Raw genomic sequence first — 243,455 nt, 5'->3', positions numbered from 1 at the left:
CGCTGAAAAGAGATTATGCGTGTTGATAGCATGCCAAAAATACGTGATACGTGTCATACATACGCAATTTCATGAGATCAGTCTGAGCATGGATGTTGTTGTGACTTAACGTTCCCTTCAAAATGATGCAAATACTGAGAAATGTAATATTTAAACCCCTTCTCTCTTGCTCTGGGGAGCTGGAAGAAAATCATTAGCCAGTCGATGAACATAATCGACTGTAATATTCGGCAAATGTTCAAGACATCTGGAGAAACATACATCCTCTACGTCGTCCATCAGGCTACCGGAAACTAGACACCCCATATCGGTTTCGCAGCCGGAACTAGCATATGCTAACGTGCACATAGTCCATTTGACGTCTGTGCGTGCTGGGCTTTTATTTTTAGATTCATATGAACATGTTCCTTATATCGTCAGCTTCCTAAAATAATTGCCTAAGTAATTTTTTGACAAAAAATATTATTATTATGATTATTTTGCATGATGCTGGCCACCTCTGGTAAAATCGCCCACTAATTAGGCTATTTTATTTTTCTTAAGTCAAAAGACAATAACACTTCGGTGATTTTTTACAAGCTTTTCAAGATGGCAGCTGCACCAAGAAGAACAAAATAAAATATCATATATTCAATTGGTTCAGTTTTTTGTGTTTAATGCGAAACCTGGGAAATTATTTTGACGGTATGTCATGTTCAGTTGCGTTAAATGTGACCAGATACATTTGCAAATGCAATCACAATAATTCAATCCCCTGACTTTACTTAACAAATGTAGCAGGCTAAGCTTTTCTAAAGAAAAGATTAAAAATACACATTAAAAATTAAATATTCTATCTTTAGGTAGGCCTACAAAGGTGAACTTTTTTTAAGGGTACCACCCCAGTGACAGCTTTTGTACCTTTCTTAGGAGTGTAATGTTTTAGGATTTATTTTGTAACACGCTATGTCAGTCGTAATGATTCAATGATTCATGGGAAATGAGTGAGTGCAAACAGAGAAAAATAACTGCAGAAGTGGAGAAAATTAGTGAAAAGTAAGATTTCTCCCCTGCCACAAAACACACACTCAAACCAATCAATGAATCTACACTTGGGTTTTCTGAGTTAACAAAGCATAGTGTGTAAATACATATTAATCGATTTTTACAATTAAGTTAAGACATTAAGTAAAGTTTACAAAAAGTGTTAGTTAGAATTACTGTTGGATTTATGAAGTCTAGTCAAGTAATGCTTTTTTTCTGAGTAACAAAGGCATAGCATGCAAACAGTACAGATTACTAAATTGTTTTAAGTAAGTTCAACAAATTAGTGGACATTAAAGGGTTAGTTCACCCAAAAATGAAAATTCTGTCAGTATTTACTCAACCTCATGTTGTTCCAACCCCGTAAGACCTTCGTTCATCTTCGGAACACAAATTAAGATATTTAAGATATTAAGATCGCTCCTGCATACTAGTCCGTAGGCTTCTTGAGGGAATGACTCTTGCTGGCATCGAAAAGTCATTAAAGACATCGTTAAAATTGTCCAAGTGACTACAGGGGCTCAATATTAAGTTTATCAAATGACGAGAATAGTTTTTGTGCGCAAAAACAAACAAAAATAACGACTTTATTTCAACTATTCACTTCCTTCTCCATGGGCCTGTAGTCAGTTAACGTAGTGTGATTGCGTAAAGCTACATCACACGTAGGCTCACTATTGGCCGACGCTGGTCATGTGTGTGATGCGTGTGACGTACAATAACAGAAGCTTACGCTATTAAACTAGTAACCTAACTCGCGCAGAGGGAGAAATAAACGAATAGTTGAAATAAAGTCGTTATTTTTGTTGGGTTTTTTTTTGCGCACAAAAGTGTTCTCGTCGTTTGATAAACTTAAGATTGAGCCCCTGTAGTCACTTGGACTATTTTAACGATGTCTTTAATGACTTTTCGAGGACAGCAAGTCATTCCCTCAAGAAGCCTATGGACTGTATGCAGGAGCGATCTTAATATCTTAAATATCTTAAAGGGTTAGTTCACCCAAAAATGAAAATTCTGTCAGTATTTACTCACCCTCATGTTGTTCCAACCCCGTAAGACCTTCGTTCATCTTCGGAACACAAATTAAGATATTTAAGATATTAAGATCGCTCCTGCATACAGTCCATAGGCTTCTTGAGGGACTGGCTCTTGCTGTCCTCGAAAAGTCATTAAAGACATCGTTAAAATAGTCCAAGTGACTACAGGGGCTCAATCTTAAGTTTATCAAACGACAAGAACACTTTTGTGCGCAAAAAAACAACAAAAATAACGACTTTATTTCAACTATTCACTTCCTTCTCCATGAGCCTGTAAGTCAGTTAACGTAGTGTGATTGCGTAGAGCTACGTCACACGTAGGCTCACTATTGGCCGATGCTGGTCATGTGTGTGTGATGCGTGTGACGTACAATAACAGAAGCTTACGCTATTAAACTAGTAACCTGACTCGCGCAGAGGGAGAAATAAACGAATAGTTGAAATAAAGTCGTTATTTTTGTTGTTTTTTTGCGCACAAAAGTGTTCTCGTCGTTTGATAAACTTAAGATTGAGCCACTGTAGTCACTTGGACTATTTTAACGATGTCTTTAATGACTTTTCGAGGACAGCAAGAGCCAGTCCCTCAAGAAGCCTATGGACTGTATGCAGGAGCGATCTTAATATCTTAAATATCTTAATTTGTGTTCCGAAGATGAACGAAGGTCTTACGGGGTTGGAACAACATGAGGGTGAGTAAATACTGACAGAATTTTCATTTTTGGGTGAACTAACCCTTTAATTTGTGTTCCGAAGATGAACGAAGGTCTTACGGGGTTGGAACAACATGAGGGTGAGTAAATACTGACAGAATTTTCATTTTTGGGTGAACTAACCCTTTAAGTAAAGTTAAGTAAGAACAACTGTTAGATTTTTCATAAGTTTAAAAAAATTTTGTGCCAGAAAAAGCACAATATCATTAAAATGTTTGAGCAGAGTAACTGAGAAAAACCAAAGATTGTCAGTGATCTGCAAGTTTTTTCAAGCAATGATCGGCCCAAGATTGCAGTAGAGAGGTGACAGAAGCTTCAAAGCATTTACATAGTTTATTGGAGATTATAAAGAATTAAAGATTCTCCATAAATTTAGAATTTTGGGGGTTGAATAATTTTAAACATGAAAGTTTAGAGCCAAATAGATTTTTTTTCATCAACTTTATACGTTGTCATCACTCAAATCTGTATTGATACTCTTTCTTTAGTTTACTGATGCCTCTTTTAAATTGTTTTCATAAAATGTTCTCAGCGGCATTTCAACGGCATGTTTTGCAGGTCAAGGGGGTTGAATCATTTTGATTGTTTATACTAAATGTGTCTGTAAGAAAAGTTAACACGCTTGCTGTTTCGTGAAGTCAAATAAATTCAGCACTCCAGGGTAGCCAGACTGCAAGTATCTCATTGTGGCCTCAGCGATACAATATATCTTTTGTTCACCTCCATCTCTCTTTCTCCTCCTGTAGTTAAAGCACTACCTCAGTCTATATGGATGCAACTGCACAATCAATCCTCCGCCTCTCAGACAAATCAATGTTTCGCTTATATAACAGCTCATATAAACCTCTGGTAATTGTTTGTGAATCCTGTGACCGCCGGTAGAGTGATTTGTTGCTTTAGATGAATTACTCTGACTGTTTTTGTGTGTTTTAGATGTGCAGTTTTAGGGAGCACCTGACTTAAATAGGTCATTGTCTGAAGACTGTTTGATTTGAGCACTTCCTCCATCATATTGTGGGAACTGCAATATTTTTTAATAGTCAATGACATTTTATGGGCCATATTAAAGTGAACCAAGTGAGAAAAAAAAAACAGTTTAAAAGTGTCAGACAAATCACATTTAGCATATTGCTCTTTATTTATCTGTTCATTCAATTGTTCATTCAGGTATAAAGGGGCCATCTGAATGACAACCTAAACCACCTTTCACACTTTGTCTGGTTTTATGTGGTGATTAGGTTTCAGGACAGATTGTGCCAAAAATGATAGTTTGGCAATGGGATATCTTATTTACTTGGACTTTTCTGCCTCAATCAAAATTCTAATTCCAAATCTGGCACACTTTACCTAATACTACACTCTCAGAAAAAAGGTTCAAAATCTGTCTCTGGGGCTGTACCTTTTCAAAAGGTAAACTTTTGTCCATTTTAGGTCTAATATGTACATTTTATGTGCTAATATATACATTTCAGATGCTAATATGTACATTTTATGTGCTAATATATACATTTCAGATGCTAATATGTACATTTTAGGTGTTAATACATTTTATGTGCTAATAAGTATATTTTAGGTGGTATGGACATTTTAGGTGCTAATATGTACATTTTAAGTGTTAATATGTACATTTTAGGTGCTAATATGTACAATTTAGGTGGTAATATGTCAATTTCTGGAGCTAATATGTACATTTTAAATGTACTAAAATGTACATTTCAGGTGCTAATATGTACATTTTAGGTGCTAATATGTACATTTCGTGCTAATTTTAGGTGCTAATAAGTACATTTTAGGTGTTAATGTACATTTTAGGTGCTAATAAGTGCATTTTAGGTGTCAATATGTACATTTTAGGAGTTAATATGTACATTTTATGTGCTAATAAGTACATTTTAGGTGCTAATATGTACATTTTAAGTGTTAATATGTACATTTTAGGTGCTAATATGTCCATTTCAGGAGCTAATATGTACATTTCAGGTGCTAATATGTACCACTAAGGTACCAATATGCAGCCTTTGGTACAAAAGTGTACTTTTTGAAAAGGTACAGCCCCAGTGACAGCTTTTGTACCTTTTTTTTTCTGAGAGTGTATTATAAAATCACTCATTGTGGAAGCCTGGATGCTTTCAGTTTTGTTTGAGTTAATTAAATATATATTTAAATTTAAAGCACCAGTCCGTATCCATTTTGGGTTAAACATGATCCAAAATACATTTTTGAGCAAGTATATAACGTAAGATTTATAGCCTTTTCTCGCAGTACTTTATATAATTAAACTTATCAATTTGATGGCGTATCCAGAAAGATACAAACGACAATGCAGTGACAACTGACCGTTGTAAAATGTTTGGAGATTCGCCCTAAGTAAATTGGTGTCTAACTTTAAATGAATGATGTCCCGGGTCACTATATAACACTTTTGAACATACTTGCAGCTACCACTTCACCATACATTTAGTTCTAGTCAAGAAATCCCACACATGTCCTTTAACAACACCACCCCTCATTTCTACAGGGAAATCAGCTGTAGTGTACCATGATCATGAAGCAGTGTTTAGAAATAGAGACCTAACAGATCTGTAATTTAGAGCCACCAATGCGCTTACAACAAGTTGTTCAAAATCAATCAACCGAAACTGTTCTTTAACAAAAGCCGCAGACACCAGAGACCCTCCGGCAAGCAAAATGTATGCCTAGTATGAGATGACTAATTTATTCAGAATGATTTTGGGCATGCATGCGAATTTCTACAAGCCATTCATTATGGGTCTAAAGGCAACAAATGTTCTGATTTCCTACCACCTCTCCAATCCCAAAAGGCTTTAGGCCATTTTTAAGTGCGGTTCATTCTGTGATAAGTCAGCATGCGTTCTTGTTTTAATGTCTCATGGTTGTTAAGTCTGCCACTCTGAGTGGAGCTGCAGAGTGCGAGCAATGGTCCTCGGTTGCTGAACTGCATGAAAAAGTCATTAACCGCGCTTCACATCCCGTAGAACTATCCAAATGACGGGGAGACATTTTAAAAAATGCACCAAATTGAAAATAGCCAGAAAAATAATGTTTTTACTTAACTCATTCCTAGCAATTGTCAGAATGCTTCCCCGCCATTTATATATTTTTTGTTTTTTGAAGGACCTGGCTGCAGCCTGCCGAACGGGGCGGGGTTACATGTGTTGCTCCGCCCCCTTACTTACTTACTTTGATTGGTCCGGTCACCTTTCATAGGCAAACATGATAGTAAATGTGTTCAGAGTTGTCTTCACTATTTTGCACATGTACAACATTAACCTAGAAATTAATTTAAATGTTAATTTGTGGTGGACGGTGTACACAAACCCTGCACTTAAAATAAATTAGAGACACACTAATTAAATATTACTCTGGAAAAAGTGTGGTTTCTTTTCTTGACTTTGGAGCTCAGTCTGACATTATTATGAATTATAAGGAGCACACTTGATCTGAGAATATACTGTATTATGCCCAGATCATGGCTCATTTAAGAGGGACCAAATCAAATGTTTATTGTTCACTTGACTCGTTTACTGCAAGTTTAATATTCTGGATCAGTCGAATTCATAAATGAACCATTTGATATTATTTGTGAACAAGTTGATTGTAAAGAGTCGGCTTAAAAGATTCGCTCACCAAACGGACATCTCTAGAATCAATAGAAGAAGTCTGATATTATGCTCTGCAATATATTGAAAAAAAAAAAAAAAAGAAAGTTAAACAAAAATGCTAATAACATGGCAGCCTATTACATTGTCATTTAGTTATCCTACAACTGCCAACATGGCTTATACAAACCAATATCACACGTAACTATAAGAGTGTCTTGCCATGTCATTAAAATGATTCTGATAAATCTTTTTCATTTCCTTTCTCATACTATGGTGATATGAAGTAATCACATTTCATGAATAATTAGGGCCCAAGCCCTGAAAGGGCGAAGGCCCTATTGTTTTCCTTCCGATTATTTTTTTTTTTTCTTTTATTTTTCTAACGACTATTCGGGCACTTTTGGGGCCCTTAACATGCTCGAAAACTCTTGAAACTTTGCACACGGGTCAGAACCCGCGGCCATCAGAGCCGGGCTGAAGCTGGTACCTGGGCGTGGCAGGGCGGCTCGTCAGCGCCCCCTGGAACGGGGTCCGAACACTTGGTCCATAACTCAAACACGCTTGTATGTAATAATATGAAACTCGGTACACATGTTGCTCTCATCGTTTCATCTATACCTCGCGCTCTTACTTTTTACCCCAGCCCAACAGGAAGTCGGCTATTGAGGTTTGTTTGTAAAACACTCGCAATGGAATGTTAAATACTCCTCCTAGAGCTTTGATCCAAGTTCGACGAAACTCAGTCAGCGTGAAGTCAAGACATTGAGGATGAAAGTTTGCGAGGGGATTTTTGATATCTCGAACGGTTTGTCCGTGGCGAGGAAACGAAACTATGGCGAGAAACGTGAAACAGGAAGTGTGTTATAACTTCAGCATACATTAACTGATCTTGATGAAACTTCAGCAGTGTGTTCGCTGTAAGAGGACGATCACATGGATGTGACTATTGTGAGTCAAAGTTATAGTGCCACCAACTGGCAGCAGGAAGTGTGTCACTTTCAAAATGCTTTGAAATCACCCTTTTATTTTTACCCGATTTGCTTCAAACTTCATCTGAATAATGTAAACATACGATAGATGTAGACCTGTGAATGGATTCTTGATATCTTTTAAACTGTTGCCGTGGCAACGCATCAAACTTTACCATTCTTATAGGATGCTTTTGAGACCCTTAGCATGCTTCAAATTGCATGAAACTCGACAGACACATCACATTTATTAGCCAGTAGACATGTGCAAAGTTTCAGAAACGGGCGTGGTGAGGGCTCAGTAGCGCCACCTTTTGACAAAAGTGGGGTTGTTAGTTTTATCTACAGTTACAAAAATCGGTATGTATATTGTACTCCTCGAGCCGGACAACTTTCTAATTGACACTCATTAGCTAGGACCCACAGAAAGTCAGATATGTTTGTTTGAATGTAGAGAAAATCTCAGAATTTTGCCAGTGTCTCAGTGTCCCTCTGTGTGAGTGAGAGGAGGGGCGCCTGTCAGGTTAATTTTAACCCTTTATTTGCTGTGTGCGACTTCTCTGGCATTTTCGGGGGCCTTAACATCCTCGAAAACTCTTGAAACTTTGCACACGGGTCAGAACCCATGGCCATCAGGGCCGGGCTGAAGCTGGTAACCGGGCGTGGCAGGGCGGCTCGACAGCGCCCCCTGGACTGGGATTCGAACATTTGTCCATAAATCAAACACACTTGCATGAATTAATATGAAACTCGGTACAATTATAGATCACATCAGGCCAAACAACTTTCGTGCTCTAAGTTTTATGACAGTTCAAATGGAAGTTATTTATGAATTATGAATTATGGGTTGTTTGAATAATTGTCCTAGGAGAAATACATCAAATCACAATGCATGTGTTTACCAATCACAACCAAACTCGGTGTGCATGAAGTCAAGACATTGTGGATGCTCAATTCCGGACGGATTTTTGATATCTCGAACGGTCTGGCCGTGGCGAGGAAATGAATTTTATGACTAAAAAAGGACACATAAAGTGTGTTATAACTTTGCTCAATTTACCTACAGTTACAAAACTTACCACGTATATTGTTCTCGTCAAGCCGATCAACTTTCTAATCAACAGTAATAAGCTCAGACCAAAAGAAAGTCAGATATTGCAGTTTGGATGTGTATCTTGTCTCTATCAGTGTCTGTGTGGGGAAGAGGGAGGGGGGGGGGGGGTTGCTGGTGTCTGCATTTATTTGTGTGTGTGTGTGTGTGTGTGTGTGTGTGTGTTTGGCTGACTGTAGATTTTTTCTGCAAGTCCTTATCTTTTTGCATAACAATTTTGTATTTTTTTAAATGACAAAATATGCATATAACCCTAATCTTTTAAATGTATAGCTTGGTTTAAATAAAAGTAAGATAAATTGGTAAACTACAAATTGGTAATTGAAGCTGAATGATTTTAAAATTAATGTGCTATATTTCAATACATTTGCTTTCCTTAATATTGTAAAACACTAACCTCATTTATATGTGTGTGTGTGTGTGTGTGTGTGTTTGTATGTATATATATTTTGCAAAGCCCTCACTGATGCAAGCTCTTCTGCACACTTCTCTTCGACAGTCAATGCGGGGGTTAAGTTTTTGCACGTCGTGCAGAATAACCCTCTTTATATATATATATATATATATATATATATATATATATATGAAGAGTTCAGATGCAAAAGCCTCTAAATGCCATTTGAAATTTTCTTCTTTAATGATGATTGTTTTTTAACAAACTAGTATATTTAAGTTCAGTAATTTCACTTAAATGGCAATGATAATTACCTATTAATTGTTATTTAAGTGAAATTACTGAACTTAAATATACAAATTTGATAAAAATCATCATTAAAGAAGAAAATTTCAAATGGCATTTAGAGGCTTTTGCATCTGAACTCTTCATATATATATATATATATATATATATACTTAAAAAGCGGGGGTTAAGTTTTTGCACGTCGTGAAGAATAACACTAAAGGCACCATATATATACTTAAAAGTGGGGTTGTTAGTTTTATCTACAGTTACAAAAATCGGTATATACATTGTACTCCTCAAGCCGTACAACTTTCTAATACATAGTCTTTAACTCGGACCAAGAGGAAGACAGATATTTTGGTTTGAATATGGTGAGCCTCTCTCTGAGCCTACGTCCCTCTATGGCAAGCCCTTTTAACATTTAAAAGCTAAGTTTGCCTTTCCGGAATTAACATTGTAGATATCAACAACGTCTTTCTGTCTAGTCGTAATTACACTTTGGATAGTTTGTATTATCATTTAAGATATCTGTAACATAATTGTGACTAGTCGAAATGACAGAGTATGGCAAGCCGTTTTAACATTTAATCATGAAAGGGCCAAAGCCTTCGGCACCGCCACCCGGGTGCCTTTAGGTAACTAAAGGAACCGGGGTTGCGGTGCCTCCGGCTTGGGCCCGCCATCGCTGCTCGCAGCTATATTTATTATTATTAGGGCCCAAGCCCTGAAAGGGCGAAGGCCCTATTGTTTTCCTTAGGATTATTCTTTTCTATTATTATTATTATTATTTTTCTTACGACTATTCGGGCACTTTTGGGGCCCTTAACATGCTCGAAAACTCTTGAAACTTTGCACACGGGTCAGAACCCGCGGCCATCAGAGCCGGGCTGAAGATGGTACCCGGGCGTGGCAGGGGGGCTCGTCAGCGCCCCCTGGAATGGGGTCCGAACACTTGGTCCATAACTCAAACACGCTTGCATGTAATAATATGAAACTCGGTACGCATGTTGATCTCATCGTTTCATCTATACCTCGCGCTTTTACTTTTTACCCCAGCCCAACAGGAAGTCGGCTATTGAGGTTTGTTTGTAAAACGCTCGCAATGTTATTTGAAATACTCCTCCTAGAGCTTTGATCCAAATTCGACGATACTCGGTCAGCGTGAAGTCAAGACATTGAGGATGAAAGCTTGTGTGGGGATTTTTGATATCTCGAACGGTTTGGCCATGGCGAGGAAACGAAATCATGGCGAGAAACGTGAAACAGGAAGTTTGTTATAACTTCAGCATACATTAACTGATCTTGATGAAACTTCAGCAGTGTGTTCGCTGTAAGAGGACGATCACATGGATGTGACTATTGTGAGTCAAAGTTATAGCGCCACCAACTGGCTGCAGGAAGTGTGTCACTTTCAAAATGCTTTGATATCACCCTTTTATTTTTACCCGATTTGCTTCAAACTTCATATGTATAATGTAAACATACGGCAGATGTAGACCTGTGAATGGATTCTTGATATCTTTGAAACTGTTGCCGTGGCGACGCATCAAACTTTACCCTTCTTTTAGGATGCTTTTAGGATGCTTTTGAGACCCTTAGCATGCTTCAAAATGCATGAAACTCGACAGACACATCACATTTATTAGCCAGTAGACACGTGCAAAGTTTCAGAAACGGGCGTGGTGAGGGCTCAGTAGCGCCACCTTTTGACAAAAGTGGGGTTGTTAGTTTTATCTACAGTTACAAAAATCGGTATGTATATTGTACTCCTCGAGCCGGACAACTTTCTAATTGACACTCATTAGCTAGGACCCACAGAAAGTCAGATATGTTTGTTTGAATGTGGTCTTGCTTAATCTGAGCCTACATCTCTGTCTTTGCCTGTCTGTGTATGTGTGTGTGTTTGTAGGGGGAGGGGTCTTAACCATTTCACTCCTGTGTGTATGGCCTGCATAAAAAATAAATGCCTTAAGCCTGTTATTTTTTTAAATAAGTTTTTTATTTTTTATAAGTAAAGGCATATAACCAGTTTAATTGTAGTGCATTAATAGTTTTATATAATTAGTTTATTAATTAAATTAACTTGGTCCATAAACTTGATCTGAAAATTTGGTCCATAAATCAAACACACTTGCATGTAATAATATGACTTGAGTGTTAATCACATCATGTTTTCAGTTTGAATATAAAATATATAAATTATGTAAAAAAAAATAAAGTTGATCCAGCTGGAGCGCAGGCTGAGAATAGCGCTGTCATGACTGGATCACGAGATCATCAGTCATGCCCTCTCATACCTTACGCGCACACCACGCCCACTTACATCAGGTCACATCAACATGTCAGCCGGAGGGATAACGAGGGTCGTCGTCGCTTTTGGATTCAAGAATTTCTTACAACAAGATGGCAAAAGAACAGCGCTTTGCAAGACATGCAACGTTAAGATCGCGGACAGTCAGATGACAACCTCCAATTTCGTCCGTCATTTGAAGAGCCATTCTGCCCACTGTGCCCAGTAAGTGCTTGTCAATTTGTTAATGTTATCTGGTTAGCTCGTTCGTAGTTAGCTAGCTAATGTAAGTTAAAGGAGAACTCCGGCGCAAAATTACACATTGTTACCTAGTCAACCGTTATCTGAGATTTGTTTTCATGACTGCCGAATGTAAATAGTTTTATCTATAAAAACAGTTTAGCCTATAAGTGACGTCCGACATTCTGCATATTGTGTTATTTTGTTAAGCCCCACTAAAGGCATAAAAAACTGTAAAGCACAATCAAGTTTTCACACTATATTCCAAGACTTCTAAAGTCATTCAATAGCTTAATGTGTGGTGAAATTAATATTTTAGTCTCTAAGTTAAAGTTAACGGAAAGTCATCTCGCCTCAGTCATTCTCCATGCATCAGCATTAGCGCGTCGCGTTCGGTTGCGACAGTAACACGACGACACTCTCTTCAAGATCAATGTTCCCAATATTATACTTTATTTGTAGATAAGGCATAAAGGTCTATGATTTGCATAAAATGACTATCTTGCTGGAGTGGAGTTTATTGCCCTTTAGAATACACTAAGCATTAGTGCTGCACGATTAATTATATCGCAGTCGTAATAGCGATCTCTAACCTATGCAATTATATAACGCAAAATGCCGCGATTTTATATGAAATAAACAAAGTAGGGCTATTAGCGCAGCATCTCTTCTTTTTTGTCATCCTTTGACTAGTGTTACAAGATCCCCCTCTTATTGGTTCAAATGCCTTTTCGCATTTTGCACGACAAGAAGTGAAAAGCTGCTTGTGATTAGAATAGATGAGACTCGCATAATGCGCATGCACTGACCGTGTGCCAGCCCAGAATAAACAGTTCTCTTTCGAGCTTGAACGAACAATAGCACACACAATTATGCCAAAATGTGGTTTTGTCTAGTATCTTCATAACATAAGAAAAGTCTATGGAGGGTTGTGCTATGAGGCGCGTGTGAGATCCGCGTCTCGGCAACGGGTGCTCTTAAAGGGCCAGCAGCGAATAAAGCGTTCTTTCAGTAAAGTTAAAAGAACAAAGGGAAATTAGAAAATTACTCACTGATCTTGAGTAAAGAACTTTTGTAGCTTTAATAAGGATTATTATATATATATAATTTATGATTCAGGCAGCGCAGACTGTTTGATAACTTTATTCAATTTCTGTACCTGTTAAGACAGGAAGGGCACAGGTTTTTTATTATGGGTTTATGTGGGGATTGTTTGAAGTTCACTTAATTTAAAAGCTGTTATATATTTTTTTTAAGCCTAATAATTTTTTAAAAAGTTGATGGCTTTCAATTGATGGAATCACTGTAATGTTGGTTTGGTTGATGGTTTATTGATCATTATAGGTGTTATCAATCATTTATTGTTGTTGTTGTTGTTTTTAGTTTGAGTTGAGAAATAAACATTAATCTGTGTGTGCATTTTACTTTAGAACCAAGCAAGTTGGACTCATGAAACCATTTTATTATATCGGAGTCGCAAATCGCAATTGCAATATTGGCTCAATAATGGCAATATGACATTTTCCCAAATCGTGCAGCCCTACTAAGCATAGATTATAGATACCATCCCTTCGCTATGTTCTTTTCAATGTGAAGCGTTGCGTGCTGTGACTTGGTGTTGCTTCAAGTGCATCATTCTGCACGGGATGCGCATGATTGCTTATAATACTTTGGGGAGACAAGGGGGCGTGGCCTAAGGGAATATCACTCGTGATGTTAAGTGATGTTACCCCGCCATCGCTGATACAACCTTTAGCAGTCATGTTTTTGCTTCTTGAGAGAGAGAGAAAGTGTGTGTGTGTGTGTGTGTGTGTGAGCAGTGGCGGTTCTAGGCGGGGGCCTGGGGGGGCCAGTGCCCCTGCGACAACAAGCTTGGACCCCCTTGTGGCCCCCCTAAATGTGGAGTCAGTGTGAAATATTTTTTTTATAGTGTGTCACGCATTGAGCATGACAGTCACTCGTTTCAGTCTTTTGTCTCACACTCCCGTCACACATTGTATTTCTCATGCGGAAAAACTATTAATAATATATTTAATATACGCAATTTCTCTGGCCGCGCCGCTCTCACGTGAGAATCAAGCGCGTCTCGCCTGGAGTTCAGCAGTCGACCCTGCTACGCATCAGCCAATCAAAAAAAGAGAAGTGCTACTTAATAGCCAATCAGAAAAGGGCACTATTGTATCTGGGTAAAATTTAACGCAACAACCAATGAAAAAAAGCATATCCTGGAATTGTTCATATGATTCTGTTACATCTTCCGAAAGTTTCTTCACCCGTCCCACAGATGAAACTAATCACTAGAGCTCCGAACATCACTTAGAGCACGGAGTAAGTCATGATCTCCTGTTTTAATGTTACAACAAATTCACAACTTGTTTGACAAAAACTATGACAACTTGACTGATGTAAGATGAATCTTTCCCGTAGCGTAAGCTAGCTTACGCAATGCTCGTTCCCTCATCTAGAGAGAATCGAGGTTACGTTAGGTAATCGATTCGTTTCCCATTTAATTAGTATCAGTCTGTAACTTAGACAACAGTTTTACAGCCTGTTCACTGACAACACCTGCTCAGAACAAGTAGTCTAGGCCTAGTCATCTTATTACACGAATCACGATGACTGACATATTGTCACATTATAAACATCTCTCTCTCCAAATAGGCTTAATAATTTTATTAGCACTAGATAAATTAAAGTGTAATGCATAGTCGATTTTAAAACATCTCTCTCTCCAAATAGGCTTAATAATTTTATTAGCACTAGATAAATTAAAGTGTATTGCATAGTCGATATTATAGGTCACTTTTAAAATCATGTCATATTTTATAATTATATCCTGGCCAAGGATGCATTAATTATTGCTTCTGTCTTTCAAAGATGTCAGGAAAAAAACAATTATAAAAAAGCTCATTCACCCTGAGAGGAAAGCCCCCTAAAAAGGCCAGTTTAGAGGATAATTTGCTGATCTTTTTGCAAAAAAAAAAAAAAAAAAAAAAACCCCACAAAAATCGTAGATTAATTTGTAAAAAATTATATATATATATATATATATATATATATATATATATATATATATATACATACTGTATATTCAATGTAAAAAAATAAAATGGAAATTCAAATACAGACTGATATATGTAATGCAAATGTAAAAATATAATGGAAATGCAAATTGTTGGATAATTATAAACATGGTATTTTGCTTATTTATGCATTCAGTGCAGTGCAGAAAATGATAAGGTCTAAATGTAACTGGCCCCTCTAACAGTACAACTGGCCCCAGCTTGGCCCCCCCAGTTGAAATGGTCTAGAACCGCCACTGTGTGTGTGTGTGTGTGTGAGAGAGAGAGAGAGAGAGAGAGAGAGAGAGAGAGAGAGAGAGAGAGAGAGAGAGGAGAAATGTAACAAAGTTTAATATTGTTTGTAAACTGTGTTTGAGAGAGAGGAAGGTGTTCAGAGAGTCTGTAGGATGTTAAGCTGTTATTTGTTTTATGGACTCAATGTTGAAAATTTAAAACATTTCAAACACACTGTTGGCAGAAGTGAAAAATAAATAATTTTATGAAGTTACAATTTTGTTTGATTCCATGGTGTATTTTACTGAACATGAGTATTTACAATGCAAATTAGTGTAATTTACTGGCAAATACTTATCTTGTCTTTTCATTTTATTAAGATCAGATTCTGCATGTAAAATTAAAATAATAAGGTGACTTGACTTGCACTTGACTTAACCTACTACAAGACTTGACTTGACTTGACATAGCCTGTGACTTGACTTGACTTGCCCCCCCCCCCCCCCCAAAAAAAATACTTGGGACTTTCTTGAGACTTGACGGTTAAGACTTGAGACTTACTTGAGACTTGCGTGACCTGCGCCCATCTCTGCTCTAAGTTTTAAGACAGTTCAAATGGAAGTTGGGAATTATGTGTTGTTTGAATAAATCTCCTGGGAGAAATACATCAAATTACAACACATGTGTTTACCAATCACCACCATACTCGGTGTGCATGAAGTCAAGACATTGAGGATGCTCAATTCCGGACGGATTTTTGATATCTCGAACGGTTTGGCCGTGGCGAGGAAAATAATTTTATGACTAAAAAAGGACACATAAAATGTGTTAACTTTGCTCGTTTTACCTACAGTTACAAAACATGCCACGTATATTGTTCTTGTCAAGCCGATCAACTTTCTAATTAACAGTAAGAAGCTCAGACCAAAAGAAAGTCAGATATTGCAGTTTGGATGTGTATCTTGTCTCTATCAGTGTCTGTATGGGGAAGAGGGAGGGGGGGGGGGTTGCTGGTGTCTGCGTTTATGTGTGTGTGTGTGTGGCTGACTGTAGATTTTTTCTGCAAGTCCTTATCTTTTTGCATAACAATTTTGTATTTTTTTAAAAGACAAAATATGCATATAACCCTAATCTTTTAAATGTATAGTTTGCTTTAAATAAAAGTAAGATAAATTGGTAAACTACAAATTGGTAATTGAAGCTGAATGAATTTAAAATTAATGTGCTATATTTCAATACATTTGCTTTCCTTAATATTGTAAAACACTAACCTCATTTATATGTGTGTGTGTGTGTTTGTATGTATATATATTTTGCAAAGCCCTCACTGATGCAAGCTCTTCTGCACACTTCTCTTCGACAGTCAATGCGGAGGTTAAGTTTTTGCACGTCGTGCAGAATAACCCTCTTTATATATATATATATATATATATATATACTTAAAAAAGCGGGGGTTAAGTTTTTGCACGTCGTGCAGAATAACACTAAAGGCACCATATATATACTTAAAAGTGGGGTTGTTAGTTTTATCTACAGTTACAAAAATCGGTATATACATTGTACTCCTCAAGCCGTACAACTTTCTAATACATAGTCATTAGCTTGGACCAAGAGGAAGTCAGATATTTTGGTCTGAATATGGTGAGCCTCTCTCTGAGCCTACGTCCCTGTATGGCAAGCCCTTTTAACATTTAAAAGCTAAGTTTGCCTGTCCGGAATTAACATTGTAGATATCAACAAAGTCTTTCTGTCTAGTCGTTACACTTTGGATAGTTTGTATTATCATTTAAGATATCTGTAACATAATTGTGACTAGTCGAAATGACAGAGTATGGCAAGCCGTTTTAACATTTAATCATGAAAGGGCCAAAGCCTTCGGCACCGCCACCCGGGTGCCTTTAGGTAACTAAAGGAACCGGGGTTGCGGTGCCTCCGGCTTGGGCCCGCCATCGCTGCTCGCAGCTATATTTTAATTTATAATTCATTCCTCTACCTGCTTTCCTGCTGTGGATTATCAGCCAATACAATTTTTGTTCAAATGTTGTGGGATTGTTTATGCATTAACATAAAGAATAGCTTAATTTAGCAAAACAATCATTTCAGGGACATTGCAAGACAAAGGCTAATTGTTGCGAGCAGGATGAGGCCTTAGGCAGAGAATGTCTAATTGAAGAGAATTGGCAATGGCTGGTTACTTCCGGTTTCTGGACTGGCTGCAGTAACACGTCTCTGTCCATGCGGGGGCGCTCGCGGTCGAGTGCAGAATGAATGGGAGTCAAGGGGGTTTCACCCCCAGAAATCCACTTTTCTCAGGATGTAATTTTTTGTCAAGTAATTTTAAAGTTGCATTCAAAAGGGAGGGCTAAGATAATACACTGAAAATTGCATTTTTAAGTTCACTTATCTGTTCTAAAAATCCATTCAAAATTGTGATGACGTCACACAATAGCAGAATGCTGGCGTGTTCCGGCCAACAACGGCCTAACCTGTAAGAAATCAAAAGGACATAAGTACTCGTTCATTCGACTTTTGGCCTATAATCTATATTGAACTTGTGGAATCAACAATAAAATCTATGTTGATTTAACGACAAACAGGTAAAAGAGACACATTTAGCCGTTTAGCCTCATAGACTCCCATTCATTCTGCTCTCGCCCGCGATCACCTCCAGTGGAATTCTAATGGAACTGCAACCAAGATGATACACAATGGGGCTAATAGGAAGTGTCAAGGCTCTCCGTTAGACGGGCTCTGGCCGAGGGACCTGGCGTGAGATATGATGAATGACACCTGTGAGACACACTGGTCTTGCATCTCTCACGGAGGAGCGGAGGCATAAAGGAGGAGAGACGACAGCAAAGATCGAGAGAGGAAAAGGTCTGATTTTATGTTGTGTTTTGTTTGTTTTATGTGGCCAGCAGTCGTCCGTGAGGGGGTGCTGGCTTATATTTTCATTTTTGTATTTGTTTATTTATTTATTATAGTGTTGAATGTCAGTTCCCTCCTCCTTCTTCCCATAACAACTGAACCCTGTTGCACTAATGCTTTTTTGCTTCCGTGCATTATAATGAAGGCTTTGTGAAACTGAACGGATTTTCCAGTTCATATAGATTTGAACGACATCCTACACCAACTATGAACACATTTTCTATCATACTTGCTTATAAAGAACGATCGAGCCAGTCAGAGTAGGTATGCGGCGGACCGACACGTGAAGCCCCGCCCCGTTCTGCAGTAGGGCTGTCAAATGATTAATCGCGATTAATCGAATACAAAATAAAAGTTCGTGTTAACATGATATATGTGGGTGCACTGTGTATCATTACTTTGTATATATATATATACAGTATATATACATAAAAACACACACATGCATGTATATTTAAGAAAGAAAATATGATTTATATATAAAATCTTTATATTTATATATAATATAAATTATATATAAATCTATATACAGTATATACATGAAAATATTTCTTAAATATATACAAGCATGTGTGTGTATTTATATATATATATATAAAATAATTACACACAGTGCACCCACATATATTATGTAAACACAAACTTTTATTTTGGATGCGATTAATCACGATTAATCGTTTGACAACCCTATTCTGCAGGCTGCAGCCAGGTTGTGTTTTTTTCCCGCTGTATATTTTCACTATTATAAATTACAAGCAAGTACAGCATCTCCAGATCCCAAAACAAGCGAAGAAGAGGATCTGGGTAAACCCATAGACAGTAAAAGAGACGGACACAGCGACCCCAACGGAGAAAAGTGAAGTCAATTAGATGCACTCACTTCCTGATTGTCAAGCGCACTGTGCAGGCTCAAACTGAGCTTGACTTTGGAGGTGTGACGTGAGACAGTTGTACAGCTTCTAGTAGCTGTGCCAAGCGGCATCTGAATCATATCGGATATCGTGAGTATTAGCTGTCCATGAGCTAGAAGCAGCAACTTTATGGGCTTCTCCCTTGACTTTATGCCTCCATGTCCCCCTTTTGCGCGCAAGATTTTTAAGGTAATTTCTACTATGCGACAGAGAATCACGTTATGATGCAATTTGTTAGCCTATTTTTACAAAAACGGCTTCTACTGGGCCATAACGTAAGACACAAGGTAAATGAGAGTTTTATACATAGTCGTGTTTCTTAAGAAATAAGTAATGGACAATTGGAGTCTTTGTACGCTTCAGATCTAAACTTATTTGCTGTAAAAGGGACGCCAACATTAATGAGAGTCAATGGAATGCTAACAGCAGGTGAAGGTCTGCTAGGGAAACTTCAGTTTCCGGCTGATGAATTACCCCTTTCGTAAACCTTACCAGGAGCGTAAACAAGTTGCTTAAGCCTGATTTATACTTCTGTGTTGTTGTCCGCGACATACAGAGGGAGCATGTGAAACCCGAGGGAGGGTTCCAGCTGACCAATCACAGCGCTTGCGGTTTGCGAAGAATTATCGCATTGTTACATTTTTGGAGAGGTGCACGTCAGGGTACGCCGTAGGCTACACGTGGCTACGGCATGAGTTCGATGCAGAAGTATAATTGGGCTTTATGCATAAGTAATGCTAGTGTGATCACCTACCTTTCAACAACTTATAAATCAAAACTGCCTAACGCTCCCCCACCCATACCCACGAAGAAGTACACAACTATACTCGATCTATGATTTGATCGTCTTTCTATATCCGATCCGGACAAAGTCTTTGACAAAAACGGGATTTTTTTTAGCTTTTGTTCGATATGCTGTTTTTTTCTCTCAGTGTAAGTCAGTGTAGAATGACATTCTTGTGTGTTTATGCATGTAATTAGACACTGCTGCTCAATCTAGACGTAAACATGGAGTAATTCACTGGGCATATGATTTATCTCTGTCGCTGCAATGGCTGTTCATCACAATCCTCTTAAATGAACACCTTAGAGAGAGACGTGATAAAAACTGATAAAAAATGCAATTTGCATGAGGTATTGCTGTATGCGAATAGCAGTGACTCAGACTTACCGCAGCGCTTCAAAAAAACATGAAGAGGAGGGTTAGAGAGAGGGAGGGTGAGCATTGGGTGGGAAAAGATAAACAGTTGCTCCTATTGAAGACAGTTAGAGATGATTTTTGCACTGCGCCGAAAATAAGGTTTCATTTTTCACGCTCGCGAAGCTGATGAGTACAAAGCGAGACGGTTCTGTAGGAATGAGCTATTGTTTTTCCACTGTGACACTTCACTTGAGAAATGTGATCATGGTTTAATGGAAAGAACTCTCTCCTAATGCGTTTCTGAAGAGGCTGTGATAGCTTTACTAAACTTCTTTATTCATTTGAACAGAATTGACTTCAAATCTATACCAGCAAATGACTACATCACCTATTGTTGCAAACACGGTTTAAACTGTGGCTTTTGACACCCTATTATACCTTCAATTCATGTGCGCAAGGGACAGTATTGTGCTGATGAGCCTCTGGTGATATTATCATTTGTATTGTTGCTATCAATGTGACAGTACTATTTGGGAGCTGAATGTAGCCCATAGGGCACTAAATTCTACTGTAGTGGACTATATAGGATAACTTTCTTCCATTTTTAACTTTCTAGTGGATAATGTTGCTGTTTAACCATTAAACAGATCAACTAATGCTGCGTTCCAGGCAGGTTTTTGAGCACGTAAATCACGACTTCAAACCACGACTTACGACTTTGAAGCATTCCAGGTCATTCATGCCAAACTACCTAGATGTAAACAAACCAGCATGGCGGACCTTACGGGGCTCACGCGCATTTGTAATAATTTCTAACGCCAAAGGTGCTTATGTATACCTTGTTTATTTGTGGGAAACTGAGGAGAAAAAATAGCGCATGAGGCAAGATAAGCTTATACCTTTTATTTTACTTTATTTGTATATTTGGAAATGTATTTGGTATTAATTTATCCTTGCACTCAATGGACTGAAAACTAGTTAACGTTATATTGTCCTAAAGTGTATTCTCACCGTGTACCGCCTGCAGAAACACTGCATCCGTAGGGGCTGTCATTGGTTCGCAGGGCTATGTGACGTCAGAACTCGTAACTGGGAGTACATCGATCTAGTACGAGTTCACGGGTGGGAAGTCACGGGTTTGACTGCCGTTCTAGTGCACTTTCACGGGTATAAGGTTGGAAAAACACGAGTTACAGGTTGCCTGGAACGCGGCATATGTTACAAAGCACAAAGTCCTCGATTAGTGTCGATTAGGTTTCTCATGCACACGTCACATTCCTGCCCAAGGCACACGCAAAATATAGGCCTGTTTGAGTTGCATAGTAGTGCGTTGAAACTTGCGGGCATGACTTTTCTGAAACATGCTCGAAGTTAATCACAATCAGAGCACATTGCTCTTTTTGGAAGGAAGGACTTCTCAGGGACCTAAACGGAGCATTTCTCACAAAATGTTTTCTTTGTCTTTCATTCATTATGTCTCAAAACTGTCAGATTTAATAAAAACTTTTAGTTAATTTCATGTCAAGATTTGAATGAAAATTGACAAATCTAGCATTTAAGTTTGATTAAAATGAATTAAGAGTACAAGATGGTTTCAAAGTGACTATCAGCTCTATATATTGCACATTTTAGGGTTAACAGGTGACGATGTTGCTAAAATAACATTCATGTTATTTTTCTGCATTTGGAAGACAATTTTATTCAAAGCAACTTACACTGCCAAACATTTTATCATGCATTCTAGAGGGATCAAACCCATAACTTTGAATAGCTCACAAAAAATGTTTCCTACTTGACAGATATTACTAAAATAAGTGTCCTGAGATATTACACCCTACACTTTTAGAAAAAAAGGGTTCATTGGGGTTCTATATATGAAGCACATGGTTCTTTACTCAACTCCAAACAACCTTATGCTAAAAAAGGTTCTATAATGACAAGAAAGAACCATTTTGGCACAAAGGTTCTTTGTAGGCTATTATTCATTCATATATTACATTATTCTGCAACATTTTGTAGTTGTAATTGAATTATTATTAAACTGTTAGTAACCTAATATCACATTTTAATCATGCTGATTTTTGGAGGAGAAAAACTGAAATGGCACTCTTTGTGTGATATTGATTATCTATATAAATATATACATTTTCTAACCCCCATATCTTAAATTTTGCATTTATAAATACATTTTAGGGTCTTGATTTTTGTCAATAATATGAAATATTTAATCCGGAAAGGACAAAACAAATGATAATGAATGAACCCAAAAGGTTATAGAACCTTTTTACGATTACAAAGAACCCTAAAGGGTTCTTATTATTCACTGTAAAAAAAAAAAATATTTTCAAGATTTGTTATCACAACATTTTTTTCTTTTGTCAAATCAACTTAAGTAATTTATTTAGTTGAGATAACTTATTATTTTGAGTTTCTGATAATTAAATTAATCTCCTTCATTGAATTAACTCACTTTTTCCAGTTCAATCAACTTAAAATTTTAAGGCAACTAGTTTACTTACTTTGGTTGGTTTTGGTTTGGTTGGTTTACTTTTAAGTTAAACCAACAATATTTGTTTACAGTGTTGAAACCATAAAAAGGGTTCTGTATAGAAACCTTTTAAGGGTTCCAAATACGTAGCGCTGATATAACCTTTTTATAGAACCTTTTCTTATAGGCTTTTTAAATGGTAAAACCGAATCTGATCCCATGGATGCTGTTGTTTAGCCAATCAGGTTGTTTTTCCAAGTTTTCAGGTTGATTTGGAGTGGTGCTGACATCTTCAGAGTTTTTGGAGAGCTAATTCATTCAAACTGGGAGAAATGAGTGAAATGGCTAACAGCGCTCACAGCACTTTTAAGTTGTTATGCTAAAGAAAATAAAAGTGTTCATTTCATTTTACAATAAAATAGCTATGTGGAATTATATTGTCACTTATTTAAAACAGCGAGACAAAAACAGCTATTTGGCTGCAATTCATAAGGTGGCATCTCGCTACTCAGATCTCTCTGTATTCAGTGGACAGATGCTTTTGTTTGTTCCTTTCAACTCAACTCTGAGGATCCAAGGCACGGGGGATGAATGTTTAATGCCTTGAATGTGAGGATGGCGAAGTCACAGTAATCTCTCAAAAACACAATATTAATTAATGATAATATTGACTCTTAACTCTTGGTTCTGATGAGATATGTAAAATGCCAGGGTTGACCTGTATAGAATAATACTATTGTGAAATATTATTACAATTTTAAATAAATATTTTGTTATTTTAATACATTTGTAAATGTTAATTTAGTGATGTGATCCAAATCATTCTAATATTCTGATCTGGTCCTCGTGAAACATTTTTTATTAGTATCAGTGTTTCTGATCATGTATTATATAATTCTAGATTTATGCTATATGATTTACAGCATTGGTCAACAGTTATGGTTTTAAATGGTGCTTTGTACAGTAAATAAAGTGCCATTGACCGGTGGAAACTAGGATACATTTTTCAGGATTCTTTGATGAATGTAAAGTATATTGGAAATAGTTATTTTTTGGAATAATGTAAACACCTTTACTGTTACCATTGGATGCATCATTGAGGAACAACAACAATGCAATAATTAAAATAATACATGTAATAATGATAATGTCTTAAATATAAAATATAAAAAAAATTACTGACCCCAAACATTTGAAGAGTGTTTTGTATATATATATAATGTCCTTGTCCATTTTTATTGATATGTTTTTATTTATTCAACTTAAACTTCTTAATTCAGTAATATTTTGCTGTGATTCCTTGTAAGCATGCACCTCGATATCCTGACCACTGATGTCCTTTAGTCTCACAGACAGTTTGTAAAAAAAGTGAATGGTTGATTAAAGAGAAAAATAGTAAGTGCTGAATCTGCTGATTATATTTCTCAAATATAACTAAACCATCACAAACCATAACCTTTGTTTCCCATAAGCATCGTAAGCCTAAGTAAAACCATTGCCACCAAAATGATCCACTTGATGACTTCGAGAAACGCAGCCCCAATACAGCCCTTTTTGATAGCTATATAACTTTAGCTGCTAAGTGCCTCTGATGCCACTAATGCAAATCCAGTGATTAATTCTTCCTCAAGGGGAACCTTTGTTCAACCCTGTTAACTACGAGCAGCTCCAGGCCGTAAAAAGCCATGCTGTGATCCAGCGCTTCATCTAGTCTCTTCTCAGCTGTGCTCACCTCAGTAGATGGAGAAATACAGTTTCTCCTCTGCCTCTGTGCCCTGGTCAAGTAGTCAGCCTGACATCTTACTTAAAGCCCAAACTGCTTCAACTACACGCATTAAGCATTGCTCAGCTCCTGGCACTGGCTTCAGAAACCACCTCGAGTCCCCAGCCATTTTTACTTTATGCCTTTCAGAATTCGGAGAAGGTAAAGTGCTCGTATAAGATAGCTATAAAGCCCGGCTGCCCACTTAGGGCTGGAATAAGATTAAATACTTTCTGGTTTTACACTTCAAAAAGCAGTAGGCTGCTTGAGCTCCCCGCGGTTGGTTTCTGAGTTCGGTCTGTGATTACACCGGCGTGCACTTACATTGACGGCAAACGTCTGAACGTTTCAAAGCATCAGCCTGATCACATCCTGTTTCAAAGTGCCTCGTTCCCCCGCTCAGCCACATGCTAATGCAATTTAACCTCTACACACATCCATGCTGGTTTCATCAAGCAGCAAAACACCCCGGCTGCAACTTAATAATGATGCAAAGGCATCTCGAGTCGATCTTTTAAAGGCGACACTTCTGAAAACATGAAATAGCGAGAGGGCTTCTATCATCTCGCTTCAAGAATGTCATTCATCTTTGTCTCCCCCCTCTCACTTTTGCCTTGTCTCTGTCTCTCCGTGATATCCTGAGCTAATTTGATGGTGGATGTTGCAGTCTAGTCACTGATTAAGGCGTCTCCATTCATTATGGTTCTGCCGAGGGTTCCTGAGGCTTTTTGTTTTGTCGTCTGTGAAAAGAAAGCGATGGCATTGCATCACTGTGTCCGTTTTTTTATTATAAACAGTTTACTTACCATCACTTATCCATCCGCATGATAAGCTCGTCAGTCAAGAGGCAGGGAGGCAGATCCCATCACATCATGAAATTAAGAGCTGCGCCATTTCCTTGCCAACTTCCCACCCCGTGGAAAAAAGAAAAAGAAAAGAAGACAATGCAACCCCGGCATCCAAACAAACACGTCAATTTATCTTTTTGATCGAGAAAGTCAAAGAGCTCTCAGCTTGGAGAGCTATTAAAGCGAGAGATGCTTTTTAACATTGTTGAAACAAGTGAGACATTTTCATTTAAGTTTGTGAGTTTTGTCATTAGCCAAAAATGAATGCATCAGTATCTTTCTTGCCTTTTCAATCAAATGAAATGATGCTTTCATTAGTGCTATGGAGGAAACGTTAACACTCAAAACATTTAATATTCAGTATCTTGAAAATGATGTGTTGTTTTCTTGGGTTTTGTTGTCTTTTTATCTGTGTTGTTTGAAATAATCCTTGTCACAATAGATTTGTTTTTGGACTTATTTTGCTGTGCAGACAGTGTTGCTTTTGAATGAAGTTTACTCCACAGGGGTTCAATCTTTGTGCATGTCTTATTTATGTATGTTTTTTTTTTTTTACCCTGGAGAGAAAGAGAACTGGGTGAAAGTGTCTCAAGAGTTTCTTTTAAACATTCTTTTTCTGACCATTGTGTGTGTGTGTGTGTGTTTTTCATTTCAAAACATCTATTTTATAACTAATTTTGCATTATTCCAAATAAATAGTTTGAGATCCACAAATAAATGCAAAGAGATTCACAAAGAAATTATCAAATTCACAAATAAATAAAATGAGATTTGCAAATATTTTTTTTTTCGTCTGCGATTTAATCGTCTGCGATTTCCTGTTAAATATGTTTAGATCTTCACAGTGAAAGGTACAACTTCCGAAATCTTTGTGTAAACAATGAGTGACATACACACGCAAGAGATCACTTCCGGCGCATGCGCAGACCGAAGCACCCATGCCTTCAGATCAGTTGGACATGGCTGTGGTCACATTAAGAGGTAAAAACGATAAACATACTGTTCGTTTTCTTACACAAACCACTGGTTTTGTATCTTAGGCCATCAATGTGTACTTACATTTACGAGTCATTAAATCATGTTTAATTTGGACTTCTCTGTGTATGCTCTATAAGGTGGGCCCTATAAATCTCCATTATATAATATCAATATAAAAAATATCAAATTGAAAATACTGTGGAAACAAAGACACCGACATCTTGGATGCCCTTGAGGTAAGCTAAAACATATCAAAAATTAATTTCAAAGTGAACTATCCCTTTAAGTGACATCTCAACCATATGGTAGAGGCTGATATTTTAACAATTATGGGATGTGTTGAAAAAAAAATCATTTAGTGTGGTTACCAGTGACAAAAGAAGATAAGAACTGAAAAAAAAAAAAAAAAAAAAAATGTCCAGCACTTTTTTCTTGATTCGGACTTCAAAGGGTTAAGTTTGGCGAATCAGTCACTCGTATGAGCCGATATGCTTAATGAATTGGTTCGTTCATCGAGCTTTATTAAAATAGTCTGGTTTAAATCGCGATTCAGATGGAATCTCAGAATTATTCGAGCAGATCACTCATAAGCAATGTTTGGAGCGGATTTTCACCAAAGAAAAGACTCAGAATAGTGGGCCTATAAAACACAGAAAAAGAAAAGGAAAAGAAAAAGATGAAGTGGACGCGAGTGGACGTTTGCCTACAACAAGCGATTTGCCGCCGATGAAGAAAATCTGTCACACCCTGCACGCGCTGTCGTGAACGACAGGTAAGTTAGGCTGTAAAGACACCAACAAAGCGCCTAAAGTAGGGTACCACGTCTTTATGATGTATGGTACCGTGTTGGTGATTTTATGAAACCTGAGATGATTTTAGAGATGCTCTACATTGAGTAGGCTACATTGCTGTTTTGAAGTAGATCAGTTGAAAACTTTGAAAACAGCTAACGTTAGGCTACACTGAAATGAACCAAACATGAACCAACCAAAATTTGTTTAAAAAAAGTTTAGTCTGTACTCAGCGCTGACATGCCTCTTCTTTTACTTGTGTGTAAGTTGTCAGCCAACCTTGATTCAGCCAGCAAAATGTTGAAAGAGAGAAGTTAAGAGAGGGGAAAGATACCTAGAGAGACACGAGGAGGTGAGACAGAGTGCATTTTGTCTAATAGAGAGAAATTGGTGCCTTTCATTTCAAAGAAACTGTCACAGTCATGAAACAATATCACACACAAAGTCGTCACACTGTTACTACAAGCAGGCACACAAAGATATAAGTACTCCGAATCCTCAAAAAAAGATAAAATAAACAATTAAATAAAAAATAAATAAATAATTGAAGAAAAATTGCATGTAATGGAGGCATGAAAGTGGCCTTTTGAAACTGAGCAGGTATTTTCAAAGTTTTCTAGAAGCTAACATGACATAATGTGTGAGAAAAATACCAACATTTAAGTTGCTATTCAGTGATAGTCCATTAAAATATGACATCTAAGCCTGAAAAGTTCCACATTTTTATATTGGTGGAGGGTGACGCATCAGAACAAAACACAACATGACAACATCAACACCAGTCGAGGGCAACTTCACTTTTTAAATGACAATATACTGGCCGGACTACTGTTGTCAGTTATATAAGTATTTAAAAAGGAAACGTGATTTCTTAATGTCTAGTGACATATCAGGGAACATTTATGATTAATTGAAATACATTTCTTGCATACAGCTCATTTAAATTACATGAAAGCATTACTGAGAAGTAAAAATATATATTCTAAAAAATGTTCTGTGGATGCAATGCTTTTAAAAACTTTTTCTTTTGGCATTTTAATGTTTTAACTACAGCGAGGATTGCCATGATAATAGAAGATTGTCTGAGAAAATATTTTCACGCAAATAATGCACAATAAGGCTTTTCTGTTTTCTTTAAAATATACTGGGCAGTATCTGGGCAGTGTAAAAGAATGAGAAATCTTTCTTTGAAATGTATTTTATACTGTTTGATTTATATTTACTCAAAAACAAGGCAAGGATAGGCTAAATTACTTTCAGCAATTTAATGTGATGGCACACCTGTATCTCATATTTCCCTAATGTCTTTTACCGTTCAACAAGAATATGCATATGCAAATGAAATGCAGATGACTATCTGCATAGTAAAACATGAGGCATTGTAAGTTTCAATAGTTATTTCGGGGTGGAAAGACGCATGTGCACACAATCTTCCACTGATTGGGATTTATAAAGGGAATTCTGTGCAGGTTCTGGTATTCACACAGGTTTATAAATCTATTTTTTTTTTTTGCCGTATGCCATTTTTGGCTGCGCACAAACACTTTTAGTAAGGATCCTACGCACCGTTTTATAAATGAGACCCTAGAAGAGCAACTAGACAGGTTTTGATATTTTCTCATGTGGTTTGTTACTGAAATTTGTCAGATGGCTTTTCGATGGTTCAAAAAATGTCAGATTGTTACTCCAATCCAGAGTCAGACAGACTAAAAACATCATCAAAATTTCGCTTGCATTCTGGTTTGGACAGTATTTTTTGATCAGAGAGATGGTAACGCTTCCATCCCGCGATCTTTTTGATCTTGTCTGTCTGTTGCTCCATGACGTCTGACGGAGATCTATGCTGATTTATGACAGTCTTGCCTGTCTTGACACTTTGCCTTTTTTGTGAAATTGAACCTTTATTTGACTGCTGGTGAAAAACTGCTTGTAAAACCAGACAAAATTTTGGGCTGCCAAGTTTAATTCTTGGCTCACTGATCTGACATCCTCAAATACAGTAGTATTTTTCGAGTAAAAGAGAGAAGTAAACATTAGCTATGCCGCTTTTTCGACCCGGAGCCTGAAATGACTAAATCGTTGTGAATATTCCGATAACCTTTGCAATCACAAAATTGATTAAGTTAGGATATAAATCCTTGTTTCTGCTTTGTAATTTAAATGCCAACTTTTTAAGAGGCATTTTTATTGTTTTTGAATTTAGCAAGTGACCACATTTCATACCATTTTCAAATATACACCTAGCCTGGATGCCAGCCCGAACCCCGCCCACTTTTTGGTTGGGAAGTTCGGTCTGGACACAATCCATTGAGGAGTAATTATGATCAGTTCAGAAATGGTCAGGCCAATCAAATTGCCAGGGTGGGCTTAATACGATGATGGACAGATGATCTTCAGTTACGTAATCATCGCGTTATCAAAGAGCACTTGGGTTGAACTGGTTTCCCTCAAAGATGACTGCAGCTGGAGAATTGAGATGTATAGATTCCGCTATCAAGTCTGTTGTAAAGAAATCGACAGCGGAAGAGAAAAAGGGTATCGGAACATCTATGTGCAAAATAACTTATACTTTCTGGAAAGAAACTTGAAAAACTGGTGAATCTAAGGTTTCCTTGTGTATGTGTTTATATGCTTAAATCCAAGTCATCAAATCTCTGTTACATTATCTAAATACATTGAATAATTAATGGAAATCTTGAATTATATATTTTGTTTACAGTCCAGTCATTTAAAGATTCTGTTTTAATGAGTAGGCTGCTGAGAAGTCTTGTGCTCACCTAATAATTTACTAAACGCATATTTAGCTGGTCTTGATGTCTTATTTGATCTCTTAGAGATGGGAAAAACTGCAGTCACATGACATGGAATCATTTGAAAAATGAATGAATTCTTCATTATGGGATGGTCATTATTTGAGCTTTAAAATTGTCCTTTTAATACTTTTGTAGACATAATCAGGTTATATATTTACAGACAAGGAAATAATTAAATTAAATTAGTCTCATGTTTAGATCTTGTGCCTAAACTTTTCAAACACCATATGTTTGTTTATTGCTTGGATCTGTGAACTTAAATTGTTACGGCATTCTTATTAAAGAAATTTTATTATATTCTTTAGTTATCAAAAATTGTCACAAATGCCTTTTATATAGAGCGCTGTACAGCTTAAGTTGTACTCAAATTGAAGTCCAGGCTATTTTTGAATGCACTGTCCAACTTGAATACTTTTTTACTTTATTATCACCAAATACTTTGTGAGCTTCAAACTTGCTGTAAGGCAGCCAGTTTTAAAGTTTTGTGAATTTTAAAGGTGAAGTTGAGGCCAGACATTGAAAGAAACTTGCATTTGCTTGTGTAAAGATAAATTAAAAGCAACATGAAAGTCAGATAAAGTGTGTGCGATATTGAGGCAGAAAAACTTTCTGCAAATTAAGATGAATTCTCTAAGCAAGAATTTAGTAACAATATTGAAGCAGACAGGATGTAATTTATCTCACCAAGGTTGTGCACTGAAAGTCCAGAAGTTTGCTTTGGGTTTGTAAATATTTAAAAAGATTGCCCTAGTGACAATTTAAGTTTCTAAACTCCCTGAAGTGTCTGCTGACATTTCCACACAAATAAAATCGGTCTATAAGTTTAAGGCCTGAATTTCAGGTCTGGCTAGATCAGAATATGCTTCCAAAAGCATATTCTGTAAGTAAATGCTCATTAACGTTCAAAAAGTTTGGCGGTTTTTTATATATTTTAATATAAATATTTTATATATTTTATATAATTTAATTTCAGCACCTTAGGACATCTGTACATGTAAGTTGATATACTTTGTCAAATAATCTGCATGGACATACAGATGCAGAAGAAAGTAAACATACTTTAAATTGAAAATACAAGAACAATTTAATGCCATCTTTAACTCATCAATTTTTAATAGTGCCTGGTTTGAAAATACACATTCATTCTGATCAAATATACTATTCATTTATAGGCTAAATAATCATGTAAATCTCTGCTGAGTGTTTCAAACAAGTTCATTTTTTTGCAGCTATTTAGAAAAATGAGTCGGCACCAGGGCATCTGTGCATCAAACAAAGAAATATTCCTTAAGTTGTCTTTGTTCACTATCCATAAATATTGAGATGCATTGTCAAAAAATTTGTAGGCATGGACCTGTTCAATAAACGTTGACTCGTAGTCTTTTAACAACAAGAAAACTTGTTCTCTGAGCAATAATATATTTAGGGTTTTACTGAAAACAGGCACTTCGTCAACAATATCAGAACACTACTCCGCTCTAGAGCATTTAACCCCCCTTTGTATGTCGAATTTCAGTGTGAGAATCAATGCAAAGATGTTCAGAAATCTCTTCAAAATGATCCAAACACAGAAGTTTATACCTTCACTGGTCCTGATTCCAGAGAATTGTAATTCATACATTCCCAAAGACAGTCAAATTCTTAAAGTTCTTTATGCAGTTCTTAAATACCTTATGTTTGGCCTCGAACTTCATTGGCCAAACATGCAACAATGGACCAACTCTCTGAATAAAGCGAGGATAATGCAAAATAAAATGTTTAGGAGTCAAGTTTTTGAATGGGTATAGCTCATTAAACAGCTAATTGGTATTATTTGAGGTGTTTAAAAAAAACAAAAACAAAAAAAAAAAAACAGTCATACCCAATGTGACTGAAGGTGAGAACACAGTGTTGATGACATGCAAAAGCAACAGTTACAAATACCAATGCAGTTTTCTCTGAGGAACAACAATCACCAAAAATCAACGGTATGTTTGTTATTAAACAAAGAGTCTGTGCAGCATTTAATCCAATGCCTTTACCTTCACAGTCCATGTTTATTTTAGTTGGCTGATTTGATCTTTCCATGTGGCCATAGTTAAAGGCATAGACTTTGTTGAGCAGGCTTTCTTTTGAAATTAATTTTTTCTAAACCATATAATCAAAGAGAAGTTTCATCTCATACTGACCCACACCCTCTAAAATATTGTGCATATCAAAAGCAAAGTTTTCAGATACATTGAAGTATGAGAGTGTATTGAGTAAGCTGTATGCGCTTAATTCCATGTGAAGATGTAAGAGTTGGTTCCTCTGAAAGAGCATAGTCTTCATCGTTAAGAATCTTTGTTCACAATATCAGCTGCGGATCATCCTTTGAAAAAAAAAAATTCTTGAGACAAAACTTTGTCAAACAAGCATAAGCGGCAGAAATAGTTTTCACTGAATGCCTCCATAAAACCGAGAATTGAGTGAATGCCCAAGTTATCACCGGTGATTTGTGCAACCGTACCTCTTACAGGCATCTCACAAAAAGGGACTTTTATTCCTTCCATATCTAAAATTGGTATGTCGTCCACAAAAGGCTTCAATATTGAATCTATTCCATACTTTTTGGCGTCTTGTGAATGGAACAACGATACCAGAAGAATGTTCATTAGAGTTGAATTTACTTTTGGTGGAATGTTTCAGAGAATGAAGTATAGAGAACCAAGTTTATGAATGCCTTTTTTTGATCCCAAGGGGTTCGCGGCTTGAAAATCATCATAATAAAGTTGAATTTGTAGAGCAAATCTGTGACTTGAAAACAAGGGGTGATTTTTAAAATAAGTTCCATCACAGAAATCTTCAAAAATGTCACTTTGAATGCAGTCCTGCTTGAAATCGCACATATCAGAGTTCTTAAAATAAATTCTAATGTTTTTAGCACTGGTATGTATTAACAAATGTATCATTAACCGGGAGTTGCTCATATGTTGAATGATGAATGCCTAAAAGCACCTCAACTGGCTCCACTATACCCCACTTGCTATAGAAATACCTTTTCAATTTGTGGTCTGTATTTAGAGCACTGAATGGATTATCAAAACTTTAAAAACTTTATTTATCAAAATAAAGGGACCTTTATTCCTTCCATCTCTAAAATTGGTATGTAGTCCACAAAAGGCTTCAATATTGAATCTATTCCATACTTTTTGGCGTCTTGTGAATGGAACAACGATACCAGAAGAATGTTCATTAGAGTTGAATTTACTTTTGGTGGAATGTTTCAGAGAATGTAGTATAGAGAACCAAGTTTATGAATGCCTTTTTTTGAAATGAAGTCTTTTAGGCTTTCTATTGTTGAAGAAACAGTATTTGGTACATTACTTGCCATCAATTTTGAAATAATTGATGCACACTTATCCAGGCTTTGAAAGGTTGTAGGTTGCTGTGGGCTATCAGCTGTCTCACATATATGGTCAACATTTGTCTCTTCAATAGAAGGTAATTCTGGAGCCTGTGTTTGATGGCTACGAGCAGCATTATCCTCATCTTCACAATGGATATAATGTTAATGCTTCCAAAAACCAGAATAGGTGGTAAACTGTAAATTTTATCCCTCTTGTGCACAAATCAGTCTCCGCTTGTTGCTTATAAACATATTAATGGCACAGGTGAAATTACACTCTATTTAGCACAAACAGGGCTACCATAATATGTGAGAAACATGTATGCATGTGTGTTCAAACTAATAAGAATTTGGTTTGTTACCAAATGCATATGACAACATTCAAGTGTGGGCACAGGCATTGGTTTATGCGTTTGCCAGTGGGTGCTTATCGTCATAGGAATAAGCAAACTAGCAGACTCAATACAATGAGGTCACTTTGTGTTTCACTACAAATTCTGTTTTATGCCCACACACATATTACAGCAAGAACTACCACTTGCCTATGCCAATTGTCAAAACAATTAAACTTTATATTCACACATAAGCACTAAATAGTTGATTTACAACTATAAAGCTAGGACTAAGTTGTACAGAAATAATCTCTCACTTTAGGACACTTGCTAATGCATGCTCAACTAAAACAAAATTAAACAAAAACAATGGGAGTAACACAACCTGATTACCCAGTCTTGAGTTGCTATCTGTCGGATGATGGAGTGCTTTACTCCCGTAACGTTAGTTATCGAGCACGTTTTTGCGTTTTTGGAGCATTGTAACGTTACATACGCATAGCTATGTTATCAAATTACCACGAGAACGATGCTAGAGCATTTCGCTCTCAAGATGTCATAGGCCTCACAGTATATGCGCTGTGCCGCCATTTCCATTGGTGCTCGAGCCGTGGGGTGCACATATTATATTAAGAGCAATCAATTTGATGGGATGACAGTGACGGTGTCTTATTTACTATTCGTTAAAACAATCCTTTAAAATGGACCTAAACTTTTTTACGTCTTAGTTTAGGCCTACCCGTGAAATGGTTAACTCAAAATGAACGGCAGATCAAAAGCGCGGAAAATTAAACTGAGGTAAAAAATACTGACAAGGTAAAGTCAACCACATATGTAATGTTTGGGTAAAATGAGGCAAATAATGACAAACACTATAAATTATAATTAATTCAGTTTGCTTCAGTGAGGCAAGTTCTTAAAAGTTGATAAGTTAATAATACTATACCTTGCTTGGAACCACTGTTTGCAGGCAAGAGACCGAAGAGCATGATGGGCGGGGAGATTAAAAATGCAGATGTTGATTAAGTGTGAACACCCAAAGGAAACACCCGGCATGATCACTAAACAAGTGATAAAGCATATAATATTTGTAAATTAACACCAGATTTAATCACTAGCTGCTGAACGCTAGGTTTTTTATCATTTTGAAATTTGCTGTGAGGAGATGTTATTTGTTTCTTGGCTCATACAGTAATGTCCATCCAGGTCATTCCTCTGCCCTAATCAGTCACTGCTTTTGTTGTCATTAGACGTTGATTAATTGGTTGGCTTGACTTTATTGTTTGGTGAGAAATAACACATTTATCCTCTCCCGTATTTTATGGTTTTCTTGATTTTAATGATGGTTCACTCTTGCCAAAAGATTGTTACGGTGTCTGCTCTAAAGATCCTGGCACAGCTTTAAGACAGAATTAAAAAGTGCCCTATAATCAGAGGGAGGTGGGGAAAGTGTAGTGAAGATTGGATGACTGAGGGACTACTAATCACCTGGATTGGGGAGAAACGAGTCAAGTTCTTTGGTGTTTTTACTCTTCATTTTCTTTCTGTCAGCTTAATGGTCATCGGTCTGTCTGGCTCCTCTCTTCTGACTGCGACACACGGCGTGATTTACATGCTGTATAATCGGCTCAGTAATGGTTCTGATGAGCCTCTGTCACACAATTTGTTCTCTTAATATTGGTTTGGCTCACCTTCAGGGTCTCACTGATAAAAATGTGCATCTAAGAACTAATTTCGTGCACAACACATCCTCTGTATAATGGTAGTTAAGGAACCAAACATGTTCAAGGTTGCCAAAATGTGTTCCAGGAACTCATGCTGTAGATAGGAAACAAGATATATTCAGCTTTCTTTTCATTAAAATTGACGTTTTACATAAAGAGCATGGCATGTCATTCCATTTAAAAGTTTAAGGGAATTAATTATGAAATATTCAGAACTGTTAGGCAGAACCTTTTGAACTTTGTAATTTTTTAATTAATTTGATTCTTTTGATTTATTTTATAAAAGGACCAGATATGCTCTGCTCATTTACACTTTATAAATGTGTACGTACATTTTAATAATGCCTTAAGGGATGAAAGTAAAGAGCTAAAGTTAGCCAGTGTTCTTAATGATAATTAATTAAAACACTTTTTCCAAGAAAAAATTTGCCTGAAACATTTTGATTCTAGATTTTTTTTTTTTTTTTTTTTTTTTTTTAATTGACAGTATTTCTTTGGAGATGAGAGAGGACATCTTTCTAGGGATATGGCAACATTAGAAACATCCACTTAAACTGTAGATGTAAAATGATTTAGTTTTTATTCATTTAAGCCATTTAATTGGAATAATGTTATTGGCAGTAAACTTTCTATGTTTTAAAATGTTGAATCAATCTATTGAGATATAGGGACTTAGCAATGTACTGCATTACAGAAGCTCCCCTCTGATTTTTCCTCAAGTTTAGATGACCCCTTGTAGTAAAGGGCCCCTATTATGCTATTTAAAGTTTCCTAATGTTGTTTTGCAGTCTCCTACAACAGGTTTACATGCATCAAAGGTAAAAAAAGGTCTAATTTTCTCATAATATATATTGGCACATCACCACATTTAATGATTCTCAAACGACTTCTCACATGAATCAATCTCTCTAAAGCCCTCCTTTCCGCGAGCTTCTCTGATCTGATTGGCCAGCGCCTGTCGTAAACTAAAACACCAATTGCCAAAACAACGTCAGCTCTGTGTGTCCTGAGGCTTCCTACACCGTAAACTAAAAACAGTAATGAACAATGATTGTATCAAACCGAGCGCAAATCCGATGATGAAACGTTGAAATATCTATTAGTTCAACCTGAACCTTTATCGCAAGGACGACTTGAGCAGGAGTTTCTCAGTGATGCACTTCTCAGTTTGAGGTACATTATGAGATGTGCAACTGTCATTCCTCACCATCAGCATTAACTAGTACATGTCCAACCAATTATTTTACTTGTGCTTATTTATTTACCGAGTATTTTTTTTAAATTTATTGCGTTGAATATGGAAACTCTATCAATAACAGTGTATAGCCAAGCTCTAGCGTTAATGACTGATGTAACATAAACGTTGATAAAATCTTGGTCCATGCTTAGTCTTTCTTCAAAGTAGTAAGAGCGACTGACAATCTGTGTTACTAGACACTGTTTTAGGTAATAGTGGCCCACAACCGATACTGAAATACTTATGCTCTTATGTAAGACAGTAATAATGTGAGTTAGCAGGAGACCTACACAGTATAAAACACAAAACTACGTTTTGAACACCATCTTTCAAGAGTGAGCATTTTGCGAGTCCTGCATTGAACTCAGATGAGAAGCAGTTGTCAGTAAAATGAAGGGAACACAGCAAAAGTTTAGGATTACACTGGTGTGGTGTCATAGTAAAGATGAATTTTAACCACTGATTCTTCACATGCTTCCACCAACCTCACTCCTTACCCTCCCAAAAAGTTTATAAACAAAATCCATCTTCTCACTTGACAGAATGGCTCATAATTAATGCATCTAAGACTGCAATTTTGTGGCTGTGGGCAAGATGGTATGCTGTTTCCCTCTGCAAGGTGCATATCCTGCTCGCCCTTTCCTTGAGCTGCTGCTTCAGTTCACTCGGAGAACTTTGTGTTTTTAAACTAGTAAAATTCTGTCGTTTACTCACCCTCACATTTTATTTGCAGAATGCAAAATAAGATATTTTGAAAAAAAAATGTTGTCCAAACAACTTGGGACCCCATTTACTTTCATATAATATAATATAATATAATATAATATAATATAATATAATATAATATAATATAATATAATATAATATAATATAATTAGGGCTGTCAAACGATTAATCGCGATTAATCACATCCAAAATAAAAGTTTGTGTTTACATATTATGTGGGAGCACTGTGTATAATTATTTTATATATAAATACACAAACATGCTTGTATATATTTAAGAAATATTTTCATGTATATACTGTATATAGATTTATATATAATTTATATTATATATAAATATTTTATATATAAATAATATTGTTTTAAATATACATGCATGTGTGTGTATTTGTATTTATATATATATATATATATATATATATACATACACACACAGAATAATTATACACAGTGCTCCCACATATATTATGTAAACACAAACTTTTATTTTGGATGCGATTAATCGTGATTAATTGTTTGACAGCCCTAAATATAAAATAATATAAAACATATATTTATTATTTATTAATTTCTTGCAAATGCAGGTTTAGATCAACATTCGGGATTAAATGAGGACATATTTTTTTTATTTATTTATTTTTTTGTGAACTGTCCCATTAAATAATTGAAGGTCAGGTTTAACGAGTAGAAACTACAGTTTGGTGTGTCTGTCACTGTGAATGGTGGAGTAGTTCACTCCAGTATTGTGTGTTGCTTCATAAAATCCTATATTAGAATAATTATTTACATTATATAATGATAAACATGTTAATAGTTCCTTTCCAACACTTTTTACGAGTTCATTGTGTTGGTTGCAACAAAATTGTACACTGTAAAATCTAATAAGTTGGCACAACCAAAGAAAATTGAGGTAATCGTCAATTTTTTGATGCCAGAATAAATCCTTAAAATAATCCTAACTCTGTGACCTGTGTTGGCAAAAGGAGAATGAGCAATTGCATTTCTCATGGACAAAGGAAATGTTCTCCTCTCAGAAAACGCACAGATAAAGATAATTTTAGATGTTTAATCGCTATTTGGTGCATTGGGATCGCCAGATGAGGGCTTAATGACTTAATGAACTAATTTTTGTGAACACCTCAAAATCGATTGACATTAAAAAGTGATAATTTTCACTTGTTTTGCCTCTAGCTCGAAATTAGTCTGTGTGCACTCATTTTTCCAGCTCGGGTCACTTTTAAGTGTACACTTGTGGGCATTGTATATAAAAGATAACCTTGACACATCCTTTCTTGCTGGAGGTTGATAGTGTTCAGTGGGGCAGGGAGATTAACTCCAGTTTTTATTTAGTCTCAAAATTGATCTGTGTGAATTTTGGGCTGACATTAATGATGGCGGCTATCTGGATCTCGCTCTGGTGCAGGGTACTATCCGAAATCGATACGGCCTTTTGTTCTTCTGTCTCGCATACACTTTCACCTCACTCAATCTTTTTTCTTCCAAGATCCTGAGCTGTTTTTTTTTTCTTCTTCATATATGGTGAAAGCTCACGCTGTGGCCCGTGTACTCGTGTAATCTTTGCGACACTTTTCACGTCCCCCCTGCCACGAGCCGGTGATCAACATGATGATCCTCTCTCGTTTCAGCCAGACTGTCCCCTGTGGTCATTTCATTCTCTCTCTCTCACTCTCACTCTCTCAATGTATCTTTCTTCATCTCTTTTTTTTCTCTCTTCTCATACATGTCATTCATGTAAAAAGGTTCATCGGGGTTCTGCATAGGTTTTTTTAAAGAACAATTTTATCCCAAAAGGGTATCATATAAGGAGAAAAGTCGTAAATGATTGCATAATACTTCTTATGTTTGAGTTTTTTTTTCTAGCGATGAAGTATGTTAAGTACAAGCTGCAAATTAAAATTTAAAGCCACAGCAGCAGTTTTTCCTCTTTGTCGCCATCTCTGTTTAAAATCTGCAATTGCATTCATTCACTGAATAATCAACTTTACGCGAGTTGTAGTTCGACACCACACAGCGTGGATGAACACGATGTTTGAGGAGAGTGTGCAGCTGTCAGTCAACCCTGGCGGTGTGGATACTGGCATTTCTAAATCACAGATTACATTTTTTGGAAGTATGACCAACATAAGTATTTTCACCAGGAAATGTCATCTCAACACGTAAGTAACATCCACGTTTGTTCTGGTTCTGATTAAATCTAAAAATCGCTTATCAAGGAAAACCGTGCAAATTATACTTTGTTCTCAAATTGTTAATGTTAACAGCGTCAGCATTGCATGACTACATGTAATGTCCTTCCGATATTTATCATTGTTTTCGCATGGGCCGGTTGCTTTTTCTGTAGCCTCTCCGAAATCCCAATGAAGTCTTTTGCATTTTATAGCGGGTGATATCAACTATTCATTTATTTGGACTTTTCATTTATCTGCAACATACTCATACATACACCCATTTCTTGAATAAGAAAACACTTAAGACAGATTAAATCAAGTGTTGTATTTCTCTCAGTTTGGATTAGAAGTGATTATATTTGTCCATATATTTGGGGACAGAATGTGATAAGATCCACACACGTATTATTTGTAAGAAAGCTGAAGTCTTCAGATGAATGTTAACGTGACATTTATAGCACATTATCCTAAAACATTAGCAGAGATATGATATTGTATTGAGCCATATGGTGCACACAATACCACTGAAGAACATTTGCTCACATATGCATACAGCCCACACAAATATACACAGCATTGTCTCCCAGGGGAAATTATATTTCCACAGGCAAATAAAATTGAATAACCTGACCAATTTATATTTGTTAGTGTGAATGAAATGAATGCAATGAGTAAAGGAGCATTTAATGGCTATTATTTCTCGTATTCTTAAAAGATAACTGTCATTATTTGCTCATGTTGTTACAATATTTAAATATGACACAACAGAACGTCACATGAGCTTTGACATCAGTGATTCCAGACGTCATTGGCTCTCATATGTCTTGTGGCAATCCGATCGCGATGTGGCGCTTTTGATGATGGACATAATAAATCATGCAAATTGGAGAGATATTGCGGAAATGAAGACTGTTTGTGAATAATGGCTTAAATTTTGAGTTGCTCCTCTCACAGAGCTTTCAAGTGGCTTCAAAAAATTTAGAAGGTGTTTACAATTTATTTATGCCGGGGTTTTTTTGGAGATTGAAAGCCCCTGATTACAATTCACTTTCATTGAATGGAAAAGAGTACTTTGGTGTACTTTGGTGGCCTGGTCTATAGAAGAAAGAAAATCACACCATATAAATGACATGACTCAAGTAGCTAATGACATAATGTTTCATTTTTGAGATTTTTCAAATCTTTAACAATTCATTTGATGCTATTTGTTGAAAATGAGTGTTTAGGTTGAGGGGGTTGGAGGTACCGCACTTTGAAGTGACAATTCTTTCCGCTAGAGAGGCTTTTGATGCTGAGCCATCTTCTTAAAAAAATAATGAAGGAAGGGAAGGTGTTTGTACAGAGAAAAGAAAGACAGGAGAACAGATGAGGGTTGGGAGTAGGAGAACTAACACCCACCAACTTCAGATCTCCATGTGGTACTGAGGAAATAAAAGCGTAGGGAAGACGAGCTGAGATCTCTCTCGCTCATTACTAGCCACTGACTGACAAAATAACTCGTTGTGGGGGAGAGAAACCAGACGCTACGGCTTTAGATTATAAAATACGCACAATGTTGCTACGTTTCTCCTGCAATCTGTGTGATGACAGTTATGTTACTGTGGCTTGTATGACTCAAAGAAAGTCCTGTGATTATTATTTGTTTTTCAGTACATATTGTGGCATGGAATCCAAGCTGGTTATGCTAACGATCATAAAGTTCAGATGTTAGTTGTAGCACTTGACGGCAGTGAGTAACAATCAGTGAAAATGTAGTAACCTCTTTCCTACAGACTACTGACACCAAGTATGTAAGTATGGTATGAATGTATGTACAATGTATTTATTTTTACACTATGTTTTTTTCTTTTTTTTTTTACTTATTCTCACCTAATTTTAATTTCACTTTCTCTTTATATATTTTTTCACTTTTTAAACATAAGACATACAGTTATTTGATTGCCATTTCACTAATTTAATAGGTAAAAGTCAGTATTATTTAACAAATCACAGAATTATTTATATAGCTTAGATTTGAACAGCTTGCGTCAACTGTAACTGTACATTGACTGTAGCATAGAGTTGAGGGAGCTTGGATAAAATTATACTTGGTTAAACACTTGTTTTTTTAATAATTAACTGTACTAAATTAATACTTATTTTCCCATTCTAATCTTTTCATCGACTTTTTATGCAGGTTCACTGACCCAGTAAATTAACCTAAAGAGACTTGGAATTCAAACCCCACAATATCACACAAGCTGGTATTATACCATACTGATCTCTGTTAGGACTAGATCGACTCATACTGACATTGACATTTGCCTTAGGAAAGAGTTGCACACCAATCACAACTTTGTTAACCTGAGTGTGGAAGCAGGCTTAGTGAGTACTGCAGAGAATTCATTTATGAGATATGCATATTCCATATTTAAAAGAGCAGAGGGAAATGTCCATTAGATCTCAGACTAAGAGGAAAGAACTCAAAAGCGGGAAAAATGGTAAAATTATGCAAAAGTTATCCTTTTGACTGTCCTTTGGTTTGATGGAGAGCTTTATAATTATTATTATTTTTTTTAATATTAAACCGCAGGTTGTATAATTCATAGAAGGGCCAAGGGTTAGTAACCAACTGAAGTGTCTCTGCAGATCCGATTTGCAAGTCTAAATGAACTGCTGAACGGGGTTGTTTTTATTCATACAGTACTAGGACTCAAAAAATTTGCTCCAACCCCATTAAATAATGGGGTTGTTTTATTCATACCGGACTAAGAGTAAAATAATTTTCTTTAAAATTATGAAAAAGAAATACATTTTAAAATCCAAAAAAATAAGTATCGGTTAGATGTTTTTTTTTCTTCTGATTTCTGATTCGTTTGAAAATTTTATGTAAATCAACTCTCCTTTCGAGGGAACTCGCAATGCGCCGATGACGCTTTGGGAACGCATCCAGCGTGAATGCGTCTGAAGCATCTATGTCAACCAATGAAATGGATGGAATGAACGTAAGGAGTGGGTGATGACATCATGACCAGGAAGAGATGAAAACACATCCGGTGCAACCGGAATTAGCTTCTGTTGCCTCAGTAAGTGAGCTGTGTCTCTGTCTGTTATACTTACTGTTGTCTGTATGATATATCTAAACACTATGGCGAAACAATTGCTCTGAAATCTGTGTGTTTCTCCCTGCTTGTGTTATTTAACATTGATGTGTTTGGGAATGGGGTATGTGGTATCAGCATTCTAGTGGGTTGATTGGCAACATTGTGAGAAGTTTTTCGAGGAAAGTGGTCAGGTCCGCAGTTCTCAGGGTGCAGGACCCACGTCTTTTGTGGCAGTGAGGAGAATTTATTCCTTGGGATCGCAAATGGATCCCTTTACTCGATTGGAGACTGATACGAGTATCTTGTCTTCTCCCTTTCCTGAGTGATCCATTGGTCTCTCTCTGGTATCAGAAGCCTGTGCCACAGGTTCTTACGCCCGGGGAGAGAAACCAATGCTTTGAAAGTGACACAGGCATTGAAAGTGACACAGACTTTTGAATCCATGATGGGGTTTATAATGGACTGTTGTACATAAACGGTGACAATGTTACATACTCTTGGCTTACTCTGGCTATTCTCTGCTGTCTCAGACGGCGATATGTTTGTCCTGTTTTAGCCACCGTAGCTTAGTGCAACTCGCAACCGAACCGCTAAAAATCACACACTGCACCTTTAAATTTGCAGTATTGATAGATACATACAACTGTTTTGGATTTGTTGTTGTGTTGACGCTTTCAGCTTGTTTCTCTGTCTCTGAAGTGTTGCAATCCCAGAGGCCACCATATACATTGGCCCACCTGAGGACTCGGGGAAAAATGAAGGTGGAAGGAAGCATAATTGAGAAAAGCAATTTATTTAGCTTATTTAAAGTTTCACGGAGCATTTAATTATCTTTCAGTGAATAATTCCCTGAAGTTTTCCACCTTTCCGTAGAGCCAGAGAAGTAATTCTCTAATTTAAACACAGGACTGTCGCACTTTTTCTCACCCCTTCCATCTCTTTCTTTTTTTCTCTCTCAAACGTACCTGCCGTTCTATGAACCTGCTTTATTCACTCGTTTCATGGCTCATTTTTCGTAAAGCAGCCAATTTAACACAGGCTTAATCCTGCAGAGAATACTAGGGTGCTTCCAGTTCATTCAGTGATTGACGTCTCGAAAGATCTAATCGAATGCAATGTATTAGTAGGATTGACACTCAGGTGCAGCACACTGAATCCGTGACTCGGAACAAGGGTTGTTATGTGGGAAATTCATTCATTTTTTGCAGGTGTTTTCAGAAGAAAAGAAAGGGTGCTGGCTACAAAACGTAAAGGGAATTGCTTCTGGCATAATCCGTCTGTAGATCACAAAATCTCCTTTTCTTATTAACTTTTCATTCACTCTGTTCTGTTTTTTCAAACTGTACATACAGTACCGGTCAAAAGTGTGGGAACATTACTGTTATAAATGTTTTTGAAAGAAGTGTTCTGTTTTTTAAGCCTGCATTTATTTGTAGTTTATTATCATCAAAAATACAGAACAAAAAAACAACCCGATCTCACGACAATTCGTACACATTTTATGAGGTGGCTAATTCGTACGAATTCATATGATCTCGCTTGCATGAATTCATACGATTTTTGCTAATTTGTACATATTTTACTAGTTACCAAATTTGTATGAATTCACATGACCTCGCTTGTATGAATTCGTACGATTTTTGCGAATTCGTACATATTTTATGAGATAACAAATTTATATGAATTCATACAAATGACCCACCCCTGACCCCACCCCTAAACCTACCCATCATGTAGGTTTAGACAAATCGTCTAAATTCAGATGGGTGAGGTCGTACGAATTAGCCACCTTTTATTCACTCATAAGAATTTGTACGAATTTAGTTGTGAGAGCGTTGAAACCCCCCAGTAATATTATTACAATTTAAACTAATATTTTATTTATTTATACTTTCAATACACACACCCACACACACACATTAAACCTGGTTGCATTCATACCTAACCATACCAAACTTGTCATGCACACTGAATTATTGTTTTGATTTGTGATATCTCTTCATAACACCCAGTTTCCTGGAGCATATTTTTGAAGAAGAAAGTCTGTTGGCACCATGCTGATGTCTTTTTTGTTGTTTGTTTAATATTGCAAGCAATGAAGATATGCTAGAAAATGACTACACACTGAGACTTGATCACTTGCAAATTGCAGAGTTTAAAGTCAGTCCAACATATTGGATTTGAAAAACAAATCGACTTGACCAGCCAAAGTTGCCTGGTAACCGTTCCCACTCATAGTGTTTCTCTTCACTCTTCTTTCTTAGTGTTCAAACTGTTCGAGGAATTTCTCCTCTGGTATGAATCTGTTTTTTTGAATGCGTTTAATGCTTATAAGGATTGTAGGTTATAGTGTAGAGTAGAAAATGTCATCAGAAATAGCTCTCATGAATACACTGGTCTACTTCCTGAATCTAAAATATGACAGCTACTATAAAAATATAAATTATTTAAGTGCCTATTTTATGCTACTTTAAAGTTTCCTAATTAAGCTCTGGAGGTCTACTATAATAGTTTTACATTCATCAAAGGTCAAAAAACACTTTAATTTTCTCAAAATATACTTTTCTCACAGTAAAAGTATAAGTTCTCACGGTTTGATCAAGGATCCGGTCTCACTAAATCCTTCCTTGCCGAGAGCCTCCTCTGCTCTGATTGGTCAGACTGCCCAGTTTGTTATGATTGGTCTACCACTTATAACACGTGTCGGAAACGAAGCATACATTACCATATCTGAATTTCAGCTTTGGAAGCTTCCGCAGCGTTTGTATACTTTGATGTGAACAGGAACAATGGTGTCGGTTTTCCCCAAGGGGGTAATCCATCGACCGGAAGTTGAAGCCTCGCGGTAGCTGCCATATTGTAGCAGAACTTCACTTGCGTTAGCATTTCCATTGACTCCCATTCATTTTGGCGTCACTTTGACAGCGAATAACTTTACATCTGAGGCATTTGAAGACCCCATTTGTCCATTATTTATTTCTTAAGAAACACGACAATGTATAAAATGCTCCATTACCTTGTAGCTTATGTTATGGCCCCGTAGAAGCAGTTTATTTTTTGTAAAATTAGGCAAACGATTGCGTCATAACCAAGCGACTCTCTGTCACACAGTAGAGAGATTACTGTATGGACAGGAGGAGAAGCTCGCTGGCAATCAGGGAAACATGGAGGCAAAATGACAAAGTAATTAATCAGAATACCTAGCAAAAAATTTTCTGCTCCTAGCTCACGGACAGCTCCTACTCACACTCTTCCGCAAGTTTCTGAAGGGAATGATTCAGATTTCTCATGCCACAGCCACTAGAAGACAGACGGGTTGCTCACGTCACATCTACGTCGTCAAGCTCTGTTTGAGTCGGTTTGAGTCTACGCGTCAGGAATGGAAGTGCTAAAAAAATCGCCAAAAACGGGCATCACTTGTCTCAATGGAGTTCCAATGAGGTGGCTCTGTCCACTTCTCATACTGTTTATGGTTTTACCGTGTCAATTCAAGCCCATGTCCTCATCATTTGAAAGTTGATTTGTTTTCGCAGTGTAGAAAACATGGCGACAACACAAACCAAGCTCTTCCGGTCCTTAGCTATAGTATTTTAGGGTGGGCCGAACCTACTTAGGTTCCATCAGGAAGTAAGACTGGAATTACTGACAGCTTGTTTCAGGCAGTTCAGAATCGGTTCTTTCTTTTGAGAGACAATATTAATTGTGCACATTGATCTTTCAAAATTTGAACACATTTTACACTCACAATCAGGCAGCTATACTGCAGTAATATCAGAAAAAGCAGAATTGGGGGACTTTAATTATATAAGATGATTATGTTGGTTTTCAGTTTAGGGTGGCAACATTCTGGGCAGAAAATTGTGACTTTGACTTAAGTTTTAATTGTGTAGCAAAATGTAGAGCACAAATAATATAGCCTTAAACACATGTAGGTTTAGTTTTGAAACGTTCGCAAAATACATTCATATCCAGCCCATTCTCACCCCCAAGGTGTCACCTAACTGACGCCTTGGGAAGCATTTGACCATGCTTCAATATCTGACGCTTTAGGCGCCTTTTAGCGTCAGTTAGATGACGCCCTAGGATCGCGTGTACCCTACCCCCACCCCATACCTAAACCTAACCGCATCCTCTAACTGACGCTTTCCTTTCCTTTACGCCGTAGGATCGCTTCAAAATATTGAAGCATGGTCAAAGGTGACGCCTTGGGGTGAGAATGCGTTGTCATATCCACAGAGGACAAATAAACCATGTAAGCTAAAACTTTATGCTTGCAGAATCTTCTTTGGGTTTGAAAGTTGGACGCCATTGTCTTACATCCCCTTCTGTCACTATCACCATAACGAGCACGTTAGTCACATAAATCTCACTAATTGAATTTGCATGTAGATGCCTGGCTTGATTTAGAGCCCCGTTTCGGGGGTGGGTGAATTGGAATAGATTCAGCTGTGGATGCAACATTAACTCCAAGTGCTTTAAATCAGCACACTGACAGACAGACAGTGGTTGCCATGTCAGTACAGAAGGGCATGCAAAATACATGGGGCCTTTTGGGTAACCTTGTGCAAAGTACTTAATGATTCAGCCGCTCTGGGAGTTGGAAATGTTCAACACTGTGCCCCGTCTACTTTCAGCTGCTTATGGATACCATAAGGTTTCACTCTGCGGAAGTTTCTCACAGTTTTGACTGCTTTAGCCTTTAATAGTTCAAAACACTGTCTGATTGGAGCTGATTTTTGTAAAACAGGCATTTAAAGTTACATTTCTTTTGAAATAAATGTCCCAAAAGGCTAAAAAACATGAATTAAATCTTGATTTTTATAGTCATTAAATTGAAACTTTTTAGGAAAGCTCCACAAATTAATTTCTAAGAACTTAGAAGTTCTAAGAACTGAGAACTTTGTGTGTTTCAAACTAGAAGTCCCCCCCCCCACCCCACCCACACACACACAATTATCATGCACTCTCATTATTATTGACCCTAATAGAATATTTCATATCTTTGTGCTTGTGGCATATGTCTTCTCAAAGGTTTTCTTCATTAAGAGGCTCCTGTACATGTGCACATCCTTGTAATTTGGACTTTTCTTTAATAACTACCAATGTATATTAACTAGGAAAGGCACCTCAGGTACCGAGAGCAGCATTCGAAATTTAAATTCAGTACATTTGCACTTTCCTCCGGCTACACACATTAACCCTGAGCACATTCCAGGGCTGCAGTCCCTGTGCGACACGCACAGAATAACACACTCCCTCCAACAGGTTTCACAAACAGATAGCTGTGCTATCGGGTTAAAAGTTTCTCCTTTAAATCTTGCCTGGAAGTCTTTAAATCCATTCAGCCCGTTTCATGTACCCGTAGCTTTTCTCATCCCCTCAACCTCCACTCGTTGTGCAGTCACGATAAAAGAAAGGCAAAAGAAAAAGTTTTGTTTTGAGAGAAGCGCAGGAGAAATAGAAGACGAGGGGAGCACCTGAAATACTCGCTGTTTTATTTATGAAGGCCCTGCCTGCCACGAAGGAGACAAATTACCTTTTAACAATGTGAAATAGAATTTTGTTTACAAGGCTGCACTTCCCCTTGCTTTTTAAATTAGATTTCTCTATGCTCCCATTTATTTCCTCCGGCATTATCATCTCAATCTCTCAAAGCTTATCGCTCTTAAAGGCATGCGCAAGAAAGAAAGGCATGAATCTCTTCTCATAAAACCAGCCATTAGGAATATTCGCAAAAGCTACACCTCTGTCTTCTGTAGTCCAGCCTGATGCTAATTCGTTGCCTTTGGGGGCTTTTGCGGCTACAGGTTATTTAAAGCTGGAGCTCCATCGCATGAGAGAGGGAGTCTGACCCTCAGTAAGAGGTCACTCTTCTGGATATCTCCGGCACTGAGTTGCCATCTGGAGAAGAACAGAAGGTTAAGAGTATGCGGGGCCTGTAGCGATGTAAAACGGAGATGAAAGGGAAAGAGAGGGGGAAAAGAGCAAGCAGGAGAGAGAAGTGCATTTTAAGAGCTTGTTGTATTATGGGGTTCTGCCTTATGGGGTTCTGCCTATATTGAACTGAGATCATCCCATAAATCAAAGTGCAACGCTCCAGCCAAAAGTGAAATGGAAAATAATTAATATATCTTGGGTCTCCATTTTTATTTTAGGCTTCTTGACAACGATTTTTTTTCCTGAAGTTTCTTTTGAGCACATAAACTTTTGAAGTGTCTTTACTGGGTTTAAAGGTTGTGTAGGAGCCATAAGGCTATTAATAATGTTACTTAATGTCATGGTTGTGTGTTACTACTATCTGCTCTCCCCCCTGTGGTAAGGGAAGGAATTGAACCCCTTTTGGAGGACTTCCTGAAGGTAGCCATCTTAAACAGGAAGTGATGTGGCAAGGGCAGAGGGGAAGGGAGACAGTTTTATGACCTACACTACACCACAGTTTGTTTTGTAGCACAGAGTTTTGTCTTCAAGTTTTCACCTTTCTGTTACAATAAAACTCAAGTCTTGTTAAAACAGATGTGGCGTCAAATATACTTTCCCTCACGGTAGTGGCTTAAGAAGGAAAGAAGCCACTGCATTAAGTCAAACTCCCAAGAAGGACATGCAGGCATGTGGTAGGCCCAATCAAGGCCTACATCTGGAATGATCAAGCCATGAGTGACACGAATCGACAGCTTTGAAAGGATTCTGAAATTCATCCAATGCGTGAGTAAACAAGGGTGAACTTATTTCTAAAAGCTGTGGTTGAGAATTTTGGCTTTGATCAAAGCATGGTACAAGAAGCTGATGCTTATCTGTACATTGTGGCCTGCTTATTCTATGGAAAGATGGATACTTGATTGTGCTTGTTTGTGTCAAACATGGCTGATGAAATGTCCAAAAATGAAAAGGATGGAGTTGAACAAAGCTTGTGTAGTGTCTCCTCTTAGATTTCAAGCATTTTTGTACAACATTGCAAATCTTCTGTGTTCTCTACCCAATCTGCTATATTTGAAATACAAATCATATAACTTAAGCAGGGCTGCAATTTCAGCACAGGATTGCGGGGATTGCACATAATTTTAATCATTCTCGCAGGTCTCCCTTTTATAATGCGGGAAATTCGCGCAAACATATATTCACTTTAGGAGGAAGGTTGTATGAGTAAATTGATCCACACAGATTATAAAATCAAATTCCATTTTGAAACTTTCTCCAAGATGCAATTTCTTCAAGATGCATCTTCTCTCTCTTTACCCCCAGTAATTATAAAAGGGAAAACTTTCAGTTAAATATCCAATATGGACCAATGGGCTGGTATTGCACGGAGGTATTTCCGGTGAAGGTCTAAAGATGCTGGATTACTTCCGCCGATCGTAGAGTCCAATGCCATACCGAAAATTTATATTGGTTTTTATACTCTATGGCTAAACTAAAGAAACGTTACAAAAACAGACACCCCCTCATTTTGTTTATGCTTCTTTGTTTACTATATTAAATAAACATAACCATGTATAAGATTACATCTAAACGTATTAAAGTTTCATTTCAAAGACGGGAGGACAGTAAATTTGCGAAAACTCTGCCAAAATCCTGTTTTTCTCTGTTTTCCTCCACTTTAAATCTCCCCAACCAGAAACTGAAGAGCAGCTTTGCGTCAAATGTGGAACAAATGCGTGCATATAGCCTATTAAATAATCTTTAAAATGGGCAGATAACCAATATAGCACCATTATAATCATGCACCCCTTGCTGACAGGACTCATTTTTACTAGAAGAGTAGTCAATCGACCAACTCGTCAGTGGGTCAGTGCTTATTCCTCTTGTAAAATATTGTTTTACAATTATTGCGTACACACACTGGAATACAGTAATAATGTGGACATAATATTTGCACAGCTAAGATGGTGTGAAGTGATAGTACCCATATCTCGATTCCTGGAATAACGAGGCTGTTTCCATCCAAAGTTGCGAACTTAGCTTATGTGCACAAAATTGGGATATTGCATAAATCATTTGCGAATAAAGCAGTGATTCCATCCCATGTGTTTAAGAGAACACAGTCATCAATTCCTGGAAAATTGGTGCAAATTATCTGTAATAAAAATCGGGGAAGCCACTGTGGCTCTTTTTTCTGTTACTCTTCATTTTCAGACTGATCTCATGAAATGGCGTATGTGTGACGCGCCAATTCGTATTTCCATTTTTGGTGTGCTTTCAACACTCATAATCGCTTTTCAGCGTGTTTATGAACGCTGTTGACTTAACGTTACATTACTGTATATATAAATATCTGACCTACCCCAACTCTGGCCCTAAACCTACCCGTCACTGTGGTTAATCGCATTTAAGAGTCTTCCCCTACCATCCTAGGAAAAGAAATATCGCTCCCCAGATGTAGATCTACGTTTTGCCTCTTTTCGCCCGGACTTTTAACAGCGTGTACATGCACGTGGAATCAGTCAGACATTTAACGGCGTAGACATACATGCGGATAGCTCAAAATGCGTATAGATAACACGCCACTTGACTTGAAAGTGGTGTGTATGTTTACTCAAAAGTCATGATGTCATGTTGTCATTTTAGACATCCTGTTGACTAAGTAACGTTGCATATACATGTCAGCTAACTCCCATTGTAGTATTTGAGTAGTAGTAGACTGTCTGCTTAATATCTCCTAACACTTCATTTTGACGGTTCCAAACAGATATTCCACTGACTAGAAGTAACTTTACAAGTACATCAACTTATTCTACTAACCCCAACCTTACCCCTACGCTCTGCGAGTGATTTTACATGTGGGTAAAAAGTTACTTCTAGTCGTTTTTTTTTTTTTTTTTTGGGCATTGAGGGATTCCATACGGAAGCCCTGAACCGCAACCTAAAAAAAAAAAAAAAGTCAGTAAAAAAAAAAAAAATCTTAAAAAAAAAAAATCTGTAAAAAAAAAAAATCTGTAAAAAAAAAAAAAAAAATCTAGCATTTCGAGATTAAAGTCGAAATGTTTCGAGATTAAAGTCGGAATGTTTCGAGATTAAAGTCGGAATGTTTCGAGATTAAAGTCGAAACATTGTGCATTCATAACAGTGCGCGTCCACTGGCTCAGAGCGCGCGCGCGTGTGTGTGTGTGTGAAGTTGAACTGCCATGGATAAACCCAAAATAGTAGCTTTTCGGTCTCCTTTGATGAAACAAAACACACACACACACACACAGTGTGTGAAACTCGCTATTGGCCATTATGAATGCCTGTGTGTGCGGCAATGTGAGACAATGGAAAGCACACACGCGCAGCTTCTACGCGATAGCGAGTTTCACACTGTATATATGTGTGTGTGTGTGTGTTTTGTTTCATCAAAGGAAATTCAACAGGTGCCAATCTACCAGCATTAGGCTACCATTATAGGACGTTATAAAATATACTGCGCCGGAATAGACTTTAGCCTATAGGAAAACCAACACGGAAAACACTTTTCAGACTGGATGGAGAAATCCAGCTTTATGAATGAATGAATGAATGAATGAATGAATGAATGAATAGGGCATTTATAGCGCTTTCATATATGCCTACACTCAAAGTGCTTTACAATCATATCACAGAATCTCTCCTCAACCATAAGTGGTTATTAAATCTTAGAAAATCACAGGATCCGGCCAAATGATTGGATACAGAATGATGCACTTAAAATGTATCCAGAGCGTATTTACGGGGAAGAGGAGACCGAACAGTTACTGTTGTGTTCTCGACCCAGATAGTGTTGACTAGACGAGCACGAAAACACCTCAGTAGCACGTGTGACGTGTGTAGAATTTTGTTGAAAGCCCAGATAAAAGTAAAAAGCTACTATTTTGTGTTTATCCATGGCAGTTCGACTTCACACACACACGCGCTCTGAGCCAGTGGACGCGCACTGCACAATGTTTCGACTTTAATCTCGAAACATTTCGACTTTAATCTCGAAACATTCCGACTTTAATCTCGAAACATTCCGACTTTAATCTCGAAACATTCCGACTTTAATCTCGAAACATTTCGACTTTAATCTCGAAACATTTCGACTTTAATCTCGAAACATTCCGACTTTAATCTCGAAACATTTCGACTTTAATCTCGAAACATTCCGACTTTAATCTCGAAACATTTCGACTTTAATCTCGAAACATTCCGACTTTAATCTCGAAACATTTCGACTTTAATCTCGAAACATTCCGACTTTAATCTCGAAACATTCCGACTTTAATCTCGAAACATTTCGACTTTAATCTCGAAACATTTCGACTTTAATCTCGAAATGCTAGATTTTTTTTTTTTTTTTTTTACAGATTTTTTTTTTTTACAGATTTTTTTTTTTTTTTTTTAAGATTTTTTTTTTTTACTGACTTTTTTTTTTTTTTAGGTTGCGGTTCAGGGCTTCCGTAATTCCATGTCTTCTTATCGGATAAAAAATGTATCCGTTTCAATCAAGTGCATATATTATTATGCATTTTTTTTTTAATATGTGCTCATCTTGCTTGTTTCCATTCATTCAGAATTTACACTGACCCAGCTGCAGAACTAATAGACTTTCACTTTCACTCCCTGAATTTAAACTTAGAAAGAACCTGCCATCTGTGTGTTCCATTTACAAAGTACATCATGTTCTGACTTCTGAGTATTCCAGTTACGAAGTACTTCATGTTTTGTATTTCTCCAAGCAACCAGAAATTGTTATTGTCTTTTGTACTTTTACAGCTTTCTTCATGAATGCATTATCATAGCATCTGTTTTCATAAACAAATACAAACTTTCTGATTAAATGTACATCACCTTATATTTCCCTTATGGCTATAGAATTATTTGTCAAACACTGCCCTGTCTAGGCTGTAGTATGTGCTCTTTGTTTAAAAATCAAAGTTGTTTAGTAAGAATAGCTTTATGTTGGCCAAGGATTTTTAAGATGGTTTTGCACTGAAATACAAATTTTAAGGTCAACATTTGCATTACGGACCCAATTAGGCCTAGGGTGCCAAATATGAACACTCTCTCCAGTGATAACATGCTAGACCAAACACTGCTTACAATTTGGTTAACAAATTGTATTTACAACACCAGAAGTAGAGTGTGAGTGGCCCAAAATCTATTTTAAATTTGTAAGAAAAAGTCTGCAATCAAATAGGAGAGGAAACATATTAATTTATGTACTTCCACAACTATTTGCAAAAGTTGATAGTTTTTTTTCTTCTTCACTTTTCTCAAAAACAAAGGCCTAACTCTTTTGTGAGGGAAAGACGTTTGATTCTCACTGCCAACTGATGTTGTGGATCTTTTTGATATACTGGATGTTTTTAATACTCAAGTGCACAACCGAATGTAGCATTAGCTGTGAAAATAAAGAGGGATGTAGTACAGGACGCCATTTGTTATGCAAAATAACTGATTTGTATTTTAATATATTTTAAAATGTAATTTATTCCTTTGGCAAAGCCTTTTTTCAGCAGCCATTACTTCAGTCTTCATGTCACTTGATCCTTCAAAATATGATATCATAAATATTATTAATGTTAAAAACCATTGTGCTGCGTAATATTTTTTTGGAAACTTACAGTATATTCAGATTGACTAACAGAATTTCCCGGCATTTATTAGTATTTTAAAGCTTTTATGTTCAAATTCATTCTCATAGCTAATATTATTGTCCTGCTGGCATCTTCAAAACTTGCATTAGTAAATAGGATATCATATTTTATCTCCACAGGAATGTGACCACATTTTAGCATAGCTTTTTTTTTCTTCTTAAAACGAAGACAAATGTAATACATTTTATTCGTACTTATACTTGAATTGTGATCAGTTACACATCATTATTCATATTTATACCTGAGAATCCTTGAAACAGTCTCTGTAAGACTCAGATGTGAGTCTTATTATTAGAGTATATGAGTATAATTATAGCTTTTTTCAGTCTCTACTCAACATTTATTTCTGAGCATTTTGTAAAGAACAAGCAGAACGTGCATTATCAATTTTAAAGTTAAGCAATCAACCATATTACTACAACTACATTGTCTACTTCTATAGAAAATACTGGATTACTACAACTTAAAGGTAAAGGATTTTTTAAGTTTACAGTGTGCAGCCGATGACCCTCTTAGAGTGCTTCTCCATTTGTATTTGGCCTCTAATGTAATGTTGTATCTGCGAGGCCATAGACCAAGGTAAAATAACACATCCATTATTTTCAGCTTGAAGATTGAACGCCCACCACAATCTTGGCCCAAACCACTGTTTTTTTTTCTTCCATTTCTTTCTTTCTTCTTTTAAAGAAGAAAAAAAAAAGGCCACAGAGTGACAAAGGTGTATTGGGGTCATTAAACACTGTAGTGAGAAATGTGGCACACTTGGTATGGCCCTCTCCACCATTGTGATTGATTGGTTTGTTGACCCTCTGCCACTTCCTGTTACAGCAGCCACACTGGCCAGTGTAGTTTAGTGATTACGCTGTTTGTATCTCGACGATGCTTCTAAATATAGACTATTCTGCTTCTCGCTGTTTAATTGATTTAGATCGCTGCATGCTCTCTAAATGACAGATGTGATTTCCTGACATGCTGCTTTAGTACATACTGCAACGTTCCTAATGCATGCACTCATTTGCAAATTGTTGAACTAGCTTGTAATTGATATTTCTAAGTACCATCTGGAAGGCACAAAAAACAACAACAATTGTTTTCAGCTCTAAACGACTAAAAACAGGGGAGCACAAATTATTCCCGGGGTGAGGGGCTTATTCCTTTTCACGTGTTTTGTAAATATGTAAAATGCAAATTAAGGCTGTTTAAATAGCACCCCCGCTTTCATTAAAAGTTATAAACTGGTGACTATTCCACACCTCATCACCCTTGGAAAAGATGAACACATCACTGAATTTAATTCAGATCTCATTTTGCCTGCAATTACTGCATTGGTCTGCAATATCTCCTTCCCTAACAGCAGCATTTATTTTCCCTCTGAATCATATCACACTTTTGCTATCAACTGCTTATTGCTATGGAGATCTGAAGTGCTTCCTGAATTCTGGCTCTATTTTAACATTTGAATAATGTTGTCAGTGAACAAAGGTAATCTTGATTATACGACTATTTGACATTTAAAACATTTGTGATGTTTAGAAGGTCATGTGAATGTAGATCACTCGCACATTTGATAGCATTTTGTGTCCCGAATGGAGTCTCATAAAAATGCCAGTGTATAGTACTATTTATCTATCCGTCCATCCGTCATAGCTATCATCTAGCTATCAATATACATTTAATTTTGCAAATACAATTATTGATTTAAAAAGTACTAAATACACAGATAACTATACATGTATTTTATTTAAATACATTTGCACAGATAGATTGAAAAGGTTCTCAAGATGACTAGCTGAAGACGTTACTGTTTCTATGCCTAGTAATTGACAAGGTACTTCCTTAAATACATTCCAGTTCAGCACTATTACATCCATAACGAAATATTTCAAATCCCTCAGTTCACTCCATCTTCCAAAAGCAAGCCAATGTTAATTCTCGTTTTATTATGAGTTCTGTCACATTCTCTTCTTGCCGGCAGCCTCTCCTCTGTTCGGCATTTTTTTTTTTTTTAAACAAGTGATTCTCCAGAGGTTAAAGATTTATTGTGCTCAATGTCAACCTTTCTCGCTAGTTGTGAGAACTAACATATAACACTACCACAACATATAAGCGGCAATGTCGTACAGGTCTAAAATATAAACACTTAAAGGCTTACCATAGAGAATCAAGGTAAGACAAACACAAATTTGGAAGAAGGATTGATGATGTATTGACATTTTGTTCATTTAGTGTTCAAATAGTGTACCTTTTAAATTAATTAAATAAATAAATACATACATACATTTCCTCAGACAAAAAATGCTATGTATTTGTATAAATAAATTTGCAGAGATGAGTTAATTTGATTGATTGATTTACTTATTTAAATTTGCACCGATGATAAATGTATTTACATAACTACATTTGCACAGATGACAAATGTAACTTGTTTATTTATTTATTTAAATACACAAATGACAGTACATTTGGTTTATTTAATGAATAAATTTGCACAGATGATAAACTTTATATGAATAAAGGAATTTGCATAGACAAATTTATTTATTTAAAACAAAGTAAAATATCATACACCGATAAAGTGCAGCTTGTATCCCATCAGCCTTGTGTCCATACCTCTGTGTGAGTGACAGCCACAGTGTGGACATAAGGACAAAATTGATATGGCTAAGATTAGCCTCTCCACATCCCTTTGCTTCCATCTTCCTCATTTCCCCCCCTTTCTACAGAGATTCTCCATAATCTTTTCATGTGAAAAGCTCAATTTAAAATATTTTGTCATTTTTTCAGTTGCCAGACTAACCAGGCCTTCATGAAGAAATAAACTAAGACAGGTCTGAGTGTTTGGTGCGGAATGGTCTTGAACTGTCGACCGCTTCTCTGTTTATTTGATTGTCTGTGTAGAGGGAGTTGAAGTTGCCGTCACGATGCTGCATACAAAGCAAAGTGAAGGTAGAAATTTGGGTCATGGACTCCATAAATGAAATTTCACCAGTTTAGCTTTATGTGCTGTGTATATATTGCAAACGACATCCAAAAATGTTTGGGTTTATTTTTTGAATGTCTCCAAGAAAAAGACCCTTGAGGTTATGTGTAATGCAAAACAGTTTGATTTAAAAATAAGCATAAAAACAACTTTAGAATGTGAGCTTCAAATGTTATGAAACGCAATTTGCATTTTATTTATATAATCTGATTCATTTATGTGTGGAAAAGGAGATTCAGTGAACATTTTGAGTGAAATATACTTTCTATCCAGTACATTTTGTTAGATTATAAATATATTTTTTAAATATATCATTAACAAATTAATCACTCAAAATAACACTGGCTAAAATAATTAAACAAAATCCACTTTTTTTCCCCCTGAACGTCTCTAGACTTCACAAGGAAGAAATTCAGTATATTTTCAGAAGTTACCAGAATCATTCATGAAAATGTTTGAAGTTATTATGCGAGAACGAGAGATGATATATTCTTGTTGCGTCTCATTAGAAACCTTCCTTCTCTTCTGCTTCTGTCCTGTAAATTTGTGTAATATAACTAACAAAAAATGCACATGATCAAGGAAGGATTTGTTTATTAATGGCCCCCACATGTTCATAGATTAAAAGCATGGGTTCAGATTGACCAGCACCCTCCACCATCTCTCCTTCTCTCTCTCAGCACAAAAACAAACAAAAAAACTTGCGTCTCACTCTCTAATACAACTCATTATCCATTTGCTGAGAGCGTTGTTGTGTAATTGAAGGGTCGATACTAAACTGTTCCTCCTTCGTTATGTAGGAGGACATTCATTAATTGGGTAGATGATTCATCAAGATGATCTATACGCCCTCCCTGCCTGACCAGCTCACAAAACCTCTAAAACTAGCAAATCAGACCAGGCTGTAACTTAAGGAGGGGTATCTACACTTGCACACTTCTTTTCTGCTTTGATCATGCAAACACCAAGTGTAAATCCCACCTGAGGCAATCTGACCACTCATTCAACCAGGTGCATTACACGAATCGTCCAAGTGTGAATGTAGTTATTCAAGCAGTGTGCTCTACTGTTTATATTTTTGGGGTCATTAAGAATTTTTTATAGAAAGTTAATACTTTCATTCACCAAGGATGTGTTAAATTGAACATGATTTAACTACAGTGTGGTCTCCCTAGTGGACCAGCACCACAACCGTCTTGATTGATCCGAGTAGGGGACATCTCTAGGGTCTTCAAGTGGGCACCTTCCATCCTCAGTGTTTCGTCGACTAGCCCACGACACCTCAAGAGGGCTCGACAGTGACTCTGGCGTCCCAGAGTCACCCCCCTCCGTCCCCCACTCAACTCAGCCCAGCTTACTGACCTCTACATCACTCATGCTGCTGAGACCTATCCAAAATCTCACAATCTGTCTGCAACCCAACCATACGCGCCAACCCGTTTGACTAACGCCGCCTTGACACTGGCAGTTGAAATCAGCTCCGATGCGGCGGCGAAACGACCGGAAGTCATTCATTTCCTATGGAGATTCGCAAACCGCATGCGAATGGGTCCGAAATGGGTTCGACCGAGTGCGGTGCGACGAAAAAAATCGTGTCCGTTGGTCATCCGGATGCGTTAAAAAATTTGAACTCTTGCGAAAAGTACGGACTGTTCCTATCCGACAATTCCAGCGGAAGTTAAGCGATGCTATAAACAAACCTGAATTATTAACTTTTAATAAAATAAATAATAATTTTATAACGATAAGTTGTCATGTCATTTTTTTCATGACTTTCTAACGTTTATAAGGGCAGTTAATACAATTAAATTGAAGGTAGACATTGAACTATTGACCACTATATCACTTTTTTTAGCAGATCTGACATGTCAACGTCCTCAGCAACTTTCCTCACGCAGCAGCCTTGATTAATATCTCTATAACCCTCGTCAGAGAGATCATACAGAACTGACAGAATCAACCTCTCCGCCATTTTTGTTCTACCCGCGTCCGACGCTTTTCGCTCTGTTGTACGACGTCCGATGGGGACGTATTGCGTCTTACGGAGCTTATTTCAACTGCCAGTGTGAAGGCGGCGTAAGGCTGTCAAGCCCCACTGGGGCGTTAATACATTTTCAGTGATAATGGTTCCGAATGGCATACCACCTACCGCAAAACACAATATCTGCCAAACCACCTGTCATTCACACAATATACACAGGAACACAATGACTGTAAATACTATGCAAACGATACAAATAAACCAACAGACTTAAAGTTTTCAAGAATTCTACGAAACCGTAGTGTGGCGGCCTGTACACAGCCAGCTAGAATCTTTCCGTCTCAACCACAGCCAGTTGCTGCTCCTTTCTGCTGTTTCAGATAAGTTCTTTACTGTGTGACGCAACTCTTGGCCACTGAATCCAACGTCTCTGAGGAGCCGGGTTGTAGAGACTCTCCATCCTTGCTGTTCTGATTCAGTGGCCAGGTGAGCATACCACAGTTTCTTCCACTCATATGCCTCATCTACCGCATCCTCCCATGGCCATGTTAACTCTGCGTTGAATCAGTTGAACAATGCGTGCTAATCCAGACCACAAAACAATATCTGGTCACAGATTAGTGGTGGCAATCTCAGGTCGAAAAATAATCCGTTGATCATGCCAAAATCTTCCGGCCCCTAGCAGCTTCCAGTTGTCCTGGGCGAGAATTGCTGTTAACACCTTTTCTTGGTGATTGCTCACCTGGGCAGAGGAATATTGTCTTCTGTGTGTTTTGCTAGAACAGGCAGCAACTTATTGGTCATACTACGCTTGCCTTCCAATACTAAAGCCAAACAGCGCAGTATTTGGTCATGGCACCAAGTAAACCGACCCTGGCTAAGAGCCATCTTACATCCTGAAAAATGTGCCTTAATGTGGCAGGTGATGAACACAAATGACAAGAGGGATCCTCTCCTACCCAGAGGTTTAGGTTCTGCGGTGATGGGAGAACATCATGTGTTGACCTAATAAGGGAACTGGTCCTATACCTTCTTCCATTGACCAAAGACCTTTCCAGCCCATCTTGCGTTGTTCCACACTCTCCCATCTCATCCACTCTCCTTGCTTGGCTTGGGAAATGGCCTTTTATAGACCTCATCCTCTCCTCCTGCTTTCTCACCTCGTTTACTACCAGCTTCCTCCTTTGAGCTGGGCCTGCCTTGTGCCATTTAGGAGGAGCTAAACTGAGCTCAAAACCCCCTCTTCCATGCTGTACCTGTCCCACGATATCACCAATTTGAAGGGCAGCCTTCGCCTCTACGACAGATTTCTTTCCCGACCACTTTCTACCAGTTTTTAACACCGGGACTGCCTCCCTTACAAATTTGTTGCATGACTCGCATGGTTAAAGGTGCCACATGGAATAATTGAGGTATAAATATCCAAAAAATTAGCTACACACATCAAAAGAATGAGAAGAAATAAGTGCAATGATGTCATTAAAAAACTGGCAAGTTATAGTGCTGCCGAGATATAACCTAAATTAGCATGCTAAATTATTAGCCCCGGCCCGGCAGGTGTCGTAATACCAGTTTCGGCCATGGGAGGCGGTATGCGGGCGGGCAACGTTACCACCAGCCAAACTGCAGTAAAACGAGTAAGTCGCGCCGGCTTGTGTGTACTTGAACCTGATGTCATGTCGTGTGGAAATACAGCCCACTACTAAATTTCAGTTCAGGGATGAGTTAAATAAATGATTGGTCGATATTATGCATGAGGAAATACATTTTGGTAAGTTGTAACATATCTTTCAACAGTGTTCGTGTTCTTTTACCATTAGCTAGTAGAGATGATCGGTTCACGTGCGCTAGGGATCTGTCGTCTAACATTTACAAGCGCCAAAACTGCATTTATTGTTTGAATTGCGTAATAAAATGAACAGAATCTGAGAGCTGAGATCGGTTTCTGTGTCCTTTTATGTGCATGACAAAATGGATGTGGCGTGAGAGTGTGTGAAAAGTTGTGTCTCACGGTGAATTTGTGAGAGTTGGCAGCTCTGAAAGGTGCTAGCTTGGTCCACATCAGGGAATGCTGTCTGTCAAATTAATTCAAACTAATGATAAATAATGTAACATGAACAAAACGAATACCATAAACTAAAAATGCCTGGGCTTTAATTTTCCCATATCGTCGAAATGCACCGGCTTGTCTTTGAGACGGCCTTTATAATTTAGTATTGAGATGTTGTTCATTTAGTCTCTAATCTCCGAAAATCTCCAAATGATCCACGTGAAACTGCGGTCTTCCAACCTTTTACTATTAGTTTTACTGATTAATTTGCGCGAGGGAGACCCGCTCACCCGTGTTGTTTGAAGACATGAGTGCGCGCGGCCGCGGAGGTATTTTTCTGGAGGTATACTGCCCCCATCTGTTATGGAATATTTATTCTAGATGGCACCTTTAAAGCAGAGACTTGCAGCTGCAATATTCATTTACTATAAGGTCCCACTCTGCTGAGGCAGCGTGGAACTCCCAACCATTTCCTTATGCATGAACTTATTAACGCTTCCAGCTTATCCACTGTTGTCAAAGAAACCTCGTACACAGTCAGTGGCCACAGCAACCTCGGCGGTAGACCAAACTAAAAGCACCAGAGCTTTAGTTTGCCTGGTAGAGCACAGCTATTTATGCTCTTCAACCCTTCCACTGCTTGCCATCTAACTTCTCCCACACGAACTGTGTCCTTTAGATCCCCACTGTACCAACTCCCAAGACTCTTCACTGGCTTCTCAGAAACTGTTTGTATTGCCTCACCATTAATGAAGAATGTTTTATTTACTACCTTTCCTTTAACTATCAAGATGCTCCTTGATTTAGAGAGCTTAAATTGCATTCGTGCCCATTCAAGATTATCTGTTAACTTCCCCAATAACTGATTAGTGCAGGCTACTGTTTTAGTCATGGTAGTCATGTCATCCATGTATGCTCTGATTGTTGGTAGTCGCATCCCAGAAGCCAAGCGCTCTCCTACTACCCATCTTGATGCCCTAATGATTACTTCAATTGCCATGGTAAAAGCCAGTGGAGAAATGGTGCATACTGCCATTAATCCAACCTATAAGCATTGCCATGCAGTGCTGAATTTAAATTGCAAATCTCCAAAATTGGAGATTTTCTAATATTCAAATACATTTCATATATGTGGAGCGGTTGGTTACGAGTCCTGTGGAAGACGAGTTAAAGACTTAAAATGTCATGGTTGCTTCAGCAAATGTTTCTAACACTATTGTTAGAACTCAGTTCTAGTGTTGGGTTTAGTGTGTCCGTAATTTTCAAATGCGATTAACCTTTTAAGGTAATTACATTTCCGAACTGCCGTACAACACACACAACGCGTAATAAAAGGTTGCCAGATTCATGTTCATCTGCTATGGATTAAACTGAATGTTCCTTTATCCTCCTTGCTGGACATTTCACTTTGAAAGTGTCCCGTAATGTGCAAGAAGCAATGCAAAATGAAGAAATGTGACCGCAGGCATTGCTTTTGAACATTTAACGCTGACGACGAAGATGATGAGACGCTTGACAGTTGCTGCCTTTTTACCGCAATAGACAAATCAACTTCTACGAGCCACATTCAGCAAAGTTCATTCTGTTATCTTTGCCCACATGGGAGTTACCAATACGGCAACTGAGACACATTTTTATGGGGCATGTGAGCATTATTTTTAATATGTTTTGCTTTGCATCCCTTAACAGCAAAACAAAAAGGATGGTACACTGAGATGTATGAAAATTGCATTTGCTGCCATTGTAATTCTAAATCATACACCTGGCCCGCTGTGTTAAATCGATATTCGCACACGCTCATGTGAGCAGTCATGCAGAGGTAGATCAAGCACATGACATTTCCTGTGTTCTCAAGGTCACCAGCCTTGATTCCTTCTCAATGAAGCCTACAGATAAAGACAGATGACCCTGATGTATACTAATAGAGGGACATTAAAGGAGAGAGCTCACCAAAATGCCTCGCCGCGCAGTTCACGGCAGAATAAATTACCCCTTCCATGTCTCTCCTTTGTTAAAATGATCACCCCATGCCTCTCGAGTAGAACTGGCATCTCATATTCACACATCACCTCACAATGTACTGCTCACACTAATAGGTCAGGACTTGAAGACATGAGAGGCGTCTATCATTGTGCTGGATGTCAGATGTGGAAATGTAAGTTTGATTATTAAGGCCCCCTTTGTAGAGGTCATTTTGACCGGTTCATTAGTTAGTGACAGTCTAAGAGTGTTCACACTTTAGATGCGATATCTCTGTTGGTGCGGTTCTTTTAAATAGATGTGGACGCTGCCATCCGAATCCTGGTGTGCACCAAACAATCGGACTGAGACTGCTGAAAAGATGGGTCTCTGTCTGCTTCCAAATGAACTCTGGTGTGGATTGAATAATACATGGATGCAACATGGGACATAATGTTACAAGATATGACCCTAAAAGGACGGAATGCTCACGTCATAGTCGTGATGTTGCCATCACAGTTCAGTACAGGCATCAGAACTGCATCTCCTCGCAGCAGATCTTTGTTGTGTGCGAGACGGAGGGATTCCTGCTACTGATTACTGCCACTGGCAGAAACGGAGGGCAACATGGATATGACGCCATCTCGCGCCCCGTTTCCTTGGTTAAAATTGCAATTTTCTCACGATTTACGAATAGTTTGAAACATTTGGGATATTGTAAGTAATCAACTAAACAAATATATAACATTGGCGTAGTGTTTTTGGGATATTTACTGCAAAAAATCCTACATATTGAACCTTTAAGAAACTACCATGTAATCGCTGATTTTTGATTACCTTAATCTGGCCAAAGTCACACTCGAAGTAAGCACAAATCAAAGTAAGACATTTGTCGCATTATCTAAGTGAATTTTACAGTGGTCTTACTTGCACCCTCATAATGCGTATATGATTTTGGCAATATTACAATTAAGTTTTACCTCATGTAAACAATATCTCGTTCATTTTAATAAGCTCATAATCGTAGTAACCATATTCATATTAAACTATGCGGCTGTAACGATGTTAGTTGCTATGGGAAGGAGGAGGCAGAAACCGGTGAACAATCAACACGTTTAATAACATAAAATAAAACAAATATAAAATGAAAGTAAAAGACAGCAGCCCCTCACGGACGACCCCTCACGGACCACATAATAAAACACAAACAAAACAAAACACATCAGGCCTGTTCCTCTCTTGGTCTCCACTGTTGTTGCTCCTCCTTTTATGCTTCCGCTCCTCCGTGAGAGATACACGCCGCTCTCTCACGGCCTTTGGCCTCGCCCTACTCGCCACAGTGGTATTTTAATCGCATGTAATCGCCATGTAAATTCTGCTCGCCAGCCAATTTTAATCGCGTGTAACCTTATTTTTTTACACCTTGTTTTTTGTTCAATCTGAATGACTGTCCTTGGATTAAATACATGTTACATTCCCATATGAAAAGCCATTTAAAATCATAAAACCTCATGTTTTATTAATGACGCTCATGCAGGTAATACACTCATTTTCTTAACAAAAACAAGTGGCTTAACAATATTCCCAGGTTGAAATTTACTTTAACAAACTCTCAGCATCTCATTGCATTTACCCTGAGCATTCACACTGTCTGTCAGTGGAAGGGCAATTCCCTTATGTTAGTCAGCTTTAACAACCTTCAGATGCACTCTCAGCCATGACTGCCAGGGTGAATTTGTAATTAAACCTGCTGGTTAATAGGAACACCTGCAGTGAAGGAAAAGATTTGGAGGAACGGCGGAGAGATAGCAAATTCTAAATTTCATTAGAGATCAAGAGGACTTCAGAGGGCTTGTACAAGCTTCTGAGGATGAAACGCAAATTTGCATTCAGCGCAGCTCTCCATTGGCGTCTTAGAGACAGCTTTTCCAAGTAGGAAATATAATGAAGTACCTTCATATTGATGTTTTGACAAGGCACTGAGAAACATTGCACACTTAGGGAACAAACATTCATGCTTGAAAACAAATAAATCAATGGGGTTGGCCTTCATCCAGATAGCTAAGCTTTTGTGTCCAATCCAAAAGGTGCATGTGTATAATTATAATTATTTCAGGTTCAAATACTTTTTGGGGCGGGACTATTTTTATCCAGCCAGTGGAAGTGAAGTGTTCAGTAAATCTGTTTACGGGTGATGACATTAATATTTAACAGCCTTTAAAAATGCTTTACAAGGCATGACTAGTCCTCACTTTAGATGAGCTCACGAACATAGTTAACTGACCACTACTAAATGCTTTATAACTACCCAAATTAACCCTTAATTACAGCATTAATACATGTTAATAAAGCATTTATTAACACATTAAGTAACCATCACTATATGTCTGAATAATAAGATGTATGAATGTACATTTAAATAGTTTATTAATCGTTTACTTACTCGCTCTAAGTAATCGTATGAACCACGGACAACTCTTAAATAACTGGCTCATAAGAAATGCAATTCTTCATTTAGAAATGATATATTGATCATTAATAAAGGATGAAAATACAATTATTAAACAAATTATAGATATGCTTTTAAATCAAGAAGAAAGCATTTATAGCTGTATTTATGAACTGCTTATTAATGTCTATTAATGCTTTATGAATGATGAATTAATGGTTTACTCATGCTTAACTAATGATTATTAGCGTAGTTATTATAAAGTGTTACCCACCAAGTATTTAAGTATCTTAAACTCACCTCTTATACTATACTCTCCAAATTTTTTATTTTATAAAAAAATACAGTAAAAATAGTAAACTACATAATTTCTGAATATTTTCTTAAACGTGGCATAAAGTTTTTGAAATTAACATTTTAAGAACGTCCATGTGGTTTAAACCTGATTTATGAACTTCACCTTTAAGAATAACACAAGCATCTTTTAGTATTCCCTGAAATATACTGCACCACAATAAGCTCTCTCCATGCTTCCATTTTCCTCTGTATAATTAACATGTTGCACTTTCCGTGGAGCAGAAAAGCCTCTGTTGGCTGCATTGAGGAATTGTCACTAGGTGGAGACCTTAATCTAGAGATGCAGAAGAAAGAAATGGGGTGAATGATGCATAAATATCATTACAAAAAAAGTCCTTGTATTTCACTACCCTTGGAGAAGAGGATGCAAACCCCGACTAACATCATCTTTCTACCTCATATAAAAGCTGTACCAACAATATAACCTAAAGCTATTTGTTTTCCTACTGTATTTTCATTTAGGGGATACGGGTAGCGGATGGAAAACGCAACCCTTTTATTACATGGCCGTGTCCTTTTTGCTGAACCCTTGTGTTGTATGAAGTTTACTCTCATTAATAGAACTGCTGCTCTGCCACCACCCGGTTAGTCTGAATCGCTGTTGCTTGGCAACAGTGAAATATCTATCCCCTATTCTTCCTCTCAACACGGCAACTTTTTGTGGATAATCAATGCGTTATGTGCAAGGCTAAATATTGGTAGCATGATTAGCAGTAAACCGTATTTGACAATATAATGGTCCTGATAGAAGTGTGTGTACTGTGTATAAATGAAGAGTTCAGATGCAAAAGCCTCTAAATGCCATTTGAAATTTTCTTCTTTAATGATGATTTTTATCAAACTTGTATATTTAAGTTCAGTAATTTCACTTAAATGGCAATGATAATTACCTATTAATTGTTATTTAAGTGAAATTACTGAACTTAAATATACAAGTTTGATAAAAATCATCATTAAAGAAGAAAATTTCAAATGGCATTTAGAGGCTTTTGCATCTGAACTCTTCAAATATACGTATATCACAATATATTTATTTTATTTTAGTTATTGAAAATAAGAACAAAGATAAGAACAATAGAACAAAGATGCCAATTAAATAGTCTTTGTGCTACTATTTAATGCACTAAGAAATACTACAGAAATGTAATAATAAAACGCTTCACTGTATATTAATTCAATATAAACGTATTTTTTATTAAAGAAACAAGTCATGCTGCGTTTAAACAGTTCATCGTCATTCTTAATTTTTGCACCACATGTTTCCTAAGTTATGAAACCCTTCTCTGGATCACTGCTTTTGCGCTGTTAGCCCATGCGTTGGGGTGACAAACGTGTGTAATGTAAAACAATGCGGCTTTATAATGTTATGTCCTGATGCTTAGAAACCGTGTACCTCATATACACATGCTTTGGATAGTCACACAAACACTGTGTGTTGCATAAACAGTAATTTGACCCTTTGAATGCGTTTGAATGGAAAAATGTGACTGAAAATGCATCAGTTTGAGTGAAGAGGAATAGTCTGAAAGTCTATTCAGGAAAAACTGATATAGGTCAGTCGACAATGTATAATTTGTGGATGCGCAAGAGCCTCTGTATAAACAGGCCGTATGCGGCTATCATGCAATCAATGACAATGACACCACAAATAAGCAAATAAGGACGTTAACCCAGGGTTTAGGAATGTACAGTGTGAAACGTTGGTTTAAATAACCAGGATTAATTGTTAACCCAGGTAAATTATAAGTATGTGAAGCAAGATGTTAACACAGGGTTAACTATTTCAAGTGTGAAAAGCCCTACTACTGTATGTTGTCACCACGATATGCATCATCATACCGCCCAGGCCAAACTAACCTTCAAATTTTGCTTTGTTTTCCAGCAGCTTTGCTCACAAAGCACTTTCGTTTACAGAGATAATGTGGCTTGTGGTTCATGCGTGTTTGCTAGGTGACAGAACCCTAAGCTTGCTGGAGTGGCAGTGCCCCTGTTAAGCTCCTTAATAAAGCCTGACAGGCAGGCCACTGCCCAGAATACTGATGCTGGCTGCCTGGCAAGCTGATGGACAGGCACTGAGCAGTAGTGGCTTATGTTGGCATTACCCTCACACCTGAATTATAAACCACTAACTAAAAGATCTAATGCCTCAGAACCCGTTTGGCCCTGAACAGAAGCGAAAGCTTAGTAATCCGAGTTTAACATCTCAGATAACCAAAGCTCGGAACTTGTTTCTCTAATATGTGTGGTTGATGTTTTTACAAAGGTGTCATGATGTATCATGCTTCACAGACACAACAAATCTCTGTGTGCTTTCGATTTTGACCCATGATGCATGAGTCGTAGGAGTTTACTGAACTTTTATTAGATGTGGAGATGTCGAAGGGATAAATCTTCCTCTAAGCACTTTGTTGTAGACATTTGTCAAATCTTGGCTATAGTGCTGGTTCACTAACACCATCACAGTCTCTCTCTCTCCCTCTCCCCCTCACGGTATTAATGCAACACACACACACATAGACTTTTTATTTAGTTTCCCACTCTCAAGCATCTGATTCCCCACAGTTCGCTGATTATAGAGGAGAGGAACATCAATTATTGAAGCCTGGTTTTCTATGAGTCATCATGATGTTGCTGAATTAGCCATCTTGACTATTTTCCCTCAGACTGTCTGCATTTCATCACGTCCCTGCAGCAAACAGTGTTCCTTAAAGGTATATGTCACACAAAATAAATAATAAAAAAAAAAACTGCCATCAAAACCTACAAAAAGGACAAAAGCACCATAATAACAGTCCATACAACATGTGAGCAATACTCCAGCCCCTCCAAAGTCACATCGCAATTGGTTGTTTGACAAGCAATCGCCAAGTCACAATTTTGATCACAAGTTTTAAAATATAATTTATTTCTGTAATGACACAAGCTGAATTTTCACCAGCAGTTCCTGTCTTCACTATCGAATGACAGTACGTAAAGCCACTTAATATGAAGTGGGACCTTTTTTTTTTTTTAAACTGTTTGATGGATGATTTCTCAACTATGTACTTACATTGAACAATAAGTACAATGTATCCTTGTGTTCCTGTTGTATTGTAAAACACTTTTGCTGCTATTGAGGTGTGATACGGGTAAGGTTAGGGACAGGTGTGGTGGTATGGGTCGGTTTAAGGGTAGGTTAAGGTGTGAGGGGAGGGTCAACTGTGTTACAAATGTAATTACATAAAGTAATAATAGCTGTAATAACATGCTGGTATTTTTTTAATTCCATTGTATCAAATTATTAATTTCAATGTAAGTATATAGTACTTAAAGCCACTTAATATAAAGTGGGACCAAAACAAACCTCAAAAACAGTATAAATGTCTTTAAAGTGGTCATATGATGTTATTTTAAAGTTCATTATTGTGTTTATTGGGTTAAAGGTTTTCTAAGCAATGTTGGGTGACGTCACTTCTTGTTGACGTGTCAAAGTATTTTCAATCATGTCCTCTACTCCTCCCTTCCGTTGTATGCGCACTAACCCCCCATCCCCCACCCCCAAATCATTCTTGTTGGTAATTGGCTGGAACACTGTTTATGTTTCGTGGTCCAGGTTGGACCAGTAAATGCGCTGTGGACAAGCTAACTTTTGGGTTTTACTGCTCAGGAACAGCGTTATACAGTAAATAAATCTTAACATCTGATTCCTAATTTCATCCATTTTCAAAAGGCCAAATAAAGAGGATTTGCTTTCACATCCAAACGCACACAACACTACAATTCACAGAAGCCTCATCTTTTCTCTTTGCGTTTGCCCTTGTGTGGCCATTATGCTAATATTTTACATTGTGGTGTAGTTTCGGCGGATGTTTGTGGAAACCAATACATTACACAATAAATGAAAAGGAAAACAAAATTTTAAGATAATTTTCACCATCTTTTCCACAACGTTGAATAACGTTAAACACAAGGTAATTTGAAATATGGCGAAAGATGTTTTGTTCAGATTAAAAATGACAGAAGTCTGTGAAGCAAGAAATGTATTTTAAAAGAGTATAAATTCAGTATGTCCACAGGGTCAAACATGTCCCTGACCTAGCCGCACAGTTGGGTATTAATATAAAAATATTTTGAATGTGCCATTTAAATTCTTTGACATTACCACAATGTAATATTTCATACATGGATCATCATGGTCACTTGTTATGCTTAATAATCTCTTGGCAATTACTTCACAATGACGGTTAATTAGTCATTATCTTTTAATTGCTGTATTGTAAAAAATATTCTCACCACCATCTCTAGTTATTTGAATAGAGACACGGATTACACTGCCTTGATATGAGGGAAACAGCCATAGCCTGCAGCTTGATAATTTTGCTAACGAGTCATATTCTCATTTTGATTAGATTCATTTTTGTTTTTCCAAACTCCAGCCTTCGGGCAAGTTTTCTTCTTCTGTCTTTGCAGTTCTTTATGGTTGTGTGTGTTGCTGGCAGATGGCAGAATCTTTTGCAACAACTCAGCATGTTTGTTTGGAAAGTAGCTAATTTCACTGTTTACTGTTAAAAAGTGTGTTTGTCATTGCAACAGAACCATTGAAGCGTGAAATTGATTGATTGATTGATTGATTGTACATTAGGGGGTATTTCAATAAAATGGTGACAAAGGATCGCCTTTGACCGAGGCATAGCATTTCAACAAATGGGAATGTACAGTATCTTGTTCTGTATAGCCATTGCAAAAAGTTTTTTTTTTTTTTTTTTCCCCCAAGGGAAAGTGTGTTAGTGATTGAAAGGGTATGTAAAAAGGCCACTCTTTACTCCCATCAAACAGAACACATAACCACAGCTGCCTGGTTGGTTATGTGATCAAGGGAACAAGTTAATCAACAAGTAAGTGCTGCACATAATTTGACTTCCCCAACCTGGCATATTTTAACAGGGCTGTACACTGTGACCCTGACATTTGAATTAGCTCTTTAAAATGATGAAAGACTACCCAGCGAGTCTGAATATATGCACTTTTATAGCTCTCTCCACCATCATTTGATTTACCACTACCTTGATCAATAAAAATACATCTCCATTTTCAGTGGCAAAAAGCAGGCGCTGATAGCGTAACATTTAATTATCACAGTTAAATTTATATTTTGTAAAAGAGCCATGTTTATTCTGAATAGAAAGCTAAGACGATAGTTTAATATTAACCCTTTAAGGTTTACTTAAGTGAATGCTTTAGATATCATGAACTTTTTAGTAGCACTACTTGAAGGCATAGTTCACCCAAAAATATACTCGGCTTTCTTAAGCCATCCTAGGTGTATATGAGTTTCTTTCTCAGCCGTACATTTGTTCATGTTGAGTTGAGTTCCAGCGGAAGGGTGACCTCTGACCCAAACCTGGTAAGAGCCAGGATATTATTTAATATTACCTTGATTGTGTTTGGCTGAAAAAAGAAACTCATATACACCTGGAATAGCTAGAGGGTGAGCAAATTATGGGGTAATTTTTGGAACGTTTCAATACGTTCAAAGTAGGCTATGCCTCCTCTGTATGGAAAGAAAATGGTTCTATTGTTATATGAAAATAGGACATGTCCTGGGAAAACAGGACAGTTGGTCACCCTAGTATACACGCCATATGGAGATCAGATGGAGGAACTGCGCCTAGACATGACCACAACACATCCCTGAAGTGTCAACAGAGGTTGTCAACGAGACTCTCCCCTGTGAAGGCCTCATCGACACGACAGCCATCGACACTGATCCTCAACAAAACCGCCCTCCATACCGGTGTTGTAATGATGTGGTTGAATCATTGAAGGAAGCAGGATCCACGTGCAGCACACTTTAGTTAAATAAACTCAAAAATTCTCAAATTCTGACATAGGTTCAAGAACAAAACTCTGGAACAGGAATACAGACATAGGCTCAGGAACAAGGGAACATGGCAATGGCGAGCCTGGGTTGTGGAACGTGGGTGGACCCGGGTTGTGGAGCTTGGGTGGACCTTACAGTTAAGGGGTCCAGGGCGGACCAGACAGTTCCGGGGGCCAGGACAGAGCAGGCTGTGCAGTAGACCAGGGCGGAGAGGACCATTCAGGCAGCCATGGTGGCGTGGCCTCCATGATTCCATTCAGGGACCTACTGCCCCTCCCTAAATTTTCTTGGGGGCAGCTATGGGGTTATGAACTTGAACAGACCCCGGCTCAGGAACAGACACCAGCCCAGGAACAGATGGTGGGCCCGACGTGAGTGGTCTCTTGTGCGGCGGCCACGATGTGAATGCTCTCTTGTGCGGCGGCCATGACGTGAGCGCTCTCTTGTGCGGCGGCCACGATGAGTGCAGTCTCTGGCTCGGCAGCCACAACGCGATGCGCAGGCTAGGTATGATGGATGTGAAGCACAGGCTTGGCTGGGCCGGCGTGAAGAAACTCCGGCTCGCCAGGGCCGATGTGAAGAAACTCCGACCTGGCGGCTACTGTGGGGTTGCAGCGCTCTTCGTCCACCAGACTCACTGTAAAATTTGAGCCGCTCAGTTGCAGGGCCAAGTCAATATAAAAGTTAATTGTCCAATGAGGATTGTGCATGGTTGAACCGAACGGCTCAGATCGCCCCCCTCTAAAAAAAAAAAAAAAAAAATCATGATGCATACAGAGTCCATCAAAGTCAAATTTGCCAGTTCGATAAAGTCTCTCACATACTCCTCAATAGGATGTTTTTCTTGACAGAGACGCATGATCCTCACTGCTGGATTCATTTTAGTGAGTTCTTCTGTAATGATGTGGTTGAATCATTGGGGGAAGCTGGATCCACGTGCAGCCCGCTTTAATTAAATAAATTTAAAACTTCTCAAATTCTGACATAGGCTCAAGAACAAGACTCTGGCACAGGAACAAGACTCGGAAACAGGAAAAGAACAACCAACGTAACAACATCAAGAACTCACCAAGACTAAACTAGACACAGGGCTTAAATACAAAGGCAAACAAGGTAAACAAGATAACAAGGGGGCGTGGCTAATCAGAAATGCTTCCTAAATCATTATCATACATTGTTCTTTCATTGGCCATAGGAGAAATGGCTCCCCGACTAGGCCTGCTTTCTCACAAGGTTTTTTTCCCCCTCCATTCTGTCACCTGATGGAGTTTTGGTTCTTAATTCTTGTCTAGTTATTAGTAAAACATATTTTTACAAAGCTTCTCCACCCACGCACATTACCAGATATATAACTACTGTAAATATTTAATGCTCCATAAGAATATAAGTTATTTTCCAGTGTAACTGAAATCTTGGGGTTATAAAATACAGTGGACATTGCATTGCTGCCTTGGGCATTGATTAGCTCAAGCATGGCCGAAATGGACTACAACCAGTTTTATATTGGAGTAAAGCTCTTTTCCTAACTCACACTGGTAATGACAGGGAGCCGCTGAAGAGAGAGAAGTGTGGGCAAAGACAGAGTCTCCGGCACTAACTTTAGAGAAGCAAAATTAGAGAGGGGTTCCATGTCAGAGATGCATAAATTTGGCCGACGTTAGCAGGTCCTCTGGGACCGCCACAGCAATTACTATCAAAAGCGCTGTTTTATGTTGCCGCAGTCCGCTTCCCCAGAGCCGCCCGCACGCCGCTCCTCATCACTGCTGCAATAAATCAATTTTCATCCTTCTGCCACCATTGCCACTTTACCAGTACACACATACACACAGTCTCTGTCTCTCTTTTAACCACTCATTCCCCATAAGGGCTCCCTTCCTATTATACTCAAACATGACAGACTGACATTCTGCCCAGCAAACAAACTCACTATTACTCACAAACACATAAATGTAAATGCATTTCTAAACCAACTCAAGAATCTGAACTTGGATTAAATGAAACGATTCCAAAGAAATTAACATCCTTTTCAAACTTGATCCAGTATTTTTGATTAGCAGATACAGACATATTGATACTGTCGTCCCTTTTTGTTTTTTTGCATTTGGGTTTGGAGAAAAGCAAGTCAAGTTGTTTCTAGTGCAGATATGTGCTTTATTTCTAGCTTATTCAATTGTATCATACTTAAGTTGACTTATTTTTCTTATTTAATACATAAAACAGCAAAAACAGTCTTTCAGTTATCTTAGAAACTAAGGCTTTACTGCATGATTTGCATATTTAGAATTAAGTGGGAAACAAACGTAAGGTTAATCAGCAGTTTAAAAAGCCATATTGGTGTAATTTTAGACGATTAATTGCTTGTGCCATATTGTAATTACCATTCAAAAAAAGTTGTGGTCATTTTAGATATTTTTTTTTGTCTCTTAGGCCATGTTTACATCTCGTATTTAGAGCAATTTTGTTCGATCGTATCACAAGTAAATGCAGGTGTAATTGGGGTCTAAAAAAATGGAGCTTGTTCATTTTCGACCACTTCAGACGTAGTTAAAAATTTATTCGACCGAATTGCTTCTGTAGTGTAAACGCTCATGTGGTCAAATGCATTCGTAAAGCTACAAAAGACCTAATTAGGGATGTCCTGATTTTTCTATTCAGTGTAACATGATCCTTATATGAGAGGCAGGAATTTTAGCCATTTTGTAACATGACATGATTTGAGTAGACTTGTTCACCCCAGTGTCTATAGTGATTAAGGCAATGTTTCAAAAACTCTGCATGCCACCATTGACATTTTCTATGATAGTATGATTTTTTTATTAACATAACCACAAGTGTAGGCTACCCATTGTGACAAATCATGGATAACATATCTCATTAGCTTTTTCTGCCGTACTTTTAAATGTCAATTTGTGGATCCGAGTAAGTGTCCTTGTTTGTATGAGCTTTGATAGGTTATTTAAATCTGCTTTGTCGCAGAGTCCATGATTCAGTTATTTGGATGAACTGGGTGTTTGTCTGCATCCCTGGTGACAGGGAAGTGTCTGATTTAGAGCTTTTCTGAGAAACCTGTAAACAGAAGCACTCCCTGAATCAACTTCATAATGTAAAGCGTTAGAGTCAGAGAAGTAGGGGACTTTACTGGCTCAGAGGAACAAGCTCTGGAACCATGCTGTGTTCTAGGAAATGACAGCAGTCTTAGAATAAATAAAAATACCAAAATCAATCTGGGAAAGACATTATTTGTGTACTTGTACCAAAACAGCATGTAATACATTTGGATGGGATTATATAAATATGCATTTCGTATTTTATAAATTCATGAGTTGAATTTACACTTTCTGTTTTCTCAGAATATTAATTATTGAGCAGTCTAAATATAAGATTTCAGAGCCAGTAAAACATTCAGTATGCAAGTATAGTAAATTAAAATTTCGTATTGTCAACTCAAGTTAGGGCAAAAAGGCTTCAGTCGATGAGTTGCAAACTATCTTAGTGGTTGTCCCCTTCTATCTTTACCCCAATTTTTTTTTCTCTGCCGTGTCTTTTTATTATTATTCCCTTTTTACTTTGTGCTTGCCAGCTTCTCCAGCTTGGTGTACCACATGCTTTGTCCTCAGGTGATCTTCAGTAAACAGCCTAAAAAACCCCGATTAAACCCAAACAATTTAAACTAAGCCCCTGTTGACTTCAGTTGTTTGCCCTTAATCCCCATCAAGATGGCATATAAAGACTCCAGCCCTCTTTGGCACTGTCACTATGTGCATTTTTGGATTAAGTGGACCAATGTATGCAAGTCTAAAATGTACAGCTTTATGGATTCCAGGAATAATCGAGCTCTTTTAAGAAGTGTCCAAGGTGCAGGCAACAGCTCTTTAAAAGTTTTGCAGTTACTCTACTCCATTTTCTTCTCCTCTTTTGTTTAGGGCTTGAATAGATTTTGAGGTAAACAAATCTCTCACCATTGATGGACTGTGGCATGTTTTACAAGTGGCTCAGGCTATCAAATTCATCTAAAGTAAAGAGCTGCAAATTCATAAACTGCTAAACCCACCTAGAGAGATGTTTGCATCCCATCTCTCCCTTGAGTAATTTATTTATATCTCCTGCTGTCCCTTTCCAGCCACTTTCTATTCATCCCTCCAGAAAAGAAAAAGAAAAAGACACTTAAACAAAACAAAAGACGTATTTCCTCTCTTGCTCAACCTTTGGAAAATTTACTTTGTGGCCATAAAGCATCTAATAGTCTTGAACGCCACAGCTCTTTACTGGTCCCAAACCCTTAGGCTGAATCCCAGTTCAACCCTTGGCCCTACCCCTTGTTTTCGAGTGTAAAACGGAGTTACAAGGGCCAAGGGGTTGAAATATTCCCCTACGAAATGGAACAACCCTTCATGAACCCGATACGTCATCAGTCGTCGGCGATGGCTCTGCCGTTACAGAGTTTGTACAGGATTTCTCCATGACAACACCTGACAATCAGCGCAGCTGCTCTTAACTTTGAATAAACATGATGATTAACATCCCTTCCTCGAAATGTATGTCTTTTCTGATCGGAAAGGTAATTTATTATACCATTTCTTAATTTAAACGGCTATAGTGTTATTATAAGAGTAAATAAAGTGTATGGTGGAATCATCTGGCGCTAATTTTAAAAGTTTAACCGTTTGCGATCCATCTCGCCGGTGATTTCCAATGCATTCCGTGAAGTTTTCTCTTAGCCCTCCATTTGGTGTGTGCCTCTCAAAAAAATCTCCGTTTTGAGGGCTATGTAGCCCTACCCCTTCGCCCTACCCCTCGATCTCAAGAAGAATCGAGACACCCTACCCCTAGACGTGAACGCGCAAAACGGAGAGGTAGGGCTAAGGGGTAGGGCCAAGGGGTGAATTGGGATTGAGCCTTAGTCTGCACATCTACAGCTACCAATGTATAGTATGTCTCACCTCAGAGCTCACGGTTTAAAGAGGACAAGTGTTCGGTTTGTTGGCCACTAGACGGCACAGTTTTGAAACCGATCTCCTTCCGCGAGCCCACACAAAAAGGTTTTTAAAATCGTATCAGATTTTTTTTCCTGTAGTATAGTGGAATACCGCAATGTGACCAAGGCAGCACACCACACACTAAAATATTGAATTCCCAAACAACCAGAGTCCCAACTGTGCAAAATCTCTCGCCCTCAAATGTGAGTAGGGCTGCACGAAAAAAAATAAAATAAAAATGATTTGTTTTGATTTTTCTGCAATATAAATCGCTGTCAATTAAATTAAACATTTGGTTGAAACAATATTGGATTGAACCACAATCCATAGAGGTTTTGATGCTATTTATGGAGACCTTTAACAGCATATACTCCATTTCACAGATTGTCATATCTTTGCGTGTTGTCAGACAACAACTGCTGTATTGGAGCATTGGGGCCAGTTTGAAGCCTGTTAAACGGGTGTACTGCATCCACATAAAGAAGATTGATCCTCAGTGTCCCATTCAAGATGACCAGCCATACTACAACACAACTTAACCTGCACGCACAAGGCTGCCACGCTAGTATATCTGCCACCTACAATCACATTAACCACTAACATTTTGACAAGAGCTGTTTGTCAGTCTCAAGCCTGATAAGGTGGTGAGAGACTTGTCTGGAAACTTCTGCTATTGTTCACACCATCAGGCCTTCCCCACTGACATGAGGCCATAAATGTGTCTAAATCTGAATAGTGGCTGTAGCACAAAGCCTATGTGCTATGTTATGCCCATCCATCTTCATGGTTTTTAAATTGTTCCTTGAAAGACAGGCAGCAAGATGAGTTATACAGTATATTGTGTGGTTTATTGAGAAACATGCTATCAGTAATTATCAGCTTTTTAATTATCCATTTTAACTAATTTGTACACAACTTTAAATTGTACACTCACTTTTTCAAACTGCACACATTGTATTTCCCCAAATATATCTAAAACCCCTGAATAAATTCAAAGCATGGGAAAGGTCACAGTTCTACACAAGGAATGAATTAATGAATAATTAATATAAATAAAGTACTTGTAATCTGGTTTGGATTGGTAAACATCAGAATGATTTTGGTTTTATCATTGTTTATACCGAAAACAAAAACTAAACTGACTTGAGTGGGGTATGCCAATGCATCAGATTTTTCTGCCTATCTTAGCAAAGCCATAGTATATATTTTTTTTCTCTTAGCAGCTTTTGTTAATCGTCAAATCCTTCGCCATGTCTGTTTAGGCTCAATGTTGGTAAACGGCCAAGATTACAAGAACTTGGGAGATATTTTGCATGCTGTAATGCTGGATTAAACATCTATTCTTTGTGCGCTGTAGACAATAGAGTCTGTGTGGATGGCTGTAATTAAAATTAGTCATAGAGAAAATATGGATTTTCTCACGCTGTCCTGTATTCTAAAGCAGAGCAGGTGTGAAATTGATAAAATGGTGGCTGTACTTTCTCGGTCCACCACCTCAGGCAGCAGTGCTTAGAGAGAAACCATTTAACTCACCCCAGGCCAGCCATGATGCACGTGGCGACCCAACCGTCGGAACGAGTCAAGCTTATGCCCCCCGCATTCATTCTAAACGCATCCTGTCAAATCTGAGTTGAACTTAACTGATATCTTGCTGCCTCTGTCTCACCTCACACTGTGTATCAGGAAACCAAGAGATTTTTAGACCCCCTACTCAAATTTGTCCCTGAAGAGAACTTGTGGCTTCTTACCTCTAAATGCTGGGTGCTTTTTCAACCTATGTTTGGGTCATCTATGGACAAACCCAACCATTGAGTTTAAAAATGTAATTAAGGGCGTTTTCACACCTGAAAGTCCCCACCAAAGTTCACGTTTTGATACATTTTATACTTTCAGAAAGTTTTTCAATTATGCGAGCACATTAAAGAACTTTACGTGACATACTTGCGTCTTGTTGTCATCATCTATGTGGGCTGCATCTTGACATTGATTGGTTTTGTAAATAGACGTGCGTCTGACGTAAGCGTGTTGTCAATTCGGCAGGTAACTTTGACAACATGAATGAACAGATGCATATCGTTGCAACTATATTGTTATTTTTATGGCATAATTACCTGCAGTACCAACTATACACAAGGATTGTTCAAATTCACCAAATGAACGTCCTTGTCATGCAAACATTTTATTGTCGCCGGCAGGAAAGGAGGAGACTGCAAGTTGACTTCTTGTGTCATCTGACCATTCTTTAATTAAAAACCTCGTCTCCTCCTCTCCCCATGTGCTACCACAGCTCATTTTTCCTGCCATCTTCTGTTGTTTTGTTTTTTTTCCGGCTATGTGGGAACCACGGGAACTTCCTGTAAAAGGTCTGAAAGTCCGAACGATATAGAAATGCTTTCAGACTAGAAATGAACCAAACCTTTGTTCAGTTTGATCTGGACCAAGACTACCTCTTTTCGTCGGACCAAATTTCATCTGTTGTATCTGGACCGTGATCCGGGGTAGGTTTCACGCCTTGTAATTTTGATTCGGACCAAACTGAAAAGTCAGAAAGTCCAGACCAAACAAGGTAGATGTGAACCAACGATTGGGTTTTGTCCCTGACCCAAACATGGGTTGAAACAAAACAGCATTTGTGTTGCAAATATAAAGATTAATAGGTCAATAACATTGTTGCTATGTTTCTAGAATTTGTTTCTAATTTGTTCCTAAATTGACCTAAATATGATGAGAATGTTTTTAATTTCTGAATTGAATATATATATATATATATATATATATATATATATATATATTGGGGGGCATAAACAAACAAACAAAAAGTCTGTCTGGGTAATGCTGCTATACACTATTATACTGTACATAATTCATTATTCAATGCAATTGATAGTCACAAATACATTTTTAATGTGAAATATTTATATTTGAAATTATGTTATTTTGATAAAAATAATAATCAGTTTATTATAATTATAAGAACTATTTATTGCACAGTAAATCTTAGCATACTAGATTGAATTCTGAAGAAATTGGAATGGTACATGTATTCTAAAATATATTTAAAAATATTTGGAAATGTTTTTACTATCTATCTTTTCTAAATATCTTTTCTTTTTTAATTTGTAGTAATTATTTAGAATATTACATTTATATAATATTATCAAATAAATACAGCCTCAAGTTTTGTGTGAAAGATATATGTATTGTGTGTGTAATATGCTTTTGTATGTGTGTTTTAAAAGCTAGATTTTTAAATCTATATTTTTTTTTTTCCTTTTTTTTTCCATCTGACTCTAATATGTCATTGACTCTAACATCGGGAAATATCACGAGTTTCGGACAAGTTAAAATATCTCATCTCACTTTCTGTTGCTGTTCCCCCCTAGGCACTTTGTCTATATTGAAATGTCAAATCTATCCCATAGTAAGCAAACAAAGGAGGAAACAAGGAGACAAGCATCAAGGAGAAAAAGTTTCCCATCACTTATTTCTCCCAATAGGATCTTTACATTGCAAAAGTCTCTAGATGGCTGAAAATGTCATTTTGCACTCAGTCTCTGGGGTCTAACTCGGTATTTCAATTTACAATGACTGAGGCAACTGAGGCCTTTTTCTGGTTGTCTGCGATATACTTGCCATGCATGTCATGTCAAAATGCAGCAAGTCCTTTTTATATATTTATTTTGTTTTTCTTGTTATGAAGGTGAACGTGAGCAGTTGGAAGATGCGTCTGTGACTGTACTCATGTCATATCAAGCATATCCAACATTCTATGAGATTCTCATCTGGATGCGTGTGCAGCTCCTTTTGAACATCAGGCGTTGTGCGTATGGTGTGTGTCAGTGGGGTCCCTACATGTCATGTTTTATACCAGATATCTGCTTTGATGCTGCCACTTTAATATCTTCACACAACCATATATAATCTGTTTTTAGTAGATAATCCAGCTAACTTCTCAGGCCTTGACATCTGCCTAAAGACTTAGGATATAGTCATGGATCATAACTCAGATTTTCTTTCTCTTTGGTGTGTGTTTGTGCGCATACAAAACACAATCCTAGTGATACTGCAATGGCGAGGCTAGGATAAATGCATCAACTGCTTTTCTGTTGTTGTTTAGTAACTCCACTCTGAGGAAGATTCGTGCATTCTATTATAGGAGAGGTGGAGATGTTCAAAGATGCAGGAAATTTTTCAAATCACATGGTTCTGTATCTGTAAAAAAAGAGTGCAGAAATAAATACATTTGAACAGAAATGGAGGGGTGGAGGGGTCTTGTTAATTTTTTGGTTCTTCTCTCTTTGCTTTTCTCTCGCTTTCTGACTACTGATGTGTGCAAATTATAATGTAATGTGTTTAAATGTTTACTGGAAAACATTTAATCTAAAAAATGCTTGCATGAAGGAACTGCCAGCAAACGTGATTAGATTATTCATTCCGGAGCATCTCAAAACAAATGTATATTCTTTATTCTGCTCAGTATTTATAGTTGCTCTCGATTTTAAAGGGGTGGTTCAGAATTTTTGACATCGGGCCTCATTTCCAAATGAGCCTAAACAAGATGCTACGATCTGACGGGTTTTATTAGATTTAATACAACCCGAAACTAAAAAAAAAAACAGACCCGGCCTCTATTTGAGACCGGCCTTTATTTACCCAAACCTGCAGCCACACCAGGCGTGTAAAAAAAGACAGGCGTCTATTTGGGACTTGGCTATTATTTGAAGTTTTACGGTATTAACTTAGTTACACTATACTCTTAGTTACACTGTCACTCTACACAATGCATTGAACTGTTACGTATTCTTCACTAACGTTGTCAGTGTCGATCTATCAGTTATGAAAGGGCTAGCTTCGTTAGCTAGCTAGAGTAACGTTAGCCTAACAAAATATATCACCTGTACACCTGTAGCTGTTGGTGCATCTGGAAAGACGGTTGGAACTGCATTCCTTGTCATAAACCTGTGACCGTTTCGATTAAATGGTTCTTTAAAGTCGACTGTCTGTTAAGTTCCTTAACTGTTACACTAACCTCCAAAACCTTTAAAATGAATACTTGGGTTTATATTCCCTTAAAAAAAATAAAAAATAAAAAAAAGACTCAGTGAGACTCTTCCATGTGCCATTTGTATTATAAATGTTTTACTAAATCAAGCTCAAATGAAGTTATGAGGATTTTGAACCTTGCATTTCTGAGAATTTCAAACAAACGCGTTTTGTCTGTCATTAGAACAACCCCTTCTGAGGCTATAAGTAATTTATATTATGTTTTCCACCAACTTACAGTAGCTATGTTGACGCTCCGTTTTTTTCTGTCATTTGGCCAAAATCATGTTCTAAAATATAAAGTACTATGCACAGGATTTGTATGACGGTATTGGCTATGACTCGACAAGAAATGTTAGACTAAGACACTCTTCTCTGCTCCTCAAATGCATTAATTTTGCACCTTGATGGGGTACATTATTTTATTTGTATCTCAAAGCTGTTCTGCATATTTGCACTGCTCTGTTTGGTCTGTGGATGAAGTCATGGCATGCATGGCACATCAGAATCACCCTTGATCATTCATTTGCACACAAAGACAAGCTTGTGCATATTTCCTCTCTTGTAATCAGTTGTGCAACACTGGCAAGGAAAATACAGTTCCCTTTCGTTGTCACTCCGATTTCTTCGAGAAGAGCCACTCTCTCCGTTGTTGGTGTGACACCGATGTGAAGAGAGGTCACATTGCGTGCTGGTCTGTGAAGTGATCTGCCAGTGAGTGTGTTTCTCCCTGCTTTCTTCAACGTCGCAGAGTTTTTTTTTTCTCCTCTCACAAAGGAGCTTGCACGCAGCACGTCTTTTTAAAGACGTCTGGCCCGAGTATTTTTGATTGCGGTCGACTCATTTACGATTTAAATGGGCACATAATCTGCTCTGCATGCTTGGGCTTCATCACGCTAGAGCAGCGTTTGTGGATGACTCAAAATCTCCCCGCGGGAATGTGACCATTGGGTCATTACGGTCGAGACTCAATGATCTCGTTAGAGAGAGAGAGAGTCACCTCATCCACACGTGAGGTGCTCACTCTCCACATGAGGTGCTACTTCAGCTGGTGGCCAGGGTAACCTGAGGGTGTGAGCATAGAAAAAAAACGCAGAGTGTTTGTCCGTGGACCAAGACCCCTCTTCAGTGATGCAACCAGCGAGTGTTCAGGGGATTCCCCAGGTCTATTTTCGGATGTCCCGCGGGTTTCCCTTGACACTCAAGAATCGGATCTGTTGTCCATCGCAGCATCACAGGGCGGGCTAGAATCTTCAGCAAGTGAAGATAAGACAATGCTGCAACTTTCGGGTGTGCATATGGCATTTGTCGAGTCAGATCCTGAGATGACGGCCCGCTGCGAACATCGGACTAGAGTGGAACCTTCCACCCTGTCCTGAGCGCTCGCTGCTGGACGATTGTTGATCCGGATTGATCTCGGATGAGAAGGAGATCTCGATATCCTCGAAGACCCCAATGTCTTCCAGCGATCCCTTGTTGATCTTCTCCGCCCTTCCTTCCTTCCTTCCTTCGAAAGGGCCGCTACCCATGGGTACACTGGGGTCCCCCCGGGTTGAACGCTCAATCGTGATGCTACTGTGTCCTCAGAGTGCTTCTTCTCGGCCCTATTCTAAGCAACCGTCCGAAGCCTGTAACTTCGAGTATACAAAACGAGCCAATGGCAAAGAGTCCATGGCTATGAGAAGGATGTCTTAGTCTAACATTTCTTGTTGAGTCATAGCCAATACTGTCATAAAAAGCCTCCTACAGGACAGGCAGCCGCCTCACTGCATGCCATGACCATTCTGCTGGTGCTCATGGAAATGCACAAGGACGGGACTGACCCAGCGCTCCAGCATCAGGTGATGCCTAGGGAAGGACGAACTGATCACCCCTTGTCCTCCTCTGTCCCAGAGCCGGATGACAGTGCGTGCTGTCCCCGGACCATGCTGCTCTCATCCTCCTCTGTCGCAACCCCCTGGCAGAGCAGACCCCTGCCCAGTCATTCTGCCTCGCTGCACCACTGATGGAAAGTCTGTGGTTCATTTGACCCCATTGGTACAGTCGTTGGAAAGCCTGGCTAGAGCTTCCGGACCTGTCCCGCTGGGTCGCTCGGACGACCAGGCTCAGCTTCGCAATTAAGGGGAGTCTGCTCCGCTATGGTCGCTGGCAATGCCCCTATCAGGAGAGCGGAGATTGCTACCCTGCTGGCAAAGGGTGCAATCGAGACTGTGCCTCCAGCCAAAATGAGGTCCAGCTTCTACAGCCCGTACTTCATTGTCCCGAAGAAAAACGGTGGGTGATGGCCAATCCTTGACCTGCTCGTTCTGAACCGCTCCCTTCACATGCTGCCATTCAGGATGCTCATCAACAAACGCATTTTCGAATGTGTGCGGCCCCAGGATTGGTTTGCAGCGATCGACCTGAAAGACACCTACTTACATTCTCTTGTCTCCATTCTCCCTTGACACAGACCATTCCTATGGTTTGTTTTGAGGGGCAGGCATACCAGTACGCGGTTCTCCCTTTCAGGCTAGCCCTGTCTCCTCGCGTCTTCACGAAGGTCGCCCAGGCAGCCCTTGATACCCCTTGGGAACATAGGGTTCGCATCCTGAACTATCTTGACAACTGGCGGGAATCTAGCTCACTCTCAATATCAGCTTTGCAAACACAGGGACTTGGCCCCATCTGGGCCTTCAGGTCAACTGGGAAAAGAGCAAACTTTTTATACCCACGAGGTAAGGCGGAGATGCGCTATGCAAATTCCACTAACCCATGGCATTTTCTTTGCCCTTTGGCTCGTTTTGTATAAACAAAGTCGAAAGGCTTTCTAAGTGAAACCCCATTCGTCGCCATCTGACGGAACGTCTCTGTTCCCTACTCTCTATTCGCTATACAGAGATTTTACAGAGAGGTCTTCTTGAATCTGTTTGATATGTCTTGTTTTTAGCTTGCAGTTCCACTATTTATATTGATTTGCCACATGCTTTCTGTATCTATGATAAAACCTAAATGGTGGAAGAACAAGCTGAGAAACTGACATGATGCAAATGTTCATACTCTTATATAAATAGATATATTTCACATGCAGTTATTTTGTTATCATGACAATTTTATGTTGACTCAACTCAGTGGAGGGTGTGATGGGTGCATATTAGCTGTTCAAAGCATATTCATGATAATCTCAACAGGTGGCATAACATGTAACAAAGGAAAAAGATCAACCAGCATCGCTCAGCAGACTTTCACTGAAAATAACAATAGGGACGTTATAGCTGTCTGGCCTTCTGGAGCTGTGTAAGAATTCCTGCTTGGATGATCCACCTGTGAGACGCCAGTGTAACATCAGGGTTCTCATGTTTTATCAAAAGCTTGGAGTCAGATCACATCCGGTTAGGAGAGAAGCCCTAATGGAGTCCCGCCCCTGCCACCCAATTTTACCCATTGTTCATGATTAACCAGCACAAATTGAAGTTATAATAAATGGTAAATGTGATGAATGGCTTGGTCATTTATCAGATCAAATAAACTCTTTAATGTTATATTTCAAAATTCAAAATTACAAAAATATAAGAAATTGCTCCAAACAGTTTGGAAAAACAAACCTTTTTTTTTGCATTTTTAATGTGTCTAGTCGAAATGGTATTATGATTTATTGTGTGGTGGGACTTATTAGAGTATTAAGATGTGTGTGTGTGTGTGTGTGTGTGTGTGTGTACACTCCAGCTTATGAATTGTGTTTTGTGTTGTAACATTAAATGTTTGTTGCACATTTTTAAGCCTTGATAACAGGGGTAGGGGGCATACATTAATGTATGTTTTGACAGGAAATGAGAACTCTGCTTTAATACATGTAGCCTTAATGTAACTAGAAAGACTATTAATACAATATAATATATAATTTAAAATAAAATGAAGAAATACATCTTCAGTCTTTCCCATACCCACTAACATTTCCCCAAGTTTCAGATAGCGTAAGCTAGCCAAACTGAGCCAAAACTTCTGGCCTGGTTGCAAAGTAGTTGTAGAGTTTTTGACTGCATTAATAATAATGTATATGATGGGCTATAATATTAAATGTTCCAGCCTAAAAATGTAAGACGAGCTTTCTTCCAACTTACCTTCTCCATCACTTTGTGTGTTCACGCAATGTTTTTGGTTGCCTAGTAACGAATGCAATCTGGCCGAGATACAAGCTGGCGGCAGGAAACTTCACTTTGTGTGCCTGCGCCTCGTATACAACGTTATATAAAGCTTGCATGACAAATTGGCTCAATCAGTCTAATTTGTCAGTAATTGTGAAGGGGTTGGAGGGAATGTTGATAAATCTGAGGTCCAACTGTCACTGAGCCCAAACCATGTGGCTCATTTTAGTCTCAAGTTTAGCTGTATATCATTACCCAGCCCGTTTCTTGACTTAGACAGATGTAGTCTCAAGCCTCAATAAGAGGATGACCGTAAAAAGGTTATGCTAAAAGTCGACATTAATACTTTTTTTTTGATGAGTGTTGGCTAATTAAGCAAATGAGACCATAACTAAAGGGCAGTCAAACAATATGTAAATATCAAAATGTTTACCTATTTTATACTTTGTTTAGATCATTTATAGTTATATGATAGAGTTCCTAAATTTTGAAATGAAAGTTTGTTGTGAGATTAAAGTCTATACTAATTCATTTTGAGGAGTCGCAAAAATAATTGATGAAACATGGTAAACTTTTAAGCACTCTTAAATGACTTTCATATAACAAAAAAAAAAGTTTTGTTTTACTGGTTTTAATAAAAAAGATTGCCTTTAGTTTAAGAAACACCCACCTGCTTTATAACAAGCACATTCAGTTCAGACCAAATTATTGCTGCAAGGGGTGAGACAAGAGACGGATCAAACAATATCAGTATTCTAAGAGCTAACTAGGCTGCTAACTCTACACTACCATATCTGCAGCAGACACTAAGTAAAATGCCTATTTAAAAGTGAAATGTCTATTTAACCACACATTTAAGGGAGTTCCGTAGGTGGGGACATTTTTGCCTCAAATATTACTGATATTACATGGTTTTGTTTGTTTCAATTATTTTCAATTATTTTATTTTTTATATTTATATTTATTTAATTATTATTATTATTTTGTCTTCCAGTTCAGATAAGACATGGATTCATTAAGACGATTCATCAGGACACGGCTGGACTGGAACAGGCAAGGCACTCTGGCAACAGTGAGGACTGCACTGCGGCCAGTCGAGGTACGGAAGCCTGTGAGCTTTAAACCTCTCGTTCTCACTTAAGAGTTTACTGCTGCAAACTCAAAATACGTGACGGCTCTTGGAAGTAAACATTTAACCGTCTCTTTTGCTTAATTTTAATAAAGACCTTTAAAAAGCAGCAGTATTTTTATTGGCATATTAAAAAGAATCTTAACATTGACAAAGCATAGGCTACTCATTTTCATAAATGCTCACAGTAAATTAAAATAAGATATAAACTTATATGAAAACAATGTCTATAATAGGCTAATTTGTAAGAAATGGTTAAAAGGTTGTGACATTTATTGAGAAACAGCCCATGTCCACATGCATAAATGCACAGAGATACTACAATGTGATTGGCTGAGTAGATATTTGCTTAATGAGCAGTTGAAAAGGTGTACCTAATAAAGTGTATGCGTCACAGAAACTAAAATTAAATCTGGCAATCACTTCATAACACTTGTATTAAACTACTCTATCGATTTGTTTCTAGATGCCTTTATAACTTGTACGCATACAGATTGTAAAATAAATCCATATGGATTAAATGGTTAAATCCAAGTCTTTTGATGAAGAGAATTTTTATTTTTGGGTAAACTAAATATTTAACAGTGTAGTACGAATGATGGACAGTCAATGGTGTCTACAAACAAACTCCTTAAAATCTTCCTTAACCACACAAAGGCACATTTATATAAAACACATTCGGTGGGGTTAAAGGGGTTCACCTTGAAAAAGGGTTTTTTTAATGGACCATGTAAATAATTCATTACATTCAAGTTTTTTTTGTGGCAGATATGCGAGAAGTGTGGAATCAGAAGTAGTATGCAAATTGGGGCATGGCATTCAAATTGATTACACCAAACACCAGAAGAACTGAAACGCACAAATGGATTTGTACAATGATTTACACAGAAATTCGATCTGCTTGTGTTTCATGAACAGGTCCGTTGTCAGTAAACTGTTCCCGTAAATTTAAGACTTTAGTTTATTTTTGGAAACAGATTTATTCAGAAATTTGTTTTTCTTGTGTTTTGCACGCACACACACATTTGAATGCATTTATTTGGATCTGAAAGACATTACCAAAAAAAAAAACAAGATCCAAAAACCCTGGGAAGGGTCATTTACAAGGTGACAGATCTACAATTCAGTCTTCCTTGGAAGACACTGTAATCTTGCTTTAGTCATGAAAATTAAAATGTCATCTGAGATTGAAGGGTTTTTCAGGACATAATGAAACATTGACTATGTTTACATGCAGCCAATAACCGTTCAAAACCAGGATATTAGCAATAACCCGGTCGCGAACGGCCATGCAAAAACCCGAATATGCTCATATCCCGGATTTTAAAAGCCGGGATATTATACCTGGGGTACCCCTTTTCTAACCCGAATTTTTGGTCATGTAAACGCGTATCGGTTGTTTATTGTTGTTGTCTTTGGATGCAGGAAGAAGAATCGGAAATTCTTTTAAGGTTGTCCGTACGTCTAGACGCTAACCGCGCGTCACCGTTTACATCGGGATATTGCAATTCCATGTAGGAGAAACTCTCTCTGCCCACGCATGTAAACGGGTTATTCCTAATGTTTCAGAAACCCGAATAGTGACCTTATCTCGACCATAACCCAAAAATTGGCTGCATGTAAATGTCACTAAATCTTTAGCAAATTTTCCTTGTAGCCTGAGACCCATCCAGTGCTGTCCATTTTTGGTCTGTCTATGAAGAATTGAAGCTCTTCCGCGTTTAATCTGTAGCTGGTGAGGTGTACTGTCTTTATTCAGGATCCCCAGGGTGGACACCAGTGGATCGGTGATTATGTTGTCTTTGAGAACAACCACTTCTCCATCTGGTCCCAGCCAGGACAGCTGTATTCCTGTACGGTAGCAGAGATCATTTAAGTGTAGCCAGTCGTAGCACACTCCAAATCCGGTTTCGCTGATGTCTAACTTTTATTCTGCCTCAGTTTAAAACTAAGAAATTGGGACAGACATGCACTCACAGAGACATACAAAGCCTACAGTATGTATAAAAAAGTAATAGGACATGTATCCTGTTTTAGATTTGGAATCACAATTTCATTTTGGATATGTTTTACATTATTAGTACTTTCCATTTCCTCAAGCACAAAGACTTCCCCCATTTACCCTCACATGTGTTAATATAGCAAACATTGAATGAGACTGCTTTTTGGCACTGCATATTAAATTTGTTAAATTAAAAAGATACAAAGTAATGCTTCAGATGCTGATTTTGTCTTTTGGCCATGTGAGTATCATAAAATGCAATGATGGGCTTGAACATAATTTATGTAATAAGCAGTGTTGTAGTCGAGACCACCTCACTCGAGTCCGAGTCGACACCGAGACCACAGAGAGTCGAGTCCGAGTCAAGACCGAGTCCATAGAGAGTCGAGTCCGAGACCAGAGACGGTCGAGTCTAAGTCGAGACCGAGACCAGTGAGGGTTGATTACCTAATTTACTTTTATTTACTTAGAGAAATCCTTTTTTTTTTTTTTTTTACTGAATTTACTTAGAGTTTAAAAAATATGATCAGTTTAGGGTAAAAAGGCCACATAGTAGGTGGTGTTAAAAGTAATTTTATTATAATTTGTCATGCGCAGTTGCGCACTAGAAAATCACCAATCACTGGGCTTGTCAATCAATTTAAAGAAATATTTTATTAACATACATTAATAATCATGAAAAATATTTTTAATTAAGCTCGAGTGGACTCGGGAATAATTCAGAGTCCTAAAAAAAAAATGTTCGAGTACGAGTCAATTCCGAGTCCAAATGGACACGAGTCCAAGACAAGACCAAGACCATTAAAATATGGTCTCGAGACAGAGTCCGGGTCTCGAGTACTACAACACTGGTAATAAGTATTCTCTTTGTATTAACTATAAATTGACTAGTTCATGGAAAATGAAAGTCCATTATTCACCCTTCTGCCACCTAACTTTCTTCCTTGGAACACACAAAAAAATCTAATATAATACAGCAGTCTTATAATATAATATACAATACTAAACTATAGTCTATGGATAACTTGTATGCTTCTTTTATGGTTTTTCTGCTGAAGCTCAGAAGTTTCAATCCCTTTTCATTATAAATGCATGGAAAAGAGCAGTAAGTGCAGTTCTTTAAAACCTTCCTTTTGTGTTCCCTCGAATAAAGAACATCAATTAGGGTTGGAATGACACTAGGGTGAGTAAAATGTTCTCAATTTATTCAAGTCATTACTATAGCAGATATATGAGATTTTCTACACTGCCTGAACAAATGGATCAGATTTCATCACTTACAGAATGACCAATGAACAGATTTATGTGCAGTGTGACCAAAGCCTAAGGGCCCCTGGCTGCTTTAATGTTTTCCGGACTGTGATGGCCACTGGGTGGAGCTGTCTTGCTGCTACACACACACACACATACAAACACACAGACACACAAACATCTAAAGAGACAGTCATTTCTGTCTTTTTTTCTCCATTTGCTTGTCTACCTAGTCATATACACACTCAGACTTGGTTTCGCTATCTTTGTGGGGGCTCTCCATGCGTAATGGTTTTTATACTGTACAGAAACCTGACTTTTCAAATGACCAACGTTTAGTATGTTTATTAATATATTTCCCACGTGGGGACTGATGACTGGTCCTCACATTGTAGGAGATATCAGGTTTCACTATCCTTTTGTGGACATTCGGTCCTCACAATGCAAATGAAAGAAGTACACACACACACTCTAGAAGACACTTACTGATGTTGCTATTACTGAAAAATCTACTGACTACTGATCCCTTTACTACCTGCAGAATATGCCGGAGAACATGTGAAAATCCTCTGTGATGTTCAGCAGTGCCTGTTAGCTATCAGGCCTTCCGACAGGACAACTTCCTTGGCCTTAGACAGTTTCTCTTGGCCCTTTTTTCACAGTTTTACCATAATATATGAGTAGGAGGTTTTTGCTGTTATGGTGAAGAACATCATCTCAGTCTTATCTAACAGACATTAGCCTCTGAGTCATTGCCTTGTAAATCACAATGTGAAAACGGTGCTCTGCCTAGTACCTGGTTCCCTATGGAATTATCCTTGCCATTATACTGACACCTGGGAGGCGCACAGCAATTTTGAGAAACAGCATTTTTAGATCATCTTCAGCTGTGCTGGCAGCGTAACCTCCAAACAATGGAAAATGATTGAAGTAAAAAGGCAAATGTGTTTCAGGAAGTCATTTCTGCTGCGGGTATCACACTCTGTGGTGAACGCTTCTAATCTGAGACTCCTCACTTTGGAAAGTGATCTACACTTGACCTAGGTGAAGATTGTCTTCTGCGTATGTGATTTGGTAGCAGAAAGCCTTTATACACAGTTATGCACAATGCGATCTTTGGAATTTGCTGAGTGAAAATAATTCACTGCTTACAACTTTTCCTTTCTCTTTTCCCTTCTTGGCGGCTATTATCACAGCCCATTCTCACCCCCAAGGTGTCACTTAACTGACGCCATGGGAAGCATTTGGACATGCTTCAATATCTGACGCTTTAGGCGCCCTTTAGCGTCAGTTAGATGACGCCCTAGGATCGCGTGTACCCTACCCCCACCCCACACCTAAACCTAACCGCGTCCTCTAACTGACGCTTTCCTTTAGCGTCAGTTAGATGACGCCGTAGGATCGCGTCATGTAAGTGACGCTAAAGGGCGCCTAAAACGTCAAATATTGAAGCATGGTCAAAGGTGACGCCATGGGGTGAGAATGCGTTGATTATCAAGGTGTTTGTGGCATCTTAAAAAAAAACTTCCTATAAAATATTTTGACTATAGAAACTAGGGTTTGACTAGGGTTTTTATTTTATTTTTTATAACTAACCCATAACTAACCTAATAAGTAGCTGATGAAAGTTAAATGGTTTTATTCTGATGTTTTATTAATGAAAATTTAAATTGTCAGTGTTTTGAGTTTAGGTATCTTTTTTTACCTTTTACGAGATTAACACACTTTTTAATTAACTTGTCGCAATCACAAGCACTTCACTTTCTGGGCCTGTATTCCAACGCATTCTCACCCCAAGGCGTCACCTTTGACCATGCTTTAATATTTGACGTTTTAGGCGCCCTTTAGTGTCACTTACATGACGCGATCCTACGGCGTCATCTAACTGACGCTCAGTGGTGTAGTGCAGGGTATACGCAGGTATACGGCGTATACCCACTTCCTTTTCAGTCGGCATTGCGTATACCCACTTCTAAATCCCCTCTGACGCGCATCTTAACGTTAGTTGCTAATCCAATTTCGTGAATAAAAAAAAAACACCCAGTTAGAGTCGTACCCGTATTAACTCTAATTTGTTGCTGCAATGATTCGCGACGATAACTGACCTTTTCATCTGATCTGCTTCAGCACTCAAACACCTGCTCGTCAATGTTAAAATGTTCGTGAGACCAATCAAAGAATGCAGTAGGCCTATTTCTGTTCACAGAAGCGCGAGCCGAGCGCGCATCCCAACGCGACGCTTCACTTCAGTTAACGATCATACAGTGCGAGATAAGATGCAAGTAGCTCAAATTTACGGCTGTTTTTCAATAGACGTTTTAAATGACCGACAGAAATAATCAGTTTGATAAAAGACAATGGAAATTATAAGCTCAATTTAACAACACAATCACCCTATTAAATATATTGCCATTATTATTGTATAAATATATTTGTATAACGTTTTTTCGAATGTGTTTGACTTTTCACTGTTTGTATAACTCCGCTTGTCTGTGTTTGCACCACTTGCATCATTGAGCCAGAGGGTGGCGACAAGTGACTGTCTTTTTGAGTGAGCAATTGAACCAATTATTAAATTAACAGATTAGTCCAAAAAACATTGATTAATTTAGGAAAGAAAAGTAGCTGAAACTGGAACTGATTCGTTTAAGAATCTGATCAAATAGGCAACTTCATGATTTTGAAGCTACTGTTGTCAATTTTTTTGGCCATCAAAACACCTTAAAATTCTCATTTCGAGATCAGGAAAATCAAAATTTTCTCGGGGGGGCATGCCCCCGAACCCCCCTAACAATATAATTTATGGGACCTGGCACCTGGGTATTTAGAAAACCATATGTGCGACCCTGATATGCAAGGATACTACTGATTCTATGTGTTATTGTATTCATTACTCTATTCGTCTTGCATATTGAATACTAATGCAAGACTAGTAGTCTTACACGTAACTGTTTATAACACAGGGCGTTCATCCTTTGCTTGGACGCTTAAAAAAAATATTGGGGGCATAAATTAAGAGTATACCCACTTCTCCAGGCACCACTACATCACTGCTGACGCTAAAGGAAAGCGTCAGTTAGAGGACGCGGTTAGGTTTAGGTGTGGGGTGGGGGTAGGGTACACGCGATCCTAGGGCGTCATCTAACTGACGCTAAAGGGCGCCTAAAGCGTCAGATATTGAAGCATGTCCAAATGCGTCAGTTAAGTGACGCCTTGGGGGTGAGAATGGGCTGTGTATTCATAAAGATTCTAAGAATCCTCTTAGAAACCTGTTCATTTAGCTTATAAAACTTTTATGTAGGAGATTAAGAGCGATCTGAGAGTAACTTTGAGCAAGGAAAAGACGAAAGCTCTAATCTTAGTGAGGAGGCAGGGTTGACCCCATTGCTATGTATGACACAATCTTTTGAAGACTGTGATTTGTTGGTTGTCATAGAAGGAAAAAAATAGTGATTTTAAGTATAGGGTCTATTCTAAGCCTTCACTTTGCGTAATTTTGTTCTATTTGAATGTTCTCTCTTTCTCTCTCACACACAGACATATTATATTCCTTTATCATTTTAATATGCTGATTTGGTGCTCAAGAAATTTATTATTATTATTATTAATAATAATAATAATATAATCAATGTTAATTGTGCTGCTTAATATTTTTGGGAAACTGATTTTTTTTTTTTTTCAAAATTCTCCAATGAAACAAGTTCAAAGCATCATTTATTTGAAATGGTATTCTACAACTGCATTTTTAGGTTTTGGGTTTTGTACTGTACACTTCAGACCATATGAAACTTGGAAAAAATCTGGCAGAGAACAAATAACTGTTTATTGCAACGCATTCTCACCCCAAGGCGTCACCTTTGACCATGCTTCAATATTTGATGTTTTAGGCGCCGTTTAGCGTCACTTACATGACGCGATCCTATGGCGTCATCTAACTGACGCTAAAGGAAAGCGTCAGTTAGAGGACGCGGTTAGGTTTAGGTGTGGGGTGGGGGTAGGGTACACGCGATCCTAGGGCGTCATCTTACTGACGCAAAAGGGCGCCTAAAGCGTCAGATATTGAAGCATGTCCAAATGCTTCCCAAGGCGTCAGTTAGGTGACGCCTTGGGAGTGAGAATGGGCTGTTTATTGTCAATAACCAATAAATAGCCAATATTCAAATTCTCTATTTTGTCTAAATAAATGAACAATCAAACAAAAATAATCAACAATTTAATAGCTAATATTGAATTGAGGTATTGCAATATTATGATGTATAGAATGAAAATGAACGTTTGTTTTGAGATTTGGTAAAGATTACATAGTAATTTTGTTATTACAGTAATTGAAGATTAGCTTTAAGTAAGCATTAGATTACGGCAATGGCAATCTAAATGTAACCCATTTCTATACTGTGCTGTGAGCTTGAGAATTGGCCAAGTACTATGTTCACAAGGTCATTTGAAGCATTTGGCCTCAAGCATAATTGCGATTATTTAATAGATGCGTTTTAACACTTGTGTTCTGTCTGCATTAACAAGTAATCTAATTAATCATACTTGTCCATAGTTCAGTGAATTGTACTATTTTCAATACTGAAATTTTATTACACTCTCCTGTGTCTGTGTGTGTGTGTGTGTGTGTGTGTGTGTGTGTGTGTGTGGTGGTGGTGGGGGTGGGGGTGGGGGGGAGCTGTTTGTTACAAGAATGAGATCTGTGTGATTAGAAAAATCTTTCCATTTCGCTTTGTAAATGTCAGTCAGGCAACATTGAAAAACTTGCTTTTTTCGCCTCCATTTTCAGAAGCATGTAAAAAGCAACCTGCTATAAAATTATTTTAATTACGAACTTGACAGAATGCCAGCATTTCTGTGTGAAGTGTTTTTAAATAAATAAATCCCTGTAATTCAAGTAAGTGTGATCTTTCACTTCTGAAAGGGCAAAATGCACCAGTGTCACTCTTTCTGCACCTCATCTGAGAATAATGCAATCGAGAGAGAGAGAGATAGATAGATAGATAGATAGATAGATAGATAGATAGATAGATAGATAGATAGATAGATGCATTCTGTTATATGTCATGACTTTAAAATAAAAGTCATAACTTTTATTCGTTATACAGCTGATTTTCCTATGCAGCTCGAGTGAGCCATTGCTATTTGAATGGTCACAGAGAGTAGGTGAAGGACTGTTTGTTGCTTTTAATTGAGCAGTTTCTACAATTGTGTGTTGTTTCTGTAGTCCTATCTCTCAGGACCCTGCTGTTTACTTTTCTTTGTTTCATTCAACAAAAATGTGAGGTATAAACAAAATTCTTTTTCAGCTCTTTCCGTCACAAAATTCCTCAGCTCTTTTTGGGTGTTGCTTACTTTCTTTTCTCATAAATTTTTTACTGCACTGACTGGTTCATCTACTCCCTCAATGTCACGTTACGTGCAGTACAAATCCTATGGAGATGAGGAATTTTTAGAAATAACATTTAATAACCAAACTCTCAGGTGAAACACCAAACACTCGCGCTTACATTGACTACAGTGTACGTTTACATGCAGCCAATAACCCGTTCAAAACCGGGATATTAGCAATAACCCGGTCGCGAACGGCCATGTAAACACCGGCAAAAACCAGAATATGCTCATATCCCAGATTTTAAAAACTGGGATATTATACCTGGGGTACCCCTTTTCTAACCCGAATTTTTGGTCATGTAAACGCGCATCATCATATCCCCATAGTGATTTGTGTTCTGCACATGTTCAATTTGCAAGGAGAAGTAGACAAATTTCTCGGCGCATACAAAAATCTGCTTGCAGTATACCAGAAGTAAACATGGCGAGACAAAGCGAGACACAGCACAGCATACTTTTGGAGCAAGGTCAGTAACGTTACCAGCATCAAAGAGCAAACACAGGCGATCACTATCTATCTGCCCCGAACTATTCATTATCCGTGTGCTACTGCTGCTGTTGTTGTCTTTGGATACAGGAATACGAATCTGAAATGACGCATATTGCGTCTTAAGGTTGTCCGTAAGTCTAGACGCTAACCGCGCGTTGCCGTTTACATCAGGATATTGCAATTCCATGTACAGTATACAGGAGAAACTCTCTTTGCTCACGCATGTAAACGGGTTATTCCTAATGTTTCAGAAACCCGAATAGTGGCCTTAACCCGACCATAATCCGAAAATTGGCTGCAAGTAAACATAGTCATAGATGATAACGGACAAAGACTGAAGGAGAACAAATGTGCTGCGTTCACATACTACCCGTCCTAAATAGTATTCAAAAATAGAATTAGCACGTCCAAAATTGTAGTATGTTAAATTGAGTGTTCCAAAGAGACCTGGATGGTCTACTATTTCCAGTCAGAATCCGAAGTGCAGATCGATGCACACTCTAACGGCTGATGTTGCCCACTGGACAAGGTTTCGGTTAGAACACGAGTGAAAACTACAGACATGGAGGACACACGAGTCTGGTGGTTATGTAGAGGTTTAGGCTAGATAAAAGGGTTTGAGTGATTCATTAGTTATCAGTATCTAACCTGACAAAATTGTATTTATTCAATGTTGGCTACATATTGCATCAGCAGCAGCATTGTGAACTTTTGTAAAGATACATTTAGCCATTAACTTTTAAATGCGTCATTATATTCCAATTGCAAACACATGAGGAGAGTCTCCTCATGAAAGACCCACGACTGGCGGATGAACGGGCGACAACATTTCTCTCCGAAATGTTCGGAAATGTCCCAAACCTTGCCTACTCTTTTGCCACACAATCAAAAGTATGCACTTTTTCTTCACAAAAAGACTGCATACTTTTAGGTCGTACTGTATGTAAGTAGGCGAATTGGGCTGCAACAAAGGTATAAATACACAGGGACTAACAAGATAACTAATAAGGTGATTGACATGACTAATTAGAACAATCATGAAACACTAGGTCACAGGACTAAAAAAAAACAATGAAGGGGGAAAACACAGATCATACATGTATCAGGTATGCACACATTAATGCCATTTACCTTTTCTAAATGTAGCGTTCGCGTCAAGACTGTGTAGAAACAGTCATTTTGGACCTTGAGAAATGCCTGAGCTACAGTATACTACATATAAGGGGGGTTCTTATAATGTTTCCATGGCTAAAGTCTAAAAAAAAATACGCAAAAAATAATATGCGTATTGTATTTTTGGTCCAATGATCGCTGCCTTGTTAATTCTGAGAAAGTACTGGCACCGAGGTTTCAACATTAATGTGGGTGGTATGAAAGTGCCACGGAGAAGCAAGCTATAGAAATACACATTACAGATAATTAGAGTGATTACATAGAAGCTAATGGAAACTAGTTTTAGAGAATAACTTTTTATTTCCACACATTGATTTGAAAATAGATTTTTTTTCCTGCATCTTCTTGGTGGTCGTGCTATATTTTTAGATGCGTTGAGGATGCTTTTGATAATTGCCTCTCCAATTTTATGCTACGATATTTCTCAGATTGTGAAAATCTGCTGTATCAAACTTCTTATTAAGTGTCTGAACTTCATATTTTGAGTACTGATCAAATATACTGCAACATGATGCGTTGCTACTGAAACCAAAGCTGTCTTCTATCTACTAGGTCCCTTTCACACAGAGCGTAGATCCCGGAAAATTGCCAGAACGCCTTGTGTGAACGCAAACACGACCCAGATTGATACTGGCATCGATCCCAGGTTGGGGACCTAGTAACATTGCCGGGATCAGTCCCGGAACGTGCTTTGTGTGAACAAAAGCCAGGACCAACGCCGTAAGGGGTGCGTCATAGTGCGACTCTGTTGCTCATAGAAAGAAAGTTTGTGTTCGTCATAAGCAAATAAACGACAAACAAATGTCTGCAAACTGGAACAAAGCAGAGACCAGGGGCCTCATGTATAAAACTTTGCGTAGATTTCATCCTTAAAGTGTGCGTACGCACATAAGGCAGAATTTGTGTACGCATAAAAGTTTTCAGATTTATAAAACCGTTCGCACGCCAGAACCTGCGCAGAATTCACTTTATAAATCTCAGTCAACGAGAGATTGTGCGCACGTGCGTCTCCTCCCCGAAATAACCATATATGGAGATTACAACGCCTAGTTTAAATATGCATATCCTCATCTGCATATCATTTGCATATGATTATTCATCCACGTGATACCAAGTGTAACGGTACAAGACGTTAGGAAAATATGAAATGCGGATGTGCCGTCACATTATTACAAACATTTTTTTTAGTAGCCTATATCCTTGCCTTGTTTTTGAATGAATAAATCAAATAGTGTTAAATACATTTCAGATAAAGTTTTTCTAATCTTTTCCACTGGCCAAATAGTATTTTTAATTGATTTATATTTTAATGGAAAGAGATAGACATGGTTGTGCATTATTTACACGAAACAGTTTTCTCAGACAATCTCTAGTTAAAACATTAAAACACAGCATGCCAGAAGATAAGTGTTCAAAAGCAATGTATCCACAACAAATATGTATATTTCTATTTATTGAATATATATATATATATATATATATATATATATATATATATATATATATATATATATACATATATACATATACTGTATATATTGTAACTTCTCAGTAATGATTGCATGTAGTTTAAGAGTTTAACTCCATTAATGAGAATGGCATATTTAATCTAAATGTTTATATCAGAAGTAAAACAAAGTTTAAACCATTCTCTTATTTATTTAAACTATTATTGAGAACATGCACTCTATGATTTGGACTCATAATGAAGATTTACGGTTTTACTCCATCTGCCGTTAGATAAGGCTATATGTGCGTCAGTTTCACTAAACTGCCCAACGCGCGTGCTGGCACGGTCATTTAAGAAGGGATGGATGTTTGCTTCAAGTGATGATAGGTTTGTGAAATTATATTTGTATTATCTTTCTGTAGATGTATAATTTTCTTTAGATTCTCTGTCTAATAGTAAGCAAAAAGACATTTGACTCCAGCTCACCATCGGTGTCGCCAAAACCCATAATCTTCTAAAAGAGTGCGTACACACGGTCAAGAGCATCCTTACGGTGCACACTTATTTACGCCAAGTTTATTTTTTATAAATCCTGATGTGCGCGTGGAAAAATGCGTACGCATATTTCTATGCCCATTTTGTGCGTACGCAACGTTTATACATGAGGCCCCAGGAGCTCCTCACTATCTGTGCTAAAGTGGAGATCGTTCATTAGCTTTGTGGAACGGTATGCGTGTGTACATTTTTTCGACGCGCAAGTTACACGCCTCATCCTGACGTCATGTGTCTTTCCGGGATATTTACGGGTTGTGTGTGAACGCACTCGCATATCCCGGCAAATCACTGGCAGTGTGAATGAACCAAAATCAAACAATCCCGGGACAAATGCCGGGTCACATAATCCGTGTATTTTCCGGAATCTCTGTGTGAAAGGGGCTCTAGTGTTGCAATAAACTATTTAGACAGCAGAGCTTCCAGGCATACGGACCACGGAGGCGATGGAGTGGTGTTATTCTTTATTCGTTCGTAAATACGTGCATAGATATCATCAACTTTTAACTATAAAGGGTCATCTGTATACCTGGCACAGGTAGCTTCAATTAAATTAGTGTATTTCAGTAATCTATTGAACACTTGAATGTCCTTTGATTTCAATTGTGTTCATAATACTCATCACAGTGCACCAATGTAGTAATTTGTCTGTAATCAAGATGATCATGCTTTTCCACAGGTTTTAGACCAACAGATTTGTGTTAATTAACTGAAACAGGAAATAATCCAGCATACCATGTCTTCTCATCTAAATGATCTTAAGTCATATTGGCTTATGAGACGGTTTGTTATTTTTTTATGGACGGCTACTTTCCTATTCTTTCATTCGTCCGTTTGTTGCAGATATAAGCTTGAAAGATAATAGTTGCTTAAGTTTGATCTGGTAATTGATCAGCCCTCTTCCCAAACCAATTACACGCACAGATTTGCATCAGAATTACTTAATTACACGATTAGAGTGGATGTTGAATTAATTGGATGGTGGAGTCCTTGTAACAATGAAGTGAGTGATAAATTAGGGTTCAATTATGTCTAACGCATGGCTTTATGTTCTATTTCAAGGACTTTAACCTCAGCAGATCTAAACAACCAATTCTTAAAGGAAACACAGCTGTTGTCCTATACACAATCAAGGGATGCTCATTTTTGCAAAGTCACGTCTTGCCATATGAGACAATTTGCAAGTTTTCTGTTCTTAGAAAAGCTGTCTAAATAAATTCACATTACCATGGCGACTTTGGATTTATGTCTAATGTAAGTAGTATGTAATTGCACATAAAACAAATCATAATGTTTAGCAATATAAAATAACCGGAGAAAAATATGCTTCACTCACTAATGAAGATTCTAAAAGTTACTTTTCCTCATACCTTTGCAAACATGTACTTTTATTTTATTTTGACAATAGTTATATATACAAAACGCTCATTTTCATGACATTAGCTAATTTTTTTCCAAAACAAGAATAGCTTTTTATGTTTACATGTTATTTTTTTTTAAGAAGCTTCTTTTTCCTAATAAGTATTGTGTAATGTGAAATCAAAGTGATTAAGACTCTAAACATTAGAGTCTAAATTACATTTCTAAACACATTCACAACATCAGACGTTCATTAAGGCCTGGGTACATACAGACTGTGTTTTTGCTGTTAAAAATTTGAGACGCAAGGTCAGTCGATTGGAAAAGAGCACAAGGTCTAGAGGCGTGCCCCCCCATAACACACACACATAGACGAATTGAGTTAAAGGTCTGTAGTGGGTATAGACAAAAAATAATGTATTTTCACAACAACCTTAAAACCCAAAAGGTCAAACCTTGAGTTAAGAGTGATGAAAAAAAAAATTGCACTTTTGATGTAAGAACACTATGCGGTAGAGGCTATGCAATGATGAACATTGACCTTGTGGCCTCATTTTGAGTGGACAAAAGACCTCTACATTCATCCCACCCCAAGAGTACTCAGTATTTCATGTTCTTTATGAGATCATAAGACACTCATCATCTCAGCTGGAGTTTGACACAACACTTCATTCAGTGTACACAGAGGAACAGTAGGAAACCAAAGTGACTGTCACAATAACAAAACCTCATTTTTATATGAATTGTGGGTTTCCCCTCACAACAAGCGTCATGAAACACTTTTCTCTCCATCAGTTTTTTTTTTTTTTTTTAAAGAGCTGAGATGTTCCTTGTATGTACTATTTAGAAGTTACTAGATTATATCTTGAATTGAAACATTCAATGGTATCTGTACTGCACAAAAAAGATCGACAAATCCAGATATACATCATGGTACACTCTCAGGAAAAAAAGGTGCTATTTTAGGTGCTAATATGTACATTTTAGGTGTTAATATGTACATTTTAGGTGCTAATATGTACATTTCAGAAGCAAATGTGTACATTTTAGGTGCTAATATGTGGTGTTAATATGTACATTTCAGGAGCTAATGTCCATTTTAGGTGCTAATATGTACATTTCAGGAGCTAATGTCCATTTTAGGTCCTAATATGTCAATTTTAGGTGTTAATATGTACATTTTATGTACTAATATGTACCACTAAGGTACCAATATGTAGCCTTTGGGTACAAAAGTGTACCTTTTGAAAAGGTACAGCCCCAGTGACAGCTTTTGTACCTTTTTTTCTGAGAGTGTATATGTAAATTCATTATTAAACAACATAGAAACATTCACAGAAACAACAGTAAAGCAAAAGTACAAGCGCTCTAGCACGTCAACACGTTTGTTTGACGCGCATGTTATGGCCCGTCTCTTCTCGACTCGCGCTTGACCGTAGAGTTGTATCCCACTGAGAGGTGTCACTGCTGGGCAGCAGGCAGTGGCATTAGCCCCGTTCAGCTCGACTCACCTCGCGGCCCAGAGGGAACCCGCACCACCTCCAGCATCACAAGTCTTCATCATGCATTAATGTGGCTTACTTTGGCAGCTGGAGAATAAGAGCGCAAGAAACAAGTTCCTTGGATGTGTTTGCACTGAAAAGCTCCACTTCCTCTTCTTTCAGCCAGCATTACCACACTTCCCCATCAGCGACCCAGCAAAGAGCACTTAGACCAGCGGTGACAGGCCCAACAAGCTACAGATGAGCGCTTGCCTGTCTGAACCACTCCATTATCTCATAATGTAAAGACTTTAATGAGTAAGAAATGAGAACAGGCTGTCCATGAATAGCACTGGTAACTAGGGACACAGAAAAAGAGCCTTGGTGGGATGACATTCTAAGGAACACTATCCCATAGGAGGTATGTCACAAAGACTGTTAAATACATTCAGGGTATTTCAGAGATAACCGGCTTAAGTGAATCATGGATTCCGACCTACAGTAGATTCATCAATGTTGCGAAGATGGATACCAATTCGATACTTTGATTGTCAGCACTGTGACATTACAAATGCCCTTGAGCATAGCAACAGTTTGAGTTTCTCCAGATAACTTCCACCCAGCATGCTGTGTTTGAAAATGTATGAGTTTTGAAGATTTCCATAAAACAGTGATGCCTTGTCATGGTAGGAAAGCTGTCTAGACCAGACACCAGGAGTTTGTTTCATACATTTTTACGCTTTATTTAAATATATTTCATACCAAATCATTACAGTTCCCATCGTCCAGTCATCTCTAAAGTAAAAAGACTAAAACGTATTTGTTTACGATCATTACAAATCACACTGTACGACATGGATCTAATAAATTTGGGTGTGGTGTGTAGAATGTACAATGATGACACCTATTGAATTGTTGGCTACGACTCAAGTTAATATACTGTAGAACAATAAAACATCGTCATGAGCAAGTGGTAAACAAATAGAGCAAGATGAATCACACTTTGGCAATTGTGATTTTTATGTGTGCTGAAGAATAGGAAGCGAAAGAGGAGAATATGGTTGCGGTAAAAGAGGCAAACTTTTGTCAATTTTGCAAATGGAGATTGAGGTAAGTAGTTTTATCATTACCCAATTTTCTTGTTGCATTTTTAGTCAGTGGACGTAGGTTGTAGCAGCAAACAGACTGTGAGATGATCATGCTAAATTTCTGACTCTGTCAGAAAATGATCGCAGACTATGTTTGGTCGCAAGACTGTGACAACGGCTATCTTTGAACCTCTCTCACTTTACGATATAGGACCACCGTTTAGGAGCCACGACAACAGAAATCACCACGATTGGTCATCTTTCGCCTGGGACAACCCAAAATGTGTATCACAGGGCATGGGGAGGCTAGAGAAATAAAAACATCAATATTATGTGAACATCTAAACTTGACTATCTAAACTTATCCTAAGGGATTGTTTATATGTGTACAGCCATGCATAAAAGCGAACTGAATGGGGTGCCTGGTGCTGCTTATGGATTTGCGGACATTTCTGAAATAGTTATACTTTTTTTTTTTTTTTCCTTTTAGAAAGATCAATGTATTTCATTAATGTTTAACACCATCAGTATGCTATTTGGTTTCTGGGCCAAAAAAGTCTACTAAACTGTGATAAAGTTAGAGGGCCACAAGTTCGTCCGATAGTAACACAAGCAGAGAGGGAATTATTATTATTTGCAAGACTGATCATTTGCAACATGCCATGGAGGGAAACAACCAGACAGTGGCCATTACTCAAGGTATTTTAACTGCTAATATATATATATATATATATATATATATATATATATATATCCTCCCTCATCCTCCCTCCCTTAACTTTTTATTGTTTATTGTTTAAAACGCCAACTGCTTGGTTAAACATAATGTAAGCAGAAATGTATGAATATTAGAAAGCATCTCTTTGTTTGTGTGTTGGGATGGGCTATGGTGTGGTTTGTTTGTGATCAGCAGGTTATTACTTTCCTCTGCTGTGTGTTTACGTGTGCACTAGCTCTCTGGTGTTGAATTATATTCCATGTGTTGAGTAGGTTGACTGGAGGTGGACAGCACCAGCGCTGTCTCTGGCAGTAATGAGAGTTCATTGCATGTTTGTTGCTGACCAAAGCATTCCTTCTCCACAACAAACAGCCTACAAGAACAAAACTGAGCCTGAGAAACTGTGTTTTTGTCTCATCATATATATATATATATATATATATATATATATATATATATATATATATATATATATATATATATTAAAGCAAGAACAATTTAAAGCAAGTTACATACAATGGAAACAAAAAGAGACTGATATAAAGTTTTTTTTTTTTTAAGATTCTGCAACATTTAACAAGATTTCTAGGTCACTAATCATATAAGCAAAAAAGGCCTTTTCGACTCTTTGGATCAGTGTGTTGTCGATTTTAACAGACCATTACAGTCTATTTCGTAAATTGGTTTTGATATCAGTGGACCAATGTACCAACTTAGTCACACTTTCATTGTCTGTTGGTTTTTATTTTCAAGGACTTTTAGTTTACATCTGCTTTCCTCCGTCCTTCATTAGTTTCCATGGTCATTCAGTAATTAGTTCACCTGTTTGTATTTAAATTGTTATCATGTGTGTTCATTTGTCTTGTGTTGACTGATTTTTAATACCCACTGTTACATTGTTTTATTGTGGGATATCTGCTTTTGTTTATCACCTTATACCTTCCACCATCCTCTCCTCATCTTTCTCTTTGGACATGCAGTGTGCATAAAAAAAAATTGGTTAATGACAAGTATTTGATGCACTGCTGATTTTGCAGGTTTTCCCACTTACAAAGCATGTAGAAATCTGCAATTTTTATCAAAGGTACTCAACTGTGAGTGACGGAATCTAAAAAAAAAAATCCAGAAAATCACACTGTATTATTAAGTAATTCATTTGCATTTTATTGCATGACAAGTATTTGATACATCAGAAAAGCAGACCTTAATATTTGGTACAGAAACCTTTGTTTACAATGATGGAGATCATACATTTTCTGTAGTTCTTGACTAGGTTTGCACACACTGCAGCAGGGATTTTGGCCCACTCCTCCATACAGACCTTCTCCAGATCCTTCAGGTTTCGGGGCTGTCACTGGACAATACAGACTTTCAGCTCTCTCCAAAGATTTTCTATTGGGTTCAGGTCTGGAGACTGGCTAGGGCACTTTGAGATGCTTCTTACGGAGCCACTCCTTAGTTGCCCTGGCTGTATGTTTTGGGTCGTTGTCATGCTGGGAGACCTAGCCCAACGACCTAGCCACCCTTAAGGGGAAGGAGGTTGTTGGCCAAGATCTTGCGATACATGGTCCAATCCATCCTCCCCTCAATTTGGTGCAGTCGTCCTGTCCCCTTTGCAGAAATAGCATCCCCAAAGAATGATGTTTCCACCCCCATGCTTCACGGTTTGGGTGATGTTCTTGGGATTGTACTCATCCTTCTTCCTCCAAACAAGGTGAGTGGAGATTAGACCCAAAAGCTCTGTTTTTGTCTCATCAGACCACATGACCTTCTCCCATTCCTCCTCTGGATCATCCAGATGTTTCATTGGCAAACTTCAGACAGGCCTGGACATGCCCTGGCTTGATCCGGGGGACCTTGCGTGCACTGCAGGATTTTAATCCATGACGGCGTAGTGTGGTACTAATGGTTTTCTTTGAGACTGTGGTCCCACCTCTCTTCAGGTCAATGACCAGGTCCTGCCGTGTTGTTCTAGGCTGATCCATTACGTTCCTCATGATCATTGATGCCCAGACCGAGGGAGATTGAACGTCATCTTGAACTTCTTCCATTTTCTATTGATTGCGCCAACTGTTGTTGACTTCTCACCAAGCTGCTTGCCTATTGTCCTGTTGACCATCCCAGCCTTGTGCGGGTCTACAATTTTATCTGATGTCCTTCCACAGCTCTCTTGACCATTGTGGTAAGTTTGGAGTCTGTTTGATTATGTGGACAGGTGTCTTTTAAAAATAAATAATAAAAGGTCGATGAATCACTTAAAAATCATAACATTTTTTTGGCGAAATTTTTGTTTTAGATTCCATCACTCACAGTTGAAGAGTATAAATTACAGACATCTACATGCTTTGTTAGTGAGAGAACCTGCAAAATCAGCAGTGTATCAAATACTTGTTCTCCCCACTGTATGTATGTATAGATAGGTAGATATGCTTGAGTGAGTAAGAACTTAAAGGAGCTGTTCATTATGCTGAAAAGCAGAAACTGTCAAGTAGAGCAATTATTTAAGGCTCGCAGTATTTATTTTATTTAATTTGCTTATCCTCGTGTCTCAGTGTTGATGTTCTTTTCACACAATGAGAGTCAATGATGTCTTACTTTGTATGCGGCATACACATTTGAAAAAAGCATTGGGATGAATGAAAGAAGACAGAAGTTGTAATCTTAGGGTGAAGTATTCCTTTAATTAAATCAAATATCAGAATGCTCACTCTGGAGTGTCAAATTAACTTCTGATGTTGTGAACATCATGTATTCAATACTGTTTTGAACTGTACCATTTCTGAGTTCTTTAATTTTGCATTAGACAAATCTAATTGGAAAAAGAAGCTATTTAGAAAAAAAAAGCTATTTTTTGTTATGAAAACAACTGAGCTACCATGAAACTATATAGACTGTAGCCTGGTTAAAACCAGGCCATCTCAGTTTGTAACTGGGTTATGGTCTGGCAAAGCTTCATAGACAAATTATTTTCAGAGGGGCGTCACCAACGGACGTAGCTCAAATGCCTCAAAGGCGCAATTGGATAGACCTAAACCCAATCAGAGCGCTGAAGGAGATGACGTATGCAGAGCGACGTTCGTCTGTTTGAATAAACAAGCAGACAATCTGATTAGCTACTTGCTCTACGTTTATTTAAAATTAACAGCAAGACAACTATAAGTCAATGTGCTTTCCATTATCACACACACAGTAAACAAAACCTTAACAAAAAAAAAAAAAAAAAAAAAAAACGTTGCAATGAACTTTGCAATTTAGACACACCTGTATGGTGAGACCTTACCGTCTATGGGTGAGACATAGTACATGCTCGGGCAGATTCAGCTTAAAGTCGTTCATAAAATGGCTATAAAAAAAGCCATGCACACAGCTAATAAGGAAATGGGGTCGGTCTTGCGCACTGAACGGGTCATTTTTGCCGCGCACCTTCTCGCTCGTGCGGACGCGTCGAGTATAAACAAGGCTTTACTCCGTGTCAGCACGCTCTCTGATTGGTATAAAGGTGCACAGACTTCTCCCGAATCATCTCCACCAGTAGCAGTCTTTGAAGCACCAACTTGGCTTCCGTTATTTAAACATTATGATAAAAAATGTTTGTGAAAAAAATTGTTTAGTAACATGGTTTTGGCGGTTCTAGAGTTCGAATGACAGTGCTCAACTATAACAGTCACACCCATTTGAAAATGTACAAAATCTGCTTCACCGTCGCTGTGCTGTCGTCATCGTTTAAAGCCCGCCCCAACGTTTCTGATTGGTGCCGCGATTTCGGCGGATTGGAAATGGCCTTGAATGAGCTCTTTGCCAGAATAACTTTCAGAGCAAATCTAAATTTGCTGGAAGTTGTCTGGGTTTTCCCAGGCCATATTGACTGTACAATCACTGTTAAATCTGGTCAAATCCAATATTTGACAGTATAAAGCACTTTCTTTTCTTTTTGTTATGTTTTCTTTGGAGAATTTGATGGGGTTCTCAACAAGTAAGAAGTCTATTCAGTTGCTCTTGTAAAATTCATAGGTTTTCATCTAAGCTAGAATTTTCAAACAGTTTTTTGATGTCTCACTGTTTCACCGCATAGATCATGGCTTGATTCAACAGCACACACTTTTCACAAACATTAAAACATAACGTGCAAAGAGTTAAATGTGGCAAAGCATCACCTCTGTTACGAAAAGAAAATACACATGCCGTAGGCCTATCCAAAAGGGGCAATAGTTCACCCTCTTTGTGTTAGATGCGTGCTTCTCAGCTGATTTTGCTGACCCAACATGAACCCCCCCATATTTAAAGAGGACGTATTTCCCGTACAACGGCATAACACTCAACTTAACTACCATAGTACGATGCATTGTTGGAGACACTAACATTGCTATTTTATTCTGTTTTGCTTTATTTCCAAATGTTTCATTCAATCAAGTTCTCTCTTTATGTCACTTCAGCAGTCACATAGAATGACAGAGTGTACTGCATGTTGCTAGTTGGCGAACAATGATTTTGGGGAAAAGCACCCAAGAGCATTACTGACAGACTGGGAACAGAGGTGCTGCAATAATGTAAAAATATGTGAAAAATAATGTTTATTTGGAAATTCAACCATACAAACCTATTTTAGTAGACCCCAAAAACAAAATCAAGCATAATGGGCTCTATGCACGGCGGTATTTCCGGTGAAGGTGTAAGGATGCTCGATAACTTCCGCCGATCGTAGAGTCCAATGCAATACCGAGAATTTATATTGAATTTTATACTCCATGGTTATACTACGTTAGTCACAAAAACAGATAAAACAGACACCCCTTGTTGTGTTTATGCTTCTTTTTAAAATTATTTTAAATAAACATAACTAAATATAAAATTACATCTAAACGTTTGTACGTTTCGTTTCAAAGAAGGGAGGACAGTAAATTTTGAAGACTCTGCCATAATCCAGTTTTCCTCGGTTTTCCTCCGCTTTAATCTCCACAACCGGAAATGGACGAGCATCCTTGCGTCAGATGCGGAATTTATGCGTGCATATAGCCTATTTGGCATAATTTTGCCTTTTTAATGGATTCTGGGTTGCATTTTCTTTTACTGTGTAGAGTTTTAAGAAATTATATTTTGCAGTCCCAAAAGCATGATTAAGTGATTTAATTACCTTTTATAATTCCCATCAGAACATACCTGCACATCGTTCTGTGTGGTGGTGAGATAAGTGGTCCTAAGGGTGGCACTTCGACCTCTCCCAAGGTCATCAGAAGAGATAGAATAGTGAGATAGTGTTTTTTTTAAAGCAGCAATAGTGACATCTCTCTATTCCTCAGTTCACAGTTGGGAAAAAATGCGACGTTGTTTAGGCAATAAGATGCTCAACTGACAGTCAGATTGTGACAAACGATCCCGCTCGCGCGGAGACGCTCGATCAGGAATGCTAAGGGTTGGTCTCTTGCCTTACGTTTGCTTCTGAGTAATTGCATTTGAGACTACATTAATCAACAAACAGACAATAAAGTAAACCCTCATTTAGCCCTGATGAAGTAGCGACTCTCTGGCAGATCTCATAGACTCACAGAGGAAGGAGGAGGAGAGCATCTGTTTGTCATCTTCATTGCAGACAGACCTCTGGCCTCATCATGAAGTCTGAGGATGAGAAAGAGTTGTGCATGTACTGCAGAAGACATTCAGACTTATGTCGAGAGAAATAACTATGAATGCTCTGCTGAGCATTCATTGAGACATAATACTGCAGATGTGCTGCTAAATGATAAAGTGTAGTTATAGGATTAAATAATTATGAATAATATACTTCATTGTGGTTTCCTTTTTATAGTATCCGTTTATTTAAATACATTTTTATATAAATAACATCATTAATAAATGAATAGATTATACTTCAAAAGTTTGGAATTGCAATATTTTAATGTACATTCATATTCAGATATACATATTTAAATGTAATTTTGTCCTGTGATGGCAAAGCTGAATGAAATGTTGAAAAACAGAATAACATTTGAATGTTTCAATATTTTCTGGAACAATTTCTTTATCATCCATTTCCAGCACAATGTGACAGACAGCACGGCTAGGCCTTTTATGGGTTATCCAGCTGGGTTCTGCTGGCTTGTGCTTAAATTGCATCATGTAAGATCTGTCCCTCACTACAGTCCAAAACACACCACGCCACACAGAGATAAGACAGCACAGGAGTCCTCCGACTTTCTCTAGCGCAGTTTTCTCCTTCCCATATAGTCTTTATTAAATGGCAGGCCAGAGCTGGTGTGTCAGCCCCGGCGTCCTCCCTTTGAAAGACTCTCATCAGCATTGATCTGCCTGTTTGCCCATGGGAGCAAAGAAGCTGTAGAGATGAAAGCTGCCCTGTCTGCTGTCACCCACCCACTGACATGCATCCATGGGTCTACACATACATACACATACACAATCCTTGCCTTGTCCTTGCCTTGTCCTCTCAAGTTTAAGTTTACCTCAGTCGAAGAAAGGTGAACTAGCTGGAGGAGAATATTCAACAGGGAAGAGAGAGAGAAAGAGAGAGTTTGCAGGGTGTCTATGTTGAAAGGGTCATGAAACCCCGAATCAAATTTTCTGAGATTTTTTCACAGAGGTATGTGTGTTGAACACCATTGACGACAATGTTCGCATCTGTTAGATTTAATAGTAGGGTTAAAATGGTTAAATTTGAGTTTTTTTCCCCACTTTTCCAGGTTTAAAATCTTCAGGCTGTGACGTAGCCGTGCACTGTGAGTGCTTGATGACTCATCGGTGTCTCATAATTATTAATGAGACTGAGTTTTCATATCCTATGAGAAGACACGGTCTCTTAATTATTCATGACACCACGTGGATCTTTCCAATGACAGACATGTCAAACTGTGATATCGCGTAGTAAATGAGAGAGGCAATCTTGGGACGCAAGTGTTTGTTTTCATGGTGCAAAAGTCCAAGTGGGTTGAATATGTTTACCCGCGATGCTGCCAGGGCTAGACTCTCAGGGCTAGAGAATAATACAAATATTAAGTATGTGTTTGTTGTACAGCCGGGGATCAGTTATTCACTGTGCAAATGCATCATAATATGTGAACGCACTAACAGCACGCTCCTGCACCGCAACACACACTGCAAACGGGTGTGAAACGGACGCTAGATCCACCTACAGTTCTAAGAAACTTAGATCTGTTTAAGAACTCTTTTTTTCGTACAACAGCAGCACTCATCTTCTTTGTTTAGTAGTGGATGCGGATGACCAGTCGTAGACCGGAAACTGATACGCCAACTTCTGAAAAAAGCGGAAGTTCGAAACTACGGTTGTGCACATAGCCTATTCCCCAGTTTCATAATTATTTTTATACTATTCAAAATAGTTTAAGGAATATTCGAGTTTCAAAGCGTTTGTGGTCGACAATGGCATAATGTTTAGTACCACAAAAATGAATCGTTCATCGTTTTCTTTAAAACAAAAAACAGACTGCAGTGAGACAATTACAGTAAAGTTGTATTTAACACAATTTTTGGAGGGTTTTGTCTATTTAGCTTCCATTGAAGTCTGAATATTCCTTCAAGACATTTAAAATAGCTTTTGAAAAGTAAATTTGAGACATTTTAAAACTAACTAAGAACCCTTGAAAACATTGTCCCTCTTATTTCAGACAGAAGATACAGCCTGGTTTTAGGCATATGCCGAAAGAAGAGAGAAACTGCGATCTTTCCTTGCTCCCACCTCCTGAGAGGCCCATTTGAAGCATTAGAGCTTTGAGTGATGGAGGTGACTCAGAGAGATGTCAGAGTGGAGGGCACAGACTCAATCCCTCAGCTTTGTGCAGAAGGACAGGATCTGTGCCTGCTTGCTTCTCTGCCGTGCTTGCAGCCAGACGCCAGTGTGCTGCATGTCAAACAGCCAAGCACGGCCTCTATACACCTGACACACGTGCAAATACACAAATCCTTCCCCCGTTTCAATGGCTCTCCTTTAGACCTCCAAACTTTGCAAAGGCTCTCTGCTGACCATGACTCGTCTCGATTCTTTCTTCTGTCTCCAAGCCTTTGCTTGCTCTCATACAGCTTAGCTCAGGGGTTTTGATGGCTAGAGGTCCTTTTCACAGACTTGCAGACTTCACCACTTCAGTTAGAAGAGGTTGTATGGACCTTAGTCAGAATAGATGCCAAGTTTAATTTGTAGTTTAGTTTAGCCTGTGAGGACTAAAAGAGAAGACTGTTCAGTAGGTTGGTATAGCTTGCTATATTCAATTGCTAAATGAATTAAGCTGACCATAGATAAAAAAAAAAAAATGTATTACCATTCAAAAGTTTGGGGTCAGTAAGATATCGGCAACACATTATTTCGATAGTCCACTTTAGACATTCTACTAACTATAAGTAACTTTTCAACTACTGTCTAGACTGTCAGCTTAATAACTGTTAACACTTTATTTTGTTGGTACCACAATAGATATTCAACTGACTATAAGTAACTAGGCGACTACAAGTAAACTTATTCTACTAACCCAAAGCCTAACACATAACAATAACCAAACAGTCTACTGACAGTCTACTATAATATACTAATACTCTAATGACAGTTAGTTGGCATGTAGTTGAAAAGCTACTTATAATTAGTAGAACGTCTAAAGTGACTATCGAAATAAAGTGTAACCAGGGGCTCGTTCTTCGTACGTCGCTAACTCAGTTAGCTGGATTTGATTGTTGGCGATTTGCCATGATCTTGGATCGTTTGGTTCTTCGACGCTCATCCTGGACTTGCTGTCATAGCAACAGGTCCGTCAGCTTGAACCTGCTCGCGAGCAGGCTTATTTCATGTAAACAGGATTAGATCGCGGCTGATACGGGAGTCCTTCAGCGCAGCGCGATAGTGTAGCTTAATTTCTGAGATTTATTTTTGTTTTCTCGTGAAACGATCGTCGTGAGGGTGTCGTTTAAATACATTATTATTTTGTTGGAAATGCACATTAATGGTCAATTCGATATCGGGCTTCAACAACAGCACAAAATGTTTGCATTGCCCTAAAATTATTTGCGAGTGGTTTCCTTTACACTATTGGAGATGCGGAGAACTTGATAAGCTTTCTGTCGTGCCATTCTTTTTTTTTTTTTTTGCCAACTTAGGGTATATTATAATTTTTAATGAAGATAATGCAATCATGATGACCATGCCGATTATGACTTACAGTCCCTCAGGCTTAACTTACGTGATTGGTGCCATACACTGTAGACTACACACATGTTCCCATCAAGGCCTCAATGAAGGGATTTTGTGAGCAGAAAGGGGGCTTATACAGTGCAGCCAAATTACTAGTACAATTTTTAATATTCCAGATTTGGAATATTATATCACCTTTTTTAAAAGGCATTTGACTGAGTAAAATCTTTTAGATGGTGTGACCATGTTCTATATCACAAATCAGTGTGAAAGCAAAATGGCCAGGATCTGTGCATGACTCAAGAATTTTAAGAGATTCACATTTATGAACATTATTTGAACATGGTAAGGAAAATTATAAATATCAAACTCACGGTATTACATACACTTATGCTGAGAACTGCATTTTTCCATTAAACAGGTGATTACAACAGGATCCTGCATGGAGACAGGTGTTTTATGACCCCATTCCCTGACCCAAACCCCAGACCAGTTACAATGCAGCTCTAGGACAAGGGCACACAATGACATGAGCTTTGGCCAACTAAAGGGAAGATTTCAATGTCTAAAAACCCTGAGGGTTGCACCTGACAGGGCCTGTGACATTGCATGTGCCATATTACACAACACTGCCAACATCAGAAAGAAAAAAAAAAAAGTTTAATTAAGCCTAAAATAAAAGACAAGACAAATTTGCAAAACTCTGTTTGCTTATTTCAATAGTTCTTTGTAAAGAAAAGCCAGTTATTTAGTCATCTTTTTAAAAGATATTAAGGTCAGTAATAGTACTCTGTGTGATTTTACTCTGAAGTTTATTTTGAAGCAACTCTATTTCTAGTGCAATTTTTTCTTAGTCAAGTTCTGTTTCTCCCCCTGATTTTTGTTTTTTCAAAATACTCTGTGGAAGACTCATATAGGGAACAAATGCAACAAATAACAAGCAAAAGTTGTCTCTACACTGCCCACCCCTGTATCACTGCTGTGTGCAGACTCTTCTGTACATGTGGACTCCTGTCAGAAATAATAGGCATAGGCACAAGTAGAAATCAATTAAAGCCATCAATTAAATTAAAGTACTTCCTCCAAAGGACAGTCATCTGAGAAGTTTTCTTCACTCTCCAGTGCAATGTTTGATAACTCATGGCAAAATATTTTTTACATTAACATAAGTTTATCAGTTTTTACTTTCACAAGACAAAGCAATTTATCATTACTCAAGATTTAACAGTTGAAATGACTAAACCAGCCAATTTGGATTATAGGTCTACTTCATTTAATGCAGCAACAAATTATTTCATAGTGTACAAAGATAATTTAAATCTCATTTCCCAGTAATGAAGGTGTTGCTGCTACTGGTCCCTGATGTGGGTCTGGAAGAGCTGAACCCAGGGATGCCCTTCACAGTGCAATTCACATTCAACCCAAGGGTCAGCTCTTCTGCCAGGGTCAGGAGCATCATTATTATTTTTTTCTCAGCATTTTTCCTGTTTGCTTTTATAAACAGACAATCATTTATTTAACAGTGCCTTTTTAAAAGAGACTAGTAGGCCTATAAGGCCTAAAATTACCATTAAGTAGAATATTTTTGTACTTCACTTTCACCATGTTTATTATTTTAGTGTGGTGACTCGACATTACAATGAACAAAGTAATTATGAAAATAAAAATAAAATAATAATAAGTTATTAAAACATCTATGGCCACCACAAACGCATTTAATTTGTCTTCTACTTTTGCCAGCACTCTCTACTGCCTTTTGCACACTTTGAGGTGTTCCCTGGCGTTTTAATTAAAGACTGAAATTCGGCATAACCTTGCGCTTGCTCTGCTTGGGAGAAAAACTGGGCGTGTTCTTTGGCCATGCTGAACAGCCAATAGCAGCGCTGCTGATCACTGGTTCTGCTATCGATACATGTCCCCTTTTAAACCAACGCGAGAACGCGCAGTTATCTCAGATAACTCAATCCAGCCATACTAATCATAAACAACAGGTGTGTTCGAAGAACCCAATTAGCCGGATCATGATTAGCACGATGATATCATCTTAGATGTCTCATTTGATCTCGGATGTTTTAAGCAACGTACGAAGAACGAGCCCCAGATGTCCTAAAAGAGCACTTTTAAAAAACACTATGGGTACCAAATGCTGTACATGAAAATAACAAAAATAAACAAATACATGTTATTAATAAACTCAGTATTAAAAACTAAGGAAAATAAATGTTTTTACACCCTCTGAAATTATCTTAGACTAGAGTAAGAGATATTTTTAAGGAAAACGGGAGCTCATTCCAGAGTCTAGGAGCTACCAGAGGAAAAAAAAAAAAAACTATTACCTCTACATTTCAAACGTGATCGAGCGACCGTCAGGCAGAGCTGATCATTGGAGCGAAGAGATCTCAAAGGTTGATATAAACTAATTAAATCTGTGATAAATCTGAGATTTGTAAACAAATAAGAACACTCAGTGTTGGGAAAGTTCACTTTCTTCATGAACTCCGATCAGTTAAAAATGTTTTAAATGAACTAGTTCAGTTCATAACTCACAATTTTGAACTAAGTTCACAGTTCCATAAATGAACTGCCACCACAGCCCACAACCACATACAGAAATGTACGATTTTTCCCATCCTCACCAACCTTATCATAAAACTCATGTAAATGATCACACGACGCCTCCTCGATGCTTTGTCGACTACATGCTGCCTTTTGTTTTGATGAGGCATCGACACAGCGGTGCTACACTGGTTGCTGGTGTTGCCAGATTGTTTTTTTTCTCCCCCCCCCGCTACATATTAAGGCTTGTTTATGGTGTGTTTTAGCCAGGTTTTTGCCTTTAAAAGCTCTATAGAAATCTGGCACCCTATTAAACGAAGTTTAATAAAAACTGTGCATTCACAGACACCAGAATGAATGAGTGCACAGTAACGTTCATCAGGCAGTAGCCTAATACAGTACGTTCAGTTCACGTTCGCCCAAAGAATCAACGAGTTCATCGACTATTGTTCGATGAACGTGTTCAGGCATAACACTGATAACACTTTATATTGGATTTTTTTTTTTTTATCAAACCGGTAACCAATGTAATGAAACCAGTACAGGGGGAACATGGTCTCTTTTTTTTGGTCCCAGTTAAAAGCCTAGCAACTGAGCTCTGAACAAGCTGCAGGCGAGAGAGGGAGGTCTGACTCACACTCGGGTACAAAGCGTTACAATAATCCAAACGAGAAGACACAAAGGCATGAACAACCTTCTTCAAATCATTGAAAGAGAGGATAGACTAAAAAAGCAATTTTTAACAACGAGTCAAAGTCAAAAATAAAGCCAAGGTTTTTTCAAGGTTTTGCCAAGATCCATTAAATAGACTGGAGATAAACCATTTAGAGCTTTATAAGTCAAAAGCAATACCTTGTAATTAATATGGAACTTTATAGGTAACCAATGAAGTGATGATAGAATCAGTGTTATGTGATCATATTTTCTTGAACTAGTAAGAACTCTTTTGGACTGCATTTTGGACTAAATGTAGCTTGTTTATTGAGGATGCAGGACAACCAGCTTATAAAGCATTACAGTAATCTAGTCTCGAGGTCATGAATGCATGAACTAACTTTTCTGCATCAGAGACAGATAGCATGTTACGTAGCTTAGCAATACTTTTAAGGTGGAAAAAGGCTGTTTTTGTAACATATGAAATATGCTTTTCAAAAGACAGGTTGCAGTCTAATGTAACAACCAGGTCTTTTACTGTAGCGTAACAGGGCATCCTAATATGTTAAAGTCATGCTGCGAAAGGTTTTGTGGGCGGTTTTTAGATCCGATAAGTAGTACCTCTGTCTTGTCTGGATTTGATAAAAGAAAATTACGCGTCATCCAGTCTTTTATTTCTTTAATCTGTCAGTTTGGATAATTTAGCGTCTTCATCTGGCCGTGATGAAATATATATTTGAGTGTCATCAGAATAACAATGGAAACTAATTCCATGTTTCCTTAGAATATTACCAAGTGGCAGCATATATATTGAGAATAATAAAGGGCCTAACACAGATCCCTGAGGCACTCCATAGTTTGCCGAAGTTATGATCAATTTTTCTCCATTTAAGTAGACGAAGTGGTAGCGGTCAGATAAGTATGGCCTTAACCAGCTTACAGTAACTCTTTATTTTTCAGTGTCATTGTTACATGTAGTTATGATAAATTATGCATAATTGCATGCAACTAACCAAACCCTAATCCTTACTCTATAAGTAAGTAGTTAAGTAGTTACTTAATGTAACCCTGAACCTATCCTTAAACCTATCTTAAAGGGTTAGTTCACCCAAAAATGAAAATTAAGTCATTAATTACTCACCCCCATGCTGTACCAACCCCGTAAGACCTTCGTTCGTCTTCGGAACACAAATGAAGATATTTTTGATTAAATTTGAGAGCTGTATAACTACCACATTGGCTCCTAAAGGACTGCCTCTTGACGGCCCAGAAAGTCAATGAAGAAAATGTTTAAATATCCCAAGTGACTACCGTGGCTCAACTATATGTTTATCAAGCGACGCGAATACTTTTTGTGCGAAAAAACAAACAAAAATAACGAGTTTATTCGACTATTTCTTTTCTTCTTTGTAGGCCAGAACGAGACTTCCTTAGATTTCCACGACGCATGCGCGAGATTTGCGATCTGCTTACACCAGCTTACACTACTTCAGATCGCAATTCTCGCGCATGCGTCGTGGAAATCTAAGGAAGTCTCGTTCTGGCCTACAAGGAAGAAAAGAAATAGTCGAATAAACTCGTTATTTTTGTTTGTTTTTTCGCACAAAAAGTATTCGCGTCGCTTGATAAACATATAGTTGAGCCAGTTCTTCATTGACTTTCTGGGCCGTCAAGAGGCAGTCCTTTAGGAGCCAATGTGGTAGTTATACAGCTCTCAAATTTAATCAAAAATATCTTAATTTGTGTTCCGAAGACGAACGAAGGTCTTACGGGGTTGGTACAGCATGGGGGTGAGTAATTAATGACTTAATTTTCATTTTTGGGTGAACTAACCCTTTAACCCATGTAGTTACCTTATATTATCAGTACTATCTTGGGTAACTACAATGCAAGGACACAGAACTTGGTTCCATTAAATTTTACAGTATGTTATAATAAAGAAAGCTGACTGCACAATGAATCTCTTATTTACATAAAGTCTACACTTTCTTTGTTATAATGAGATGATTAGCAGAAGGACAAGCATTCAGAACTCAAAATAGTCACCGCTCAAAACACCTGTTTTTGAGTGCTAACTTAAACCCCTCTGATTGGCCATTGCGTTCAATAAATAAAGTTATGTTTGTGATTGGCTACTTTGCTCAATGCTGCAAAACGCAGATGCTCTCCTGCATGCATACTGGATCGTTCGCCAAATCTGTTTTTCCAATATGCTATTTTTCGAAGAAAACAGATCCTAGGCCAGCAGTTATGGGCAGTTTTACCTCTAAAAGCAACTGGAAGCAGCATCAGGCAGTGGTTTGATAATAAAATTCCACACAAATCTCAAGTCTGTGGCCAGGGGAACGTTAAGCCTAGCCTTACACACACTTGAGGGTATGCAATACAAACTCTGGCACACATCATCCAAAGGCAATTTTCTTGGCCTCCAGACATAGAAAATATTTACAGTACAGTATGTGAAAAAGTTTTAGAAATATTTTCAGGATATTACTATGAGTGCTTTTAACACTAGAACGGCCACAACGGTCATTTTGACCGTTTTGAATTTTATATCTACAATAACTTTGTTGAAAAAAATAATCAAATCCTGCTGGTACCTGACTTTTCCTAAAATTGTATTTTTTGTATTTTCATTTTTGTGCTTTTCATATAAATTAAGTTACATAAACGTAAGGCAAAAAAAAAAAAAATGAACATATTTACCTATTTCGGCCATGGAAGGTCATATTGACCGCACTGAATTTTGCGTTATTTTTTTGTTAAATATCCCGCGGTTGATCGTGTTCTCTCTCAACTGTCAACAGAAAGGTCTGTCCGGTCACCTCTGTAGCGGTGTTTGCTATATAATAATTTCTACATTAGTTGTTGATCAGAAATAAGCAAATAAAACCAGACTACTATAATACTTACGTTATCTATAGGCTATATAGCTTATATATATATATATATATATATATATATATATATATATATTGCAAGGCTAAAATGTCTAAAATGAATGAGCGAATGAGGAGGAACATGACTCGAGCCATGGCCCTGGAGATGCTTCCGAACTTGACGAGTGATGATTCGGATTCAGGGGAACAATTGGAGGTGGAAAGTGACAGTGACGTTTCCTGGGTGCAAGATAACATTTCCTCCTCATCAGAGAGTGATTCAGAGTCAGAGTCCACATTAAGGAAAAAGAGACGGCTGCTATCATCAGACACGGCGGATCCAGATCCATTCATGTCGGATGATCCTGGTGAGCTCTGCTGCCCTGTCCTGCGCTGTTTGTTTTGCTGCATGGGCTGGGCTGTTCACAGTTCTGCTAGTCCTATTATTATTATTAGCCTATTGACCGCTTCGCAAATCGTCACTATCTAACATTTTCGTCATAGTTTTTGTCATTCAAACCTAGGTTTTATTTAGTTATCGTCTCGTTTTCGTCTTTGAAAAAATGTGGTTGACGAAAATTATTCATGAACGAAATAAACACTGTTTTGAATCTAACGGTCAAAATGACCGTTTGTGGCCGTTCTAGTAGTTTTGGAATTCTGGCACTTCTAGTGTTAAGAGGAAAAAAAATGCCAGTGAGCCCACTCAAAGTCATTGAAAGATGATGAATTAATATCCATTAACTTAAATATATGTATTTTTAATATTGCTAATTAATCTATGATTAGGTGTGTTCTCTTTCTGGACTTTTGTATTGGACCTTAAGACAGTACAACCTGTCTGTAATGAAAGGTCCCTCACAGCCTTGTTTCAACTGACATTTAATTAAGGGGACCAAGGTTTATACAATATACATAGCAAAACTTTAAATTGAATCTCCCTTGTCAGCCCTTTGCTACCCTGTCCCAGCATTTTCCTGTTCTCTGGTCCTTTCAAGAGTCTTTCCTCCATACACATCATGCGGATGTTTTTCTTTTTTGCCAGCATCCCCTTTGGTAGTCAGCTTGGCCAGCAGAGGCTGTTTAATAACACAAGATTTAAAAAATATGAACATTCAACTCTGTGTCCAAAAAAAACAGAGAATGAAAACTCATTATCCAAACTGGAACAGTGGCAAAAAGGACTAACTTTACAAAGTAAAAAATCTTTCATCTTCATCAAATGAGAAAAATACTTTTAGCAGAGAAAACAGTTTCCTTTCAATCGTTCACGTTCGACGTAGTCTGCGTCGACTGAATGGGATCACGCGTCGCCGTCGACTACGTCCCGTTTCCTCCTTCAGGGAACCAGGGTTACATATACGTAACCAGTGGCGTATCCAGGACATTTTTTGGGGGGTGGCCAAGATGGGACACAAAGCTAGAGCGGGGTGGCCATGCGAAGTTAAATGCGCATATGTACGCAGCCGACCATGGTTCAAATCCCGGTCCTTTGCTGCATGTCACATCCTCTCTCTCTCTCTCCCATGATTTCCTGTCTCATAACTGTCAAATAAAGGTGTCTATCCTGTTAAAAACAGTCCTAACCACCAATCACAGACAATCCTCAAGTATCTCTGGTTATTTTAACATGTCTATTTTTAATCAGTAATTATGGTCAGGATAGGGTAAACTAAGAGCTATTTCCTTTGTAGTAGATTTAAGTCCTTAATGTCACTTCACAAGTTAGATTAGATTAGCAAAATTACACCTGCTCTTAACTCATCCTATAGAATAACATGTATCAGTCGTCAGCTCATCATCTGTGTCACCTGTATTTTGTTACCTGAGTTTGCTTTACTAATTGAGGCACCATATTGTGATTACATGAAAACAAAGAAATCCAACAGGACAAACCAAAATGCTCAAAATCATAGTCAAGATGCTTCTTCATAATTTAACTTATGACATTTGTGCCATTTTAATGCAATTTACTCTGCCTATTTAAACTTCTAAAAATATATGTGGACTGTGAAGATGAGCTAATTGATACAAACAAAAAGTCCTTTTTAAACACCCCTTATACCACAGAGCAAATATAAGTCACAGCTTGTTTTTTTTTTTTTGTGTTTTAACTTAATTCTAGAGTGTCACACTATATTTCACACACTGGTTGGCGAAAAATATAACATTAACTATATTGAACACACACATCTGCAAAAACCACCATCAGTCTTCAGTCTAGAAAATAGCGTTTTATATTTCATGGCGGTGTATGAGTGGAAATAAGGTGTGGCCCCTTTAAGAGCTGCGCGCGTCCTCTTTACCGTCTGCACTCTCTCAGGATGCTAATCTAGCTAGTACAGTGTAGTTCGACTTTTTCAGTTTTCCTACACATTCACAGGGAACTACGATATAACTAAACATTAAATTACCATACCTCTCAATCTACAGATTCCCGCGTTTTTTACCGTTGTATTTGTTGCTGTTGTAACTGTGACCATCCACCTGTTTCACGGAGCAGCAGCAGCCAGCGCGCGCATCTCATTAGTAACCTGACCTGCATGGCCAAACGTCCGCTGAGCAGAAATCAGCTCTCACAGCCTCAGTACGACTATTACTGTGTTATTTAAAAATGTAAAACTGGACCTAAATCGGTTGATCAGCTGTCACCATTGACTGACAGCATTTCTCTTGTTTCTTGTGTTGACGAAATTGACCAACTACCTATCAGATCTGGGGTGGCCACAGGGGTGGCCAATGAGCTTTCAGGGGTGGCCCTGGCCACCCCAGGCCACCCCCTAGAATCGCCAATGTACGTAACTGAGACGCTCTTGACAACCAGCCAACTACATGATGTGTTAAAGGAGATCAACAGAACTAACTTACAAGACTATTTTAGACTAAATTGAAGATAACCGACTTATCCCTAATCGTAGGACTAAGTGAATTAATCATTTAATCCTGGTTTCACAGACGGTTTGGATTAAGCCAGGATTAGGCCTTAGTTTAATTAAGACATTTAAGAAGCTTTTAGAAACGTGCCTTGGGGGGGAGGGGAAAACATTACTGGCATGCATCTTGAGACAAAACATTGGCACTGACATATTTTAAGATGTGTCAGTGCAGCACAGTCTCCCCGACATATGACGTCTTGGGACGTCTTGTGACCATACGTCAACATCCGCCTTTTTAGGGTACCCTTAAACGTCGGTTAGATGACGTTATCAGATCCTAACCCTACCCCAGACCTAAACCCTACCCCGTCACCTAACCGACGTTAAAGGTGAAGCGTCAGTTGTGTGACGGCCCGGGATCGCCATGTAACCGACGTTTAAGGGTACCCTAAAAAGGTGGATTTTGACGTATGGGCAAAAGACGTCCCAAGACGTCGTTGCTTTGAGTTAAGACAGCTCAAACATGTATTTTAGTCCAGGACTAGGCTCAAGCGTTGTCTGTGAAACCGAATGTTAATATACATACATTTAGATAAGAGCCGGTCCTCACCAATCAACAATTTTGCAAAAATTATCTGTATTTGTGCAAACACATTAGTCCAGCCATGCGTATGGCACAGCCTCATTTTCATTTTCTTTACAATGTTCTTATTTCTTCTCAGAAGGGAGATTAAATCTTTATGATATGCAAATATGCAGATTGACAAATTGTGACCTTTAGTTTATTTGTAGTGCTGTGAAGCTGGAGAGATTTGTCAATAGAGTGGAGGAAATTGGTCATTTGGCGACTCTTTTCAGTCCTCTCAACATTTGCATGACAACGTTTCATATCACGCTTACCGACTTTCTGACAATTTTCTATTTTTCTACATCTTTTCTGATGCTGCAGACATTCTCAATGAGTATAACAGCGTAAGAAAGTGAAGTAGCTTGTGCCAGTAGGATATGGTTTATTTAAAGGATCCAGGTTTTCTTTTTTTTTTTTGGTATGCCTTCATATGAGTGATGGACCGAGGCATAATCAGATTTTATGACTGACATTTTGGTTTAAAGCTTGGTAATTTTCACAGTTCGCCCACTTGTGAGTCAGTTGGGAATAATAGTTGGGAAGCTCAAACAAAGATTTTCAAGATTTTTTTTTTTTTTGTCAGCGGCGACATGCAGTGACTGACTCACATTTTGCTGAACTAATATAGCTATTTCATTCTTCACAAATGCCATTATTTCCCCTCATAATTTAATCGACAGTTTTCCATTTTTATGAGTTTCAAAGTGCAAAGTATATGTCAAACAGAAGCTTGGAAGTGTTCAGCAACAAATAGCATTGGGCCACAGCCTGAGCGTGAGTAATCAACCACTTTACTCTGCACTTTAAGGAGAGTCTCCAAAACTGAAAGCTACAGTCACAAACCCTGAACACAATTAGCCTCAAACACACCAGCACTTACCACCCTCACAGGTCACACTCTTCATTTATCAAGAGTATTCTCCTTCTACTCTTTAATTCATGTGCATGTAATCCCTTTTCAGTCCTTTACTAAACATAAGCAGAAGCTTAAGAGGCTGAGGCGAAGGCCATTTTATCATTTCAAATCCCATGGAGAAGGATTACGACAGGCATTTTCGGTTTGGTACATCTTGTTAGCTTCTATCAAATGGTGAAATTGTGAGTCAGTCAAGATAAACCGACCACAAAGGTTTATATGAAGCTATTGGTTGCAGTTTGTGTCTGTTTTACCCATGTCAAAAATTAGATCTTGATTCTTTGAGCTACTGTATGGATGCAGTTGAATCTCATTGAGGCATTAGGAGAATGATTCTCCGTTTAATTAGCCACTGAACCTTTCAAGAGATAATTATTCTGGCTGCATCCAACATGTTATTCAGGCTCCTCGTGTGCTGAGCAGTAAACAGAACGAGTCTGTGAAACTGAAGTTGTGACACGCACTAATTAGTCATTTTTCCACTGTTGTCTGCACTGGCATACTGCTGTGAATGCTTTGAAAACAAACTTGGAGCTGTCAACGGAGACTTCTACTTTGATGTTTAGAAAATGCTCATTGAAAGCTATCTAATGACCCTGCCTGTCCTTTTGTGAAGTGTCTGTAATTTCTGAGGACTTCGCTGCAAAGATTTGTGCAGTCTTTCTAAAAAGGCTAATGTGACTGTATTGCATATACAGTGTGATCGCTTGAATGTCATTCAAATTAGTGAAATGATAAAGAAAGTTCGAGGATTTTTTTTTTTTTTTTTTGGAATGAATAATAGCCTACTTGGTTTCACTTTATTTGGATGGTCCCTTTAACACAATCAGTTGACTATAAGTAACGTTGCACCCCAACTCTCAGTAGGGCTTATCACTTATCGCGAGAGGAAAAAAAAAAAGACGTTTTAGTCGCATAACATCGGTTAATGGAAACACCGTGTAAGGGAAATTTTAAACTGAATATTAAGCTAACCATTTTTGACATTTGACCTCATTTAACCAGCTGAGTATCTGAGACAATGTACTAAGGCATTCTGTACTTCAGATGAATGTATGTGTGTCAAACACCTGATTGTGTGTATAATTAACAAATATGAGAAATGGAACCAGACAGATGACTAAGTTCGAACCTGGCATCTATGAAGTAATCATTTAAAGAAAGTCTCCTCTACCTAGTAACAGAAGAGGCAGTAAGTGAAGAACCAATCATATTATCTTTTCTTTTTATGTATCTTTTCTTTTTGAACATATGCTTGTGTGTTTTATAAACATAGATATTTTCTTGTTTTAGACAGAGATGGTTTATACAATAGATGTGCCTTTTCAGTAAATGCTGTGTCAGGGAAATTGCAAATAGGACAGACAGGCCAAGTCAAAAGAACATAAAATTCTGCCCGGTAACAATAACTAACTTAGGGTGCGTTAGGCACAAGACAAATCGCGAGACACGTGTGATTAAGGGGAACTGAAACTAAGTAAGAAGAGGAGGAGGTACATTTTGGAGGGTGATATTTTGTATATAAACTCTGTAAAATGGGAAGCTCTTTCCCCTTCTCATATCAGACCCTGTCTGTGTGGGAACTGCCTTTCTTGCAAGAAATAAACATGTATACTTATGACTTTCGAGATCTTCATTGTACTTTAATTATTATTTAAGATCTAGGTACAAAAATTTCCATAACAACCGTCATTTCGCAAGTTTTTTTTTATCGACATTTGGAAATTATCGCAAAGTTTTGCGCCAATCTGTAATGGAAACGCGCCTACTCTAATGAGAGTAAGTTGACGTGTAGTTGCAAAGTTACTAATAGTCAACAGAATGTTTCAAAGGGAACATCAGAATAAATGGTTTCTGCCTGTTGTTTTTGACATTGATAACAATAAGACAACTTTATTTAAGTGCAATTTTATGTTTCTGAGGAATATTTGAGGATTAAAAGAGGAAACATTACATGTGCTAATAATGTACATCACTGGTGGCTAATATTTAGCTGCAAGAGATTCAATAATTTCCCTCAAAAGGTTTTTGAGTGGAGTTTATAGTTTGTTTTATAAATATTTCAGTGTGTGGAACCACTATCAACAAATTATTTATCTAATAAAAGGAAATAACTTAGAATTATAACCCATTGAAGTATAACCTATCCGGTTTAAATTTGCTTTCTTTGTATCCTAAATCAGATTTGTGTCTCAGATAACTTTTTCGGACATTTTACTCAGTTTAGTGTATGCTAGATTATGCAAATGCCTTTTTAAATAGTATGTCTGGAAGTGTAACTTACTATAAATTCTATCTCTGTCTCTTCAAGTATCCCCAGAGACTTTCTGAGCTGTGTAATTTTAAAAGGTCATTAAGTTCCTCTTGGTTCCTATATGTAACTTATATAACTCTGGGTAACTGAGTTCATAAATTGCTTTGTAAATACTTCTATAAACTCAGTCCTCTGACTGAGTGTTTATTTTCAACACCGTATTGAATAGCAGAATATTTACCCAGAGCAACCGTTATAACGCATGCAATGAACACCAGCTAACATCTGGCTAAAAGCTAACCCTTCCCACTAATCCAGCCTATCAATAGAGAAACACTTCTGGAGAAACATTGAAGGCAATTAGTTTAAAAGGCATTACTTGACATTTAACTCCTGGCCTCTTTATTAGCCAGTGAAAAGCTGACATTTGTATGAGACTGAGGCATTTCTGAGCTGGCTGAAGGGTCCGAGACCAACAGACTTGGCCAGGGCTGTCTGTCAGGGGGGGGACGGGGAGGTGTTAGGTCAGGATGACTCTCAGGCAATCCAGTGCTCAGTAATTGGCAGAGAACTGTAAGTGTATTGTACAGTCAAACGGCAGAAGAGTGTCCGGTGAAATACTTCCACTGCTGTTGGATGAGGTTGAGGACAAAGAGGCATGTCATATCTATTGTACAGAATATCCCGACTTTCTGAGGCATGCTCTACTGATATATACTGTATACAGCCCAGTGTTTCCTTAGGTTAACAACCAAAGGTTTGCAGATTCAAACCGTGCAATTTCTTTGAAGTTAACACCAAATTCAAGTGAGATTGGTTCTGTAATAGGTGTATTGTTACTATTGTAGATTTGACATGCTTTCCCCATTAATGTTGAATCACGAAAGCTACACCAGTTACTTTTGCCAAGAGATTTCTTATTTCATATTTTTATACGTGTCAGCGTAGGAGGGAAATAGGCATAGAAGAATGAAGATTCTTTCCATTCCATTCTTTCCAGATTTCTCTGTTCCCAATTTCTCTGTCTCCTCACCCCATCATGCCAGCTATAAATGGGTTCTCTGTGTTTCTCCTTCCTCACCCCCTCATGCCTCAGTTTCTCCTTCCTCTCACCCCGTCATGCCTTTGTTTCTCTGGGGTGGTACTGCAAGGACTGAGTATAATAGGGGTTCTCTTACGAGAGGTTCTCTCGTACTGCGTAATATCTTACGCTAGGGGAAAACCTCTTTTCCACAAGATATTGAAGCCAAAAATTATCCTTAATTTTGAATTAATGTATAAAGCGTTGTGACATCATGGAGAAATGCAGACACTTCCCCCCGAAGCACAAATGACTTTGTACACTGATGCATTTATCATTCCTATTTTGCACCCGTGCAAAGTGGGCTTTTCCCTCCACAGATGCACGTCGGTAAGCTAGGGAATGAACTTGCGCTCCCTGGGCAGGTCGGCGCAAAAAGGAGGCGTGTTTCGGTGCAAACGATCTCTGGTGCTATTTTGCAGTTCCAGAAAACAATTGCGCCAATGACCAGAAAAAACCTAGTCTAAAGCCAGTGGCGCGTTGCACGTTCATTCAGATGCTATTTTAAGCGCGCATGCTTGGGCATAATACAGAGTGTGAACAACGCGCATACACTGTAGATGATTCTCTCATCTACACAGATGCATTTTATTTTTGCAAATGATACATTATTATAAGGAAAAATATTTAAACACGAGGGAAATCATTGTTGTTTCCATGACGATGGGAAAAATAGGCATACAGCTTATACATTTACCCAAATTATTATATGCCCATTTAACCGAAGCTAATTTGGGTGGGTTTGTCCCATCCCCGATGTCTTTCTTTTACGGCACTGACGAGAACATCAGTCTCCTCGCCTGTGAACCGATTGTTAAGCACGCCTGGTAAAAGTCCCGTTAAAATAGAATTGCACAATGGAACAAGCGCACCTCGTTCATCACGCTCTTAAAGGGAATGTGATATGAAGCTACTTCAGACCAACCTCTTTTAAACTTGCATCGGACACAAGAGTGGTTTTTCCCACCGGTAAAATAGCAACAGTGCCCAAGACCCGCCCACAAAGTTACTTGCGCTTCGCGCTTAAATACTTGCGTTTCAGATTGTTAAAATGGGGCCCAAAGAATGTAATTTCTGGTGTCCCAGCCACGGCTGATGGTATTATGAGTGTAATGAAAATGCCCACAGCCAAGTGTTCATTTCTACACACAAACACAGCCCACCACAATACAGGGCTTTCACAAATAAAATCGACCCATGTCGATTGTGCATTTGTTTGGTTAAACATACAGTAATAACAGTATTATTGTGAAATTTTATTAACATTTTAAATAATTCCTTTTATTATATTATAAAATTCAGCAGCAATTCCATTGTTCAGTCTATCAATGTTGAAAACAGTTGTGCTGCTTAATATTTTTGGGAAGTTTTGATATTTTTTTTTTCTAAAAAACATTTATTTGAAAATAGAAATTATATGAAAAAAAAACTGAAAAGGTATTCGTTTCTTAAAAAAAATCTTGATACAAAATCTATTTTGTATTTTGCAGATGTTTTTTTTTTTTAATTATTATTATAAGTGAGATATTGTATAAGGTATACATTTTATCAATTCATGCATTCACTGGGAACTGAACCCAGTCAAACCATCTGAAGTACAAGACTGTATTATAATGTTGTGCAAATTATAATGCTGTGTACAGTTTTCTGCCTCAATTCAAATTCAATTCAGGTTAAGCAATTAAATTGAAATTTAAAAAGCATTATCAATTCAAATCTGGATAGCACACAATCCATCCTGCTGAATGGCTTATGGTAATGCTTTACCTGTCGCTGGGAGTTGCTTTTGTTAGTTGCTACTTACTGTGGACATTTTAGATGAAATGGAATGGTGCCACCAGTTTTCAAATATTTTATGCCTTATGAATAGTAAATTTAGCAAGAAACAAACAAACCAAGGAACTTCAACAAATGTGTATGCAAACTTTTTAAAAGAAGCTTGACATACTCCCCCTTTTACTCAATCATTCTTCCTTATAAAACACTCCTCCAAATTTTAAAGAAAGCACAAACAACAGTGCTACCCTGGATTAGTGCACATAACAAGCATGTCAGCAGTGTTTTGATATAATATAGAGCCCTGACTCAGAGATGTATGGCTCGGCTTGATTTATCGTGCGTGAAACGCTGACTGCAGGTATTGGCAGGGCTTACGTGACCCCGCGTCTCACGCCACATATACATAACCGGCTAATGGTGATGGATATCCTGCGCTGACTGCAAATGCAATCTATTTTCATGACATCTGTCAATCAACCTGGGCTCGGCGTAAGCAATTTCACTTCTTGCTAGCTCTTTGAAGTGCTGTGCGTCCAACTCCCATGGGAGGATAGCTGTTTTAAGCCTTTTTTTTGACTGCCTTTTTCTTTTCTGCTTTAACATGATGCTCCCCAAATTTGTTTTTACCTAAATGGCTGCTTGTATTAGCTCTAGCTGTGACCCCTAGAAACTGATATGAGAATTGATTTAGCTGAAAAGAGCTTCCAGTTTATGATGAAGATTATTCCACTCCCTTGACAAATAGTGTGATGTCACTCACCGGGGGGAAACACACACACACACACTACTATCACTAATAACAGCAATACAAAACAAATAGGAATGCACTGAATGCCTCCAGCTCATGGCAATGAAGCAAATATAATTGAGCTTTGCAAAGATCCAATTAATGTAATTAGGATTCTCATTCGCTGAAATGAAAAGCAGTGGGAGTTAGCTGAGGACGGGGATCGGCAAACTTAAACACACGTGCCACCATGTGCACACAAGCAAACTTGAGAGAGAGATGATACTGGGCCCTACCACACACCTGGTGCAATGCAGTGCCAGGCGCAGGTTTTTTTGTTGCTATTTTCAGCCTGATGCAGTTATCCTTTTCATGTCCTGTAACGCAAGGCATTGTGGGATTTTAGGACACGGAGGTTGCATGAGAAACGTCAAATCATAGTCAAATCTGCAGTATACACTCTAAAAAATGATGTGTTGGATTTACTTAAAATATATATGCACCATTTTTGCATCATACTTTTTAAGTAATCCCAACTTGGAATAATTTTACTTAAAATTAACAAGAAAATCTTTGTTATATGTACTTAATTATTTGAGTTCACGCAACATTCTTTACTTAAAAATGTATGCATCACATTACATATATTTTTAAGTAAAGAATGTCACGTGAACTAAAATATTTAAGTTTATTTTATGTAAAAATATTCCAAGTTAAAAATTTACTTAATTAAATGATTACGGATTACTTAAAAAGTATGACGCAAAAATGGTGCATATATCTTTTAAGTAAATCCAACACAGTGCAGGCCATGTGAGATCAAAACAAATCTTAGTTCTGTTTACTTAACATTTAAGCTCATTTATATATAAAAATAAGACAATTAAATCAGTTGAACCAACCATTTTAACTTATTTTAGATCTTCAGCTTAAATGTCTTAAAATAAATTAAACATGCAAATCACACACAATAAAGCATTTCACTTTATTATTTATTTTTTACTCAAAACTTTTAAATTGCATCTTAAAATATATTAAAATAGAAAATAGTTGTTAAAATAATAATAATTATAGTCACAATATTACAGTTTTTTCTTGGATCAAAGAAATGAAGGCTTGGTGGGCAGAAGATATATAGGCCTATATATTTATTTTTTTCAAAAATCAATAAAAAACAATTAAATGTAACAAATTAGTCCATTATTAAATGCCTATAAATATAAAAAATAGTCTATTAATATCTATTAATTTAAACAAAATAGAAGTTAATTAATGACTTTTGTCCAGAGGTTTTGGACAAAACATTTTAACAGTAACTACTGGAAAACAGTAAAGATCTACAATCTTTATTTGAAGCTAAACTTTTGTTTAAAGGGCATTTACTTATTTTGATAATAATTTTGAAGGTTTAATTTACTGAATTGTCGCTGTCATTTAGGAATAATATTGTGCTAGAATCAAGATTGCCATTATTTAATGATAAATTGTGCACACGGAGCTGTAGGCAATGTGTTTTTGAATACAATATTTATGTTAACGTTACCAAAAGTAGGCTAACCCGCGCCCAAAGCCCCCTTCCCCGCGATCCATGTATAGATAGAGAATATGGGAATTTGTAAATATGCAAGGTACATTTGTTTTATCCAAAAACAACTCGCTAATAAAGTAGGCCTATAATCTAGGCTATCCGTGGGGGAGAAAGCGCCGTCCGAATTGGTAACCGAACGCGTCAAACACGTCGCGTCTAGATGCTTGAATCTTCCGCAGCCCGCTCAAGTTCGAATTTTTCTACCGAGGAAGACGTTCGCGGCAAACGAGTCACCCAATTCGCGACGCCCGGCGCGAATGATGCGTCTTCGCGTCTTTGCATTGACTATGAATGTAATCTGCTATCGCAAATAATTAAATTCACGTTCTGTGTGAACACACCATTAATGCATACATGGTCATATATTTTGAAAAAAACACAATATACTCTTCAAATACTCGCGTGCAAAACACTTATTTCATTCATTAACATGTAGACTACAAACGTTTACATTCGTAAGTAACACGTTTCTAATTGTTGATGCAAAATTTGTAGCAATTCTGAAATTCAGTTAAAAGTAAATTTCTTGACCAAAAATGCAATAAATGATCATGTGTAGGCCTAAGTACAAAAAATAAGCTTACCTCTTCTCAACGTCTTCACATGTGAAATAAAATGGCTTAAAATTTTTGTCTGGATAGGCATCACTGGAAATTGCATATCACGTGGCTCATATAGTACTTAAAATGATATGCTAGATTTACTTAATTTTGACGCAAGTTGACATGCCTTATGTATTTTTCATTTTATTTATACATACATTTAAGTGCACCTAGTAACTTATATTTTTGTGTTACACACACTATATATTTTAAGTAAACGTTGAAAAGTTATGAATACTTAATTTTTTATGTTTGATCCAATTATATTTTATAAGTAATGGTTGTTCGGCCAACGAATCGTTTTTTTAGAGTGTATTTTTTTGTAGACATGTGCTTTTGATCTATTTACTAGTTCTTTATTTATGTTTATGTGTACGGTTAAGCACCAATATACCAAGGTAAACTCCTCATGTGAAAACCTGGAAATAAACCGGATTCTGATTTATTACAGAAACTAATCTAGAACATTGCAGAAACAACAAAAACAACAACAGTGTTTTGCCTGTAAATTACATTGAATAAAAGTAAAAAACTTAACTAAAATGTTTCCTAAGTAAAAAAGAAAATATATACGACGCAGAGTTAACTTGCAGTGTTGTTGTTGGTGACAGAGAGGTGTGTCTGGTTCAAATGTTTCAAAAGAAAACGCGTCAGGAAATATTGTTTGCGGTAGTTCAGATCAGTCGACCACTTCGTACTTCGCACACTTCGTGTGTTCGTACGGATTGAGCCCGTTAATTACCTGTATTTTCTCTAAGTAGCGCTCCTTTGCTTCCTTGCTTATCTCGGTAGATAACCTTGTTCTTGATCTTCGCACGGTCCGTGTGTTTGTTTACCTTCGTTACAACAACCGTGTCCGAAACAGCGCAACTTGTTTTAAAGGGAGTAGGAGATTTTATTTATTTTATTTATAAATAAAATGGCGATGCCGGCTCCATTTTATTTATATAGTCCCATTGAGATAAAAATCTCTTCTTCCAGGGAGTCCTGGCCAAAATGGCAGCACAAAAAAGTTTCACATAAATTACAATACATAAAACTCAATCTTACACACAATTTTACCCAGCGCTCTTAAAATGGACAAACGTTACTTTACAAAACACGCACACGTTTCCTTTAAATTTGTCAATAAAAGATTTTTAAAAACATTTAAAGGGGGAAGAGTTTTGATCATTTTCTGATAAAATGATAAAATTCTGATAGATTCTGATTTTTTTTTTTTTTTTTTTTTTTGCATGCCTTGCCCAAAACACCCGTTACTCATTAAGAGAATAGGGCCAGCCCTTTTAGACCATGCTCCTAATGCACTGACCATTTTTCCTGTAGTTAAACTAGCAAAAGTGGATTCGAACAAGCTCTAAGTGAACTTGTGCCATGCAATTTAGACCATGCGCTTAGATCATTGAAATAGGGCCCGATGAGTGCCCCTTTAAAGTCGCCAAAAAAATAGAAATCAACAATTCTTGTTTATCTATTATGTAGGTGTCACTGATGTTTGGTTGCAGGAAGGAAGATGAAGAATAAAGTTCATAAATATGAAGATTGATGATGATCAGGTGACAGGGAGGTTCGTCTCTTTTCACCGTACAGTACATTGATTTTAGGAATGTGTAATACAGTGTTCTTCTTTGTCTGTCTGCAGTTGCTCAATGTTAATATTGTTTATGAGCCCTTGCTGGTGATTTTTTTTTTTTTTGTTCAATGCAATTCAATTTCACATTTCCTTCCGCCAGTTGAATGTTGTCATTATTTAAATGATAGCTCTCAAAGAACTCTCATAGATGTGTGTATTTCTGAGGATTCTGGGCTTATTTATTTATTTCAAATTCCAGTGCACATTAGTTGTTTATTGAAAAAAAAAAAAACGGGACATATAATTGTGCTAAGATCATTAAATTTAATATAAAATATTTTAGGTAGCCTATATTTGCTGCCTCTTTGAACAAAACACTCCTGTAAAAATCAACAACTTGACGACACCCATTGTACTTCACTTCAGAAACAAAATGTGACATTTAAAAGTCTACAATACTGTCACCTATAGAAAAGTTTCCACACGTATAAGATGACAGATGTGCAGGTGTGTATTTTTTAAAGGTTACTAGCATATTTTTGTATGTGGCGTTGTTTATAACACCAGTGCCTTACTGCCGGCTCCATTTCTCTTGGGCCCTTGGTGATATTTATGTTTTGGGGATTTATGTTTTATGCTTGGGGGAACATCTTGTTTCAAACTTCAGAAAAGCAAACTCTGCAACTCTGGTTAGCAAGTATGTCCTATTTCAGATTCCTCATCTGGAGGTCATTCTTTCTCAGCCCACCGTCCTATTTTGGGGAAGTGACTGAAAGAAAAGGCAACAAGACAATTAGAAGAAATGGTAATATCAATGTGAAAACATTTTTTAATTGTAATAAAATTTCACAACATTGATGTTTTTACTGTATTTTCAAATAGATGAATAATTATAACAAATTACAAAATTCCAGAGTCAACATAATTGACTCTGTCCGGAAATGTAATTCTAACCCCATAAAATGTAAAATTGGTGGTAAATGATGAATAACACTGATGACGAAGCACCTAACCCTGGTTGTAATCTTGACATGAACTTGTCCCTCAAATCTAATTGATTGATTGGAACATTGTTTCACACTGTAAAAAAAAAAAAAAAAAAAAAAAAAAAAATTATATATATATATATATATATATATATATATATATATATATTGTTGGTTTAACTTAAAAAAATTACTAAAAGTAAAAAAAAAAAAATAACTTGGTTGCCTTAATTTTAAGTTGATTGAAGAGAAAGAGAGAGATTAAAGAGATTGATTTAATCATCAAACTCAAAAGAATAAGTTATCTGAACTAAATAAATTATTTAAGTTTATTTGACAAAAGAAAAAAATTTGTGATTAAAAAATCTTGAATATTTTTAAGAGTGAGGATTAACAAAAATGTTGATACAGGAACATGTTGCACTTGCTGAAATCAAGCTCTGCTATTTGTGGGAAATAAGTTTAAAATTTGTACATCACAAATATTTCAGGAGACATTGTCTAAAAGCAAAATAGCATCCCTTAGCTATTGTGCCATTGAATATGATGATAAAAAATGATATTAGAAATGTTCAAAAATCATTTCAGTTTTTACTCGGAGATGAGAAAATACTCACATAGACCCAATTTCTGGATCAATACATCACGCAGACTATTGATTCATCAAAACAGTTCAAGTTGAATGTTACATTATTTGTGCATAAACATCATTAATATTTTTAAGATAAGCCTTCACTGTTATAGGAAGACAAGCCTTACTATTTTTCATAAATAGGATTTCACATCGCAAGATTGCATGTTAAAAAGAAACCAATTGTGTGGGAAACTTTTTCCCTTTTGCTTATCTTATTGTTAAAGAAAAGAAAAAGGCAGTCCGTCACTCACAACACTCCGTCACAACTCCGTCAACAGAGAGAGTGATGCTTGACAGAGCTAATGAATGAGTAACAACATCTTGAGTTATTTCACACTAAATAATGATGTGAAATAACCATTTAAAAGCTGTTAAAAAAGTGAAAAATGATAAACAAAACAAGGCTGGTAATTTGTCAAGGAAATCATAACAAGTATGACTTTCATACATTTCTGTAAGTACCATGTTTGTCATCAGAAATTGTAAAAACTTTCCTTTTAGCAACATTGAAGTGATCTTAAAAACATAAGACATACTAATAAAAACATACTAATTCGGTTGCTGAATTTTGGCCGTTTTTTTGTGGGATGAGATTCAGTCATCAGCCTCTTGGAATCAAACAATCTCAGTGAGATGATATAGACGCACATTGAAATGCTGAACATGTAATTCACAAGCTCAAGATATGTTTCAGAGAGAGGGAGGCAATTAAAATATCCACTCGTTTTTGATTCCTCCCAGACTCATTCTTTTCTTTAAGATTGCGCTTGCAAGTCTCCATGCTGCAAACAATTAAACAGAAGACCACGTTCTTTGTGGCTCAAAATTAACAGCTGTTTTGGCTGTTAATTGAAACCAATCCCAGCTGACCAGGAAGGAGCCAATTAACTTTTGGCTTTCTTCTGAATGGGTGGCACTGAGGGAGACGTTTGCCTTTTCTCACTTGATAAAAGAACACTTATGGTGCAAATGATCTCTTCTTTGCTTCAAACTGTAAATGTATTCTGATACATAGCTCACAGGAAGTGTTGCATGTTTTGCCAATGTCGTCTCTGTTCCCTTTTGGGATAGAAACAATAAGCAAGGGGGTAATGAGATCAGGGAAACATCCTGATGTGGATCAACGTTAACAAGACACAAAGGGCATGAGTTAATTTCGTCTTCTTAATGTAACATTCTCTTATATCTATGAATGTGTCGTAAGTGTAGTGTGATAGTGGTCATTATATATACCATTCAACCCAGATAGTATACATATCTGGGCCTCATGTGGGCCAATTATGGCACATACTGTATGGCTCAGTTCAATTCAAGAACTTTATTTATCCGTTAGAAACTTCATTCGTGCTGACCATCAATGCGTTTACGGTTCCACAAACACAGCACAATATGCCACACAAAGTTCTATATAAATAAGTAATAATACATGATATATTTACGGTCCTGAATATGAGTGATCTGTATCTCTGGCCTGAAGGAAGACAACAGTGGTTGTGCGCGAGCGGTGTCTGAGGCTATTTGTGAACCTTTTATTTTTGTCCTCCTGTTATAAATACTGATAAGTGGTTCCTGCACATGTCCGATTATTTTACTACTCATTGTTATGATTTTCTTTAGTGTGTTGCGATGGATGTTGGATGGTGATCCAAACCGGCTTGGTATATTGAAGGTTATTACAGACTCAATTAAGCATTTGTAGAAAGCTACAATGAAGTCTACGGAGCTTCCTCGAGAAAAAGAGGCTGACTCTTAGACAAAATGTTTTCACTGTTTAGTTGGAAGGTAAGCGTGTGATCAAGTATTGTCCCGAGGTATCTATATAATTCAAACCTTGCTATTGGCTGGTTGTTGACTACAGAGTGGGAGTGATGGGATCAACCCTTGAATGATGGGATCAACCCTTGCTATTGGCTGGTTGTAGAGTGGGAATGATGGGATCTTTGTGGAGGTCAACAACCAGTTCCTTTGTTTTAGAGGGATTGAGGTTAAGACAGTTCTTCTCGCACCACTCCGCAAAAATGTCCATCTCAGTCTGTAACTCTCGTAGTGAATTAGGGATGTCCATGATCACAGTGTCATCTGAATATTTAATGTATATTATACATGGGTTATTGCACCTGCAGTCATTACACTCTAAAAAATGCTGGGTTGTTTTAACCCAAATTTGGGTAAAATATGGAAAAACCAAGTTGTTGGGTTAAAAATGTAATTTAAACATTTAACCCAATGGCTGAGATGGGTTAAAACAACCCAGCATTTTTTAGAGTGTAGTTTATAGCAGTGGTGGGAAAGTTCGCTTTCTACATGAACAAGTTCAAAGTTCAGTTCACACATTTTAAAATGAACTTGTTCATTTCATAGTTCATACTTCAAAAAATGAACTAGGTCATAGTTTTTTTTTTTCCATATGTTGCGAGCCTTTTATTATTATTACTACCATCACAGCCAACCCGATCTCACGGGAATTCCTACGAATTTTACGAGGTGGCTAATTCGTAACAATTCGTACGACCTCACTCGTACGAATTAGTACGATTTTGCTAAATCGTACATATTTTACGAATATGCCAATTTCGTATGAATTCGTACGAATGACCTACCCCTGACCCCGCCCCTAAACATAACCATCACGTGGGTTTAGACAAATCGTACGAGTGAGGTCATATGAATTAGTACGATTTAGCCACTTTTGAATCACTCATACGAATTCGTACGAATTGGTCGTGAGATAGGGTAGTCACAGCCCATATACAACCACAGACAATTCAACAATCATTTTATCGATGGGCAAAGTTTGCACAGAAATGTTAGATTTTTCCCATCCTCGTCATGAAACCCGTTCAGGCACAACACTGGTGTATATTGTACAGAACTGGTGAGATTACACAGCCTTGTGGAGACTGTCTTGGACAAACTGAGGTGACTGTTGACTCGGACCCTCTGCTTTCTATCTGTCAGAAAAGACAGGATCCAGTGAATAAGGTGTGGGTTCACGTCCATTTGGAGCAGTTTTTGTCCCATCAGGTGAGGTTGCGCTGTGTGAAAAGCACTCAATCCAAATAGACCAATCTAATGAATGACCTGGGCTTTTCAAGATGGGAATAAGTGCCATGTATCAGTGTTAATGTGGCATCATCCATACCTCTGTGCCAGTTGTATGCAAACTGAAAGGGGTCAACGTGCAAACTGACCTCCTCTTGAAGCTGGGAAAGAATAAGCCTTTCAAAGCCTTTTATTGTTAATGCCACGGCCGGTTGTTGCAGGTGGGATTGCTCTTTTTAGCTATTGGACAGATGATCGAGGATTCAGAGTTCTGGCAGCAGAACCATATCTGGCCCACACACATCAAGCCAGTTTTAGTGTTGAGTTGTGGTCTCCTGTTTGTGGCCCAGATGTGGCCCATGTGACATTTGCTGCTGCCAGAACTGAGCCACATGTGCCATAATTGGCCCAGATGAGGTCCGGATATATATGCTATTGCCAGCCACATTCAGGTTGAGTCATCAGTGTCATTCCATGTGGTATGTGGGCCTGAAGAACATGGGAGATGTAGGCCACAACTGGGCCATATGTCATTTGCTATCTGGGAAATATTTGGGATCAGTAATAAGTGATACTAAATATTTTACATTGCTACACAATTGCGATTTCAAATGAATTACTGTTCCTGCAATCCTGATTCCTGAAAAAAAAAAAAACGTTTTACTTTGACTCTGTAATAATAATAATGATGAATGTTACTTCAACACCAGTTCAGTATTTTAGAATGATTTCTGAAGGATAATGTGACACTGAAGACTGGAGTATTGATACTGAAAATCCAGCTTTACCATCACAAGGATGATTTACATTTAATGTATTTAAAAAAAAAAGTAAAATATTGAAATGTATTAGAAAATAATACACATTAATACATTTTTTTTTCATTTAACTTATTTTTTTTATAGTACATATTTGATTTTAAGTTAATTTTGGTTTATTTTTGTATCATAATATATTTGTTTTTATTATTTTGTATTGAAATGTATTATTTTAACTATGTATACAGTGTTAGGTTGCTGCTTTATCTCCAATATAAAATCAGGCAAACCGGGTAGAAAGTCTCTTGAGTAGTGGCATTTGCTTTGCTGTTTGCTCACAGGTTCAATGGCAATCCTTTCATATAAATAATCATTTTATTTGCCTTTTTCTTTTAGCACAGTGTGCCAGTTGCACTTTGATAATCTCAGCAGTTTGAGTCGATTTTGAGTACAGGGTGAACAGTTTAACAATATTTGTTGCTTGAGTTAGTGACTCATGGTTGTGTGTGTGTTGATTTTATATCATAAATCCAATCATCAAAGGCTGCATTTCTTCATAGATAACCGATTTTTCATGCCCTATGTTGTCGGGACACAAGGAATGGAGAAAGAGTTGAATAATAGGGTGCTAGCATTAGCTCAGAGCAATTTCATTGAACTCCAGTTACCAGATCTCAATTGGTGGCTGTTTCCATTTGACGAGCGATTAAACTGAAGCTCGTTGCCCAAGCAATTGACCTGTCACCAATACGAAGGCTGTGCCTGATAAGCATGCAGGTGAAGGGGGAAGAGGATGTGGAGATTGACGCAATTAGCCTAATGAGTACACAGAATTTCTGCCAGTGTCTTTGGAAGCTTTTTTCTTTTACCCACAACCCAACAGATGCAAAATCTGATTAATTTGTTTGCAGGACCAGCAGACAATCTTGCTTCGACCTTAACCCCAATTCACTCTTTAGAATATCAATAGGGTTATTTTCCCTTTTACTCAACATAATGATAGTGTGTTTATCTGGAAATATTTTGTTTTGAGGCAGCCGTTCCAAGGCTATGATTATTCAATGTGTAACAACTGAATGTGAACCACAAAAGGGCAAAAGTAATATTTAAAATGGAGGCAAAAACAAATAATTTATTTGCTTACTGATACACATTATAGAACAGAGCAATGACAGTCTAAACTACACTCTACACTCTTCTGTCCAAACCTGTATGAATATCTTTCTTCTGCTGAACACAAACGAAGATATTTCAATGGTCAATGGTCTTTTTACCACCATTCCTTAAAATATCTTCCTTTGTGTTTAGCAGAAGAAAGAAATTGGAACAACTTGTTAAGTTACAGTAAACATTATGAAACATACTGCCATAAAAACACAGATTACATACTAAGCACAGGCTTCATGAATGTTCATGTTTGCATTCATTTCTGATTTTTATTTTGCTTGTGCTCACTAAATCTTGAAATTAATCCTTAAGTGGGGGAGTCTTTTACTCCTACAGGATGTCTTTTAATCCTTATATGTCGGATATGTGACTTTCCGTTATTTTACATGGGCGCACATGAGAAATCCCAGGTTAGTTGTAAGCTCCAGGCATTGGGTAAGGCCTTTATCAAATAGCTGCAATGAGGAAATCCATGGAAAATGGCCTAGAATTTTTTATGACTCTCAGATAAAGCTATTTTATTATATGTATTATCCTTTCAGATTGCATCACTGAATAATAACACTATGTATACCAAAGCCTTATTTGGAGCCTGACTGGTTGGCCATGGTGGGCGGCACCGATTGAAGCTCCTCTAAATCTTCTGATACTGTGAAATGAGCTCATGCCTTGTATTTATGAAACATGGTTTGGACATTCTCTGTCGTAAGTCAATGCCTGCAAAGGTATGACCCCCCCCCCCCCCCCCCCCCAACTGCTTTCAAATTGTTGCCAAGCAGTGGGCAACCCTGTTGGCATGGCGACAAGTGTTTGTTTCCACACAGCCAGGGACTCTAAATAATTCTGGTGTCGTGACGGAGGAGACAGCTTGTGAAACAGAAGGCAGATTAACAAATATGTCCAGGTTCGCTGGGTTATGAAATTGTTGATGGTCTAGTAGAATTTTGTATTACTATCCTTTTCAGTGTTTTCTTTGTAGAAAAAAAAAAAAAAACGCTTCCTGGTGGGACATGTGTTATAGATCCACCCACTGAGAAAAGAAATAATATAAATGAGATGTCTGTAATAGCTCAGTTGTTTCTCCTAGATAGCTATGGGGTTCAATAGAAAGTTTTGTTTACAGCGTTAGTTCACTCAAAAATGAGTCATCATTTACTCACCACCATGTCGCTCCAAGCCTATATAGACCTTATGCGCCAGAGAAACAAGCAGTCATCTTTGTCTTTGAACTTCCCTATAGTTCTATAGCCTTTCTGTCGAAGACTAATTAGCTGGTGAGATGGATTTACTTTTTCAAGAGTTAAAGGGGACATATCATGAAATTCAGACTTTTTGTGTGTTTAAGTGCTATAATCGCGTCCCCAGTGCATCAACCAACCCAGAAAATGTGAACCAACCCAGTAACAACCAAGTGACTTTGTTTTAGTAAGCCTTTCTCTGCAAGTATGTCAAAAAATAAACTTATTATAATATTATCTCCCCTTATTCTGCACCCACATCACCACCATTTTGTTTTCGCAAGTGAAAACAGTGTAAACAGTTCTGACTCAATTAAATGGCAAAAGTTAGAACAAATCGTTGACCAAAATATTTAACCAATTTGGCGTAAACAGAATGAGAACATCCATCATGCCTTGTTACCACTGTGCAGGCTGGTGGTGGTGATGTAATGGTGTGGGGGATATTTTCTTGGTACACATTAGGCCCCTTAATGCCAATTGGGCATTCTTTAAATGCCACGGCCTACTTGAGCATTGTTTCTGACCATATCCATCCCTTTATGGCCACCAGGTACCCATCCTCTGATGGCTACTTCCAACAAGATAATGCACCATGTCACAAAGCTTGAATCATTTCAAATTGGTTTCTTGAACATGACAATGAGTTCACTGTACTAAAATGGCCCCCACAGTCACCAGATCTCAACCCAATAGAGCATATTTGCAACTTTTTCCTATTTCTAGTGGAGATGAGTGGTACCCGGTGGGGTCTTCTGCTGTTGTAGCCCTTCCACCTCAAGGTTGTGCGTGTTGTGGCTTCATAAATGCTTTGCTGCATATCTCGGTTGTAACGAGTGGTTATTTCAGTCAAAGTTGCTCTTCTATCAGCTTGAATCAGTTGGCCCATTCTCCTCTGACCTAGCATCAACAAGGCATTTTCACCCACAGGACTGCCGCATACTGGATGTTTTTCCCTTTTCACACCATTCTTTGTAAACCCTAGAAATGGTTATGCATGAAAATCCCAGTAACTGAGCAGATTGTGTAATACTCAGACTGGCCTGTCTGGCACCAACAACCCCCCTACCCCCCCCCCCCCCCTCCCCATTCTGATATTCAGTTTGGAGTTCAGGAAATTGTCTTGACCAGGACCACACCCCTAAATGCATATACTGGTTGTTTAAATAAATAAAAAAAGAACATCCTAACAGAAAACCTTTTGGACACTTCTTCGCCTGCACATTTAGTGTGGATAATGAACTTTTTACAGCTCCTTGAGAGCAGCATAAAAGACCCATCACATTTTAGAATTTTTATGCCTGTCATGTTTGACTATTTTACTACTCTTTATAATCTCTTACGTTTCTTGAGTGTGACCAGCATGTAAAACACAGCTCTGCTTGAAAGAAGATGGCTTATTCAAGGGTTTTCAGAGTGCTTAGATGTATCAATTAAATGTGCTTCAAAGACATGTTTATTTTCATATAATATTTTAATAACCATAGCTCAACAGACAACATACATTGAACCGTTTAGTGTTCCCTATTTAAACATCCTTACCAGGACCATTCTAAGATGTTAAGTTTATTTTATTAAAATTTTTAAATTTAAAATTTTTATTCAGACTTTCATGATGTGTAGAATATAATCCCTTTATTTTTAAAGTCTCCGTGGATAGTCTTCCTAAAATGAGTTGTTACAATCATGCAGTTTGCATTGGAAGGTTTAAGATTATTATTATTCCACTAGAGTCTTGCTTGCAATATTATATTATGTCCAGATGACACATAATATATGTCACACAGAAAACTTCAAACGTGTATGTACTATATACACATTTAGGTGAGGGAGTCAATGTTTCTCTCTTGTGTGGCAGACGACAAAAGCAGTGCTGTTCAAATGATTGATAAATGACTGTGAAACAACACTCTGACAAGTCTAACAGTCTTCTGACACAAAACCAAACAATCAAGCAAGCATTTTCCTGTTTTTTTTTAAAACTTGTGCATTCACAGGTTACAGATGACAATGTTGATTTATGTACTGTCACACTCTGTAATCTGAATCAGTTCCCCTGCAGAGCTAGACAGGAGCAACAAAATATGCACATTTTACCAGTTTTACATTTTTAAGTTCATGCTGTTTAATGGAATTAAATGAGAAAAGACATATAAATTGCTCTCATTCACTTCTTAATCTCAGAATGTTATCCATGTCAAATTTGAAAAGAATCAATATGAAAAGAAGTTGAATATGATAGACTTGAAAGATAGTCATCTGCTTTCAGTATCTTTTTAATGTTCAACTATTCATGGATTTGTCATTATCTTGTATAGTCATGGAACGCATTCTTTAAAAAAAGAAACTCTGTGAATCATCTTCCACGATCTGTATATGTCAACGTCATTGGTTTAGTCATTTAGCAGCTATATAAGCACTTTTGTGACTTAGTTTTTTCCTAAAAGATGAAGCCTTGATGTAAAGAGTTAATAAAATGCCACGTTTCCTCACTCTGACCTTTCAGTCTCGTGTGTCCTGACTAGAGGCTCAGTCACGCTGGCTGTGCGGTTCAGCACACATAGCTCATAATGACTTCATGCTAATTGTGCATTAATTCATTATGTGGTTCTCTCACCATCATATGTGACACAAAGCCTTAAGCCAATTCATCTAGATTTTCCATGCCATTTCATTGATTCAGATTAGCTATATTTTACTTCTTTTTTTTTTTTTTTCAAGGAGGTTATTATACCAGAGGTCCACATGTGTTTTCCATGGGCGACCTTAATTAGTTTTTAACCAATTTGATAAATGGATGTAATGCAATTTGTTTGTTGGTGTTCGTTAAAAACAGCTGAATTTAAAATTGACCCCCCCCTCCTCTGTATTATCTGCGAAAGATTATTATAATATTTCATTTAAAGGGATAGTTCACCCCATATTGAAAATTCGATTTACTCACCATCATGTCGTTCCAAAAAAGGTCAATGAATAACTCTTTCTTCTATGTAACGAATGGAAATGTTTTGAAGAATATTTATGCTGATCTTTTCCTTACAATGAAAGTAATTGGTGACCAGGCACTGTTCAGCTCCAAAAAGGACAAAAAGCATAATAAAAGTTCTTAAAATTAGTCTTTTACACTATTAAGCCCATAGAGTAGTTTTTCCTTAATTTATTTGGTGAACTACTCTTTAAAATGATTATGTACATTTACATTACATTTATTCATTTTGCAAACGTTTTTATAGGGCGACTTACAAATGAGGATACATCAAGCGATTCATGGCGAAGAGGATTCAAGTTCTCAAAATTCCAAGTTTCAGACATTGCTCAGAGTGCATTTACGATACAATAGGGTGGAATTAAAGGAAAGTGAGAAGCATAGAATGTTTTTTTTATGATGAGGTAAAGTGCCCATAGACGAGATGGGTTTTCAGCTGTCTTGAATATTTTATGTCATATTATATATAGTATCTTAGACTACAGTTTACAATACATTTCTACTGTAGAAAAATGTTGAGTTATCATGTAGACTATAGATGGTTTATTCATATCTTGCAGTGTACTTTATGCAAATCACCAAGTTTGAAGTGTATTTATAGGTTGTCTTTTGGATTTTCATTATAAATTCAGCAGTATATTGACAGTTGCTGTACAGTATCAGCTGAGCAAACAGTTTTCAGCTACATTATTGCCCCACATCGCTGCTTCACCACCAGTCTCCTATGAGAATATAATTATATCTGGAGAGCTGTTCAAACACTGAGCTTTACATTTGGTTCCTGCTTAATACGCTGCCAACATATCCCAGACATTCTTGTATCAGCATGCAGCATCACAGTAATATGTCAAACAACACAAAATTGTGATCTGAGCTCATTTGAAACCGAAATAATGTTGTTGATGCCATATCCCCTAACATGCTAGATCATTATTTTGAAAGTTGTACAGTTTTTGAATGAATGGACGCTAAGATGCCCTTCGTTTAAAAGCCCCACCATGCCGGTCTGCTATTTAGTCAATCTCTTATCACCCCGTCTGGAATCTTTTGAAAGTTAAGACCATTTGGGGGACAGTACTCACCCTTCCCGCCCTCATAAAAGGTGAAATATGAGAACATTAAAACATTGCTGTTAATCTGTCTGTTGAAAGCGGCACCATTAATCTTAATTAATTCACTACATTATATTTCTCACTTAATTACACACGGTACAAAGGAAAATTGCTCAGAAAACGTGCCTCTCGATCCATCATGGCTGCCAGCAGGTTGTGCTATCTCTAGTAATTACCAAAGGTTCTCACACCAGGGACAGGAGAATGTCTTGAAAATTGAGGATCCTATTATCAAGTTGACGGCTGTAGATTTAACTGCTCATCATTTCGTCCCTGTAGAATTCAAACATGATTCTTCAGAGCCAAGTTTCGTATTCTTGTGAACATACTTTCTGAATTGTAAATAATGCAGATTTGGTCTTGGGTTTTATTCAATTCAATTCAAATTTTATTTGTATAGCGCTTTTAACAATTGTTTCAAAGCAGCTTTACAGAAAGTGCATTACAGAAAAGTACATGGAAAAATACATTTAGTTAATCATGTAATAATTTAGAGTAAACATATACAAATTAATATAAACATATCGCGGCGTTGAGTCGTCTCTTCACAGGCATTTTGTCGTCTCATCGCAGGTGTTGAGGGATCTGAAGTCTCCTTGAGAGGCTGGATAAAAACTGGAGCTGACGAACGCCATTTTTCTCGGGACGTGACAGCAGAAAGGCAAATGGAAAATAATTAGCATGAATAATTAGCTGATGTTCATAATGATGTAAAAAACTTTAAAAAAAACAAAAAAACAACACAATTTCAGAATCTCTCTGCAACCCAACCATACGCGCCGACCCGTTTGACTAAAGCTGTTGAGCCCCACTGGTGCGTTAATTCATTTTCAGTGGCAACGGTTCCGTATTGCATACCACGTACCGCAAAACACAATTTCTGCCCAAACACCAATCATTCACGCAAAATAGACAGGAACGTAATGACTGTAAATACTAAAAATACTAGTATTTTTACCCTTGCATTTTATCAAAAAGCCCTTATTGTATTGCATTGCTCATGTATTTTATCGTGTATTTTATTACATTTTATTAAAAAAGCCCTTCTAGGGACTAATGTTGTAAATTAGCTTTGGCTAAAAACATTGATACATACATCAGATCACTGTCAAAGTGTATCTATGTTATCTGTATCTGTCCCTATCTAAATAAACTATAATAATAATATGCAACCAATACAAATAACCTACAGACTCTTCAAGTTTTGTAATATTAAATGCATTCGATCTGATTCAACAGAGGAATAGAAGGTAAGCATTATGTGAATGCTTGGCTAAAGAGATGCGTCTTTAATCTAGTTTTAAACTGGGACAGCGAGTCAGAACCTCGAACCATATCGGGAAGGCTATTCCAGAGTTTTGGAGCTAAATGCGAGAACGCCCTCCCTCCTTTAGTGGACTTAGATATCCTAGGAATGACCAGAAGCCTTGAATTTAGTGATCTTATAGAACGCGATGGATTGTAGGTCGTTAGAAGGTCCATTAAATACACAGGAGCTAAACCATTTAGGGCTTGATAGGTCAGTAGTAGTATTTTGTAATTGATATGGAACTTAATAGGTAACCAGTGTAGAGTTGACAAAATTGGTGATATATGATCATATTTTCTTGACCTACAAAGAACTCTAGCAGCTGCAATTTGCACTAACTGTAGCTTGTTTATTGAGGATGCAGGACAACCGGCTAATAAAGCATTACAGTATTCTAGTCTCGAGGTCATGAATGCATGAACTAACTTTTCTGAATCAGAAACAGATAGCATTTTACGTAGCTTGCCAATGTTTCTTGTAACATATGAAATATGATTTTCGAAAGACAAGTTGCGGTCTAGTATAACACCCAGGTCTTTTACTGTGGTGGATAAAGTAACAGGACATCCTTCTATATTAAAGTCATACAAATTTGATGAAATATATAATTGAGTGTTGTCAGCATAACAATTAATTCCATGTTTTCTTATAATATTACCAAGTGGCAGCATATATATTGAGAATAGCAGAGGGCCTAACACCGATCCTTGCGGTACTCCATAGTCTACTGGCGTTATCTTCTTTTAACAGCTATTTAACAGCTTCTTTTAATATATATAAATGTTCCAACTATTTTTTATAGTATGAAATGTTCCAATTAATTTGGATCCAAATGGATTAAGAAAGAAGGGACGATTCCCTTCTTTCTTGGTAGTGAGAAACACAAATCCACACATTTGCTGTCACTTTTATGAGTTTATCAGTCAGCTCACTCCCTTAAACTTTCTTTTTAACTTACTCATTTATTTTCTTAGTTGACTGATTTTCTGTTAATTTTTGATAATGTGCTACGTTACACACTGAATGCACCTGTGAGTTCAGCTGCCGCTTTGCAGATGTAATGAGTCCACAGCGCTGCTTCGCATTTAAACTTGAGTAAATTATCTACTTGGAGCCAAGCCCTTGTATGGTTTAAAAATGCATCTCGCATGTGTCTTACAGAAGTAGGAAGTAGCCACAGAAGTTTTGCTAACTGTCAGTCAAAGAGAAAAAGTGTGGATTATATTTAGAAACCTCTGGTGAGTGGTGTTATTTTAGTGGCTTGTATGAAAAAGATGATCAGCATGTAGCCGACTGTATATGTTCTGAAAATAGAGCACCATTACAGCATCACCAGTCATTCTTGCTTCACTGGCACCATCAATCTCCCTCATTTCTAATTAGCCGTCAATTTCACCACCACTTGTTTTTCAATGAAAGGACAATGTGAGAATAAACCTCCATGACTCTCAATTTCACTGTCCACTATGAAAAATAAATCAATTAATTCATTGACCTTGATTAACCCCCCGGCGTTTGATTGATATTCTCATCAACGACAGTAAAATATGTCCTTGCATTAACACTTGATAAACTCTGGATTCAACTTTCCAGGTCCTTAGCTTCCAGTTGAATGACTGCACTGTACACTGGTAAGCGTTGTGCCACTCTAGCATTTTAAATACACATGGACTACTGTTAAAAACATTTTTGAGACATTAAAAGAAAGGAATAATTTTATTCAGCACTGATGCATTAAATTGATAACAAAAAAAATTACAAAAATATTTTTCTTTTGAATCTCCTATTCATTAAAGATCTTGTCCAGGACTCCCTGGAAGAAGATATTGTGGCCTGGTTTCACAGACAAGGTTAAGATTAAGCCAGGATTAGGCCTTAGTTAAAGGGGTCATGAACTGCATTGTTGTATAATATTTCCTATGGTGCACTTATAATATTGGTATGATTTTTTTTTATTTAAATGTTCTGTTTGAAGGGGCGTGTCTGCTGTGAGACTTCAGTGTAAATGCACACTGCTGTGTTTGGCTAACATATTTGCACATGAACTAGCTAGTATTACATGTGGAGCTCTCTTGAACACTTTTAGCACGTGTTTACAATTACAGCTCTCTTTCAAGATAAAATAATCTTAAAAAGTGTTGATTATAGCTTTATATTTACAGTATTTCTCAGTCGCTTTGGTACATTTCTCGAATCTTCCACGAAACGTGCAAAACAGGCAATGCATTTCTCAAAACAATTTGTACAAATAGCAAAACCCCAATGGATTTTCTGCTAAAGTCAGTCTTTTGCTCAATTTAGTTAATCTCATCTTCTCAGAATGACAAATCCTTGTGTCATTGTGAACAGACTAGTTGCTTAGTCATGTTGTCAATATAACAGTACTCTGAAGGGATGTTCTGATTTAAACTATATGGCTAAAGTTTTGATGACAATTATTGTAAATTGTAGGTTACACACCTTGGTTTATGTGGGAGTTTGATTGCAAGAGACTGGACAAGATTCACATTTACGCTTTTACAGTTTGTACTGTAATTTGCTGACAGACCATGTCATTGCAATAGAGAAAGAAAAGAAAGTAAAAAAAAAAAGGAGAGAGAAAAAACAAAACAAAAGGAGCAATGTGAACATAAGACAATTTCTTTAATGGAATGCATATTATGACAACTTGTTCAACCATTTTGCATTTAAAGACTTGCTATGAACTAATGCCTACTGTACATATTGTGAGGGGTGAGACTATTCAACAGAGACCCATTATAATACAATTTAAAGGAAAGCGTCAGTTAGATGACGCGGTTAGGTTTAGGTCTGGGGTGGGGGGTAGGGTTACACGTGATCCTAGGGCGTCATCTAACTGACGCTAAAGGGCGCCTAAAGTGTCTGATATTGAAGCATGGTCAAAATGCTTCCCAAGGCGTCAGTTAGGTGAAGCCTTGGGGGTGAGAATGGGCTGTATTTTTATGACCTCTAATATGTCAAAAGTTCAAGGAAAATTGTATTTCTCAGTTCATGACCCCTTTAAATTAGGCCTTTTAAGTTTCATTAACATGCCTAAAACATGCATTTTAGTCTGGGACTAGGCTTAAGCTTTGTCAATGAAACCGGTCATATGTATGTGTACTGTATGTGTGTATATATATATATATATATATATATATATATATATATATATATATATATATAGATAGATAGATAGATAGATAGATAGATAGATAGATAGATAGATAGATAGATAGATAGATAGATAGAAAAACATTTGGAAAATTATGGCGTACTGGCATACTTGGCAAAACATTAACAGCTGCAATTCTCGGTTTTGAGCAATAGAATAGAATAGAATAGAATAGAAGAACTAACGCTAATTCAATGTCTGCTATTATGAGTAATTATCGTGGAACCCCAGTAGATGATACTTTGCAGTTCCTGCAACAAATTTATGTTAATGTTATGCATGTAGGCTCTGAGCATAAACTGATTTTTCTAAAACTTCTAATAGGTATCGCTGACCATCCCTCTGCTTGAATGAGTAATGAAATAAAGTCTGCCAGCGTAAGCAACACGCTCTTGGGTGGCCCATTAGAAGTCTTCAATGACAGCCGTAAAATCACCTCTAACTCCAGTTTCATCCCCCCTTCAACGAACACATTACTTTCACATTGTCAGAATCACTGTGCATATCAGATGGGGCCCCATGAGTTTTAAACCCCCATGTTAATTGCACAGCCACACAGGGGTTGATCTTAGCATTGACCGCTTTCAATTGCTCATTTATGCATTTAAGTGAAAAACATTTGCTCTGGAGAAATGGATGTATGCCTAAAATTCCTATATTGCCAGCTACCTCCTCCTCTTCTGCCTCTCTTAATAACCTTAATCAGACCAATAACGTAATGCTTTGATGAACCGAGGCAGTCGGCTCAATTACATTTTGCTGAGGTGGCCGCTTTTATAACAGAGGTGTGGGTCTGCGGGACTGCGCCCCAATCACCTGTCATCAATCAAGGAGGGAGAAATATTTGGAGATCCCTCCTAAGCTCTGACAGTTCAATGCAGCGAAGGCCAAGGTGACTCTTCTGTTTTAATTGCTTTCCCCTTTTATGACTTCATGTCTCCTGTCTCATGGGGCTGTTGCTCTCGAAAGGTTCACTTTTTTCTGGTGGCACGCTGTGCCCTGCCGGGTTGTTTGGTCCCGAAGGATGTCTGGTTGATGGACAGGTTGACATTGAGTGAGTGAATTACTTTTGCAGATAGTACATCAAGTTGCTTCTGGAAATTAATAACATTAAACGGATGAAGTTTAGACAGTTTTTGCTTGACAGATTTCAAGTTCTGTTAATTTTCAATTGATAAAAGAACACTGCATGTGACTGGGTCATTTTAGCTAAATTATCTACTTAAGGGAATGGTTTTAGATTGATCTGGTTTGAATGGGAATTGCAAATCTGGTTCAGAAGTGGACATTTTTTATGATAGTTTTCATTTTAATTTCATTTTTGGTTTTGCATCCCAATTCAGTGTAATTGCATGAAAAGTCTTTAAAATATCCCCTTTTGTGTTCCAAGGTTTAAAACAGCGTGAAGGTGTGTAAATGATGACTCAATTGTAATTGCTTGGTGAACTATTCCTTTAACAAATGCAACAGCCAGTCTAGTGTCTCTTTTGTTCTTCTCACATATTAGCATTTTGCTCAGGTACAGAAGAGAAATATTTCTCTTACACTTGCATCTTTCATTCTGCGTTTTTTAAATCTCTGTGTTTGACTCCATTCTCAGTTTTGTGGCCCTCCCCAATCCCATAATCCTTTGCTCTTTTCTCATATCTCATCTCAAAGCCCAACATTCAGTTTCTTTCTGCAATTAATTCCATAGCTCCCCGTCGTTCTTCCCGTCTCTCTTTCCTTGTGGATTTGAGCTGGTTAAATGAAAAAAAGGGGGGTTTATTTTTTTTTCCAACACTTCCTTGAATTAATTCCACATTTTTTCCCCTCTCGTTTCCTTCAAAATGCAATTAATTTAGTGTGGCAGTCTGGCATGATGGCTCTCATTAGTAAGAATGGGAAAAGTCTCTTGCTCTCAGATGATATTGCAATCAAATGTTTATGAAAATGCCACAGTGATTGTAATTAGAAGTGGATCTTTGTTGCATTGGCTTTGCCCTCTGCATGATGAAGCCTGTAGCTCGTCCTTTTGAATGTAAATTAAGGACAGGAATAGCTATAAATTCTCTATAAACCAGGAACATTGGGAAATAAATTGATAGCACCTTTCAAATTACAAATTTGATTCTAATTTATTTAATTGAAGTAGCAGACAATTGCATGAGAATTTAAAGGGGTCCTATTATGCCCTTTTATGAAGTCTTGATTTTGTTGGGGTGTACTTGAATAGCCTATTTTTTTCATGCTTTATTGTTAAAAAATCATTACTTTTCACTAGGCTGTGCAAAGATTAATTGCCATTAATCACATCCAAAATAAAATTTTGTGTTTACATAATATGTGTGTGTGCTGTGTATGATTATTTTGCATATAGAAATACATATGCATGCATGTATATATTTAATAATTAATTATATATATATATATATATATATATATATATATATGAATAGTTCAGATGCAAAAGCCTCTAAATGCCATTTGAAATTTTCTTCTTGAATGATGATTTTTTTAATCAAACTTGTATATTTAAGTTCAGTAATTTCACTTAAATAACAATTAATAGGTAATTATCATTGTCATTTAAGTGAAATCACTGAACTTAAATATACAAGCTTGATAAAAATGATCATTCTAGAAGAAAATTTCAAATGGCACTTAGAGGCTTTTGCATCTGAACTCTACATATATATATATATACACACACAAATAACACAACACACGTTCACGAGATCCAGCGAGAAGCGCTTGAATTCAGCGAAGAACACAAATGTCTCAGTGACTTAAACCAGTTTAAAGGCAGATGAAACAGTGCTGACAAACAGTAGAAACACTGTGCGCAACTATACAAGTAAGAAGGCTTTTACGTCTACAAATTCCCATCATTTAGCGCGGTATTTACTGTAACGTTAGCGTAGTACATTGACAGCACCATGAAATTTGGGATATACATCATCGAATATTGAATATTATTATATTGTTAATGTAGACAATTTATTAATTGACTAATGGAATATAATTACGGTATTTAATGTATTTAGTTTAGGCTATACTGTTTTTAATTCATTTTATGAAGATACGTGCCATAAGCACATTCAGAAACTTAAAAAAAAATCATTTCCAATAAAGATATTAATTTTGTTAAAAAAAAATTACATGTTTGAATGTTCTATATTTGTGTGAAATGTTCACCTGTTTGGCAAGTGTTTGTCATGATATGTTCTGACAATAAAGAGTAGTTTAAAACCACAATTAACCCTCTGGTTTCTACAACTTTCAGTTAGGAGCAAAAATCTTCCTTTTAACTTGAAAGAAATACAGATTTGACATTTATTGTGATTCGTGATAATTAAATAAAAATATTAGGAAAATGCAGCCTTCAGTTTATTACTCTTAAGAAAATGAAACCTTTCAATAATTAAATTCAATAAAAAATACTTTTGAAAGGAAGTTATTTTTCGTAATTTGTGTAGGTCGTAAATTTAAATCATGATGTTCATAAATTTGACTGACTAAACTCTGCAAAAACCCTAATCTGTATATCCCAACTGTTCCAATAAAACATAAATTAAGCAATATAACATGCATTTTTAATCAGTATGCAATACTTTGCTTTTTATGTTAAAGACACTATTGAGACATAGGCCTGGAGGCCGAGGTGCAGCCAGGGACTGGTGAAAGGCAAGCCTGAGGCAGAGCTGAAGAGGCGCACTGAGCTAGCCGACAACACCAGTGGAGCCGGTGGATTCAAGTGGCTGGATGGAACCAGCGAAGTCAGTTGGGAACATTGGAAGAGGAAGATTTCCGGATGGAACCGAAGCATCCAGATAGCCGGATAGGACCGACGGATAAGGCGAAGGATCGAGGGAGGGAACTGTATCCGCCGTCCACAGATCGGCTTGGCAGAGGTCGACTTGGCAGATCGACTCGCTCTTTGAGATGGACTAAGCAGTGCGCACAAACTCCGGGGGATTGATGGTGGCCGGCTCTGGGACAAGTTTGGTAGGTGCCTCGGGCACTCAGGCTGTAAGGGAGAGGAGGACATCGTGCCACAGCATCCAGCCCAAATACAGCTCATTCCGGTTCTCTGGGAGGAGGAAAAGGAGGCACATTGGTGAGTCAATTTTTAAACTTCATAGGTTCTGTGGTCTGTCACAGTAGGCCTTTTCTGATCTCTAATTCGAAGGAACACTCACAATAAAACATCAACAACACGGAACAATGAGCAAACAAACAGGAAGTATGAGAGGGGACTAAACATGAACAGCTGAACTGAATGAAAACTAATATGTAGCCATGGGGAAAACAAATTAATGCAGGCACGACAGGAACTAACCGAACATCATCTTGACAGTATAAATGGGTCTTAAAATATAGGTCTGCCTTTATAAAAAAGATCATTAAATTTGTCAGTCATTGTCATAAAAAAACAAAACAAAAAACAAACTACAAACAAATCTAGATGACCCACAAACCACAGTTTGGGCAGCTTTGATAAGGGTGACACTTTACAATATTTTAAGAGACATTAGCAAATAAGCAAGGATTACAAAGTCGCAGGAAGAAAAACATGAGCACAGCTGTTCAGGTGTGTTCTCTGTGCTTTCTCTCTCAGAGGCTTCTCCCACACTGGTGCTCAGTCTGGTAGGTGTGATGGACAGATTCCGTGGAGATAAGACTACGCTCTTATGCGTATGCTCTTAACCCCTTCAGAGGGGATGTCAAATTTCTGAGCTGTGCGTGAAACAGATTTTAGAGAGAGAGAGAGATTTCTGACGGTGATCAAATTGTTTGCTTGACGAGCGGTGGCTGGGAGGGCTATACAGACTACTGTGAAGGTAAAACTGTGGGTGTTCAATTTGTTTTTTGGAAGTCTTTTTAAAGTCACCATGAAAACAACATTGGCAAAAGTCGTATTTTTTTTAATGGAACATTACTGTATTTATTACAGCGGGATCATTGTGCCCTCATAATCCTGAACCAAAATAGCTTCCCCTCCCTTTTGCAGCAACATCTCTTCTCTGATAATGTGTTTAATGGTGTGAGGGTGGGGCATCCTGTCACTCACGTGAGGTCACAGAAATAGCAAACCACAACAATCCAATCAATTTGACAAAATCAAGTCCCGCCCTACATTTGTTCTTGTTCGAGAAGCTGTTTCACTCGGATATGCACCACAATTGGGAGGAAAAAACTATCGCAACTTCCTTTTCATTAATTTAAGCACCAGATTCCTTTCGAAATTCTTCAGTGTCTTGTATTAGCAGGATCTTAAACAATTGCCTTAACGATATTTTGTGTCACAAAAACAACCACATTGGTTCTAATGATCTAGGTTATATAATGGACTAAACTGTTGTTAAAATTGATAACCATAACAACCTTAAAAAGTATTTATTTGTTGTAAGATAAACTAATCCAGCTGATAAACGACACCATCAAACCCTTCATCTCTTTTAAAGCTCATTGTTTCCTGCAAGTGGTGAAATATCAGTTGTTCATGGGATATTTAGCAGGTTTCATGACTGAAAGCTTACCTGCCTTTTAAGGAGATTTCTTATTTCTCATAATTGGATGAGCTCTGTCTGGAAAAATGGATGAGAGGCTGCAGAGCGTGTTAAGCAAGCCTAAGCCAACAAGAATTACAGATGCATGCTTGAAATAATTGAAAGCAAGGTATTTTTTGAAAGTGTAATCAATGGTCTTTGTTTTTTAATTGGGAAAGATCAATTTAAGAGCTTTAGGGGAAATGTTTCCCCTGGAGGGAGGAAATCAAGTCCGATGGATTTAGTGTTGTATGCAAAAAAAAAAAAAAAAAAAAAAAAAATCCTATCGCTCACTGAATACATAGTTGAAATTTTAAGACTTCCAACTTCATGAAGATATTTTGTTATACTGTTCAAAAGTTTGGGGTCGATTTGGTTTTTTAAAATGTTTTTGAAAGACATCTCATTTATTTGATAAACATAATATTGTGAAATATTAGTACAATTTAAAAGACATTTTTGAATTTTCATATTTAAAAAACAAAACAAAACAATCAGCATTATTACTCAGTTCTTCAGCATCACATGATCATCAAGAAATCATATTAAAATGACAATTCGGTGCTCAAAAAACATTTATTATTATCATTATTGAAAACAATAAGTTGTGCTTTTTAATTTTTTTTGTTGAAACTGATACATTTTTAATAGATTTATTTGAAAATGTTTTTTTTTGTTACAATGAAAAATTCTTTACTGTCATTTTTGATCAATTTGATGCATTCATGCTTTATAAAAGTAACAATTTCTTTAAAAAATCTTACTAAAATCTTTTTTTTAATTAATTACTTCAGATTTCTTATTTAAAACAATAATTTCATGACATTATTTAAATTCTATTAAATTCAAAATGCATCTGTGTCTGTGTGTGTGTGTGCGCAAAATTAGTCTCCCTAAATGCAGTTATTCAGGGTATATGCCACTTCAAATGCAACTTTTGTGCGGCTCACTGCAGTATAGAGAAGGCAATAAATAATGATTCAAAATTCATTATCAGTGGCATGGTCTTCACTCTCCATCCTATTCTCAAACCCTCATACCTTCCAAGTTTTTTTTTGAACAAAGTTGACCAGCCAAAGAGTAGACTGAGTGAGATGAGTTGTCTTTTTATCAAGGATGTCTGAGAGGGAGATAAAGCACAGAACACACTGTACCTCCACACACTTTTAAAAATGACACTGTGCCACAGCCCACGTCTCTCACACTCAATACCCTCCTGCATCTATTGTGCAATTAAAGGTGCTTTGCTCAATCCCTACGTTACCAGGGTCATGTGCTATAAACGACATGTGTCTGAGCTGCCTGCGAAGATTGATTGATTTATATTTTTGTTGCAGAAATTTTAGGGCACCTAGATTTTGTTCTCTTTGGACTCTTTGGACTAAAACTCTCAGGGAAATAAGTTCCCCTGAAATAGAACTTTTGGAAGAATGGAACATAAATCTGAGATATGGTCCATAAAGTGGGCATTTATGTATATGTAAAAGTGTTTTATATTTTATTACATTATAAATGTAATAAAATACCCCCCCCCCCCCCCCCCCCAAGAGGTCAATATTAATTTTAGTCCATTTTTTTTTGTGCCACATCTTATCATTTTCTCATCATCATGTTTCCCAAGTCTGCTTTATATTATGTCAGACTATGAGTGTGTGGGATTGTATTGGTTTTTCAGTTGATAAAAAAAAAAAAAAAAAAAAAACACTCAAATTTGCGTTTGAGAAGTGTGAGAAGAGCCGGTATTCAAAGTCTTTATAAAGAAACAATAACACTAGACATAGACTGTTTAAACATTATTTATTAAGCTTGACAAGTAAAACAAAGCTTGTCCTTCACTTTCATGGAATGTTCCATGCAATGATACATATTTTAAATTCCGGAATATTTATTTTTTTCCTTTAGTGTTTATATGGATTTTTTTACCTTTTAGTGCATTGAGTAACATATTTTCCTACATATTTGCACTTTACCACACACATACATGCAGCTTAACGTAACTTGCAGTTATAGGTGCAGCTGAACCAATGAACAGTAACAAAGTGGGACTTCAGTTTCAACAGACAGCTTGTTACTCTGTCACAAATACTGTCAAATATTCCTCTCACTTTGGCTGAATGTTTTTCCGAATGAGGAGAACCATACGCAAGCCTGACTGTGGCTGTGATTAGCAACACTTAGTTATGGTTGATTAGGAATGAATGTTTAATGCAGTCAATTGTAATCAGCACTGCTCATACAGTGGCACGATTCTGGGCTTCTCAGGCCTCTGACAGTCAGATATGTTGCATGAATCCATCTTAGATGATTTCACACAGGCTGTGTGTGTGTAGTATATCCATATGCTTGCCCTGGCAGAGTTTTAACTTGTGGGTTTAAGAATGTTAAAAACGTATTGGTTACCTAACGTAACCTCGGTTCTCTATAGTCTTCTATAGAGAACCGAGGTTACGTTAGGTAACCAATACGTTTTTAACAATCATTACATAAGTTAGCTTAGGCTACGGGGAAAGATGAATCTTTTCGAGATCTTGAAGCCAAAAATGATCCTTAATTTGTGTATCCATTGCCCTGCGGCAACTGCAGCAGCCTACAACTGAGGCCGGCGTGACGTCACGCCCAATGAAGTACGCTCGCGCCCCCATCACGTCACAGTCCACCAGAATGGGCCTGGCTTAGCGTATATAAGCAGGGGCTTAGAGATTGTTTCTCTGTTTTTTATCGACTGAAGCGAAGTCACTCGTGGCGCAATCACGGCAGGTTACGCAATACTCGTTCCTTCTTCTAGAGAGAACTGAGGTTACGTTAGGTAACCGGTCCCCTGCTTAAATACGCCATGCCACGCCCATTCTGGTGGGCTGTGACGCGGTGAGGGCACAAGCTTCCCCTTCATTGTGCGTGACATCACGCCGGACTCAGTGGTAGGCTGCTGCAGTTGCTGTAGGGCAGCCAATGGGCACGCTAGTCAGCCTGCTCCCTGTCTGCTAGCTGCTGGACTGCGTTAAAAATGGATACACAATTTAAGGATCAAACATCTAGTTTGTATACAAAGACAATCTAATGAAGAGAGTTTATTGACATGCAGCTTTTTTCCACATATTTCAAATTTTTTCACATATTTCACAAAACTCAGTGCCATGTCTCAACTTTAAATGATGATATCATTAAATGGTTTGCCAAAACGGATGGTTTCTTGGCACAATGATCACTTACAAGTGTTTTTGGAATCTACAAAAAGTGTTACTATTTTTTTTTATGTTATTGAGCCAAGTGCCACTTTATTTTACATTAAATGGGTCTCTTTGTTGACCTCAATCTATCAAATAGACTTAGTTGAACTACAGTATTTAGTAAAAAATAGTATTTGTCAAAGTATTTTTTTGTAGAATGTTCATAAATTATTAAATTGTAAATACTGTATCATTGGTTGAACCAACGTTTGAATTGTTGACCAAAGTTGTTCAGATATTTATAACAATAGACCGTGAACAGGGTAGATGCCATATTTCATTTTACACTGATGTAAATGAGGCTGTGAGTGATAGATTTTTTGGAAAGATTTCCATCAGATGAACAAGTGTAAAGGCACCTTTATACTTTTGTGTAGGGCGCAGTAGGTACGGCATAACATACGAACAGACGCGTCCCGTACCGTGTACCCTTCGCCGTAGCCTGACGCACACCTCCTCAAAAATGTAACTACACGTCGCGATGACGCGGACCACAAGATCGGTGATTGGTCGGCTTGGTAGCATCGCATTTCCTCCTACGCATTTCCGCACGTACCTTCTCACGCATTTCCACACATACCATCTCCTCCCATGTCTTCTCTCATTTCTGCCTCACAGTTTTAGTAATTTCACTAAAATTAACTGTTTTTTTCCACCTCAATAAGCTCCAACTCCTACATGATCCACTCTCTTTCAGTAGCCATTGCTTGTAGTAACCTAGCCGCGAGGAATTTAAACACAGTGGAACATTAAAACCCTCCGCTGCCAACTAGCATTTTGGAGCAGTACTGCAGAGCAACCAAGACTTGAATGCAGAAGTATAAATGCTCACGACGGCGTCACCAACGCCGTACACTACGGCGTACCCTCGACACAGAAGTATAAATTGGCCTTAACACTGAGTGTTTCAGAAACATGGAAGAGGAGGATCCAAGTGCAGTACAGCAGTTTATTAACAAAATGACACTAAAACATTCAAGCAACAGAGGACAGTTAAAAACCAGAGTAAATCCAAACAAGGGGTAAAACAGGTGAAACCATTATTTTTATTATTATTATAAATAAATAAACATATTAAAGAACATGAGAAACACTGGGGTATATCAGCCTGATCTCATGAAATTGCGTCTCTGTGGCATGCATTGTTTATCGTGCAATTTAATTTTTGGGTGAACCATCCCTTTAAGTCAATGTATAGATAAAATGTCTTCTTGAATAAATTAATTGATAAAACTAAATCAGTTAGAGTCACGTCATTGACCCAATAGCTGGGGTTCTAGTGATCAGCTTGGGTTGCATCAGAGAGGTCTGGGTCACATGGCATGAGGCTTTGGAAGCCCCTGACATTCTGAAGGTCCCAAAGTAATAAGTAAAGTCACCCTCATCCCCACTGACCTGGTCTGACCCAACCCTAATGTACTAAATAGTCATTAAGAGAATATTAGGAATTAAATTACTTTACTAGGTTCTGATTTGTAGAATGTAGTGATTATTTTTTCACATATCCCTTCATTTCATCCATCTGTCAGTTAGTCCTGCTTAGTCAGACCAACAGTCATTGGCAAGGCAGTGTTATCGTTCACCTTTAAATGCTCACTCTCCAACAATATCGATGAAAACCTTGGACCATTCCTCTTTATTATAGACTCCAATTTGCCAATATGCAGTTAAAATCTCCAAACCTTCAGACCGTTATGGACACGCTGTGCTCCCATCAATTAGCTCACTGTCGACTCTAATGATGTTGATTTAAGTTACGTTTTAGTTTGGAGAGTAGCTGGACAGATATCAAGAGTAGATGCTGGTTCTCTTCAAGAAATACTTTGCTATGCATGAACACATGTCAAGAGGTTTTGAATGGGGAATTGAAATTGTACTTCTTCATTGTCTGAAAATCCTTTAGTCCCGTACAGAACTGTGTGGCTAAAGAGTCTCTAATAATTAAAATAATTCCTTTGTTCACAAATTATTCCAACAATCAAACTGAAAACCAAATGGAGTACAATAGAAGCAACTGTTTAAAAGTAAACTTTAAAAGAAAAACTTTTTTCCCACTGATTTCCACTGAGGTGAATTAGCCTTTTCAGATTAATTGTTTGCGATGCGATAATACTCATAAGCATCCAATTGAGTCCTAACTTTATTGGTTTTAAAGGGTTAGTTCACCCAAAAATGAAAATTCTGTCAGTATTTACTCACCCTCATGTTGTTCCAACCCCGTAAGACCTTCGTTCATCTTCGGAACACACATTAAGATATTTTTGATGAAATCTGAGAGCTGGATCACTCCTACATACTAGTCCATAGGCTTCTTGAGGAATTGAAACTTGCTGGCCTCAAAGTTATTAAAGACATTTTAAAATAGTCCAAGTGACTACATTGGCTCAATCTTAAGTTTATCAAACGACAAGAAAACTTTATGTGCGCAAAAAACAACAAAAATAACGACTTTATTTCGACTATTCATTCACTTCTCTCTCTGCCTCGAGTCAGGTTACTAGTTTAATAACGTAAGCTTCTGTTATTGTACGTCACACACATGACCAGCGTCGGCCAATAGTGAGCCTACGTGTGACGTAGCTCTATGCTATCACACCATGTTAATTTCTGATTGCTGAGAACATTTGATTCTTTAAAATTGCCTATTCTGGTGGACTTGTTACTGTACATTACATGACTCATACGTGCATTATAATCATAATTGTACATTGTTGTAAGCACCACTGAGGCAAAAGCCAAAAGTATAGTATATTTGAAAAAAAAAAAAACATAAATATATATATAAAAACACCCTAATCATTGTTACGATCTAGCGAGAGAACATTACATTTCCTTTCTCAGACCCCTCTTTCATCATTCGATTTCTTTCCGCCTTCTCTTCTTCTATCATAACCCTTTGTCTCCTACAGTATCTCCCCTCTTATCTGCAGCTGAGTGTAGTGGATGCCAGCTGAGAGCAGATCTCTGTCCACGGGCCATGCCCCAGCCTCTTCCTGCTTCCTACTTGGAGCCAGCTTGCATCATGCATCATGGATGTGTCGTTCCTCTGTTTGCGTGGAAGCAGGGATGCCGCACTGGCAACAGCGGTTTATTAATCGGGTCAGGTGGCCGCCTCAGGCGATCAATAGAGAACAGAAGGCATACTGGCACGTAGATGCACACTCTTACACACAAAGTTCTGTGATGTGGCTGAATCGAGCTAGTATTTAAACTGCCTCTCAAAACCAACTCAAGTTGTGCTCTGAGAGACCCCAAGCACATTTTGAAACATACTTAACATTTAAGTATCAGGTTGATACTTAATGACCTGATACTTAAGATACTTAGGCAGGAGGTCACAATTTAAATATATGTGATTAAGTTTTATGATATATATATATACATATGTATATATGAAAGTTCAGATTTGATGAGCCACATTCAGAACCTTATATGCAATATATGGAGTTGCTCAAATCCACCATGCCCAATAACAATTACAGGATTAGTTAATTACAGGATTTTTTTCATGTATTTTATTGAATAGGCCTATGTAGGGACGATTTCTCGCCATGCAAGAAAAAAAAAAAGATAAATTATATAAGGTAAGGTAAATTATAAAACATATCATAATTATGACAATGTCATACAATTATGAGATGAAATTCTGTCATTAAAAGTCATAATTTTGACATCGAAGGTGGACAGATTTAGAATTGACCTATGGCCAAGCCACGCCCTCAAACGCGATGAGCCAATCACAGTGTGCAGCTAACCCAATACACTCGGACATTCTCATTTTCATTAGTTTTTTCTCGTTATTTTAAGTTTAAAATGGTCAAACGGTGTGCATGGGGTACATGCAACTCTGACACTAGGTTCCCGAGAGGCTGGGCGAAGGTGTGTGTTTTTTTTTTTTACCATTTCCCAAGCCACATCTCTACCGAGATGAGTGTCTGCTCTGGATAAAGTTATGAGGTAGCTAGACCACAACACCAATTAAACGCGGATAAATTAAACAAGGATGTCTACTTCTGTTATAAGTTATGTCAACAATGTATTTGAACGTTATCTTTTAAATCTCTAACGTAACGTTAGTCTAATGTTATACATACATTAGAAAACATTGACGTTAGCTTCTAGCTGCATTGTACATCACGTCAATTAACTTCATTAACGTATATCCTACCCTATCTCACGACCAATTTGTACGAATTCGTACGAGTGATTAAAAAGTGGCTAATTCGTACGACCTCATTCGTACGAATTCATACGATTTGTCTAAACCCAAGTGATGGTTAGGTTTAGGGGCGGGGTCAGGGGTAGGTCATTCGTACGAATTCATACGAATTGGCCAATTCGTAAAATATGTTTGATTTAGCAAAATCGTACTAATTTGTACGAGTGAGGTCGTATGAATTGTTACGAATTAGCCACCTCGTAAAATTCGTACGAATTCCTGTGAGATCGGGTTGGTATATCTGTAAATAACCGAGATAACAAATGTTAACAATCTTGTGCTGAAAGATTCATGTAAATACTGTAGCACCAGACGGTGATGGCAACGATATGCGGGTTATCGCGTTTACACTTACCCCTTTTCCACCAAAAAAAGAACTGGTTCGGAACTGGTGCTGGTTCAAAGTTGGTTCGGAGTTGGTTCAACTTGCGAACCGCTTCAGGACCTATTTGTTTTTTCCACTGACAAAAGCGCCCAGGGAACGACGTCGTTACGTCACTGTGTACGTCGCCATACGTCTTAGCTAGAAATGCTTGCAAATTCAACATTAGTTTCGGATTATCTCTAACTCGTATACCAAGAAAGCTTTAAAAACAATTGAAATATGTAAGTCTTTTAATCTTCTCGTTTGATATGTATTTTTTCTGATAAGTTATGTACCCCTGTAATTTCCCTTTATTTGTTCTATATTGTGAATTCTCTTCTTTGCTTATAATGTCTTCAATAAAAAAAAATACAAAAAAAGAAACGCTTGCGTTAACTTCAAGCATAACATTTACAAAGGCGGAATCCATCGTGTTTCTGCAAATGTTTCTCTTGGCTTTGTAATCCTTTATTATGGTCGGAAAAGATGTTTAGAACACATCTAAACCTGCCCCAGCCCCCGACGTAAGCATGACGTGGTAAAAGAACGGTTCTAGTCCAGCAAAGAGTTGGTGCTGCTTTGGAACCAGAAAGAAACACAAAGAACTGGTTCGCGCGCAGGCACCGGCTCCGAACCGGCTCTCAAAATGCTTTGGTGGAAAAGGGGCTACTGTGACCTGTACATCTCTGCCTGGAGCTGAAGCTTTTCATCGATCTTCTCAACAATAAAATTTTTAATACAACCCTCCAATGCATAGTTAATGCCCTTTAGGTGACTTCAAGATGATATATAATTTTTCTGTCTCCAAAAATCACCAATTGCCTCCTGTGAAATGTCTCCTACTATGACAGCTGCCATAGCGCCCATGCCGTGTTTGTCCGAGTGAGTGGAGTGGGCGTGGCTTAGCCATAGGTCAATTGTCTCTCAATTGAAGCTAGCAATATTTAAGCACTTATACTTGTAAATGGTGATTCAAGATATTGCTTTATTGATAATGACATTGTGTCGACAATTCTGTATTCCTTTTTGTATTTGAACTCGCAGCACATAGAGCTGCATTTGCTGAATTAAAAGTGCTACAAATAGTCTAAATATTTGGCCAATTATAACTCATAACGATTTTTTTTAGCTCACAATCTCAACTTTGTTTATCATATATTACTATCTCATATTTTGTTGTTACTTGTTTGACACTTCATGACTTTTCCTAATCTTATAAAGACTCATAAGAAATCTATTTCAACTTGATAGCATTCTTCACACGTCCTCCGTAAAAAATGTTACCTTTCGTCTCAGAGGCTGCTGTGCCTTATCCAGTCTTTCGCTCTGTGGTTAGTCCTCATTTATGGTTTTCCTATAATCCTGTTGCATCCAGGCTGCATCGATCACAGGATCTATTTGACTAAAGTAAATCCCATCCTACTCAACCCATCACTGACTGAAATTTTACATGCACAGAGGGTGAAAGGATGATGGTAGCCAACCACACAATTCAAATGCCATCCTGCAATTTGTCATGTGATTTCAGTCCAGCCCATTTTTTTTTTTTATGGCTGCAGTAGATTGGGTTAACTGATGACACATACAAACCCCTGAGCAATTCATTACACTTTCAATGGTGAAACAGCCCCTCTCAGATATTGAGTTTTGAGGGCTGGAGATGCAAACTTTAAGATCCATTTGAGAGGACAGTAAGATAAATGGCTTGCAGAGGGCCGATGGTTATCTGCTCTGGTAATAGATTTCTAATCTCTCTGTCGCAAATGACTGCAGTTTTCTCATTTTTTAACAATACTTAAAAATACTGCTCTTCAGTGTGTTACCTTGCCAAAAACACAGAGTGGAAAGTAATTGTGATTTTTTTTTTTTTTTTTTTTTTTATGTATGTCAGTTTTGCGAATTTACAAATATTTCATGTTGTGCCGTACATTTTTTTGCAGGGGGGGGTTGCTGTATATTGCAATATTTCCTACTTTGTTGTTGTATTTTGCCCCCCCCCCCCCCCTAAAAAAAAAAAAAACAAAAAAAAACCTAAAATAAGACAAAATATTCCACCATTAGATAATAATATAAAATAATGGGGATAAAATAAATTGGTAGGTACATGTCGGTATCATAAATGTTTCTTAATAAGTACCGTTTTACATTACATTTACATTATATTCAGGGCCTACATGGTCCTGGACATCTAAATCACTAATTGACACTGATGCTTGCTCAGTGATGCAAGTCGACTCAGGATTCAGGCCTATTTGTTTCGGTAGCATTGATTACGGACTTGTTATACACAGTATTAGGCAACATGTAGACGTTTTCTCTAAATGATAAACAGTACTTGTCAACGTCCTTATTACCCCTTTCTCTCTCAAAGTTGATTGGTGCCATCAATCAGTTTCATGTTTTAGAATGTTAAAATGTGTTCTCTTCATCTCTGGTATCTTAATTTTCACGTATATTTAGCATTCATTTGATTTTAACCTGCAGATGCAGACAATCTATCCAGTAGTACTACTAACTGCTATTCTACATAACATCCAAACTTTAGCATCACAAAGAAAACACTTTGAACAGATTGTTTTAAATTAGCTTCTGCATCTGAGTGCTGCATACCATAGGTATCATGCTTTGGCATTTCTTTCTTATTAGGGCTGTCAAAGTTAACTCATTTTATTGACTCTATATGTTTATTCAAGTTTTTTAAGAATGTTAACATTTTCTTCGATTTTGACTTTACAATTGCTTCATTCTGTTCAGTGCGATTTCTAAAAATTGATTGAAACATTTGGAGCTGATTGGAATTGATTGAAGCCACAGTGCAAGTATGCTCTCTCTCTCTCTCTCTCTCTCTCTCTCTCTCTCTCTCTCTCTCTCTCTCTCTCTCTCTCTCTCTCTCTCTCAATCTCTGTCACACACACACACACACACTAGCGGAGCATGCCTTTAACAATTAATGGGAAAAGACATTTTAACGGACAATTTTTAAAGATATACTTTGCATGGTGAAATTTGCTCAACAAGTAAAATATCACACAATTGATAAATACTGCCATTCATAGAAATGCTAATACAAATGCACAGCATTACATGTTACACATGTAAATTTACACCCTTGAAATGTAGATGTATTTTTTTTTCATTTCATTTGTATTTTTTTTTCATTTATTGTTGACTTGTATTTCCATGTTTTTACCGTGTGTGTGTGTGTGCGTGTGTGTGTGAGAGAGAGAGAGAGAGAGAGAGAGAGAGAGAGAGAGAGAGGAACACTTTTATATTTTAAGAATATAGAAGAATAGTGCAGAAATACTGCACCTGCTCCTGTGTCAGTAGGTGTCATAGGACTTCAAGCTAAATTCCATTTATTTTTCTATTATAATTTTTACTAAGATAATTCATGTGGTTGGGACTTAAATTGGGAAGAATAAACAGTTGGTTAATTATATATTAAATTAGCACATAACTTAACCAGCTTTGGAATGGTTTCATTGCAAACTCATAAACTCACCGCTTCTTTTTTGCTCATGTTAAGTTGTGTGTATTTTTGTTTGCCAAATGAATGAATGTGAATGCAATGTAAATACAAGTCTTAGATGCTGAATTTAATTATATGATAACTGATGGCTTGTGTTGGTGTTTATTGTGGGTGAAACAATCAGTTCCTCTCAACATGAAACAACAGTTAGCTATCATCCTGTTAAATTGGCAGTTTTCAGCTAGTAACACAAAGAAACTAGATGAACAAAACCATCTCCATTTATACACAATCCATACATGTTTATTACAGCTCAAATATGGAAGAATTAATTTATTGTGTTTTAAAAGAACCGATTTCTTGTGGCCTAAAAGGGATAGTTCGTCCAAAAATCATTTCATCATTTACTTACCCTCAAGTTGTTTCAAACCTGTATGAATTTCTTTTTTTCTGCTGAACAAAAGGAAGATATTTTGAAGAATGTCAGGAACCAAACAGTTGTGGGACACCATTGACTTCCATTGTATGGAAAACAAAATACTATAAAAGTCAATGGTGCTCCACAACTGTTTGGTTACTGACATTCTTTTAAATATCTTTTTCAAAAATACCTTTTCAAAATATTTCAGCAGAAAAAAAAAAGACATTTATACAGGCTTGGAACAACTTAGAAATATTTCACCCTCATGCGAAATTCCTAATCATGTAGATTCCTATGGAAATGACTGGTTTCATCGCACTCAAAAGCAAAGTGGGAGGGGAAAAAAAAAAGCAAGAATCGCACACAGTCCAACAAATTGCAAAAGTACTTATAAACAGTGACCTATTTGTGTACTTACAGTATAATTGAGCGGTAAATCCCTGGCCAAATTAAATGTTTTCTCCAGACCGCATTGAAAAAAACAAGGCCTCTGGAATTGTGTGAGTCCCTGCTGGAGAGCATGAACTCTCTTCTGCCCACTCGGTGCTTAGTGAAGGAGAGCGGGAACGGGGAGGAGGGAGAAAGAAAGAGATGAGAAATAGTGGGGTGTTCATTTCTCCACAGTCTGTCCGAGGAGGAGAGATGAAAGGCACAGAAGTGATACAGAGCGGAAGGGGGAGGAGCTTATATCTTAGAACGCAACACCTTCTTCAGGCTTGTGCGACTGATTGGCAAGACGTTCTCATTTGTATTTATTTGATTAAGACTATGCATAATTCATTCCCCAAACAGGAAAAAACACATGCCTCCGGCAAGCTATTCACACACTTCCTGATCTCCACGCTGCTCTTTGAGTCTCTCTGGATTTTTTTTTGATCCAGCATGTGGTGAGTGTTTATGCGGGTTCATACGCTCGCCTCCCTTGGTGTTTATTTATTTATTTATTTATTTTTTTAGAAATAACACAGCACTTAGACCTTGTACGGCACTACTATAGAATGCTTTCAAATGTAGTGGAAGTCTTTTTCATGGCTCTGTAGTGGTTAATGGAGACTCCAGGTTGTGGCAGTAAAATATATATACATATTTTCCTTTTCTTTCACCTGTCCATCTCCACAGCAACTCAAGGGAATTGTACAATTACCGAAGAGGAGAAAAGCCGACCCATGGTTGCGTTTTGTGAGTGGCAAAATGTTGACAGCAACAAAAAAAAAAATCCTCAACTAGAAGCAATTTCTCATTGCCTCAGTGCCTGTAAAGGTGCACCAAACATCCACTTGTAGGATTGTAAGGAGTTCTCTGGCCTCTCTAAAAATACAATTCTGCCATTTCTTGTTTAAACTAATGTTGTTCCTGTTTTTAAACTCGTGTCGTTACCAGGGACTGTCTAGCTCCAAAAATGAAGACTCTGTATTTGAGTTGACAAACTCTATAAGGGGAAACAGTATGTTGGTGTTCAGGTGATAATTATATGCACATAGCATTTCTGTATAATCCCATAGATGCACAGAATGTTTATCTGGGAATTATTTAAACAAGACCCAACCAACAAGAGGGAACATCTAGCGTGTACAGTCTCGCATGCATATATACAGAGAGAGAGAGAGAGAGAGAGACATTCTGTCTGTTAAACATTACTGCTGCAGATGCTACGTGGCCCTTGATCAAAGGCTTAAAATGATAGTAGTTTTGCTTGTACTACACCTATTCCTCTGCTAGATGGCAGCAAGGAGCAATTTCAGCCCTAAACATGCGTCCCAACTTCATTTAAATGCAGGTTAGTGATCTGTAGCAAAGAGAAAGTCGACCCCCCCCCCCCATCTCTCTTCTCTGTCGAGCTAGAAGCTTGGCTCATGTAACATCAGATTTAAAACTGAAAAGGCACATCTGACTATGCGTACAAGAGAAGCCAGACATGTTTCTGGTGTACAATGCTTTTAACATTCTTTTCACACGGTTGCTCGCCGCTAAGGCCATCTAGAACTAGTCGGGTCTCGGCGGCATTGTGTTGCATAGGCGTATGAAAGCGTGTACGATGTTGGGTAGCATGGCTTCTCAACCACCGCTAAAGCTGAGCACATCAAAGCAAAGCTGGGAAATCAGAGGAATCCCTGCATCAGTTCAGATAAGAGCTAAGTTCCATTTAGTGGCTTAGCCACATAGTAGGAACGGCCTCCTTTTTCCTCATCTCATAGCTGTTAGACTAGCCGGCTTATCTATCTTCCAGCTATGTGCCTCGGTTTATTCAGGGTGCTGTTTACCCTGAATAAACCGAGCCGTCATTTTCACGGCTATTTTTGTGTTTTGCCGCAGCTTCCTTTGTACTCCCTGTTTGCCATTTTCTAAACGGCTGTATAAAGGTTCTCAATTGGCCAATTGAGCACGCACACACTCAGATCAAAGCTCTCGATGAGTTTTCATGTGTAATGTTGCATAGAGTGTTGCTTCTAGCAGGAAAGGGTGAATGCTAATTGACGTCCTTAATTGCTTTATTGAAAGTCAGTTCCACTTGTTGGAGAAAAGTGCCTCTGACAAGCCTCTCTTGATTATTCAGTGATCATAAGGTCGATGTATTGAAGTAACTTGCACCATATGACTGAGCTTCAGTGCCGAATGCTATTCGGGTGTCTCTACATTTTTGTTTCGAGTAGCAGTTGAACATCTTAACGTTGACCTTTCAGCCTAAACTGTTAGTTACCCTCAGGTACTCATTAGTTTATTGTTCAATTCCGTCAGCTTGGCTTGTCGTACACTTTCGCAAGGCTAGCAATCATGCGTCCTCGATCCGACTACACTTCATTTTCGACTCCGCCTCGGCTTTAAGACGTGAAGAGCGCGGTTGAGAAATGAGACGCACAATGGCTCGTTTATCTGCTACCTTGGACTGTTTGTGCAATAAGTCATCCCCTCCTTTCTTTTATACCGAACGACGTTAGTGTGAAGGCACTCATAATGTTTCTCATGACAGATCAAATGGAAAGTGACAGTGGGAAGTTATGTATAGCCACAGGGACACCATTACACATGGTAAAATATGATCCGGGCGTCTCGCCTTGTCTGCGTTGTGTACAAAGTGTACAAATTGCTTTTAATACGCACTTCTAAGCATCATTGGGTTTTTGTGTTGCTCACCGTCTGTTTGCAATGAGTGGTGCACTTATTACGGGCCTACTTTTGCATAGAAACGGTCATCAGTTTTGCTCTGTGTCCAGTTGAGCGTCTTGTTCTGCATATTTTATCAGGTGCCAGTGACTGTACAAAAATGGTTTCGTCAAGTGTCTGTATGATGTGAGGAATTAAAAGGAATGGAACAACTAAATTGGAAAAATGTAAAAAAAAAAAATTGTGTATCTATCAATTTGAAAAAGAAATGAACCCAGAACAATTTTAACAGATAACTGCATACAAGTTCCTTTTATTTGTAAGCGGACCAATCAGAAGGTATATTTAAATAATGCAATATCATTTGTTTCCGAAAGAGGAAAACTGCATTTTTTTTTTCCAGCGACATTTCTAACAGGTTATTAGAATAACAGTTTCCAATTTATTAACAACTCTACAGATTTTTGAAAGATCTCAAAACACATGAAACTGATAGACAGATATTTGCCATAATGAAAGAATCAAGTTCTTTTGCACATAAGTAAGTACAGTACTCACTGGTTGATGGTGCTCTGTGATTTGTTCTGTTTGTTTAATATATTAGGAAGTGCATCCTGAAATAAAAATGTTGGCCAATATGAAACCATTTTGAGAATCATGTCACAGTAGCTGAGTGAAATCTGGATAATTCTCAAGGAAACAATTGGACTATATATAATTAATACAATATTCTTCATTAAAAATTAGAAAATAAAGTACTGATGTAATAAACTATGTTGAAAATGTAATAAATAATAATGATGATAATAAAAAAAATCACAATACCGCTTTATTTCATGCAGGACCCCAGGTGATACCTTTTTTCAAAGAGCTTAAGCTCATGTGTAGCACTGCAGATGCTTTAAAGTGCCATCTGTGACAACACAACTGCTACTGGCTGTTTCAGACTTGTGCAAGAACAAACACCTTCAAACAATAATAGTTTATGTAACAACCTACTGCAAATGTTATTTGAGTTTATATCATGTTCCCGCAATTACCAACTGACTTAATGCTATCTTCTTGAATCCGGCCTGTGAATAGATGCTTGCACTTATTAATGTTTAATGAATCCTTAATACGATACCTCAAGTAATATGTTGGTAGAGGTGCTTTTGATCTCTCTTGAAGACTTTGCGCAACAGTAGATGCTATTCAGAGAATTATATTACATGAATTACATGTCTAAATTTGGCCAGTTCCAATAGTCAAAGTGGGCTGGTACTTCAATATTTTAATCTGTAGCATGTACCCTCACTTTTCCTTTCAGCACTTCTCAGATGTTTTCACTCTTAATGGTAGGTCAGGAGCAAACAGTTTTAAGAGGATGTTCTCTATGAAATTTGTATTGATTTTTTTTTTTTTTTTTAAATAAAATGTACATTGGTCATGATTTGTAGAGTCTACTTAACCTACACTACTACATTAATAATAATGATAATAATGCATTACTGTGATTCCATAGTATCATCTCAGAAAGGAGAACAAAAACCGGAGACATGAAAAGATAATGTTGGATTGGCTCAAGCTATCAGACATGCTGTATGACCTTTGACCTGGATCAGTGGTGTGTGTTGTATAAGATATTTGTCAAGTAGAGGAAAGTTTGGGGCAGTGCAGTGTTTCTCCAGTATCTTTGTAAAGCCTTTTTTTTTATATATATATATATCAATGCTATGACAGATTGTCATTGCAGAATACTGCTGCGTGGCTCAGGTTAAAGAATGATGAAGACCACTTCTAATACCCGTAGCTTTTGTTAAATCCATGTTTTAATTAATACAGGCTTAGGAGAGATGATTAATTCTGCCAGTTATTAAGAAATACTTTCAGGCTTTTAATGCCAATTTCCCCTTGTTTAATTTATCCTTATCAGTGGTATATGAATTTTAACTTGACCATGAAGGCCAATGCTGCGGAATTAGGTAGCACCTGAATGCAGTGTTTAACACTAACCATGCATAAATTATAATGTGCAGATACATTCCTTTATACTGTACATCACTAATTATAGAAGCGCTGAGGATGACTGTACGAGTCCAAAAGGTCTGATTAGAACTTGCTAGTCATTTTTCTAATTGGATCTTTTCATTATAATTTATATTATCAGCAAACCATTTTTAATGAAAGAATAACAATTTTTAATTGTAGAATTAACATTTTTGTTCTTTAATAAGCAAGAAAATCTGACCATCATGATGAATCTCACAAATGTGCATATTTGATAAGTGACTAAGAAATAAAAATCACATTGGATTTGCAATTATTATTATTTTTTTATTAAATTCACAGTTATCACAAATGTACTAGGGCTGTCAAATGATTAATCGCGATCTGCATTCAAAATAAAAGTTTGTGTTTACATAATATATGTGGGTGAACTGTGTATAGTTATTATATATATATATATATATATATATATATATATATATGAAGAGTTCAGATGCAAAAGCCTCTAAGTGCCATTTGAAATTTTCTTCTAGAATGATCATTTTTATCAAGCTTGTATATTTCAGGTCAGTAATTTCACTTAAATGACAATGAAGATTACCTATTAATTGCCATTTAAGTAAAATTACTGAACTGAAATATACAAGCATGATAAAAATGATCATTCTAGAAGAAAATTTCAGATGGCACTTAGAGGCTTTTGCATCTGAACTCTTCATATATATATATATATATATATATATATATATATATATATATACACACACACACACACACACACACATGCTTGTATATATTTAATAAATATTTCCATGTATATACTGTATACAGATTTATAGATAATTTATATTGTATATAAATAATTTTTTTTTTCTTAAATATACATGCGTGTATATATATATATATATATATATATATATATACACACACACACAAAATAATGATGCACAGTGTACCCATATATTATGTAAACACAAACTTTTATTTTGGATGTGATTAATCGTGATTAATCGTTTGACAGCCCTAAAATGTACATTAATGTGAGGGAAAAAAAAAGAAGAAAAAAACAATTATGTCCAGAGGGGATATTTTGTTTTATGACCCTACAAGTTACAACTACACCGTACCGTACAACTACACAATGTGGTTACAAAATCTTTGACACATTTTGTTTAATTAATATTTGAATAAAGAGTGAATATTTTAAATGTCTACAGCTTATCTACTCACTTTTTTTCCCCAGGTTTAAATGTGCTTCTTGGTTCCGCAACAGTTGAGTATCTGAAACTGCACAGAACAGGATGTTATGTCACTACTATCAGTGATAAACCTCTCTTTAGCACAACTGAAACGATCAATTGACAGCTATGAAGAAGCTTTGGGTAATACTCAACAAAAAACCTCACCCTTCTCGAGTGCTCCGAGCTAGATCAATATGATCTTTAATGAAGTGAAAAGGAAAGGTTTAAACGCACAGTAAAGCAAACAGGAACTGAGACAATACCGAGTAGCTTGCTTAAATGTTGATTCATTTTTATAGACTCATAATAAACACACACAAAAATAATAATTTTTTACAAATGTATAATTTCCTTTAATTATGTCCACCCCAAATTGATAAATGCAATTATTTGCAATTAACTTGTTTAGTTAATCACCATATCATTCTTTATTTGATTAATTCCACACAAGAGTTGGCCTGCTAAATTCAGGAGATGGGTCATTGTGACCATGTCTACTGTTTTATTGAAATGATTTGTCGTCTGGATTTGCTGCAGTTTATCATTCACATAGCCCTTTCTCTCTCCATCTCTCCTCTCTTGTTCTGACTCCGAGTTCCTTTGCTGAGACACTTTGATATTCTTAAGCATGAATCACAGCCACCCCTCCCCTTTCTTCTCTCTTTCTCTCTCTTTATCTCCACATTGTCAATCTTTTATCTCCCTGTCGAGAGAGGAGCAATCAATGATATGAATATTTTGTAACCGGCAAGGAATTGTACCACCAACTGTATTGCATTTCTAGTGGGCTTTGCAGTGTGTGCTTGGTTTATGTTTTGGTGATGTGGAGTCAGATAATCATGTTTGATTTTACCTCAGGTAAAAGGAAAAGAGTTAACAGTACCTGGAGTCCAGAAGAACAGATAAATAAAAAATAAAAAAAGGCCTGGGGAAAATAATGCGTTATTCTGTCATTAATATTGGCTGACTCTCTCTCATAGCGTTTTTTTCCCATGGTAATGCAAGGTCCACTTTTCGGCAGGTTGCTCTCCATTTCTTCCGACCGAGAGAACCATTGTCATGTTTCATGTCTTCCTTTATCTGGTCCATCCATCGCTTTTTTGGTCTTCCTCGGGGTCGCTTTCCTTCAGGATTGAGACGAAGGACATTCTTCGCTGTTGACTGGTTTGCTGCTGCCATTGATGCGACTAAGATTACCCAACCAACAATGTGTTGAAACACCTGTCGCTGGGACCAGAGCCACCATTAGCCGAGTACCCAAGGGTCCTCGTTTCCAGCCGACGACGGTTTTATTCCTTACTTTTCTAGCATTATATTTTTTCACATTTTGAGACATGAGACATTTATTAGAAGGGATTTATGGAATGTTTGTGGTACGTTTAGTTTTTGGTATTACAAGATTGATCATGTTAACATGGTGTGTTATATAATTAACTTTAACAATGAAAAAAATACTTCGGTTGTAATGTATTAGTTAAAGGGTTCATGAACCCCCTGAATATTGTTTTCTGAGGTGAACTTATGAAAAAAAAAAATTGATTTCTCAGTTCATCACCCCTTTAATATGTAACACTTTACAAAAGGTTGCATTATTTAACATTAGTTAATCCATTAAGTAAGGGTTAATGCCCGACGAGGTGTCCATTGTCAGGTTTTAATGGACGACGGCGAGGCGTAAACCGGCCGACGCGCAGCGGAGTCCATTAAAACCTGACAATGGACACCTCGGAGGGCATTAACCCGCTTATACCATGGTCACTTGCCAAATAAAAAATTTTTAAAACATAAGTTTATATTTTAATTAGGCTAAATCTAGTTTTTACAAATAATAACTTGGCTGACTGTTTATCTAGCAACCCTAGTCCGCTTAGCTCGTATCCCTTCAGGTTCACAAATGCATTTTTTTTTCATGAAACACAAAGGTAGGCATAGTTTTTTTTTTTATTACACCTAAAACAATTAATGAAACAACAATAAAAAAACAATTAGCTCTGAGCTCCAGCGATTTGCGCTTAACGTTATAGAGGGCAATAAATTAATCAGATCAAAGAGAGGGTCATTTGCCTCAGGCTCCTTAGGCTTGAAACGCTGTAACGTTCAGCCTTCTCCTGCCTTGGTTGTCTGGACAGCTGCGTAAAACTCCCGCAGGGTCTCATTCAGGGGTGCGTTTCCCGAAAGCATCGTTATCCAACTATGGTCGCAAGTTACGTCGTTACCAATAGAGTTCAATGGAGCAGAGCAGCAGCGGTGTAATTTTCTCCGTTTTATTTACATTTTTTCTTTCTTCAGCAGCATACCAGTCGTCAAAGTTGCCACATTCTCCATAAATGTTAAAAGAAATAGCACGAAGTCGCTCATTGTTGTATTAGGCTATAATATCTAACGTTAGATGATAGAGCATGTGACTGCCTGTTGCTATGGTTACTCACAGCTGTTGTAGGCAGCGCATTTATTTATTAATTTCGAATGGTAAACAGGCAGTTTCACCAGAACTACTTTACTAGGTGTCCTCTATCACTTTTTAACGGACACCCTGCAGCCAATCAGAATCGAGTATTCACCCAGACCATGGTATAACAAGCATTAGCTAAAATGAGCAATACAATTGTCACAGTATTTATTAATCTTTGTTAAAGGTGCAATGTGTAAAAATTGTGTATCTATTAACTGAAATGTAATATGACATCCATAACTATGTTTTCAGTGGCGTATAAAGAACTTACTTAATAAACCGTAATGTTTTAGTACCTTAGAATGAGACATTTATATATACGTAACTGCGGGCACCCCCTTCTATGAAGGTCAACATGTTGTGATGTCATGTTTCTACTGTAGCTAACAGCGAACAAATAGCCCTACAGAGCGCGTTTCGTCACTACCTTGAAAGAGACGCCACAGAAAGCTAGAAGCTAGCTGTAAACACTGTGATAGTGACTTCTGTGAGTGGTGTAAAATATGTAATTGGCTTAGTTCTTCTCCCTCGCTGTGTTATGGCTTTGCTATGTGGGGATAAATGTTCTAGTTACGTTCGTGAGACAGCTGATTAGTACTCTTGTCATTGACCGTAAAACAATACGATACAGGAATCACAACCCGTCAACCATGGCTGACAAGTGTTCACGTTTTGGTTTGTTCATGTCATGTTCCATGTTTGTCATGTGATTCCCTGTTTGTCATGTGATCGTCTGTTCATTGTCTGTGTATTTAAGCCCTCATGTTTGCCATGTGCCTTTAAGTATTGTTTACTGTGACCACTGTTGTGTAAGTCTTTGTCCACGGTTTTGTTTCATGCCACGTCATGCTTACTGTTTTATGTTTAAATCTTGTTGTTTAAATTGGTTTCTCGCTACAACTTGCTTCCAGTGGATCCCTTACACCAACTAAGGAGAAAAAAGCATTGCAGTACATTTCGCTGTTTAAATCGAACGATCGCTTAGCATGTCAAACTGTACAAATTATACTTTATGTTAACAACATCAGCATTTCGTGACTACATTTAATGTGTATTAGGGCTACCTGTAGTTCAGTTTCCATTTCTGTGCAATCTAATTTCTAATTGTCATTCAGTACCAACAATTTAATGTTCTTTAGAACTGGTTCTCTTTGAAATACAAACACACGCATCTGTAATCAGATGCATATTTATTGCATTATTTAATATTCCAATATTCCGTTTCTGCGTCCGTTTTGAACCCCTTCACGCCACCTTTCAAAAGCCTATCCAATTATTTATCCGTGTTTTCGCATGGGCCCGATTGCTGTCTCTTAGATATTTCTGAACACTGGCTGGTCATACTTGCTCAAAAACTTATTTTGGATAATTTTTAACACAAAAAAAGTTATGGACAGCAGCTTTAAATACAATACACTACAATTACCATTATATTTACACACAGCGCACACAACACCTCTTCACTTAATCCCTCTCAAAGAATATCAATTTCTTTGAGACACATCATCGATCTCCACTGTCGTCACTCCAATTTTTATGTTTCCGCCCTTCGCGAGAAATATGAGACCGTTGCGTTGCGCAGGTGTCACTCATCAGTAATCACGCCACCGGCTTTGCGCCGCTCTCTCGCGGCCCTCGGTTTGTTACATGTGATGTGTTCCCCCACAACAATGTGATTCACTACCATAAAAAGCATCGCTCAGGATTCGATCAACTTTAGCAAAATTGTATGTTAGGTCAGAATTTGAATCTCAGTCTCTGAACATACTAAGTTATACATTATAAAAATGGTATTTCTAAAAATAGTTAGAGTAATCACAAGTATGTTCCTAGACAGCGAACTGACATTGAATCAACATGGAAACGACATCTCTCATGACATCGAAACAACGTTGATCTGGCATTGTTTTGCTCATCGAATTAACGTTGAACCAACGTCAGACGTGGCATTCTTCAAAGCTAAATGAAAATTGGTAATTGGTTTGCAATTGGTTTGCTTTCCTAATGTTGAAACAACATTGATTTCAAGTTGATGTCAGACACGTCTGACGTTGGTTCAACGTTAATTCGATGAGCAAAAAAATGCCAGATCAATGTTGTTTCGATGTCATGTTTCCACGTTGATTCAATGTCAGTTTACTATCTGGGTTTGTTTCTTAAAAAAAAATAAAAATAAATTGCATAGTTCATCTGACATTACATGGATTAGCACAGTCTCTGTGTGAATGATAAGTGTACTGCCTCGACACGGCAGGCTCTCTGTGTTCTCAAATAACAATCAACTGTGAGCACATAGAAGAAGTGGCGTCGCTCGCCACATGACATTCTATCGCCTAATGAAATTTAGGATCATCATTTGAGCATGATAATGGGTAATTGAGTTCGCATTTAGCCTGCTATTTATAATAAGCAAAGCCTTGGCAGGACATGTGGAGAGGATGAAATGGAGAATACAGGGGGGTAGAGTGGGATAAACATTGCAGAATTAAAGGGGTGTCCACTGAGGGCCACTGCGATCACTTATGAACCTCATGGATGGGTGAGCGATCTGACATTTGACTGATTCAGGAACAGGAAGTGCTCCCTCCATGACTCTGTCAGTGGAATGTGTGGCACGGTTTCATGATATATCATGATGTCATACTGTAGGTTTCCTATTTCAGAGTCAAGGTCAATTACCTGTTTAGATCCTGAAATGAAGCATGAGCATTTTCAAGACAGACTTGATCATAGGCCTTCAAAAATGCACTCTCTATTTTTTTTTTTTTAGACCGCTTCCACACTTTAAAAATGTTGTTTTTCAAAGTAATTTGTAGGAAAGGTTGTCAGGGTACATTTTACAAGAAAAGACCAAAACTATTTCAGTCTTTCTACTTTCTGTTTTCATGTTTAATTCAATGTGTTACTTGGAACAACGTGAAACAGTGCTGTTTCTTTTGTAATTATCACACACATTTTAATTGTTTATGTTGGTGTGTATTTATGCTGGGGCAGAGTGAAAGTTTTAAATGGAATTTAAAAATTGCAAAACCATTTATTGATGAAAATATGCTCTTGGGTGTTATATTATTATAGCAAAAATCACAGTCATGTATCAAAACAGATTTAAACAGAATGGTTTTCTGAAAAGTAAAGGCGAATGACGCCACTTATAATAGTGTGTCTGATAAAATGAGCTTCAACGTTGAAAAAAAAGATTGAACTGTAAAAGTGAAGAACAATCCTAATGAGCATATCAATAAAACTGAACACTATAGGAAATGATTCCCCTGAAACAAAGAGTGATGCTTTTGAGGTGAAAGTGATTATAGAGTAACTAACTACCATAAATATTCTTTCTTTGTTCACCCGGGCATTGAAAAATGCCCTCAAAACTGAGAAGTTTCCTGAATTAAACACATGGGATGCGAATATAACCTGATGAAACGTTCTATTGATTTATTAGCTTGCACAGTACTGCAGGTACAACAAGTCAATAACTTCAAATCTAAAACACTTGAGTAAGTGAAATTATTGGAGCAGGATTGCTGTCCAAGGGCCAGTGAGACTGAATAGTGTTTGTTTCACTAAAACGAGACAACCGGGTAATCTAATCTGACCTGTCGTGAATACTTTGCTGTCAGAACGCATGAAAAGCAAGCCAAGATAAAAAAAATAAAAAATATATAAGGTCTGGCTTGAAAAAACGGATAGATTTTTCCAGTGGAAAAACAACCATAAGTACCTCATATTCAATGAGAGTTGGCTATTTGAGGTAACGTCGATGTGTGAACGTTTATGTGACAAAGTTTACTTAATGCGGCCAATGCAACAAAGTTTACTTAAAATATATATTTAATTATACATTATTATTATTTTTATTACTTTAATGAGAGAAAATGTGCAATAAACTAGTGTATAAGTACATGTCATTACTAGTATATAAAGAGTGCATTACTAGTATATAATAGTATGCATAGAGTACATTACTAGTATATAAAGAGTACATTTTCTGTGTATACTTTTTTGAAAAGGCAATTTCAGAAAGCCAATATTTGACTCATGTTTGCTTTTATCTTGAGTAAAGATTACCTTTCAATAGTCAAATTCACTTTACTTTGCTTACTTCAGTTTCCTTGACCTATCATGTAGACTATATCTGCTATAAGTACAGCAGAGAATTTACTTTTTAAGGAGACTTAGGTCATTCAGAGTGAGCAAAATGCTGTCTCTTTTCTTTGTGTCAACAATTCAAAGCATTCTGCAGTATTGAGGTGTAGTGTGGTTTGGGGGCCTCTCAGCTCATTTGAAAGCCAGGATTCTTTGGCCCCTGGGAATCTGTTCCAAATTGGTGGGGCACTCAGAGGAGAAAGCATTCACTGAGAGCCATGTACTGCATACTGTTAGGCTGGCTGACAAAATCTCCCAAGATTCTTCCCATGTGTTGCATCAGGACTAGCCTGGCAAGCTAGACCTATCAAGATGTTAGGTCTGGGAACTCACAATTGGCATACCTCAATCCGAGGGGCGGGATACATTTTTGTCTTTCAATACACAACCAACCAGAGCAACGAACGGCTGTGGATGAGTGAGTCCAATACGTTTTCCCTCCAGCGGAGCAAGTTGATATATTAAACTTTTGCCGTGTCCCGTCGTCAAAACTCCGAACACATCTTCCTTTTTTAAAGGACAAGTTCGGTATTTTACAATTAAAGCCCTGTTTTAAGATTGTCCCTGATGAAATAGAATAGTTAAGATTGTTTTTTAGACAAATGCTCCTGTCACGAGAATTTTTGGATTCTGTGTTAGCATAGGTGCACTCGAACAATCATTCATTAAAACGCATAAAACTTCAGTTTACAAAGACGTGAAACTTACCAAATGGTCTGGGGTGTTCACTGATATGCTCACACAAAAATCGCTGCAAAAGATGCTTTCCAACAGGTTTTATCGTAGTTTTTGTCCAAGTCCATTTTCTTCCTGTTTTTGGTCGAAGTCCACAGTAGTCGATTGTCGAGTTTGCGTGCGCGATCCTTAGTTATCTAGTTACCAACGATCGCGCACGTGAACTCGACAATTTACTACTGTGGACTTCGACCGAAAACAGGAAGAAAATGAACTCGGACAAAAACTACGATAAAACCTGTTGGAAAGCATCTTTTGCAGCGATTTTTGTGTGAGCATATCAGTGAACACCCCAGACCACTCGGTGAGTTTCACGTCTTTGCAAACTAAAGTTTCATGCGTTTTTATGAATTCGAAAACGCATGAGTTCGAGTGCACCTAAACGTATGAGTTCGAGTGCACCTATGCTACCATTATAAAGGTGGGGGGGGGGGGGTGCTAACACAGAATCCAAAAATTCTCGTGACGGCAGCATCTGTCTAAAAAACAATCCTAACCATTCTATTTAATCAGAGACGATCTTAAAACAGGGCTTTAATTGTAAAACACCGAACTTGTCCTTTAAGAATGACTTAAGTGACGTTCTCTTAACTCCAAGTCATCCAGAGTCGCGGCCAAAGTCGAATCGAAAGACCGCTGTTCGCCAGCAGCATCTTTTTTGTTTTTAAGTAGCAGGGAAATCACCTATGAAAAATCACGGCGCAGAACCGTTACAACTCTGCCGTCATTGTGTTAAGCCCGCCAACCAACTCTATACACGATGTGATTGGCCTGACCAGAGTTTGGTTTTTCCACTTCGAAAGCCAACGGAGAGTTGCTAGACCACACTTTGCTGCAAAATAATTTATGCTGCCGCTAAGATGTGTCTAGATTTCTAGGCTAGATAACGACATGATTGCTACCAATAAGTTAAAGCCCTATCAGCCTGCACCATTCAGATTTTCATGTCATTTTGTTGACAGTTTTCAACAGTTTTTTTTTTCTTGTCTTTTATCTTGTTGTTGATGTTGATAAAGATAAAACTACCCACTGATTTCTATACACCACTACCATTGTGGTCACATTTGATAGTTTTGAAGTGTTTTACTTTGTTCAGTCACACAGAATAGCACATGTCTGCTGCAGGCACAAAATTCATGTATAAAGATGTCATGTGTCCTTATGCTTTTTGTCTCTCCTCCACTTTGTTACCGCTCTGCCTTGTGAGATTTCTCCCATGGTGTCTGTCTTAACTACAACTTTCCAGCCCCTTCAAAAAGTCAAACGGCTGAACACGTTTAGCTGATAATTGTACAAGGAGATCAATGGGATGGACGGGGGGAAGATAGTATAGTGCACGGATCTATGAGCTCTGTTGATCCAGCACTGATGGATGTCAGAGAGGAGATTTTTGAGCTGAGCCCCTGGTGTGGCGGGACGGGAGGAGCAGAGAGAAAGCCTCCAGCACCGATCACCGATCTCTACTTCAGGTTCTTCGCTGAGCGAATGTCAGCCCACACGGCTACATCAAAGTGACGCTCTATTAGACAGATCTTCACCCTCTTCTCCACCGATTCTAAACTGGGTTTAATTTAATATGCCGCTTGACCCATATTAAGACATTTTGTGTAACCAGACGAGTCTAAGCTGTCATACTGCTCTATAGGAATCTGTTAGCACAACTGTGCAGTTTTAGTGCATTTTTTTTTTGTGCCAGTTGTCAATAAATATATCAAACTAAGTTACTACATTAGGGGAGAGTGGGGTAAGATGTGTCACTTAAATTGTCCCGTTTATGAGAAATTCCTATTAATATTTTACTTTGTCTGCAATCTGCAAAAAAAAAAAAAATTACACTTTATAAATACACTTTATTTCGATAGTCACTTTAGACATTCTACTAACTATAAGTAACTTTTCAACTACATGTCAACTAAGTGTCATTAGAGTATTAGTAGGCTGTAGTAGACTGTTTAGTATAGGGTTAGGTGTTAGGGTTCAGGTTAGGAGAACAAGTTGACTTGTAGTTGCTAAGTTACTTACAGTCAGTTGAATGTCTGTTGGGGGACCAACAAAATAAAGTGTTAGCAGATATTAAGCTGACAGTCTACTAATACTCTAATGATAGTTAGTTGACATGTAGCGGCAAAGTTACTTAAAGTTTGTTGAATGTCTAAAGTGGACTATCAAAATAAAGTGTTACCTAAAATGACCCTATTTCTCAATATGTTAAATTATAATTAATTACAAGATACACAAGCATTTAAGTGTTCAGGTATAACATGTTCTCTGTTTTGTTTTGGTTTTCACAGTGCTAATTTGCCTGTGGTCCTACTTAGTCTCCCTGGTTTTAGTTAATTTAAACCCTGAGTTTGTTCTGTTCATTGTCTCATGTTGTCAATGTTATCGTGGTCGTGCTTCCAGTGGATTTCTGTTATTCTCTTGCATGTTCCTGGGAAGATTAATAATTAAAGTTGATTAATAATTAATTTTTTTATACTCTCCTGCATTGTGCGCTCATTACAACCACCAAACCTAGCATCAGGGTCTGCGGGTTTTTTTTAAAACTTTGATACAATGTATTAAATTTATCAAAACTAAAAATATCCTTTGTTCAATAATGCTTTGGTTTATGGATAAGGTTTTCAAAACATTCACAGGCAATTGCAGCCCGTTCTCATCCCAAGGCGTCATCTAACTGACGCTTTTGACCAGGGCCGTGGGAACTGGTGCTGAGGGTGCTGCAGCACCCCCTGGCGACAGCTGTTTCACGAGTTCACACTCACTAATGATCAGAGAATAAAAATAGTTATGCGTATTTGGCGTGCTGTCCGGGGGGAGGGCTCCGAGCTCGGAAATTGGGCCCGAACCCAGAGTACTCCCCCCGTATCTCTGTTTAGGAAGATAATTAGGCAAGTGTGAGGAGATGGGGTGGTGGAGGGATGCTGAGAACAGTCGAGAAATAAGGGTGAGTCAACTGTGTGTTTTTATAGGCTTTACTTGTGCTGATTGAGTGAACCAGTTGATTACTGATTGCTGACAGCTGGCTGACTTGATTGTTTGATCATTAGAACGTGATCCTCCCGAAACTTGTTAATAAAACATCGATTCACTACATTGAAATTTAATATGACGTGACTTTAAATAACTTTGTTTTTCAACATGTTTTTAAGAACACCTTCTACCTTTATAAAACGACTCTAATGATTATTTCATTTCCATATGTTGTCGAAGAGTTGTATAGAAATTAATATAGGCTGCCTATCATAAGGCAAAAGTCGATCTCGCATAGAGTGAGTGGCATGACACTGGTTGAGGTCCAGCATCTCAAAATTTATTTGACACTCATTTTATGCATGTGAAAAAACTAAATACAGATGTCTTGATTAAAACATTCTTTGGCATTAAGGGCTGTTCACAAAGAATGAGTTTTTCCATTACCCTCTGCTACTGTTCCAAATGCTTTTCACTGTGAACGCGCACGCAACTGTTGTGCTCGCGTCTCACGAACGAAACCTCATTCTCAAAACGCGGCACTCAAGTTAAAATAAGTTCAACAAAAATGCACCTCGAGACCTTGCATTCCCCCAAATTCGCCTGTATGTGGTGTAGTGGTAGTTAATGTAATGGTCAAGTCAAGTGGAAGAACATTAGACTAACGTGCAAGAGTTTCTGAGTTCTATCCACACTCGCATAGTTCTCCCCCCCTAGAACCGATTATGTTTATCAATTGTTGTCAAGCAGGGACATGACAAAATGTTTGAATGCATTTTACTTTGTGGTTTCACCGGTACGAATAGAGATTTCTCCGCAACTGATCAAGCTCGTGTCCGTGTGAAGATGTTCCTTGTGGCAGCGCGAGCCACAAGAGAACACTATCAGCACAGCACTGAGTCAACGAGTAGCCTACTATGGTCACTTGATTTTAAAAAATAACACATTTCAGCGTGCTATTTCTCGTCTTATTTAACAAATGAATGTTCTGCTAGACTAGTTAACCGGATTTGTTTTATTTATTTGTATTGGTACATCCATGCCGCGAGATGTTTAAAAGTGCTGGGGACAATATTGACCCTGGCAAAAAGTGGTGCAGAAATTCCCAAATAATAATTATTAATAATTATGATAGTAGTAAAAGGTGTTTCTGGTTTGTTTGTTTTTTTGTTTTTTTTTTTTGCGTCAAAATATTTCTCAAACGGCAGTGCAAACCCCCAATGCCCCTCCAGTAGATCTGCTCTGGCGCCGACTCTGTCAAGCCACGCCCATTAAGCCCCGCCCCCAGAACCCCCATGATAAAATATGTTCCCACGGCCATGCTTTTGACCATGCTTCAACATCAGTTAGATGGCGCGATCCTAAATTAGATGGTCTAATAGGCGGGTGACGGGTAGGTATCAACTTCTACAGTTGTAGACTTTACTACAACTGTAGAAGTTGATGGACCACTCTTTGCATGGTTAACCTATACAGGTTAGACCTTTAACAATCCATTAATCTCCACAATCCTTTAAAATTACATGAAAAGCATGTAAAGACTTTTACCATCCTGGGCACAGATTCTTGTCAGTGCTCCCATCAGGAAAGCACTATCGGATCCTTTTTAATCCTCGGGCAATCCGGTTCTGTATTAGTTTCACACACACAATTATATATTTATTTTTACAACTTATTTTTACCACTTATTCTTATTCATGTTATTTTTGATATAGATTTTTTCAATGATATATTCATTATAATGTAGTTTTGTTTGTTATTGTTGCATTGTGGGACAATAAACTGAAAAAAAAACACAAAACAAAACAACATTTGACTACATTACATTACATCACACACAAATGTAATGACAAATAAATGACCTTGAACCTTGAAGCAGCAGAGAAGGCATTTTCATGGCTCGCCATGTTTAACACGGCAGAACATCGGCAGACAGTGCAACCTAATCAACATGGCGAGTCGCTTTCTTTCCCCAAAGAGCGTCTGAATTGCTACGAAAATGATCAATTTAAAAACCATGCACCTCACGATATTAGTCCAAAATCTGACAGCCTTCCACATCTATCTTGCGTGAGCACTGTGGTGCAGCGTCGGCGGAAAGTGGCCAGCGCATCCAGCTTTTAGATTGCAGACTTGATTACCTATTGATTTTCTGCAGCGTCCCCATTATGAGTATATCTGTAACAAATGCATAGAGCTCATTTTTTTTTTAGCTTATGGCACTCACTCAGCTTCCATCTTATCTAAAAGCCCTTTGCTTATTCATACAGAGTCAGACACTGCAATATGTTTACATGAATGATTAGTCAGGCTGAAGTTTTTTGGTCTTAATTACTTCTAATGACAATCTCATAGCCTTGTGGAATAAATAAGCATTATCCAATAGCGTTCACTGATGTTTTTCATTAATCAGTCATCATGTTGGCAATATGCGTACCATACATTACAAGCCACGCTTTGCGATGTCAAATGCTTTGAATGCGGATGTATACTATATACAGCATAATACATGTTTGTGTGCGAATGGTAAATACACATGCTGACCTCTCAAGACCCTTGTTTTAATCATCCATGCTTTAAAGTGAATGATAACAAGAAGCCTGGAAATTTTGAATTAGATCACAGAAATCAGACGACAACATCGCTCCCTGCCTTTGGACTGATGCACGTTGTCATGGCAACCTGTCAGTTCTATACCCTTCAAAACAATTAGAATTCAACACTGTTGCCACTGCCAATGCTCACTGCATCACACTCCAGTCTAGGGCTGTGGATGGATTGTGCAAATTGTATGTGGTTGCATCTCTCGTGTGCTCTCGCTCTCTTTCTCAGTATAAAATCAAAAGCTTATCAGAAATAGAAACCGGGGCTATAGAGGCTGTAACCAGGGAGGACGCACGTAACTAGACCAGGGAACCTGACTAATTTTTATATAACAGTATATTGGTTGTACCAGTTTTGCTCTGTATTCATTGGCTGGTTTGGTGCCCTTTTGCACAATCTAATTTACTTTAATGAGAACACTGCTGTCTGCAAAGTCACATTTTTCGACTTGATTTTAGACAAATCAATGCGTTGAGCATTCCCTCGAAGCTTTAGTTGCAAGAAAAGACACTGTTTAAATGGATTACTTATCTAATTACTTGGAAAGAGACAAATGTTTCTACAAGAGATGGATTAGGTGTTGCTAACACCAATTAGCACTTTTATAACCATTGTAAGGGATATTTTGATCCGTAATGAATCTTTTCATTGTTCACATATATCTAATTATACCATAATTTGTGCTAACCAAATAGAGCCAGAGCGATATATCGGCATGCCGATATTATCGGCCGATATTAGGCATTTTCCAAACTATTGGTATCGGCAGTTATAATGGCCGATAAATGAATATTTCAAAAATAAAATAAAATAAAAACGGACGAAACATGCTTCAACCATGTCATGAGTGTTGGAGTTGTATAGTTTGTCTACCAGAGGGCACTCTACACCATCCCTCTTTAACTTTTGACAATGTGACTGAAGTATTTCTTTAATAGCATGTGACAGTTATAGCAATTAGACATATCATCTCTCCTTGGCCTGTTATATTGAAAATGTATATTTTACAATTTGCAGTATGATGTTATCCATTGCTAAATTATGACTCATCATAGACTAGATAACCACAAAGCTAGCTAATGCCACTATCAACAGTGGAAGACCGCTAACATTAACATTAATGAGCCTTGGTTCTGTTGCTGTTCTGTTGCGACAATACATATATATATATTTTTAAATACATTATTATATTATTTTAGTTAAAACTCATACATAACTACAAATAACTAATGTTAGGGAAATCTGTTAATGTTTGTTGCGCGTTTGTGAAAAAAAAAAAAAATATATATATATATATATATATATATATATATATATATATATATATATATTGGCCGATATATCGGAATATCGGATTTTAAAACAAATATTTGTATCAGTATCGGCCTTCAAATTCCTTTATCGGTCGGGCTCTATGACCAAATGACGATGTGATTAATCCAGGAATGTAGTGAACTAACTGACAGCATTTGAAAAGTTACCATTGAATCTTTAATCAAAACAATACAATTGCAGACACTTTATTGCGATGAATATCTTTAATCTGTTTGCATTTAAAATGTATATTAAACATTTTGGTATTGTATGTTAGCTGGTGCGTGTGGTTGAAAGAAAAAACTTACATTGTTACCAAAACAATCTGTCAAATAAATGCTTTACTTTTGAACTTTCAATTCATTAAATAATCCTGAAACAATTTCATTTCCATAAAAATATAAGCAGCACAGCTGTTTCCAACTTTCATAAGGATGTTTCTTGAGCACCAAATCAGCTTATTAGACTGATATCTGAAGGATCGTGTGACATTGAAGACTGGAATTCATCTTTACCACCACAGGTATAAATTAATTTGAAAATAAATTCAAATATAAAATAGTTATTTTAAATGGATTTCGGAATACTGTTTCTACGTGGATTTTCCCCACATTTTTCATAATCAAATAACTACAGTCTTGGTGAGCACGAGATACTTCTTTAAAAAACAATAAATCGACCTCAAAATTCTGAATACTATAATCAGTAACAGTAACATCAAGAGTTTTGATTATTCCTATCTTACATACAAAACGGCTCATTATCCTGGCCTCCGACTGCCCATTTTACGGGCAATCAGGTCATATTTATTTTATTATGGGCATTTATTTATTCTGACAATATTTACAAGCTTGTTTGTCGATCCAGTTGTTAGAAACTACCAATGCAGGCATCTTTGGCACCTATTGGCTTGATGAGCAGGATTCTAAGTGTCCACAAAAGGTCAAAAGTGTCTTGCACTAAATTGAGCTGAGCTGTTAAAGGTGCCACTGTAGGCTGGGAGACAGCCATTGCCACAGCTGATTGATTAGCTGCCAGCAAAGACATGTTCCTGGGGAACAGGAGAGCCACGTTCCCCTACATCTGCATTCCCCGCTCTGTTCTGCTGGGTTGCTCTCATTGTTTTCAATTGAGTTAGCAATTCAGCATAGATTCAATCAATTAAAGCAATATTGCTTCAAGCTGCCATTTGAATGGCAATATTAAATTATCTGTAGTATTTTGGCAGCATTAATCCTAGCATGGTGTGCTGTCCATAGAAACAGATGCTTTAGAAAATATTTTAGCAAGGTGTAAGCTAATAACATATAAATTATTTATTTTATTTGATTTGTTTTATATGATTACAAAAAGTGCAGTATTTTAAAGGTGCTGTATGTACTTTTAGTAAAGCATAAAAATAACTTAATATGTTTGCAGTTTTTTTTTTTTTAAACATGCTTAGTTCACATTCTCGTTTCTTAAAAAAAAAAGTTCTACAGCCAGTTAATCTACTTTGAAATGTGGGTTCTGTGTCGGAATGTCTCTCTTTTTTATTTTTCCTTTTTTTGGTCCTTGTGAGCCCGACCCTTGCCAATTACCCAACAGTATTTCGACACCCTGTGTTGCCAGTTGGATTAATATTTACATATCAATATTTAATTAATCTTAAATAGCACAGCGTATAGAGGAGAATGGCAGAGAAGTACTTTGAAGATTCATTTAGAATTTTGGGCATATAATTAAATGATTGACAATAAACAATGACACAGACTAGTGATTAAAGTATTTAATTCAAATAACTGAATGCTCGTACTGATCTCGTACTGAACATGAAGACAACATAATGCGCTTTCAACGCATTCTCATCCCAAGGCGTCATCTAACTGACACTTTTGACCATGCTTCAACATCTGACGCTTCAGGCACCCTTTAGCGTCAGTTAGATGACGATATCCTAGGGGCGTCTTTTAAATGACGCTTTACCTTTAGCGTCAGTTAGATGACGCGGGTAGGTTTAGGTCTGGGGTAGGGTTAGTGTTAGACCACTAGGATAGCGTCATCTAACTGATGCTAAAGGGTGCCTAAAGCGTCGGATGTTGAAGCATGGTCAAAAGCGTCAGTTAGACGACGCCATGGGATGAGAACGGGCTGGCTTTAGCCGTTTGTTTGAGCAACAGGTTTGTTTTGGATAGTCTTTGGTTACATCTATAATGTCCAATTTTGCATTCTGGCACAGTGACAGATATTCACATCTTTCCATTAGCTTCTAAAAAAAAAAAACATGCTAATTGTACAGAATTAATCGATTGAATCTATTTTTTGTCTTTTATCGATGGACATGAAAGAACAACCAAAGAAACTGATATTGTAGGCAAAGGTGTCATGTTGAACAAATCAATACTGAATTGGCTTAAAGTCAGCAGCATCTGTTAATGCTTGCATGGGTGACTTGTTGCAGGCTGATTTTGATCTGGCTAGCTGTGTCTAAAGAGTGTGCTGATAAAGAATTCAACGCCACAGAACCTGTGAAGTATACCTTGGAGTTTTCCTCTTTCATCAAGTCAAGACAATGAAAAGGCTGACAATCCCTGATCCGGCTTGAAAACAGCTGAAGCAGTGGTTATGTCTCAAGACAAATACCCTCCTGCTTGTTAAATGGCACGCCTCCTTACTCCAAAGAGGCTTGCCTCATGGCTTTTGTGTGTATGACAAAGAAGATCTTACCACAGACAAGCAAACACCATTTCAGCAAAAGCAAAGGGTATCATGGATTACAGGGATTATTGGAGGCGCCACTTTGGAGTGGAGCTCCAGGGTTGTTGCACTCTTTGCTGACTCATAAAGCCTTGCTACTAAGTGTTGCCTTTGGCACAAGCGGTTCTAAAGAAGTAAATAAAAAAAAAAAAAAAATCATGTCACAAAAATGTTCATAGTGCAACACAAAAGGAGCAAATGAATGTGGATGGAACCTGTTTAAAGGGTTGGTTTGCCCAAACATAGACATTATATCATATTTTCTGTCACAAAAGCATAATTAAAGTATCATAAAAGTTGTCCATATGATTCTTCTGAAGCCATTTGATTTATTGAAAACATAGTAATTTGCTCACATATCAGATTTTGTGAAAGATTTCTTCTGTGTTTTGCTGAAGAAAGAACAACATTATAGAATTTTCAATTCAGGACAAAACATTTATTGTGGAGGAGGATAATCATGTTTAACTGAGACTGAAGTGACAAAACAAAACAAAGATACATATTGTAATTAGTTTGCTCATGTTTATTGGCATGATTTTCTGCTATTATGTTCAACATGCCACCTTTCGGCATAATTTTGTGCTCTGTGAAAATTAAGATTGAAAAATAGGTTGGCATGGGGGAAAAAAGAAAATAGACTACTACAGCAGAGAAGATGTACAGCAGAAAGCATTAGATATGTGGACAGAACAGACATGTATATACAAAGACAAGACCCATGCACAGGCTCATTTAAAAAATGCGCCTTTATCTACATTTTTATGTACAATTTTCTGCAGTTTCAAGGTAAAATGGCTGCTTTAGGGGCAGTAAAACACCAACGACTTTCATTTCTTTTTTTTACAGAAATTGATTGTGGGGCCAAACAATGGTTATGATGCCAAATTATCGATTAATAATGTCACAAAATCCAGAATCAGGGAACCAGCTTCATATTTGCGGCTTTTCTGATACTAGTAAACTTGCTCGGTAACTCACCTGGTACAGCATTGCAAATGGGATACAGTGTACCCAGATACAGGTGCCGTGAAACACAAGTCACGATAAGAGAGCTCAAAGACATGTTGTAGAAAGTTCAAATTGCATGGTTGTTTCAGCAAATTCATTTTTATGTAACGCTGGCTTTTGTTAACATTATCAGTTGGGTTTAGAGTTGGTGCATTATTTTCAAACCTTTGAGCACCACTTACTCGACATTTCATTTCCTAAATATTGTGATACATACAACCACTAAAATAAAACATTGTTAGTTAGATTCACGTTCATCTGTTTTGGATAAAACCAAACTGTTTGAGCAGCTCACTGGATATTTCACTTTGAAAGTTTCACAACACTTGCAAGAAGCAACATAATATAATTTTCCAGAAACGTTACCACAGGCACGTATTTCCAATGAGGCACGTATTTCCAGTGAGGCTCGGTTGCATATATTAGTGTGTGCACTGTGTTTTTTTCATAGCTTATTCCCTCCTTCCCTGTCTTTTCCCCCATTTAGGGAGAGTCTGATTGAATAGGTTGAAATGGGCAGCCTTGTCTCATTTTGTGTCTTTTCCACATGGGTGGAGATCTGTGACTTCATCATCCACTCACGGAGATACAATTAAGCTTGTCACATCTGATAGCTTAAGGCCAACATATTCACTCACCACGACACAAGTGGAATCAGAATAACGGAATAAAGCTGCTCTTCTTTTGACAAGTAGAATATGATATCCATACGCACTCCTATTGGCAGAACAATGTGCTTGGCCCTTTTCCAGGAAAGAAAACTCTTGATGAATAATTGTTTTGTTTATTATTATTATTTAGCTTTCACTTTTATATACAGTATTGTGCAAAAGTCTTAGGGAGGTTAGTATTTTCATCCCCAAAAATGGTTTTAAGCCAGTTATTTCAATTTTGTTCTGTAGTGTATTAGGAAATATCAGTTTACATTTCCAAACATTTCTTTTGCCATTAATTGTAATAATCCAGTGATATTGTTGTATGGAGATCTGATCTCACAATCATCGAGTCCATCTGCTATAACATGGAATATAGCAAAAACTGAGACAGATTAAATCCAAAAGAACTGCGGCAATGTCGTCAAGATGCTTAAAGAAACCTACATCCATTGTTACAGAACTGTGAAAAGTTTTAGAATCTGTAAAAATGTGTGAGGATTATGAGAAAAAGTGATTATGCTTTAAAAATAATGTTGGGATAATAACAATAAATAAAGCTGCAAGCAGCAATGTTCAGGGTTCAAGCATTTTAAGACATTTACGCTAAGCATGCTTACACACATGCACACACATTTTGTTTTAGATACAGATATTTACAATATATGATGGGTAACCAAATGTTTACTGCAAGTCTTCTCTGTATAACAACATTGCCAGGTTTCACATTTACTCATAATGTGGCACAATTGTCAAAACGAATACTTCAATGGAAATTAAGTGATTAATTGACAAAATGTGATTGCAAATGTTATAATAGGGATATTAGTAATGTCTAAATATGAATTATAGAAATATATTAGTGAGTAGTATGACAAAAAATAACCATCAGATGGCAACAGAGAAAGTTTCTGAGACAATGTGTAAACGAGATTGAAACAACATGAGGTATTTTATTGTTTAACATGCAAAAAATTCTCCATTAAATGTGCTTACACACACATTTGGTTTTAGATATAGAAATTTTTAATAAATGATAGGTAAGAAAATGTCCAGAAAGCGACATCGGGCATCAGAAAGAATGTTCAATCACTCTCCTTGATGCCAAATGCCTCTCCGTTATCATCAATACTGTCATGGATTGGCCATCTTGGGCTGAGAGAGAGGTTAGTGGCCTAACTTAGGTCTTTAATAGCATTGGACCCAACCCCCTCGCCCTCATCAAGGTCCTTGCAAGTCTGCCTGCATGATGGCCATAATGCAACTATGCACCAGCACGACTTATACGCCATATATGCCTTGCCCTCTAAACCGTAAGTTGTTCAATATGGCTTAGTGGGCATTGGGCAGTGTCTGTGCTTTCAGGGAAGTGTCAAGGGAGAGATCAGATGCTAATGTCTCTTCCACCTGCGTCATCATCCCATATAGCCATTCTCTTTCAAGAACACTTATGTTATTCAGTTCCCCCCGCCATTTAAGCTCTCTAACATAATGCTTGTATGTGCACATTTTAATCATCTTCTGTTGTTCCCTTGTCACTTGCAACCTGCATTTTTGTTATTTATGCTACCTGTTTGTGTCTCTAAGTCCCTATTTGTCATATACTCTGTTTATTATGAGACTGTAGTTTTTTTTTTTTTTCAAGGCTTAATTATGCCTCATTATGCTTATTATACTACATTACAGGACTCATGTTGTCTGTTGGATGGATTAACAAGAATGAATCATTAAACATCCCTGCGAAATGCAGCTAAAATACTTTGCACGTATAAACCTGAGACACAACAGCTTCAAATAAAGCGTCAGCTGCCAGAGCTTGAGCTCAACGTGTCAGTGACTGGATGAGCACCAGATAAAGAGCACTGCTAATGGCCCACTAGACTGTGCTGGAAAAGGAAAGGAAGGAGATGTGGCCTTCGTGACCCAGCCTCAGAGCTCTTCTCCTGGATGCTGATTAGCTGGCTCCCCTCTCTGTGCTTCAGCATGTCAGGGGTTCTGCTGAGCCAGGTCTTTCCAGGGCCACCAGGGACCCCGTGGAGCGGAATATTTGTGCTGCCGAAAGCCCCGCTAATCTTTCGTTCGCTTCTTGCAGTGAGAGCAGGAGTTGGACGTGGTCTTTGGCATATATGATATGAAACTCATGATCAGGGATCAGGCAGGACTAGTGCTGACCTCTGAGTCCATAATTCAATTTTTGTTTGAGGCAGCAAGACCACTTGGACCTTTTGCATTACTAGTCGGGTTTACTAGGAGTGCTTTATATCTGTAGTAAAAATGATGTTGTGACTGACAGCTGGAGTATACCATCAAGGCTGTCAATGAATTCAAACCAGATTCATTTATTAGGCTACATAAGTCATTGTTTGCGGAGAAAAGCTTTAAAATTGCTAGTTTGGTGATTCACAATGAATTGTTCCAATGGAAGAAGCCCTTGTCACAACATGTGTATTCGTATTTTATTTGAATTAATTACATTAACTGAATATTTAATTGAAAGCTCTAATATATATATATATATATATATATATATATATATATATATATTTCAAAAACCGCTCATTTCGTGTCTTAGGCCATCAATATGTACTTACATTTACGAGTCAAAACATGTTTAATTTGGGCATGCTCTTTTAGAAAATCCCCATAGACTTCCATTCCATCATGTTTTGACCTAAAAATATCAAAATTGAAAATTCTGTGGAAACAAAGGCACCTACATCTTGGATGCCCTTGAGGTAAGCCAAAACATATCAAAAATTAATTTCAAAATGAACTATCCCTTTAAGATTGTTTCTGACGAAATAGAACGGTTGAGATTGAAATTTGGACAAATGCTGCTGTCCTGAGAATTTTAGGTTTCTGTATTAACTCAGTGAACACCCCAGACCACTCGTGACTTTCACGTCTTTGTAAACTAAAGTTTAATACGTTTTATGAATGATTGTTCCAGTGCACCTAGACAACCATCGTGTAGGTGGGCGGTGCTAACACAGCAACCTAAAATTCTTAAAACAGCGATTTAAGTGTAAAATACCAAACTAACCCGTTGAATTAGGTACTATATATACACAAAGCATTTTCTAAATTAATATTTAGGAACTGATGGTTAAGAAAAAGTGATTATGACATTTTAATCTAAAAGACAGTTAACCAGGATTGTCTCATGAAAGAAGGATCTGAATATTCATTGACACTCTAATGAATATTTGCACTTAAGTACTAATTCTATTGTAATTCTCTCCCATTTTGCAGGCCCAGCATATCTGAAGCAGAAAGAATATTAATTGCTCATGGCTGGATGAATCAGGAGTGCCTCCATGAATTTTGCCATTTCCTGATCATATCCCAATTGTAGTCATTTGTCTAAATACTCCAGGCAAGCGTGATTAATTAAGTTTTAGTCCTTTGATGGGAGATTACTCAATTTATTCATTAGTAGAGAGAGCTCAGAGTGTCATTTACTATACATAAGGTACTACAGGATGGCCGTATTTTTCACATTCAGTTTCTTGTCCCATACTGTGAATTAGAACAGTCAGTAATGCAGTAGAATTTTCCCACTGTAACTATGTACTGAATACATTCACCCCTTTGGCATGTTTTGTTTTTGTACATCGATGAATCACTGTAGACTAATTTGGCTTTAAAAAGAACAGCAAAAACATTGTAATATCAAAAGGAAAGAAAATAATTAATTATTAATGTTAAATAACAGATTAGAAGTGAAATCAACTGAAATAGCTACCCAGCTAAAAAAAAAAAAAAAAACTTTCCCATTAAGTTGAAAATGTTCTGAAATGAAAATGTTATTTCTGAATGTTCAAAAAGCCAAAACATTAGCCAATTTTCTTAAAATGTTCTAGTTGGGTAAGGTTATCACTTAAGTGAGGTGAAGGGTTCAACCGTTACTCGGTTGCTTAATCAGTCACAGCTTTTAAGGAGAGAAAATGAAAATGTGTTAAAAAATGTCAAATCACATCTCAGCTACAGTTTTTCCAGAAGGCATGTGGGTATCGCTGAAGCCTGCTGAGGCTTTGAAGCCTTTTTATGGTCTGATGTGACTAACATGGCTGTCCGCTCACGATTTCCATGCAACCTGGCTAAGCTTAAATATTTTTTTGTGAAAATCAAAAATGCCAGATGTGCAAAGCTAATAAGATAACAATCTATGCAGACTCAAAGTTGTAATCGATGCCAGGCGTGCATCTACTGAATTATTACTTGAACGGAGTCAGTACTTATGCAAACAATTTATTGGTGTTTAATTGGACCATTCAATAGTTCCAAACAAAGCCACAGCATAACAGTTGTGTTGTTTTGTTGTTGAACAAATTGTTCAGTAAATAATCCAATGAATCAGATAGCCACTCTTTTATTTTTCTTCCTGAAAGAATTCTTTTTTTAAATCAGTTGAATGAATGATTCAGTGACTCGCTTCTAAAATCAATTTGTGTGTTCCATTCATCTGATGCGACCTAAATGAATAAGCATTTTTGAACAAAATGGTTGTCTGACTCATTTAATGTCACAGTCAGCTGTGGTTACTGAATGAATAAGTTGTTTGAGTGAATTGGACAAAGGAAAGATTCATTTACAGACAGACACCTATACCGGCAATACAATGTAAGCTGCAGAAAGATAAATGGACTGTTTTATGGCCATTTTCATATCTCATTTATTTGTTCCTCTAAAGTTTGCAACACATGAGAGTGAGTAAATGATTTTCTTCATTTTTTGGTTGACTGTTCCATATTGTCTATTTAAAAGACTTGTGTAATCATATAGTCTTGGAGTTCGTAGCCCTGTATCCCGAGCTCTTTGTTGCAAAAAGACTAGATGCAAGAGTACAATTAGCAATTTTGTAATGGCTGTGATCCAAGAGCAAAAACACCATTTGCATGACATCTTTCTTTCTTTCTTTTTTGCCCTAGCAGCACCCGCTGTCAGTACTCTGGCTTTGCTTTGGCTCAGCAACACTCCTTTGAAGTTAAAGCCATTTCAATCCATCTGTCTCTGCACACAAAATAACAATAATGCAGTCATTAGCATAAAACCCAACTACCATCCGTCACTCTCTCAAGGTTATTACTTCAGCACATGTCCCATATTATTTGCCATTTACAATATGTCAGTGCACTGATTGTGTTGTAATAATACCATTGGATTGCCAGTTGCGTGACAACAGAAGTGCTTCATAATTGAATTTTTTGGCAAGACACTATCAAGTCACTGCTAGAAACGAGCAATTAATCAGTATTACTGGAGAACATGACACATAACTCGCTGGGGAAAACGTGCGCTCAGAAGATGGGTGGAAGAGTTTAGCTGATGAAGATGTCGCAGTAGTTCTGTAAAAAATGCCATAGAAACAGCTGCTGCAATTGGCTCTTTTATAGACAGTGTAAATTGCCTAAACGTCGTAATAGTATGCTTACAATGAACCAGTTGTAAGCCAGGTTCAGATAAGGCTTTATTACTCCCTTCTCGGTATTCTAAAGCTTGATATTAAACAAGTACACCCATAGTTCAAAACAATTTATCAAGTCCAAATGTCAGTCACTAGTCCTCATCATGTTTGGCTTTCTAATTTTCAGAAAAGGTCAAAGATATTTTTCAGATTGCCACTGATTGTGAGTGTCTGAGTTTAGCCAAATATGGTTTGCGTTGGAAAATGCTGTGGGATCCGGTGAATGTTTCACATACAACTCATGTGCAAAAAGCGAGCTCCTTTCCATTGGGTCTTCAGCTTAAGTGAAGTGAAGATTCATCAGTCACCAAATTGAAGAGGTGTTTTGTTGGAAGTGTGAGTGGTTGTCTTTTTATGTACTGTCAATTTAAGGACTGAAAACATGTTTATAGTAAAGGCCATAGCTTTAAAGTAAATTGTTGTTCATTTTATGAATGCTTGGAGGGAGAGGCATTATTGAATTTCCACTTGTGTGTTTATGGCACATAAGGTCTGATCGATAAATGTACTGCTTTCTACCCTTTTAGAAACTTTTGAAACCATCAAACACTTTATTAAATATAGACATTTGGTATTATTTTCCAGAAAAATGTAATGTAATAAAGTTTCATCTGATAATTAACTTTTACGTTCACCCTCATAAATGCCACCCACTTACATCTACGTATGTAGATTTCAAACCTTCCTAATTATTCTCCATAACAGATGGTTTTATATACAGGTGACATAACATAAATAGCTTTTTATTTGACCTGAAGGGTCATCTATCATGTGTAAATCAAAAACATATGCAACATGAGGCCATGACTGTATTGATGTCTAACTCCCAATGTAATAACATACTGCCATACCAAGATTGACAGCTGTGTCAAATGGAACACACACACTTGTTATGGTGCTTGATGTTTCACTGACCAGCCGATTAATTGCTTTGACCCCTTTAGTATGCTACAGTAGCTGTGATGTAAATGGTTTGTTCCCATGGGTGCCTTTAAAAAAACAGTATCTCTTGTATAATGCAAAGAATGACAGCTTTATTAAAATGGAAATGCAACAAGTCAAACGAATCTTGTAAAGATTTAAACAGTTCGTTTTATTAAGCATCTTGTCAGTGATTTGTCTTAGGTGCAAGTATGAATCTCAAAGGGTCTTTTCTTCTTCAGAAAGGTCAACAAATGTAAATGGAATCAATTAAGTCTTGCCAGTTTTGGGAAATGTTGCCCATCACTAAGATTTATGGACCTCTGAATGTATATTTTGCTGGGTCTGTTGGGTTTTCATGTTTTATGGGGACATTCCATAGACATTATTTTTATACTGTACAAACTATACTATATCCCCTTAATCCTATAACTAAACCTACCCATCACAGACATCTTTCAGCAGTTTTACATTACATTTTTTGCCATTAGGATTAAAAAACAAGCTGGAAAAAGGCCAGTGGTCATGTGGTTTGACTTCAATACATTTTATTTTGATTGTGTTCAAATTCACTATTGTAATGCAAGTAGGCTAAGATATGCAGAAAAAAAATAATCTTCACTTTGTGCAAGATATTACTGTTATAGTTATGTATATAACAACGTCATTGTGTTTTTGGTTCAGTCCTGTGTTTCAGTTTTCCCGCTCATTGTTTGTGTTCAGAGTATTCTGAGTTTAGTTGCCCCATCTGTGTGTTGTTTCCCTCTTCATTCCTCAGTGTATTTAAGTTCCTCTCTTGCCAGTGTTGGTTATTGTTTGTGTAAATGTGATGTTACCCTTGAATTTACTATTAAATACCTGGTTTCTCTGACGATCCTTTGTTGTGCGCTTTCTATTACCTGGAAATGTAACAATTACAAGGTGTTGGATGGAATTAATTTTGTAGATGCAACCTTTTGCACAGTGCATATGAATGAAAGTCTTTTGTGAAATCTCATCTCTATCTTTAATTATGACATACTTGAAAAATAAATGGTGGCTAAATGGAACACTCATTATTTACAGTGTTGTGAAAGGAATAATTCATTATAACATCATGTTTCACCAGTAAATTGTGAGAATTTTCAGTTCTGGAAGCTTTGACTATCAACATCAAATGTGTCTCTGTTCCGGGTTGCCCATCAGAACTAGAATACAAACTTGAAAGGAAAGCTTGAATGATATGATAGCTTTCATACCTCAGGGAAATCAGAGGCCAGTGTCCACCATTACAGCCGCTGAATAGCCCAGACATGGATTGTATTCACAGAAAGCTTTGATTTTACCTCTCACCTGTTCCATGTGCCTACAGCAGGATTTGATGGGGAAAAAAAGAATTATATATATATATATATATATATATATATTTATATATATATTTATATATATATAAGAAGAGTTCAGATGCAAAAGCCTCTAAATGCCATTTGAAATTTTCTTCTTTAATGATGATTTTTATCAAACTTGTATATTTAAGTTCAGTAATTTCACTTAAATGGCAATGATAATTACCTATTAATTGTTATTTAAGTGAAATTACTGAACTTAAATATACAAGTTTGATAAAAATTATCATTAAAGAAGAAAATTTCTAATGGCATTTAGAGGCTTTTGCATCTGAACTCTTCATATATGTATATATATATATATATATATATATATATATATATATATATATATATATATATACACCCTATCTTTCTATCTAGATTTCTTACTTTCTTAATGTCTATCTCTCTTGACTCATCTGACATCTATGATGCTTTCAAAAGTAATTTATTATTCACTTGATTCATAAGTAGAAACATTGGCAGTGTATTCACTGAGATATTATTGCAATGCCTTTTGCTAAATTATTAAGTGATTTTAGAAAGTAATTTGAGGCACATTGTTCTGCTCTTTTGGACCGGTACTATTGTTCACATAAAGTATGAAATTATTTCTGCATGATGGCTTCACATCTACCCTTTTCATTTCGAATCTAATATAGCTATAATGGACCAAGTGCAATAGGCATAGCAAACGACATCAGATGAATGGAAGTTAATTGTTTTGCATGCAAACAGCACAAACCCCTTTTTTTCTGTGCAAGATGTAAACTGTAGGCTACATAAAACAACCTATAGGCATTTAGGTTAATGGGGAGAAGACGAACCAGGGCATCAGTAGAGTCCATTACCCATCTGCATTTACATTCCACTACCAACATTTTTCATGCATGCATTAGTCTAATGCAGGCAATTAATAGACTTCCATTAGAACACTAGTACGTACTCCATCCCTCTCTCTTTCTCTCTCTATTTTACCTAAGTTGCCTTATCTGTCCTTAAAAATGGGGGTGCTTTTTCATTACTTTAGACTGAGCGGTCACTAAACTGTATTTTGGCCTCATTCGAAGTCAAAATACTGCAGACAACAACTAAACTGGTCTGCTTTCAATTTGTCTTCTATGGCATTAATTGCACGTCTTTGTTTTTTTGAACATTCGTACGAGGACAGGGCTGTAGTAGATGCAGTTTTAGTGATTTCTATAGCTATCAGAATGCAAAATTCACAATGTGCTGAATTAAATGAAGAGGGAAAATGTGATTTTGAGGTAGAGCACATCACTTTTGAGGTAGAGTAGTGTAGACATACATAATATACTTTTCCAAAAAAGGTCAGCCAAAATAAGTAGGAATCAGTTACTCAGTGGACAGTTCTATAGGTTTTCAAATAAACATAAAGAGATGCTATACAGGACTGAACCATTTAGTTGATGTTCTTCCCATTTACGGCACGAGTCACATGATAGAGATTTTTGCTTAACCTACAAAAACACTGTCTTGCCTCTGATGCCTGAGCCAGGGGAAAAAAAAGCTTTACGATGTTCACGTTTATCATGGTTTAGCAGTGCTTTCTACAGGACAGTCCCTTTGGAGAAACCTGGGGTTAAGTGCCTTATTCACTCTCCTGTGAATGAATCAGCCATTCTGGGGTTTGAACTCAGACCCTTTGTATTCTCAAATCTTTTAACACAACCTAACTTGCTGGAGCTTGGAATAGAAACAGAGTAGTAAATGGTGGATTAGAACCCAGTCTATTAAACATGGCCGATTTATGCTGACTTTGGTCATTGAAAAATGAGCCGTACATGAAATTCAATTTGCAAACCTTTATGTATGGTATGGAACCATAAGTTATGCACTTTAAATATGCATATCAGTCTTCTAAACATAAATAATCTTTATGTAGGAAGATCCAGCCACGTTTCATCTTCAAGGCTCTCACTGATGGATGGAGGTTATGGCTTAAAATCTCACTATACATGACCCCGTTCATTCTTCCCTCAGCACGGATCAGTTTTCCTGTCCCCTTTGCAGAAAAACAGCCCCAAAGCATGATGTTTCCTCCCCCATGCTTTACGGTAGGTATGGTGTTCTTGGGATGCAACTCTGCATTCTTCTTCCTTCAAACATGATGAGTTGAGTTTTTACCAAAAAAAAAGTTCTATTTTGGTTTCATCTGACCTCATGATATTCTCCCAATCCTCTTCTGGATCATCCATATGCTCTCTGGCAAACTTCAGACGGGCCTGGACATGTACTGGCTTAAGCAGGGGGACACACCTGGCACTGCAGGATTTGAGTCCCTCTCGGTGTAGTGTGTTACTTATGGTAGCCTTTGCTACTTTGGTCCCAGCTCTCTGCAGGTCATTCATCAGGTCCCTCTGTGTAGTTCTGGGATTTTTTGCTCACCATTCTCATGATCATTTTGACCCCACGGGATGAGATCTTGCGTGCATCCCCAGTTCGAGGGAGATTATCTGTGGTCTTGTATGTCTTACAGTTTCTCCCGAAGTTTGTTTCACACCAATCTGCTTGTCTATTGTAGATTCACTCTTCCCAGTCTGGTGCAGGTCTACAATTTTCTTCCTGGTGTCCTTTGACAGCTCTTTGGTCTTGGCCATGGTTGAGTTTGGAGTGTGACTGTTTGAGGCTGTGGACAGGTGTATTGTATACAGAAACGGGTTCAAACAGGTGCCATTAATACAGGTAACGAGTAGAAGACAGAAGAGCTTCTTAAAGAAGAAGTTACAGGTCTGTGAGACCCAGATATCTTGCTGGTTTGTGGGTGACCAAATACTTATTTTCCACCATAATTTACAAATAAATTCTTTAAAAATCCTACAATGTGATTGCCTGGATTTTTTTTTTTTTTTTTGTCTCGCATAGTTGAAGTGTACCTATGATGAAAATTACAGACCTCTATTATTATTCTAGGAGAATTTGCACAATCAGTGACTGACTAAATATTTTTTGGCCCCACACATTACACATGTATACTTTTCCCAATTCACAAAACAAGCAAAATAGCTCCATTAATATCAGTATTGTTATGGCAAAATATTTATCCACCAGTCACTGTCAAGGCATCTCTTCAACAACCGGCCCACGTACAGGCACATGATAGGATTGTGTAGCCAGGAGTAAGACAATTGTGAAAACCACTAGCAGTTTTCTTCATCCTGCTTCATCCTGAGACCATAAATCCACCATGATGTCTGTCTAAGATTCTCATAGTGAATGCTTAAGATGTCATTATGGTCCAGTAATGAGAGGGCATGCCCAGACCACATGTGTACTTTACTTGATTTTACTATATTTTAAAGGTAAAATTCATATGTTAAATGTGATAATGTGCGTTAGAGTAAACAAAAGCTTGAGGCTCTGAATTAGAGTGACATTAAATCACAGAATTATCCTTCTGACATTTAGTAGGGAAATATCATGGTCCGTTGAACTGGATGGCCAGGCCACAAATATTCTGATTTTAACCTCCTGATGCAAAATGGCAGATATGGAAATGAGATAGATTTGACATTCATAAACAGATGCACAGACATGTAAATTGTAAAACAAAGAATCCGACATTAGAGAGTCTTTTATTTTGATCTGCCATATATTATTCCGCATGAAGCTTTTGTCATTGTTTAGACTGAGATTAATATCAGGTTCATTGTTCATCACAAAGGATCTGATGATGTGGCTCTTCATCATTCAAATTATTCTGAAAATGGACTTGAAAATGGACTAGAAAATGGCAGCTATTGTGCCCCAAAGAAATGAATGCAAAGAGATCCACACAAGGATGTGCCAGAAGAAATATTATTAATAATAATAATAATAATAATAATATGATTGCATTTGCTAAATTACTTATTTTCAGTCTGATGGAGAAGCTGGATCTTTGAAAATGATAAACAGTTCCTCTGATAGCTTTAAGATGCTAGTGGAAATATCTCTTACCTGTTTTTTTTTTTCTTTTTCTTTTTTCATTCACTTTACTCTCATTTGATGCTACCTTCTGTTCTCTAAAGCACTGTGCAAATTTCACATGTATAATTCATGGCAGCAGCCAGTATAGCAAGCAACTGGTACACTTTAGTTTGGCTTCACACGTATTGTCAAATGCATTTTCAACAGCAGATGCCAGATGACAAAAAAAGTTTCTTCTTATTTATTTATTTTTTTTTATTTATTTTTTTTAAGATCTCAGAAGCCAGTGGTTCAGATCCAGATTCCTCCTTTGTGGTATATTGAAGTTTTAGTTTTTCCCAAAGGGCAAGATTTGGCTGCTCAGGACTTCAAGATGGACTGTCAGTTTGTGCACAAGTGGTATATGGATTTATCAGCGGATCTTTCTGCAGGATTAGATGTAGTAGATGTAGGTGGTGGTACATGTTGACTGTGTTATGAGCAAGTCATCAAATCATTCATTCAACCGATTTGTTTAAAATTGTCATTCTCATTCAATCAATAATGAAACAAGTGACTGAGTCTGCGTTTCATTTCAAATAGTGGTCACATTTATCGGCCACATGAGACATCGAGGCTGTCGGTTTACGGTTTGCGTGAATGTGAAAGCAACACGGACTTGTGTGCGTACTTATTCAGGATTTAAAGTAGCCTGTTCATGTGTTTTAGCTTATTATGCTGTATTCAGTTAAATAAAACACTTGTAAGGGATTATAGTATTTACCTTGGATACGAGCGAGAGTGAGCCTGCAGTGTATTTGTGCTTTGGAAATCCACTGTCTCCTTAAAATAGTCAGTTTGCAAGCAGCAGAAGGCCACCTTATGACACATAAACCTGTATTGTTCAACCAACTGCACATAATAGCAGCAAATTAATAAAAAACACAATATTGACCCACGTCTGTTTTCTATCATAGGCCTTGCGCGTTTGCGATGACGTACAATGCACGCAAACACAACAGGGTTCGATAGAATCAAGTTGAGTGTGCATCCAGACCAACGGCGCGGGGGGCGCCGGGAACAAACGCGCTCGGGCTGGTTAGTCACCGGTTTATCACTAGGGTTGGGTATCGAGAATCGAGTATCGATTGGAACCGAGACTAACTTTTCGTTTTTCCCGGAATCGTTCAAAAGTTAAAATTTCGATTCCTAGTTTCGATATTCACAGTCCGCCGAACGAAAGAAGAAACTGCTGAACAACACCAACGAAGAAGCGTCTACCGGAAGTGTTGGCATAACCACGCGAGTCGAACATGAGTACCTTACGTCGGCGATCCAAAGTGTGGCTTCGCTTTTCTAAAAATAACGAAATCTCGGCAAAATGCAAAATTTGTGACAAAAGGAGTATTTTTACAGAAGGAGTATTTCCTTCAGAAAGGATTATTTCCTTCAGAAAGGCCGTTGGTTAGCAAGGTTAGCTAAACTTTTTTGACCCTGCCTCTTAAAAGAATCGGAATCGAGAATCGTTAGGAACCGGAATCGAAACAAGGAATCGGAATCGGAATCAGAATCGTTCAAATTCAAACAATACCCAACCCTATTTATCACCGTCTGCACTTCATTTCCCATCATCTTCCTTGGCCCTCACCTGCATGCACTTCCTAATCACTGATCACTGTCACCTGTCACCCATCATCACCAATCATCTTACAGCTCTTTATAAGCATCTCACACTTTTGCAAACAGTTTTTTTGTTTTTTTTCTAAACAAAGGGTTGTCGGAAATAAATGGAAGTGACTTTTGTATTGGTCTTCACAGCCTACATTTAGCTTTTTACTTCTGCCGATTGTTTTTAGGCTTCAAAATTCATAAAAGTTGTGTTCAAGTGTGACAATAATAATGATGAACAAGTCATGTTGGCTACAGAGTGATTTTCTGCATTAATCCAAAAGATAATGTTAAAATCCTATGCCAACTTACGGCTTGGCCTAAAAACATAAACTATATTGGCAAAAGTATTGGGACACCACTCTGAATTTAACTGAATTCAGACGTTCCAATCACTTCCATTGCCACAGTTGTATAAAATCAAGTACCTAGGCATGCAGACTGCTTCTACAAACATTTGTGAATGAATGGTTTGCTCTCAGGAGCTCAGTGAATTCAAGCGTGGTACTGTGATAGGTTGCCACCTGTGCAATATGTCCATTCGTGATATTTCCTCACTACTAAATATTCCACAGTCAACTGTTAGTAGTATTATAATAAAGTGGAAGCAATTGGGAACTACAGCAACAAAATGGTAGGCCACTTTTAATCAAAGAGCCGGGTCAGCACATGCTGAGGCGCACAGTGCACAGAAGTCATCAACTTTCTGCAGAGTCAAAAAAAGCTAGACCTCCAAACTTTATGTGGCCTTCAGATTAGCTCAAGAACAGTCTGTAGAGAACTTCATGGAATGGGTTTCCATGGCCAAGCAGCTCCATTCAAGCCTTACATAATGCAATGACTGCATTGTGGCAAGTGTAAAATTTGGTGGATGGGGGTTTGTGTTGCGTTTTCAGGGGTTGGCATTGGCCCCTGAGTTTCAGTGAAAGGAACGCTTAATGCTTCAGCATACCTAGATATTTTGGATTTCAATTTCATGCTACCAACTTTGTGGGAACAGTTTGGGGGTGGCTCTTCCTGTTCCAACATGACTGCCAGGTGTGCAGTCATGTTGGACTACAAACCAAGTTCCATAAAGACATGGATGAGCGAATTTGCTGTGGGGGAACTTAAAGGGCACCTATTATGGAAAATTCACTTTTATATGGTGTTTGAACATAAATGTGTGTTGGCAGTGTATGAGCAAAACCACCCTAATGATAAAAATCCACCCAGTTTTTTTTTTTTTTTTTTTTACAATCTCAATAAATCATATGCACTATCTCAGAACGAGCTGTTCTAAGATTCAGCGCTTTGTGACGTAGAATTGAGCAAGGGGTTTGATTGACAGTGTGGTTGTGGCATAGACATCCTCCATTGTTTCAACAACAGTGCGGTAATGTCTCTTGGAAACATAAATGTTCTGTCGTGGGTTAATCCTGTTATTGTGGCTTAAAAGTTAATCGTGAATGGCTCCAGTATCAGTAAGTGTATTTTATGATTTTTGAGCAAATAGTCATTTCAGTCGATGTCAGCCAATTCAACAACAAATGCGTCTAAAGTTGTTGTCATCGTAGGATGTCTGTGTATATAATTTAAACCTTGTTTGTATAGTGTGTAACCACACATTTATAAATATATATATATATATATATATATATATATTTTTATTATTTATTTAAAGATATTGTATTAAAAACTGCATATATGTTGTTGTTCTGTAAGTTAGACATCTTCTCACATTTGCCACATGAGCACCTGTATGACAAGTAAACATGATGCAACAGGTCCCTCGCATAAATGTAATTTCGCTTGTAGCAAACAGAATGTGTATGTAGTTTCAAAATATTGAGCCAGCTTCAGTGTTTGTGTGTGTCTGTGTGTGTTGCACATCCGGACGCGATTACAACTCTATAAGTACATGTATCAAATAATCATACCGAGACGTACTGGTCCATTCTCATTTGTGTTTTATTCTGCCAGAGTCTCTTCACACTATTTATATCAGGGGTTCTCAACTCCAGTCCTCGCGACCCACTGCTCTGCATATTGTGTATGTCTCCCTTATTTAACACACCTGATTCAGATCCTCAGCTCTTTAGAATAGATATGAAGAGTTCAGATGCAAAAGCCTCTAAGTGCCATTTGAAATTTTCTTCTAGAATATTTTTTTTTATCAAACTTGTATATTTAAGTTCAGTAATTTCACTTAAATTACAATTAATAGGTAATCTTCATTGCATAGAGTAAACTAAATTATGCAAAATAAATAGAAGAACATTTCAAATGGCACTTAGAGGCTTTTGCATCTGAACTCTTCATATAGAGTCCAAAAATGAAAACTATATCATTGTTTACGCACCCTCAAGTTGTTCCAAACCTCTATGTGTTTATTTGTTCTGCTGTACACAAAGGAAGATATTTGGAAGAATGTTTTAATCAAACAGATCTCAATCCCCATTGACTATGTTTGATTAAAACATTCTTCCAAATATCTTCCTTTGTGTACAGCAAAACAAATAAACACATGGAGGTTTGGAACAACTTAAGGGGGGAGTAAATGATGAAATAATTTTCATTTTTGGGTGAACTATCCCTTTAATTTTGAATGCTTCTTTCACTTTGCCTCTGTTGCGGGTCAATTTTTCCCCCTGCTACATGACAGAAGACAAAAAATAGGTTATGTGGGCAGAACAGCATGGGCAGAGGCTGTCATGTTTACGGGTGGTCTCTGGAGTACATCGCAGGATGTGCGGCCTACCGTGGGCGGAATGAGTGAACTTTGTCTGGCATGTTGCAAGCAGAGGTGTTCTGGAAGAGTTTGAGACATACAGAGCAGGGTTCGTCCACGGAGACTACAGAGGGGAAGACAGGGTTCATGTCAGCCTATTATTTTGAATGACTCTGATGTGAAAAGGTGAAAATGGCAATTAAAAGACAGGCTAAAAATATACTGGCAATCCCCCTATCAACCTCTGTCTGAAGCTCCTAAGCTTGAGTAAGCCTGATTTGTGCTCCTGATTATTGGTTCAGGGGTTGGCCTTTTGTCAACTTGCATCGGCTCAGCAGTTATCACGTTAATTTTGATTTGGTTATGCGTGTGTTCCTGACTCTTTCGTTTAACCTTGATGATGAAAGGAAATGTGAGGTTTTCATTAGCACTCAGGAGTGTCTGTATTCAAGGTGGAGATGAATGGAGTTATTTTATTTGAATTTGTACATATTTAATGTTCTACTCTTAATCCTCTTGCATGCACATTCTGGATGTTTTTATGTGACAGGTCATTTGTAACATTTTGTTAGAAGGACTATCAATAGGAAAATAGTTTAATCAAATTAATTACAATATGCTATTCATAAATCAAATTAATTTTACTTTAGAAGTCAATATTTTGCTTGTTCACACAGGCTATTTTTTGAATTTGCAAACATGTATTATGTAATTAAGTGGTGCTTTAAAATATTTTTATTTATTTTCTCTAAAAGATAGAGAGCTATACTTAACATTTGGTGCCAGGTTGTGTCCATGTGGATTATATATATATATATATATATATATATATATATATATATATACATACAGTATATATATATATACATATATATATATATATATATATACAGTATATATATATATATATATATATATATATATATTAGGGCTGTGCAAAAGTTAATTGCGATTAATCGCATCCAAAATAAAAGTCTGTTTTACATAATATATTTGTGTGTGCTGTATATAATTATTTTGTATATATAAATACCTATGCATGCATGCATATATTTAAGAATTATTTGCTCTTAAATTCTGTATATATATATATATATAAATACATAATCTATATTATATAAATATAAATATTTTATATATGAATAACACATTTTCTTAAACATATACATGCATGTGTGTGTATTTATATATACAAAATAATTATATACAGCACACACAAATATATTATGTAAACACAGACTTTTATTTTGGATGCGATTAATCGCAATTAACTTTTGCACAGCCCTAATATATATATATATATATATATATATTTTTTTTTCCTAAGATTTTTTTTTTATAAACAGTCTTTATCATGGTAATTAGCAATCATTCTAACACCATGCAAATTCATTTTTGTGCAAATATTAAGTGGTGCTTATAGTTAATGTAACATTTGCTCCTGACAATTTTTATTTATTTTCTCGAAAAGATAGAGAGCTATACTTAACATTTGGTGGCAGTGGTTTGGTAGTGTCCATGTGGATTATATATATATATATATATATTTATATATATATATATATTTATATAAGATTTTTTTCTTTTTTTATAAACAGCCTTTTTCATGGTAATTAGCAATCATTCTAACACCATGCTAATTCATTTTTGTACAAATATTTTTGCACAAAGTAATTCATATTGTAACATATTGTGCCTCCAAAGCACACAACTTTCTTTGAAAGTAGTGTTTGCTTCCCTCCTCTACAAGTGGGTGCAGATTTTGCTGCCAAGTCCAGAGCTAGTATTCATGGCACTGCCAAAACAATATAAAGTTTTTACTGGAGCACCTTTCACCTCATTTAGTATGTCAACACTCAAGCAGATGTACTATTCATAAGTTTATTTCATTATTTCCCCTCTAAGTCATGGACTATTTGTCTTTTTTTTTTTTTTTTTTTTTTGGAGACAGTTTGTTTGTGTATCTAGGTCAAAACAGTATGACACAACATGAAGAACACGGAGGCAGATTAATGTGTGCAATGCTGTTAAGAAAAAATGTTTTGTGGGTGAAACAGATTAACAGTGAAATAAAATATTGTGGTCATTAATGTTGACTTCTGTATCAACAAATCCCAAACTCAATTATCAAGAACTTTATTGTTGTTGTAAAAAGTATCTAAACTAAATGCATTTTGAATGCATTTAGAACCCCATGGCCATAATGCTTTACAGAAAGAAAACTAGGGTGTGTTCTTAAAGGGATAGTTCACTTTGAAATTAATTTTTGATATGTTTTAGCTGACCTCAAGGGCATACAAGATGTAGGTGTCTTTGTTTCCACAGTATTTTGAATTTTGATATTTTTAGGTCAAACCGTTCTTGTCTGTCAGTCATATAATGGAAGTTTATGGGGTCCACCCTGGGTCCACCTCAAAGAGCATGCACAGGGAAGTCCAAATTAAACATGATTTAATGACTCGTAAATGTAAGCATACATTGATGGCCTTGCTTTTGAGTGAGCGAACAAAAGCAAGCGTGCATGCCGAGACAGGAAAAAACTTTGCTCCAAACCACATTGCGAGCACGGCAGAGAGGAAGATAGCGAGATAAATCCACCCAAATTAGCTTCGGCTAAAGGCATATAATAATCAGTGCAGTCTCATCCCAAGACGTCATATAACTGACGTCTTGGGACGTCTTTTGACCATACGTCAACATCCGCCTTTTTAGGGTACCCTTAAACGTCGGTTAGATGACGTTATCGGAACCTAACCCTATAACACAGTCTCACCCCAAGACGTCATATAACTGACGTTTTGGGACGTCTTTTGACCATACGTCAATATTCGCCTTTTTAGGGCCCCCTTAAACGTCGGTAGATGAGGTTATGGGATCCTAACTCTACCCCATACCTAAACCTAACCCTAAACCTAGCCCGTCACCTAACTGACGTTAAAGGTAAAGCGTCAGTTGTATGACGGCCCGGGATCGCCATCTACCGACGTTTAAGGGGGCCCTAAAAAGGCTGATATTGACGTATGGTCAAAATACGTCCCAAAACGTCAGTTATATGACTTTTTGGGATGAGACCGGGTTGAACCCTACCTCAGACCTAAACCTACCCCGTCACCTAACCGACGTTAAAGGTAAAGCGTCAGTTGTACAGTATGACGGCCCGGGATCGTCATGTAACCGTCGTTTAAGGGTACCCTAAAAAGGCGGATGTTGACGTATGGTCAAAAGACGTCCCAAGACGTCAGTTATATGACTTCTTGGGTTGAGACTGTGTTATAATAATTTGGTTAAATGTGTGAGCTAGATTTACGCCTATTTTTTCACATCTTCATGGGAAAATCAATGTCAATCAATAATTCAAATCAATGATTTCCCTCATGTAGTAATATTTGTCCTTGTAATTATGAATGGTTTGAAAAAAATGGGAACTGGTGTGTATGTGTAAATGAGAGAGGCAAAGTGTTATGCGTGTTGTAGACACGCTACATTATGGCCAAGTATGTGCCCTTAAAATAGCATCTGAACCACTGACTTTAGACTAGGTTTTTCCTGGTCTGTGGGGGAATTGTTTTCTGAAACTGCAAAATAGCACCTCCGGAACACGCCACCTCTTTTCACTGAACCGCCCCCGGGAAAGCAAGTTCATTCTCTAATTTACCAACATGCATCTGTGGAGGGAAAAGTCTGCTGTGCGTCGGGAATTATACATGCGTCGGTGTACAAAGTCAATTGGCTGAGTGCAAGTTAGAGTAGCAAAGAATTTGAATGCATAGTTACAGACAGAGAGAAAAGATCACAGCACATGGGCAGCTTTGAATGCTCATAGACCAGGTGACAGTTGAACTTAAAGGTTTATGAGCACTATGACAGCTGTCAAAAAAAAAAAAAAAGAAGAAAAAAAATAAGAAAAGGAAACTGCTTAAGGCAGATTTTAAATATTTCCATGACATGCCTCTTCCTCTAGATCTCTAAGCTCATAAAACGAAAATTAATACAATCTCAAATCACATTAAAAGGATTAAACATTTAAGTTATGTTAGGTATAAATAATGTTAACAAGAAATGAATGATAAAATTGTGCTGCATAGTTTAGGCACAGAAACCACTCTAATTAAATCAATGGCTTTTACAGCCACAGGCTAACTCATTATCAATTGTGAGAAAATAGTTGTGAATTGTCCTATTCTTTACATGTTATATGACTTAATGGATTGTACTTTTTTATATAATATTAACTTGATTAGCATTGATTGGCTGCTTGCATTGTTCCCAGACCTATTCAAATCCAGCCCATTCTCACCCCCAAGGCGTCACTTAACTGACGCCTTGGGAAGCATTTGGACATGCTTCAATATCTGACGCTTTAGGCGCCCTTTAGCATCAGTTAGATGACGCCCTAGGATCGCGTGTACCCTACCCCCACCCCACACCTAAACCTAACCGCGTCCTCTAACTGACGCTTTCCTTTAGCGTCAGTTAGATGACGCCGTAGGATCGCGTCATGTAAGTGACACTAAAGGGCGCCTAAAACGTCAAATATTGAAGCATGGTCAAAGGTGACGCCTTGGGGTGAGAATGCGTTGTCAAATCATGTGTCATTCTGTGTTATACTCATTTCAGAGCCACTCTCAAAGAAAAATACATTTTATTTCATTGCCATTTGATCCCTCCAGTGCCAAAATGTATTTATTATTATTATTATTATTATTATTATTATTTAATTCAGCCTTAATTTTGGTGTAAAAATCAATACTCAGGATTTTGAAGGCTGGGCTGATGTGACACTCCGTTGTCCTGGGTTAAAGGGAGGATTTATACATTGACTAGAAAACACTATGAGAGAGAGGGGGGGAGGGTGAGGGGGGGGGGGGGGGGGTTGGGGAGAGTATAGAGAGAAAAGGGGGGGGGGGTTCATCTTACATTGCAAATGCAACATTAAAGAAATGAGAATAAATGCTTTCAGACTTTTGGACTGTTATTTTGTTGTTAACTTTTATTCAAATGTGTTCTATTAGCAATGCATAGAATTTGTTATTTCTCCGACATATTCATGACCCCAGATGTGTCTCTGTTCATTGACTGATTTTATTTGAATTAATTTATTTTTATTTGATTAGTTGTGTATTCTCAATGTTGTGTAAATACCATAACTTACTGAAAAAAAAGAAAAGAAAAAAAAAAGAAAAATGCAACATTATTTTCATTATAGGTTAACAAAGAAAAAATATACTACATACTGTATAGAAAACGTCTCGGGTTACGACGCTGCGTCTGAAGCAGTGGAGATTTCTTTAAGACTGCAAGGGAAGCTCAGCTTCCCCTATAATGTCAAACAAATAATGATCAAATGTGTACTATTATGTTAACATTTTAATGAGTAAAAATGCGTTAGAACACGGTAATCTCGAAGACGAGTTCGTTCAGAATAAGCAACAAATAGCAGGTCGGCTGACTTGATCTCCTTCTCATGCAGCGCCTCCTGTAGCGCGTCACAGTGCATGCGTTTTCCTATGGCATTTCCCCGTTGAAGCTCGGCGTCCATTGACTTCAATGGGGCTGCTTTGAACAGTTTTTTTCAGTGCTGTTAAACTAGACGGTCATTGGATAAATGCTGCGATTATGTCCCGCCCACGGACGCCGGGCGTCTCTAGGGTTAATAGGGAAGTGGGCTGGCCTGGCGTCCGGGCGTCCGCGTGATGATTGGAGGATTGCATCTCTTTTTGATTGACAGTGATTTCACCCAATAAAAAAATCGCTGACGCGGAAGCTAGTTTAAAGACTTCGTGCTCAGTCTCGTCGCGAATTTTGTGTGTATTTTACTCGAAAGACGAACTACTGTAACATATTTCTTAGTATTTGCAATTTTCATCAGATATTTCACAGTTCAACCTAATTCCCACATTTCTTCCGTCGATGTCAGGTGTCTTGTTACATGTGCGTGTGTGGTGTTTGAATCACGGCACATCTGTTTGGTTTCACTTTTGTGTTGGGATTCGGACATGCATTCTCCTCGTGTTTGTTTTCGGTTGTGAGTGCACAGGATGACCTTATGGTCGTACTCATGCGTAACGTTAGCGTTCTGTCTTGTCGTGTTCGCTCTGTTCAGTGTGTTGTGTATTGTGTGGCACATGGTTTATGTTTACATCGGCCGCGTGCTTTCATGTCATGTTTTGTCTTGTGCTGTGTAGCACACAGCTTGTGTTTTAAACTAGCTGTGTGCTGTCATGTTGTCATGTTCTGTGTGAACACGTGTCTTATGAGTGTTCTCATCGTTCTTCAGGTCTCATTTTGTGTGAGCACAATTGCTTTTTAATTTGTTTTATTGGTCATGTGTTTTTGTCATGTTTGGTATGAGCACATGGCTTGTGCTTGTCATGTGTTTATTGTGCCATATGTGCTTTCCGGTCATTGTGACTCCCATCTTGTTTCCTGATTATTAGTTATTTTGCCCCACCTGTCCTCCCTCGTTACCTGCCTTTTTTGCTCCCAATTTATTCCCCTTGTTTGTTTTTTGTTTGTTTTTATCAATAAAATAAAGCCCATCAACTTTGCATCGAGTCCTCGCTCTTTTCACCATCCCCACACCTGACAGTCGAGTTTAAAAAAAAAAGAAGAAGAAAAAAGAGCTTCCCCTCTTTGAAAGACCAGCAGCCGCCACTGGTCTGAAGCCTGTATGGAACTAGTCCAATCTTGATCGGTATTGCGTCATGACGTCACCGGTGATTTGTATGTGATGCGGCACCTATAAAAGGACACCGGAAAATGACAGCATCAGCTTCCGATTGGTCGAAGCAAGTCGTTCTCAGGAGCGTGAGAAGTGTGGTCGAGGGACGCAGACACAATCTGAGACGTTGCAATTGTTTTCTAATAAGTGATATGGATCATGGATCGTAAAATGTTGCTTGTAACTGGATACCACTGGGGTAGATGGTGTGGGTGCTGGGTTGCAGGTGTGTGTTTGTCTGCACCATGGCATCCAGTCCCATATAAGCTGGGTGCATAAGGGAGAACCAGAGCGGAAAGTGAGTGTTCTCGTGAGAGGCGAACAGATCCACTTTGCGATGACCAAATTCCCTCCATATCAACTCCATTGTCTCTGGGTGGAGTCTCCATTCCCCGGGCCTCAGCCCCTACCTCGACAGGATGTCTGCTCCCATATTCTTGTCTTGGGAAATAAACACTCTGCTCTGACTGAGAGATATTTGCCCTGGGACCACAGAAGAACCTTATGTTCCAATCTGCATTGAGTGTGCAATCTCAGGCTTCCCTATCGATTTATATATGAGACCAACAACATATTGTCTGTTCGCACTAGAACATGAAGGCCTCTGAGTGGCAGAATTACTGCCAACATCTCCAGGCAATTGATGTGCCATGAGAGATGATAATCCTTCAAAAGACCCCTAGTGTTGCGGCCTTCCATGACCGCACCCCAGCTGGATGCATCTGTGGTCATTTTTTTTTCTCTGACAAGATGCCCCCAACACAGGACCCTGGGACAGGAACCACGGTTTGTTCCATACGACCAAAGAACGAATGGATCGACGTGTTACTTTGCTTGTGAAAATGGATTCCCCCTCGGGGAAAACCCTCTGGTCCTGAGCCACTACTGCAGGGCCCTCATATGCAGCAGGCCAAAAGGAATCATGTGGGATGTTGCTGCCAGGAGACCCAGAACCCTTTGAAAGTGTTTGACAGTGATGGCCTGGCTTAGCTTGATACTCATTACTGTGGTGAAGATGGTGTTTATATGAGCAGGAGACAACTGTGCCCACACTGTGACTGAATCCCATACTACCCCAAGGAAAATAGTTCTCTGTAGAGGAATGAATGAACTCTTCTTGACATTGAGTCTTAATCCCAAGCACCTCAGATGATTCAGAACAACATCTCGATGTTGAACCGCCAACTCCTCTGACTGAGCCAGAATGATCTAGCCGTCGATGTAGTTGAGGATGCGAATGCCTTGAAGTCTCAATGGAGCAAGAGATGCATCCATTCCTTTCGTGAAGGTTTGTGGTGACAGTGCCAGGCCAACTCTGTATTGATATGCTTTTCCCCCATAAAAGGAACCTTAGAAACTTTCTGTGTTGGGGAAGGATGGAAGTATGCATCTTTTAGATCTATCATTACAAACCAGTCCTTGGACCTGATCTGACTCGCGATAATAGGTATAGTTAGCATTTTAAACCTGTATCTCCTCAGAGACCGGTTCAATACCCTGAAAATCTATTATAGAACGTAACCCCCCATCCTTCTTGGGAACTATGAAGTACCGGATGTAGAACCCGGCTTCCCTCTCGAGGAGGACCCTGCTCTATGGCTTCATTTACTAAGAGGGACTGAACATCCTGTTCCATGACCTAGCCCTGCTCAGGGCTGACCAGCGTGTGCACAACCCCGCTGAACTTTGGTGGACGATACTCAAACTGAATTCTGTACCCCTTTTCCACTGTGTTCAGGACCCATTGAGATATATTTCGAAGACCTTTTCAGGTGTCTAGATAATCTACTTGGGGGACCAGTCTCTCAAGCTGACCTCTGATGTTATATTTAGAATTACGTGACCTGAAGCAGTTGACTGGCAGGGGCTAACCGATTTTTCTGCAGGCCTCATGATAGTAAGCGATCTAGGCAGGTCCGCAAGCTTTTCAGGCGGACACTGCGATATGCATTTGCTGAACAACGATGTGTCCCGAAGCGCAATTAGCAACAGGAAGCGAACATAATTTCCTTAGGGCTCCACAAAGAAGAGAGCTGTTGGTGCTCAGTTGTGGGGGGACCACCCTTAGAGGCCTGCGCAATGCATCAGGACCTTTTTGCCGAAGCCTTCCTCGCCCGAATGACAGTCCTCAGATCTGCCTTCGGCTTGGAAGACTTCGGTTGAAGGTGTTGCCTCTGGCTCCAGGCCTTTAGTGGGGGAGCACGAAAGGCAACACTGTCCCTTTGCTGCTGCCGATGGGAAGAGCTGGCGGCTGCCTCGTGGGACTGCCCAGACCCACGAGACCCTGGACGACAGCGGGGAATAAGTTGTTTAATTGCGGCCGATTGTCGTTTCATCTTCTGAAACCTCTCACTGACAGTGTTGACTGTGTCACCAAAGAGGCCAGAAGATGAAAGCGGGGCATTGAGGAGAAAGGCCCTGTCCTTGTCCCCAATGCCCGACAAATTCATCCACAAATGTCTCTCTGTAGCTACCAAAGCTGCCATGGACATCCACGCTGTCGTCCACCTCTTTGAAGAGAAGGGCTTATCCCATGATCTTGACACCTCGTTGTGGGGATCGGAGAAAAATGGAAGGCTCCGGCGTAGAAGGCTGTGACCGATCTTGCTCATCACGCTTGCTTTTTTTCGTTGATTTCTGCTTTTCTGTTGGACAATCAATATTTAATTTGGCCAACACAGATCTGGTCACAACCTCCAGCAGCTCCTCAAAGACAGGAGAGTTGGGTGGAAAATCTTCACTTTCTCCTGCCTCTTGCTCAAAATACCCAGCTCCTCAGAACCAGATAATTTGAGCATTGGGTCCTCTTCAGGGGCAGAAGAAGAGACATCTGTGGCTGAATTTGTCAGGCATTGGGGACAAGGACAGGGCCTTCCTCCTCGATGCCCCACTTTCGTCTTTTTACCCCTGGGCTCGGGGTTGTTAAATTGTATACATAAGTGGCCATCTCTGTAACTGCCAAGACAATTGTATTTATGACACCAAAATCACCTTTCTATAATAATATCTATTCACAAGCCAACACTGCAGCCAAATGGATTTGGATTGGTTGCCTCCATCTGACATGCTTCCAGAAAGCTGTCTTTAATTAAATAGCTGAATGTGCTTCTAGCCTTTCATAATTAACTATCCAAAAATACTCATTAATAAAAAATGATTATTATGTGGACTGGAGTAAAATAAAGGCAATATTGAGGAATTTAGTAAAAATTGTATCTGGTGGTATAATAGATGGCCTAATGGTTCTAATGCTGTTAGTTTAATTGTACATGGCAGTTATGAAGACGGTCAGTGCTGTCACTATTGTGTTCAATACTTAAAGAAAATAGCTCACAAAGCAGTGCTTTTCCTTGATGCATAATTAAAAGGCTCATCTTTTTATTCTGGTTGTCTGTATTTTATTTGCTTACACTTCATGATCAGACAAGTTGACAAGTAGACAAGTATTCAAGTATTCACTCTTGATTTAACAGTCAAATTACCTCTGAAGTAAATAACTCATACTGATAATGCAGGTCGCAGACTGTGGCTTCAAAAGCTATTAGTATTAAACCACACACAATGAATAAATATATGAATTGAATTTAATTTGATAACAAAGTGACATCATAAAATAAATACAACTGATTGATTGATTGATTGATTGATTGTAATTAGACAGATGTCCTAACACCCACGATGTCCATAGTCAATATGATGAACAAAATGATAAGTTTGACAGCCAGGAGTCCAAATACTGGGTTTCTTGATTTTTGATGATGTTTATGTTGTCCTGTAATTTAAAAATCTACAAAGGTTTTTTTTTTTTTTTTTTTTTTTTTAATGAAAAAAAAAAAATGTTATCTATTTTGAAATATCAGAATTACATTTTATATATGACACAAATGTGGTTTAAGTGTCTAATATATAACAAGTTCAAATCTTAACAGAGCTATCTTTAAAAATGGGTGTTGTAAAAAAGGGATGAACAGTGGGAGACCTCAAGAATAGCTTTAACTTTCCACGACAGAGGTGGTAGAGATGTACACAAGACCAAAACAGCATGTAATTTTCAGAAATCTGCTATGTACAAATGAGTGGCAGGAAGAAAGCCTTGCTGACAAAAAGAAGGAAACAAATCAAAACAAAAATCTTTATAGCACACCGTAGCAGCAGAAGGCCCACAGGCATATGAAAGACAACATTTTAGAGGAGGTTTTTATTGACGCATGAGGATTTTTTTTATTATTTTATTATCATTTTTTTTCATTTGGACTCAAATACCCACTCTGTATTCAGTACAAGTCGAGCACAGCACAACACAGCACGGTATACTCATAACACCATCTTTACCGTGCTTGACCGGATGTTTTTTTGACTTCTCATTCTGTTTGGTGGTCAGCTGTCCATTCCTCTTACCTTTCCTCTTTCACCTAGATGAGACATTTGAGGGACGGAATCATTTCTCACTGCCTAATCTTGACACCCCCAATTATTGCTTCTCCTGCCTGCTAAAGATTAGTCAAAAGCCCCAGTGTCCTGAGGCTGGCAATATTTTCACAACCCTGTCAGTTTCATAGTGCTATAACTCAGTGTAAGGTCAGCCAAAAGAGCCATGCGGTTAAAGAGAAACAGGCCTGGGGTTAATTGAAAGACGTTGTGCCTGGCATCTCCCTCTCATTCGATAGCACCAGATTCCCAAGTGCTGAAACAGTCCGCTAGGTGTTAAAACCCTCATGCCATTTAATTGGATCCTCTACATGTAATGGGAAAAGCTTTTACCAGGCCACCCTTTCAAATGATGTGTCTGTTGCTGGAGGGGTCTCGTTGCAGACATTTCCCCCAGGGTTGAGATGAGCTCGCTTTAGCCATTTTGTGACTCGGCTGCGCTTTCGAATAACCTGGGTTTGCTAAGACAAAGCAAGGACATGGAGCAATATAAAAACTGTCAGTTTACATGACGAAGTGGTGTTGTGCGAAATGATTCTAACAGCGCGTTGTTAGAGAGTCGCATTTTGCTGCCGCCATGCTCAATAAAGCTAAATAAAAGTGCAGATAAAAGGGCCAGATAGAATGCGATGCCGCAGCCATGCGGCGAGGGAAAGCGGCCGCTGATCCATGGCCTCTATTATCGCTGGTGTTTAGTGGCACAAATGCTCTCTCTTGTTACTCCTTTCACCCTTGAAGACCTCAGTCCTCATGTGCCTGTGAAACACATTTAGACCACTGACCCACAGACTCAAGCTTCACCATATACTGTATGTATGGAGATAGATGGATAGATTAGATAGAAGAGCAAAAGGCTGCATAGAATAAATGCTGCATACTACTGAGTGAACAATGTTTGTCTTTATTTATTTAAAGTAATTTTTATTTCTAATGAATTTACAAATAAAAATTTAATATATATATATATATATTTATATATTTATATATATATATATATATATATATAATTTTATTTTGGCTATCTTAATAAAAAATGATTGGACAATCAAATCAAAGGAGCATTTATATTTTAATTTACACATGTAATACATGCTTTCTCCTGTTGTGCTTGCCACAGAAATAAAGTTTGGTGTGGTCAGCAGATGTTCACAGCCTTTAGCTTTTTGTTCTCACTCCACGTGCGTCTTCTTAGACTAGCCATGATAAATGAAAGCCTGCCTGTGCTGGGCCAGTCGCCAGCTGACTGTGGGGAATGGATTCACCCAGTGTCACTGTTATTAGCTGTAGTGCTGCAATGCCAGGCACAGGCGCATAGCTCCCTCTGTCTCTTGCATCCAGGTGTTTGCAAGAGAGTATTAGTGAGTATGGATGCGGAAATGATGTTTGCGTGTATTTTACGGATGATGTGAAAGAAAGAGAGAAAGCATCAACCAGAGAAACCATGACGTTCTCACATAGTCTTTGGACTTGAGGCTTAAAGTCTAGTCCAAAATGCAGCTTATACTGGCCAAGAACAGCCCACTTGAGACAGGATGAGTGTATGAACAAAACCATTTTTTGTGTATGTGTATGCATGAAGCAGGTCAGTGAACGTACTGTGGGTGGTATGTGGGTGTGCCGCCTGAGGCTAGGACCGTGCTGCCCATCACACTCGTTTGCATACTGCAGAAGCTCATCAGATGAGGTATGGGTGACCACTAGAACCCACACAATCCCCCTCACCACACTGACCCTGATGCTCTCATCATTAGTCACTAATGCTAGAAGCATGGTCTTCAACAAAATAAACAAAATAGCCACTGTGATTCCTCCATGCTACCATTATTAACTTTTTTTTTTTTTAATGGAACAGTATAATGAACCCTAGACAAAAGCATTTTTTTTTTTCATAGTCCTATCCTTTTTGTATCCTAATTGCAGACTGATATCATGAAGTAGCATGTGTATGACACTCCAATTTTTGGCGTGCTATTAAGACGCATAATCGCTTTTCAGCGTGTTTATGAACGCTGTTGACTTAACGTTATTACTGTATATATAAATATATGACTTACCTCAACCCCGTCCCTAAACCTAACCGTCACTGGGGTTAATGGCATTTATGACTGTTCCATTACCATCCTAGGGGAAAAAAAAAGATTGCTCCCCAGATGTAGATCTACATTTTGCTTCGTTACTTGACTCAAAAGTGGCGTGTATGTTTACGCAAAGGTCATGATGTCATGTTGCTAATTGATAGGTCAGGCTTTAATGACCCATATGACATATAGTGAGAATATGGAGCTCATACTCAAAACATCAGGGACGAGAGCCACAAATTTATGAAATATGCCCTATCTATACAACATCAGTTGTCTGTGTGTAACAATGCATTGTTCCTAAAAATACATACACAAATCTAAATTTTATTTAGAACCCAAACTGAGCAAACGTGCAATTATGTATTGGAAATCAGGATAAATTCATGAAAATATCAGTTGTCACTCAATATCTCACATAAATTTGTCCTATAAGATAATTAAATGTGATAGTCAAATGTTAACTACAAACTACAAAAACTTTTAAGTTGTTTAAATGTTGACATATCTTACTAAGGGCATGTTTACATGTCAACTATATACTTAAAACAGAGTTTTCCTTTGAGGTTTTCCGCGTACAGATAATACCATTGTCAAAATGATCCCTATTCACGCGGATCCGCGGAAATTCTGCTGCCAGGCCATTAGATGGCGATGGAACACAATAGACTGAACACATAATACGCATGTACACGACGTCATCGCGTTTTTGTTGTTTATAAGGAGACATTTTCAAAAACTTGCATTTTGAACCCGTTTTCAAAAGGAGCGTTTGTTGCTGTGTGAACCTATGAACGGGTATGAAAAACTGGATAACTGTGTTGAAATAAAAAAATGCTGAAATAAAAAAAAAACATTTTCAGTGACAAGCTTCCTCACTCTTCGTTTCTCACCTATTGTATTGAGAAGGACACATTCGGTGCTTCTCAAATGGAAGGTTGCATCCTAGTCAAAAGCATTTGAAGGCCGGTTGCGTCACAGCAGCGTGACGAAGGATGTCCCAATTCAAGGCTGCACCCTCCGAAGGTCGCATTTGAAGGCCGATTGCGTCACCAATGCCAATGCAGGCTGTCCTAATTAAATTCTGCATCCTCTAAAGGCCGTATTCGAAGGCCGGTTGCGTCATTGCGTCATTGTGGCGTGACGAAGGCTTCCCTGATTCAAAAACGACGCCAAATGCACCCTTTGTTTCTCCGGGAAAGAGAAGATACATAAATGGATCCTAAGCGGCCTATCCTACTTCATAAGTCATTCAACTGGTGATGACAGCATTTTTCATTTTTATTTAACAAAAGGGGCGGCCCAGAGTTCGGTGGTGGACGGCAAGTGCACACTTAAATGTTAATACTATGTTTGCATTTAGTCAAATAGCTAGAGAAACCAGAGTCAAAAGACAAGTTTTTCTTCCTCACCCATTGCGTGGCTTCATTTGTCATGTGGTTTGAGGCAAAACTTGTGAAAAAAAAAAAACGCCAAATATGCCATAAATGCCAAATATGCCCCACCGCAGAAGTACGATAATCATTCCAGGAAATCCCTCGGGCATCTGTAGCTGAATAAACAGAATATTGGAACGCTTTGATTAAACATGACTAATAAACACATAACTGTCTGATTCTGTGCTAGAAGCCACATCATCTCAGCGAAGGATGCTCAACTGTCGTCATGAAGCGAGTTTGGAGTAAAAACATGTTAATAAAAGCTTGTTATATTTGTAAAGGTATTTAACACGTGTTGCTTTTTCAAAAGCACATTACAAGTGACTCAAACGCACATTGCTTTCAGATGGAGCAGCGTTTACAGAGCCGTACATCAATGACAAGCTGCGCATAAAAAATAATCGCAGCCTTTGAGATTTCAAAATCACGAAAAGCCAAATCGGTTTAAGTGTGATTAATTGTGCAGCCCTAATCGATACTATCATTATTTGAAGGGCCAAGTTACTTTCACAAAGTGATTTGGTCTATTTCAGCACAGTCTCATCCCAAGACGTCATATAACTGACGTCTTAGGACGTCTTTTGACCATACGTCAACATCCGCCTTTTTAGGGTAGCTTTAAACGTTGGTTAGATGACGTTATCGGATCCTAACCCTACCCCAGACCTAAACCTACCCCTAAACCTAACCGACGTTAAAGTTAAAGCGTCAGTTGTGTGACGGCCCGGGATCATCATGTAACCGACGTTTAAGGGTACCCTAAAACGGCGGATGTTGACGTATGGTCAAAAGACGTCCCAAGACGTCAGTTATATGACTTCTTGGGATGAGACTGTGTTATCTATTTTGATGTATATGTGTGAACCTGGCGTCAGTCCGGTAAATTATCATCTTGAAATATTAACAATATTTTTAATTATCAATATTCGAATTTATAATAATCATTAAAGATTTCACAGTGAAAAGACATACAGTATACCACAAACTTAAGGACATTTTTAGAATGGTAAAGGCCTTTTACTTGCTAAAAAAAATAAAAAAATGTATGTTTAATTAGACGACCTAGCCTGGTCTCACAGCTTCTGACAAACTTCAAAGTTTGCTGGCCTCCAAGGTCTGTGATTGCTTAAAGCATGACATGTGTGGTGGAGGGGATGATTAATAAAAATTAGCTCCTCTCAAAGTGCTGTCAGAGTGCTCGAGCTTGAATTACTGGCTTTGAATCTACATTTAGACCAAAAAGGGTCTCAAGATAGTTGTTTTCTGGGAACGATCAGTAGTAATAGCTGAAGATTAAACAGAAGGAAGTGGACAGAATGTTTGCTGGGGCAACCACGCATAATGATATTCAGAGGTTTAGACGTTACGCTATTGCGACAAGCACTGAGGGTTGATATAAGATATAAGCTGGCAACAAGAGACCTTGGTAAAAACGCTTTGGTGCACTGCCTCAGAAGCTTAGGAAGTTATGAAAAACGTGGCATATAAAGCAGCAATGTGATAACAGAAACTGTAATGATAACTAATGATGATTATGATAACTGTTGCTATTGTTTCTCGCCTCATACATTTACAATTCAATGTACATACATTTGTTTTGTTTTTTTATTATATTCTATTTTAGAGATTGAAATTAATACTGCATATGCATGAGTAGACTGAATTTTCCTCAGGTAAACAGTTCCAGACAGGGCATGGCTTCAGTAAACACAAAAGTTTCCAGTGCAGGATAAGGTTAGAGGAGGGTTGCCATATCCAAACTTTCACATTAATAATGTAGAAGTGTATGGACAATGAAGACTGTTGGACATTTTAAGTGTTGCGTCTTGTGGTAGCAAACTTATTTTTTTTTCGCATTCTTCACTGCAAGGCGGTTCACATACCAGATGAAACCCAGTCATTTCTATTGTACAGAAAAATGTATTGTGCGAGTCCATCTGTACATCTGGCTCAAGATAGCACCAAGGACGTGCCCTTGTGTTTGAAATTGTTAGTTGGGTGATTTAGTGTTGTGCAGTGCTGCTCCTCCAAATTTTTCCAAGCCCAGAATCTGCCTCTAGAACTCAGAAGAATCCTTTGTGTCTTCATTTATTAAATATTTTGAGTAGCTTTTAAAAATAAGAGTGTTTTATCTATTGTAGCATACAGAGCACAGAAGATATCGTATATTGTTGGTCATCAGTGTTGACCAATTTTAATATTATCAGTATCAGCTCGATAAAATATATTAATTCTAATTAGTCTACATATTATAAAAAATACTCAACAAAACAAAAACAAACAAAAAAATGCATTTTGTTTCATTATTCTGTTAAATTGGGATTCCATAAAATTGACAAAATAAAACTTTTTAAAAGTTGACCATGGGTATGTAATGTATAATAACTCGTCCTTTACATTCCAGTGGTTCATTGTAAACATTTGTCAAATGATTGTGGGATTAGAAAGTTTGTTTTCTTCAGTTTTACCCATTTTAAGCCTGTAGAGATCTGGACTTTTCAGTCAATTATTCTAGATTGATATCTAATACTGTATATTGTTATCGGCTCAAAATGTAAATAATTGTCATTATTGCCATGGAACAGAAGATACAGAAGAATAGAAGAACACAGGTAAAATATAAATGGAGTTTATTAAATGACACACAGGTGATTAGCAGGTGAGTCTCTTGATTGCAGATAGTTCTGGTGATACTGGCTTGTGAATGAAGGTCTTACAGTATCTTGTTGCAAGTATAGTGAAGAGAAGTGGCTGGTGGGCTGAAGTTGATATACAGAAGATGAGATGCACAGGTAAGGTATGCACAGGCAAGTAGTCTGGTAGGCTACAGGTTCAGTGTAAAATGACGAGACAAGACCAAAATGTGTGTTTGGTGCTGACTTTTATGGAGGATGTGGTAGCCAGAGAGGGTGATGGGAAATGTAGGGTGCTGTGGTGACTGGTCTGTTGACTGATGATTATGACAGCCATTGGACAAAATATCCATATTAGAGCATTCCTACCTTAATTACCCCCAAATATTGCAACAGTTTATCCAAACCTTATCAATATACTCTAATTATATTCAACTGTGAATGTTCAAAAACATTTGCATTAATCATTGATTGACAATGGCCAGAAAATTGTCTGTTTGAAGATAAAATGGCTTCTCTGAGATTGTGTGGCACATGACGTCTAATTCACTCCAGCAGTTAATTTTGCCTTTAATTGTCTCTGGAGACCTCGATATATTAGCTAAGCTGGAGTGTAGACCATAAGAAAGACTTAATCACGCCACAGGAGGGGACAGTGGACTGCTTCTCTGCTCAAAAAAAACTTTGTGCAGTCTTTTCGACAGCCACCAGTGAGGTTGTTATATTAATGAAAGCCTCCTCCACACTAGGTATTTATCTTCCTGACAGCTGCATCCCAGTTGAGCACTTATCAAAGGTTTCGCATCGTTTTTAGAGTTTTATTTGGGTTACCTCTGAGCCCAAGTGCATTTCTCCAGTCTGGACATCCGGTGCTGGTTAGACAATTGGTGATCATCGTGCTTTGTTTCTATTTGTGACAGGTAGTGATGCTGCCCCATTTTTAGACACACTTCCTATGTGGCAATTCACTGGAAATGTTGATTAACGGGTGAAGGCTTACAATAATTATTGAAACCCCACAATAAGTTGTATATGTGATCATCTACTAAACATAGATTATATCAGTGAATTGAATAATTGCGTCTTAACATTTTTATGATACTTTCATGTTTTGGCTATTTTAAGTTCATTGTTATTGCACTTCTATGCTGTTATGAAGCCACACAGATTTGGAACGACATGGGTGAATGATGACACTATTTTCTTTTTTTAGGTGAACTATTCTTTTAATGGTAGGATTTCTTAAAATAGGCCCAATAGCATAACCGACAGCAGCTTAATAGAGTAAATGCGTCAGCCTAGATTTGCTAAGAGCCTTCTGCTTATCAAAATCCTATTTTCCACAAAAGTCATTCTCAATTCACAGATATGCACAAGAGAGATGATATAACAAACAGCAACTGTAGATGCTGTCTAGACCTATTTCCCAGTATATTTGACTTTGGCCATATAGTCTAGTCCACATTGCAGCATTTTAGCCAAGATCAACCAAATTAGAGTAGAAAAGAGGTTTTTATTATTATTATTATTATAGATACTAAAAGGATATTCATTAAAACAGTTTGTTTTCTGTGAGAGCTTGTCTGTAAGCTTTCTGTGTCTCCTTACCATTGCCTTTTATTATTAAATGAATATTGTTCTCAAGAAATGTATATGTTGGCAGGTTCATTTTATCAATATTTTTGGTTTGATAAATGGTTTTCTCTTCACCTCATTCCTGTTCCCTATATGGGAATTTGATGTAAAATATGAATTATCAAATACGAATCTTCAGTTCTCTTAATGGTAATTTAAGTAGAGATTTGTAGAGGTACATTCAGCCTCCAAAAGACCATTTTGAGCAGCATAAATCAACAGGACAAAGAAAGTGAGAATAAGTGTCCAAATCTCCCTATCAATCACATCATAATAGAAATAAGTCCTCCCAGTCTCAGTCTCAAATGGCACTCTCACAGAACGCCCATGATTTCATATTGCACAATAAACTGTAAAGCATCTGACAAGTTCTGGATTACATTCTAATCTAATTTATGTAGCTTAATTAATTAAAAAAAAATCTTAAACCCACTCCTATTGTATAATCAGAGCCGTCGCAAGGCCTGTGCGAACTGTGTACCCACACAGGGCCTCGTGCCACTAGGGGGCCTCGCAATTCAGCGTAGTTCTCAAAAAAAAAAAAAAAAAAAAATTTGATTGGTCGTTGGTGAATATTAATTTAATGAGCGTTATATTTACTTTTAGTCCTCCTTTACCATGTCAATGACATCGTCAGTGTGGTAGAATTTTACGAAAATAGATAACGGAAAAACAGTCAAATGCAAAGTTTGCATATCGCTGCTCGACTACGAACATGGCATTTCACCGAAAAACGCTGAGCTAAAGACTAGTTCACACTACATGATTTTAAGCCAGATTTAAGCCCGATTTGCAAATCGTTGAGCTCGCCGACAAGTCAGGGTGTTATCGTGTGCAAACCACGGGGGATTAGTGGGCGATGAACGCTTGCCAATCTGAGCCAGCAACGCATCAAAGACGCTCGCAGACGCCTCGCAGACATTTAAAGTTCGCACAGGGCCCACCTACGACGGCACTGCCTATAATAAACATTCAAAATCATGTCGCTTTACATCTACGCTAAAATCTCTTGGCTATCACCTGCTCCAGACTTTCCACCCTGGGTGGCAGGTCCTTCAGTGCCTTGGCCCCAAACTCTGGAACAGCCTCCCACACTGACTGTTCCTGAATGTTCCCCCTCTTTAAAGCTCATCTCAAGACCTTTTTGTTTAATGATCACTTCTCCACACCAAACTCATAGATTCATTCACATAACTTGTCTTTGTTGTATTGCTTTGGTCGTCGTTGTTGTTGTGTATACTTGCCTTTCCACTATTTAAAGGACCTTAAAAAATATTTTCAAGACAACATATTTTCTTTTGTAAAATCAACTTTATAATAATTTATTTAGTTGAGATAACTTATTATTTTGAGTTTCTGATGATTAGATTAATCTCCTTCATTGTATTAACTCATTTTTTTCCAGTTCAATCAACTTAAAATTTTAAGGCAACCCAGGTTACTTACTTTTTTAAGTTAAACCAACAATATTTTTTTACAGTGTACTAATCACTAGGGTTGGGTATCGTTTGAATTTGAACGATTCTGATTCCGATTCCTTGTTTCGATTCCGGTTCCTAACGATTCTCGATTCCGATTCTTTTAAGAGGCAGGGTCAAAAAAGTTTAGCTAACCTTGCTAACCAACGGCCTTTCTGAAGGAAATAATCCTTTCTGAAGGAAATACTCCTTCTGTAAAAATACTCCTTTTGTCACAAATTTTGCATTTTGCCGAGATTTCGTTATTTTTAGAAAAGCGAAGCCACACTTTGGATCGCCGACGTAAGGTACTCATGTTCGACTCGCGTGGTTATGCCAACACTTCCGGTAGACGCTTCTTCGTTGGTGTTGTTCAGCAGTTTCTTCTTTCGTTCGGCGGACTGTGAATATCGAAACTAGGAATCGAAATTTTAACTTTTGAACGATTCCGGGAAAAAAGAAAAGTTAGTCTCGGTTCCAATCGATACTCGATTCTCGATACCCAACCCTAGTAATCACAACATGTTTTCTTTTGTCAAATCAACTTAAATAATTTATTTAGTTCAGATAACATATAATTTTGAGTTTCTGATGATTAAATCAATCTCCTTCATTGTATTAACTCACTTTTTCCAGTTCAATGAACTTAAAATTTTAAGGCAACCAGGTTACTTACTTTTTTAAGTTAAACCATCAATATTTTTGTACAGTGTGGGTTTGAGAAAGGCACTATATAAAATAAACTTATTATTATTATTATTATTATTATTATTACATGGTTCTTGACCAGAATAAAATGCAAAATTGATTAGTTTAATTTAGTCTCTGGATAAGTTTCTCTCAAACTTCTGTGTTGCTGTATATGACAACTTAACAGAAATATTTCTCCTTTACAGTTTCACTCTGTCTTCATCACTCCAACTAAGCATGCCTATTATGAGAGGTCAAAAACTTCAAGGTAAACAATACAAAACAAACAATTAAGAATAAGAAACTCAATTAGCATGCAATTACATGCAAATTCTTTGTAAGGCTGCTCCTATAAATTGTACTCATTAGATTAGCTTTGGCTCCTTTAGAGAAAATTAAATAGCAAAAAAAAAATAATAATAATAATAATTTTGACATAGAACTAAAAAGAATAAATGACTTCTGTGGTTGTGGAGTTAAGAAATTTGTATTTGGTTGCAATTGGGGACTGTGAGTTTGCATGTGAGAAATATATTAGCCTGCCTCACATCACAAACTACTTCAGAATGTCATTAAAGGACAGGTGCAAGTGCATTTCTTTCAAGCTTGTCTTTTAGTCTGCAGCATTTCACTGGGACAAAGGTGAAACAAGAGGGGTTTTTTGAGATGAATTACAAAAGACTTTGCTTTAATGTCAGGGTCATAGTGAATGCTGGACAGAAAGTTGGTTTATATATTACTCATGTCTAAATAGGCCTTTGAAATTTGGCAAGCAGACAAGGCTGATATTAGTTTCAGATCTCTAGATGCCCTAGCTAATTTTAAAGTTTTTAAAAAGTAACTAGCAAATGCATTTGAAATGGATAGTTTTCCTGTCATCCAGTTTGACTTAGCTGCATTTAAAGCTTAAGTATTTCTTTTTCTCTTCACCCAGTTTAATATGCATATTTCCGACCAGTCACAGTCAACGAGAATGTTTGTATAAGCAAAAAACATCATCATTTTGGCAAATTTGCTTTGCAACACAATAAAAGAAAGAAAGTTAATTTAAAAATGTCAAAAAAATGTTGTGAAGAAGTGTTATTAATCTGGCTTTAATCAGGAATATCACGTTTTATTGTCTCGATTTAATTACCACACCAAATGAAAAGTTCGAGTTCTCTTTCTTAAAATCTTAATGTCACAATGGAATAAATTAAACCCAAGGCACTCGTTAATTTCTAACTTCAGAGTGAAATAGATTCATTTCTGTAACATTTGTCATTTGCTTAAAACATTTATCCTAGACAAAATTAGAAAATAGGGAAAGACTGAACCGGGGGCCAGTGCTGATTGATGATGTGGTCAGGTGCAGTCATAAATGCACCAATGTCAAAGCACTCTGTGAGTCGGTCTGAACGGGTGACTGCTCGCTTGAAGGATATGCTGCTTGTGACGATGGAGAAGTTCACACTGTGGTCTTGAAGAATGAGAGGCCAGGGACACCATAGTCCCCCTGTGTGCTTCGAATAAGCCTTTGCACCAGTTGCTCCCTCACTTTCTCTCTCTCTCTGTCTTATCCTGTGGACTCCTAATGACTCTTTTCCGCTGATCTGTGAAGGAAAAAAGAAAATGGCCTCATTTAGAGGGAGAAACGGCCAACCTGTTATTTCTTGTCCATTGTCCCGGCTTTAATTGAGAAAATCAATTTGTCATGACACTTTGCCAATAATGTAATTCCCCCTTTCTCCCAGCTTTTCTCATCTGCTATGTACAGCAACTGGAGGAGAGCTGAGGAGGCTGAATACAGTGGCTTCTCACTATGTAGTTTTATTTTTTGTTTATCGCATTTGTCATCCTTCTATTACTGTCATCATGATGTAACTACTGTATAATCATGAAAATATAATGCGATATATTACGGAATGTAAATGAGGAAACTAATGCTTTTTTCAATATACTGCACGTGCAAGGACCATGTATGGTTTTATATTGATACTGAAGACAAAAAAGCAGTGCATTTTTACATTAATAGATTTATGGAAAGACTTAATTTCTCTTTCATGTGGTAACACGTGGGTTTACTTAAAGGAGTAGTTCACTTTTGAAAAAAACGTTTGCTGATAATTTACTCACCCCCATGTCATCCAAGATGTCCATGTCATTCTTTCTTCAGTCGAAAAGAAATTAAGGTTTTTGATGAAAACATTCCAGCATTTTTCTCCATATAATGCACTTCAGTGGGACCCAAATGGTTCAAGGTTCAAAAGACAGTTTCAGTGCAAACTGTTCAAAGGGCTTTAAACGACTCCAGACGATAAATAGGGGTCTTATCAAGCGAAACGATCAGTCATTTAATAAAAAAAATAAAAAAGTTTAAGTTTTATAAGCTCAAATGCTCACCGTGCTCTGTTCTGTGATGCACGTTCGTGACTCTCCTGTTCGAACTCATTCATCACAAATCTTCATTTGTTCATTTTCCAAATCATTTGGTTCATTCAATGAAGATTCATTCATTTTGATGAACAAGTTCGAACAGAAGAGTCACGAACGTGCATCGCAGTACAGAGAAAGGCGACCATTTGAGCTTATAAAACTTAAACTTTTTTTTTTTTTAATGAGTGATCATTTCACTAGATAAGACCCTTATTCATCGTCTGGAATCGTTTAAAGCCATTTGAACAATTTGCAGTTTGCACTGAAACTGTATCTTGGACCTTGAACCGTTTGGTTACCAGTAAAGTGCATTATATGGAGAAAAATGCTGGAATGTTCATCAAAAACCTTAATTTCTTTTCGACTGAAGAAAGAAAGAAAGACATGGACATCTTGGATGACATGAGTTTGAGTAAATTATCAGCAAAAGTTTTTTGAAAAGTGAACTACTTTATAAATTTAATGGGTCCACATTTCCTGGGTCCACATTTCCACCAGTAACATTAGGCAGTTTTGATTAATATGCTGTTTAATATTGATGATCATGTTATTTTTCATATGCCACTGATTACACATGAGCTTCTTCTTCACCTGTGTTTTGTTCAGGAGATTCAGTACTCTTTCAGAAGACGTGTAAGCCAGAAAGCCAGAACAGGATCAATAAAGAAAGAAAAGAGAGATAGCCTATATTAGCCCAAGCCCAACAACTCTTGCATTGCATGACAACATGTGGGTGGAAGTTTGCCCTACACCACTGGATGTAACGGCCTCACCCCGAGGCACGTAATCCCCAAATATATCTTCACATCCCCAAACCCAGTCTCAGCAGGACATCGGAAGGGGTGCACGGGGGAATTTGGGTGGTGCGCTTTTTCTTTTCCAACATCATGCTTTATATGAACTCGCCAGCTGACACGTGTCAGAAGCTACCGGGGGGGAATTTATTAGCAGCCTTATCTCCTTAAGCACGGCGAACTGACAAAAAATTGCCTCGATCCAATCAATCACATAACGTCCTCCATGAGAGGACACTGGGCCCAAATCCACCGAGAGACCACGTGCGTATTACTCACAGCCTCAGTCGGGGTGACACGATGAGAGAGAGAGGGATAGTGGGAGGAGGAGAGATCCCAAAGTTTTAGAGAGGAAAGAAGGGCCATTTGAATCAAAATGGCTTGTCAAAGTTGAAACCGCAATCAAACAACTATTGTGCATGACAGGGGTACAGATGGCCCTCAGAGGCAAAGGACTAATCTGGGTCTATTCAAAGGCCACTCAAGGCAACTGCTAAATTAATGTTCTCACTGCAAGCGAGAAACACATATTGACACTGATACAGGTGTGGTGATTGTCTGTTTTTAAATGAAGGAGGGAAAGTAAAATGAGTGTTGTGCCTTTTTCATGTTCTGTTGACTATCAACACTGTGCAAACAGGAAGGATTAACATTGACTGCAAACGTAACCGGCTGGAGATACAATTATTAATAAATGTGATTACAGACACCGTCGAAGAGATGTCTCATTTGTTGCAGTAATAATTGCTGTAAAAATGGATTATGTTGTCAAATGCGGTAATCCAGTGGTGTAGTCTACGTGATACGCAGGTATACGCCGTATACCCACTAGAAAATGTCAAGGATTTGCGTATGCCCACTAGGAAATGTCAAAGATCTCCGTATGCCCACTTTAAAAAGCGTGAGGATTCGTAACAACATCGTTTTGTGAAATACATTTCCTACGACATCAGCCCCCCTAAACGTTGGCGACAGAATTCCGTGTTCCCTAAGTTCTGTTACCAGATTCAGCGCGCGAGCAGAGAGCACGTCAAAAACAGAGGACAGGGTGTGTGTGTGTGTGTGTGTGTGTGTGTGTTCGTGTTCATCTGAGCCTCATTGGTCTGTCACTGCTCGTCATATGTCAAAATATTTGAGATGACAAATCAAATCAAAGTAGGCGGGCTTTATATTCACAGACGCTGAGCGCGAATTTCAGCAGAGCTACTCGACGCTTCAGTTTACGGGCAAGTGCGAGATAAGATGTAAGTGGCTAAACTTCATATTTTACATTTTTTTAGGTCATAAATGTTAAACGAATGACAAAAAAAAAAAAAAAAAAAAAAAAATAACCAGGCAAACTAATATAGTTTTTGTCTAATTTCGCCATTTTGAACTGAAATAAATAGGCCTGTAACGTGACTCATGCAATTTAATAGTTTGTTATTGCGAGGGGACAAGAAACATTAACAAAGCCGTTTTCATCATTTTAGCCACAAGAGTAATAACGAATGTGTACATATTGAGAATATAATAAAAATTGTAGCCTTTAGTTTAGTACATTAAAAAAGCTCAGCCTTCGGAGGGGAAGAGAATGTACTGCCCACTGACATGGTTTTAAAGCTATTTCTTATTCTTTTTTTGGTCTTCAAACGTCTTGAAATGCACATCAGAGAAATTAAAAAAAATTTGAAGCCCCAACCTCAAATTTAGGACCTCTTTGATTATAAAGCCCTGTCTATGGCCCTGTAAGATCAATAATGAATGTGTAGCCTATATGTTTTGAATGCATTTAATAAACTTAATTACCTAGCTTTAGTAGCTTTCAGTGAATAAACGTGTCAGAGAAAAATTATTTATAGGGAAAATTCACCTATCAGTTGACCCCATGTTTACTGTCTTCACTGACTGATAAAAATGAAAAGCCTATATCAGTCAAAGCTCATCTTTAGGAGGGGAAGAGACAGGGCAAGATAAAAACAAAGAGAAAAAGAGGGTGATGCTGATGTGGAGAGAGAAATAATCAGCTGCCCAGTGCCCACTGACATGGTTTTAAAGCTGTTATCTATTTATTTATTTTTTTTGGCATTCAAAACATCCTAAAATGCACATATGTAGATCAGAGAAATAAAAATTTTCTCAGGGAAACCCTGAATCCCCATGACTAACCTACCTCACATTTGGGACAACAGTGATTATAAAACCCTGCCTTTGCATGTAATGAAACTGGTTAATAGTGAGCATTAGATCCCAAACTAAAGTGTTACCTTTTTTTTAGAACAAATCCTAAGTAATGATCAAAATCCTATGACGACCCTGCTTCATGCAACCTGTCAAAATCAACGTTTTGTATCACTTGAAGAAAATATAAAAGAAATATATTACTATTGCACAGTAGAGTATAGGCCTATTTCAAGAAGGCCTAATAATACTAATAATAGTTTATTAAAACACACCGAAGCTCAAATTTACAACAGTTTATAGAGATAAATAAAGTAACTCGATGGAATTATGAAAGAAATTGCATAGTAAAATGTAATTTTTAAGATAATAATCAAATCTATTAAAACAGAATTCTAAAGGAATATCACACAAGTTTTGAAAATTTTTCGCAAATGGGTGGTGGTGGCAGCGGCAGGGGGGGGGGGATGCTGGTATCTCACAGTATACTCACTACAAAAAAGTAGACTACACCACTGCGGTAATCAGTGGATACACAAATAATTGACCACATACATGCGTCATGACTGCATAGGTACAATTAAGGGTAATAATACCCTTGATAGTGACTATTGGTTTTCAGGCTAAATAATCAATGTATAATCATTGCTCCTTTCCACAGATAGAGTATGCTGACAAACGTCATATATACTTCACCTCATTATCTTCATAAACTTAAAGCTACTCGAAATTCAATTTTATCCATGGTAAAATATATATATATATATATATATATATATATATATATATTTGTTTCATTGAATATGTTAATTAAGATTTTTAAATATTTTTTAAGAAGTCTAATACTCGCCAAGGCTGCATTTAGTAGTATCAGAGTACAGTCACTGTTACTTCACTGTTCACAATCACTGTTTCCACAAAAAAATTAGCATCATCAATTTTTGATCATCATAAGGCATATTTCTTGAGCACCACTTCTTAAGGCATATTTCTTGACACAATTATTTTTATAATGTGCAAACTATATATTCTATCCCCTAACACCAGGAATGCCTTAACATAACCAGAGGCCCCTGGGCTACAACATTACGGTATTGCAAACTGACTTGAAATGGTTAGGCGACTCTTTGGCTTAACCTTAATGTTCTCATTTTGAAAGAACATGTTTCAAACAAGTAGATCGGAAAAAAAAAAAACAGCAAGACTGCGAGACAATGTCTGGACTCCTTTAAGGGAGTATAACCAATATGGGTAAACATGTTTCAATATGGTATTATGCGTTTTCTGAGAATTTATTTTTCAAGTTTTGACTGCAAATTTCATGTCCATAATGCTGGAATTCCCCAATTTTAAATAATTTATCCTCAACTAGTTTTGTGGTGTAGGTCTACGTATTGTATAATGTTAACTTCAAATAATACTAATGGTAATTTAAAGATGTGGTACATTGGGAACTGGACAATAAGGAGAATAACACTGGGAGGGGGTGTCACAATTCTGCAGGTTCGTAGTTCTGAGTTTTGTGAATCGCGATTTACATTTTATATCGCATATCGTTGCAGCCCTAAGTCATTTTAGAATGTTAAGGTCTACTTCTGTATAGTTATTTTGGTGATAATAACTCAAAAGTAATACATGAGTAATGTAACGCATTACAATTCTGAGACAGTAATATTGTGAGGTAATGAATTACTTATAAATAATAGTAACAAGTAATATATAATGTATTACAGTTTGGAAGTAACTTGCACAACACTTATATAAGGTCAGAGGACTCCCTGAACCACCAAATTTTAATTATCAACTTTAATTTCAATTTATTCAATACAATTTCCTAATCATTTTTATTGTCTACATGTGTTCTTGACTTAATGGACCTGACAGAACTTACCCTTTTGTGATTTTTATTACAGTTATTATTACAGTTTTATTACAGTTTATTACAGTATCAGAAAGACAGTTTATTAAGTAAAGTGATTAAAGGGGAAAAGAGTAAGGAAGTAGATTAGGTAAGTCGAGAGACGCATCATTAGAACCTGGTGATCTGCCCGTCAAAGAAGGGGGTAAGGGGCGCTATTTGGGGGCTCGTCCGGGATTTTGCAGTTGCTTCACCACAGAAGAGCTCAGTTTTATCATCATTTTCAGATGAATGGGCTTTACTGACGTTTTGATCTTATGACGGGTAGCTTTATTCTCCTCCGCTTCCTTAATTTCATTCAGTAATGCTAAGAAATTATGAGGTTGTTCTTTTCTTATCCCTGAGTGTCAACTGCAGCAGCAAAAGGTCCGCTTCAGTTGTTCAATCCTTACTTGGTCCATCAACTGTGGTGCCAATCCTCCTCTTTGGACCACATTAGTTAAAGATTGCTCTAATCGCCTCGGAATATTAGACAACGCCAAAGTAGAGATCCTCTCCAGATTCAAATCTTCCAAAGTATTCTCCAAAGCATCCAGATATTGCAACGCGCTTGCATCACGACTTGAAAATCGGACAGCCTTAACAATATCCAACACTGGGCCTTTTAAACATTTCACCAATACTGAGTGTTCATGGGATGAACCAAGTAATTGGTTGTAATGTTAATGTAACTACATCAAGTTAACCCCGATTAATTGATCCAAATATGCATAATCAATTATAACAAGTTGTGATTTATTATTATTATTATTTCATAGAGCTAATTCTCTACAACTAAGTTAGACTGATCGTTAACTGTGTTTCTTTGTGGTAATTACACTATGTCGGGCAGTAAATTCAGTCGTTGGCAAAAATAATCCATCGACTTCAAATTTGGCTTGCCATTTGAAACATGTAATTAGCAACTTTACATGGCTGCTTGTTCTAACATTAACCTAGATAAATGCATGCTATTATTAGGAGCATATCCAAGTGTGTGTGTGGAGTGTGGAAGCTAAAGTATAGCGCTTATGACATGGAGGCACTGGCTAGGGCTGGGTAATAAATATCGATTTCTCGATATTAATCGATTCTCATTTTTACAAACCGATATCGATTCTTAAATCTCAAGAATCGATTAGTCATCCTGTTTCATTTGAATGAATTAGAGATTGTATCGCGGCTGCGCGCATCCAACAAATCGCAATAATCTTTGTCCTTTGTTACTATTGATATGAAAAAAAAAAGTCTCAATTTTCAAATTACGTCCATTTTCTTTAGAAATTCAAAAACATAAATGGCGTTTTGCCATTTTGGCGCTGTGGCGTGAGATCGCTCTGGCGCAGCTCCAGAGAAGCAGCAGCGCTGATCTCTCTTCCGGGTTAATAATACCAGTCACAGCGCGAAATAAACATGAATGAGTATCTGAAAGTGTGTTAAAAGATAGAGTACAACTTATCGAAATCCCTATCATGTCACATTGATTTGCTCAATCTGCGTTTCAACCGTGGAAAGACGTCAGTTAAACAGCTTGTAATCAATGTCATGTATCGTCATATTTACCTCAAAAAACCCGTTAGTCCACACTCATTAGTGTTCTTCAATATTTAATGCATATTGGAATAAATATGGCAAGTTTTTTTTTTATGACAGCCACCATTTAAATGTTTATATTTCATATAATCTTCTTATTATAAAAATAAATAAAAGTGTAATTTAAGTGTTTGTATAGCTACAAAACAGTTAATTATTAGCTTCATATTAGGCTAATGAAGCCTAGGCTACAACTAGACTATATATATAGACCATAGTTTACAGCATTTAAGAGATTTGATTCCCTTGAGAAAAATTGCCATTTATTGTAACTGATATCCAAAATAATCGATATTGAATCGAATCGAATCGTAATCGAAATCGAATCGAATTGCAAGCTTGTGAATCGAAATCGAATCGAATTGTGAAATTTGTCTCAATACCCAGCCCTAGCGCTGGCCTGATCACTTGCATTTTATTTACTGCAATGGCTACTTTTAAAGGAACTAATTAAAAAAATATTTGTATCATCTTAAAAAAATCGTTATAATAAAATTATATAAAAATATTTATATCTAAATTTATATGAAAAGTGCATTTAACACAAGTTTTATGCGTGTGCAATAGGCCATATTACGCCTATGGGGGCGGCAGTGGCTCAGTGGTTCATGTAGGTTGTCTACAAACCGAAAGGTTGGTGGTTTAATCCCCGGTTCCACCTGACCAAGTGTCGAGGTGTCCATGAGCAAGACACCTAACCCCAGCTGCTCCCGACGAGCTGGATGGCACCTTGTATGGCTGCCGTCGCCGTCGGTGTATGAAAGTGTGTGCCATTTACCATTTACCATCTATACATATAAATTAAATGGTTTAGAATTCTCCTCTGTATATAAATAATTTAATTAATAAAAACGTGATTGGTCGACTAATGGCTTAAATGAAGGACTGCTAGTCGACTATAACAATCTTTAGTAGGGGGCAGAACTTTGTATAATAATAGTGTGATACAGTCTCATGGTTTATGTCAAAATGATCCCCCCAAAAAACCCTTAAAAAGCTTGGTCCCATGCTGTCAGCATTTTTTTTTTCAGACTTCCTGTCACCAGTCTTGATGACCTATTTTTGACTATTGCAATTGTCTTGCAACAATATCTTCCAACGTGAAATTTTTATTTTATTTATTTATTTATTTATTTATTTATTTTTGGCCTGAAAAATAGCATGATATAGCAAGAGTCCAGAGAAGCCCATGGCATTTTGCTGGCCTCTGAACTGACAGGTCCTTGGGTCTGTTCCTCTGGTACAGTATCTCATTCATGGACTTGCATCACCTGACACTATACGTGTCATTGCCTTGCAGAATATGAAACTTCTCTTCTTTTAAAAAAAGTAATCTGTGTTCTCAAGCACTGAAAATGTCACACGACTTATATATTATGTATGTGTGCGAATGTCACATTTTGAAGGCTAAAGGCTTCGGTCTGTGTATTCAATTGCATCTGTATTCATTAAATGTCAAAGCATGCGGTTTATTTTAAAATAAGAGGTAATTGTGTCAATGTTAAAGTTTTCTCTCTCTCTCTCTCTCTCTCTCTCTCTCTCTCTCTGTATATGGATATATGTGTTTGTTTTTTGTTAGAGTTAAAAAGTAAAAAGAAACAAGAAGTGAAAATGTCCAATTGTTTCGTTAAGGAGGTATTTTAGATTTTAATAAAACTAGCTCATTTATATAATATAGCACATTTTAGCTTACATGCAAACAGGAAATTTGACCAAAGCAACCACTTTCAAAAAAAATACTGTTGTTGTAAATCAGATAATATTACCATGGTATTTTGATGAAACTTATTTTACTTCAAACAGCATGATTGTAGTATATTTATGTAAAATAAGAACATATTTAGGCTATAGTTTGAATTTCAGACAGTCTTATTTTTGGATATTTCTTGCGTGACTGTGTTATTTGGAGTGGAGTGGATTTAATGGTGCTCCATGTTGATGAAAAGGCCTGTCAACTTTTTATCATTCCAATGATCGTGGCTCTATCTGTTCATTACCAGAACCTTGAGGAAGAATGCTGACAGGCCCAAACAGCCTCCAGTCCAGATTCAGTGCCTCAGCTCCATCAATCTTCTCCCTGTATTCGCCTACAGACTCTTTCTCACAGACACACACATTCACTCATCTTAGCTCCATTCTCTTACACGAATACCACAAAACCCATCAGAATCAAATGTTGCCATAGATACACAAACATATAACCAGGGGTGCACAACCTGGTGCGCATGTGTGGTAAAATGAATACACACAGTTTTGTAAAGCTCAATAAATCAATTAATCGCACAGTAAAAAAAATAATCTATATTTTTTTGGGGCCACTATAATTTACATTTGCATGCTTGTTTTGTTTGTTTTTTCCTTGTCTCTCTTTCTACCAAAGAGAATGGATGACAAGACAACTCTCGGTTCCTTAGCGTAGGAGGAGTGAACTAGAGCTTAGATTCTCTGCCCGAGCCCAATGTTTCCTGACACTAGCTTGCTTGCTTGCTTTTATGTTAAATTAACAATGGTTTGTGTTTTAATACATTTATCATTTTTCTCATTATTTATTTTTTAGACTTGTTAAAAAATGCAGAGAAGAAACTAAAAACAGTCTTTTAACCTGTGTTCTAAAGAAGTATTTAGTTACTTCTTATAGTTATAGTTACTTTTGCTGTAGAAATATCGATATCGGTACTCGGTATCAGCAAGTACACAAAAGTAAATACTTGTATCGGTTTGAAAAAAAGGTATCAGGCAATCCCTAGTAAAGAGTAATCAAACTAATTACTGTTCCCTTTCGTAGTCACTTCGAGTTACGTCAGAAGTGACGGAGAATGGGGGGGTTTCGCATTGTCCGTCACTTCTGACGTAACGTCTCCGTTCCCTACTCAGGGAACGAGGGTTACATCCAACCCGATCTCACGACCAAGTCGTACGAATTCGACGAATGATTAAAAAGTGGCTAATTCGTAACAATTCATACGACCTCACTCGTACGAATTAATACGATTTTGCTAAATCGTACATATTTTACGAATTGGCCAATTCGTATGAATTCGTACGAATGACCTACCCCTTACCCCGCCCCTAAACTTAACCATCACGTGGGTTTAGACAAATCGTACGAATTAGTACGAGTGAGGTCGTACGAATTAGTACGAATTAGACACTTTTTAATCATGCGTCGAATTCGTACGAATTGGTCGTGAGATAGTGTTGTTACATCCGTAACCGAGACGTTCCCTTTCGTAGTCACTTCGAGTTACGTCAGAAGTGACGGAGAATGCGAAACCCCCCCATTCTCCGTCACTTCTGACGTAACGTCTCCGTTCCCTACTCAGGGAACGAGGGTTACATCCGTAACCGAGACGTCTCCTCTGTTACAACGCTGTCGCCGTTACTAACAATAAAATGCGCCGTTTCTATACTTGAGCTCACTGAAGCGGTTTTCCTCTGAGTAGGCTCTCTATCAGCCATAGGACATGCAAAGTTTTTTCTCTGGTGTGTGTGTATATATGAGGCGCCAGACTGGATGAAAGCGAGGCGAACGCCGCAAGCACGTTTGACAGTGCGCGAGGGGGTCTGAGTGTCCGAGCGTGCTCTCGACAGTGCGCGAGAGAGACCGAATGTGTCCAAACAAAATATAGTTAGTTTATAAATAAATTTGACATTTCAGTATTAGAATATCTGTAGCACATTGGTATTAATTAGTTTACATGGTTATAAAATAAAACTCCAAAATAACCTGCAGGAAACATGCCCGGAAAACATCTTTGTTTGACCGGTTGTGCACACGTGCGGCAAACATGACTAGAATTTGGCTTAAATCACCTCTGATGATGATGTTCTCTGTAGTTTATAACAATAAAAACCCAAAATATCACAAGTATTATTTATGGTACGTTGTTCAGTATAATATTGAGGGTGCTTTTTGTTAAACTGTTTACTTTTGAAAAACAATACTTCAAGTAGGCTATACTGTGTGTCTACCAGTTGTAAAGGTGTGTGAGTTTTATAATTTTTATTTGAACTTAGAGTGTATATGTTTTTATAACTCTTTATTTATTGTTGGCACATTTCTTACACTCTAAAAAATGCCGAATTATCGAATCAACTTTTAATATTTATTGCACAGACTACTGGCCAACAAATAAGTCTAAAAATATACGTATTGTGGTTCTTACACTCTAAAAAATGCTGGGTTGTTTTAACCCAATTTTGGGTCAAATATGGACAAACCCAGCCATTGGGTTACATTTTTAAATTACATTTTTAACCCAATGTTTGAGTTTGCTATAATTCTGAATATTTTTACTCAATTTTGGGTCAAATATGGACAAACCCAAACGTTTGATTAAAAATGCAATTTAAAAAATGTAACCCAACGGCTGGGTTAGTCCATATTTGACCCAAAATTGGGTTAAACCAACCCAGCATTTTTTAGAGTGTAAGAAGCACAATATATTTTTAGACTTATTTGTTGGCCAGTAGTCTGTGCAATAAATAATAAAAGTTGATTCGATAATAGTGACCGTCAAAGAGGAACAGGGAACGTCCGCATCCAGAAACGCATGGGTGGAATGATATCTTGAAAAAGACACAAACGTACCCATGTTCCTCTTTCAGGAAATAGAGCCCATCACCAGGACCGGAGCACACAGGGGAATGACATGAACCACTGAGCCACTGCCACCCCTTTTATTAATTATTATTGTTAATAATAATAAATACTTAAAATAAAATTCAAATAAATGTTTTGAAGTCTGATTTCAGTGACTGGTCACCAGGCAGGAGCTCACATGTCGCCAGACAAGAATTTCAATCTGCATGCACAGTACTTTCAGAAACATCTTTGTGATGCTACACTAGGGCGCATCCTCAATGATATTACCTGGGGTCACAAGGTGTATTGGGTCTTTCCAATAGCATACACCCTTGCCTAGGCGACCCGACCAGGGTTGATCAGACCCCGATGTGCCCTAGCAGCAGCATATTTAACCAGAGCCATCTGGATGCTTTCTCAGCGGCATCTGTGGTGGTGTGAATGACTGAGTGCCGTGTATGCCCTGAACATTTGACTCTCCAACCTTTCCTCTTACAGTTGTTCCTTAATTCGTAATAGTTAATAATTATATATTACATATAAATATTTCAATCTCACATTAGATATTTTTTTTTTCAATTATCCACTATCCATTTAAGTCCATTGTTGTGATTCCTTAGGTTGAACTTTGGTACTTCTTGTCTTTGGTACTTCTGTTTGCTAAACGATGTTTGACTTCATCAACAGCACAGGCTAAATTAGAGTTAGTTATCCTTACAAGTCACAAATCAAATGGGCCATTAGGAGCTGTTGCCTCATTTAAAGCAGAGCCTGCCTTTACTTTATAGTGTTTACAGTAACAGAGAGAGTGTTTGGTTGAGTTCCAACCCTTTTTAGTCCTCTCTGTTTCCTTTCTGGCCTCGTAATCCTTTATAATAAGCTGAATAGTCTAAGGTCACTTCTAATAAACTGTGCAGGTGACACTGCAAATCCATTCATAGCTGAAAGGTTGGGAGGAGAATATGGACTGATGGATCATAGGATGCTACTACATAGTGATGGAAATCACCAAGGATTACATTATTATCACAGTATTTGGCGTATGATAAGATAAACATTGCAATGTTTTATGTGATACAATAAGGTTTATTTTTACTGCATGATCAGTTCACTTGAGATGAAAATTAGAAATTTATTCAGAAAGAAATTTAAATCTTGATAGATTTAATTTCAATATCAAATAAAATAAAATTTGGTACGAAGTTCACTTAAATAATTTTGTTTCCATTGGTGTTAATGTAGCTTTGCTAAAACATTATTTAAGAATACATTCTGAAATTACTTTATATGG

The 243,455-nt window shown here is 37.6% G+C and overlaps 1 long non-coding RNA gene across 1 annotated transcript; it reads left to right on the top strand.

Moving 5' to 3' along the window:
- Positions 1–48,695: 48,695 nt before the first annotated feature.
- Positions 48,696–155,192, top strand: LOC120491445 (uncharacterized). Its single transcript, XR_016169011.1, has 3 exons — positions 48,696–48,999; positions 86,659–86,763; positions 153,020–155,192. It is a non-coding gene; the product is annotated as an uncharacterized LOC120491445 (long non-coding RNA).
- Positions 155,193–243,455: the final 88,263 nt, after the last annotated feature.

This window comes from Pimephales promelas, chromosome 6, assembly GCF_988280905.1.
Source record: "Pimephales promelas chromosome 6, fPimPro1.hap1.1, whole genome shotgun sequence".
Lineage (NCBI taxonomy): Eukaryota > Metazoa > Chordata > Actinopteri > Cypriniformes > Leuciscidae > Pimephales > Pimephales promelas.
Note: the sequence above shows the minus strand (reverse complement) of the source record. Positions and strands in the feature narration are given on the sequence as shown.